Source organism: Pimephales promelas, chromosome 11 (assembly GCF_988280905.1).
Source record: "Pimephales promelas chromosome 11, fPimPro1.hap1.1, whole genome shotgun sequence".
In the NCBI taxonomy this organism is placed as follows: Eukaryota; Metazoa; Chordata; class Actinopteri; order Cypriniformes; family Leuciscidae; genus Pimephales; species Pimephales promelas.
This window is the reverse complement of record NC_142779.1, coordinates 34,040,105-34,328,462: the sequence shown is the minus strand read 5'-3', so window position 1 is coordinate 34,328,462 and position 288,358 is coordinate 34,040,105. Positions and strand designations below refer to the sequence as shown.

The following is a 288,358-nucleotide window of genomic DNA, read 5'->3' as shown; positions in this document are numbered from 1 at the left end:
ATTTATATTGTATAAGAAAATTACAAAAAACACAACACTCTGCAAAGTCCTGTCCATGAAATCTGTTCTTCACAATCCTCTTGTTAGTTAACATTGTCAGGGTCTGAAGTTCTGAACCGGGCTCGAATTTGTCTAAAATTGACACCATCCTTATTCATAGTTACACTTGAGAAGAGCTTGCGGTTATGGAGGGGTGGGACATCTCTCAAACACCGGTAACCAATCACAGCACATATCATATTTCAGAAGAAGGGGCTTCATCGAAACCTAGACAGCTTGTTCGAGACAGACTAGGAAAAGAGGTACTGTAACAATGTAAAGTATGTGACAAATAATGTGTTTTATGAACAATAAAGCATTATGCAACCATTGTAGAGGTGTGTTTTTAGAGATAAAACTATTTACATTCGGCAATCATGAAAACAAATCTCAGATAACGGTTGACTAGGTAACAATGTGTAATTAGACCAAAGGTTCATTTTGGACCGGAGTTCTCCTTTAAACAACAAGCCCCAACACAGTGTTGATGATGGTTAGTTAAAATTGTATGATTCTTTGGTCGCATTATGACAGAACGCCGCTTTGGTCACCACAGTGCCAATCATCACAATTTCAGAAGTGAATCGTGTTGTGTACACACAGAATGATAATTTAGGCGACTCACTTTTTGTTTGTTCTGTATAGGGTTGTGAATTGAGAAAAAGCTGACTGGCTCCATTTTTAATAAATGACATTTGGTCCCATTAACAGAACTGAATAATGGGTCTGCTAGGCTGGATATTCCAGTGTTCACATCATCCATCAAGGATAGAGCAGTCTGGACTCTGCTTCTCTTAGTGCAATCAATCTGACATTGTTTCGCCGCCTTCAGTTTTTTTTTAGATCATCAATGCTATTCCACAGGGTGTCCAAGCGCTCGTTGTGTCGCACGTCATGTCTCTCTAACAGCTTTTCACATCAAGTTTCTTTATTCCAAGACGTTATTCAACACCCTAAGACTTATTTTGTATACTGTTGTATTAAATTATTTACTGTAAACCTTTTATCTTTTTTGTTTCTGGATTTCAAGTCAAAATCAAGCCATTATCTGTTCCTAGCTAGTATGTTTCTCATTTACTATAGCTTTTTTTTTTTGTAAAGGATCCTGAAATTAAATTATAGTTTATGAAATTTAACTCGGCATTTATTAAAGTACAAATGAGACATAAACAGGTTTTGTTTTCTCTAAGGCTTTTCCAAAATTAAATCTCAACAAGAGACAGATTAATGCTCCGAGACAAACATGAGAGGGAGCATTTACATTGTCGCTAGGGGTAGAAAGAAAATGAAGAGAAATTAATGACTCTGTCAGGACAGCTTTTTAATTTAGACATCTTAGAACTACAATACAATGTAATATTGAAATAATTATTCAACCCCATGCACACCACAAGAGTGTGATTTTACTTTTGAAACATGGCAGAAAAAGGCATTTTGGACAAATGTTCTCCAGTGAATAAAAGTATGAGTTTGTGTGGTGTGTGTATATTTCTTTTTGTGTGTTGTTTAAAACATGCTGTTGGGCTATGTTTTTGAATTGTGTGGTATCTGTTGTAAATATGTAGCATTATTATTAACGTCATTTTGATGTGGGATATGAATCTTGGGGGATGGAAATGAAAATCATTACTCAAAGTGCCTGTGTGTACAGTAGTGTGTCAGTGCAGGATTGTAAAAAAGCTCTCTTGATATGCTTTGACAGATACAATTTTCTCTCCTTTGTTTTAAGATGAAGCAAGAAGTTTGTGTGGAACAGATTGAATAACTTGGCCTATTTAAAAAATGTCCTGCAGACTTTAGTACCAATCCCAATTTAACCAACATGTGCGTAATTTGCAAGTATTTACGCTTCAATGTCTGAGATGCCTCACATTGAAATTAGAGCCCGACCGATAAAGGATTTTAAAGTCCGATACCGATACACCTATTTATTGGTTTTAAAATCCGATATTCCGATATATCGGCCGATATTTTTTTCTTAATTATTATTTCAGAAACGCGCAACAAATTGTAAAACATACATTTTCAATATAACAGGCCAAGGAGAGATGATACGTCTCATTGCTATAACTGTCACGCGCTATTAAAGAAATACTTCAGTCACATTGTAAAAAGTTAAAAGGACTACACTGTAACAACATAATGTAACTATTACTAGCTAATTCCGCTTCATTGTCCAGCAAAAATAGACATGATAGTCACAAATTTTGTTAAAATATTCATTATCAAAATATGATACAAAATATTCATTTATCGGCCATTATAACTGCCGATACCGATAATTTGGAAAATGCCTAATATTGGCCGATAATATCGGCCTGCCGATATATCGGTCTGGCTCTAATTGAAACATGAAATAAATAATGCAATATGTGCATTTAAGAAGGACAGGCACTTCTTACAGAAGACAGGATTCATGTTTATGTGACGATTTGCTCTTATCATTCAATCATGGTCGTATCTCTATTGGTGTTACTGGATCCTAGTGCTGCATTTAATACTATATCAACCACAATTTTTTTTTTAAAAGACTCAAAAATGATGTTGGCGTTAGTGGATTTGCATTGGCATGGTTTAAATCATCCTTATCTGACCGCTACCAATTTGTAGCAGTAAATGAAGAGATGCCATATCGATCACAAGTTATGGAGTACCACAAGGCTCAGTACCAGGACCGTTGCTGTTCACTGTTCAGGAAGCATGGCATTAGTTTTCACTGTTATGCTGATGATTCTCAGCTCTATATTTCTTTGCGCCCTGTCAAAACATACCAATTCATAAAATTAACGAAATGCTTAGTTTATCTGAAAAATTTGATGATTTTGAATTGTGTGGTATCTGTTGTAAATATGTAGCAATATTATTAACATGAGTTTGAAAATCGTTGCTCAAAGTGCCTGTGTATGGAGTAGTGTGTCAGTGCAGGATTTGATATCTTGCTTATATAAGAAATTTCAAATGCTTAAATCCAGTAATTTCAAAAAGGAATCCACTTGTTCAGGAGATTTCAGTTTTCAGTCATGTTCAAGTTGGCAATGCTAATTCACTGAATGACCAACAGAAAGCTGCTTGGTTTAAAAGTGACTTTGAGCTGTGCTTTATAAATCATTTAATGGACAATGGATCTTTTTTTGCCTGTGTAATTTTGTTGAAATGTCTCTAATGTGACCATAGAGTCAGTGTGCGAAATCCTTGGTGGTTGAGGGGCTAAACGTGTCACTGTTGGGATGCTTTAGTATCTACTCTCATATTCTCAGGTCCACACCAGTGTGTGTTTCGAATAGGGCAAACCACGAGAGACTGTTTTGCTTGCTGCCAATTCCACACAAAAACACTCAAACAAGTAGTATCAAAGCTAGTTCAGAGGCTTTTCAGGTCGGATATATTTAATTTTTCACAGCACAGCACTTGAAGAGAAGCAGAGAGAGGCGTATCGCAGAACAAAAAGCATAAATCATCGGCACATTGAACAGTGCATATGAGAAAGTTGATAGATTTCTGGAGCACCAACTAATACAAGTTTCTATCACATCTGACATCTACGTGCTCACTGAAGAGGAGGCCATCTCAATGCACAATGTATTTAATTGCTCCATAACATGCTCTACTCATCCAGCTCTCAATGAACTACTCTGATCAGACATCAGGAGATAAAGAGGTCATCGCTGAGGATCTCAGTAGATCTCAGTAAGATCGCTTGACCAGCATTTACTCTAAAACAGGACTGCTTTGATTCTCCAAAGAGGAGAGAGATGTAAGAGTGGTTTCTAATGCTGAATCCGATTTGACTTTATTAATGTTAAGAAAGTGTATCATTAATGCAGGTTTAAATCTGTCACTCCGTCATTACAATATAATGAAACAATGCAAGGCTTTTGTGTGATTTATTAGACCTTATTATTTACTCATTCACTCATTTCAACTTCAATTTCAATTCTGACAAAAATTTGTACTAAGAAATGTTGGTAACAAAATACGGTTCCTTCGGTAATGAATAACTACACAAGAACTAATGAGTAACACAATATTAACAATCTAGTAACTAACAAGAAACTCTGATTAACGAACTAGTAAGTAATAGCGCACAGACAAAAGTGGTAGTTCACTATTTAGTAATCAATAACTACTGTTTCTTTAATACTTCCCAGAGAACTACTGAAAAAGTTTATTAACAATCTAGCAACTACTATTAACTAAAAGAAACTCTTATTAACGAATTAGTAAGTAATAGCTCACAGATAAAAGTGTTACTAGATACTTCTGTGGGAATTACTAATTATTTGGTAAGACCGCGGATCACGCAGTAAAACCCCGTACTCAAAAGTCACGTGTGGATGAGAATCTAAAACAAGCACTGGTGGGACGTTGTCCTGCTCCACTTCACAGACATGGAGTGAAATGAGAATTTTTTTAATAACGGAACACTCATTTATATGAGACTTTATTCAACAGGAAGAACAGCTCGTTCCGTTCGTCATACGTCATTACGCTATTTCGTCATTGCACATGCGCGGTCCTTTTAGTTTCGGTTTTTAATCCGATCAAAGTGTTTACATGTTCTCTCGGTCGGATTACAAAAGGAGTAAACCACCCCTTTCAATCCGATCGAAATTCTAGTCAGATCGAGCTCAATCGGATCGATTGAAGTGTTTACGTGAAGGTTTTTTAGTCCGATGGCCTTTCGTTTACACGAAAACGCAAACTTTTAAAAAAAAGGGGTTCAAAGTGCAAGTTTTCGAAAACAACAAATATGTGGTTCTCTGAAGACAGACCGATCTCATGAAGTAGCGTGTGTATGACACGCCAATTCGTATTTCCATTTTTGGCGTGCTATAAAGACGCATAATCATTTTCAGCGTGTTTATGAACGCCGTTGACTTAACGTTATTACTGTATATATAAATATATGACTTACCTCAACCCCGTCCCTAAACCTAACCGTCACTGGGGTTAATGGCATTTATGACTGTTCCCTTACCATCCTAGGAAAAAAAAAACATCGCTCCCCAGATGTAGATTTACATTTTGCTTCGTTTCGCGCGGACATTTGACGGCGTGTACAGACACACGGAATCACTCGGACGTTGCGTAGACATACACACATACACGCGGATAGCTCAAAATGCGTAGAGAACACGCCACTTCACTCGAAAGTCATGATGTCATGTTGCTGAAGACGATGACGCCATGCACATGCTTATTACGTGTCCAGTCTTTTGTGTTTCATTGCCATCTACTGGCCTGGCAGCAGAATACAACAGTTTTACTCGTTTTCGCGAATCCGTGTGAATGGTGATCACTGTGACAATGGTGTCGCCTGTGCGCGGAAAACTCAAAGGAAAAACATCTCCGTTTTAAGCAAATCGTTGTTGTTTATACCTACCCTAAGTCATCTTAAGCCATACGATACCTTTGTGTGATGAACAGCCCCACGTGTAAGTTAATATTTACAACATTATTTTGAGAGTAAATTTGTAAGCTGTTACTCACCCTTAGCTATTGTCTGACTTCAGAAGGCTTGGAAAATAGTGTGCAAATTGTAATATGGTGCTTTCCCATTCTTTTTGAAACGAGTGTCAGTAGCCATGTTTCCATCCACTTGTCAATCGAATTATCTGAAGTTCGGTTAAAAAACTCATGCGGATAAAGCTGGTGAAAGTTTGTTTCCATCCAACAGCTTTAAAGCGAATAAAAACCTGTACGTAATGACGTCACGTGCTGTTTTGCGATCAAATCGGTATATCGAATTGATTTGAGACATTTTAAGGTGTTTCCATTTATTTTCGCACTAAATCGAACAACATTCAAGCAAACTTTTGCGAACAAAGTTTTGTTAGACAAAACGGATCGCGCCATCTACCAAAAAATTATCAATATTTCAGAAGTTGAAGGCTAATAATGCTTATGTGCCAGCTGATAGCGACATATGAATGGGATAATGTATGCGAGGCGGTTGTTGTCTTCGCTATAACAACCGCCTCGCTATATTATCCTGCTTATTACATATAAATCAACCAAATAAATAAATAAATCAATAATTTGACACAAAATATTGACTTAAAAACGAGTTTATTGATTTAAAAACGAGTATTGCTTCTGCTAAAGAAAATAGTCTGTTCCGTCTCTGAACTGCGTCCATGGCAACGGTGTGTTATACTAGAAGCGCCGCAGTCTGTTAACTAGAAATAACAGACCACATTATACATTAGAACTCAACCAAGCCACGTAAAAAGGTGGTGACTGTGGTGTGGGAACGACAGCGCTCCATCAGTTCTGGGAGATCGTGGTTCACGGAAACCCTTTGGTTGAAGCATTTTTTTGCTTTGTCCACTTACATCTGTCTTTGTTGACGTCCGCCATGTGTGCGCAAACAGACTGGCCGGAAATGAACTCGTCTTCTGACGTGTTGCAACCATAAAAGGGCATAAAACTTAATCGCAATTCATTATTTATTCGGCAAATAACGTTTCCATCAGCTTTTATCGCATTAGCCGTATATCGATCGAGAGAAAATTCGATGAGACCGAACGCATTTCATTTGAGTCGATTTTCATGAAATTTCATCGAATTTTACTGTTTCCATAAGGCTTTTTTTCATTCGATATCACTTAATTCCGATAAAAACGTGTCGATGGAAACATGGCTAGTGTCAATTTACTGTAATTTGTGTTCCACCGAAGAGAAAAAAAAGACACAAAAGGTTCAGTAAATGGCCGAATTTTACATTTTCAACTTATCCTTAAAGACAATGTCCTTCTGCTCCCAAAAGGAGGGCTTCCACTTTGACGAAAAATCTGCTTGGCCGTAGCCTTTTGTGATCCAGTGCATTTATCAGTCTGTGCCAGAGCCGTGAAGGAATTGGTCAAATAGTGAAGTGTGCGCCTCTCTCTCTTTCTGAAGACCCCCCTTCATCTGGCTCCTCACCGGAGTGACACTTCCTTTGTTCCCCAAATTGGCCCAGAGATATTTATGCTCTCCTGGAACCAGTGTTTCTGCTGAGAGAATGTGCCTTGAGCTTATTCATGATCAATTTCCAAAGGGACACTTTCTTAATAATACAAAGGAATATATTTTAATTTTTACGAAGTGGATGCATTGAGATTCGTTGTAAGGAAAGGTTTTGCTTCAGAATGAAACATTTTTTTTGGTGCATTCTCTGAATATAGAAGATATTTCAGTTATAGAGAGGCTCGGCCGCCTACAGATATGGGCTGTTTTTTTACAGTACATGTTCACTGGCATGAATAGGCGGCTTGCATAGGGTTTTTTAAGACTGACAGAAAAGCAACGAGAGTGTCACAAGTTAGAAATGAAAAAGTCAGTCAGCCGTTAAAATTAAGGTGGTGACGTCTAAAAAAAATGTCATAGTAACATTGTAAAATCTGAAAATGTCTTCCACACCAGCAGACTTATATTCACGGTCCTAAGCACTTTAAGATTGCAGTACAGTAAAAGCTATATACAAGCTAAACAAATTATTATGCAATATGCATTAGAAATTGATTAGGGTTGCTTTTCCCAAACTCAACTATGTTTGCAAGTACCTTTGTTACCTATAGATTTAAATGTGGCAAATAAACGCACCATTGGTGTTTATTGAATAATATTATTTTAGACCAAATTTCTACGGTAGGATCCCACCTATCAGAACTCTTGACTGTTATGAGCAAACATTCTCCTATAACATTATTAGTATATTGTCTTTGGGTCTAATGTTCTCAAAGTGTTAGGAGAAAAACATTATTTGTACATCATTCATAGAAGCTTTTTTTTGCTCTAAAACATTTGAGTTGATGTTAAATGTTACTACTTGCTTTTGAATGTTCAGAAAATATTCAACGTTAACGTTCCCATAATGTTTGGAAAATTATGACATGGAACATTCCCTTAAATTTCATGTAACCCAATAAACATTTTTAAAACATTTAAAAAAAATGGATGTTTAACGTTCAGAGAACATATAGACATACCGTTTCCATAACTAAATTGGAATGGTATGGCAAATTGGTATGGTATTTTTGTTACCTGGGATTTCCCTTGACAAAAAGAGTGAAACATGAATTATTAATAATTCCTTTCATAGTAAAAAGTTTTAAAGTTGGTAAAATAGTTTGTCTTAATTGACTCTTTACCCAATATCTCTGTGTAATGGACTGTATTTCCATGCGTAAATGTGTATTGCTTAACATTATTCAAACAAAATACTACAGTACTTACTTGACTTTTGGCAGTTGTGATGGGTGAAAGTGATGACTAAGGGACCAATTGTGCTCGATCAATGTCACTTTTCAGGATGGAGGTTAAAGTAAGATTGAAGTGGAATTGAATCAAGGGAACCCTCCATCTGATATCCGACTACATCTGATAAAGAGGGCAATTATGTTGTCACAATCAAGAGGAGTTGAAGGCAGAAACAGAGGAAAAGTTTGATCAGGTCCTCAAGTAGAGCTCGAATCCTACCGGCACAGAGAAAAATCACCTTAAACTATAAAATGAGAACGCTTAATAGCTTTCACCCAAGGTCACATGGGTATTTTCTGCAGGAATAGGATCTGTTATCTACTGTAGGTTTGGGCAAAGGGGAGTATTAGTGTAGTCTGTGGTTTATTCGCTTGACATTTTACATCCTGATTATAAAGGTGCACTCAGGGGGGTCTGTAATACCCGTAGAGTAGACGGCTATCCGCTAACATTTCCATTAATCTCAATGGCAGATGCTCTATTGGTCAGCGGTTTTGAAATCTTCCAACTTTTGTCATGGGCACTCAGTTCTCAACACAATTGTGTTTGAGCCAATAACATGAGCCGTAAATTATGGAAGCTTGTTTCCGCCACAGAATGAAAAATAAAAAAGGTAATTACGATTTTTTATCTCTCAATTCTGACTTTTTTCCCCCGCAATTCCGAGATATAAAGTCAGAAGTGTGCGATATGAAGTCGCAATTGCGTGTTATAAAGTCAGAATTGCGTGTAATAAAGTCAGAATTAAGTGACTCGGGAAAAGAAACGAGTTCGAACAGGAGCGTCACGAACGCTCATCACAGAACAGAGCAAGGCGAGCATTTGAGCTTATAAAACTTAAACTTTGTTATTTATTTATTAAATGAGCGATCGTTTCGGTTGATAAGGCCCTTAGTCATCGTCTGGTGTCGTTTAAAGCCCTTTGAACAGTTTGCTGTTTGCACTGAAACTCTAATTTGGACCTTGAACCGTTTGGTTCCCATTGAAGTCCATTATATGGAGAAAATCCTGGAATGTTTTCATCAAAAACCTTAATTTCTTTTCGACTGAAGAAAGAAAGACATGGATATCTTGGATGACATGGGGGTGAGCAAATAATCAGCAAAAGCTTTTTTAAAAGTGAACTACTCCTTTAAGAATCTCGCCGGAAGTAATAAGTTAACCGGTACATTTTGAGTAGGGTACAACGCAGCTAAAAATACACCTTTTCACTACTGCCATAGTGTATGATTGCAGATTTTTTTTTATTGAACATTAATGGAGATTTTGTGTGTTAAAAAATCATAAAAGTGGTTTGTTTTGACTAAAAATCTTAGAAATGAGGTGGCAAGGTGAAGCTTTTAACCCACACACGGGATAAAAGGCTCACCGTTAAGGGGGGAAAAGGCACAAATTATTTATAAAGTAAGTAACTGACGTTGCTCACACATTTAATCAGATGATAAAAGGGTCTATTAAAAATTTAGCTATTTGTATGTTAAAAAGTGCAAAGTGTATTAAAAGCAGACTAGAGAGCAAACGCTTTAGCTCATAGCTTTCTTCCGTGCTCATAGACAGAAATTCATGTGAAAAACTGACTAGGCTTTTTTTTTTTTTTAGCACATACAATTCTTCTTGGTTCACAAATTATTTATACAAATACTTTAGCTAGAGTAATATGCCTTGAATAACGGGTTCCCTGGACAGAAAACAGCCTTATTTGTGGATCCAAGGCGTTTGATTCAGTGGACCATGAATTGTTTCTGAACAAACCAAAGTTTCGGGACCAGGGACGGTGATTGGATTTAGAAATTATTTGGCAGATTGGACTCGGTGTGTTCATGTGGCGGATCACAAAATCTGATTTTCTTGATAAATCTAAAGAAGTCCCCCAGGGGTCCATTTATACAGGACAAAAAAACACTTTTAGGCTGAGAATGCTTTTATTTATACACTTGCTTCCTCCATAACACAAGAGCATCAGACTGCATTTCAGTCATTGCAAAGTGCTTAAAATTGGTTTTAAATTCCCAGAAAATCTTTCACAAGGACTTGATAATCTTTGCATTTTTACATCAGCTGTTGAAAGGGAACCCTGTTAGAAGTATGTGGGCATTTGGATAGACGATAAACTTTTATTCAATCTACATATTGCTATTCAAATCAGCAAGCTCACAGATTGGCTTTTATTTCAGAAATAAATCTAATATGATTGACATATTATTCATGCACATCATCTTAACGAGCCTTCATTCAGTCTATGCTTCATTAAGCTTTATTACAAAAGCAAAATCCTGTACTCATCTTTTGCATTCTCTATGAAATGATGGGTTGGACATCACCAACCATACGTTCTAGAAAACAGCACTGTATTTTTATTTTTTTTGCAATGCTTCCAGCTTATCTCTGTACCCTTCTTTCTCTCACTTCTGGCAGTTATCGTCTTCACTCTTCCAGGTGTTTGATTTTTAATGTACCTCAAGTTTTTACAGAACTGAGGAAAAAAAAATGCATTTTCCTACCATGCACCGTGGGCACGGCATAATCTGCTCAAAGAGCTAAAGCTAGCCAAACTTGTGTCTGGTGGTGAATTTAAAAAAGGCATCATAAGGAGAGTGTTAATGAAGTCTTGACATTGTTTTTGTTGAGAGGATTCGAGGTTTTAATATTGAATGTTGTACTTTAAAATGTTGTCTTACTGAATGTCTGCTACCGCCAGCTCTCTCTTTTTAAAGAAATTTTAAGCTCAACGAGACTAATAATAATATCTAATTAATTCTTGTTCAAAACAATCACTTAAAGGAGTAGTTCACTTTTAAAAAAAACTTTAGCTGATAATTTACTCACCCCCATGTCATCCAAGATGTCCACGTCTTTCTTTCTTCAGTCGAAAAGAAATTAGGAAATTTTTGAAGAAAACATTCCAGCATTTTTCTCCATATAATGGACTTCAATGGGAACCAAACAGTTCAAGGTCCAAATGAGAGTTTCAGTGCAGCTTCAAGCTTTAAACGACACCAGACGATGAATAAGGGTCTTATCAAGCGAAACCATCGGCCATTTAAAGGTTTTATAAGCACAAATGCTCGCCTTGCTCTGTTCTGTGATGAGCGTTCGTGACTCTCCTGTTTGAACTCAACGAACGAAATGACTCGAAAAAAGATTCGTTCATTTTGTTGAACGAGTTCAAACAGGAGAGTTGGGGGTGAGTAAATTATCAGCAAAAGTTTTATTTTTAAAGTGTTGATTTTCTGTATTTTCTAGTGCTTTTTGTTCAATAAATATACTGTCATTAAAATATGTCCATTTCAAAATTACATCAACAAAATGATTGAGAAAAAAGTAAAGATTCTGAAAGCACCGAATGAGATCCCATAGTAATTTAATATAGCTTTAGAGTAGTAACAATAAATATGATATTGATTGATATCACATATTTTAAATAATTTTAAACATGGTGATTATCTCTAAGGTGGACATCCAACTAGTTGAATCTAACCATGTAACATGACCTTGAACAAAAATGAAAAACATTAACAAGTCTTTTGTCTCAAATATAGTATATTTTATCAATTTTATCAATATTCAATCAAATCAGCGCAGAATCAACGTTGCTGTCCGCGATCTCATCAAGGATCTGACAAATTTAATCCCAAAACACAGCCAAATAAACAACCCAGAAAAAAATGAAGCTCTGATTATAGACGCAGGACGCAGCCTTTAGATCATTCACACTTGATTCAGATCATCATCTGCTCAGTTCATCTCTTGTCAGATTAGAGACACTCAAAATTTAGTCTCCAGGGCTCAAACTGAAAACCGCTGCCCTGAGGGATAGCTGTTTCTAGGCCACCCATATAACTGGAGTAATCAAGTGTGTACAACATACTTAAAGAGAGTATTTGTCCAAATGTATTCATTTCTGTTGGTGTAAAACATAAAAAAAAGCTTAAACATGCTTAAAGTTGCCATTAAAAATGAAGTTGCGATAATCTTTTCTTCCTTATTGTGATCGAGTAAAATGGATTCTGTAAAATTGATTGGATGGTTGTTTGCTATTGGTGGATCTCATGTGAGTGACAGGTTGCCCCGCCCACATCATCAGAGGGAGGGGAAGTTATTCTGATTCAAGATTATTGTTAAAAATATAAAACAATGATGTGCGCGGATAAATCCTTTATAATAAATAATACTGCAATATTCCATGAAAAATAAGAATTGTCCATTTTGCTTTTATTGTGACTTTAATGAGTGTGCTAAGCCCTCATCTGCCTATGTACTCTAATGCGTGAAATTTTAGAGCTGTGTTTGCTATTTTGTGTGTTTTTGTTTGTTTTTTTGCACATGTTGAATAATGGATGCAGTTCTGCTCCACTTTTTAAAAAGCACTGAAAACTATTTAAAAAGTCTGACAGAGACGTGTGTTCACCCTAATAAAAAGTTTGCTTTGTGTGAATGCTGAAATCATTATGTTCGACTTACCTATCAGAATTTAATATACAACATTACTGAATGTTACTGCTACTGCTAAAACTGAGATTGATGGACTAGACTGGATTACTGGACTGGACTGAACTGAACTGAACTGCTGGACTGGATTGGGTTGCTGGACTGGAATCGACTGGATTACTGGACTGGACTGAACTGCTGTACTGGAATGGGTTGCTGCACTGGACTGGAATTGACTGAATTACTGGATTGGATTGCTGGACTGGACTGCTGGACTGGATTGCGTTGCTGGACTGGACTGGATTACTGGACTGGATTACTGGACTGGACTGGATTACTGGACTGGACTTGATTGCTGGACTGGACTCAGCTGGATTACTGGACTAAACTGAACTGCTGTACTGGATTGAGTTGCTGCACTGGACTGGAATTGACTGAATTACTGGATTGGATTGCTGGACTGGACTGCTGGACTGGATTGCGTTGCTGGACTGGACTTGACTGGATTACTGGACTGGACTGGATTACTGGACTGGACTTGATTGCTGGACTGGACTCAGCTGGATTACTGGACGGGACTAAACTGAACTGCTGGACTAGACTGGACTAAACTGCTGGATTGGACTGCTGAAATTGATTGATTGTTGTGCTGGCCTGGATTACTGGACTGGACTGGATTGGATTGCTGGACTGGCATATAGCGTTCTATATGACGTTAAAGGATGAGAATGCGTTGTTATAACGGCAGTTTATAGTAGGGCTGGGCAAAAAAATCGATTTATCGATTAATCGTTTTTTAAAATGTGGTCAATTCAAAATCGATTCTCAAAGGCACGAATGGATTTTTTCCTAAATATCTAGGGCTTGAATATCGGCACGGTAATCATTTCTGACAACTAGCCCTTTAAATGCAATTTTCTCTTTTGCCAGGTTCGGTGATCTCTACATGGAATCTTTTCAGTACCTATACAACCTCAAAAAAAGATCTTTTAACTTTTACATACAATATCAGCAAACTTCCATTTTGTAATCTTGAACCCCTGGAGCAACTAAAAGTAATACACCTTACCAATCTACAGTTACCAAAAGCTGTCAGAATGAGTAAGGAGTCATTTACACGGGACGCGTTCAGAGAAGCCCGGTGTAATGGAACTGACTTCAGGGGTCTTCTGATTCCTATTTTAAAATTTGGACTCATTTTAACTTGACACCAAGCTTAAAGGAGTAGTTCACTTTTAAAAAATACTTTTCCTGATAATTTACTCAACCCCATGTCATCCAAGATGTCCATGTCTTTCTTTCTTCAGTCGAAAAGAAATGAAGGTTTTTGATGAAAACATTCCAGGATTTTCTCCATATAATGGACTTCAATGGGAACCAAACGGTTCAAGGTCCAATTGAGAGTTTCAGTGCAGCTTCAAAGGACACCAGACGATGAGTAACAGTCTTATCTAGAACCCTTTGAGTAATGACTCGAATAAAGATTTGTTCATTTTGATAGACGAGTTTGAACAGGAGAGTCACGAACGCTCATCACAGAACAGATCAAGGGGAGCATTTGAGCTTATAAAACTTTTTTTTTTTAAATAACCGTTCATTTCGCTAGATAAGATCATCTGGTGTCTGGTGTCGTCTAAAGCCCTTTGAAGCTTTGGGACAGACAGTAGAACTTCGACATCTTTAATGGACAATCTGATGGACTAAACATATTTAGATATACGGGAAATCACAATAGCCGCGTTTCCACTGCCGGGCTAGGGCTGGGCCAGAGCTAACAGCGAGCCGAGCCGAGCTAGTGGCCTCGGGCCTCAAGCACCGAGCTTGCGTTTCCACTGCCGGGCCAGTAGCCCCACAGCGCTGCCCCAGACCCCACCCCTAACACGCCTTTCTGGATCAAACGTCATAAAACCCAACCCATTTCAGTGGGTATTATGAATTCATTTATTTTTTAAATTAGGAAGATAGCATGTATATTATTAACTCACATGCCGTAGTGGCTGCAATAGTGTCCCGAGACCAGTACAGGCGATTCTCCATTTCAAGCAGCGATTTTTTGCGCGATATAACAGCTGCGGGCACGTTTTCAAGTTATTCATAACCGTTAACCGAGGCCCATCGGTTAATACTCGGTGCATAGTGTGCGCGCCGCAACCTCGAGATACAGAGTTAATTTTTTAACACCTTTAATAACTGATTGGACCCCATTTGAAACGAAATTAATTTATAGAAATAAAACGCAGCAAGTACGGAGCAGTTAAAGCCGCATTTCCATCACCCTTCAAACTGAAATTGACAATTGAAAATAAGCAAAACGTCCATTTCATAAAAACTCAGTGTCTGCAAATAATAATAATAATAACCATCATCATCATCATTATTGTAACATTTGATTAGGCTGCATATAGAAGACGCCTTTATCCAAAAAAGGAACAGAGCACAAATAAACACAATATTTTTGACGCATATCCAGTGTGTGTGGAGCACGCACTGATGGCTGCGAGACGCCCATGTGAACACTTGCAGTTTCATTGCATTTCTTTCAGTGGAAACAACTTAAAATACTCTTTCATTTCTGGTCATACAGAAAATAATAATACATTATTCGCAAATACATTTATTTATAACAAGAAAACGTTGTGCTTTAACAATTAATCAAGGCGCGCTTCATGATCTCCGTGAACTGAAGCGCGAGACCTGAAACAGCCACCGCATTCGAATTTGTTCGTTTTAAATTGGACATTTAAAGATTAAAGCTTTAAATGTCCAATTTAAAACGAACAAATTCGAATCGAAAGCCGATATCTTCTGACTATGTAATTATGTAGCTTAATTTCTCTCTAAATGTGCATCCGGAGATGGAGATATGTTTTTAGCCGAAAATCATTTAGAAAACAATAGTTTATTAATAAACAATTAATGCCTCGTTATTTTATATTATTTTATTATCAGACACATTTATTATAGCCTATAAATCACCTATAATCCCCTTTCTGAAGGCTGTGGTTACGGCTCTTCTCATTCAGCACTGCAGGGAAAATATCATTTCCAGGTTCTAATTTGGCCTCAGAAAACCAGTAAAATATATATTTTTTGCATATTAATTTGTCAAATATTTTAAATGTTTAAGGGGCAAAAAATCAAACAAATATCTGAAAATTCGTGAATATGTAGCCTATATATAGCCTATATATTTTTGCGCAGCATTTGGCATAGGCCTACAGTTCAAATTAAAATGTTATGCAATTTTAAACGGTTAATCGGTTAAACCCCTATGTGCATCTTGCTTCAGATCATAACGTTCCATAACACCGATAAACTCCGCCTTTTACCTTGAGCACGCCTCGCTCTAGCCCGAGCTGGCCCCCTCTGGCCCAAGGTATTCGACGGGCCAGAAATCCTGGCCGTTGGCCCTGAGGAAGCCCCGATCAAGCCCCGGAAGTGACAGTGGAAACGCGACTGGCCCTGGCACGCACTAGCACGGCCCGGCCCTGGCCCGGTAGTGGAAACGCGGCTAATGGAAGACTTCTATATATCTGGAAGATTTCTATATATCTAAATATGTTTAGTGAAAGGTAAAACTTCCGAAATCTCTGTGTAAACATTGCGTGACAGATCACTTCCGGCGTAACGTTGGACATGGTTCATATCTGTTCGGTTGGACATCGTAGTATAAGTAGGCGAATTGGGACGCAGCAAAGGATTATGATTTATTTCCGATTTCCATCTATAAACAGATCAAGGACAATTGGATAACGAGATTGTTTTTTTTTCGCTTTCCGTTTTTTAATATCAGAACAAAAAACGAATAATGGATTGTTTTCCGTTTTTTGTTTTCCTATTTACTAATGGGAATTGAGAAACGGGCCGTTTTTTTGTTTTTGTTTTTTTTCCCTTTCAAAACGAAAATCCGTTGGCAGCAAAGTACACGGACCGTTCAAAACTCTCTGCTTGCCGTAGCTCGATTCAAAACGGTAACCTTGTGATAATGTTTCTAACTAAAACTGGAGATTCGATGGAACGTCATTCGATGTCTTTGCGTCATTACATCACATCTGTACACACACACAGAAGAGTGTGGATGCTGGAGGTGGAGATTTATAGCCTTTTCTCACACTTGATATAATTAAACGTATCAATTTGGTGGCGGATCCAGAAAGGTTCAAACGACGATCACCAGTGACAACTGAAAATTCAAAAGTGGATGTTTCTTACTTGTTCAATTGACATTTTATGGTGAAAATGTAATTATTATGTTGGTCATACTTCCAAAAAAGAATAATCTGTGATTCTGAATGCCAGTATACACACCGGCGGCGGCGACTGACACACACACACTCTCCTCGAACATTGTGTTCATCCGCGCTGTGCCGTGCCGAGGCACAACCCACGTAAAGTTGATAATTCCGACAATAACTGCAGTTCCAGATTTCGAACAGAGATGGCGACAAAGAGGAGTTTTTAACCGCGGACTTCAGCTTTAAAAAATATGTGATGACAAATATTGTGTAGTGGAGGTCTGCATTTGGCACCATTTTTTAAATGTTGTTTGAGTTGCTGAGGATGGATTATGTGGGAACTGGTATAATGTGCGTTCCCACATTATATTCGGAACTGGTAATAATAGCCTATGACTCCACAGTGAGGATGAATCTTAAACAGGACTGAAAAATCAGAGTAGATCTAAACATAAAAGTTGTGGGTGCGGGAGTGGGAAGAAATATAACTTATTTTTAGCAGGAGTGGGACTGAAAAATCCATCCAATGCATCTCTCTAGTCTATTGTGTGGGCTACATCAGTCTAGATGCGTACATAGAGCGAAAATTAAAAAAAAAAATATGCCGCTGAAATGGAAGAATGTGTTTTTCAATTTCAAAAGGGATTCCAGTGGACCGTAGGTCAGTCATAGACTTCTGCTAAATGATTTTGTCTTTTATTCAGCCTTCTCAAACCACTTACAATACCTCATTGTAGTCATGGCTATTGGTTTGAGAGGCTGGTAACCCGAAGATCACGGGTTCGATTCTCGGTAATGGCAGGAAATGACTGAGGTGCCCTTGAGCAAGACACCTGACCCCCAATCACTGTGTGTGTGTGTGTGTCCATGGTTTGCCGTGCGTGTGTGTGTTCACTCCTCACTGGTCCTTATGTGTGTGCAGAGGACAAATTCCATCACTTTTCACTTTATATACAAATATATAAGTCAGTTTACCAATCTTTATATGAATATGATATTATTACTGTATGTCATTACAACTCATGAAAATATTTATTTTTTATTTAGTCAAATATTTTTTTATTTAGTAAATGGCTGCAGTAGGATCGGTCTCAGTGAAGAGACAGCTATAACTTAAAGGGATAGTTCACTTTGAAATACATTTTTGGTGTGTTTTATCTTACCTCAAGGGCATCCAAGATGTTCCCGAATCCGCAGTAGTTTCAATTTTAATATTTTTAGGTCAAACCGTTCTTGTCTGTCAGTCATATAATGGAGGTCTATGGTCACCACCTCAAAGAGCATGCACAGAGAAGTCCAAATTAAACATGATTTAATGACTCGTAAATGTACACGTTGATGGCCTAAGACACGAAACGAGCTGTTTGTGTGAGAAAACGAACAGTATTTATATCGTTTTCACCTCTTGTAATCACAGCCACGTCCAAGTGATCTAAGGGAGGTAAAACGAGGTAAAAACGATATAAATACTGTTCGTTTTCTCACACAAACTGCTCGTTGTGTGTCTTAGGCCATCAATGTTTTCTTGCATTTACGAGTCATTAAATCACGTTTAATTTGGACTTCTCTGTGCATGCTCTTTGAGGTGGTGACCATAGACCTCCATTATAAGACTGACAGACAAGAACGGTTTGACCTAAAAATATTAAAATTGAAACTACTGCGGATTCGGGAACATCTTGGATGCCCTTGAGGTAAGATAAAACATACCAAAAATGTATTTCAAAGTGAACTATCCCTTTAAGAAACAGCTTTACCTTCTGTCATCTTTGTGTAGGACATTAAAGTTTCACCTCCCGTCGAGCTAGTGGAGCGATCACAGCCAAAACTAAAGCATACTAGATCATTTCCATTATAATTAATGAAGCGAAGCAAGTGTGTGACTTTGGCTTTGGTGATTATTATGGATGCAATCTAGTGTGCGTTGCGTTACAGCAGCGACGGTGGCAAGATGGAAGGAAAACAAAAGGCTTTTTACATTTTACATTAACATTTACAGTACTCGAATTTCTCTCAGTTTGGCTCAGGTAATTGTAACAACTACAAATGAACTGCTCGACACATGATGTTAATTTTGCTGAATATATCCCAGCTATTTTACAATAACCCAGCATGTAATAAAGTTGATGATGTTTTTTTAAAAATCGATTAACAGCTCTAATGTAAACACGACTCAGCACATAAACTCTAGCAGTGCTAGAAAATGTGTTCTCGCAATTTAATGTGTTGTCGTACAGCGCAGCCTTACAGAATAATAAGCTTTTATGATGTGCAGCATCATTTAACAGATGGTTTATTGGCTAAAAGATAAATGAATTGTCTTTTTTTTTCTTTTTGGCAGAGAAATATTGAGAAAACAGGCCATGCATGTTCACATACAAGAGGGAATGAATCTTTTCAAGAATGTCAGAACAGATTGACAATTTGAAATAATAATCATTTTTAATTCATTAGTTGCTCATTACAATCACATACATGCTTCCGTTTTTGCGTTTCTTATTCGAGCCATTTCCCGGAGTGCTTGCAGTCGTTTTATACAATGCTTCATTCACATAATGACTGTCTTATTTAATGAACGGTAACGATGCAGGAAGCTGGCGTTTGTTTTTGGGAGTACCGAGGAGCAAGTAAACCAGAAATAAACTCTTTTATGTGTCAAAAAAAATATTAAATGGGACATTACTGCCAGTGTTGTAGTACTCGAGACTCGGACTCGTCTCGGACTCGGTCTCGAGACCATATTTTAATGGTCTTGGTCTTGTCATGGACTCGTGTCCATTTAGACTCGGAATTGACTCGTACTCGAACACTTTTTTTTTTAGGACTCGGAATTATTCCCGAGTCCACTCGAGTTCAATTAAAAATATTTTTCATGATTATTAATGTATGTGAATAAAATATTTCTTTAAATTGATTGACACGCCCAGTGATTGGTGATTTTCTAGTGCTCAACTGCGCATGACAAATTGTAATAAAATTACTTTTAACACCACCTACTATGTGGCCTTTTTACCCTAAACTGATCATATTTTTTAAACTCTAAGTAAATTCAGTAAAAAAAAAATAAAATAAAATAAAAAAAGGATTTCTCTAAGTAAATAAAAGTAAATTAGGTAATCAACCCTCTCTGGTCTCGGTCTCGACTCGGACTCGACCGTCTCTGGTCTCGGACTCGACTCGGACTCGACTCTCTATGGACTCGGTCTTGACTCGGACTCGACTCTCTCTGGTCTCGGTGTCGACTCGGACTCGAGTGAGGTGGTCTCGACTACAACACTGATTACTGCAATTAAAATTTTTTTATAAACGCAGCTGGAGTTTAGGTTGAAATGTAAGTAGGCGTTTTCTGTCTGACTCTCATACATTACATCAGGCAGAAACTGTTTAAAGTAAAATAGGATGCGTGCTCTACTTTGTGTTGTGCCTGACAGCACACCTTAATAATAAACGAAAAAGTAAGAAGTTCGACTTCATCCTGACTTGTTTGGGGAACTTTCGCTCTACTTTTTTTTACATTATTTAATGCTTCTCCTTCGCTCTCATGAGTGAAAGCCGTCCTGCCCACTGAGAGCCATGCATAAATATACAACTTGCTATAAATCTCCTCCTGCAACATCATTTGCTCAGGACAGAAATGCAGAATCAAACTGTCATATTTGTTTTTTTGGGAACACTTTACTTGAAGAGGTGTGCATAAGACTAACATGTCACCTTCATAATCATGATATGACAGGAGTTTTCATGTGTCATTTGCTCAATTATGACAATTTTAATGCTAATATGACATTGTTTGAGATGTCTTTGTCATGACAACTTGACATAAACCAATACATCATAACCTGTCAGTGTCGTTGTCATGACAACTTAACATTACCAAGACAACATAAATTGTCATAAATATGATAAACATGAAATAGCAGATTATTTCTCAAACTTGGCTTTATGGGTTAACATCATTAAACTGTCATGTGGTGGGTTTTGACATTGGCTGTCATAGGGCCATTATAACTGTGTCTTGACCTCAACTACAGTGGTACACATTGAATTTGTCATTAAAAAAAGTTATAATCGCTTCATGACAGCCAATGTCAAAACCAACCACCGGACAGTATGTAATGTTAACCAATGAAGGTAAGTGGGTTCTTAAGTTTGATCATTAATCTGCTATATCATGTTTATGACTGGTTGTGTTGCCTTAGTAATGTAAAGTTGTCATGGCAAAGACATCTCAAACAATGTCATATTTGCATTATAAATGTCATAACTGAGCGAATGACACTTAATGACAGTTGTGATAACATGCATGTGTCATGTCATGATTATGAAGGTTTCATGTCAGTCTAATGCACCCCTTCAAGTAAAATGTTACCATTTTTTTAAATTAATTTTGTGATTTATACACGGAATGACACTTCTATATGGTTCACATGGTGTAATTCAACCGATGTACAGGAGAAGCTGGCTTTTTGCTGCTTGCAAATGGTGTTTTTTTGAGGAGGGCAATTCATTTGCAGCTCTGACTACACTGCACTCACTCACGCTCATGTTCAATGTTAAAGGAGTAGTTCACTTTTGAAAAAACTTTTGCTGATAATTTACTCACCCCCATGTCATCCAAGATGTCCATGTCTTTCTTTCCTCAGTCGAAAAGAAATTTAGGTTTTTGATGAAAACATTCCAGGATTTTTCTCCATTTAATGGACTTCAATGGGAACCGGATGGTTCAGGTCCAAAAGACAGTTAATAGCAGTTTCAGATGCAGCTTCAAATGTCTTTAAAAGACACCAGACGATGAATAATGGTCTTATCATGCGAAACGATCGGTTATTTCAAAACTTATTCCAAAAATGTAACTTTTATAAGGACAAATGCTAGCCTTGCTCTATTCTGTGAGGCGCGTTTGCAACGTCACGTAATACGTAATAATTACGTTCAAAAGGTCACGGGCGACGTAGCCGTAAGTACAGAGTCAGTGTTTACAAGTTGAACGCATAGGTTGAACGTGCAAACTAACTCAAACACTGTTTACAAAAAAAGGAATTAAAAGGAAAAACAACGATGTTGGACGATTTTGATTCTGTACTTCCGGCTACGTCGCCCGTGACCTTTTGAACGTAATTACGTAATACGTGACGTTACAAACGCGCCTCACAGAATAGAGCAAGGCTAGCATTTGTCCTTATAAAAGTTACATTTTTTGAATAAGTTTTGAAATAACCGATCGTTTTGCACGATAAGACCCTTATTTATCGTCTGATATCGTTTAAAGACATTTGAAGCTGCATCTGAAACTGTTATTAACCGTCTTTTGATACTTGAGCCATCCGGTTCCCATTGAAGTCCATTATATGGAGAAAAATCCTGGAATGTTTTCATCAAAAACCTAAATTTCTTTTCGACTGAGGAAAGAAAGACATGGACATCTTGGATGACATGGGGGTGAGTAAATTATCAGCAAAAGTTTTTTCAAAAGTGAACTAATCCTTTAAGTCATTGCTACTGTCATGTCATATTGTACCCAATATTTACTGAAGCCAATATTCATGGCCATATAGAGTGCCGAAGTTACGACGTCACTCTGTAGGCCAAAACACGGAAGTGAGTTAGCATTTTAGCATTACGGTTCCCTCGCTCTAAAGTCTATGGGATTTTTGAATGGGTTTTTGCTAAATCGCCTGAAATAAGGTCTGTGGTGAACAAAGCCTCTAAATATTTTATTATGTGTTTTTTAAAATCTTTATATAGTCTTCAAAATGTATACATTTTGGATTAACTTGTAAAGATTATCTTGCTTGAAAAAACGTGTAAGGGTCACAACTCTTTGTTAAACACAGATCTTATTTTTTGTGATTTTCCAAAAGTCTATGGGGAAAATGCATTGCTTTTTGACCAAGGGAACCCATGCGCCACTAGCTTCCGGGTTGTCCTACAAAGTGACGTCATCACTTCGGCACTCTATATGCATTTGCAGTAATGGCAAAATCCTTTGCAAATGGGTGGGGCTTTAACCGGAAGTGTGCCAATCCAACATTAAAAGCCCATTTTAAAAGAAATTCTGTTCCATTTATAGATTCCATATAGCAATTCTGCATTTATTTCTTTTTTATAACACATTGGTAAAAGAAAAAAGCTCTTAAGTCATAGAAACAGAATTGTCCCCACCACCTTTTGAAAGGCATTGAAAAAATAGCTTGCTATTAAATCTCCATTCCCTCATACTTGCGCTTAACTTTGAAACAGACTATATTATCTAGTCTGCATAAATATAAGCCATGAACCAATCCAACCAGGTACAACAACATGAGGATTAAAGTTTTTGAAAATCTGACAAAAAGACAATCTGCTCTTTAATGATGGAAAGAACTTCAATCCCATGAAGCATTGCAGAATGACAATGGATAAATGTGTAACTATTGATTTAAATATGTTCATTATGTAAATGAAATCATTACATTTTCCATTTATCGCAAGATTTGTATAAATAAAGTATTTGAGAGAGCAGGACGACTCTTTAACATCAATCATAATGCTGCATGAGTGGGTTTGTTCTAAAGAGGGTTTTGGTGTGATTTGCTTGTTTCGATTCACTGATTGGTGGAGATGTTTTATAGACGTCCACCCTGAATAATGCGGGCTGATGTCTTCAACAAAAGCATCTACCATCGATTAACAACCCTGTAGCTCACAGTAGTTCCATCTTCAAAGTTTTATGAGTTCTTGTAAAAAAAAATGGAGAAAATGAATGATTTTTTTTTTGCTCCCGGGACTTGAATGTTTCGCTCTACTGGAAATCAGTGTGCAAGACGACTTCACTTGTTTGCTGTTGACTTGTTTGAGTGCATATCCATTATTGGGTTGTGATTTTAAATGTTTATCAAAAATATCTTGCTGTCATCTGAGATACAAAAGGCGCCGAACCCTTTGCTGCATTTCATTATGTAGACAGAACCTCTTCCACATGGAAAGATAATTAATTTAAGTAATTTGCACTCAGTGTTTTAACCGTTTGAAAACATGGTTTAACCATCCCACCATCCTTTGTGTGTATGTTATCTCTAAACTCTTAAATGGGTTTTAAAGTATGATTTCACATTTCTAACTTTAGTTAGTGTGTAATGTTGCTATTTGAGCATAACATTATCAAAGTTACAACGCTCAATGTTCAAAGCAAAGGAAGATAGTTGCTTTTAAATAAAAGGACTACAACAAACGACTGGTAGAACTACACGAGCTTTCTCCCGGGTTAGTGACATCACCAACCCTAAAATTCACATAAACCCCGCCCCCGGGACGCGCAGTCCATGTTGAGAAGAGGAAGACTAGTTGTACAGGAGTACATTTGTGAGTCAGCTCAAACTTTATCATCCATCTTTTCACATGCCATAGAAAGTCACTCTGTGTGCGTCTCACAACAGTTCCTATACGAGCGATTTATAGATTATCCTGACAGAACATGCTAATTGAAGATAGTTAACTCCACATCAGCAACATAAATTCATCAACTAACCATTCAGAGACGTCCTGTTGCATTCTATGTGTTGTCACTTCTTCTTTGACTGACTCCATTTTAACAGTTTCTGTCATTTTAGTGTGTCTGCGTGAGGAAATGACAGCTGCTAACACACACAAGCTCTTGAAACCCCGCCCTCTGAAGGAGCTCATTTGCATTTAAAGGGCCAGCCACAAAACACTGCGTTTTTGCAAACCCTCAAAAAGTGAACATGCTATATAAAAATATCTATGGGGTATTTTGTGCTAAAACCTCACACACACACTCTGGGGACATCGGAGATTTATTTTACATCTTGTGAAAATAAACACTGAGACATTTCAAATGATACTAAACATGTATAATACTCGATGATAATCATTCACATTAAACCATGTATTCTTTTGTGAGTTTTGGTGATAAACCGAAGAAATAGGTGAGACTTTTGTCTCAATTGGTCATTTCCAGAGTGGTCGTTCCTAACCAGTTCTTTCAGTTTTTCCAGTCTCACACTGTTAATCGTTAGGATTCGTAATTAGTCAGTTTTGTAGTCAGTCTGTCCAATGCCTGTCCAAATTTAGCTTTGGGCACATCCCTAATTCATAACCTATCATACCCTAAATGTTTCTATTTTAAGGTATTCATTGAATTAATTGATAGAATACAAATATCCATGTAATCTCAAATATCATGTCATCAATGTCTTCAAATATCATCAAATATCACGTGCTCCACGTGATTGTGGGATTGACAGTGAACCGGAGAAAGCATTGAGAGCAACTGAAAGCCTCAAAAAGTTGAGAAAGGCTCGACTTTATTGAAATGAGGAGGCAGCAGCAAGCTGTGAGATTTAGTGACAGCTGTCTTGAGTGTTGGGATTGTGCTGGAGTTTATGCTGGATTTAATGCACTGCACAAATCATATTGTTTTCATACGGGATACTTTTCAGCAGAGCCAGACCGTTATATCGGCAGGCCGATATTAGGCATTTTCCAAACTATCGGTATCGGCAGTTATAATGGCCGATAAATGAATATTTCAAAAATAAAATAATAACGGGCGAATCACGCTTGAACCATGTCATGAGTGTTGGAGTTGTATAGTTTGTCCACCAGAGGGCACTCTACATCGTCCCTGTTGGCAACATGATATATACATTGCTTGAATAACAATTAAAAGAACATCCCCATCAGTTCTCTTAACTCAAATAAGCATGACAAAATTTGTGACTATCATGTCCAGTTTTGCTGCTGTGAAATAAGCCGAGAGTGAAGCGGAATTAGCTAGTAATAGTTACGTTACGTTGTTCCAGTGTAGTTGACAGACTGTTCTTTTAACTTTTGACAATATTTCTTTAATAGCACGTGACAGTTATAGCACTGAGACATACCATCTCTCCTTGGCCTGTTATATTGAAAATGTATGTTTTACAATTTGCAGTATGACATAATCCATAGCTAAATTATGGCTCATCATAGACGAGCTAACCATGAAGCTAGCTAATGCCACTATCATCAGTCTGTTCTGTTGGGACAATAAAAGAAACTTGTTTCTTTTTAAAATGCATTACCATATTATTTTAGTTAAAACTCATAAATAACTACAAATAACTAATGTTAGGGAAATCTGTTAATATTTTGTTGCGCGTTTCTGAAAAAAAAAGTAAAAAAAATTACAAAAAAATAAAAAAATATCGGCCGATATATCGGAATATCGGATTTTAAAAGTTTACATTTTTAAAAATTTTACATTTTTAAAAGTTTTTTCCTTTAAAATAGCTAAAGTTTAACTGGACACTCTTGCCTCATTTAGTATTCGTGGTTCTATGAATATGCAAATGAGCCCCGCCTCCACTCATCTGATTGGTTACAAGGTTGTTTGTGACGTCAGAAACACCAGCGATTTCACACCGTGTTTTTTGAGACTGTCTTTGGTTTTAAGCAGAAAATACTCAGCAATGCTGTCAACTTAAGAATTTACACATGGTTTGTCTTAAAGCATATTAAAAACACCACATAGACACCGTATAAACAACATTAAAAGCTGGATGTTCACCACAGGTTGACTTTAAGCAGTCAATCATTCAGAAACAAAGCTTGCATCTTTCCAACAGCAATCATAGGACGATTGTATTGACGGTGCACCGGAAAAAAAAAAAGAAATGCATTTGCTAATAGCAACACCCCAAAGCGGTCTAAACACACCAATGCTTTATGCAAACCGTGCTCGGTTTCAGACCGCCTGTGTAAAAGTCCTTTAAATTCAAGTCAAACACTTCTTGTCCTTTGGTATCAGTCACTCATCTCTGCTCTGGATTTGACATCTCCATGTGTGAGGATGATTCTTGAAATAATAAATTAGCCAATTCGTTAGGCCTGTAATTACGCCAAGCTATTTTTATCATCTGTAGACTTCTTCTCTGATCATGAAACATGAAATACCAAACATAAATCCTGAAGTATGTGCCGACAATTTTTCTTAAACCCTTAAATAGCTTAACAGATGATAGTGTGGCTTCTTTGTAATTAACACTTGCCTGGTAAACAGCATGGAAAGAGCAGTATTACTGTAATTTACAGCTGCTATAAACAACACTTCATCTCCACTCCACTAATACATGACTGCAACTCAGAGTAGTAGTTTACTGAATTATATTAATTGACTAAATTGCTTCCAACCCAAATGTCATCCACAGCTGAGAAGGTTTTTAGCATTTCTGTATTTATTCCCCCAATGGATTCCCTTTGATTGTTTGGATATGCAGGTGTGCTTTCTCCTTTAAACTGCGGACAGATTTGCATTTAGAGATCACGGAAACTCTGTAAGAGACTAGTGTCATCAGTCGGACCATGACTGTCAGTAATCACGACAGGTTGAATTATGTTGTAGATGCTTAGAGAGGAACAGAGCTGGAAATCTGCCAAGTTCCAGCCATCAGTGTTGGCAACAAAGCACAGAAAAGCCCTCCGGGGAAAAGGAGGGATGAGCAAATGCACAAGCCTTTCTCTGAGGCCTTATTATTTTCCCGATTATTAACAAGACATGCTCAGTCTGTCCAACAGAAATCCAGACTCATCAGACCAGGCAACATTTTTCCAGTCTTCAACTGTCCAATTTTGGTGAGCTCTTGCTTTTTCCTATCTGTAGTGGAGATGAGTGGTACCCGGTGGGGTCTTCTGCTGTTGTAGCCCATCCGCCTCAAGGTTGTGTGTGTTGTGTCTTTGCTGCATACCTCGGTTGTAACGAGTGGTTATTTCAGTCAAAGTTGCTCTTCTATCAGCTCGAATCAGTCGGCCCATTCTCCTCTGACCTCTCGCATCAACAAGGCATTTTCGCCCACAGGACTGTTGCATACTGGATGTTTTTCCCTTTTCACACCATTCTTTGTAAACCCTAGAAATGGTTGTGCGTGAAAATCCCAGTAACTGAGCAGGGGTGCGTTTCCCGAAAGCATTGTTAGCCAACTATGGTCGCAAATTTCCATTGAACTCTATTGGTAATGACGGAACTTGCGAACATAGTTGGCTAACGATGCTTTCGGGAAACGCACCCCAGATTGTGAAATACTCAGAGCGGCCCGTCTGGCACCAACAACCATGCCACGCTCAAAATTGCGTAAATCCCCTTTCTTTCCCATTCGGACATTCAGTTTGGAGTTCAGGAGATTGTCTTGACCCCTAAACTCATTGAAGCAACTGCCATGTGATTGGTTGATTAGATAATTGCATTAATGAGAAATTGAACAGGTGTTCCTAATAATCCTTTAGGTGAGTGTATAATAGTCTCTATAAATAAAACTGCACAATTTAACTCATTATCTTCAAATAAATAGGTAGCCTTTTTTCTTTAATTTTAAATCCTCAACTCAAGCCTCAAAACTGTGTTTCAACCACAATTTTCTTACCAAAATATACACAATATTTTTATTTATCACCTTTAGCAATTTATTAATGAACAACACAAGACCCATTTTTACAGTGTTTTCTTCCACCAAATTTCTACCAGTTTATTGTACCGGCATGTGGCCCACCCCTGGAAGTGACAGCCATGTTAAAATGTGGGAGTGAATCCACTATATCAGACGTGACTGATCCTTCCAGCAGAATTAAATACACTTGAACCTGCTAATCGAGGTCTTCGGGATCACTGGGAAACGGCCCTCCAGGAGCAGGATCGGACACTCCTGCACTAAATCATCTAACGGTGTGAACAGAAAATGATTAAAGGAACAGTCCCTGCTGGATTAAAGCTGCTTGGCTGGTTTTAGCTGGTTTAAGATGGTGTTCAGCTGGTCTCCCATCCTGACCTAGGTGGCAATTTAGGTGCTAATATAGACGCTTTCAGCAGTGACAACATAAACAAACAGTACTGCGCATTAATGCATTAATCTGGCCCAAACTTAACTTCCGGCAGACTTGCGGAGACAATCCATAACAAGTAAATAACCTAGTAACTGGTATTTCTTGCCAGTCAAAATAAATATTACCTGGCCAAACTGAAATGTGACACTACCAGACCCGTTGAACAAAAATTGGAGACAAGATGTTTTTCTACCGACGTGTCTGATTTACCTCAGTGTTAAAAACAAATGTGGCGAGCGCGACGGCGGGGTTTGATAAGGTTAACATAGCTCTCCTTATTAGCTAGGCTTCTTATATGCTTGCTAACATTTTTTTAAGGTGGTTCTCCACATTGACAGCATGTTGGATGGATCTGTGCAGCGCTGTTTATGATACTAACCATTCAATACACAGACTGGTCCGCTGTCAATGTGTTTGCGAGAGAGAGAGAGAGAGCGTGCGAATATGCGCTATGCGCTGCACGCAACTCTGCAGTCAATTACAACTTTTTTCCATCTTAAATTGTTAAAAACACGGAAATCAATATGTGGCGGTCAGCGCTGACAAATGTGGTGGGCTGCCACTAATAAATGTATGGGAAACACTGTACCGGTTATCACTCAAACATATGCTATTTCAATACCGCCGTCTCCCTTATAGGAAACCTTGACATTTTTATTTTTAAAAATTGCGTTTTCTCCCTAGGTCAGGTTGCACCCCACAGCTCAACAACCTGCTCATCACCTTAACTTTCACTGCATTTGTAGTCAATGCCATATTATCCAGTAAACACTAATAAACGAACAGAACGGAAGTTAACTTTGGGCCAGCTCATCACCATGGCAACGCATCTGATGAAAGCGTCTATATTTTAGGTGTTAAATATGTACATTTAGGTGCTAATATGTACATTTAGGTGCTAATATGTACTTTTTAGGTGCTAATATGGACATTTATTTGCTAATATGTACAATTTAGGTGCTAATATGTACATTTTAGGTGCTAATATGTAGGCTACATTTAGGTGCCAATACATTTTAGGTGCTAATATGTACATTTTAGGTGCCAATATGTACATTTTAGGTGTTAATATGGACTTTTTATGTGCTAATATGGACATTTAGGTGTTAAAATGGACATTTATTTGCTAATATGTACAATTTAGGTGCTAATATGTACATTTTAGGTGCTAATGGACATTTATTTGCTAATATGTACAATTTAGGTGCTAATATGTACATTTTAGGTGCTAATATGTAGGCTACATTTAGGTGCCAATACATTTTAGGTGCTAATATGTACATTTTAGGTGCTAATATGTACTTTTTATGTGCTAATATGGACATTTAGGTGCTAAAATGGACATTTATTTGCTAATATGTACAATTTAGGTGCTAATATGTACATTTTAGGTGCTAATATGTAGGCTACATTTAGGTGCCAATACATTTTAGGTGCAAATGGACATTTATTTGCTAATATGTACAATTTAGGTGCTAATATGTACATTTTAGGTGCTAATATGTACATTTTAGATGCCGGATTCCGGGATTGATCGCGGGTTGGGGACCTAGTAACATTGCCGGGATCAGTCCCGGAACGCGCGCTGTGTGAACAAAAGCCAGGACCAATGCCGTAAGGGGTGTGTCAAAGTGATGACGCTCATGCCATCGCGCGACTCTGTTGCTCTTAGAAGAAAGTTTGTGTTCGTCATCAACAAAGAAAGGACGAACAAACACCTGCAAACTGGAGCGAAGCAGAGACCAGGAGCTCCTCACTATCCGTACTGAAGCTAAGATCGTTCACCAGCTTTGTGGAACGGCATGCGCGTGTACAAGTCCGTTATACGTCTCATCCTGACGTCATGTGTCTTCCCGGGATTTTTACGGGTTGTGTGTGAACGCACTCACAGATCCCAGCAAATCACTGGCAGTGTGAATGAACCGAAATCAAACAATCCCGGGACAAATGCCGGGTCAAATTATCCGTGTATTTTCTGGAATCTCTGTGTGAAAGGGGCTTTGGTCAAACACTAGTGGGACGACAGCGAGAGACCGGTAGTCTTACCTCAGTGCTCCAGCTGCTGATGTTAATTGAGTAGTCTGAGAAAGTTCAGGTACCAGCTGACACGATCCTACTGTGGTATTTTTACTACTTCTATTTCTGGACTGAAGAACATCTGAAAGAAGCTGCAGGAGCGCCTCATTAGTCTGAAGACTGTGAAATGGATTACAGCAGTTCCTGGATCAACTCGGATGTCCACTAACTGCAGATTGCACAGTACGTGGGCCTAGTATTTTTAAAAAGTAACATTTAAAAAGTAATGTGCTATGTTTTTCTTACATAATCTCAGTAATGTTTAATTCAGCGGAATCAAGTCATTGATTTGCAATTTTTATCCAGTGTTTTTGCATGAAAGCTGAACCTTTTAGCAAACGTTTTGCCTAAACCTTTCGGTTGATGTTGTTTTTAGCCATTCGAGAAAATAGTGATTTTTAAGTCCTCATCCTCACTGTAATATCAATTAGCACATATAGTGACTTTTATTTCATAGTATTAGGGGCTTCTGGTGCATGCACTTTTTTTCTTGAGCAGATAAATGTGTTCGGACAGGCAAGGGTGCTGTCGCGTGTTGTCATTTCTGACATTTACTCTGATGAGAATGAGAGTGCAAACAGTGCTAAATGTCATCAGAAGTGCACCACATGGCCTGACATGAAAGACAGGAAAATCTCACATGCAATCTGTTCCTCTTCCTTCAGAGCCGAACCATCACAGCAGGCACACATTCTCAAAGGCTTTGAGATCTCCAAGGAATTACCGGGGTGTTGCAAATACCAGTGCTGTGACAGATTGCTGTGACTATTTTTCAGTGTGTTAAACTGGGATTAGAATGTAACATGAGGCACAATTCAGAAAACCCTTTGAAAGATAACTTTATTTCTCCTTAATATATCTTTCTGTAGACTAGAAGTCTTAATATTGTCACGAGTCAAAAGTGTGATGTGGTGTCCATTCAAGAGACTTTAGTTGGATATACGGTACAATAATGCTGCGTTGAGGTCACTGACGTCATCGATAACAAGACAGCTTTGGTTTTTATGTGTGTGTTTTTTTACAGTCTATGGTGCAGAAACTAAATCTGAACGCTGGCTAGACAGTTTCAGAGGATTATCAGCAACCTGTTTGAGTATGTTCTTCACAAAAAAAGTATCATGTCTTAAATAAAAGGCATACAAAAAATATAAAAATTATGGGTGCGCAAGGGCGACTTAAAGGGATAGTTCACGCATAAATGAAAGTAATTACTCTTCCTCATGTTATTCCAACCCATCTTAAAAACACAAATTAAGATATTTCGATGAAATCTGAGAGCCGTCTCGCTCCTCCATAGGCTTCTATTGGATTTAAACTTTCCGGCCCAGAAAAGTTAGTACAAACATCGTTAAAATAGTCTTAAGTGGCTCAATCTGTGACGAGAATACTTTTTGTGCACAAAAGTTTGTCACTGTTTGGTTACAGGAGGATGAAATAAAGTACTGGATACTGGATGAAGTGCACCAGTGTTTTCTTCAAAACACTCATATAATCCTTAAAGGGATACTCCGCTCATTTTACCACTCCCCCAGAGTTAAACAGTTGAGTTTTACCGTTTTCGAATCCATTCAGTCGATTTTTTTGATATTTAGAAGAATATCAGTAACCAGACAGTTTCTGGTCCCATTGACTTCCATAGTAGTCAATGAGTCCAGAACAGAGATGTATAAAGTACTAGAAACCCGGACTTGAGTAAAAGTACAAGTGCTCTATCAAAAAAGTGAGTGAAGTTGAGAAAAGTTGAAGTGCTCTTTAAGCACCACACTTAAGTATTCAACATTTTTGTACTTAAGTATTGCAAGTAGTTTATTTTAAAATTCACTACTTAAGTACTAAAAGTAAAAGTACAAGTATTCTGTCATTTAATTTTTAAAGAAAACAGTCAAAAGTTTGAACTAGCAATCAAATAAGGTGCTTTGGCGGGATACAAATTTGCTTTGGCGGCCATTGCAGGACAACCCCTGCATTAGTTGTCAATGTGTGTGTCAATCTATCCCATTACCCTATAAAACTGGCGAGCGATTTAGGCAGCATGAAAGCCAACTTGCGACGAATGATTCGTACATTTTTATAATTGTAACGAGTAACTAGCAGAACATTAAAAAAATATCGAAGTAAAAGTATTAAATTCATCGAAAATATCTACTGAAGTAAAAGTAGAAGTATGAGAAAAAAAAAACAATACTCTAGTAGAGTACAGATGCAGCATTTTAGTACTTAAGTACAGTACTTTTACTTCGTTACTATACATCTCTGGTCCAGAAACTGTCTGGTTACTGATATTCTTCTAAATACCAGAAAATCGGCTGAATGGATTCGAAAACGGTAAAACTCAACCGTTTAACTTATTTTTATGTCAATGACAAAGACATCTCAAGCAATGTCATATTTGCATTAAAATTGTCATAACTGAGCGAATGACACTTAATGACAGTTGTCATAAACATGCATAAAACTTCCTTTATATTCATAACAGGTGTCATGTCATGATTATGAAGGAGTCATGTTAGTCTTATGCACACCCCTTCAAGTAAAGTGTTACCAAAAGTAGACTGAAAGTGCCCTTTCTTGAATAAACATATTCTTTTGTAAGGGACAGCTGGTAGTTATCTCAGCAGTTAATGTATACTGTAGAAATCTACCGATAACAACATCTCAGTTTCACTCTCTCTCTTTTGCTCTGAGATAAAATGACTGAAGTAATAGATAATAGCAAAATAACAACGGCAGAGCAGTGGCACAGCTGTCATATGTGGTCTCACCTGGGTTTGTGTGGGCTGAGTTGAGGTTTCCACTCTTCCACTTGTACATTTAGCCTGAAATGTGCTGTAGTTGCATCTCTATTGTTGACACTGAAGTGTCAGGTAAGTGCAGATTTAGGAAACTCCTCATCCACTCTGAAAAACACACTTGCCAACTGCTTCGATTTTACATTCACAGTTCATAACCTATTTTTCTTCTGACATATTTCAAGTAAACAGGATTTTCAGGAGGGGAAAAAAAGTTGGGAGAAACTTTGATTGAATTGTAAAACTGCAAAGTATGATATTAAGTATTTTTCAGGTCTTCTGCAAAGATAAATGTAAATTTGAGATCACATCTGCTTTCGTTCCAACTATAGACTGAATGTCTCACGCAGCTAGGTCAAATCTGTGGCCTAGTTGAAATAAAATACATTTGACATACTGTTGCAATCTCACTTCCATATGCAAGCAATGTTTTTAATGTAAAAAAATAATAATACGACAAATCATGAAATTAAAGCTAGCTCTGAGAATGACAAAAACCATTTTGGGTCCCCCAAAGAACCTTTAAAGGGATAGTTCACTTTGAAATAAATTTTTTGATATGTTTTAGCTTACCTCAAGGGCATCCAAGATGTAGTTGTCTTTGTTTCCGCAGTATTTTATTTTTTTTAATATTTTTTTTTTCCTTGTCTGTCAGTCATATAATGGAGGTCTATGGTCACCACCTCAAAGAGCATGCGCATAGAAGTCCAAATTAAACAAGATTTAATGACTCGTAAATGTAAGTACACATTGATGGCCTGAGACACGAAACAAGTGGTTTGTGTGAGAAAACAAACAGTATTTATATCGTTTTTACCTCGTTACCACAGCCACAAAGCGCCCGCGCCCCTCAGATCACTTGGACGTGGCTGTGGTTACAAGAGGTAAAAACGATATAAATACTCTTTGTTTTCTCACACAAACCACTTGTTTCGTGTCTTAGTCCATCAATGTGTACTTACATTTACGAGTCATTAAATCATGTTTAATCTGGTCTTCTCTGTGCATGCTCTTTGAGGTGGTGACCATAGACCTCCATTATATGACTGACAGGCAAGAACGGTTTGACCTAAAAATATCAAAATTGAAAATACTCTGGAAACAAAGACACCTACATCTCGGATGCCCTTGAGGTAAGCTAAAACATATCAAAAATTAATTTCAAAGTGAACTGTCCCGTTAAGTGAACAGCTCTTAACCCTTATGCTGCATTAGGGACATTTTTGGTCTTTTGCAGTTTAATTTTGGCTGTTTTAATGCAAATGGTATGAAATTTGGCAAAATTGTGACTTTTTGGATACATGTAAAAAATGTGATCCCATTTTGCAAAATATGTATAACACACACTGTGTAGATCAAATAGTAACACTCAGCACCATAAAGACCAAAAAATGGCCCATTGAAACCCATTAAAACGTTGTTTAAATCTGAGGCTGTCAGTAATACATGAAACATGATTTTTGCACAAACATCCTTTCATTTTGAAGCAAAAGCATTATATTTGCATTATATAGTGTATTCCACCAGATGACGTCACTACATATTTATTCCCTATGGGTGGAAATGCACCTTATTTTAGGCAATAGGCAATGTTTAATAGGTGGCCATTTTTGGTCTCTAACGCGCTAAGTGGGATTTTTTGCAAAGTGGGACTGTGATAATCCAAATCTAAAGTTTTCTCTTTGCATTTAGTTTATTGAAAATAATTGAATTTTTGTGTTTTTTCCTCTTATACAAATCGATGGTTTCGCAAACAAAACTGGTAATTAAAGGGTTAAAATCCTGAAATTGAATACATTTTTGGTAGTTATGATGAGGACTGATGCTGGTTAAAAGATTTAACTTGGTAAAAGTGGAAAATAATAATAATATATAATATTTTAGGCAATGTTTAATATGTGGCCATTTTTGGTCCTTAATGCACTCAACGGTGTTAAAAATCTAATGCAGCACAAGGGTTAAAATAACCTTTTTTTTGTTGGTGTGTTGAACATTTTAATAATCTGAAGAACCGTCTTCCACGATTAAGAACCTTTAGTGAAATGGAAAGGCTCATGAATGTTGAAGGTTCTTCATGGAACCATAGATGCCGATAAAGAACTTTTATTTTCAGTCATTGTTGAATAATTCTTTAAAGTGTAGGATATTTGTTCAATGTAGTTTTCAGATCAATTGACCTTGTCCTGAGTGTAGGAATTCAACACCTAGCTTTTGTTGCTATTCTTTCTGCCAACACCCTCCATTTATTACAATCGTACACTATTCCAATTTGCCTGTCGGTTCACAAGTCCATAATATTGATATACCAGACAATTATATAAATGGGATAGGAATTGATCTGATCCTTGCTGAAATGCTCAGCATAGTTGGTCACAAGAATATATTGTGTTTTGGAAGCTGAAGCCCATGATCCCTGGAGCGATCTGTTGTAAATCAGCAAATTGCTCAATCTGTGAGTGAAATTATTGGCATTGGTGTAATGTAATCCATAAAAAGTAATGGCCTGGTTTCACAAACAGGGTTATGGTCTAGTCCAATTAGGACATTTAATTAGCTTTTATAAAAGTGTCTTAGCAAAAAATTAATTACTGGTGTGCATCTTGAGACAAAACAATAGCACTGACGTATTTTAAGATATGCTGTGTAAATTAGTATTAGTAGAGTATTAGTAGACTGGTAGGGTTAGAGTTAGAATAAGTTGTCATGTACTAGCAAAGTTACTTTTAGTCAGTAGAAAGTCTTTTGGAGAGGGGTTTCACCGACGTCACGTTCTGGGCGGTAACCCGGATGCGCGGCCATTTTGGAGGTACTCGGTGTAAACAACGGAATGGAGCACAATGGAGTATTGTGCGCTTTGGATACTTTAAGTGAATTATAGCCATGTCTAAACAACAGAAAAGCTCATCAAAGCGCGTCCAAGATGCAAAGGCATATAGGGAAGGACTTGGGCCACAAGAAAAGGTGCGATATTTTGAGAAATTACGATTTATTGGCGGTGCAGATCCCTACGAGTTAGCTCCCTCTTCTTAGATCCATAACAACCCGGTGATTCTTCCTTCAGTTGCATATCCTGATATATTGAATTGTGCACCTTTTCTGTAATTGTGATATGTTCTTTAAATATTTTTGGCATTTGTTTTTTAGTTGGTGATATTTTTGTAAAGCTATTTTGACAAATAAAAGTTATACTCAAGTTACATACAAAATTGTGTTTACAGTTAGTGTATTGCACTATATTAGACTGTATGATTTGTAGTAGTGTAAAGTTTATAAGTGTCCTGATAAAAGTCTTTTTTCTTTAATAAATCTGTGTTCTGATGATCGGGATATGCTGTGTGTTGTCATCCACAACAAAACAATGACTTAATGACTGTAAATTAACAATCATTTATAGATCATTTTAGGCTTAATAGACAAGTCCAGACATGGATTCATTTATATTTTTATTGGCAAAGTGCATATAAAAATATAATTTAGTCAAAATCAACTACTGATGGACTAAAGTTCACCAGAGCACAACAGACAAGTCCAATCTTATCTATGGTACAATACCCATCACTATCTTTGTACATCAATAAATCAATTGGCAATATTCCCCCAAAAATAGTATATTTCTGGCACACACAACCAATCACACCCTCAACATGAATCCTGATGTGGGCAATTTCATGCGAATAAACATGACATCAATTACATCAGTGACAATCCTTGAAGCAGTGGCTTTTGACACGTTGAATGCATATGACAGGAAGGTTGTGGAAACATTAAGCCTAAGACGCATCAATGTCAGCATCAACTGCTTAAACTTATCAAGTGACTTCCTCACAGGGAATAATAATACTAACAGTATCTGGTATGTAGGTAGGCCAGTGAAAAATAAAACCTTTTCATCCTTGTCAACAAAGGCACTTTGGTCATAGGAAGTGGACACATGTGCAACATCAGAGCTCAACTGAATGTTTTCAGTTCTAAGATTTTGAAGTTCAGTGGTCATACCCTCAATGACATCACCAGTCAATTCAGTTTGAGTCCCTATGCAGCAAAAATTGTTGCTGACAATCACTTGTGGTGGGGTCATCAGCAGCACTAGAAGCAGTAGCAGCTTCAGCTTCAGCTGGGTTCGAGTCATGCGACGTTTGTAGCTTGAGTTCCCTGTTTCTTTGGTTGACTGAGGTGAACCTCCTTGCTGACCTGTCAGTCCAACAGATGGCACAAAATCTGGGTCATCCTTTTGGTAAAGGTCAGACTTCTTACCTGTAATATAATGAGAAATACAGCACATTTTAGCTCTACATTTTTAAGAACGATAACAATAACATATTAAGTCATTAATGCCACATGCGGTAGCCTGATATGGATTATATTATGTCAATGTCAGCTTTGTTTATATAGAACATTTTAAATAGCCAGTGTCCTAACGTTACCAAAGTGCTTTACAGTAAAATAAGCACACATAATTACTATTTACTATTCAAAATATTAATATCATTGCTCTAGAAAATGTGTTATGAGCCACTGCAATCAATATTTCACAATACCTGACAAGAATTGTGCCGAACAAATCCGGATATTGTGCAGATTTTTCCCTCGTAGATGTTGGTTGAGCTTTGCCAACCACAAGCGCCTCCTTTCCTCTGATAACTTCTGGCATTCCTCTCCTTGGTTTTTAATAAATTTTGGAAGTCGATAATATTCCAAATGTTTTTCTCGGTTTTTCCTATTAGTACAACCTGAAACACGCCAATAATTAAACATTTTCCTTGACGACGTTCGAGATATAGCTCAGTGCCAATGCTTATTGTGATGCGGAGTGCCTCCAAAATGGCCGACTTCCGGTTTGATGACGCGTCGTGAAACCCCTCTATAAAGAGTTAGCAGATATTCAGCAGACAGTCTACTGATGCTCTAATGAGAGTTAGTTGACATGTGACTTACACCGTGTCCTAACTACACGCGACGCGATAAAATTCCAGCGACAGCAAGTGTGCTCGTCTGTCCACACTAGACGCGACGCGAAGATGCCACACATTCTGAACAGCGTGTGAGCTGAGAGTCTCTCTGTGAAAGCGCACTGTTGGCCCGCACTCGCATTGGAAATGGGTAAGGACATAATCAAATCAAGAAATAACATTATTAAAAATCAAAACATTAACAAAATATACTCATTGACTAATTTTGTTATGAAGTACAGTTGTATGTTTGCATAGAATTCATTTTGAACGCTATATCGCTACATGCTTTCAAAATCTGAGGTAATTATCCTTTATCGCTTGTGGCACAGTGACCTATAACTAAAAACAAATAATGTATACTCATAACCAGTGTAATTTCTTCATTCTGTCGGCCGCGACGTCGCAGAAATAGGAACCATTTCTAAATTAGAAACTTCGCGTGTCGCCGTCGCGTCTGGTTAGGACAAAAACTCTGATTAACATGGAAAAGATACCTTTTATCGCGTGACGCGTGTCGCGGCGTCGCGTCGCGTGTAGTTAGGACACGGTGTTATAGTCAACAGAATGTTCAAAAGGAACCATCAAAATAAAGTGTTACCGACTTTTTCATTGTAAATACATACTCTTCAAAATAAAACACATTACATAGAACACATCACTACATTTATGTAGCAGGATAGTTATTTCAAATGTAACATTTAATGAGGTCAGTTATTTTTTTCAATAAATAATATGTTGTTTGAATTCACCAGTTTAACATATCCCCTGTTATGTCAAGAGAATAAGAAAAACAAGCAAGCAAACAATCCAGACATATAATCATTATATTTATCATTCCATAAAAGTGCTAGCTAAGCCACGCCCACACATCTGCAGCTTCATTGGAATGGATGGACTCAAGTTGAGTTAGCTGGGCGACATTCAGGACATTTTGAGTGACACTTCGTTTGACTATTGCCAAGTTGTCTATCTTGGGTTCTCATACTGAGAACCAGATCTTCCAAAGTACCACTCGCAGTCCAAATGCACTGATTAAATCCACCCCTTCCTCATCCCCACAGTGGCCTGTCCAACATACCCAGATCCAGAGGCACTGTGGCCAGGCTTGGCTTCACACTGCTCTCGGCTGACAGCTGGGCCCTGTAATCCGCAGACGCCAGGAGAACATTGCTCTTGGGAACTGTACGATACCTTTTTAATAAAGTAATGATTAGGGCTAAATAAGAATCGCTGCTCATGTGTGACTTATCATCCTATCAATTACGCTAATTGCCGCTGTTAGGGAACCTAAATGAGAGCCTTTATGCCCTTATTCTAAAATCATACTGTAGTAGTTCACAGCTGTCCAACCTCTTGTATTACTGCCAGTATTTTTTAGAATGACCAGACGTCTCAGTTTCCTGGGATTTGATCACCTTTAGTTTAGTATATGACCATGTATGTGTTTGTTTCTTTTTGTTTTTCAAATGCTCATCAGTTTTGTGTTATTTTTCATTTATGCTCATGTTGTTTCCTAATGCCTAGTTCACACTACATGATTTTAAAACGTCGGGCTGAACTGTGCGGTTCACACTACATGACTTGCTCTCTGTTGAAGTTGTTGAGCTGTTCACACCACATGACACAACATGATCGATCCGCAACAGGAGGTAACGCACTACACGAGTTGACAACTACTCTGTCACCCAACGATTCTATCTTGTCTACAAACTACATTTTGTCACGAAAAATCACGCGATAAGACGAACCGGAAATGACGCAAAACAGCACATGTGTCAATACCCAGCGAAGACACGCGAATGTGGATGTCAGACAGAAACTAGTGCTGCAAACTGTTTACGCGATGATTTGCTTTGAGAAAAAAATGCAAAAAAATAAGATTTACATCACTGAGGTTGAGTCGCGTGACGGCTCTGGATATCTAGCATGCTAGATATTTTTCTGGGCTCGGCGACGTGTCTGCGAGCGTCTTTGATGCGTTGTTGGCTCTTTCACACTAACATATTGGCGAGCGTTCATCGTCCGCTAATCCCCCGCGATTTGCACGCGATAACACCCTGACCTGTCGGCGAGCTCAACGATTCGCAAATCGGGCTTAAATCGGGTTTAAAATCCTGTAGTGTGCTCTTGGCTTAAGTAATTATTACGAGTCGTCAACACAATGATTACAGTACATGGAAAATTTAGCATTGATGCATGTTGATTCACAGTTTGCGTCATCTGAAGTTCCAACGCATTCTCATCCTTTAGCGTCATATAGAACGTTATATGACAAAACGGCGCTATACTAAGCACATGGCACCTGTTATCGTTAATATAACACGCGCTGTGATGGGTAGGTTTAGGTGTGGGGTAGGGTAGTCTCATATTACGCTAAAGGGTTTATGACGACTTGGGTTCGCGTGAATATTAACGATAGTATAGCACCGTTTTGTCATATAGCGTTCTATGTGACGCTAAAGGATGAGAACGGGCTGGAAGTTCTTGTAGGAGTTGGAGTGTCTTCACAGGTGTTGGGTCATATGAAGTCTTTGTAAGAGGCTTGAGCTGACGCACTCTTTAGCAACCTCGGGATGTGCATTTCGCGATAAAACAAAAGCAAATGGAAAATAACTAGCGTTGCTGGCTTGCTAACAATGTGCATTTGATCTGATATTACAGCCCGTTCTCATCCCAAGGCGTCATATACTGACGCTTTTGACATTTCGTCTACAGCCAACGCACATGGCACCCTTTAGCGTCAATATTGGCGCTTTTCCACTGCTGGTACGGCTCAGTGCGGTTCGGCGGGACGCGGCACGGTTCGGCTCGCTTCGCTTTTTCACTGCGCGGTACGACTCGGCATTCGCTTTAGCTTGGTTGCATTTCCACTGCAGTAGTACCGCTTTAAAGTGGGTGGGATTATAGACTGATCGATAACAGCGGTGGCTGTTACTGGCTATTTAAAAATCAGCGGGTTTGGTTTCTCATGTCGATGTGTATTGGTCGCAAATACAATGACGCTGGTAGTGACGATTCTGTCTGACCAATCAGTGATCTGCAGTGTTTCATGTCACATTTAGTACCGGTACGGTATGCTTGGAACCTCAACAGACCAGGTACCATTTAAAGCGAGCCGAAGCTAGCCGTACCATGCAGTGGAAAAGCGCCAAAGTGTGCTGTTCCGAACCGTACCGTACCATGCAGTGAAAAAGTGCCATATATGTGCCATATATGTGACGCAGATATATATGGGCCAGAAGGCGCCTCCTTGTGGTGTAACCCTAACACTACCCTGTGCGTGTTATATTGATGTGCATGTTATATTGACCTCTTCAAGTTCAATACCTTTATTTGTCCCCTCAGTGGGGCAGTTGATTTCACAGCATAGGAGCACAAACTTACAGACATAAATACACATAGTATAAAAAAAAACAAAAACAAAAAAAAAAAACGCTCTTTGCTAACACTCTGTGCGTGTTATATTGACGCTAAAGGGTGCCATGTGCGTTGGATTTAGACGAAATTTCAAAAGTGTCACTATATGACTCCCTAGGATGAGAACGTATTGGATATAACTGGAGTACAAGGTGATTAAAGGGTTAGTTCACCCAAAAATTAAGTCATTAATTACTCACCCCCATGCTGTACCAACCCCGTAAGACCTTCGTTCATCTTCAGAACACAAATAAAGATATTTTTGATTGAATCTGAGAGCTGGATCACTCTTCCATAGGCTTCCTAAGGGACTGGCTCTTGACGGCCCATAAAGTCATTAAAGAAAAGGTTTAAATATTCCATGTGCCTATGCGGCTCAATTATAAGTTTATCAAGCGACGAGAATATTTTTTGTGCTAAAAAAAATATAAATAACGACTTTATTCAACTATTCCTTTACTTCCTTGTGGGCCTTGAGACAAGAATTGAAGAGATTTCCAGAACGCATGCGCGAGAACTGAGACGAGGACGTTCTTCTTCGACTACTTCTTGTTACCGGCTGCTCACCGCTAGTATTGCCGCCCCCTACCGTATAAGATGATGTGCTGATATAGCTGGAAGCGCAAAACTTTCTGTTTACAAGCAGAGGAAGATGCGCGCTGTACATACGCTTTTCAATTACCGTATTTTCCGCACTATAAGGCGCACTTAAAAGCCTTTAATCTTCTCAAATACGACAGTGCTGTGCGCCTTACAATCCGGAGCGCCTTATATATGGATCATCATCTTATACGGTAGGGGGCGGTAAAACTCCTAAGCGGTGAGCAGCCGGTAGTCGAATGAGAACGTCCTCGTCTCAGTTCTCGCGCATGCGCCCATAAGGAAGTATTGGAATAGTGGAATAAAGTCGTTATTTATGTTTTTTTCGCACAAAAAGTATTCTCGTCGCTTGATAAACTTATAATTGAGCCGCATAGGCACATGGAATATTTAAACCTTTTCTTTAATGACTTTATGGGCCGTCAAGAGCCAGTCCCTTAGGAAGCCTATGGAAGAGTGATCCAGCTCTCAGATTCAATCAAAAATATCTTTATTTGTGTTCCGAAGATGAACGAAGGTCTTACGGGGTTGGTACAGCATGGGGGTGAGTAATTAATGACTTAATTTTCATTTTTGGGTGAACTAACCCTTTAAGATATGTGAATGCTTGGAGATGTGCCTTTAATCTAGATTTAATCTGGGTGAGTGAGAATGAGACCCGATCATTATCAGGAAGGTCAGTCATGTAGAGGCCATAACTGACCATGTTCTTTCAGAGAAAAAGAGGTTTTCTTCTTTCCAATCAAGCCATACTTGTTGAGTTGTTTTTCTAATTGTACTGTCAAGAACTCTAGCATTTAACATGCTAAGTGAGGCCCGTGGAGTCTGAGATGTAGCTCTTGGGTATGACCTCGGGGTGAATTTGCTGTCTTGAGTGTTTTCCACTTGTGAATAATCTGTATGATGATGGACTTCAAATTGCCTGGAAAAAATGACCTTGTAACCCTTCCTAGATTGATGGGAGGCAACAATGGCTTCCCTAAGATTGCTAATATTGCTGATGTCTTTCTTCCTTGGCATTGTGTTAACACACCTGAATGCTCCAGACCAGCATACTGCCAAAACTCCAGCTTTTATAGAGCTGGTCACACTGGCTGATGATCAATTAATCTAAGGCATTTAATTAGCAGCGCCTGACTGCTACTTACACTTTTAATTCCTATAGAAGCAGGAAAGGTGTACATAGTTTGTCACACATGGCTTCTCCATTTGACCTATTTTTATTTTATTTTTTTGTTAAACCATGACGTGTAATGTGTCATGTGTTGGTAATATGTCATCTGAGGTTGTATTTACCTATTTTTAAGACTTGCCAAGGACCAGATGATTTCGCTATTATGTCCTGATACGTAAAACCATAGAATTCAGAAAGGGGGTACTTTCTTTTTCACATGACTATTCATTTTTTAACTAAATTGATTTATTGAACAGTCTTTGTGGTCTACAGAAGGAACAAATAAAGATAAATAATTACAAATAATATTCAGTTAACATTCACAATTATTGAATTATTGTTCATTTAATTGTGATTTAAGAATACTGACATTTATATCAACCATATATTTGTATTATGTTCACTGATTTCACTGTGAGTGCAATGTGACATACGTACATGTTAACGGAATATTATTTGTAATTATTTATCTTTATTTGTTCCTTCTGTAATGTTCAATAAATCAGTTTAGTTAAAAAATGAATAGTCATGTGAAAAAGAAATTCTATGGTTAATCACAATTAAATGAGCACAAATTCATTAATACAATTAATAAATCACTGCTACATGAAACCATAAACCATAGTGAATATTATCGAGTGCACTCATTGAATCCCATAATGCACCGCCCTAATGAGTGTACAACTGATGTATGCTGCTAAATGGCTAGAGAATACCCATAATGCACTGTGAATGTGATCTAATGTGGCTACAGTATACAATCAAACAGGTTTAACTTTCTTTTTAATTGATTATTAAATTATTCAATTTAGGTTTAGTTACCATGACAGAGATCAAGATAAATCTTTTCATTACTACTGGAGCGGACGATTTGCAAAGTGTCAAATAATTATTAAACAGCAAGCACAAACTACGCAAAAGCGGTAGACCTTCCAGTGTCCGAATTCACTCTCTTGTTTTCATTCACTTCTTCAAGTGAACAACATGAGTGGAGTAATGTAGGGAATAGTGGACAAGGTGGTGATTTCAAACACAGCCCAAGATAGACTGTAATCTCTCTCTCTCTCTCTCTCTCTCTCTCTCTCTTGTTTGCCACCTACTGTACAGGGGTGTGCAACATCAGGCCAATGTGTACTTCAGTTTATTGAAAGAAAAAAATAACTTGATGGTGGCGCAGTGGATAAGGCACATGCCTTTGGTGTGAGAGACCCGGGTTCGAACCCTGAGCAAGAAACTTAACCCTATAGTTGCAGAGGCGTGCGACCTCTGATATATATAGCAATTGAAAGTCGCTTTGGATAAAAGCGTTAGCTAAATGAATAAATGTAAATGATTGTCCTAGTTATATTTTGCACTCTAACCTTTGTCTTTAAGAAGTGTAGAGACTGCCTCACTACTTTCTCATCTTATCTGTCCCTAAAATCCCTGTCGAACTCCAGCTCACACATTTAATCTCGCAATATATTCCTCTCTAAATTATCTTTTTACACCTCATTTTATAACATGCTCAACTTTTTCAGTGACGTTACAAATATCACATCTGAAATGCATTTTCCCATTTTAAAAAGGGTTCATTTAAGTCCGGTATGTCCTAGGCTTAACCTTGAGAAAACCACTTCTTCTCTTCTGTAATTTCCTTTAAAAGCCTTCACTTTTATCGAATTCTGCATTGTAATGTTTCCCTTTGCTGTCTGTGTCCCATTTTAATCTGCCACGACTCTCCGTTCCTATTATTGATTTGACCTCACCTTTTCCAAAGGGAACTTTCATTATTTCTTTATCCATTCAATTCAATCAGTGCGATCATACGTGCTTTTTCATTGTCCTCCACACCAACATGAGTTGGAAGCCAACAAAACTTTACAATAATTACAATTCTAAACAATATCATTGATATTTCCTTCAATAAATCATCTCTTTTTGTTTCACTTGCACTCAGACTACTAAGGGTTTTTTATAGTTTAATCATTAGTCCTTCTCTACACATTGAATCATATAGCTTTCTCAATATCAAAATACACTATAATCATAACATCTTTTGTGCTAATAGCTTTTTCTGCCTCATTACCTCATTTCATAAGGTATCTATCGTAGATCCTTTGTGTGAAAGCCAATTCGATCTGCGCTTATCATTCCTCTTTGTTCTAAATAATATGACAATCTACAAACTATTACCTTTTCCACCCATTTACACAAGAGATGCAATTTCCTGTATTATCTGGGTTTTTGCCAGGCTTAATAAAAGGTAATATCTGGGCACTTTTACTCCATATCTTATTAAATAAACTTTTGTCAGGCATTTCATAGCACACTAATAGGTCTTGTCCTGAGCCATATACCCACTTTTCTCTAAAGCCATTTTCAACCCAATTAGTGTGAAGTCCATGTCAAGAGAAGAATTTTTACTATACTTTTTCTTGATTATTTCTGGAAATTTCCTTATCATGTCCTCTTTCCATTGTTTGGGCATTTCATCTTAAGCCTAGTTCACTCTACATGATTTTAAAACGTCGGGCTGAACTGTGCGGTTCACACTACATGACTTGCTCTCTGTGAAATCAGAAGTGTTGAAGTTGTTGAGCTGTTCACACCACACGACACAACGTGATTGATCCACAACAGGAGGTACCGCACTACACACTGTTAGACCTTACCAGGTTTTTTACAGAAAAAATACTGGCAACACTGTTGCCAGTAATTTACTGTAAAAATGCATTAAAACTAATAAGTTGTATTTTTTAGTTAACTTGAGTTTTAGTGCATTTTTACAGTAAATTACTAGCAACAGTGTTGTAAAAATGCATTAAAACTAATAAGTTGTATTTTTTTAGTTAACTTGAGTTTTAGTGCATTTTTACAGTAAATTACTAGCAACAGTGTTGTAAAAATGCACTAAAACTAATAAGTTGTATTTTTTAGTTAACTTGAGTTTTAGTGCATTTTTACAGTAAATTACTACAGTGTTGTAAAAATGCATTAAAACTAATAAGTTGTATTTTTTAGTTAACTTGAGTTTTAGTGCATTTTTACAGTAAATTACTAGCAACAGTGTTGTAAAAATGCACTAAAACTAATAAGTTCTATTTTTTTAGTTAACTTGAGTTTTAGTGCATTTTTACAGTAAATTACTAGCAACAGTGTTGTAAAAATGCATTAAAACTAATAAGTTGTATTTTTTAGTTAACTTGAGTTTTAGTGCATTTTTACAGTAAATTACTAGCAACAGTGTTGTAAAAATGCATTAAAACTAATAAGTTGTATTTTTTAGTTAACTTGAGTTTTAGTGCATTTTTACAGTAAATTACTAGCAACAGTGTTGTAAAAATGCACTAAAACTAATAAGTTCTATTTTTTTAGTTAACTTGAGTTTTAGTGCATTTTTACAGTAAATTACTAGCAACAGTGTTGTAAAAATGCACTACAACTAATAAGTTCTATTTTTTTAGTTAACTTGAGTTTTAGTGCATTTTTACAGTAAATTACTAGCAACAGTGTTGTAAAAATGCATTAAAACTAATAAGTTGTATTTTTTAGTTAACTTGAGTTTTAGTGCATTTTTACAGTAAATTACTAGCAACAGTGTTGTAAAAAAGCACTAAAACTAATAAGTTGTATTTTTTAGTTAACTTGAGTTTTAGTGCATTTTTACAGTAAATTACTAGCAACAGTGTTGTAAAAAAGCACTAAAACTAATAAGTTGTATTTTTTAGTTAACTTGAGTTTTAGTGCATTTTTACAGTAAATTACTAGCAACAGTGTTGTAAAAAAGCACTAAAACTAATAAGTTGTTTTTTTTAGTTAACTTGAGTTTAAGTGCATTTTTACAGTAAATTACTAGCAACAGTGTTGTAAAAATGCATTAAAACTAATAAGTTGTATTTTTTTAGTTAACTTGAGTTTTAGTGCATTTTTACAGTAAATTACTAGCAACAGTGTTGTAAAAATGCTTTAAAACTAATAAGTTGTATTTTTTAGTTAACTTGAGTTTTAGTGCATTTTTACAGTAAATTACTAGCAACAGTGTTGTAAAAATGCATTAAAACTAATAAGTTGTATTTTTTAGTTAACTTGAGTTTTAGTGTATTTTTACAGTAAATTACTAGCAACAGTGTTGTAAAAATGCATTAAAACTAATAAGTTGTATTTTTTAGTTAACTTGAGTTTTAGTGCATTTTTACAGTAAATTACTAGCAACAGTGTTGTAAAAATGCATTAAAACTAATAAGTTGTATTTTTTTAGTTAACTTGAGTTTTAGTGCATTTTTACAGTAAATTACTAGCAACAGTGTTGTAAAAATGCACTAAAACTAATAAGTTGTATTTTTTAGTTAACTTGAGTTTAAGTGCATTTTTACAGTAAATTACTAGCAACAGTGTTGTAAAAATGCACTAAAACTAATAAGTTGTATTTTTTTAGTTAACTTGAGTTTTAGTGCATTTTTACAGTAAATTACTAGCAACAGTGTTGTAAAAATGCACTAAAACTAATAAGTTGTATTTTTTAGTTAACTTAAGTTTAAGTGCATTTTTACAGTAAATTACTAGCAACAGTGTTGTAAAAATGCATTAAAACTAATAAGTTGTATTTTTTAGTTAACTTGAGTTTTAGTGCATTTTTACAGTAAATTACTAGCAACAGTGTTGTAAAAATGCTTTAAAACTAATAAGTTGTATTTTTTAGTTAACTTGAGTTTTAGTGCATTTTTACAGTAAATTACTAGCAACAGTGTTGTAAAAATGCACTAAAACTAATAAGTTGTATTTTTTTTTAGTTAACTTGAGTTTTAGTGCATTTTACAGTAAATTACTAGCAACAGTGTTGTAAAAAAGCACTAAAACTAATAAGTTGTATTTTTTAGTTAACTTGAGTTTTAGTGCATTTTTACAGTAAATTACTAGCAACAGTGTTGTAAAAATGCTTTAAAACTAATAAGTTGTATTTTTTAGTTAACTTGAGTTTTAGTGCATTTTTACAGTAAATTACTAGCAACAGTGTTGTAAAAATGCACTAAAACTAATAAGTTGTATTTTTTTTTAGTTAACTTGAGTTTTAGTGCATTTTACAGTAAATTACTAGCAACAGTGTTGTAAAAAAGCACTAAAACTAATAAGTTGTATTTTTTAGTTAACTTGAGTTTTAGTGCATTTTTACAGTAAATTACTAGCAACAGTGTTGTAAAAATGCACTAAAACTAATAAGTTGTATTTTTTTAGTTAACTTGAGTTTTAGTGCATTTTACAGTAAATTACTAGCAACAGTGTTGTAAAAAAGCACTAAAACTAATAAGTTGTATTTTTTAGTTAACTTGAGTTTTAGTGCATTTTTACAGTAAATTACTAGCAACAGTGTTGTAAAAATGCACTAAAACTAATAAGTTGTATTTTTTTAGTTAACTTGAGTTTTAGTGCATTTTTACAGTAAATTACTAGCAACAGTGTTGTAAAAAAGCACTAAAACTAATAAGTTGTATTTTTTAGTTAACTTGAGTTTTAGTGCATTTTTACAGTAAATTACTAGCAACAGTGTTGTAAAAATGCACTAAAACTAATAAGTTGTATTTTTTAGTTAACTTGAGTTTTAGTGTTGCCAGCAGTGTTGCCAGTATTTTACTGTAAAAAACCTGGTAAGGTCTAACAGTGCACGAGTTGACAACAACTCTGTCACCCAACGATTCTATCTTGTCTACAAACCACGTTTGTAGATGAACCGGAATTGACGCAAAACAGCATGCGCGGCAATACCCAGCGAAGAAGATGAAGAACACAACGCGAATATGTACGTCAGATAGAAACTAGTGCTGTTTGTGCGATGATTTGCTCTGAGATAAAAAATACAATAAATAATTAAATAAATAAGATTTATCCACTGACCTCAACCCATGCATTTCTCTGATTGGCTGGAGCTCATGACATCACTGAGGTTGAGTCGTTCGACAGCTCTAGATATTTTTGTGGGCTCAGCGACGCGTCTGTGAGCGTCTTCGATGCGTTGTTGGCTCTTTACTAACAGATTGGCGAGCGTTCATCGGCCGCTAATCCCCCGCGAGTTGCACGCGATAACACCCTGGCCTGTCGGCGAGCTCAACGATTTAGCGACTTCCCTCATGTATGCTTGTATACTTCTTGCCCAAATGATCTGCTTACTGTACATCCAATTTTATTTCTCTACCAATAGAGGAGCTGCATTTTCTCCACGAATTCCTCTTGGACAATGGGATTATTTTCTGTGCAATATTTCTCTTTCTTTGATAGTCATTCAAATACTCTTGACTCAATTGCTTCCTTAAAATAACATCCATTCATTGTGCTTTTAGTTAATGTTAAAATCACTGCTTCTGCACAGCTGTCTACACCACCCTCCATCCATATTGTTTCAGTGGACTCTTTATTCATTCATTACCTTTCATTCACATACATTACTCATATTTCCTGAGACCAATGTAAGGTATATGAAACTGAGTTTCTTTTAACATCCACTCTCGTGCCTCTTCTGTCATTAAGACTGCAGACAAGTGATCTCTCATCCATTAATCTTTAACCATTTCTCCATTGCAATCGATCTATGTGATCGACTCCCTATAGATTTGTATGGGAGTTAAAGCCACACCCTATTTCTCTTCTATCAAAACCTTTCTGAAATCCATTTAAAATATTTGCAATTAATAGCATCTTACAAGGATTGTAAAAATATATTACTTTTCTGGGTAACACTTTAGAATACAGTTCCATCGCTAATGAATAACACAGGAACAAATGAGAAATGCAATAGTAACTAACAAAAAACTCATTAGTAAGAAATATATGAGGTTGAGTGGTTCAGAAACAACAGAGAGCTGGATCTAAATGTAGTTAGATGACATTTATTAACAAAACGTAACAAAAGTCAATCCAAGTATAGAAGACGAATGCAAAAACAGAAAATTCAGAAACAAAGGGAAAACTACAAAACATGGGGCAAAACAGGAATTAACATAAAAGTCCACACAAGACTAGGGAAAAACAAGACAGGAATCATGGCAATAGGACTGAGGTAATTCAATATTAACTTCTCTCTTTTTCCATATCTCCCAGAGGACTACTAAGAACTACTACACAGATTCATAATTAATGAGATTAATGCATCTAAAGTAAAGATCATGACTGAAATATTACCAAAGGAATTACTAATTATTTGCAACAGTATTCTAAAGTCAGCGGTGTGAAGTATTTGAGTAAAGTTAGTTACTGATCTTAAAGGGATACTCCACTTTTTTTTGGAAATAGGCTCATTTTACAAACTTAAACAGTTAAACTGTTGAGTTTTACCGTTTTTGAATTCATTCAGCTGATCTCCGGTTCTGGCGGTACCACTTTTAGCATAGCTTAGCATACATCATTGAAGTGCACAAGACCATTAGTATTTCTCCCAAAAAAATGACCAAAGTGTTTCGATATTTTTCCTATTTAAAACTTGACTCTTCTATAGTTACATCGTGCACTAAGACAGACAGAAAATGTAAAGTTGCGATTTTCTAGGCTGATATGACTACGAACTATACTCTCATTCCTGCGTAATAATCAGGAAACTTTACTGTCGTACCATGAGTGCATCAGGCGCAATGTTATGACGCAGCGCCTGAAAATAGTCCCCAGCTTCTTCTAACGTGACCGGGACTAAGTTTGTGTAGTCATGGCGCCTGCTGCACTCATGGTACGACAGTGAAGTTTCTTGATTATTACGCAGGAATGAGAGTCTCCATAGAGTTCCCCCAAGGCTCGGAGTATGGAGCCACAACTCGGCTTACTTTTCGAGTTACATCCAGTCAAAGTTGAAATTTCAAACGGTCATATCTCTGGAAACAAGTTGAGTTGGGGCTCTACACACCCGGTCTAGGTTGGGGGTCTCCTAGAGGTCCCCCAAGGCCTGGAGTATGGAGCCACAACTCAGCTTATTTTTTTAGGTACACCCAGTCAAAGTTGAAGTTTTAAACAGGCATATCTCTGGAACCAAGCCGAGTTGTGACTCCATACACCCGGTTGGGGTCTCGCGCCCGGCTCTACACCTGGTCTGGGGGGGTCTCCTAGAGTTCCCCCAAGGCCCGGAGTATGGAACCACAATTCGGCTTACTTTTCGCGTTAAATCCGGTCAAAGTTGAAATTTCAAACAGGGATATCTTTGGAACCAAGCTGAGTTTTGTGTGTGTGTGTGTGTGTGTGGGGGGGGGGGGTCTCCTCGAGGCCCCCTAATGCCCAGAGTCTTGCGCCAACTCGGCTTATTTTTTGAGTTACGGCCGTAAAGCAAGTCAAATTTGTAGTTTTCTTATGTCTCATTATTAGAACTACAGAAACGCAACCCACTCTGGCAAACTTGCATGTGGTTATAGCAGATATAGGATTGCAAAGCGAATCAAGAAGTGCCTTTCACCCTTTTATGACTTGATGAATCACTGATACAATTTTGGAAGCATTATTTTAAGGTACAAAATGTTCTTTAGTGTTACTTTAAGGGCTGCCTCAATCGTAACATCCGTTCAGGGCAATTAAACGTTTGTTCCCTAAAAAGTTCCACAATGCACTATGAAAACCAGGAGCTTCGATGCCCACAGATGTTCCCCTAACGGAAGTTCTGAAGCGCAAAACTTAAACCATGTGAGCCAACGCACTACACATAATGTGATTTATATTTTTTAAAATACAAACAATTATTTTAGTATATTTCAGCATAAACGTACATCGCCAAACAAGCTATTGAGTATAATCTTCACTTTTTTCCTAATATATTTGATCTCCAATAACTCTCTCACGGTCACAATAACCCTCTACAATTGTCTTGATTGATTATATCACTTTTTCTCTGTTGCTTCGTTGCCACATTCCCAATCTTACAGATGAAAGCTACAAAACTCTTCTCTTCCATAATCAGTGTATCCTCATTCATCTTTTTGATCCATGGATTTATTTCTGTTTGCTTATGACTTATTGTGTGAGATGGGATTTCTATTGAATGTCTTCTTGAGTTAGAAACCAAAGCAGAATCTGTCTAGATCAATTTCCTCCACTTAAAACAAAAACAAAAAACTGCATCAGCATATGAAACTTGGTTAGTTCATTTGTACTTCTGTATCTCTAGCTTTCCTTTGAACCAAACATACTCCAAAAGCAGGACTGTGTTCACCACAAGTTCCAACACCTGATTTGAGCATCTTTACCACACTTGTTGTCTTTCCCATCTAGCACACTCCCTAAAATCATAACCCGAGTAGCCCACTCTTACTGTATTTGCGTAGGCATTGCCCTTTTAAACTCCAGGAGTACTGACAGGCTATCCCTTTCTTTGCATTTGTAATCTTGTAGATTTCACCACCTTTCCCCCTTTCACTTCTCGAATTATCTCATCCATCGTCTTTGTTAAAGTTATATAAATGACACATTTAAGCTTCGCTGCATTTCCCAGGGATGTGTGCATTAATTCTTTCTCTGTTGAATGTTTCAGCACGGAGGAATTGATCTCTTCACAGTTTATCTTCAGCAAAAATCAGCAGCCTCCTGTCCCTTTGATATTTATCAAACTTGATTGTACCCCTTTTTAAAATAGCTTTTAACAGCTTTAGTGGGTGAAAGTGCAAAAAAACTTATTTGAAAGTTATCATCGCTTTCCATTCTGTTTGTTCATCCTCGTCCCTCACACTTGTCTTTTCAGCACTAGTTTATTTTTTTGTTCGTGCCATCTCCAATCCTAGAGTTAAACTTTCAGAACTACTAACTTCTATTTTTCCTCTTTCTATTTACATCCTGCCAAAACATATCCTCACTATCACCAAACAGTAAATAAATAACAATAAATCATGCGTAATTACATGCAACTAAACCTAAACCAAACCCAGAAGCAATTTATTGTACAGTTCTGTTTCCCATACCATTTACTTATTCAAATTAATTACAATAACTAGGTAATAACTACACACTAAATCTGTACCTATCCCTAACCGTAACCCATGTAGGTAACCAGTACACAGTAAAAAAACATGTACGTAAGTGCACGTACTGTTAAATAACCTGCAACCCCAAACCCTATTCGTAACCCTGTTTATATTAGGTATATGTTGTTAATTTATATTACTCAGTACTTTAATATACTATATAGTTACACTGTAACACAGACACCTTAAAATAAAGTGAAAGCATTTTTCCCTTTGATATTTGTCACTTTGATGAGTGTCAGCTGTTTTTGGTCTGTTTGAGGTCTGTTTAAGGTTGGTTTGAGGTCTGTTTGATGTCTGTTTAAGGTCTCTTTGAGATCTCTTTGAGGTGTGTTTGATGTCTGAGTTCTCTTTGAGGTCTGTTTAAGGTCTGTTTAAGGTCTCTTTGAGGTCTGTTTAAGGTCTGTTTAAGGTCTCTTTGAGGTCTGTTTGAGGTCTGTTTGAGTTCTCTTTGAGGTCTGTTTGAGGTCTGTTTAAGGTCTCTTTGAGGTCTGTTTGAGGTCTGTTTGAGTTCTCTTTGAGGTCTGTTTGAGGTGCCTTTGATGTCTCTTTGAGGTCTGTTTAAAGTCCATTTTAGGTCTGTTTGACGTCTCTTTTAGGTTTGTTTGATGTCTGTTTGAGGTCTGTGTGAGGTCTGTTTAAGGTCTCTTTGAGGTCTGTTGGAAGTCTCTATGAGGTCTGTTTAAGGTCTGTTTGAGGTGTTTTTGATGTCTGTTTGAGGTCTGTTTAAGGTCTGTTTGATGTCTCTTTGAGGTCTGTTTAAGGTCTGTTTGAGGCCTCTTTGATGTCTCTTTGAGGTCTGTTTAAAGTCCATTTGAGGTCTGTTTTGAGGTCTCTTTGAGGTTTGTTTGATGTCTGTTTAAGGTCTGTTTGAGGTCTATGTGAGATCTCTTTAAGGTCTCTTTGAGGTCTGTTGGAAGTCTCTTTGAGGTCTGGTTGAGGTCTCTTTGAAGTCTGGTTGAGGTCTCTTTGAGGTCTGGTTGAGGTCTCTTTGAGGTCTGGTTGAGGTCTGTTTGCTCCTCAGGTGGTTTGTTTGTTTTGACATGACAGGCTGTAAAGAAACAGTCTGAACACCTTGTAGGATTTATGCTATTCATCGCATGAACCCATGTACTGATTTGTGTTTGTTTGTGTGTATTCAAGCTGCCCCTGCTCAACAGACATGTTTTATGTGATCTGCTGAGCATCCTGGCAGTATCTCTCTGTGGCAGCATGTCAGGAAGCCAATGTGAGACAGCGAGAGATAGAGCAAGACAGCGAGAGACGGGGAGAGAAGGATTCCCACCCTCCCACACATCCGTCTGTCTCAGTGTATCACAGTGCTCAATATTGACAGTTATTATTACAGAAAAGCTATATTTATATGCACAAGTGTTTAAAAGCAGTCAAACAGAATAATTGTATAAACATTATCCTGTAGCCTGTCCAAGAAGTCTAGAATCGTTACTGCATGTTGTAGAGAAAAAGCATAGTTTTCCCCAATGTAAATGCCCAGTATTTAAACGTGAAATTTGTCATTTCTGTGCCACTTTCTGTACCGAACGGATTTGCAAAATTCCCAAACACAGTTATGGCCCTTTCCTCTCTGTCCCCATTTGTCCACCATTGCTTAGACATTGTCCGTCCCTAAACTCACGCCATTGGTTAAGCCAGAGGTTGACAAGTCGGCTGTTCAAAAATGTTCAATATTTAAGAATGTCACAGAAACACAGTCAGCATTTTTATGTGCACACAAGCATGATGGTTATAGAGAGAAAGCTGCATGCACGTTTGCATTTACTGTGTTGCATTATACACATCCCATTTCACACTGTCCAAACTCAAGTTCACTTATCATGCTCACATCATCCGGCTTTACGAATATGAAGAACGCTCTGTGAACATGACAAATGACTGAAATAAAAAAGCATTCTGAACAAACAATCTGACACTTTTAATATTACCGTTTTCAGAGACCAGGGCAGTGTCGCGGTCTGGTGAGGTTTTGATAAGCAGGCAAGACGAAGATGATGCAATCAAACAGTTCTTTATTAACAAACTAAAATAAATCAGAATACAGACACAGGCAGAAGATTACATTAACCAAACTTCACTCACACGACAAGAACCTTCAAATGAACAGAGAACAGAGGAACTTAAATACACAACGATCAATAAAGAGCATAACTGTGACAGGCTGTCACAGAGATCTCATGATATTTTTAAAGGGAGTAGAATCATTTTCTGCATACAATTGCATAAAAATCATGGCTTCGCTTTATTTTCATGGTCCCTTTAACACATTCTGTTTATAAGTAGCCTAAGTAACATTGCACTTGCATGTATACTAAATCTCTGTAGATTGTTAATAAAAGTATTAATATTAATAGGTAAGAATAAATTGACATGTAGTTGCAAAGTTATAGTCAACAGAATGTTCAAAGGAGATCATCAAAATAAACTGTTACCATTACAGCACCTTTAATCATGAATATAGCTTGACATATAGACCATGATACTGGGTATCACATTCATGTTTCACATTCATGCACCCTGATAAACATAAATAAATAACGGCTTGTCTCGCACATCATTCACACTTATACCTAGACAAATGTACCGTCAAGCTTGTCCTGAAATGACTTTTTGGACCATATACAAGTAAATTGGATTCCTTTAAAGGGATAGTTCACATTGAAATTAATTTTTAATATGTTTTAGCCTACCTCAAGGGCATCCAAGATGTAGGTTTCTTTCTTTCCGCAGTAGTTTCAATTGCGATATTTTTAGGTCAAACCGTTCGTGTCTGTCAGTCATATAATGGTAATGGTATAATATGGTCACCACCCCAAAGAGCATGCACAGAGAAGTCCAAATTAAACATGATTTAATGACTCGTAAATGTAAGTACACATTGATGACCTAAGACACGAAACGAGCGGTTTGTGTGAGAAAACGAACAGTATTTATATCGTTTTTACCTCTTTTAACCACAGCCACGTCCAACTGATCTGCGTTTTCTCACACAAACCGCTCGTTTCGTGTCTTAGGTCATCAATGTGTACTTGCATTTACGAGTCATTAAATCATGTTTAATTTGGACTTCTCTGTGCATGCTCTTTGAGGTGGTGACCATAGACCTCCATTATATGGGTGACAGACAAGAACGGTTTGACCTAAAAATATCAAAATTGAAAATACTGCAGAAACAAAGACACCTACATCTTGGATGCCCTTGAGGTAAGATAAAACATATAAAAAATTTATTTCGAAGTGAACTATCCCTTTAATACGTTTTCTGCTACAGATTCCCCCCCAAACTGCTAGAAATGCAGGGCATTACATTTTCTGTGACTATGTAAGGATGTGAACATTTTTAGAGGCAAGCACTGTTTCATTTATAATTGGTCACTTGTTGCTAAATATTTGGCCAAGACCGCCTAGTTCCACATTGCATAACTTCGGTACTGCAAAAAGAGATAGCCTCCCAAAAGTGTCTTTAAGAGACAATACAAGGTAAATGCAGTTTTAAAACCCCAAGAAACACACCACAGCATTTTGTTAGATAAAAATATCCTACGTATAGTGAAGAGTTATGAGCCTTATCTTTCAACCTTCAAAAGACCCATTTTCTGTGGTAGCACCGTCACTGGAACTATATTCAGGCTGTTCTTGTCGATACGCTTCAAACGTGAAAAGATCAGAAATTTTTTGATTATTTTTTATTGTTTATTTATTTATACATAATAACCATTTAAAGTGTATTTAATTACTCACATTACTTATTTTGGAGTTGAAAATGTTTTTTTTTTGTTAAATAATATCTTTCAAACAACATCTGCAGTATTCTAGCGAATTATTCACAAACTGAATTATGCAATATCCAATTTCGTTGTTTGTGGTCGTGGTTGCGGACGATGCAGCAGACTTCTTCATAATTTGAAACTCTTAACTTGGACTTCACAGCACTCTAATCCAGACACCTGAATAAATCAACTAGCTTTAAAATGCTGAAATTGCCAGAATCATGAATATTTTCTGCCAGCACAAATAGAAAATGTACTCAAACATCTCTTTTAAATAAAATTTCCATTCACTGCCGTTTTGAAAAGTGAAAAAAGTGACATGTGAAAGCCAAGTTTGTCCACTCCATTTAAACCATCCAAGTTAGTGCACACACTACCATATATATTAAACTTATCTAAGCTGTCCAACATTTGCATAATATTCTACCTAGACATTTCACTCACGGTAAATATGTCCACATGTGCTATTAATGTAGAGTAGACTGACAAACACAAACAGCAATCTGCTCGAACACACAATGCATAAGTAATGGTGTCCTTGTTGACCATATAGTGCAAATATTCAGTGTGAAGGGTGAACAAATTATATAATAGATATAATAACCGTTTGACCTTTTGGCTGCATAACATCCATCAAGCATTTTCTGTACAGCACTTGCACAAAATACCTGCAGAAGTGTTCACTATTTTTGCTCCATTCCTTTAAAAAAATCGTTTAGGCGCAGAAATATTCTTGGAATTAATCAATCAGTCGTGCCAAAGACAGAACATTCTTGCATCCTGATCAACTTTAAAATGACTTTTTCTGTCAATGATAGCAAGCTGAGGCAACAAAGCAGCCCCAAATCATGACGGCTCTTCCACTATACTGCCTTTTTCTCCACTCTTTGCATTTTGTGTTTTATGTCCAGACACATATATGTCCATAAATGTTTTTGCCAGTTGCAGTTGCTCTTTTTCACACTCAGGATGTGCAGCTGTTGTTGTTTTTTTATTTATTTTTTTGGAGATCATGTTTTCCTCCTTGATGTTCTCCTGTGAACATCATTCTGGTCTCAGTGGTTTATCTGTCATAGAGATGTTAGCACATTCCACAGACATTCAGTCTTTAACTCAAATGCTTCGTCCAAACTTACGGTATACTAGGTACTACATTTGGCCAACAGTTAAAAAAGTATGTTCTATATCAACACTCACCTAAAGGATTATTAGGAACACCTGTACATTTTCTCATTAATGCAATTATCCAATCAACCAATCACATGGCAGTTGCTTCAATGCATTTAGGGGTCAAGACAATCTCCTGAACTCCAAACTGAATGTCAGAATGGGAAAGAAAGGTGATTTAAGCGATTTTGAGTGTTGCATGGTTGTTGGTGTCAGAGTATTTCACAATCTGCTCAGTTACTGGGATTTTTACGCACAACCATTTCTAGGGTTTACAAAGAATGGTGTGAAAAGGGAAAAACATCCAGTGTGTGGCAGTCCTGTGGGCGAAAATGCCTTGTTGATGCGAGAGGTCAGAGGAGAACGGGCCGACTGATTCAAGCTGATAGAAGAGCAACTTTGACTGAAATAACCACTCGTTACAACCGAGGTATGCAGCAAAGCAATTGTGAAGAAGCCACAACACACACAACCTTGAGGCGGATGGACTACAACAGCAGAAGACCCCACCGGGTACCACTCATCTCCACTACAAATAGGAAAAAGAGGCTACAATTAGCAAGAGCTCACCAAAATTGGACCGTTGAAGACTGGAAAAATGTTGCCTGGTCTGATGAGTCTTGATATCTGTTGAGACATTCAGATGGTAGAGTCAGAATTTGGCATAAACAGAATGAGAACATGGATCCATCATGCCTTGTTCCCACTGTGCAGGCTGGTGGTGGTGGTGTAATGGTGTGGGGATGTTTTCTTGGCACACTTTAGGCCCCTTAGTGCCAATTGGGCATTGTTTAAATGCCACGGCCTACCTGAGCATTGTTTCTGACCATGTCCATCCCTTTATGGCCACCATGTCCCCATCCTCTGATGGCTACTTCCAGCAGGATAATGCACCATGTCACAAAGCTCGAATCATTTCAAATTGGTTTCTTGAACATGACAATGAGTTGACTGTACTAAAATGGCCCCCACAGTCACCAGATCTCAACCCAATAGAGCATCTTTGGGATGTGGTGGAACGGGAGCTTCGTGCCCTGGATGTGCATCCCACAAATCTCCATCAACTGCAAGATGCTATCCTATGCTAACATTTCTAAAGAATGCTTTCAGCACCTTGTTGAATCAATTCCACGTAGAATTAAGGCAGTTCTGAAGGTCAAACACAGTATTAGTATGGTGTTCCTAATAATCCTTTAGGTGAGTGTATATAGTATGAATGTCTGTAGCATGAATGAAATTAGAACATTCCGCCATGTTGTCATTGTCATGTGACCTAGCATCTGTTGCGTTGCTACACTTCCATTCATAAATCCTCTCCTCTGGCCGTAAGGGATAGTAAAGTGTCCAGTGTTTGCGAATCTCTCCGGAAATAGTAGGTCATCCAGGTCATTTTCACCTTCTCTTTTATGAATACTATCGCAGAGCAGTTCTTGTGAATAGCAAACTTAAAAATGTCTACGTTTTTTTTTTTTTTTTTTCAAATATAAATACAGTGCAGAGTGGCTCTTACAGACACCTCCAATCTCGGCTCATTTCTTAAGGGTAGTTTAATTCTGACACTAATTAGCTTTTACACAAGTCATTAGCGTATAGAATGACATATTGTTTCCTGTTTTAACTGTACTGTACTATGACAGAATAATTAAACACATATCCACTAACAAGTAATTCTGAATTTATGCTACCTGAATAATATTTCTCTCTTCAGTGCTTCTGTTCTCCCCTGAGGATTTTGGCTTCTCATTTTACTGTATTGAAGCTAAAACAAAACAAAGCTAAGGAAAGAAAGCCCAGTCTGTCATCTTTTTCTGTTTGGCCATGATATGATGAATAATTTCTGTTCACCTCATAAAGCCTGCCACATAAGTTATTTAAATTTATTGTAATCCGAAATATATTGAAGTGCTCTTATTGAATATGAATGAGAAGGCAACACACCTTTAAAGGCTGAGAAATACATGATATTATTTAGATTATTATTCCCCAGTGTGTTTATATGTAGATATCCTGGAAAAAAAAGGTTAAACAAAAGCATATCTTAAACCTAAGACAAGTCCCAGTGTCACAGTCAGCATATTTGCAGAGACGATACATTATGTACATAATAATCTCTTCAGAAGTGAGTTTGTGGCTCACAATCCCAACAAATTATGGACAAGACTATCAGTATGTAGAAATATTTTCAAAAAGTTGTCCTCAAAGACAAATACCAAACTAAGCTCAGACTATTGCTAAACATTTTCTAAATTGTCATACATGTTTTATTTCATTTTGTGCCAGGGCCATCCACACAATGCTGTCTTGTATTTTTGCCTGCAGTGACCAAAAAAATAAAATAAATAAATAAAAAAATCCAATTTCCAAAGTGAATAACTGAGCAAATAAAGGCGCAGTATATTTGTATGTTTTCTCTGTGCTCTTGTTTTTTATAATTTGCAGCGAGTCTAAAACCGGTATGCTGTTCTATAATGGTTTGTATATTTTACATGTACATTTATGCATTAGGCAGGTGTTTTTATTATCCAAAGCAACTTGCATTGAATTTAAGGTAGGCTATAACTTTAATCAATCCAATCAGCGTATTCCCTGGGAAAATCCACCTTATTTTTCAGATTTCTAATTTATTAGCCACTATAGGTATAAGTGTAGTAAACTTCCTGCTACAAACCTAGGGTGTGTTTCCCGAAAGCATCGTAAGCCAACTATGGTCGCAAGTTCTGTCGTTATGAGTATAGTTAAACGAGTCGGCGTTTTCCGAAACCATCGTTTCATTCGCAAACAGCATCGCAGAGTTGTGTGTTTGGAGCGACAGATCTCGAGCTGTGGTTAGAAAGAGTTTATAGATTGCATGACATGTGGACTCAATAAATCCTTATCTTGAGCCAAATAAGCAAGCTGACACCGTTTTTAAAGACTGCGCTTGTGCGAACGTGCTCTACTATGTAAGAACGTGCCTATGATTGAATCTGGAAATAAAGCAAAATATCTGAGAAACATTAGAAATATTCCTCAGATGCCATGTCTGTAATTTATATAAAAGCATCTAGCATTAATTCGATCTCAAACAGTTTCATTAAAAGTAGTTATTACCCCACTATGTGCGTGACGTCATAAACCACAGTGGTTGAACAACCAATTTGCGACAATAGAGTTTCCGGAAACAGTCGTGACTAGATTTCTTCAACGATGCATCAAGCTCGCTGCTTCACTACCATACATCATTTTAATTACGAATCATTCGCAAGCTGGTTGTTCCTGAAGGAGGGCTCAGTATGGATCAGGTTCGTCCTCCTCCGAATCACAATGTGTAAGTATTATTAATAATGTTTGCTGTTATGTTTTCTGTAGCATGCACAATATAGTTATATTGTGTTGTGTGTGTTGTGCACACTCCGCGCAGCTTCTAACCTGGTAAAGTTAGCTTTGATTGCCATTTTTCAATGAATGTCTGGTGAATGTCGAAATTACCTCCTAAATGACTCAGCCAAATATGACTTCGCTCTATATAATAAGCACTGTCCCTCAAAAGCCGCCGCAATGTGAGTTTCGGCGGGAAAGCTCGCTCTTGACGGAGACGCGAGTAAGGGACCGTGTGGAAAGTGCACTTTTTTTTGACACGTTTGTTCATACACTGTATACAATTTTCAACACTTGACAAGCTATAATCCTGGTTATGGGCGATCCGTTGCCGACAATCTCTGCCTACGGTTTACCAATAACAACTGACTGGGTCATCTGACCAATCGCCGCAGATTCGCGTCACTTGGGAAAATTAATCGTCGAACGAATCATTTGGAAGTCTTTGAGCAAATCAAAAACAAAAATAGCAACATTTCAAATGCTATGATAGGGGCTCTTTAAATCTTTTGACAAATTAAAAGACGTAAATTCCATTTGTATGTATTCTAAATAAAAGGCACCGGTTGTACTGAATGTCAGCTTGCTTATTTTGCTCAAGATAAGGATTTATTACGTCCAAATGTCATGCAATATAGAAACGATGCCTCTACCCACAGCTCGAGAGCTGTCGTTCAAACCACACAACTTTGCGATGCTGTCGTTGCAAATGTTCGTTGGAACGATTGTTTCAGGAAACACAGAGTCGTTGAACTATGCTGATAACGACCGAACTTGCCACCATAGTTGGCTAACGATGCTTTCAACCCAGATAGCAGACTGACATTGAATCAACGTGGAAATATGACATCGAAACAACGTTGATCTGACATTGTTTTGCTCATCGAATTAACGTTGAATCAACGTCAGACGCGTCATTCTTTCAAAACTAACGGAAAATCAACTTGAAATCAACGCGTTGTTTCAACGTTATGAAAGCAAACCAATTTTCGATTTTCATTTAGCTTTGAAGAATGCCGCGTCTGACGTTGGTTCAACGTTAATTCGATGAGCAAAATCAACGTTGTTTCAATGTCATGAGAGACGTCGTTTCCACGTTGATTCAATGTCAGTTTGCTGTCTGGGAAGAAACACACCCCTGGTTATGACCACAAATTAAAAGAATATGATAACGAATAGGCTATCAGTTTGCAATATCTGGCAGTAAAGGGACTGTTTTTGTGCAGCTAAAACACTGGAACTGGAAGCGGCTGTCACTGAAAGCCAAGTAAAACATGCACGTGTCCACTTTCATGTTAAAAATAAAGTAAATAAGTCTTGGATACTTTATCTTCCACTGTTGGTCCTCTGTGACGATCATTGAATCCCACTCGACCATGATAAACCACTCACCGAACACTTTATGTTGAAATGTGTGCGGCAGGGTTCGTCAAATCCAAGCCTTAAACCCTGCTCAAACTCACCTTCAGGTCATTATAGTAAAACTGCTTTATAGACCATTTCACAAGATGTAAACAACACTGGTCCAGAAGCACTTCCTGTTTCAGTTTTTTAACACTACATAAAAGCTGGGATAAAATACAACCAACAGAACATTTAAAACCGAATCAAAAAGTTAAACAAACATCTTTAAGATGTTATGTGAAATAAAGAAAACGGTTACAAACTGAAACAGGAAGTGTTTCTGGACCAGTGTTGTTTACATCTTGTGAAATGGTCTATAGTAAAACTGAAGGCAGTGTATGTTCTCATCCTCTCTTCTTCTGTCTAGGTTCACAGAGTTCCTGGAGCCTTTTGAAAGAGTTATCCAACCTGAAGAACTATGGCTTTACAAGAACCCTCTGGTGGAATCAGACCACATCCCGAAGAGAGTCATGTTTGTAAGTGCACACCATTCAGGGCAAATTTAATCATGCTTTCCAGTAAGGCTGGATTGCTTTAACTCCAGTTTTAACAGTTTAACATGATGCATGATTGTTCATTAAGTTTCCAGACGGCTTTCATATTACTGCTGAGGAGGAGCTTCAGACACACACTAGGCACATTTTCATTATTTCACACTGATTTCATAATAGTTTGATGGGTTCAATATGATATGAACACTGCTGAGGGTGTGCATGTCTGTAATTCCATTTGTTAACAGCGTTTAATGGCTTGCACTCGCATATTATTACAAAAAGCAATAATCATATTCATAAAAACATCCAATATAGTCATCTCCAAGAGTCTGCCTATTTTCCTTACTGGTCTTATTCAATAACCACTTGTGTTGGTGTGTCGTTATCAAATTCTTTTCAATATCATTACACTACGGAGCCCCTCTAGTCCCACTTTGGTAAAAAAAATTAATTATAACTATCTTGTGGCCTCAAGATAGTAACTCGTGGCCTCAAGATACTAACTCGTGGCCACAAGATACTAACTCGTGGCCACAAGATACTAACTCGTGGCCTCAAGATAGTAACTTGTGGCCACAAGATACTAATACTAACACGAGCTATCTTGAGGCCACGAGTTACTATCTTGTGGCCACGAGTTAGTATCTTGTGGCCACGAGTTACTATCTTGAGGCCACGAGTTACTATCTTGAGGTCACGAGTTAGTATCTTGAGGCCACGAGTTAGTATCTTGAGGCCACGAGTTAGTATCTTGAGGCCACGAGTTACTATCTTGAGGCCACGAGTTAGTATCTTGAGGCCACGAGTTAATATCTTGAGGCCACGAGTTAGTATCTTGTGGCCACGAGTTAGTATCTTGTGGCCACGAGTTACTATCTTGAGGCCACGAGTTACTATCTTGAGGCCACGAGTTAGTATCTTGAGGCCACGAGTTAGTATCTTGAGGCCACGAGTTACTATCTTGTGGCCACGAGTTAGTATCTTGAGGCCACGAGTTAGTATCTTGTGGCCACGAGTTAGTATCTTGAGGCCACGAGTTAGTATCTTGAGGCCACGAGTTACTATCTTGAGGCCACGAGTTACTATCTTGTGGCCACGAGTTAGTATCTTGTGGCCACGAGTTAGTATCTTGAGGCCACGAGTTAGTATCTTGTGGCCACGAGTTAGTATCTTGTGGCCACGAGTTAGTATCTTGAGGCCACGAGTTAGTATCTTGTGGCCACGAGTTAGTATCTTGTGGCCACGAGTTACTATCTTGAGGCCACGAGTTAGTATCTTGAGGCCACGAGTTAGTATCTTGAGGCCACGAGTTAGTATCTTGTGGCCACGAGTTAGTATCTTGAGGCCACGAGTTAGTATCTTGAGGCCACGAGTTAGTATCTTGTGGCCACGAGTTAGTATCTTGAGGCCACGAGTTAGTATCTTGAGGCCACGAGTTAGTATCTTGAGGCCACGAGTTACTATCTTGTGGCCACGAGTTAGTATCTTGAGGCCACGAGTTAGTATCTTGTGGCCACGAGTTAGTATCTTGAGGCCACGAGTTAGTATCTTGAGGCCACGAGTTAGTATCTTGAGGCCACGAGTTAGTATCTTGTGGCCACGAGTTAGTATCTTGAGGCCAAGAGTTAGTATCTTGTGGCCACGAGTTAGTATCTTGTGGCCACGAGTTAGTATCTTGAGGCCACGAGTTAGTATCTTGTGGCCACGAGTTAGTATCTTGAGGCCACGAGTTAGTATCTTGAGGCCACGAGTTAGTATCTTGAGGCCACGAGTTACTATCTTGTGGCCACGAGTTACTATCTTGTGGCCACGAGTTAGTATCTTGAGGCCACGAGTTAGTATCTTGTGGCCACGAGTTAGTATCTTGAGGCCACGAGTTAGTATCTTGTGGCCACGAGTTAGTATCTTGTGGCCACGAGTTAGTATCTTGAGGCCAAGAGTTAGTATCTTGAGGCCACGAGTTAGTATCTTGTGGCCACGAGTTAGTATCTTGTGGCCACGAGTTAGTATCTTGAGGCCACGAGTTACTATCTTGTGGCCACGAGTTAGTATCTTGTGGCCACGAGTTAGTATCTTGAGGCCACGAGTTAGTATCTTGTGGCCACGAGTTACTATCTTGTGGCCACGAGTTAGTATCTTGTGGCCACGAGTTACTATCTTGAGGCCATGAGTTACTATCTTGAGGCCACGAGTTAGTATCTTGAGGCCACGAGTTAGTATCTTGAGGCCACGAGTTACTATCTTGAGGCCACGAGTTAGTATCTTGTGGCCACGAGTTAGTATCTTGTGGCCACGAGTTACTATCTTGAGGCCACGAGTTACTATCTTGAGGCCACGAGTTACTATCTTGTGGCCACGAGTTACTATCTTGTGGCCACGAGTTAGTATCTTGAGGCCACGAGTTACTATCTTGAGGCCACAAGATAGTTATAATTATTTTTTTTTACCAAAGTGGGACTAGAGGGGCTCCGTACTACAACACATATACTACAACACATAAAACAAAATGTTTTTTGTTTTATGTGTTGGTTTCTTGAACATGACAATGAGTACTAAAATGGCCCCCACAGTCACCAGATACAGTAGTGTTCCTAATAATCATTTAGGTGAGTGTATAAACTCATATATTACCTTAAAGGGATACTCCACTTTTTTTGGAAATAGGCTCATTTTACAACTCCCCCAGAGTTAAACAGTTGAGTGTCACCGTTTTTAAACCCATTCAGCCGATGTTCTGATATTTAGAAGAATATCAGTAACCAGACAGTTTCTGGTCTCATTGACTGCCATAGTATATTTTTTTTCCTACTATGGAAGTCAATGAGACCAGAAACTGTCTGGTTACTGATATTCTTCTAAATATCAGAAAATCGTCTGAATGAATTCGAAAACGGTAAAACACAACGGTTTAACTCTGGGGGAGTTATAAAATGAGCCTATTTCCAAAAAAAAGTGGAGTATCCCTTTAAAAGTACCTATTGTAAAGGGCCACAAATCTCTGGATTTAACATTTACAGGCATGATCTTACCCTTTAGTATTTTCTTTAAAACACAGAAATTGTAACAAAAACATCTAACAGTTTGAGCAGTTTTGTGTGGGAGGTGGAGGGTGTACGCTGTACGAGCTTTTATAACCTCGAGATATAGAGACATTCATGAAGTGCCTAACCCATTATATGCTTTTGGATAAAAAGATCTTGTTTTTTTCTCTTTTTTTTACCATAATCACGTCGGGTTTGTGAAATAGGATGCAGCAAATGGATGTTGTGTTCATTTTTCTTTACAGGCAATTTCATTCCTCACCCCGTTGGCTGTGATATTTGTGGTGAAGATTATACAGAGGACAGACAAGACGGAAATTAAAGAGGCTTGTTTAGGTGAGTACCCAAACCATGCCAAAGATATAGTCAACAAGACATTGACTAATGTACGCCATTCAAATCTGTACCTATCGTTATTGCTTATGGAAAACATGAAAAATTACTTTTATTTTATTTTCTTTTCTTCCCTATTGTGACATATCCGAGTGAAACAAGAAAAAATATAGGCCGAGACTTGCTTTTGTCCGTGGGGAATTGATTTGGATGGTTTGATGGTTGTGGTTTGCTATTGGTGGATCTCATGTGATTGACGGGTTGTCCCGCCCTCATGTCATCAGAGAAGAGATCTCACTGAACTTATTTTGATTAAACATTTCAAGGGCATTTCAATTATAAAAATTATAATTGTCAATTTTGAATTCATGGTGACTTTAAAGGGTAACTAAACCCCTGGTCAGAGCCTGACTCCACCCACTGGGAATATTTGAAAATGCTGAAAAAGTGGGCAGACCCCAGCGGAGGACGAAATAGATGCTAAAACACTCTATCCTGATCGTTTTCAATACTCACAATCCCAATTCCTGACTCGCTACAGGCAAGATGGTTTTTATACTGCCAAGGGCGTAGCTCGCGTGGTGAGCTGAAACCTGCGTACGTCACTAAGTGCGGAAAATTCAACTGCAGTAGCCACCGTTCAACCTGAAGAGGGCAGCACTAAGACGCTTTTACATCATATATTGTAGAAATAGAACACTTTATACAATAATGTATAATAATCTGTACAATAATCACACTTGCATGATAAGAGTCATATCATGAGAATATTTTGCTTCATACGATAAAAAAAACTTTAAAGGAGTCATGAACTGGCTTTTTAATTTTTTTTTATATTGTTGTCTGAGGTCAACGTATGATGTTACATTCAAAAACATCAAAATGAATAAGTAATAGGCTATTTTCTACCCTAGCTTTGAGCCTAGCTCTGTTTTTATGGGCGTCTCGCATTGAAGACTTGGAAGTAAACGCCCACTGCTGTGATTGGATAACAGTTTTGCATATTATAATGAGTTTCAACTCACCCGATGCAGCGACTGTCTTCTTCCACAACCAGGCGCTGCACAATATTTCTCGATCCGGTTTGTCATCACGAGGTAGGCATCTATGATATTTAGCTATGTGTGAAATGCGCAAATCGGTGGGCGGGGCTAAACCGTCCGTGTTGAAGTAGGCGTTGATCTCCTTCTGTGAGGGTGGGGTTTTTATCCTCTTTGACATCATAGTTCCCCACTTTGAAAAACGAGTCGTTTCCAGAGGCTGGTGTCAAGAAAAGCTTTTATTGGACTAACAAGGAAGTTTTCTTGTAGTGGAGTGGAGTGGAGTTTTTCTTGTAGTGGAGAGTATTGTATGATATGAGTAAAGTGATGCTTCTGTGTTCGAATCAACTGTGTATTATAATTTTGTATATAATTTTTAATTGTTGTAAGTATACCATCAACCTGTCCAGGGACTGCAGGCGGAAACTAGCATATTTTTTGCTATAACCTGGCACATGTCATCTCTTCTTTCTTAGATCAATGATTTTTTGTGCATTGTCCCTGATCAAATAAATAAATTCATTTCATTTCATTTTCAGTTCTGAAACTTACAGGATATTCTCATAATATGATGACCTCTTAGAAGTCAAAAGCTCAAGGAAAATTTGATTTCTCAGTTCATCACCCCTTTAAAACGATGTACAATGACAGTATGAGACTCAAAGATTTCTCCAAGCTGCAAAAATGGTTCTTCAACATGATGCCTATTGGACAATTATGACCTCCATCTGCCCAGTCACAGTCAAATAATTAGTTAATTGCAAGTAAAGGTTTTTATAAAGCCCTATTTACATTGATTTCATACACTCTGCCCTTTAATTCAGGAAACACACACACACCATGCCTTCTTATCACGACACAAATTCCCAAAGTTGCCTTATTTGCTTGTTCAGGTTTTTCTTTGTTTAATCAACCATTAGTCTCCACGGTAATCCCACATTTCTGCAGAGAGTATACAAAAATCAACACTATACGTTACACATTTAACATTTAATACTGTTTGCCTTAAGTCTCAACGAGCAGCCTGGGAATACAATGTTTTATTTATTTTGTTTGTTTTGTGCAGGGCCACACACTCCTTTCTACTCTACAGAACTTTATCCTTCACGCCCCCAAAAACATCACTCTCTACCATTACCTACTTGAATCAGAGGATTCACAATGAAGTCAAAGCCATTAAAAGAAAGCTCTATTTAAATTGCACAATTGGCAAAAGGAAATAAAACTGATTTCATTATGGAAAGACAAACGGGACCACAGTGTGATATTTCAGATGTGATGCGTTGAAAAAGACGGCATTACCCAGTATGTGTGGGAGAAGTAATCCCAATGAACATGTAGTCTCAGGTGGTAAAGTACTCGTGTTGAGGGTCATGCATCACGGCAAGTTGTTTCTTCCCTTCAATTCAGACATGTCAGAGATGAAGTGTTTTCGACAGATGGGAATCAGAATAAAAGCTCTCACTGCTAATGATGTTTCATTTGAGGAGCTTTCACAACTTTCTAATCTTCCCCCTCAAGCTTAAGCATTGAAAAAAAAGGTTCAAAACAGTCCAACTAAATATAACTGTTAACTAAAAGTAACAAATCAGTGACAGCAAAAAGTAACATCAATTCTAGGTCAGTAAGTTCACTTAAGAACTGCAGTGTGTGTGCAGTAATTATAGGCACATGTTCTGTTTGTTCACACGGTTGTTGACAGCTATTCAGCTTACACCAATTAGTAAATTACTAAAAGAAACCTAATGTTATTTTGAGGAAAAAAACCGTAACTGTGTAACTAAGGCACTGTGGTTGTCCAATAGGTGTTTGTTACATTAAACTTGTCAAGCAGTTTTTTGATTACTTGAATGGAAATTATTCAACATTGCTGCCCTTATAGTTAATAAAGGCCCCATACATTAGATTTTGCAAGTCATTAGAGGCTAATGTTATCTATAGGTTAATATTCAAGTTGACAATACACTTGTACCAAATTTACATTAGTGCCACATCGTAATGCAAAGCCTACAATGTAAAAGAGTGGTTCAATTTAAAAAAAAAACAACTTTTGCTGATAATTTACTCACCCCCATGTCATCCAAGATGTCCATGTCTTTCTTTCTTCAGTCGAAAAGAAATGAAGGTTTTTGATGAAAACATTCCAGGATTTTTCTCCATATAATGGACTTCAATGGGAACCAAACGGTTCAAGGTCCAAAAGACAGTTTCAGTGCAAACTGTTCAAAGGGCTTTAAACGACACCAGACGATGAATAAGGGTCTTATCAAGTGAAACGATCGCTCATTTAATAAATAAATAACAAAGTTTAAGTTTTATAAGCTCAAATGCTCGCCTTGCTCTGTTCTGTGATGCACGTTCGTGACTCTCCTGTTTGAACTCGTTCATCAAAATGAACTAATCTTTTCCCGAGTCAATTCGTTAGGCCCTTATTCATCGTCTGGAATCGTTTAAAGCCCTTTGAGCAGTTTGCACTGAAACTGTCTTTTGGACCTTGAACCGTTTGGTCCCCATTGAAGTCCATTATATGGAGACAAATCCTGGAATCTTTTCATCAAAAACCTTAATTTCTTTTCGACTGAAGAAAGAAAGACATGAATACGTATTTTATGCTTTGAACTGCACAGTGCTTTAACATAACCTTCATCCTTTAACATTTTTTGCTTCAAGCAGATAAACAGACTTTTTAATGGGTGGAGATATAGACAGCAGAAGTAAAATTGGGATGGTAAAGTATAGAATTACTTCTTTCCACAGTTAATTTTCAATGGACTGTGTGGCTGTGTGTGTGTGTGGATACCACCACAGGAAGTGGATTATTTAGGCCTTTAGGCCTAATATACAGTTGTTTAATATTGCTTATATTAATGCTTAAAGCTTTTGAATTATGGCTTGTCTATTCATGACCAGTTAACGAAAGAGGATGAATGGGCTTCAATCAACTTTATCTAGAAACATATAGTGCTCTTTCCCACTGATCACAAAAAGTTTTTCTACTTTTAGTTTGCATGTTTAATGTAAAAATGACAGCCTATGCAATGCCACTGAAAACCAAAGTGACACATTTCAGAGAAGAAAAGATAAAATTAAAAATGTCTTAGGGTTACATATGTAACCCAGTTCCCTGGGATATGGTGTTAATAGGACAGTTCAACACAAAGCGATTGCTGGCATTTGCTTCAGGAATCGTGCAGAGATGACTCTACTATGACGAGGTCCCTCTAAAGGGCACTTGAAAAAAATGTGTAAAAATTATGATTTTCCATTCCCATTTTCTCTCTCTCTGTCAAAAATACAGTTTTAGTGAGCATTTCCTATTTCAGAATTGAAAGTAAATGTCCACTGAGTTCCTTCACAAACAAACATAGTTTGGGAAACCCTGATTAATTGTTTAATGCACTTCATGTTGTTGAATATATATATATATATATATATATATATATTCTCTTTGTATTGATTCTATTCATATCAGTGTGATAAATGTATTGAAGCTTGTCTTTGCCACTGGATTTTTTTTTTAAAAAAAAAGGTAATTGAGACATTTTATTTCACAATTCTGATTTTTTTTAGCAATTGCTCACAATTCTGAGAAAAGAAGATTTGCGTGGTATCGCAATTGCTAGTTATATATCCAAATCTGAAGGGATTATTTTTTTATAACACACAATTGCGACCTTATATTACACAATTCTGAGTCAGAATTGTGAGATAAAAAAAAAAATCACAATTACCTTTTTTTATTTTTTATTCAATGGCACAAAGCTTCCATATTTAAAAGTTATGTCAAAAGTAATCGAAAAGCAATCAGATTATATAATCTAAAATGTGTAATGTAATAGATTGTTACAAATTATAATTCTCGCCATGTCATTTTAAATCAGTACAATTTGTGAGTAATCTACCCTACCCCTGAGGCGTACTGTGTGAACTGTGTACTGTGCTAGACTAACTGCACTCTTAGAACCTTTTAAGGTTCTATATAGAACCTTTTCTTCTATCAGTTCTACGTATTTGGAACCCCTAAAAGGTTCTATACACTCTTAAAAAAGGGTTCCTCTGGGTGCTATATAGAACCCTGGGGTTCCGTACTTGGCCAATATAACTCCCCCCCCCCCCCCCCCCCAAAAAAAAAAAAAAAAAAAAACGTTCGAAAAAAGCAGGGGATGGAACCATTTCTGGTTCTAAATAGAACCATTTCTTCTAAGAGTTTGGGACTTGTCACAGCACGTATTGTTACTATTTTGTTGATTTACCTGCTTCTATTGTTCTTATTTGTATGTCACTTTGGAAAAAAAGCATCTGCTAAATGGCTAAATGTAAATCTAGTATTTAACAGGCATCAATCATCAAAACTGTTGCTGTTTAGGACATAATAAAGTGGATAGTTTAAGGCTGATATCAGATTAGAAAGGTCACTTAACTGTAAATGCTGTCTAACAGAGTCATTATTAATCTGCCTGTCTCTTGTTTTCTCTATTTTGCAGCGGTATCTCTCGCACTAGCTTTGAACGGCGTCTTCACAAATACCATCAAGTTGATAGTTGGCAGGTAATGTAAAAACATGATTTCTGTATCATTTCCATAAGAATTGTACACCACTTTAAAGGATTGTTCTAGGATGATTTAAAAACTAGAAGTATTCTTTACAAAATAGCAAAAGGCACTTACAATGGAAGTAAACAAGGCCAGGTGATACATCTTGACATTTTGGGGTGAACAAAGACAGACACAGGAGTGCAGAATACAAGCTAATGTTGATTAGATTGGCACAACAATGGTGGACTTCTCATGTTTGGTATCGGTTCTTTCAGTGCTGTGTCAGTAGCTGATGCTATGAGTAACACCCTTCGGATATTACGATTGTCCAGAATCACAGCAATTTACTGGCTGACCCATCGAGGTACACATCACCCGTATCTCACAAGGACATACTCGTGACATCACTCCTCAGATTTATTTTCCTCAGGAAGTGGTTGATCTGACTGGTGTAGTCAGTCCTTATTTTCCTATTCTCACCTTAGAGAACAATTTTCAGACAACTTTCTTTGAGCGTTTCATTACATGTGTGTGTGTAAAGTACTTGCTCAAGCAGCACTTAACTGCCTATCTGACTGTCAACTAATCCTCTTTCTGAGTAAAGAAGTATTTCTGTGACTTCTGCCTAGTGTATATTCAGGAAATACCATAGGGGAAGTGCCTCCTTCCCAGGTAGAGTCTGGCTTTTACAGCTGATATTTTCTTAATGTTGCTGGGCCAGCTCCAAACAAAACTGCTTCAGTGCTGGATCAACGATTCACTTGGGTAACCTCAAGTTGGCATTCTCAACACATTTATTCATTTAGCTGACGCTTTTATCCAAAGCGACTTACAATTGCTATATATGTCAGAGGTCACACGCCTCTGGAGCAACTAGAGGTTAAGTCTTGCTCGGGGACACATTGGTGTCTCACAATGGATTCGAACCCAGGTCTCTCACACCACAGGCATGTGTCTTATCCACTGCGCCATCTCTATTATTTTAAATAAGACCCTGGTTTTTGACCCAGGATGTCTGGCTAGGTGCGGTCTGTGATCGCAAGACAATCGAGACGGATGCCTCTTTGGTTGGTTGGGACATGGTCTATCAAGGGGAGTCTGAGAGGGAGTCCATCTCTGTTTTTCTGTGGTTTTTCTGACATTGAAAACAATCCTTTTGGACTGTCGGACTGCCCCATGTTGATCAGAATGGACAACATGTCAGTGACCTGAATCAGCAAGAGGGAATGCATTCTCACTCCCTGTAAAAGTTAGCGAGGCACGTTGTACTCTGGGCTTTGAACAAGTTTCTGTCTGTCAGGTGGTTAATGTTCCAGGGGTGCGTTTCCCGAAAGCATCGTTAGCCAACTATGGTCGCAAGTTCCGTCGTTATCTGCATAGTTTAACGAGTCGGTGAATCCCGAAACCATCGTTCCAACGAACATTCGCAAACAGCATCGCAAAGTTGGGTGGTTTGAACAGCTCTCGAGCTGTGGGTAGAGGCATCGTTTCTATATTGCATGACATTTGGACGTAATAAATCCTTATCTTGAGCAAAATAAGCAAGCTGACATTCAGTACAACAGGTGTCTTTTATTTAGAATACATACAAATGTAATTTACGTGTTTTAGTTTTTCAAAAGATTTGAAGTACCGTGTTTGAAGAGTGCGCATGTGTGAACGTGCTCTGTAAGAACGAGCCAAATATTGAGTCTGGTAATAAAGCAAAATAACTGAGAACAATTAGAAATAGTCCTCAGATGACATGTCTGTAATTTATGTAAAACAAATCTAGCGTTAATTGGATCTCAAACAGTTTCATTAAAAGTAGCTATTACTCCACCACGTGCGAAACCAACGTGGTTGAACGATACTTTGCGACAATGGGTTTCGGGAAACAGTCGTGACTAGCTAGTTGATTTCTCCAACGATGCATCGTAGTGAAGCAGTGAACTACGTCATTGTACGGTAATAAAGCAGAACAACTGAGAACAGTTAGAAATTGTCCTCAGATGCAACATGACATCATGACTTTTGTGTAAACATACACACCACTTTCGAGTCAAGTGGCATGTTATCTCTACGCATTTTGAGCTATCCGCGTGTATGTGTGTATGTCTGCGCCATTAACGTCCGAGTGATTCCGCGTGTCTGTACACGTCGTCGAATGTCCGCGCCAAACAAAGCAAAATGTTGATTTACATCTGGGGAGCGATTTTTTTTTTTTTTTTTTTTTTTTTTTTTCCTAGGATGGTAAGGGAACAGTCATAAATGCCATTAACCCCAGTGACGGTTAGGTTTAGGGACAAGGTTGAGGTAAGTCATAAATACAGTAATAACGTTAAGTCAACGACGTTCATAAACGCGCTGAAAAGCGATTGTGCGTCTTGATAGCACGCCACAAATGGAAATACAAATTGGCGTGTCATACACACGCTACTTCATGAGATCAGTCTGTCAGATGACATGTCTGTAATTTATATAAAACAAATCTAGCGTTAATTGGATCTCAAACAGTTTCATTAAAAGAAGTTATTACTCCACCACGTGCGAAACCAACGTGGTTGAACGATACTTTGCGAAAATGGGTTTCGGGAAACAGTCATGACTAGCTAGTTGATTTCTCCAACGATGCATCGTACAGTACTATGGTAGTGAAACAGTGAACTACGTCTTCGTACGGGAAACGCACCCCTGATCGGCTGAAGCTGGAAGCGTTTTTTCCAATTGTTTTCAATACCTGGCAGGACAACTACCACAGTGACCAATTGTCACACCCTGATTGCAAATGGAACAAAATCAATCAAAAAGCAGGGCAAGTACTTTATAAGTCCCAAAATTTATAATCAGAAGCAGACTATCTGCAAAATCAGTTAACGCACTGATCTGACAAAACCCGCACAGGTTGAGGACCATAAGTGGAGGTTACACCCTCAATTAGTAAGTGTGAATAAGGAAGCAGAGGTTTGAAAAGGCAAAGCTGCATCTGTTTGACATTCTGGCCTCTGCACGGAGCACTCTGATTGGTTCTGGCCTCTGCACGGAGCACTCTGATTGGTTCTGGCCTCTGCACGGAACACTCTGATTGGTTCTGGCCTCTGCATGGAACACTCTGATTGGTTCTGGCCTCTGCACGGAACACTCTGATTGGTTCTGGCCTCTGCACAGAGCACTCTGATTGGTTCTGGCATTTTTTCTGAGATAACTGAAACCATTTTGAATTCTAGAGCTTCCTCTAAGAAGAGTCTTTATTCTTATAAGTCACGGCTCTTTGTGTTGTGGCGCAGGGAGTGGGAGTTGGACCAAGTCCACTGCTCTATTGATTCAGTGAAAACATTCTTTGGTTTCCCACATTGTGTGGAGATGGCTAAGGCCTACACATATTCCTTCATGGGATTTGCCCGTGGTCCTGGAAAGATTGATGGGACTGGAGTCAGACTCATGGAGTGTTCTTGAAACAAGAAAATGCTCTTTCTGCAGCTTATGGGGCTCATTAATTGATTTTGCCACTGGGCATTCATGCAAACTCTACTAGGAGTGCAACTTCTAGAAAACTATTGTTTAGAGGGGCTTCCTTGGAGGATAATATCAGTTTTGTGTTCAGCCACTTTGGAGTGGTATACTGTTTCCACAGTGTCAGCTACTGATGCAACGCAAGTGAACCTCTGTCCTGTTTTTGCTTCATTTGTTATTGAACTGAGGGTTGATGGCACGAGCATGTCTTTTTGAGACATAGGTGACGTATATAGGTGCATTTACATGGTGCATTGAATTCCAATTTCAATTGGTTTAAAAGTCCAAACTAAATAAAAATGCTCCATCTAAACACCTCAATCGGAATAAAAAACGATTACAAATTTAATCTAAAATTCTCTGTCCACTCATCGTCTGTGAAGTGGTGCAGAAAAACGTTGTCCCACAAGTGCTTGCTTCGAACTCTTATCTGCAGCCACCTTGTTTTGGGTGTGGTAATGTGCATTTTTACCTCTTGATTAATATAAGCATCATTGCATAAAGCTTTGTGCGCTCGTCGTCTCCAAATTAGGACCCAAAATAGAACCCAAAATGGATAAATATTGGTCTGCTTTTTAAAACATAGTATACGACAACTGTATATTCACACAACATTTAAAGATTAAATCCGATTTGAAGCTTGTGACATAAACACTCCTCAATCCGAGCACTTTATAAAGCGTTCATATAAACACTACGTTTGGATTCATCAGTTGGAAAGTGACAATGAAAACATGGATAATGACATTAATATGGGGTGCATCAGCTTAAAATTGAAAGGATGCTCGCAGAGACAATGGGTGGAGCTTGACGTAAAACTCCCCTTGTCTGGACCTAATCAGTGAAACTAGAAGGTCCAACCACACCATAGCCCTAACCTTAACCCTATCCCTAAAACTAGCAATGCATTTGGCGTGATTCTATACAGGCTTCAGATAACCATCACACATGGAGGGTGTTCCCCATAGCACCAGCTACTGATCAAGAAGCAAGGTCACATTGAGATGTTCAATTGCTGAAGGATGGTGGAAGCTCTCCTAGAGTCTTGGGCTATAGGGAGGGAAATATCATAAAAATGTACAAAAAATACAAAGCATGGATAATGTTGTACATATAAGTGATGTTTATAATGTAGCGCAGAGGTTTGGAAACCTGAGTTCCACCTAAATAAATACAGTGATTTAATAACTAGATAACAGGTCATATATAAATAGATATGATTATTGTGCTAGATAGACCCATTTCCTTGTCGTGATTTTCAAGCAATCCTGAAGAACTTGTTTAGCTGGTACAGGTGAGTTTGGAGCTAAACTCTTTGAAGGGTTGAAGACATCTGTTGTATAAAAAACTATTTGGACAGGGGTGCAGAGCTCAATTCAAAAGTTGAGGTGCTTTCATCATGGCATGTTGGAATTACCACCATTTCGAGATTCTTACTTCACATCTTGTAATTACAGCTTGTAAATTGGTAATTTTCGGAGAGTTCCAACTTGTACCACATGACCGCTGTACAACTTGGCATGTGAGTTGAACTCTGTATGGCTGTGGCCCTCCAGGAACTGAGTTTTGCACCTCTTTATTATGATATTTGTCCTTTTACTTGTAACCATGCTCTTACCATTGGCTGAGATCTCTGATGTTGATCTTGATCTCAGGCCAAGGCCAGACTACTTCCACCGCTGTTTCCCTGATGGCCAAATGAATGCCAAGATGCTGTGTACTGGAGAGCCAGACCTTGTGTCTGAGGGTCGGAAGAGTTTTCCCAGCAGCCATTCCTCCTGTAAGTGCCAATGCGTAAGCTTAACACATTGCTTGATCTGCTTTAGTTTTAGTACAAATCATTTATATGGGTAAACTTTCAAACCTGTATCCATCCTTATTTTGCAATGCGGAAGTAAATACGATGACATACTTACTTTTAATGTGTTGACTTCCGTTTCGCTAGCCGGTAGGTAAAAAGCCATGTTATGGGAGCACTCACAAAACACCGTGATATTTATCACACCCGTGGTGGCGGGATGAAATGAAAAAGTGGCCTGATATCTTATGAAAATATTTTCAATTATTTTTTGTTGCGTCTTCGATGTGCGTGTCAGTGGCTCGTTTAACCAATTCCATCTCTGCATATGCTTATGACGTTCATATGGGACGTCAATGTGCGCCATTTCACCAGATTTGTATAGTCTATAAACTATACTTTATATCATGCAATTCTGAATTTTTATCTCACAATTCTGACTTTATATCTCGCAATTCTGACTTTATAACACGCAATTCTGACTTTATATCTCGCAATTCTGACTTTATATCTCGCAATTCTGACTTAATATCTCACAATTCTGACTTAATATCTCACAATTCTGACTTAATATCTCGCAATTCTGACTTTATATCTCGCAATTCTGACTTTATAACACGCAATTCTGACTTTATATCTCGCAATTCTGACTTTATATCTCGCAATTCTGACTTAATATCTCACAATTCTGACTTAATATCTCACAATTCTGACTTTATATCTCGCAATTCTGACTTTATATCTCACAATTCTGACTTTATATCTCACAATTCTGACTTTATATCTCGCAATTCTGACTTTATATCTCACAATTCTGACTTTATATCTCGCAATTCTGACTTTATATCTCACAATTCTGACTTTATATCAAGCAATTCTGACTTTATATCTCACAATTCTGACTTTATATCTCGCAATTCTGACTTTATATCTGGTAATTCTGACTTTATAACACTCAGTTGCAACTTAATATCTCCCAATTCTGACTTTATAACACGCAATTGCGACTTTATATCATGAAATTCTGACTTTATATCTTGTAATTCTGAAATAAAGTCAGAATTGCGAGATGTAAACTCACAATTGTGAGAAAAAAGTCAGAATTATGAGAGAAAAAGTTGAATTGCCTTTTTTATTTTTCATTCTGTGGCGGAAACAAGCTTTGTGCGTGTGGATTAGAGTTGGTGAATTTATTAAGCTGAAAGACTCTTTGGTTTCAGATGTTATGGCGCCTTGGCACTTACTGCAGGCTCAATCACTCTTTATTTCATCGTGGAGAGAGCAAATGCTTGTAAATAAGTGCATTTATTCCATATTAATACAGTGACAGGCCAACAAATTTAAACAGAAACTCCAAAGTCTGACTTTTTTTAGCCGTCCCCCAATCCCTTGACTTGACTAACAGACGGTTACACTTCAAAAGTAATTTTAGTTGCTTTTGTCAAGATATATTTCTAATATATTTATAACACGCAATTCTGACTTTATATCTCGCAATTGTGACTTTATATCTCACAATTCTGACTATATATCTCACAATTGCGACTTTATATCTCGCAATTCTGACTATATCTCGCAATTCTGACTTTATATCATGAAATTCTGACTATATCTCGCAATTGCGACTTTATATCTCGCAATTCTGACTTTATATCTCGCAATTCTGACTTTATATCATGAAATTCTGACTTTATATCTCGCAATTGCGACTTTATATCAAGCAATTCTGACTTTATATCAAGCAATTCTGACTTTATATCTCGCAATTCCGACTTTATATCTGGTAATTCTGACTTTATAACACTCAATTGCAACTTTATATCTCACAATTCTGACTTTATATCTCACAATTCTGACTTTATAACACGCAATTGCGACTTTATATCATGAAATTCTGACTTTATATCTTGAAATTCTGAAATAAAGTCAGAATTGTGAGATGTAAACTCACAACTGTGAGGAAAAAAGTCAGAATTATGAGAGAAAAAGTTGAAAAAGTTTATTTTTCATTCTGTGGCGGAAACAAGCTTTGTGCGTGTGGATTAGAGTTGGTGAATTTATTAAGCTGAAAGACTCTTTGGTTTCAGATGTTATGGCGCCTTGGCACTTACTGCAGGCACAATCACTCTTTATTTCATTGTGTAGAGAGCAAATGCTTGTAAATAAGTGCATTTATTCCATATTAATACAGTGACAGGCCAACAAATTTAAACAGAAACTCCAAAGTCTGACTTTTTTTAGCCGTCCCCCAATCCCTTGACTTGACTAACAGACGGTTACACTTCAAAAGTCATTTTAGTTGCTTTTGTCAAGATAGCAAACTGACTTAAGAAGAAAAAAAGTTCATTTTTTTTCAAAAATTAAGCCTGTCTAACTTAGACTCAAGTTGTTTTATCAACATTATAATTTATTCCCTTTAAATCCTTTAATAGAAGAATGAATTAAATGAATCCTGAAAAAATGCATTGACAAATAGATGTAGACACAAATCCAAGGCAATCGAGATGTTGTTTTATGCGATGTTTATGTTATGTTTTGTTCTTTAATAAGATTAGTAAGTGTGGTCCAAAGTCTTAATGAGATTAAGAATCTCTTTTACAAAAGCATACTGGCTCAGATCTCGTTCTCTAAATTAAATATGGTTGATATGAGGCTAATAAAAACTTAATGGCTAATACCACTGACATCAGCTGAGTTAAAGTAATTATGATAAAGTAAAACACCATCTTGATTAAAAATTTTTTTTTGCAAAGACAATTTTTACCCTCTTTAAATTGAATGAATGCAAAAAATAGCCACAAAATTAATATAAAAAGGGAAATATTGAATGGTTTATCTGTCTGTTACTTGTGTTATTATTTCAATAGGGCCACGATTAATTAATTTGTAATATTAAAATGAAGTGATGTCTGCAATGATGCCTTGTCATCATCCTTTATTTTATTATCCATTGAGTCAATATAGACTGAAAACCTATCAATCCCTGATTAATGTTTTTTTCATGCATTTAGACATGCTTGTTTATACAGTATAAACCTATAGTAATTTGTTAGTTTACATATTAAGAAATGTGTAATTGATATAAAAAACATACTTTACGAGTGAGTTGGCTACCATATCTATAAATAAAGGCTTTAGATTAAATGAAATTGCGGTCAAAAGTTTATAATAAATGCAAAAATCCTTTTATGTCCCCACCAATGTCAGCATTTGCAGAAGTGCAACCATCACTACATCACTACACGAGGGCTTTATGGCAGAGTGGCCAGACTTTTCCTAGTAAAGACATTTCCACAAACACAAAAAGCACCTAAATGACTCTCGCACTGTCAGAAACAAGATTTAACCTCAATTCAAAGAGTCGTGTCTGTAGGAAATCAGGCTCTGCTAGAGTACAATCCCTGCTGTGAAGCACAGAGGTGCACATCATGCTGTGAGGGAGAGGGAAAGCACAGCAGAATACTCAAATCTCACATTATTAGCAGGGATTCACATGTGGCTGAATTAATATGTATGAAGACCATTAATTACATTTGCCTAATTTTTTATTTGTGGACATGTCATAACTGTTTAAATCTGATGGAAGAACCAAATTATCTTAATTAATGTTTACAGGGGTGAAAGCATCTCAGCAGTTTTTGGCATTTTAGCAATTGCCCAAAACTTGCACCTGATAATTTCTGTGCACCAATTGAAAGTATACTGTATTATGTTGCGTACAGAGGATTTGAACATTATTTTCTAGTACTTTTCATCTACTGTAATATCAAAATTAGGGATGCACGATATATCGGCCGATATATGTTAATTTTTAATGTTATCGTTATCGGCCTGGTAAGAAAATGTAGCCGATATATTAAAGCCGATAAATAATGTATTGTTCCCTTCAGCTGAGACACTGGTTGAGCTCTGTTTATGTTTTTTAATTTCTTGAAAAAAAAAATGAAAATACGGTTCGCAAATCTGTTATATCGGCTACATAACACTATAATGAGAACATCATTATAATCGTGCGCTTGGGACATGGGTTTAATTGTGAGTCTTTTGTTTTTGTAATCAGACTCTCAAAATTAAATATCGGCCGTTATATCGGTTATCGACTTTCAAATATAAAGAATTATCGGTTATCGGTATCGGCCAAAATTTTCATATCGGTGCATCCCTAATCAAAATGAAAGTAATTGGGTTGGTAAAACATTAGGGCTTGTGTCTGACGAGAAATTAGCCGCCACACTTTATTTTGATGGTCCCTTTTAGACATTCTGTTAATGTTGCACCTACATTTTACATATTAGTAAACTATTCGTTACTGAATATACTATTAGTTAGTATAATAAGGGGTTAGGCTAGGCTTAGGGTTGATATAATAAGGGGTTAGTATAATAGGGGGTTAGGCTAGGGGTTAGGGTTAGTATAATAAGGGGTTAGGCTAGGCTTAGGGTTGATATAATAAGGGGTTAGGTTAGTATAATAAGGGGTTAGGGTTAGTATAATAAGGGGTTAGGCTAGGCTTAGGGTTGATATAATAAGGGGTTAGGCTAGGCTTAGTATAAAAAGGGGTTAGGCTAGGCTTAGGGCTAGTATAATAAGGGGTTAGGCTAGGGTTAGTATAAAAAGGGGTTAGGGTTAGTAGAATAAGGGGTTAGGCTAGGCTTAGGGCTAGTATAATAAGGGGTTAGGGTTAGTATAATAGGGGGTTAGGTTAGGCTTAGTATAAAAAGGGGTTAGGGTTAGTATAATAAGGGGTTAGGTTAGGCTTAGTATAAAAAGGGGTTAGGGTTAGTATAATAAGGGGTTAGGCTAGGGTTAGTATAAAAAGGGGTTAAGGTTAGTAGAATAAGGGGTTAGGCTAGGCTTAGGGCTAATATAATAAGGGGTTAGGGTTAGTAGAATAAGGAGTTAGGCTAGGGTTAGTATAAAAAGGGGTTAAGGTTAGTAGAATAAGGGGTTAGGCTAGGCTTAGGGCTAGTATAATAAGGGGTTAGGGTTAGTAGAATAAGGAGTTGGGTTAGGGTTAGTATAAAAAGGGGTTAGGGTTAGTTGAATAAGGGGTTAGGCTACGGTTGGGGTTATTATAATAAGGGGTTAGTAGAATAAGGAGTTGGGTTAGGGTTAGTAGAATAAGTTGACCTGTAAAGGGCTCCATCAAAATTAAGCGTTACCAAATTAACGTCCACAGAAATATTATAATCCATAAATATAAATTTTGCTGGCCCTATATAAAAAAAAATATAGGTAAAACAGCAGTCTTTGCATTGAAACATCCAATTTTGCCTTCAAGCTTAATTTGATTATGTTAAGGCGAAGAAATGAGGTTTCCAACATATATTTGCAGCGAAGATATTCTCTTAATTCCTTTTCTTCTCCAAAAGTTTTTCGGTAACCTTAATTTTGAGCTTGCAAGAAAAATCCAAATACTCTTTGATGATCCATCTCATTAGTTTCCTGTTTATTCTTGCAGGAATTCACTTATTGCTGCATTAATATGTATGAAGCACAGTATTTGTGTTTGCTCTAATTTTTATTTCTGTATCAGTGAAACGTTAAAATGATTTAAATCTGATGGGAGAACCAAGATATTTTAATTAAGTTTGTAGTGGTGACTGGCAAGAACATCTGCCCACCGACAACAAGAATCTCATCTAAACAAACCCTGTATTAATTACTTAATTTTTTTTTTACACAAAAGTTATGAGATTTTTTCCCCACATGAGTAGGTTTTGTTAATGAGCGCTGCAGTAGGCCTACATTTAGTGTTGTAACTTGAGGATGATGTCTTTTGAGGGTGTCAACTAATATTAAATTTTAAAATGTTGATATTATACCAATTTCTGTATTTTAAGTTTAAATCTAATCCGACAAATATCTCAAAATTCCTCAAATGCTTTGCTAATACATACAGATGTTTTGGTAACACTTTAAAATTCGGGTATATTAATGATAATTTATTTATACCTGAATTAATACTTATTTTAACCTAAACTAATGATTAGTGTAGGTACGACTATTATCAAGAACGAATAAAGAGCTAACCTGTCGTATGGTTTCATGCATGAATAATGACAACCATAAGTACATGATAATTAATGCTTTAATTAACATTTGGCGGAAACTAAACACAGTCTCTTTAAGAATAAACAAGAAGTACTCTGACTGTGTATTAAACGTGAATAATTTAATATTTTCATTATGTTACATTTTGCCATCTGCGGGTTCAATATAACATATATTGGAGGGCACATTAATTAGTTCACCAGTATTTACATGGATCCTTGTTATCAAATGTAGAAAACACTAAATAACGTACCAATAATTTAATGGTCTGTTTTACAAGATTATTTCAAACTTCAAACTCACCCCACCCTGGCTTGCACCCAGCTATACAAAAACAAAAAAATAAAATAAAAGATGAAAACCTAAAAATAAAAAAATGATTTGTTCCCAAAATAAATACTCAAAAAGGAAACATATACACTAGAGTTAGTTGAACATTTGCTAGCTACCACTTACAGTTCATTACTATCAAACAGCATAAATCAACATTCTTGATTAGTTAATGTGTTCACGAAGCATCAGTTCATGTTAAAGTATAAATAAAGTGTTGATACATGATTATTCACGTATCATTATTATAAAGTGTTAAAATTGTGTTTGTATTCAGTACAATAAGCATCTGCAGGGAACTGCATCTTCAATTATAACAAAACATCTAATAAAATCAAAAGACTGTCATTTCCACTTGTAACTTAATTACCAAACTTGTAGTCTTGCCAGGAGGCTGTGTGTTTGGTAATGGGCCCCATCTGGCCAAACATTCACTTTGCTTCTTAGAGCTGCATCACTTTTGATAAAGCTGTCTGCACTGCACTGGACTCTTCGAGGCTTGGGTACATCAGCAAAGAGTGGACAGAGATCAGTGATCACCATTACGTCTGTATTTTCTTCAAGCTTCATCTCTCCTGAAAGCAGGCTTTTTCTCTTTCTTCACCCTTTTTTTTGTAATGGATATTTTGATGAAGCTGAATGAATAATCTGATGCTAATGCGTTTCCTTTGTGTGCAACAAAAGAATGTCGATCTTTCAGTGGCTTCTTTGGTTTTAATTTACACTCTGAAGTAACTGGTGTCTACCCTAAAGTACAGCCATTGTTTGCTGTCTTTTTTTACCCAACTGGTCTATTATGTGCTGGAATGAACATAAGTTTGAAAACTAAAAATCATGTTTAGAAGTGTAAAAGACTGAAGTTAGGTGGAAGGCTAGTCCCCTACGGAGCTCCGGCAAGAAGTACGACAGGAGACGGAAGTTCAATTGTTTATCTCTTCAGATGTGCCAGCATTAGAATTGAGGTGGTAAAACATAGTTTAGTCTGAAATAAACAAATAAATACACTCAAAAAAAATATATGTTGGCTTTAATTAATTTTAATTTGTCAACAGGTTCCACATAACTGGATTACGTTAAACAAACATAATTTGTTCATGTAACTTCAACATAATAGAATTATGTCATTTTAAATTACCCAATTTAAGTAGTCTCAACGTGAATTTTTTAAGGCTTCCTGACGTGATTTAGGCATTTTATTATATTCATTCATCCATTTATATTTCATTTGATTCAATGACATTTAATTAAATTAATAGACTTTAGCTAGCTATTTGCTAGCAGAAGCACATATTAACATCTTAAATGCTAAGATTTACATGCTCCTTCATTCAAAGCAATTGAAAATAATGAAATCAGTCGACAGCCAAACAAACTGCTCCACTCTTCTCCACAATGGTAACTCACTGTAATTTAAATGGTTTAATAATTCCAATGTAATTTAACATTAAACACTATTACACACTATCAAGTCTTCCCCTTTTCTAAATTTCTCAACAAAAAAAAAACATAAAATAACACTTAATTTTAACATTTATTCTCTCTTTATTCAACCATATGCAAAGCATGCTGGGAACTAAAAGCACTGCCCAGTTTCAGTTTCAGTTCACAAATCAATCATGTAATCCAACACAAACGGATTAAGTAAACTTTAGTTGTTCGTAGATTTAAGCAGATTGAACACGATAAAATTAAGTTCGGGCAAATGGCAGTCGGCTCGCACTATACTGCCACCCTCTGGATGTACACTTTTTTTTTTACTTAACATAAATGGTTTGTGTTTAGACAACACATTAGGATTACTGTCAAGTTGAGACAAAATTACATAGAACTTAATAGAAAAAAAACATGTAAAATCAAAAAACACAATTATTATAAGTAAACTAACTACATATAAATATATTATGTAAAGTGCACAACCTCCCTAGTTCATTTTTTTGAGTGTATATCAGAATATGTCTGAAAACAGTTAAAGATTCACCTCAGTATGCATCATCTATATGTTTGTATTGTCTACAGTGTGGTAAATGGCGCTAAATATATTCGTGGGAATTACACTGACATCACTCGCCTCAAAACACGTACATCACGATATGAACACAATAACAACAATCGGATATACCGCTGCGACATGAAAGTGTTAATATATCAATATATCAATATATGACAGCGCAGTCTGTTATAACTGACGTCTTGGGACGTCTTTTGACCATACGTCAACATCCGCCTTTTTAGGGTACCCTTAAACGTCGGTTAGATGACGTTATCGGATCCTAACCCTACCCCACACCTAAACCTACCCCGTCACCTAACCAACGTTAAAGGTAAAGCGTCAGTTGTATGACGATCCGGGATCGGGACCAATGCTACAAAATTAAACTTGTTTTGAAATCTACATCATTTGAAATTCCTAGACTTCTTGCGACAAGGAAAACCTAAAGTTGCTCTCAAAGTTATATTCATTCAAAATACATACCATGGCTTCGATTTATTTCATCCCAAATCTAAAAGGTGAAACTTTTTATGAATGTCCTCACAGATTTGCTTTTGCTTCTACTTGATTTGTTTATTGTCTTTAATATGTAGTGAATATAATGTAGTCATTACTCTTTAATATGGTTTAAGATGTGCCATTTAAATTCTTAATATTCTGAAGAAATGGTAATAAAACTTGTTAGATATTTAGAACACGGATAGAAAACACTGTTTTTGTTTTATTTCTTTATGCAAAGAGACCCCATCCCGCACATCATCAAGCCTGCATCACTGGCAAGGACATTATGAGTTGCCCAAGGCTACAAAGTAAATAATTATTCATGGTTACAATTTTGATTGTAATGCATTATATGTGGTGGGATGGTTGCATTTCCTATTAAATGGGAAATTAGTGTGCGTAACCGAAGTAGGATTACACCGTCTGAGAGCAGAGTTGTTGCACCATTAGGTGCTCTAATGAGGCCAATAGTTTGAACAGAAAATAAAGTGTCTTTACCATGTACTTACGTCATAGTAATACTATTTTCAGGCCTTCTTAAACCCTGATTATGTCGAATTTGTATGCACAGGAGAAGTTCTCACAAAAATTTCTGCCTAATAGAAAACGTGTGTCGCGGACATCCAACGTTCACTCTCACCCGAATACTGATCACCTACGTATAGGACCTGTGTAAAAGCACACACCTCACAGCCACTCTTTGTCTAGTCTCCAATACGGATTACGGACTACATACCCTCTTTACTTACCTGTGAAGTTCCCTTGTGAAACTCCAGCCATCTCCTAATGAATCTCCGTGTGATACTACACTGATCCCCTGTACGCTATTGCTCGGGAAATTATATTTACCCGTCTCCTCACCATATTCCGCAAAGAGGCGTGTGTTGTGTCCTCTTTAAAATGAAATGTGATGATATACGTAAAGATTTTTTGGTTAAGTAAATACTAGTGAAAAAACCCAATGTAATTTACTTGAAAAAGTTAGTTCAGCAAGAATTTAAAAAACTAAGTAAATTCCATATCAGTACTTATTTCAAGCGAGTATAAATGAAAGTGTAATATCAACTCAATAAAATTAAGTAAAAATTACTCAACTTTTCTGATACTGGGGTTCCCATCATGCACTGGACCTTGAATAATTAATGAGGTTCATTTTTCACTGGTTTCCAGCTGTATTTACACTGTTTTATCATTGATTTTTGTTGTCAGTATTAGTAAATTGCCATTTTGTGACATTTCGAGTACATTTTTTGCTTAAAACGACACATTCAAACACAAAAACGATCCATCAAATGTTACCACCGTTGTGTATTGTCTACCAAGTATTGAGGTGTTTGCATTCACATAAGGCTTAAAGTCTGACATGATGTATAAATAAATCACTTAGATGATCTAAGTAAAGAACATACTTGACTAATAAAATTCAAGATAATTGTTTTAGCGAAGTGTAATACAAAGGCAAAGGAAATCGGTATTAATCTACCTTTTACAAGCCGAGTTAAAAGTACTTATTTTTTGTAAAGTTTACTTAATTCCACATTCCAAGTAAATTTAACTTAAAGATTTCTAATTAAAGCTACTGATAAATATGTTTAGGTTTTTACTTGGCACATCTTTGTAAATTTACTAGCATTTTCTGAGTGAGATCGTTTAGCAAGGTTTTTTCAAGAAAATCCTACTCCAAATTTTTTACAGTGTAAGCACCCAGATGTGATTTTTGCACACAGCATGTGTAGTTTGTTGTTCCTTCCTCTTTTTTCCCCCCTTCTAAATACATTTTTGTATTAAAATTGTTTGTTAGCAGATTTTGCACCCAAGTTCATGAATGAGCCCCACTTTTTTGTGAGGTCAGAGAGAGTAATGTATTGCATAATTTTAAACATTGCTCTTTAAAACTACTTAATTTGATTTAGCATTGACATTTTTAGTCTTTCATTGTCATTGAGAGTTTTACAATTTGAAGCAACATGAGTAATTGAAGAGGGGTAATGCAACCAAGGTAGAGAGGCTGGTTTAAGCAGGAACACATAGTACCCATCAAACAGTACAGTGATTTGGCAACCTCCGTCAATGCAATCACTGTCAGTGAAAATGTGAACCCCAGTTTAGGAAAACCGACATTGTGTGTCCTACGATTGTTACAGAGAGTGCGCATAATCACTTTGCAGAATTTAATGTGCAAATTTTGAAAAAGCAGCTTGGATGCCTAGTTATTTGTTTTCACACCATATCAGTTTATGCTTTTTAATGCAACAGTGCTGGAGTCCAAAACTCTTTTCAATCTCGTTTATAGTAAGTAAGCTGTAGTATCTCAATAAAATACATTAATGTAATACAGAGTTTAAAAATGCAACAGCAAGAAATCTATCTCGATTCTTTAATGCTACCTCAGGTTGCCAGGGCAACAGGTTTGCAGAGAGCAGGACAGTAGTAAGAGTGCTAGCAAATCCCATTTTTATTTATGTTTTTCCATGGAATTCAGAGAAATACAAGCTCTGTTCTGTGCTATACAACAATGCATGTATATCCCAATGTCTACAAAATGATTATAACTCATAAAATTCACTTGAAATGAATGAGACCATTGGCAAAGCATAGAGTTATAAAATAAGCGTGTCATAGCTCAGATAATTCGGTTTAGAAAGAATTGAGGAGACATTTGATTTCATATTTGACATCTGATTTCAGAGCTTGGTATTTTGCAAATCTGAGCACATTGTTGAGATCTCATTTGAAGCTTTAGAGCAGACACATGTCAGATTACTGGGGTTATTTCTATATTAGGATTAGATGGCATTTGCTATCTATTTAATATCACTGCTGTCTAGCAGACAGTTTTGATGTTAAAAAGTTCACTTTAGTCATTTCCTACTGTATATGGTTTCTTAAAGAACTTTGCATTTGAAGAGTTCAGATGCAAAAGCCTCTAAATGCCATTTGAAATTTTCTTCTTTAATGACGATTTTTATCAAACTTGTATGTTTAAGTTCAGTAATTTCACTTAATTGGCAATGATAATTACCTATTAATTGTTATTTAAGTGAAATTACTGAACTTAAATATACAAGTTTGATAAAAATCGTCATTAAAGAAGAAAATTTCAAATGGCATTTAGAGGCTTTTGCATCTGAACTCTTCATTTACTCTATATTTTATTTCTCTCACCTTTTGTCTTAGTTGCTTTCTCTGGCCTGGGCTTTACCTCATTTTACTTGGCGGGGAAGTTGCAGTGCTTCACAGATGCTGGACGCGGGCGCAGCTGGCGTCTCTGTGCCATGGTCCTGCCCCTCTACAGTGCCATGATGATCGCGCTGTCCCGCACCTGCGATTACAAGCATCACTGGCAAGGTCAGAGGTTTGCAGCAGTGTCCTACAAAAGCACACAACTGCTTAGAGCATCTTCATTTACATTTCAAAAATGGTTTGTTTAGCAGGACCATTCATTGAAAAATATTAATTAGATCATATAGATTACTGAAAAATGTCACTAAATAAATGTACTTTTAAAACATTGTTTCTCAAGTGTAATAACATGTGTAATCTTGGTAACACTATTTCGATGATCCACTTTAGATATTCAACTATGTCAACTAGCTTTTATTAGAGTCTGTAGCTTGTCTACTTAATATCTGCTAACACTTTATTTTGATGCTCCTCAACAGACATTATACTGACTATAAGTAACTTTGAAACATGTCATCTTATTCTACACTCTTAGAAGAAAAGGTTCTATATAGAACCTTAAAAGGTTCTATCAGCGCTACGTATTTGGAACCCCTAAAAGGTTCTATACACTCTTAAAAAAGGGTTCCTCTGGGTTCTATATAGAACCCTGGGGTTCCATACTTGGCCAATAGAATCTTTTACCAAAAAAATGGTTCTATATGGAACCATTTTGGAGTTCCAAATATGAAGCGGGGGATGGAACCATTTCTGGTTCTAAATAGAACCATTTCTTCTAAGAGTGTACAAACCCGATGTAACGGGGAGGCATTGTCTTGAGAATCCATATGCAGCTTTATTAGAACAGAATTCACGTCAAACAGGCAAGGGTCAATCACAGGCTTCAATAACAGTGTAGATAAGGCAGAATCAAAGTCAGAGTTCAGGCTGAGGATCAGGGCTGGCGGCAAACACACAGGGTAATCGAACAACAAGGCAGATGCAATCAGAACAGGCAGGCAGCAAAGATTCAAGGTCCAATAAACAGTCCAGGTCATACACGGGAAATCACACACGGAATAAACGCTCAGAAATGTATGCATGGCAAGACAAGACTTCGCAATGATGAGGCTGAGAGAACAGTTTAAATAGAGAGAGTGAATGGGAAACACCTGTGAGACAAATCAGCCACAGGTACGGGGATTATGGGATTTGCAGTCCAAGGGAATTAGTACTCCGGAGATGCTGACCTCTGGTGGTGAGTGGAGGGCGCCACAGAGGCTGTATTCGTGACAGAGCCCCTCCCCTGTGAGCGGCTCCTGACGCGAGGAGGCAAACGACGCCGGGGTCTTCCTCGAGATCTTGGGGCAGGTTTGTCCGGGTGATCTCTGTGGAAATCACTAGTGAGTGAAGGGTCTAGAACGTCATTAGCGTTGATCCAGGATCTCTCCTCTGGACCGTATCCTTCCCAGTCCACGAGGTACTGAAGGAGTCTGCCCCGACGACGAGAGTCCAGGATTTCATGGACCCGGTAAGCCTCCTGACCGTCGATGATGATGGGAGGAGCTCTCTGGTCACCAGCCTCGTCTAGGCCCTCCTCTCCACTCGGACCACCAGCGGGCTTGAGCAAGGAGACATGAAAGGTGGGTGAGATACGGTAATGGTCAGGTAAGGCTAATCTAAAAGAAACTGGAGTGATTTGTCTGATGATTCTGAAAGGACCCACGTACCTGGGACTGAGCTTCTTGCAAGGTAACCGGAGCCGTATGTTTCGGGTGGACAACCAAACCCATTGCCCTGGTTGGTAGTTGGGATTGGTACGCCGATGTCGATTGGCCTGTCCTCTGGTGCGATGCACTGCCCTTTGTAGATGGACATGAGCACTATTCCACGTCTCCTCACTGCGTTGTAACCATGAATTGATTGCGGGTAAGTCCGAGGGTTCTCCAGACCATGGAAACAATGGGGGTTGGAAACCTAGGATGCACTGAAAGGGGGTGAGCCCTGTAGACGGCTTACAAAGTGAATTTTGAGCGTACTCAGCCCATAACAGATAGCGACTCCAGTCGAACTGATTCTTCTGGCAATATGAGCGAAGGAAGCGGGTGAGTTCCTGGTTTAATCTCTCTACTTGACCATTGGCTTCAGGATGATATCCAGAGGTTAGACTGACATTAATGTTCAGTAGCTGACAGAAAGCGGACCAGACTCGGGAGGTGAACTGTGGACCCCGATCAGAGACTATATCCTCCGGTAGACCGTAGAATCGAAACACATTGTTGCAGAGGACCTCAGCGGTTTCCAGGGCAGTGGGAAGCTTGGGAAGAGGTATCAGTCTGCAGGCTTTTGAGAAACGATCAATTACCGTGAGAATGGTAGTGTGACCCTGAGAGAGAGGAAGATCCGTCACGAAGTCGATGGCGATGTGTGACCATGGTCTTTGTGGGATGGGTAATGGATGAAGAAGCCCAGCAGGTAATTGATGTGGAGATTTAGAGGTATTGCAGATGGTGCAATTTTGAATGAACGTGATGGTGTCCGCTCGTATAGAAGACCACCAGAACTTGTTGTTGAGGAGTTGTAAAGTAGCTGTTATACCTGGATGACCGGAACTTGGGTTAGTGTGTACCATTTGTATTACTCTCTGTCTTAGGGCCAGTGGAACGTACATAAGATTAGGTGGGGTTTCAGCCGGTGGAGGTTCGGTGACTTGGGCTTCCGCGATCTCAGTTAATATATCCCACTGCACAGGTGCGAGAATGATGGTGGATGGAATGATGGGTTCTTGATCTGGCGATAGGAGATCTGACTCATAAAGTCGAGAGAGTGCATCTGCCTTGGTATTTTGCGAGCCTGGACGATACGTAACTCTGAAATCAAATCTGGTGAAAAAGAGTGACCATCTGGCTTGTCGATGGTTAAGTCGTTTGGCTGATTTCAGATATTCGAGGTTACGATGATCAGTGAGTACAGTGAACGGATGTTTAGCCCCCTCCAGCCAGTGGCGCCACTCCTCGAATGCCGCCTTCATTGCGAGAAGTTCGCGATTGCCAACATCATAATTCTGCTCGGTAGGATTTAATTTACGGGAGAAGAACGCACAGGGAAACAGCTTGGGAGGTTCCCCCTGGCGTTGTGAAAGCACTGCCCCAATGCCCGTGCTAGAAGCGTCTACTTCAACTATGAATTCACGTTCAGGATCTGGGTGGTGTAGAATTGGAGCGGTTGTGAATCTCTCTTTTAGTTCACTGAATGCTGCTAAAGCTGCTGAGGACCAGGTTAGTCGTTGGGTTCCCTTCTTGATCATGGATGTCATGGGGGCAGCGATACTGCTGAAGTTACGGATGAACCGCCGATAGAAATTGGCAAAACCCAAGAAGCGTTGCAGTTCCTTGAGAGTAGTAGGTTGGGACCACTGAGCTACTGCCTGTACCTTCTTGTCGTCCATGGCGACCCCTCCCGAGCTAATCACATATCCGAGGAAGGAGATGGTCTCTTGGTGGAATTCGCACTTCTCTGCCTTGGCGTACAATTGATGTTGAATGAGACGTTTGAGAACCGCTCTGACGTGTTTAACGTGCTCCTCATAAGTCTCAGAGTAAATGAGGATGTCATCGATGTAAACAATTACCCATTGGTTCAACATGTCTCTGAACACGTCGTTAATGAAAGCTTGAAACACGGAAGGGCTATTGGACAATCCGAATGGCATAATGAGATATTCGTAGTGCCCTGTCGTGGTGGAGAAAGCAGTCTTCCATTCGTCCCCCTCACGAATACGGATGAGATTATAGGCACAACGAAGATCCAGCTTGGTGAAATATCTTGCTTGTCTGAGTTGTTCAAGAGCTGCCGGAACGAGAGGTAGAGGGTAACGAAACTTGGTGGTGATGGCATTGAGAGATCGGTAGTCAATACAGGGACGAAGACCTCCATCTTTCTTTTTGACGAAGAAGAAGCCAGCTGATGCGGGTGAAGTGGAAGGACGAATGAAACCTTTGCTGAGTTCCTCCTGAATGTAGGATCTCATAGCCTCTGCTTCAGGTTGTGACAGCGGAAAGACTCTGCCCTTGGGAGGTTGTGATCCTGGGAGGAGATCTATGGCACAGTCACTGGCTCGGTGTGGTGGTAAGTGTGATGCTTTCATTTTGCTGAATGCCTCGGCTAGATCCTGATAGACACTGGGAAGTACCTCGGTTAAGGAAGTCTCGGTCCCCTTTTTGACAGGCAAGTTGTGAAGACAATTATGAAGACAGAAGTCTGACCATTGAGTGATTTGTTTCTTAGTCCAGGAAATAGAAGGGTTGTGAAGCTCTAACCATGGAAGTCCGAGGATGATGGGATTTTGTGGTGATTGAAAAACAAACAGACGGATGGATTCAGTGTGGAGAACTCCAGTGCTCAACTGCAGATCTTCAGTGGTGAATTTGATGCGACCGGAGCCCAGAGGTCGGCCATCTAGCGCTGCGACTGCCAAATGAGAATCGTAAGGAACAAGGGGAATATTATTATTTCTCGCAAAAGACATGTCGATGAAGTTTCCTGCAGCCCCTGAGTCAATTAATGCCAATGTCTCAATGACCCTCCCATTTATCTCCAGATTAACAGCAATCTCAAAACTAGTAGTGGGTTTGGGAATGGAACTCACCACAGTGGAATTGCGGGATGGTCTGGTAGGACAAGTTGCTCTTAAATGTCCCGGTAATCCACAGTACAAGCATAGGCTCTGTCGAATGCGTCTCTCTCTCTCTTCCTCACTGATACGTGTAACACCAATTTGCATGGATTCTACATCTGAGTTGACTGTTGCAAATGTCATGGGGGAAGTGTGCAGACGGTTAGTGCGACGAGATCGAAGGAGATTGTCGATCTTGATGGACAAATCGATGTACTTCTCCAGTGACAGTCCCTCGTCACGACAGGCAAGTTCCGACTGCAACTCCATAGATAAGCCTTTACGGTAGTGGAGCTTGAGAGGATCGTCGGGCCATCCCGTCTGAGCTGCGAGAGTACGAAAAGATAACGCATAATCCGCTGCCGAACCCCTTCCTTGCCGGAGAGATAATAATTGCTCACCCGCCCCCTTTCCTCCAACGGAGTGCTCAAACACCTCTTTGAAGCGTTGAATAAAATCCCTGAACGAAGGAAAGGTTGGTCTATCCTCATTCCATACGGCGGTAGCCCACTCCAACGCTCTCCCCGTGAGAAGTGAACACACAAATGCAATGCGGTTCTCATCTGAAGGATATAGCATGGGTTGTTGATTGACAAACATAGAACATTGAAGTAAGAATCCCTTACATTTATCTGGAGATCCATCAAATTTCTCCGGGAAGGCGAGCCGAGGACTGGCAGTGTTAGGAATAGCCTGTGCCTGTGCCGGTACCGGTGGTAGAGTCGGGGGTGGCGCCGGTATGCCGGGTGCGGAAGGCTGAAGTGCTTGTAAAGCTTTTACCAGCTCTTCAGTAATCGAAGTCAATCGACTGAGCTGTTGCTGGTGGGTGGCCAGGACCGATGCTTGCGCAGTAACCTCCGTGGTAAAATGGTAGAATGCTGCTGGATCGACATCTGGCGAAGTCTTCTGTAACGGGGAGGCATTGTCTTGAGAATCCATATGCAGCTTTATTAGAACAGAATTCACGTCAAACAGGCAAGGGTCAATCACAGGCTTCAATAACAGTGTAGATAAGGCAGAATCAAAGTCAGAGTTCAGGCTGAGGATCAGGGCTGGCGGCAAACACACAGGGTAATCGAACAACAAGGCAGATGCAATCAGAACAGGCAGGCAGCAAAGATTCAAGGTCCAATAAACAGTCCAGGTCATACACGGGAAATCACACACGGAATAAACGCTCAGAAATGTATGCATGGCAAGACAAGACTTCGCAATGATGAGGCTGAGAGAACAGTTTAAATAGAGAGAGTGAATGGGAAACACCTGTGAGACAAATCAGCCACAGGTACGGGGATTATGGGATTTGCAGTCCAAGGGAATTAGTACTCCGGAGATGCTGACCTCTGGTGGTGAGTGGAGGGCGCCACAGAGGCTGTATTCATGACACCCGAACCCTAACACCCATTAATCTAACAGTCTACTAATACTCTGAGACTTAGTTATATAATATATATTCGATATAAAAATGTTTATTCTGTCTAGCACATCTTTACTCGATCTACCATAGTTATTTAATTAAACATGATAATTAAAAATACATGTCAAGCTAATTAACTTTTTCCAGGGATTAATACAGATCGAACTGTCTTCAAGTCTTGTAGAACATAACACCGAGTATGCATGGTTTAGTGGAGTTACTTCTTGGAGATAGAGATAAAGCATTAGCAATTGTTTGTAAGCTTTGACATCAGTTTTACTGCGCACTGGCCTGCTTCTAGATGTTTTACCCATACAGTTATTAATCATGTCTGTGTATCATCCAGAATCACGCTGGCGCACAGCCATACTGTCACCATCAATAACAGCCTCAGACATGATGTGAAGTCACATGATGCATCCAATGAATAGTCTGAGTCAACAAAGACAGCATGACATAATATGATGGAATGGGACATATAACCGATATAGCCAGAGGAAAATAACACAACATGGCCCATTGGTTTTCAAAATTACAATAACAGCAGGCCTGAGCACCAAAGCGATCTGACGAAAGACAAGAGCAAACCCTAAGAACGCCTCCTGGCGCTACCAAAGGAACCTACCTGTTGATTGTAATCATCGATAAGGGAGTGATCCAATATGGGATACCCAACATCTCTCCTCCAAACCATAACCCCAGCAGTGCACCAAATACTGGAATCCGCGTCCCCTGTCTCAAATCCAGAATACGTTTGACTGAATAGCTGGGTTCCCCATCTGCTAGACGTGTTGGTCGGGGAACCGGAGCAGGCGGATTAATGGGAATGAAGAACAGGTTTTGTTTTGGAAACATGACAAACTAAAATAATTCTCCTTTACGCAGGAGGAAGTTCGAGGTGGACTGCCACTGGTCTAAGAACTTTAGTGACAGTGAATGGGCCAATATATTTGGGGGCAAGTTCATAACGAGCAGAGAGGAATATTCTTGGAAGAATGCGACACTTTGACCAATGACACAGACGGGAGGCTTTGACCCTGGCGATCGGCCTGAGTTTAAGTGGGCACACCCACCCAGAGGACAGCCTGCCTTCCATTAGTGGAATTGCACTAGCATAGTTTAAATCATACTTATCTGACCGTTATCAGTTTGTAAACGAATAGATGTCTTATCAATCAAAAGTTCAGTATGGAGTACCACAAGGCTCAGTACTCGGACCGTTGCTGTTCACTCTGTACATGCTACCCTTGGGAGATATCATTAGGAAGCATGGCATTCGTTTTCACTGCTATGTTGATTATAATCAGCTCTATATTTCTTCGCCCCCGACGAAACGCATCAATTCACAAAATTAACGGAATCCATAGCTGACTGGTAATTTCCTACTAAACTCAGAAAAACAGAGATTCTAATTATTGGCCAAAAAACTTCCTCACTTAATAACCTAGAATACTGTCTAACACTTGATGGCTGCTCTGTCAAGTCTTCGTCGTCGGTTAGGAGCAATTAGTTTATGCGTTCATGAACTCAAGGCTAGATTATTGTAATGTTCTACTGGGTGGTTGCCCTGCATGCTTAATAATCAAACTACAGCTTGTCCAAAACTACAGCTGGTCCATTAATTAAACGTATTAATTTGATGGCGGACCCAGAAAGGTTCAAACGACAATCATCACCAGTGACAACTGGAAATTCAAAAGTGGATGTTACTTACTTGTTCAGATGACATTTTAGGGTGAAAAGTCTTATGTTGGCCATTCGATTGATTGCGATTGCGAATGCCAGTATCCACACCGGCGGCGACTGACAGACACACACTCTCCTCAAACATCCGTGCCGGGGCACAACCCACGTAAAGTTGATATTTCCGCGAATGACTGCAATTGCAGATTTCAAACAGAGATGGCGACAAAGAGGAAAAACTACGGACTGCAGCTTTAACAGATCACTCGTTAGTAATATATATTCACATATTTACACATAAATAGGAGATAATTTGCTTATTAATGTTAACTAATGAACTTATTTAATATAACATAATGATTTAATGTAAATAAAATGCTAACAAATCTCATTAAACGTTGATTCATTTATTACCTAATGCACTTTTGTACCTAATGTTGTGAAAAAATAGTTTAATTAGTCATTTTGAGTGCATTAAACAGCACATTTTAATATACATTAAACAGTGATCCGTCAATCAATAAATCTGTAATGTTTAATAAACACATTAGTAAACATTAAAAAGCATATGCATGTATATTAACTAAGGGTCTGTAAAGCAATGTATCATTTTCAATATTTTCAAATATTAATGAAAGTTATTATAAAGTGTTACCTTTATTTTATTTATTTATTTATATAGATTTCCTCGTCACCTCATATAGACTCCTCCTATCAGTGAAACAACTGCAAGCGGATACTTATTAGTGTGACTTTATATGGGCTATCCCCTAGGGCCTGCTGGGTAGTAGAACAGAACTAATCTAAACAATAGTGGCATGGACCATTAAACTTGATGGGTCCAATCTGGTCCAAGTAAATACAAGCTGTGGCTCAGAAAAGCTTGCCTTGTAGCACAGTGATTTAAAGGAATAGTTCACCTCAAAATGAAAATTCTGTCTTCATTTACTCAACCTCAATTTGTTTTAAACCTGTATGAATTTCATTCTTTTGCTGAACGCAGTTGATGGACCCTGTTGACTTCCATATTAGGACAAAAGGACAAAAGCCAAGGCTTTTGGCTTGCTTAGTTGGGGACATTTAATATTCAACTTCTAGAAAACAAATTTTGTTGTGTTATTTTCATGTTATCAGCTGCTTTGATACAATCTGTATTGTAAAAAGCACACTCTAAAACATGCTGGGTTGTTTCAACCCAACTTTGGGTCAAATGTGGACAAACCCAGCCGTTGGGTTATTATTTAAATTAAAATTTTAACCCAACGCTCGGGTTTGTCCATATTCGACCTAAAATTGGGTTAAAACAACCCAGCATTTTTTAGAGTGCACTATATAAATGAAGATGACTTGACTATGGAAGTCAATGGGAAAATTGGTTGTAGCTGGAATGTGCTACGATTGGTCAGCTCAATGTGGCCGTTATCTGATTAGCTTGAGGAAACAGTCCACTTACAATATTTGTGGATTTGTCTGCACGTCGATGCTAGAAGTGTTTCAAAATCCACAAATGCGTGAGGTGTGCAGTGTTGGGTGTAACTAATTACTAAGTAATTAGTAATTAATTACTTAGGCCGTGTGTCCACCAGCGTTTTTAGCGTCTAGCGTTTTTATCCAGCTGAAAACGCTAGACGCTCTGCTGAAGACGCCGTGCTTTGGGCGCTTGAGAGCGCTTTGGCAGCGCAGCGGTTTTTCTGTTGAGACGTTTCGTTGCTATGATACGGAATATATGCAGCAGTTTGAATGTTGTGACAGTTGGTTGGTGTGGTTTGGTCCCGCCCCTCCTCCACTGTGATTGGACGGCTGGGTAAAATGTGACAGTGAACATTTTTCAACTCCCAGCGACCAGTAAAAACGCTGGGCGCTCGGCGCTTCAGCGTGAAAAAGAACGCTCTGCGCCTCGGTACGCTCACGGCGTTTAAAAAACGCGGCGCTCCCATTGAAAACAATTGAAAACATACGCCAGGCGCCTTAGTAATTAGTAATTACTAACTAATTAGTTACTGTAATTTAATTACTTCTCCCTTGAAAATGTAAAGTAAGGGATTACTCTTCATTTATCTGTAATTTAATTACAGTTACTTCTGATGCAATTGAGGTAAATACTGTGTATAGATCAATCCGATCTCACAGCGATTCGTATGCATTTTATGAGGTGTCTAAATCGTACGACCGCACTTGTACAAATTCGTATGAATTATTGTAAAATATGTATGAAAAAAGTATGAAATGTCATGAGATCAGACATAAAACAATAGTGGGTTTAACATCAAAATGTATTGTCTGATGCTAAAAAGTATGTTTTTATAATGTAACCTTAAGGATAATTCATGCAATTTTATAGTATTTATTTGAAAGAATTAAAACAGATTCATGTCTGTCCTTGTATTATTCAGCTGGTTGAGATTGATATGGGATTTTGAAAGTAATTAGTAATTAAAAGTAATTAAATACTTTTTAGAGAGAGTAATTAGTACAGTAATCTAATTACACTGTTGTAGAGGTAATTAGTAAATAGTAATTAATTACTTTTAGAGTAACTTGTGATATAAAACTCATTTGTAAAAAAAACTCATTTTTTTTTTATTTGTGATTTATTTATTTTTTCAACTGTTCGGTTACCGACATTCTTCAAAATATCTTCTGTTGTGTTCAGCAGAAGAAAGAAACTCATACAGGTTTGAATCAAATTGAAGGTGAGTAAAGGGCCAATTGTTCAGTCCATCCTCAAAATGATGTTTCAATCATTTGATTTGATTTTAGACTCAACGTTTTGGGAATTAAATAGCTGTGTGGTGTTTACTTGTGCTGGTGAAACAGTCAGTGCGCACTGCAGCTCTTTTTAATGGTTGTGCTTAACTGATCCTCTCAGGGTGACATTAAACGGCACAAACCATTTAGTGAATTGTGTTTGCTGCAGAATCTTAGATCAGTAGCTACCCAGCCATTCGGTAACACTTTACTTGAAGGGGTGTGCATAAGACTAACATGACACCTTCATAATCGTGACATTATGAATATGAAGGAAGTTTTATGCATGTTTGTCATTAAGTGTCATTCACTCAATTATTACATTTTTTATGCAAATATGACATTGTTTGAGATGTCTTTGACATAAACCAATACATTGGTTTGGTCTTTGTCATGACAACTTGACATTACTAAGACAACACAACCTGTCATAAACATGACATAGCAGATTAATGATCAAACTTAAGAAACCACTTTATGGGTTGACATTACATTAAACTGTCACGTGGTTGGCTTTGACACTGGCTGTCATGAAGCCATTATAACATTTTAATGACAAATTCAATTTGTAGTTGAGGTCATAAAAAAATATTCATGACAGTTATAATGCCTCATTTCATTTAATTTTATGTCAAGATGTCATAACAAAGACATCTCAAACGATGTCATATTTGCATTCAAAATGTCATTATTGAGCGAATGACACTTAATGACAGTTGTCATAAACATGTCATGGTTATGAAGGTGTCATGTCAGTCTTATGCACACCCCTTTAATTGAAGTGTTACCATGACGACAATAAAAGAATTGACAGGCAGACTAAGGATGGATGAGATTTATTGTATCTGTGTCTTACTTTGTGAACCTTGAATTGCCCCTCACAGATGCATTTGTTGGGGGAGTGATCGGCCTCTTCTTTGCCTACGTCTGTTATCGGCAGCACTACCCACCCTTCCTCCACACAGACTGCCACCTGCCATACGCTAGTCTGGCTGTAGCGACCGCCCACAACGTCCCAACCTCCCAGGATCAACCTCTGGCCACTGATAATGCCACCAGCCTGCCTCTGGAGGGCATGACCGAGGGACCAGTATGACTAATAGAGACTCAATCCTCCGACCCCCCACCACACCGACGTGGTATGAACCACACTTGACTGACACTTGCACATTCCAATGAATCGGACCATCCCATTTCATGTAGTTTCTTTTCTTTTTCTTCCTCCAAGCATCCAATCTGCTCTCAGATGTGTTACACTTTATTTAATTACTGACTATAAGTGTTGGCAAGTTGGAACCTGGTGCAAGAATCTCTCCCTACCATGGCAAGTAATAAAGGGTACCATGGTAGATAAAAATGGTGCCATTAAACAGTATGCTGAGGTATCTCTTGAATAACCACCTGAGACTTTTTTTGTAAGGGCTGCCTGTGATACAAATGGCAAATTGGTTTTCTGAGAGATTCTTATCTTAAAGGTTTCGTTCATAATAACGATTCATTATTTGCAGTGGTTATGTGTTTATTCAGTAGCAGGCTTGCATGGATGTTAACGGCTCGTGTAAAATTGTGTTCTGTAGCTTTGCCATGTACCATGTGCCAGAAACAGAGGAGTTAGATGGAAGAACAGATGCACTAGCAAAAATACCAAGGCATTACATTATTATTATTATTGTTTTTCACATATAGTACTATTATCAAACCATAGGTTTTAGTCACTGAATGTTTTAGAGGTAAATATCATGGTGTGAGAATTTGGTAATCATGCAGTTCCCAGCCATCTTATTCCCATTTAATATCATCATTGTACTCTGGTATTGCCACAGCCCCCCTTTTTTTTTTGTAAGATTGAAGGACAAGCTATAGGATGAGAACGTTACCTGCAACATCCTAAAAGTGCAGCAGATAGTATAGTTAGAAGCATGAAGGGAACATGATAAAAGATCTACAGTATCTAATGTCTGTATTATAAGCTATACCAGCCCGTTCTTATCCCAAGGCATCATATACTGATGCTTTTGCCAATGCGTATAGACCTTATGTAGCCCCGCCCCTTTTCAGCGTTGCGCTCGTTGTCTTTTGACTTCCGGTCTGTATTTTCACAGCGATCTTGCATAGGTATGAATGAACTGCTCGTTAAAAAATTTCCCGGTCGACATTTGTTAAGACATCTGCTTTACAATGCTTATGATAAACATTACAATGCTCATGATAACTTTTGTTAACTCTACAAAAAGTAAATCCACTTCACCAGCTAATTACTCCTCAACAGCGATGCCATTGAAATATACAGAGCAACTTCAAAAGATGAAGGCGCCCACGTTTCTCTGGTGCTCTACATCCAACGCACATGGCACCCTTTAGCGTCAATATGAGACGCAGATATATGGGCCAGAAGGCGCCTCCTAGTGGTCTAACCCTAACACTACCCCAGACCTAAACCGAGGTGTGTTATATTGACGCTAAACAACATGACATCATGACTTTTGCGTAAACATATACGCCACTTTCGAGTCAGGTGGCGTGTTATCTCCACGCAATTTGTGCTATCCGCGTGTGTGCGTATATCTACGCCATTAACGTCCGCGTCATTCCGCGTGTCCGAACACGCAGTCAAATCTCCAGTCATAAATGCTATTAACCCCAGTGACGGTTAGGTTTAGGGACGGGGTTGAGGTAAGTCCTATATTTATATAACGTTAAGTTAACGGCGTTCATAAACACGCTGAAAGGCGATTATGCGTCTTGATAGCACGCCAAAAATGGAAATACGAATTGGCATGTCATACACACGCTACTTCATGAGATCAGTCTGCGCTAAAGGGTGCCATGTGTGTTAGCTGTAGGGGTTTCACAACTGATTTTTGCTAGTCGACTAGTTTTGCATAACAGTCGACGACTAGTCGACTAGTCGTTAAATGGTTTATTCTAGGGGTGTGCGATATCACGAATAGTAAATGTCCCCACGATCTGCTTTTGAAGAATGCTAGCCTTGCTCTATTCTGTGTGGCGCGTTTGTAACGTCACGTAATACGTAATTACGCTCAAAAGGTTGATTTTGATTCTGTACTTCCGGCTGCGTCGCCCGTCACCTTTTAAGCGTAATTACGTATTACGTGACGTTACAAACGCGCCTCACAGAATTGAGCAAGGCTAGCATTTGTCCTTAGAAAAGTTACATTTTTGGAATAAGTTTTGAAATAAGCGATCGTTTCGCTTGATAAGACCCTTATTCATCGTCTGGTGTCGTTTAAAGACATTTGAAGCTGCATCTGAAAGTGTCTTTTGGACCTTGAACCGTTTGGAGTCCATTATATGGAGAAAAATCCTGGAATGTTTTCATCAAAAACCTTCATTTCTTTTCGACTGAGGAAAGAAAGACGTGGACATCTTGGATGACATGGGGGTGAGTAAATTATCAGAAAAAGTTGTTTCAAAAGTGAACTAATCCTTAAAGACCCATTCTTACAGGTCATTAACTAAAAAAAGTTGGTTAAGTGTTTAGTTACTCTTTAACGATAAAGAGTACCATGTGCGTAGTATAGCGCCGTTTTGTCATGTAGCGTTCTATGTGACGCTAAAGGATGAGAACGGGCTGATATAACATACCCATAATGCATCTTTACTGACTTCACAAACATAGTCTCTGCTAAGTCTCTGGTATTTTTATTCGCATCATGTTGTAAAACTGTCCATGGAAAACTGCTGATACATATCGACCTGCTACACTTGAGCTTCCAGAGACCATCGGCCCATGACATTGACAGTCTCCGCCACAGACACTCCCTCTCCCTGCATTTACTTACTTTATGTGACATTTTATTTTTCCTCCTCTGTAGCTTAAAGGTTCATTCATTCTGTGTCCTTCAACCTACGCCGTTTCAAAACGCCTCCTTTTTATCTTTATAACCACAGACACTTTTAACTGGCATTCAACTAATACAGTTTTTGAACACATTGCCATGTTAATACCAAGTACCTTGTAAATACTATGGTAAAAGCATGGTATTAGCACCTGATCATGCGTCATGGTTTCTCCTCGTATTGTTTTCTCAATCCAATCAAACTATTCCACTGTTTCTTTACCTGTTTCATTATCTGTTCCTTTTTAGTTTGTTTGTTTTATTATATTCATCCGTCCATTCTCCAAACTGTTTATCCTCTGTAGGGATGCTGGAGTCTATCCCATGCACCACAGGCAGGGAAACACCATGGACAGATGGCCAGTTCATCACAGGGCACACACACACACACACACACACTTTGGGTTGTTGTGGGGGAAAGAAGAGCACCCGAATATAACCCACACAGACCCAGGTAGAACATTATCTCCCTTTTTATACTTTCTCTCACATTTTCTCTCACTCATCCTTCATTCAGATTATCGTGAACTCATATTTTATATAATCTTGGGATGATTAGAAACGTGATTACAAGGAGGTAATGTGATAACATAGTGAGAAAATGAAGCACTGCTGTAATCACCACAGCAATCTACCAAAATAACTAGTACAGTAATTGTTCCCATGGCTAATTAATTCATCATCACCACCAGTATTATTGGATTATAAATTTGATTTATTATCCATTTTAAGGAATAGTTCACCCACAAATCAAAATTATATCATCTCATCCTAACCCATGAATAAAACTACAAAAGCCCATATAAGTTCCTTTCCATTCATCAACACGTCATATTTAATGCAGCATCCTTATGCCAAAAGGGTAATAAGCGACAAACAATTATATTTTTGGTCTTTCGCTTGAATGAATCTTTCCATTTTGAGGTCCATAAAAAAGTTTTAAACAACAGACATAAGAATGAGTAGAAAAAATCACAGAATAGTAATTTCCGAACTATTCCTTGAGGTCAATAAAAATGAAAACCAAATATTTTAAAGGTTACTTCACTGCTGAAAAAATGGGCTTTCAATAAATCAAGTCTGCCTATGAAGTAGAAAGGCTTAAACAGTTTTTTAAAAAATGGTGCTACCTGATTAGAGAAAACAAAGACAAAATGCTGTTGTCTTCCCATTTGCTAAATTGGTCGGAAAACTTCAGCTCCCATAATGCACTGGGCATGTTGCCGTTCAAGGCCAATCCCACCAGTCTGCTATGGAAACGCTTAGCCGGAGTCTAAAGCTAACCTTATCCCCACCTTGCTTTAGTAGGAAACACCTCTTAGCAAATTTTTAGTCATAGCGGTGTCGACTTGTTTTGTTCCCGGTTGCAAGAACTCAAAGAGTAATTATTTAGCGGGAGTGCATACCGGAAAGAAAGTTTGTGTTCCATTTTTACCATAGTGCTGTTTAAAGAGTAGACATAGTACAATACATCTTTCAGTGATGAACTCTTATAATAACTGTTTTGTTAAAGGTGCATTGCGCAACATTTCATGTTAAAAATACCCGTTTTTCTAACATGCTTAAAGGAGTAGTTCACTTTTGAAAAAGATTTTGCTGATAATTTACTCACCCCCATTTCATCCAAGATGTCCATGTCTCTCTTTCTTCAGTCGAAAAGAAATGAAGGTTTTTGATCAAAACAATCCAGGATTTTCTCCATATAATGAACTTCAATGGGAACCAAACGGTTTAAGATCCAAAAGAGCAAACTGTTCAAAGGGCTTTAAACGATTCAGGACAATGAATAAGGGTCTTATCAAGCAAAACGATCGCTCATTTAAAAAAAAAAATAAAGTTTAAGTTTTATAAGCTCAAATGGTCGCCTTGCTCTGTTCTGTGATTCGCGTTCGTGACTCTCCTGTTTGAACTCGTTTATCAAAATGAATGAATCTTTTTTCATGTCATTTGGTTGATTCAACGAACGAAATGAACAAATTGACTGATTGGCGTCACCTTTGACCATGCTTCAATATTTGACGTTTTAGGCGCCCTTTAGCGTCACTTACATGACGCGATCCTACGGCGTCATCTAACTGACGCTAAAGGAAAGCGTCTGTTAGAGGACGCGGTTAGGTTTAGGTGTGGGGTGGGGGTAGGGTACACGCGATCCTAGGGCGTCATCTTACTGACGTAACACAGTCTCATCCCAAGACGTCATATAACTGACGTTTTGGGACGTATTTTGACCATACGTCAATATCCGCCTTTTTAGGGTACCCTTAAACGTCGGTAGATGGCGATCCCGGGCCGTCATACAACTGACGCTTTACCTTTAACGTCAGTTAGGTGACGGGTTCGGTTAAGGCTTAGGTTTAGGTTTAGGTATGGGGTAGAGTTAGGATCCCATAACCTCATCTACCGACGTTTAAGGGGGCCCTAAAAAGGCGAATATTGACATATGGTCAAAAGACGTCCCAAAACGTCAGTTATATGACGTCTTGGGATGAGACCGGGTTGACTGACGCTAAAGGGCGCCTAAAGCGTCAGATATTGAAGCATGTCCAAATGCTTCCCAAGGCGTCAGTTAAGTGACGCCTTGGGGGTGAGAATGGGCTGATTATCAGCAAAAGTTTTTTTTTAAAAGTTAACATGCAATAGTGAGGTCATGTCACAACAATACAGAATATTCCCATTTGGTATACTATGAACTATTTCACAATAACAGAGTAGGTGATGTGTATTATATTGTGTGCAGTAGGCAGACCACTATTATTTCTTGATTGTATCAAGGATTGCTCGGTGGGGTCAACATCACAGCTGTTCTATCCAACACACAAAATGAATCTATATGAAGATGAAGCAGATTCTGCCCACACATCTCAATTCCCTTAACATCTGCTGCAGAAATGATTCTCAGCTTATGTCAAAAGTGTTTCATTAATTTTAATGAAACTCATTTGAACACCTTTTCATTAACTTTGATGAAGATGGAAATGATCTCTTTAATAGCTGTCCTCATATTGTCTCAGTAGTTGTGTTTTAGTAGCAGAGGACAGAATAAGGCTAAGCTTGTGAAAACGATCTATTTTGTGTTCCGGTAGCAAGGCCAGCATGTTTCATATCTTGTCAGTGTTATTCCCCTGGAAAAGATGACGATATTGATTAGTTTAAGTTTGTTTCAAACATCTTCTAGCTGGATTTATTTTTGGAAGCGGAGAACAAAAGCATCATCCAAAGGACATTTCCCTGAAGGTTTGGCAACACAAATAATGCAAATTAAAAATAGTATTTTTTTTTTGTTGTTGTTGTATTTATAGGTTCCAGCTCTGAATGTAATGAAAATAGCATTGAAAAACAACAGTGGTCTAGAGTGATGAATATATGGTGCTAAATGCAAATAAAGTTACATTGTTTTTAAATAGTTGTATTTAGCATTGATACATCATGTGTTTGTTGCACTGCATCACACAGAAATGATCATTTGTGTTTTAAAGGAATGTCAAATTACTTGTATAACCATCTGTATTTTATTAAGACTGTACACAAACTTTTTTTTTTTTTTGCAGCAAAACGTTCCCAAAACAAATAGAAAAATGGCCACACTCTCAGAAAAAAAGGTCCAAAAGCGGTCACTGGGGCTGTACCTTTTCAAAAGGTACGCTTTTGTACATAGGGTGTATATTAGTACCTTAATGGTACATATTAGCACCTAAAATGTACACATTAACACCTAAAATATACATATTAGCACCTAAAATGTACATATTAGCACCTAAATGTCCATATTAGCACCTAAAATGTACACATTAGCATCTAAATGTACATATTAGCACCTAAAATGTACACATTAACACCTAAAATATACATATTAGCACCTAAAATGTACATATTAGCACCTAAATGTCCATATTAGCACCTAAAATGTACATATTAGCAAATAAATGTCCATATTAGCACCTAAAATGTACACATTAGCATCTAAATGTACATATTAGCACCTAAAATGTACATATTAGCACCTAAATTCTCCAATATTAGCTTCTAAAATGTACATATTAGCAAATACATGTCCACATTAACACCTAAAATTTACATATTAGCAAATAAATGTCCATATTAGCACCCAAAATGGACAAAAGTTTATCTTTTGAAAAGGTACAGTCCTAGTGACAGCTTTTGTACCTTTTTTTCTGAGAGTGCATGATCAAATAAGAATTAAAAATATCTTTCTAAGTGCAGTACTGAGTTAATTATCTTACAATCTGAACTTCAAATTGATCTTTTTTTATGTTCCTAGGATGTAAATCCATAAATTTACAACTGGTATATTAGAAAAATATACAACAAAATCGTACTGATTTAACATCTAAATGGGAGATTCTAGCATTTATTGCTGTGGAATGTATCTATTTAACGTTTTCTTTCATTTTCTTTTGGGATCTGTAACCCATAAAAAAAAAGAGAATGTTTCAGAAGTAACAAATTTGAGTCATGTACATAATGTGATGCGTGTTGTGTAAAGATCTTTTTATATGTATTTGCAGATTTTCGAAATACATAAATACATGTTTACGCAGACATCAGAATATTCTAGTTTCTACGGCAAGTCCTTCTTTTATACCCAACAAATGTTTCATAGTTGTCTTTTAGACAGAGGAAATGAAGTCTGTGATATTCCACCGTCATTGAACACGGCATGCCAATTCCATTTGTGACAAGAAACCATTTTATATGGAGAAGCATGCCTGGCTTCAAAAGCACTTTGAATTGTATTTTGATGATTATACTTACATGTACAAATAATTGTAATCAAACAAAGAAGTGAATAAAGAAAAGAAAGTGTGCTTAAGGCAGTGTTTCTTCTTTCAATACACACTGAAGCAGCCTGAGTTTGTTTCTCGGTGTTCTCATTGAAAGTGTTTGTTGTGCTGCATCACGCAACCTTGGGATTCAGGCTTGCTTCTACAAGTCTTTGAGATCTTCCATCGAATGGCAAGACTCATGTTCGATCACAAGTACAATGCTGTACCAGGTGAGCTATCAAGCTAGTTTTCTACATCAAAAAAGTGAGGTTTACAAAATGATGCACTGTGTTTTGAGGTCATTGCATAATATAGTGTGAAAAATTTCTATTTTTTGACCTTTCCCCGCCACTAGTATTCATTTCAGCAAGAAATTGCAGTGAAAAGTAATTTTCCTGTAGTTTACCTTCAGTAATTACATTTATGATTAGCTTGTAGCTCGTGTTTATGCAATAATTTCAGGACAATCTTCTAATTCATGTTGCATCGTGTGTCAATTTATAATGATTTTTTTTGTTTGTTTGTTTGTTTTTGCCATAAACAGTCACACTGAATTTTAGCATTACCATTTTCAAACCTGCCTCCTTGTACAGTACTTATGTGTACTTACAGTGTACTTACCTAGAAAGTACTGGCTAATATAAGGTAAGTACATGGGTTAGGGGTAGGTTCAGGGTTAGTACTTAGTTATTACCCAGTAATTGTAATTACTATAATAAGTACATAGTATGTACATGGGTACAGGACTGTGGAAGGAAGCGTTAGATACGCAGTGAACTGTGCAGCACAAACTGTTGAGATCAAACTCAAATAATGAGGGATCTTGTTAAAAATAAACTTCAGTGACTCATTTCTAATGCTGAGATCGTTCAAAAGGACACACACACACACACACACACACACACACAGCAAGACAGCAAAACTTTTCACCTGGTGTTTAATTAAGAATAATTTAGCATACCTGGTGCCAAACGAAAGTAGAAATTGTGACCATTTTTATCATCTACAATGATTTCAAATTTTAGGAAACTATATCACTTGTCAGACAATGTGGAGCTTTAAACATATAGTCACTTATTATTTATTATCACAAATATATGACAAAACATTAAAGGGGAAATGAAGCATTGAATCAAGTTTACATGATTTACAAGATGGATTTCCACTATAATCAACAATTATATAAGAAACATGACAAATGTAAACATATAGAAGAAAAAAAGGAAAAACGTTATATCTTTCGCCGCCATTGTGCAGTATTGTAACATGTGACGTCACGGGGTTGGTTGGGTTCAGTTTAACAGGCTCTGGGCAGTGAATATCCCGACATCAAACTGTGTTTACACCAGTGTTTTGACCGCGAACGACTAATGTTAGGTACAGTCATTAGACAAAAATACGACGTCTAAAGTTATATGTTGACAAACTGCACATAGAAACATTGTTCGCAATGTCTGCCATCATATTCTCATATTCTCGTCACATCCCACACTCTTAGAAGAAAAAAGGTTCTATTTAGAACCTTAAAAGGTTCTATCAGTCTCAAAGGTTCTTTATAGAACCTTCAAAGGTTCTACGTATTTGGAATGCCTAAAAGGTTCTAGACAGAATCCTTTTTAATGGTTCAAAAATAAGAACCCTTTAGGGTTCTTTGTAACCAGGAAAAAGGTTCTATATGGAACCTTTTAGGTTCATTCATTATCATTGGTTTGTCCTTTCCGGATTAAATATTTCATATTATTGATAAACATTAAGACCCTAAAATGTATTTATGAATGCATGTGAATGATCACAAAATTCAAAATATGGGGGTTAGAAAATGTATATATTTATTTAATTTTATAGTTAATCAATATCACATGAAGAGTGCCATTTCAGTTTTTCTCCTTCAAAAATCAGCATGATTAAAATGTGATATTAAGTTACTACAACAAAAGTGTTGCAGAATAATGTAATATATGAATGAATATTGGCCTTTTTGTGCCAAAAAGGGTTCTTTCTTGTCATTATAGAACCTTTTTTAGCATAAAAGTTGAGTAAAGAACCCTATGCTTCATGAACCCTTTTTTTCTAAGAGTGCATGCTCAGGAAGCAGTGAACACTGTTTAGGGACCCTATCAGTCAGGGTCTAACCTAAACCTTCCTAAAATGAAGGTGGTTTGTGGTTTATTATAGTTCAGGAAATATGAATTATTTTGAAATTACATGTGATGCCACTAATGGCTCATAAATTACACACTTAACCTTTAGCTTGCAAGGTCATGTCTCCTTGATCAGTTCTTTTTAAGAAAAACTTTGTGTGTGTGTGTTTATTTTGGCAGCATGTATACCAAAGATGAAAAGTCTTCCAGTAACATTAGAATAACCTTCAATTCGGATATATTTTGGCTGTTTTAAAGGCTGTTTAAAAAAATTACATTAATTGTGCCACAGTCTACAATGGTATTCTGTTGATCGATTTCCATGTCCCACCAGTCCATTTAAAGGAGTTCAGTTTCTATCCAGAGGACAAAAAAGGTACTACAAAGCCTGAAGTTTAATGGAAACTGAAGTGGTCTTATGAGCAAATGTCTGTGTGTATGAGTCACACTTCAGTGTCCATTTCAGCCTCTCTCGTCCCATTCAGAGCTTTCAGCATCTCTCAGTGAAGGCAGATATCGCCTTTAATTGAGGTGGAATGAACTCTGCTCTGCTCTAGTTTGTTTCCCCTCACAGTGACAAAATGACAAAATTGCACAACCTACATTTGCAAGCAAAAGAGATATACTAGTCCATATATATAGCTCATGTTTCCTACGACAAAACCAGTAGTGTGTAGTGAGCAGCATCTAAAACAAGGCGAATACCTCCTCTCTGTGTTTGGGGATGTTGGAGTCTTTTCTATTCAGGAGAACTACGGTCAGCTGCATGTTACATCTTTTTGTCTCCTGTTACTCTTGTTCTTTATAGACCTTATTCAGAGCAGCGCCATGACGGGTATGAAAGTGAGGCTGTGAGGGATATACTTACCTTGTTTCCAATGGCATCCGCTGTAAAAAGCTGAATAAAGCGGCTAGATTACTTACAATTTTCCACAGCTTACATTGTCGGGAGTTTTTTTGTCAACTGACATTTCTTGGAAAGATATTTTTCCAGTGTTTAATGAGCAGAACAATCCAAAAACACGTTAAATAACAGTACAGCCCATTGAAGAGATGCGTGTCTATCGCTCACAGCCTCGCTTTCATTCTCATTAAAAATCAAAGATGGCGCTGCCGTGAATAAGGCGTATAGAAACTGTAGTATTCTTTCTTCTTGGGAATGTTAAATGATAATTACTAATAATAAATCACAATTACAGCAATGTTGGAGTAATTATATAGTGCCATATTATTAATATGGCACTATAATTAGATTTTTATTGTAAATATTATATGACTGCTCTCTGTGGACATTTTGGAGGGTTTGTTGGTTCTCAGAAAGTCATGAAAATCAGGACATTTCACTGTGTACAGCTCAACACAATAGAAAACTTATAAATTAAATGGGAAAAAAATGCTGTTAATGAATACTGGGCAAAATTAATTACTTTAGCATATCCTCACTGTGTCACTTCTGAGCTCAGGACAGGAAGTAACTCTAAATATTACATATATTTGCCTAGGGTATAAAAATTTATCTTAATTAACCTTTCATTGTTACCCAGAAAGCATCTGGTACTGATTTGAATCCACGTGTACCAGATGTGGCACCCTTCGCTACGCCCCGCCCTCCCTAGTTACTGTTGCTACGCCTGTCAAGCTTTCGCGGCTGGCCCATCTCTATTATAGTGTGGATGCACCCGGTGTCAGACATTCCCAATGAGATAATTAATTTTCGGCGAACAAGTGAAATATCTGAGAGAGCAAGACAAAGGGGACTACAGTATGCATTCGAGGGATATATTCACGACATTATATGCAACCGATTAGAGAATCATTTCTTAAAAATTGAAGTTAAAGCCTAACGTTATAGTCCCAGCGCAAGCAGCAGCGCCTCATACGCTGACCGTTCAAATGGGAAACACAAATTGAGGAACAGCTATGTTCATACACAGCAGGGTATGTGAAAATAATCTTAATAATTATAAATCAAACAGCTTATCAATAAATCTTGTGAAGTAACACTAATACCGGGAGAGCCGCGATCGGATTGGGTTAAGTTAAGGGGTAACGTTAGTAGGACGTCGATTAACAAAATGCTGAAATATATTTTAAAGTATGTCAGTGAGACTTTGTCTTGTTTCTTTAATCGTCTTATTTTACGTTATCATTATGACCAAAGAACCGTCAATATTTCCAAGCAATAAAGGTGTTTTTGTTAAGCATGTAGACATTTACCAGTAGTTGTGAATGGGTCTCGCACATAGATGCTAGATCACGCCAATCATTTCTCCCCTTGGCTTTTAGGCCCCGTCCACACTACTGCGTTTTCGTTTAAAAACGGAGAATTAAAACGAAAACGATCTCCGTCCACACTAGCGTTTTACACCTGCGTATTAGAATTGATCTCCGTCCACACTAAAACGACTGAAAACGTGGATCACGTGATCATTCACCAACACTGGGCATGCGCGCGCCGGTGTAAACAGTGGTTGGCGAATCAGGGAAAGATACGTCATGACTGATGACACCCAATCATAGAGCCGAGCGTGAGCCTCTGCGTCATCGTTTGTAAACTCCTCCGTTTTGTCTCGTCCACACTAAAACGCCCTCCGGAGATTCAAAACGCAAAACGCAGCTGCAGCGTTTCTAAACTTCTCCGTTTTAGGTCTTCGTTTTTCCCGTTTTAGTGTGGACGGGAGGTGCAAACGTAGCAAAAGGTCTCCGTTTTTAAACGAAAACGCAGTAGTGTGGATGGGGCCTTAGATTTTCTGGAAGGAAAACAATTCCTCTCCCTCGTCCAAACTTTTAGTATGCCGGTATCAGATTTGCACAATCCATACGCACAATGCTACCGCATGTTCCCTCGTTCGAAAGCTTGCCAGACCTCCCGCGCATAGTTACGGTTGCTAAGACATGATTGGCCAGTGGCGGTTTTCGGGCGTGGCTTAGCGAAGGGTCAATTAAAAGCTGAAGAGGCACCAAGACACAACTTCTGACTTAACCAAAGTTTTGTGGAGTAGAACATGTTTGCTTAGCTGGTAATTGTGTAATTGAAGTCATATCATTGGTAAAATCTAATTGGAAGTACTTTTACACTGTTGCCTCTGGCTAATTGTTTTAGTCCGCAGGTTGAAGCGGCATGATTGGGTGGGTTTTTAATACTTATTAGGCGGGTTTTGTTTTGTCATACATAACCCTGGCTGCATCAGTAGCTGACACTGAGAAGACCCCCCAGGTGTGACCATTGTCTGAAGCCTGAATAGAGACATGCCCATTTATTTACCCCTCAAAGTTCTGTGTGCTCCATAAAAAGCGCCTGCGCCATCACTCCTAAGGTTTTGAAGCCATCAGAACAATCAACTTTAGAGTCAGAAATCTCTCAGGGGCTGACTCCAAAGGCTAGCCTTGTCATCTTGCGAATCATACAGAGATAAACTTCGAGAAGTTTCTCTACTCAAAAGACCAAGATTCCTTGCGAATAGGACATGCGCAGAACACCAATCACTATGGGGATTTGCCGATACTCGTTTACATGACCAAAAATTCGGGTTAGAAAAGGGGTACCCCCCAGGTATAATATCCCGGTTTTTAAAATCCAGGATATGAGCATATGCGGGTTTTTGCCGGTGTTTACATGACCATTCACGACCAGGTTATTGCTGAACGGGTTATTGGCTGCATGTAAACGTAGTAGGCTTAGATGGCAAGGTAGGCTGCAACTTCAATGAAGAAGCTAAAGGATGGCGAGAGATAAATAGCATCTTTTCACCTGCTGACATCACCGTATAGCCCAGCTCCATTAAACCCACAATGGTGGGGAAATTAAAAGTAGCAGGATTAGTGTGCTTCCAGGCTGGGACACAGCTCATTATGAGCAAATTCAACTGATGAAATGCGGCTGACATGATCAGGTGAGAGAAATTGAGAATTAGAGCCCAACCGATAAAGGATTTTGAAGGCCGATACCGATAGAAATATTTTTGGGTTTTAAAATCCGATATTCCGATATATCGGCCGATATTTTTTTTTTATTAAATATTGTTGGATTTCACACACGTGTAAAAGAAAAGCTAACTTTTCTGCACAAGATACGTTTGGTACTTTTCCTCTATGTCTAAATGTTCACTCCTCGCAAGTATAACTTACATTTTACAATGCAGGAACTGTAGAGATATGCTAGTTATAAATACAGTAATCATTACTTTATTTAGGCAGAAAAAGTTCATTGAGGTTTCCAAGCTCATTAATGTTAACGTTAGCGGTCTTCCACTGGTGATAGTGGCATTAGCTAGCTTTGTGGTTAGCTAGTCTATGATGAGCCGTAATTTAGCAATAGATGACATCATACCGCAAATTGTAAAACATACATTTTCAATATAAAAGGCCAAGGAGAGATGATTGAAGCGTGTTTCATCCGTTTTTATTTTATTTTTTAAATATTAATTTATCGGCCATTATAACTGCCGATAGCGATATTTTGGAAAATGCCTAATATCGGCCGATAATATCGGCCGGCTGATATATCGGTCTGGCTCTATTGAGAATTTGTCTGCTCACTCTCCATCACCTCAAGCTCACACATTGTACCCCCATGAGGTGCCTTGACAACCTCAAAAAATTGTGACAGGGAGTGACCGATCTCCCTTCTTACTTCAAAACGAAGGCAAGCTGACAGCAATGCACTTTAACTTGAAAGTTTCCACAGTGTACTCAATCAGAAGTACCTTTGAGTGCTGCTTGAGCTTGAGAAATTCCCAGGCGCTTCACACAGTTACCGTGTCTGTCCTCACTTGTTATAAAGCACTGGGGACACAGTGCCCCGGAGGGCAGTGACAGCATCATCAGCCAATGGAGGAGTTCCCATAGTGTCATCTACTGAAGCTATGAAAGTGTCTGTGACAGATTATTTTCAGTGGGACACAATATATCAGTTGCCAAACCCGCCACAAACATTCAAAGTCATTTTATATCAATAAAAAAAAATCCACAGTGACTATGTCTCTTCAAATTCATAAATGAGTTATAATATAATAAATGGTGCACTTTAACTAAAGCCAATCGGGATCTCATCTGAATTATCATCTTGACTTGCCAGTGATGTTCCCGTAAAATAAAAGATGCATGACAATCTTTCATTTGTCAGTGAATATACTGTCGAGATCTGGTTGTCAGTGAATAAATTAATTTTCTACATATTAAGATTTTGTGCAAACCGATTTGTTAAATAAAATTGTTAATAAAATAACGGTAGCAAAATCGACATACATTTAAATCTTACTTTTCTTTAATGCATTTACACACTGCACAATGAATGCTGGACAGTTTATGTAGCCTGCAATATAATGTCACATGTATTGTTGCATTTTTACATGTAATGTCACATGTATGTTCTGTTTCCAATTGGTTTTCATTGTGTCGTGTTTCTTTGGCTTCTCCATATTTTCCATTAGTTCAGTAATCCTCGTCTCCATAGTTAGTGATTTCATTAGTTTTCTGTTCAGGTGTGTCTCGTCTATTATCTTGTTCTGTTTGCATTTGTATGTTAGCCTGCGTTTGGTTCTGTCTAGTTCTCTATCAATGTCGTTTCAAGGTTGTTCTGTTCTTAGTACTTGGAGGAATACAAATTTGTCTCCAATTATGAAACCTGAAAGTTTAGTAGATGATTATTGAGTCTCCAGCGAGAGTCTCCTTTCCCGATAGTCCTGTTTTTGATTGGATTATCTATAAGGGAGACTTCCACCTTTGTCTTTAGTGGCTCTGGGATGGCTCTAGTTCCTGGCTAGCATCAGCATTTGAATAGTTATGCTGTTTCAATTGGATTGGTAATGCCCTCAGAGTAGGGTGTGTTCCTTCTTCATTTCAAGAGTCTCCTTCTCAATGTAACTCCTCCAGATTAGCATTACAGCCTGTTGAATCATTTACATTTGCTTTTGTTTCAGTTTCTCCCCCCTCAATGTAAACTCCTCCCCTCTAAATGTATAAATTGTAAGAGAATATTCTCCCTTAGTTAGACTACTGTATCTTTGAGATGACTACAGCGACGCAATAAAGAACTTCTGCGTGAAAGATACCTCAAAAGTCTCCTGGTCTCCTGAGTCTACAAGGAAAGAAAAGTTTCTTACATACTCCTGTTCTTGAGTATGATTTGAGTTTGTTTCTGAAGAAAGACTGCTACACCTAGATCTTGCTTCCTCTTTACTGCAACCGACCATGACAAAAACAAAGCTATACGGTGATTTCACGCAGCCGCCATTTTGAAAATGGCAAGAAGAAAACCGGAATTGTCGCCTTTAATCGTAGGAGACTGTGTGAATGTGATGTCGTATTGTTGTGTTTAATGTAAATTAGTTCTAAAAATGTACATACATTTCTTTCATGCTTTAGACTATCTACAGTGAAATTCATTTATAATTTTTTTTATATTATGTATATATAATTCAGAATGTAAAAAAAGAAGCAGGAAGGAACTACATGCATATCCTATATCGGATAATAACATCCAATAGTGGAAATCGCGGCGGGTTGGTAGTCCAAGGCATTGTTGTCTATCTGTACTTCCAGGGTTCTTCCCACCACAGCTTTCGATTTCAAAATGGCGGCTGCGTGAAATCAGCGTATACAGGGCTAGTGTCATAGTGGCCCAGATAGCAAACTGACATTGAATCAACGTGGAAATATGACATCGAAACAACGTTGATCTGACATCGTTTTGCTCATCGAATTAACGTTGAACCAACGTCAGACGCGTCATTCTTTCAAAACTAACGGAAAATCAACTTGAAATCAACGCGTTGTTTCAACGTTATGAAAGCAAACCAATTTTCGATTTCATTTAGCTTTGAAGAATGCCGCGTCTGACGTTGGTTCAACGTTAATTCGATGAGCAAATCAACGTTGTTTCAATGTCATGAGAGACGTCGTTTCCACGTTGATTCAATGTCAGTTTGCTGTCTGGGGGGTTTTGTGTCTATTATTTCGTCATCAGTGGTTCCCCGTCTTTTAGTTCTCCCGGGTGTTTCTGGTTATTCCCGACGCCCACTTGTTATCTCGTTAGCTTGTTTGTCCTTGATTACTTCAGCCCTGTGTTTCTGCCCTGTCTTTGTTAGTTTTTGAATGTATGTTAACATTGGTGTTTTTTGAATTTGTGAGTCCTGAGTCCTTGAATCCTGCTCCTGTCTGAGTTTGTTTATAAAGCTACACTGCGTCTGGATCCAGCCTCAGTGCTATTTCTCCGCACGACGGGCCATCTGGAAACAAGGCCGTTACTGTAATTACTTTTCCCTCGGAAAAAGTAAGTAATTGCTCTTGATACTTTTTAGAGAATTAGGACAGTAATCTAATTACACTGTTGAAGATGTAACTAGTAGCTAGTGATTAATTACTTTTTCTAGAAATATCTTACCCAAAAATGCTATCTTATCTGGCCCCCGTTTACAAAAACTGAGGCGTTTCCCTTTGTTTGTCTCCTTTGTTTACACGCAAACAGAGAATGCGCCTCAAAACGATTCTTTCTAAAAACTCCGGCCACAATGAAGATTTTGGAAAACGTTGTTATCATGTAAACAGCCGACGTCACAGGATGCGACTGGACTTGCACCCATGTCAAATGTGCGACCTATGTTTACATTCTCATTTGGCTATGTTGATCAGAGTAGCAGTCGTATTTATGTTGGTGCAAACCCTTTTCATGAGTTAGCATATGGCAGCTGCTTTATTATGTCGAGAAGCAAAGACGAATGAGTGCTCGGAAACCAGCTCTTGATGCTATTTTCACGATTCTGATTGGCTAACATGGGCTTGAGCTTATTAGTACACTGCCACCTACAGGTTTGACATGCTCTTAACGGCATATATACAGTGGTGTGAATAAGTTTGGACACCCATGCTAAAGTTGCCTAAAAAGAGGAATAAAAAATCATCTTTTGGATATTGATCTTAATGCCTTAATTAGAAAAATGAGGAAAAGTCCAACCTTTAAAGACACCAATTTTCTTTGTGAATGAATAATGTATCATAAATAAATAAATGTTTTTCCTTAAAATACAGGGTGCATAAGTCAGGGCCCCCCTATGTTAAATTCCCATAGAGTCAGGCAGATTTTTATTTTTAAAAGCCAGTTATTTCATGGATCCAGGATAATATGCATCCTGATAAAGTTCCCTTGACCTTTGGGATTAAAATAGACCCACATCATCACACACCGTTCACCACACCTAGAGATTGGCATGGGGTACTTTCCATAAGATCATCTTTCAATGCAAATCAAACCAGCTATTAGGCTAACTGAAGTAAAACCATGCCAATCTCTAGGTGTGGTGGAAGGTGTGTGATGATGTGGGGATATTTTAATTCCAAAGGCCAAGGGAACTTTATCAGGATGCATATTATCCTGGATCCATGAAATAACTGGCTTTTAAAAATAAAAATCTGCCTGACTCTATGGGAATTTAACATAGGGGTGCCCTGACTTATGCACCCTGTATTTTAAGGAAAAACATTTATTTATTTATGATACATTATTCATTCACAAAGAAAATTGTGTCCTTAAAAGTTTTTTCTCATTTTTCTAATTAAGGCATTAAGATCAATATCCAAAAGATGATTTTTTTATTCATCTTTTTAGGCAACTTTAGCATGGGTGCCAAAACTTATTCACACCACTGTACACTGGAAGTGCGTTCCATTTTACCGTAAGTGGACGGCGAAGTGGACTTCACAGGGTATTTTGCCATCTTAAGTGAGATTCCAATTCGAAGGGAATGAACATGTTCAGTTCGAAGGGCACTGCAAACAGCATAGGGAATAAGGGAACATTGATATATCACTTCACAGGAAGTCAGTGAAGTCCACTTCAACTGATATACCGTGTTGAGGGAGTAGGGAGCAGTGAACACTTGTGTAGGGACCCATGTCGAATGGAACCCACCTTGGGAGTCAGGGAGTCGGCCATTTTAAGGGCTGTCTCAATTGCAAAATCCCACCAGTGCACTGAAACGTTTGCACCCTAAAAAGTCCCTCAATGCATCGTGAAAACCAGGGAACATCAATGCAATATGTTCCCTTAACAGATTTCCTGAAGCACAGAAGATAAATTACGTGAGCCCATGATATTGACTGATCAGGGTTCCTCAAATACGACCCTGGCTGGCCACTGTCCTCAAACCCTAAACAAACACACCTGCCTGTAATCTTCAAGTAACTCCGAAGACCATGATTAGCTTCCTCAAGTGTGTTTGATTAGGGTGGAACTGAACTCCAGATGCAGATTTGAGAAACCCTGCAATAGATGTTTATCAACCCAATACAAACCATTGTTTAATTATATTTCAGCATAAACATACATCGCTAGGCAGGTAATAAAAATAATAGCAAACATTTATAATTTAGTTCAGTTAGGCCTACCTAGTAGAATCCGAGGCAGCAACATCAAGCAAAGCATTTAACACAGTCTCATCCCAAGTCGTCATATAACTGACGTCTTGGGACGTCTTTTGACCATATGTCAACATCCGCCTTTTTAGGGCCCCCTTAAACGTCGGTTAGTTGACGATCCCGGGCCGTCATACAACTGAAGCTTTACCTTTAACGTCGGTTATGTGATCCGATAACGTCATCTAACCAACGTTTAAGGGTACCCTAAAAAGGCGGATGTTGACATATGGTCAAAAGACGTCCCAAAACGTCAGTTATATGACGTCTTGGGATGAGATTTATCATAGTCCACTTGAGTAAATTCTGATGACGAGCGCTGGAAGTGCCGCTGGTTTTACATAGTTTGTGCTTGCTGTTTAATAATTATTTGACACTTAGCAAACTGGCAGCTCCAGAAGTAACTTTATCTTGAATTCTTGTCATGAAAACTATGTATAAACCTCAAATCAATTAAAAGGATGTTAGACAGTTTGATATTACGCTGTAGCCACATTGGACCTGCGGTTTGGAAAATCGATGGATGGTACAATCTTGTCAGACCCGGGAACTCATTTGGTGTGCAATTCTCACAGTGCATTATGGGTGTTCTCTAGCCATTGAGCATACATCGGTTTCAGTTGTACACTCCCTATTGCAGTGCATTGTGAGATTGAATGCCCACTATGGTTTCAGAGACAACTACAAAATGGTATTGGGGGCGATTTTGGCCAGTTGGAGGCTCCAGGAACAGAGTTGAGAACCACTGCTTTATTATTATCATCATTCATATTTATCTACATCTAAATCCCATCATAATAAGATAAAAATAAAAGTTTGTTTTGATATTTTGTCATTTCAATATTTCTAGCCCCACTATAGTATTCCGTGAGGAATTAGAAAGTTTACCAGTATAGAAAATTAAAACGCTTATGCAATTTCTTTACTGTTTTATGTCTTTAGAAATGAGTTAGTAAAACCATCAGTGAGAAAGTCTATATGTCTGTTATTTGGGTTGCCAGGCATTAAGCAAACTCACGCTACCAGATCCCAGGTGAGGGGAGAGATGACCCAGTGCAGTGACAGGCATCCATTGCAATGCAGCATAAAGAAACCCAAACTATCCTCTGAGCGTGCATTAGATCTCTACATAAACCTTTGATGGAACGTTCCCTGCCCCGGCAGATGCTGACGTTCAAAGAGAATGGCTTTCATTGCTAATTAAGCCGCTGTTGTGGTGCCCTACTCCATCTACTAAAATCGAAACAGTTTGTTTTTCTAGGCCACTGGTTTCTTTTTCTGCCTTATTCTATACTCTTGTGTAGTGTTAACTAATTGAACTACGGTCTTCTTAAGCATCTCACCTGCTACTATTTCTAATGAATAGCATTGTACAGTATGTTTTCCTAATTTTCCAGCCAAGCGAGGCAATAATCAAACATGTATGCCTAAAATGTATGTATCTCTGCACTGGGAAGCACTGGGTATTCATCTAATATTTCTTTAAGCTCCAAAAAAACATGAATCAATTGCAGTCTCTGTGCAGTCAAGGCAATTTACAAGTGCAATCCCAATTGTGTTTGGCGCACATATACTGCTCTAAATGCTGTATATTTATTTTAAAAGATAGTGTACCCTATCCAAATCAATTTCAAAGCTATTTAAAGGAGTAAAAAAAAACTTTTGCTGATAATTTTCTCACCCCCATGTCATTTAAGATGTCCATGTCTTTCTTTCTTCAGTCGAAAAGAAATTAAGGTTTTTGATGAAAACATTCCAGGATTTTTCTCCATATAATGGACTTCAATGGGAACCAAATGCTTCAAGGTCCAAAAGACAGTTTCAGTGCGAATTGCAGACTGTTCAAAGGGCTTTAAACGATTCCAGACGATATATAAGGGTCTTATCAAGCGAAACGATCGCTCATTTAATAAATAAACAAAGTCTTAGTTTAATAAGCTCTAATGCTCGCCTTGCTCTGTTCTGTGATGTGCGTTTGTGACTCTCTCAAAATTAATGAATCTTTTTTCCGAGCCAATTTGTTCATTTCGTTTGTTGAATGAACCAAATGACACGAAAAAAGATTTGTTAATTTTGATGAACAAGTTCGAACAGGAGAGTCACGAACGCGCGTCACAGAACAGAGCAAAGCGACCATTTGAGCTTATAAAATTTAAACTTTGTTATTGTTTTTTTTTAAATGAGCGATCGTTTCGCTTGATAAGACCCTCATTCATCGTCTGGAATCGTTTAAAGCCCTTTGAACAGTTTGCACTGAATCTGTCATTTGGACCTTAAACCGTTTGGTTCCCATTGAAGTCCATTAAATGGAGAAAAATCCTGGAATGTTTTCATCAAAAACCTTAATTTCTTTTCGACTGAAGAAAGAAAGACATGGATATCTTGGATGACATGGGGGTGAGTAAACTATCAGCAAGTTTTTTTTAAAGTGAACTACTCCTTTAAACACGTCAAATTCGGTGTTTCAGTTTTGAAATCAGTTATCAGTTTTAAAGCAGAATCCCACATTAGTGGTTGTTTTCCATGATGGTGTTTTGAAACACACCGTGACTATCAGATGGTTTGCAATTCATAATTTATTTTAAGCAAGTCAAGTATGAGTTTTATTCATTGTGCTGCTTGCAGCTGATCCTCCCTCGTTCTGCTACTCAAGGACGCAGTATGTCTAATATCCTTTCCTTCAGTGTTATCCATTACCCAGCTATGAATCACGTTACTCATAATTCAGAGGAGAACAGATCGCGACTGTCCTCTCGCATCTGCAGTTAGACTTTATAATGCCTCTGGGAAATATGGTCAGACGTAATGGAATGAGATTCGACTACCGGAGAGATATCGTTGAAACATGGTGTTCGCACTTATATTAGAGTCATATGGAAATTCTTCACATTTAATTTTAGCCATTCTGAACAAAAATCATTTTCAGCCATTGTCACAGTGAGTATGTAGTAACTGGTGATTTACTGTGGGATGCTAAGAGAGGTGTTCACTTTCCATTACAAAGAACTGAGGGCGAATGCAGCAGTGGAAAAGGCGGTGGCAGTGATGTGCCAGCGTGCCTAATCACCGTTCCAAATCGTTTAGCTTAACTTCGCCTGAGCAAATGCAAGTCACTTTCTGCTATGCTTAAAGCCAAGAGAGCCAACAAAACAACCCTCTGCCAAATCACCCGCCAGCATCTCTGCGAGGAGTTGAGGTGCTGGAGTAATCCCTTTAGTCCAGAGGCAATCTGCTTACATGCCGAATGACTTTCCATACCTACACAATTCCAGCTTCACAAAGGAGACTCCACAGAAATGTCTCACCTAATCGTGAGGATGCAGCTGGAAAAGTGCCATAGTTATGAAAAATTGATTAATGGTATAAAAGGAGTTTTGAGTGTTACAATTATTTTCTAAATCTGTGATGATATATTCGCAAAATTGAATTTCCTGTAGACTAGATTTAGCCATTTAGAGCAGGAAATGTGTGTCCTGTATTTCAGTAACTTTTACTGCAAGAATAGAAGTCAATGTAAGTCCCAAATTACCTGGTAAACAAGTCAAATCTGAATTTTCTTACTAAAAGACTGTTTTAAACACTCAATTTGAGATATTAGATACATTGAATCACATAACACATTTGTTTTCATGATCAGACAGAAACAATTATCTATTCACAATAAAAGAAAAGAAAAGGTAAAAATGCTTTTGTTCCACAGACTAAGAGTTTCATAGAAAAACGGTAACACTTTACAATAAGGTTAAAGGAGTAGTTCACTTTTAAAAAAACTTTTGCTGAAAATTTACTCACCCCCATGTCATCCAAGATGTCCATGTCTTTCTTTCTTCAGTCGAAAAGAAATTAAGGTTTTTGATGAAAACATTCCAGCATTTTTCTCCATATAATGGACTTCAATGGGAACCAGTACAAACTGCAAACTGTTCAAAGGGCTTTAAAAGATTGCAGATGATGAGTAAGGGTCTTATCAAGCGAAACCATCGCTCATTTAAAAAAAAAAAAAGTTTTATAAGCTCAAACGCTCGCCTTGCTCTGTTGTGATGCGCATTCGTGACGATGCGCATTCGTTAACTAACTAAAGTGTTTCCACAAAAACAACAAAGATCTCTTGACTGTCTAATCTATAAAGGGATTTGTGGGTTCTCCTCAATCTATTATTTGGTCGAGCAATATCAATAAAACTAACCACCATCTTAGCTCTAAATTATTTTATCGGCGTATACTTGCATAGGGCAAAATACTAAATAGCTTATCTCAACGGCTTGATTGCTTGTATAATTGCAAAATGTAAACTATATCATCACTCAATCTTCTGAAAACAACATATGCTGTTTTGAAACGATATATGTATTGTGAAAAGTGCCATACAAACCAATCTGACTTGACTTTTAAATGATGACACTGACAGACTTTTCACTTTTGGGCAAATTATTCCTTTAAGCTTGTGTTAGATTAACCAACACTGTAAAAAATGATTTTTTGGTTAAGTAAATACTAGTGAAAAAACCCAATGTAATTTACTTGAAAAAGTTAGTTCAGCAAGAATTTAAAAAACTAAGTAAATTCCATATCAGTACTTATTTCAAGCGAGTATAAATGAAAGTGTAATATCAACTCAATAAAATTAAGTAAAAATTACTCAACTTTTCTGATACTGGGGTTCCCATCATGCACTGGACCTTGAATAATTAATGAGGTTCATTTTTCACTGGTTTCCAGCTGTATTTACACTGTTTTATCATTGATTTTTGTTTTCAGTATTAGTAAATTGCCATTTTGTGACATTTCGAGTACATTTTTTGCTTAAAACGACACATTCAAACACAAAAACGATCCATCAAATGTTACCACCATTGTGTATTGTCTACCAAGTATTGAGGTGTTTGCATTCACATAAGGCTTAAAGTCTGACATGATGTATATATAAATCACTTAGATGATCTAAGTAAAGAACATACTATAAATGACTAATAAAATTCAAGATAATTGTTTTAGTGAAGTGTAATACAAAGGCAAAGGAAATCGGTATTAATCAACCTTTTACAAGCCGAGTTAAAAGTACTTATTTTTTGTAAAGTTTACTTAATTCCACATTCCAAGTAAATTTAACTTAAAGATTTCTAATTAAAGCTACTGATAAATATGTTTTGGTTTTTACTTGGCACATCTTTGTAAATTTACTAGCATTTTCTGAGTGAGATCGTTTAGCAAGGTTTTTTCAAGTAAATCCTACTCCAAATTTTTTACAGTGAATTTGGCTTTTTTTTTTTTTTTTTTTTAAAGGCACATACTGGTCATGGTTTTGAGGAAGATAAAATAGTTTCATAAAACCATGTTCCTTTTCTTTCTCCAGTTTTGCATTTGTTGAGGTAAAGAAGTTGTCATTTTGCACTGCCATGCCTGTGAGAACTTCTAAAGAGCCTCAGGAAAATTTCAATCAGCACAATTACCAAATTGGATTGTTTCAAAGATGGATCCATTTAAGAGAGACATGGCATGCTGTACCTAACTATCTGAAGTGCAATCAAAGGAGCACACAAACTGTGAAAGATTATGGTGCAATTATTACTACTTATAATCTCCCACAGAGGCACAATTGTACCACAGATATGGTTAGTCTCAGCCCGTCATCACTGACAAAACAGGGATTTTTCTCTATCATTCTCATCAAGATGTAAGAATATACCATCATGGCCAACTGGGATTGTAGATTAAGAGCCTCTAGCTCCGAGGCTGCCAGTTTTCTTCATTAGTCATTAAAAATGAACTCTTTTGTTTCCCACTGCACTCATACTGGGAAATTAATGATGGTATTGAGAATAACGGTTGCAGACAGGTCTAATACTACATCTGTTTTGTGCCCAGTGGTGGTGAATTCGAGAATCTATGATCACTGTGACCCATAAAATGACTATCTGAAAGGGAAAATACCCTACATGTTTATGATATCATCATTTTTTGATTATTTATATGGAAAAATGCAATGTATTATTAAAAACTTCACATACAGTGGTTATAATTTGCTTGTTTAAAGGGGGGGTTGGCTTATTCACCGCTCGGCTCCGTCTGTCCCCGCTCTCCCACAGTCCCACTACAGGACCTGTACATCTGGACCGTTTCGCCCGGGTCATTCCACGAAATCGGTGCCTTTTCAACCTTAAAATTTTGAAAAATACAATTATTTTAAACGGATTTTTTTCAATATCTATTGAATGAAGACATCTTAACATGACAAGAAATTGTGTTGGGCCATCTCAAGCTATGCCATTTCCTATTTTATGACCGTTTATTTATTTCATGTTTTGATATTTTCCTCAGTCCTGTTACCGACTAAAGTGTTACTATATATAATACTTCCAATTACAAATATACAAAAGTTTGCACATATATAAGTAGTATTTTTGTCCCTCTTTTCATTCATATTACGTCATATTTAAAACAATTCTGTTTTATATCATTATTGCCATTCAGATTACTGAAAATGTCCTATTTCAGGGACGAAATCACATTACAATTAAGAAATAAGTATACTTTGACAAGATATTTATTTAAAAAAGGGTCTTGTCCAAAATGCAATATGGTGCAGGTTACTATGGTGAGATCCCCCTTTAACAAAGGAGTTATCATATGCTACAGATAACTCATCATCACGTCCATTAAACTGTCTGGAGTGACACAGGGAAGAGACTCAGGGGGATATATTAAGTCGGAAATTGCCCACTCCATCAAAATAGTTAAAATAAACCAATTTTATACATGGTTAAATTAACAGGAGTAGGAACTGGAAGTGAATCAGACAGGGATAACTCATTTAAACTGACCAAGAGTGCTAAATTCGAAATCAACACTAAATTGGAAGTAACCATTTAATAGTTCAACCCATTTTAAAATGGGTTTATTACAAGGAAGAAGAGAAAAGACAGGACAGAAAGGGCATCTAACCAATCCCAGTCCTTACATGCAATTGACACAACCTTTTCGCCACAGACGTTTCACCATCAAACTCTTTATACGTTATACATTGTCTTTGATAATAATACTTAGACTTTCCTCTTTAGGCAATGTGACATTTATCATGTCACAGCTTTCTCTCAATCCTGTCTGAGTTCTGTCAGCATGCATTACAGCTGACTAAAACATTTACCCATCAGGGACAAATAGAAGCAAGACCTGCCAATCCAATCTATTACTCCCTTGGCTGAACCATGCAGAGTCAGTCAGAATGAAAGACTTTTTTAAAAGGTCAGGCGGTTGGTCATCTGAGTTATTTTCCATCGACTATGTCCCCTAATGGCCCATTTTGAACTTAACCAATCAACCCCATGGATTACATTCAACCTAACAGACATGGTATCATTATTACCAAGGAGTCTAATACAATAATTACTGAATTTAAGAACTTATAATAGGCAGCTTAAATGCTGTCATGTAAATGATGATGACCTTAGATGCTGCATTAACGTCGTACATGGCAGATCGAACAATATTTTGATAAACATCTAATTACTCAGGGAAAGGCAGTTTATATCCTCTGTGGTAAATTCACATGTCTTGCTTCAAGCGTAATACTGGGCTTAATGGCACCGTTGTGCATTAATGATTCACTCAAGAATATGCATTCATTTGGCTTCTGTTCATCAGGCGTAATTATAGCCATTAAATGAATCAGATTAGCTGCTACAGTCAAGGTCACTGAGGTTTTGTATGGAGAAGGCTTAAGTGCACTTTGGAGAGCAAATGGTTAGTTTTTCATTGGTTTTCTAAAAGCTAAAATCTAACATTTTCAAGACGAGTATGAGTAATACATCACAAAGGGCCCTTTGAGCACTCCAAATCTAATGCTGATTAAATAATTATTAAATTGAAGTATGACTAAAAAAATCATATACAATTATGCCTCTAATATACCATATGGCTTTGGATTGTTTTCTCAACTTTGTATATGTAGAGACAAAATCCTCGAATTGAATGATATAAATTTAATTGAACTGTTGTTTAAACTATGCTTTGATTATTATTAAAAATCCACCCAGTGTTTTTTTTTTTTTTTACAATCTCAATAAATCATAAGCACTGTCTCAGAACGAGCTGTTCTAAGATTCAGCGCTTTGTGACGTAGAATTGAGCAAGGGGTTTGATTGACAGCGTGGTTGTGGCATAGACCCCGCCCTCTGTGATCTGTACACCATCCTCCATAGTATTTTTCACTTATTTCCGACATCAGAGCCACAGTGGATGTATTGTATTTTGGAAGTTTAAGTGGCGCCTTTCCTTCGTAAATAAGTTTATGTTTGAGCGAATCATTTTCTGACTGACTGTTTAGTGGACGAGGGTCAATTCAAAGCAGGTCTTGCTTCAGAGTTAGGGTTAGGGTTAAGGTTAGGTCCTCTACTGTGGATCGTCGTCTACTGTTTGCGATCCAACAACACCTCCAGTAACAGTAAGTGCATTTTATGATTTTTGAGCAAATAGTCATTTCAGTTGATGTCAGCCAATTCAACAACAAATGCGTCTAAAGTTGTTGTCGTCGTAGGATGTTTGTCTATACCTTGTTTGTATAGTGTGTAACCACACGTTTATAAATATATATATTTTTAAAGGTATTGTATTAAAAACTGTATATATGTTGTTGTTCTGTAAGTTAGCCATCTTCTTACATTTGCCACAGAAGCACCTGTATGACAAGTAAACATGACGCAACCGTTCCCTCGCATAACTGTAATTTCGCTTGTACGTAGCAAACTTTATCACAGAATGTGTATGTAGTTTCAAAAAATTGCACCAGCGTTAGTGTTTGTGTGTGTATGTGTGTTGCACATCCATAATTGCAAAGGGGACACGATTACAACTCTATAAGTGCATAAATGTATCAAATAACCATACCGAGACGTACTGGTCCATTCTCATTTGTGTTTATTCTGCCGGAATTTCTTCGTCATCTGGGTCTGATCAGAGACTATTTATATATTCCAATTCAAACATTTACGGCTGAATGACATGCAAAACAGCGGGTCTCTCACTCTCTCAGCCTGTCTGCTTACCCACTGCCATAGGTATCAAGTTACACCCTCATCTAAAGGCAGGGCGGGGATATGCAGCTCATTTGCATTTAAGGCGGTATACACCAAAACAGCTCATTTTTAAACAGGCCCCAAAAATGACATTTTCAAATGGTTATAATAAATTAACTGTGGGTTATTTTGAGCTGAAACTTCACAAATACATTCTGGGGACGCCCGAGACCAATATTACATCTTGTAAAAAGGGGCATAATAGGTGCCCTTTAAGTATTGATTTGTTGATAATTATTTTTGATGATTATTATAGCTCTGACAAGACTCCCAACATTTCTTTCATGGTGCTATGTGCAAATAAATAAAAACAGAGAGGTTGACAGAATGAACTATCAAGAATAACTTTAATACACACACTGAAGAGAACAGAGATGCTTATCACACAGTTAACAAAGACGAACACTAAACTGATAAAACCAAGGGCTTAAAGACAGAGAATACAATCAACAGAACAAGGAACAGGTGCAAAACAAATGAGAAACTAAGGTAACAAACAATGAACTAGAACTCAGGCAAAACAGTGACACTAATGCAATTACTGAATAAACATTAACAATCTAAGATGCAAGATAAAATCTTAATACCGGTAACAAAAAATATTAATAAAAACTATTGAGGGACATAATTATGTCTGCACATACACCTCAAACCGTTTTAGAAGTTAATCACGGCTATCCGTTCCCTATCCCATTGCATGTGTTTATGTGAATGAATCTCCTCTATTAAGTTGAATTAGGTGTGTGTTAATAAATCAGCATCAAATCAACTACCTTGCACAGTTCCCAGAGAAAAACAGATGCTCCATCTATCTGGGGACAGTGGAATTATTGGACATTAAAGAGTCTCAGCCTGTTGCTCCATATGCCAAGCCTGTCTCAGAGGATAAATCTGAAGTCAGCCATCAACGGTTATGCCATGTTCTGATAATTAGTCTAATAAGTCTTCCAGGATATCTATAAGCAGATGGAATGAAAGCTTTAGCCTAAGTTCTGCCAGGAAGACTCAATAGTTACGTCACTTATTACCTTCACATCTAACCAATCGTGTTCTAATACTTACTTGCAGTATAAAAGATCGGTACTTACACATGTCTGAGTTCACAAATGCTGACTCTATCAATTACCTCCATCCTTCCCTCACTTCCCGGGGGTCGTCTGCGCCCCTGCCTTCGTCTTCAGGCCGGAAATGCAGATCCGCTACCCTCAGATTGCATGCTACGGACGGGGTCACGCCAAAGAACTTTATAAATATTTGCTTACTGGGCTGCAAGTATATGCTTTTGTTACATCATTTAATCTCCCAAGCCTTTCTGGTAGACTATAGACCCCTTTTCAGTTGGTAAACACGTTGACGTTTTTATGTGGGCGGAGCTTCGGTGGAGGCAGAACGGTCCCTCTGGCCGCCTTACTAACGCTAGTTAGCAAGTTTTATTAGCTTGTTTCTTTAGCAATGACTGGAGAAAATCAGATTTTATCTTAATGTATAAGGTCACTCAGTGTCCAGTACCACGATTGTTATTTTCAAAAGTTAATTTTAACGGACAGAACCAGATTGGCCGACCCGTAGCCGCCTACACACTCACTCAATGCATGGACGATCTGACAGGATTAACGTACGTTACCTCGGGTGAGTGGCCTGACTTCTACACCTACCTTGTAGAGAAACCGATCGTAAAGAGAAACTGAGGGCATATAAATCTTTAGATGCCTACATGGTCCTGTACAAGACTTGTGTGTGTACGATCCGCAGTTCTGCCGAGCCAGCGGCGAAACGACGACAATATAAAGAGTGACATTACGGTGCGATTTTAATCATGTGAATATTTTCTAGAAATAAAAACATTTTTCTTCGATTCTTGCACCAAACAACACAACAAGATGACATTTAATAATAATAAAAGTAATTTAAGCTCCTTATTATGTAGCCGAATCTGTGCTGGTTTGCATTGGCTGCCTCCAGTTTTCACTTTGTTTTGCCTCCAGCTAGCGTCGTGACGTAACTGTGACGTCGGCGCAAAAGGGGTCTATATCTTTGCCCGAGTTAAATCAACAGCTTACATGAAGAAGAAAAAAATGTGACTGGAAAGCAGATGTGTTGAGTAGGATGTTTCTGCCTACCGTATTTTCGCATTCAAGTTCATCACTTTGCTTGCTGTTCCAAAGATGATGTATGCACACAGACCTCTTAAGTGTCATTGACCCACCGGTGGGAACCAAATCCATTACATTTTTAAACCAGTATTATCTTATACTAAACCTAAACTAATCTTGAGGTTTGCAAGATTAGTGAAATCTCTAGTTTCCATATTTGGTGATTGATTTTCAAAATATATTACAGAGGAGCTGCAATTTTTTTTGTTTGCAACAAGAATATTTTCACACTTCTAAGGCATGTTTAGTGATTTAAAGCCCTTTGAACAGTTTGCAGTTTGCACTGAAACTGTCTTTTGGACCTTGAACCGTTTGGTTTCCACTGAAGTCCATTATATGGAGAAAAATCCTGGAATGTCTTCATCAAAAACCTTCATTTCTTTTCGACTGAAGAAAGAAAGACATGGACATCTTGGATGACATGGGGGTGAGTAAATTATCAGCAAAAGTTTTTTTTAAAGTGAACTACTTCTTTAATAGTCCTGTGTTTCATTTCAATTTGTCACAGTCTTTACATGTTTTCTGCTTAGCTGTTTCATTTTAGAGGTTTTTTTTTTTGTTCGTTTTTCTTGTATTATTTCATTTTGAACAAATATTGTAAAGAGACCCAGAGCCCATGCATATTCCCACCATGGAACTTGAGCCGACGCAAAAGCCCAAAGCCTATAGGGAATGGTCCGATTGTCATCGCCCTCTGTATTGTCTGTACAGTTCCCAATGATCAGTCTGTTCTGGAGAAAGAACTCATCAATTTGCCTTTCATGGAACAATAGCCCTTATACCATCCACCTAAAGTCCGTCCTGCACCACTGGTCCCGTCTGGCATGTTAGACTCTCTGTTTTTGCTCAATTCCCTTGTCTTTTTTCCTCCGCTGGTTCCGTCTGGCGTTGGTGGCTCTCTGGCTTCCTCCAGTTCACACACACTCTAAACAATGCTGGGTTGTTTGAACCCAAATTTGGGTAAAAGAAGGACAAACCCAAACGTTGGGTTAAAAATGTCATTTCAAATTTCACTTTCAACCGCAACATTTTTAATTGCATTTTTAACCCAACATTTGGGTTTGTCCATATTTGACCCAAATTTGGGTTCAAACAACCCAGCATTTTCAGCCAATTAATTTTTTTTTTCTGAATACAAACTTAAATAATGATGGAAGACAAAATATTAAAATGTCATGAAAGAAAGTAATCCATTGCTGACTTTAGCAGATAAGATATCGTCTCAGGTTACGACTGTAACCTATGTTCCCTGAGAATAGGGAACGAGACAATACATCATTGACGCGTTGTTGAGTTCCCTTTGAACTCGGTACGATAAAATTCTGGTTCTTTACTATATGGTGTCTAAATGCGTCTTGTGACACGCCCCCAAGGTATTGTTTAAACTACCACAAAACACAACCACTGGAGATGGTGGAGATGGGTTGGCAAACATTTTATTTTATTCAGCAAAGAACTTAGGATGGGCAAAAGGAATTCAAACGTATAGTTTATTCCTGGTCCAATATAGTCTCCATGAGCAATTTATTGATTTTTTACTAATTTTGGGGGGTTGGAAACCAAAACCTGATACTTTTTGTCTGACAAATATATCAAACAGTGCATAGAACATACCTGAGTGCCAAAAAGTTAATTTTTCCAAAGTGTGTCTGCCTGCCCTATAACTCAAGTATTAAAGATTTCTAAATCCTTTTAGATTCTGGTTCTTAAAGTTTTCGTTTACACTTTATTTTAAGGTGCCGTTGTTACACTGTAATTATACATTTAAGTAGTAACATTAATGAACTACATACTTACTAAAGATTTAGGATTAGGGCTTAGGGTTAGTTGCATGTAATTATGCATAATTTATAGTTATTACTATAGTAACTACATGTAACATATGTAACAATAACACTGTAAAATAAAGTGTTACCAAGTTTTCTTTTGTTAAAATTGTTGAATTTTACCCATTTTCCCAAATGTGGTCATTGCATACAGCAAACACTTGTTTTTTAAGAGGGAATGTCTGAAGAACAAATAATGTTCTTAACTATTACTATAACTATTAATTTTTCCAGAGGTTAGTGAAGAAAGATGAACTTTGACTTGATGGACTGGCAGATTTATGCTAATTAACTGATTATTTTAACAGGAACAGTGCAAATTATAAGGATATGGTCTGTAACAATATTTAGTTAATTAAGAAATCCTTTTGATGAGACTTGCTAGACATTGGGTTACATTGACTAATGGCTTGATCTTAGATCATGAATAAAACCATATCAAAACAAAACAATTTTCTGAACATGTGTTCATCCTAGGGTTGAGTCTCTAGATCCATTCCTCTGATGATACAATTTGATTTATCAGTGAACAGGTTGATCAAACTCTTTTGGTTTAACCATCGATACATCTTTCAAACTCAGGCTCGAAAAATTGTCTTTCTTTCCTCTTTTAACCCTAAATGTTTCGAGAAGCTTTTAAAGCAATCTTTCAGATGTAAATTCTTTGTTAGATGTTTTTCCTTTCAGTCCTTTCAGCCGAGCCAATTTTTCATCAGAGGTTTAATTAGCAATTATGCAAAGCCTCATCCCACTCAATGCTTGACATATTGACTCAACGTGCATTCTTGGCATTAATGTTAACACAATTACAACTTAATTGAAGGGCAAATATTTATGAATTCATTTTAACATTATTTATTTTTACACTCACTTCTTATCACTATATTGTTTTGTTAATTCCTGTTGATAAATGTGCACCCGTCAACGCTGGTGTTGCAAATATACATAAACATACACAGATATTGGTGCAAAGAATTGTGATTTGTGAATCATAATTTTTGTCATACAGGCACTATTCAGTGCTGAAAATAAGTTTCCATTTGTGTAATATTTAATTACACATTATGTCAAATTAGTAGAGATGAAATTATGAATGCAGTTGTCTGAGGAGATGAGAGGAAGCACAGTTTTAAAAAAAAAAAGTTATACTATCTTTACAATATTATGTGTTTTGTGCCTTTGGACCCTCTGTCAGTACTAGTTACCCTGGGACAATGAACATGCTAAACCACTCTAAAGCATCACTGTGACTCCATATTCCCTACATTGAAAAAAAAGTGCTTCTTCAAAAGCCTCTTGCTATTTCTTTGTCACTTTTCATTAATAATGCATTGTAAAAGTTGGATGAGCCCAATACTGAAGAGCTGCATAAAGCAAATAGATAGATTATAGATAGAATAGATATTTGTTTAATATTTTATGGATTATTTCCTGGACTACTTTACACACTCAAAAGTTTTGGATTACTGAGCCGCAGCAGTCTCCGTGATCCTGTCACACAGATTGCTGCGAGTCCTTATATCCCTCTGAGTCTCCACTCTCTTTCTCTTTTTGTGGTGTCAGTCCTTGGGATGTTGGGTCGCCTTACCTTCTGTTGATTGAGGATCCGATTGTGGAAAGTGTTGTGTGGGTCACATTGGTCATCACTGGTCATGTTGCAGGTTTTTGTTTTTTTTTTGGTCTTTTTGTGTTGTTTTTGGATGATGTTAATTATATTACTTTCCCAGAGATGGCTTTATAATTTTCTGCTGCTCAACTCAGAATATTAAAATGATCTTTCTGTTTGGCTCCGCACACTTACAGTATACAGGAGTTGGACAATGAAACTGAAACACTGGCCAATGTTGGAGGTTTCACATCTATATGCCTGGCGGCCAATCTTCAGAGTGAAGCACGGGTGGATCAGGGATGGTTTGAGCTCCAATATCATGACAATCCTGATTGTATTTGATGGACACGACACTGCCGAGGACTACCAAACCCTTCTGGAGGATCATGAGCACCTGATGCTCAAACCGTGTATCAGCATGATCATGCACCAACACACACAGCAAGACTTGTGACAGAAGGGTTTGATGAAGATGAAAGTGACGTTGAACATCTCCCATGGTCTGACAGTCACCAGATCTGAATATTGTTGAGGTGTTTTGGAGGAGCGAGTCCACCAGCATCATATAGTGACCTGGACACTGTTCTGGAAGAGGAACGGCTCATAATCCCTCTGGTCACTGTGAAGGACTTCTATCTGTCAATTGGTGCTGTATTTGGATGCAAAATGAGGCCCTCATCATACTTACAAATTATTGTGTTGTAAAACCAGGTGTTTCAGTTTCATTGTCCAACCCCTGTGAATGGTGTGGACAACTTGGAGTTTTACACCGACCAGGTCGTGGAAAGAAACTTCGGATTTATCTCTGCTTGTCCTCAAATTAAATTCTGTACCAACACTTGTGAAAACACAGTAGGTGCAAAGTCATTGTCACAAACTTTTGATGAAAACCCTGCAGGTGTGGTCTTTGTTTTTTGCAGCACGTTTCTGTATTTGGTTGTGTTGTGAGTATTTGGAGCACACGTGTGTTGTGAAACTAATGAAGATGTTTTCTTCATTTGCGGGTGTTTTTTTTCTATTTGTATGTGTTTTCTTCAGTTGCAGCACATTGAGCTCTCCCAGCCACCATAGTTTTGCATAAGATGTGTGTCCTCGAGTTTGCACCCTTCATAACACATACAATAAACTGTAGTTTGGCTTCCGCCATTGTCCCAACTGCGGTGACCCCCATTCTTAAAGGACTTTACCATCTAAACATGGACAATTACAGGCCAATATCTAATTTAACATTCTTAAGCAAAATCATTAAAAAGGTTGTGGCTTCGCAATTGCAATCATATTTAGATGTTAATGGTCTTTTTGAACCTTTTCAGTCAGAATTTCGCTCATCTCATAGCACTGAAACTGCTCTTCGTAGAGTGGTTAACATCATTATTTTGTCTGTGGATTCAGGGTTAATAAACATCTTGCCACGTTACACAAAGCCGGGTATTTAGAGAAACAAATATCCCCCCTCCCCCTCCGTTTTCAATAAAAACATCGTGCGCACACCCACATAAATACGCCGTCGAGCGTAATAACTATGCCAAACCTATGGGCGGCAGTGTAGGGAGAAGGATAAAGCCATACAAGCCAATCAGAATCCTCAGAATCGACAAGAGAAAACTTAAAACCCAGTTTCTCCCAGTTGACACGACAATATATAACCAGCATTTTCAGAAATAATCATTTTCTGTGATAAAAAACGGGGATTTCATGTAAATGGGAAGCCAAACCGCAGGGAAATATCTGCGTTTGTGTAAACAGGGCCTAAGTGCTGCATTTGACACAGTCTGCCATGAAATACTGATCTCTCGTGTTTATGGACTGTCTGTTTGCAGCTCTGGTTGTTGCCTGGATACACACAACTCTCAGTGTTTAACTGGCTTTGCCTGCTGTTCACACTTGTATTTGTCTAATAGATTCACCTTACTGCATTGGCAATTGCATCTGTCTCGTTCATCCCTGACACAGTGGTTCTGCTCTTTCCTGGTTCATTTCTTACAACAGCGGCGACAGAAAGTACTATATCACCATACAAGGGTATAGATCTGCCACTGCTTCACTTACACAGGGTGTTCCTCAAGGTTCAGTTCTCGGCCCGCTATTGTTTATCATTAATATTCACTTGGTGACATCATACGCAGGCATGGACTTTCAAATTTATCTTACTGCCAGCTCTGATATGCTATTCCTTCCCGACTCACTCACTCACTGCATGTATCAGGGGCATCAAGCATTGGATGTCACTGAATTTTCTCAAATTAAATAATAAAAAAACTGAAATATTGGAGATTGGCTCTGCTGCCTCAGTCAAAAGGATGGACCTGTCCTTTGATATTGATGGAGTTCATGTTAAGCATGTTAATCCTTAATTCATGCATTAATCATATCACGCCTGGATTATTGCAATGCTCTATTTCTTGGTCGGCCCAAAAAAATTATTGCAAAAGTACGTTCAAAACTCAGCAGCAGCAAGAGTTCTCTCCTCACTTTTTTTCTGGATGGGCGGTCTGCTCACATTACTCCTCTGCTTCATGATTTTCCCTGGCTAGCCGTGGCGTCACGTATTCACTTAAAGTATTACATCTAACATTAAAGGCATTAAATGGTCATATCTGTCTGATCTACTTTACTCTTACCGCCCTGCCCGGTCCATTAGATCAGTTTAGTCAGTGTTAATGCTCCTTCGTTATATCTCATCTGCGGCTCCATTCAAGACTCAGCTAATAACATACAGTATCTATTTAACATGTATTTTGGATTATGTGACTATATGTGTTCTTATGTGATAGTAATGTGTGTGTAAATGTATTGTAATGTACAATGTAAAGCAACCTTGAGCTAAGGAAAGGCGCTTTATAAATAAAAGTTCTTCTATATACAATATAGACCATTTTGCAAGATGTAAACAACACTGGTCCAGAAACACTTCCTGTTTCAGTTTGTAAATGGTTTCTTTATTTCAAATGTAAAGCTAACATCTTAAAGCTGTGTGGTTGTATTTTATTCTAACGTGTATGTAGTGTTAAAAAACTGAAACAGGAAGTGCTTCTGTTTACATCTCGCAAAATGGTCTATAACACACAAACAAGCACACACGACTAAATTAAACTGTAATATAATCATGCAGATAATGATATTGGATTTACAATGTAAAGTTATAAAGAAAAGATTAGCACTTATAATAGGAGTGAATTGTTTGTGCTCATGTGAAAGGCACATAAATGTAAATCTAATGGATTAAAATTATGCCTCTGCAATGTTGGAAACTTTCAGTGCTTCATTTCAGTGCTGAATCATTTCAAGGTTCTTAAAATGTAGTCATTTTCAATTCTTTACAGAAAAAAGAGAGAGAGAGAGAGAGAGAGAGAGAGAGAGAGAGAGAGAGAGAGAGAGAGAGAGAGAGATTTTTTTGAGATTTAACACACCTTTATTAACTAACTACAAAACTAAATTATATAAACACTACATTAGCAAGAAATCACCTTGATCTACTCAAAATTCTTCAATAAAGTGCAATGTGTCATTTTCAATCCAGAGAGAGAGAGAGAGAGAGAGAGAGAGAGAGAACCTAATCTCATGCTTTGGGAATGAGTCTGGGGGCAACTTTGCCTGAGGTGTCTTCTACAACCTAATTTTCTTCATGGCAGGAGGTATAGTGTTTACTGGATGTAATGAACATTATTTTCTATGAGGGTTTATTTCTCCAAAATTGCATATGACCGCATTTAATAATTTTCATATTTTAAATTATTATATAATTATATTTGCCTGTTGTGATGTCTTCTCTGTTTAGGTCTTGATATACGCGGCAAAGTTCTTCGTTCAAGGGTAAGCAGAACAAGTTTTTATAGAATAGGAGTATGGTGGAAACCCCACAGGTGTGGTCTGTGTTATTTGCAGCGCGTTCCTGTTGCTGCATCGCAAACAAGTGTGCCGCACAAGTCCTTAAAAGTTAAGCGAAGGCATACATGTTGCCCCCTGGTGGCTGACTGCAGAATAGATCTTAAAGGGATAGTTCACTTTGAAATAAATTTTTGGTATGTTTTATCTTACCTCAAGGGCATCCAAGATGTAGGTGTCTTTGTTTCCGCAGTATTTTCAATTTTTATATTTTTAGGTCAAACCGTTCTTGTTTGTCAGTCATATCATGCAGGTCTATGGTCACCACCTCAAAGAGCATGCACAGAGAAGTCCAAATTAAACATGATTTAATGACTCGTAAATGTAAGTACACATTGATGGTTTGTGTGAGAAAACGAACAGTATTTATATAGTTTTTACCTCTTGTAACCACAGCCACGTCCAAGTTATCTGAGGGCGCGGGCGCTTTTGAAGCATGCAGACTCAATTTCAGAACCCCGTTTGTTTTCTTGCTATCCTTTTTAATCTGTTAAAAAATTGCTTTTGAATTGCATAGTTTGGATTCTGCTATTGCCAAAAGTGAATTTGGCACAGCCCTAAAAATATTAATGGTTGACTGTCACGTAAACAGTCAGCCAAGAAAGAGGATCTCAACAGCTGGTCTTTATTGACGGGTGAGCACAGCATACAACACAGGTGAGCAGAGACAGAAGGAAAAAATTATGTGGATTTTGTGGAAATAATTATGTGGATGACCTGAGAATGATGATGACATTGACACGTGATATGAAGATAGGCAGACAAGTCCAATGAAAACAAATTAAACCGAACAAAACTGTGACAACAACTGTATATCATGTCCAGACTGTATATCATGTGAGTGTTTGTCAGCAGAAAAAAGGTTTGATTGTGAAATTACATTTCACAAATAATCAGAAATTAAACTAAAGTTTAAAAAAATAAATAAGGCAAGAACAATAGTAATCAAGAGTTATCAGTGTGGAGCTTTCAAAATGCATCTTTAGTAAGTTGTATCATAAATGAAACGTATCAAAGCGATTGAAAGCCCTGTAAATGAAAACGGTTAGCTGAGCAGACTTAAAGGCGGCCTTTTTTCAGAGCGCCGTTTATGCTGAAAAAGTTGCCATGGTGAGCAAGAGTTCTGTGATCAGTTTAAATCAACCAGCAGCTAATTAACTTTTAACTCTGTGTGATGTATTATTCTTTTTCTCACTGTTCTCATTACGGATGTTTCATCACACACTAGCAGCCGGCTCCTCAGGCTAGCACGGTTATTAAGACCTAAACCCGGTGAAATGAAAAACCAAGAAAAAAAACCCCTCACTTCTTTGGACTTATTGATTTGCCTTACCAGAGGCGAGGTATTCGGCTGACACTCTGTTAGGGGAAAGCCACCTACAAGAAATGGATGTTGAAACATGAAAAGAAAGAAAATTGAGATTTACGCTTCTGTGTTCCAGTGTTTTAGATAGAATGGTCGGCTATGGATTCGATCCCAGATACGTGTCTTAGTAATTATTGCTCTAAAGTTTCTGAAGAGTAAAATCAAAATATGTGTTTTAATAATTGTTTTGGAGAGTTTGTTCAAATATAGTAACAGGGTTGGTTGACACTATAGCAAACACAATTTAAACAAAATGCTACATTTACAAATATAATTGACGTTTTTTTAGTAATGACTAGTGCTCTTTCTTTGTGAACTCTCATAGCATCTATTGTTTAAACATAGAGTTATTTTGACACTTATGCTGTGTTTGAAATAGAATACTTCTCCACTATATAGTATTTGAAAAAGAGTAGTATGTCTGAATACATAGTAGACACTTTATGATCCCATGAGGCCACAGGAAGGGATTTATGAATAGAGGTGAAGCGACGCAACTGATGCTGGTATAGGTCACATGATAACAACAACATGGCAGATGTAGTACAACTGAATTTCATTCATACTACTCATATTCATACTATATAGAGTGTACTTTGTAACAGTCGCAACGTAAAATTAAATGTCATACCTACTCAGATAGTTTGCGATTTGGATGCACTGATTCCAAGGTGTCACTCCACCTTGGCTCCTCCCTCCCTCCGCTCCACATGGGACCATCATCCTTACGGCTCCACTGGGCTCTCTTATCCCTCTGGCTCCACCTTGGACTTACGGGCCATTTTTCAGCTGCGCTTTGTCCCTCCACCCCTACAGCTCAATTGGGCTCTGCCCAGGGTGACCACCCGTCCCGCGTAGCGCGTGCGCGCACAGCGTTTGAAGCCCAATTCATGCGTCCCGCAAATTGAGACCGCGTCACGCATAATCAATGCTTGCTCAAAAAAAAGTCGGTCACTCTTTATCCTCGAGACGCAGGCAGCCAAACGTTGTGCCTGAACACGTTCACGTTAATGAACTTGTTCATATTTTGGGTGAACTGAACGTATTTTTTAACTGCCTGTCCTGATGAACGTGTGACGTTCATTCTGGTGTCGCACGCTCTCTCAGTTTAACTTCGTTCAATGGGGTGCCAGATTTCTATAGAGCCTTCCAGGCGAACACCCTGCTAAAACTCACCGTAAACAGGGCTCAATATGTAGCGAAAAACACCAAATCTGGCAACACAAGCCACCAGTGTCGCACCGCGGCCGCCGTCGACAAAGGCGTCGTATGATAATTTAAACGGATTTTATAACGAGGTCGGTGAAGATGGGAAAAATCTTACATTTCTGTGTAAACTTGAACTTAACTAGTTCATTTTAAAATGTGTGAACTGAACTTTGAACTAGTTCATGTAGAAAGTGAACTTCATCAAGACTGGTTGCCACTCCCACGTGACCTGCTGACTAGGTTGATGTCAACTTTTTCATTGTTGTCATGACAGCGCAGCTTCTCATTCCGTGAACCTCTGGAGTTGTGAGTTTAGACTTTTTTTCGACTTTTTTTAAAACTGTTCCTGTGGTGTTGAGCAACTATAATTCCTGTTAATCCTATAATTTTATACTTTTATTGATTTAAAGTGAATTAATTGTAATAAAAATAAATAAAATTAAATAGCTAAAGTAAATCGTAAGTGGAAGTGCTGTCAATTCATTGAATGTTCAAAATATTCATCTTTATTTAGAAAACAAATACACATTGGTTGGCCTATTCATGAGAATATATCAGCAATTACACATGTTTAGGGAATAGGGCATTATTAATGCATGTGCTAAGGTATGTGCTTTTTTTAACAATTATTTATGTACAAACAGTAAGGCAATAGTAACAATTCTAGATATGGGTAAACCTCTATCAGAGTCTGCCCGTGGGGTGGGGGCACCGCCGCGCCAAGCAGTGTCCCACATTGTCCCTCAGAAACATACCCCTTGTCCCCCCTTGGGCTTATTAGCAGGTGGTCACCCTAGCTCTGCCTTCCCTCCTTGGTCTCCACATCAATCCTCTGGCACCCCAGCTCCACCTCGGACTCCTGGACAATTGGTGTCGCCCGGTCTGCATGCTGGTCTCCTCTTCCATTGGCTCTGTCTTAGTCAGTTTCCTGATGTCATCAGCCAGCGCAGCCTCATCCCAAGTCATATAACTGACGTCTTGGGACCATACGTCAACATCCGCCGTTTTAGGGTACCCTTTAACGTCGGTTAGATGATGTTATCGGATCCTAACCCTACCCCAGACCTAAACCTACCCCGTCACCTAACCGACGTTAAAGGTAAAGCGTCAGTTGTATGACGGCCCAGGACCGTCATGTAACTGACGTTAAAGGGTACCCTAAAACGGCGGATGTTGACGTATGGTCAAAAGACGTCCCAAGACATCAGTTATATGACGTCTTGGGATGAGACTGTGTTACATCAGCCAAATCTCCACCATGGCTCCTCCTATCACTTTCCTCATGTGCATCATTACAGCCACACATGACAAAAATAAAGTACTTGTTTTTAAAAGTTTGCATTGAATTTATCTTATTAAAACTCGCATTCCATATGCATGATGTCACACGGTAAAAGGCACTCTTAAAGGGGTCATGAACTGGCTTTTAAAATTTTATTATATTGTTGTGTGAGGTCAACTTATGACGTTTGCTTGGTTTTTACATTCAAAAACATCAAAATGACTAAGTAATAGGCTATTTTCGACCCTTGTTTTGAGCCTATGTCAAAAACGCTTTGAGTGGAGGAGAGGCGGAGACGGCTCCCAGCTGGCCCGAGATAGATCCGCACCACTGAGAGGAGTGGTGGATTCGGAGGGACTGGTGAGAGATGGTGACGAGTGGGTAAAGGGAATGGCTGAGGGGTTAGGAAGATGGAAGATGGCTAAAATTAGTCCAATGCAAAGGGTTCACTCGTCTATAGTGGTAGGGAGAGGGAGAGTGGGTGGGTCTGATGGGACTGAAGATGAGAAATCATTAGCTTGAAGGGTTGAAAGTGGTGCTACCAGTCTTACGCACTCAGTGGCGGGAAGGTTGGCAGGACTCTCCATCCTTGTCCTCCAATTCCACGGAGGCTCCCTCGCTGGTGGGTAATGCAGCCGGCACACACACCTGGTCAGACTTGCGCATCTCAGGCTCTGCGGCGATGCACACATCCTCAGTGGCGTGGGCTTGCGGCGGAGAAAGGCTCGAAGTCTGCGATGGGCTCAAACTGCTTTGCTCCGACCGGAGGGTTCTGCGTCTGATTTGACGCCCTTTACGGTGAATGTGGATCAACAGGTAACCAGCACCCACTCCACATAATCCCTCAAGCAGTTTCCCCGGACGACTGCTCTCGCAGACTGATCTCATGAAATGGCGTATGTATGACACACCAATTCGTATTTCCATTTTTGGCATGCTATCAACACACAAAATCACTTTTCAGAGTGTTTGTGAACGTCGTTGGCTTAACGTTACATTACGTTACATACTGTATACATAAATATATGACCTAGCCCAACCCCGTCCCTAAACCTACCCATCACTGGGGTTAATACCATTTATGAGTCTTCCCCTACCATCCTAGGAAAAAAAATATCGCTCCCCAGATGTACATACACGCGGAATCGCTCGGACATTTAACGGCATACACACGGATAGCTCAAAATGCGTATAGATAACACGCCACTTGACTTGAAAGTGGCGTGTATGTTTACGAAAAAGTCATGATGTCATGTTGGCTCTCGGGTGGTATAAGTCCCGCACGTAGAAATGTGCCGAGGCAGTCGTCTCGGAAAGTTGTCTGAGGCACAAGATCCAGAAAATCCATTAAATGTTCCTCAAGGGAGTTATTTCCCTGCTCAAGGCAGAGCAGCTTGACTGCAGGGAAGTCCATGATGAAAAACTAAAAAACTAAAACCGAAACAAAACACAACAGAGACGATCAAATAGAAATAGAATCGGCGGCGAATAGAACAAGGAACACATGTGACTAATGAAAACAAACAGAAGGTCCATGAAAACTAAACCAAACAGAACATAATGGTGACACTTACATCATTAAACCCTGCAGTTGAGTTCATCCTCCATCTGCGCATCTGTTGATCCGTGACATAGGTGTCAAGAGAAATTACAAATGTCTGTTATATCCATTTCTTTGTAAGCAATGTTTTTTTTTTGCAAAGAGGAAAATTAGAAACAATGCAGAAGTTAGCCAAAGCGACTGAATATATTATTTGCTAACCAACTAAGTGTTTTAGTATTTATATTACATCTTGTTGTTTTACAAGCACAGCAACTAAAATAATTAGTGGAATATAATGAATCAATCGTCTTTTTATTACACCCATATCCATAACACATTTTGATATAATACATTTGATATCATTTGTAATCATTGCAGTAAATAATATAATATACATATAATTTAATCAAATACTCATTGTAAAGTATTAAAAATAGATCCCTGAAAAACCCATAGTCGTCAACCTCTAATTTTATTAATCTGAATTCCTCACCATCGTCTTGATTACCTAATATACAGTCAGACTCACAACATGGTATTTAGTAAAGTAAAGATTTTTTTAAATATATATTGCTACTTCTCTATGACTATAAATCAACTTGATAAAATGCAAATTAACATGCATTCCAAAGTATTGAAAAAAAATCATGTAAAAGAAACTTTTAGATACTTTCTTGTGCAATATAAAGTTTTAAGGTATGAAACATGTTACAATACTCAAATGATAACTGAAGCATAAATAGTTAATGATCTGCTTGTAACTCATTTTTTTATGAGGCGCAGTGAGAGCATCTATAATCATTTGGATAATTACTGCTATTGAATAATATCAGTCCACAAATCTGACATGATGCAGCCTGGAATCATAAATCATATTCTGTGTTCATTCATTTGGCAGAGGAGCACAACTGAGTCTGGTTTCTCCCAATGTTTTTCTCCGTTTCTGTCACCTGACTGGCTTGCTTAGTCTAAATATTTCTTAATATTATCAATTTGACTGCACTGACACAATCAGATGAGAACAAATTTGAACTCAATCGAGATGGATACTCACTGACTTCTGTAGCTTTATAGAGCTCTCAAATGAATTGAATCAACATTGAACTGACTTGAGCTGAATATCAAAACTATTGTCAAAACTAAAGCTTGCATCATTGACTCTATTTTCTTGTTTACGGGAAGCTGCTTTGAAACAATCTGTAGCATTTTGTATAAAGTGCTAGAAACAAAAAGGTAACTTGACATTGTACCTTCAAAGCCAATTAAATATGAAAATTTAGGTCTGCATAGCAGATAAGAAAATGCCACAATGAATGACTGATAATAAAAAACTAGCTAAATAAGGAAGGAAATAACTCAAGTGAAAGGAAGCCAAAGCTAGGCTAGGCTAATCATCATGATGCTGGCCTGGATCTGATTAGTTAATGTGATTACACAAAATGCCAAAAAAATATTAAATTGTGATACTAGTATGATAACAAAAAAATAAATAAATAGTGTCTTTTAACTAATATCGTAAGTCAGACACTATCAGGGCGGAACTACAGATGTGTGGGGCGTTTTCTGAACGGAACAGTAATGGGACGCACCGTAAACACTTCCTAATAACACAGCTCGATCATTCATTACATTTAAAACGAACCAAAACATTCCACTTTTCATGTAGTTTTGATATATGGCTTCAACCATGATTCCGTACACTGTCAATATTAAACTGGCCGCAAGAACACTGACCGGAACGGTTAATTTACAGAACAAGACAGCAGTGGACTGGTGAGTAGCTCTAGCTTCTGCATGCAGACTGTCAACACATACAATCATGATCTAACCAACCTTTTGAGTTTGAAAAAAATCATCATTATCATCATAATCAACAACAACAATATACTGTCTGCTTTTGTTGACATGTGTTGTAGACATGTGTTTCGTAGGATATATATATATATATATATATAGAAAGTAGTCTCTTAATCTCACCATGGCTGCATTTACTTAAATAGAGTAATTTTGTGACATATTATTATTACAATTTAAATTAACTGGTTTCTGTTGTAATATATTTTACAATGTATTCATGTGATCTAAATTTTCAGCATCATTACGCCAGTCTTCAGTGTCACGTGATCCTTCAGAAATCATTCGTATGGGTTCTGAAGAAACATTTCTTATTATTATCAATGTTAAGCACAGATGTGCTTCCTAATATTTTTGGGAAACTTTTTTCCCCATGTGAACACTTTTTTAGCATTGTTTGATAAATAGAAAGTTCAAAATAATTAATTATAAATGTAACTTTTATGTAATATTTATTAAGTTCATAAATGTCTTTACTGTCTTTTAAAACAATAATTAATGTTCCTTTGCTATATAGAAGTATATATATATATTTACATCTTTATTTTGCATCTTATTTATACATTTTACAATAAATAAATTGATAATGATAAGAAATGAGATTATAGTGATTTCGGAAGGATCATATGACACTGAAGACTGGAGTAATGATACTGAAAATTCAGCTTTGAAAACAAGTAAATTGCACTTTAAAATATATAACAGAAACCAGTTAATGTGAATTGTAACAATATTTCACAGTATTAGTGTTTTAACTGTGTTTTTGATCAAATGCAGACTTAGTGAGATTAAGAGACTACTTTCATAAACATTAAAAAACTTAATGTGTCCAAACTTTTGACCGGTACCATCTCAAACCATGTCATATTTGCATTAAAAATGTCATAATTGAGCGAATGACACTTAATGACAGTTGTCATAAACATGCATAAAACTTTCATATTCATAACGTGTTATGTCATGATTATGAAGGTGTCATGTCAGGCTTATGCACAGCACACCCCTTCAAGTAAAGTGTTACCCATTATTAACTGTATCCGACAACACTGTGTCTTTCATTGTCCATTATTCTGTGTTTATTAATGGTGTGCTGGATGTCTTGTCAGTTTAGTTCAGTGTGGAAAACATTCCTGCCTTGAAGAGCTCTGAAACCTTGATAAGAAACCTTATTTCTTCAGATCTGGCTTTAGGTTATTATTTTGTTTGTCTTGAGTACTTCAACAGGCTTTGAGTCCTGGCAAAAAGATACTTTCCTTTATGATGTCTGTGCCGCGGGGATAGACTAGGCGAATTTAAGTCTGACTGATTGAATATTGTTGAGAAGGACCACACATTATTGGAAAAAACAGATTCACTTTTACTGTGATATACTGTATATTTCACTAGATGCCTTTGAACAGTTTCAATTAATCACTCTAGGATTATTGGGGGGGGGGGGGGGGGTACAATAGAGCAAAGATACAAATTAAACAAACATATAAATAACACTGCATAGTCTTCACTGTATAAATTGAATACATTTCATCTTTGTTAAAGCTACAAAAGTGATTTTCTCTCTCTCTCTCTCTCTCTCTCTCTCTCTCTCTATATATATATATATATATATATATATATTAACATTAATGACAGATAGCAGCAGGAATTTTAGGCTGCTGTCACTTTAAGACCTAAATCATGATTCACATTCATTTTCTTTCTCAGTTGTTTGTTCACATAAGCCATAAGCGACTGTTTAAAAGGATACTTGCTGAGACTTTGACATACTTTTGCTCGTATGTGTGTTCATTAAAGCACACATACACACGAAAGAGAACAGAATTAGTGTCCGTGTGCTGTCTGCTCTGTTGCACTTAAACTATTTCAGCTGACAGGACCTAAAACACGTGCAAATGATCAACTTTCACTCTATGATGATTAAACTTTACAATTAATCTGTGAATTGCATGCGTTTCGAACCGTGGTGCCTGGTCTGACTCCGAACGGATCACGGATCAATTACGATCACTATACTTGACATCACACACATCGATATTGACCGATATATCATGCAGTCCTTTCATTGATTCATGCATAAATAAATATAAATATATATATATATATATATTTCTTGATTGCTTGGTTTGGTTAGATCAACAATTTAATTTTCATTTGATCATAAACTGTCTGTTTTATGTAACCTTAAAATAATTTTAAATTGGTTGAATCTCATAAAACATGCCAATAACGTGTCTGGGTCATATTTCAACCTACTGTAGTAAAATTTTGTTAAAAGAAAATGGGGATGATTTATAGGACCTTTACATTTTTTTGTATTGCAAGTGATTTCTAATTTCCCATTCATAATCTGTAATGTGAAACAAAAAACATGAAATAAGCTTTTATTATATTAATTGTTTTGTGAATGTGTGGATGATTAATAGGACCTTTACATTTTTTTGTATTTCAATTGATTTCTAATTTCCTAAAAAAAAAAAAAAATGAAATATGTAGCCTGGCTAACGTCAGACCACGTCTCATTGACATTGAGACATGTTCTGGGAACCACATGTTCATTTTCGTATTTGAGGCGTGGTTTACGAATGCCCAGAGCCGTTTATTTGGGCTCATTCATGAAACACGAGCAGAACGAATTTTTGTGTAAATCATGTGCAAAGTGGTTCTGCCGTAAATTTCATTAATTTGTAATTTGTAAGATTCATTAAAATGTTTGTATTTTCCAAATGTTAGTTGGTACGCAAGAAATCTACACCTGCTCACAGCCACACGTAAATGGTGCGCTTAAAATCCGAACGTTTTGCTCATTAATAAGGCTGCATTTTAATTCACCTTAATCGGGTACATATTTAAACAGGATTTTGAAAAAATATTTTATATAGTAATTACAAACGGTTTTTCTTTTTACTTTTATCATAAGAGCCAATAATAGCAGATCTGTTGATCTATGGTGGCCCTTCTCCAGTTTGAATACGATTTTTCCGAGGTGAACTAATTTGATTTTTGCTGTCAAGCTTAATGTCGAACCATTTTCTTCTCACTTCTGGGACTGATCGATTAACAGATGAAACTCCATTAACTGCATCTGTAATATGCTGCCAAGCTTCCTTTTTTTAGGACCTGATACGCCATGTACGCTTGAAAATAAAATGTGGCGTTTCTACGCTATCTCACGACCAATTCGTACTAATTCATACTACCTCACTATGAATTTGGGTTTAGATTTGTCTAAACCAGTGGTGGAGGAAGTACTGAATCTCAGTACTTAAGTAAAAGTACAAATACCCAGATAAATATTTACTTTAGTAAAAGTAGAAGTAACACAATGACAACCATACTTAAGTAAAAAGTAAAAAGTACTTTATTTTAAATGTACTTTAAGTATTAAAAGTAAAAGTACTTGCATAACAATTGATTCTCTTAATGACTATTTTCTAATGATTAATAAAACCTTTAATTCTAACTCATTCAACCTAATACTCCTATAATGATGTTCAATAATGATGGAAAAAAATGTCACCATTTCTGAAACAAGCTTGCAATTAGGCAATATCGTGCTTATCCTTACTATATGTTTATAACTATGTTTGGCAGTAAACGCGATTCATTTATGGTGTAATTCTGAACCTCTTGGCTTGCCATAATCCTAACCGAACCAAACATATATTACACACGGTGTGTTTCCTATGCACGTAAAAACAAATTTTCGCGTATGAGTTGCATGATAAACACACTGCGTGCGAGACGCATTTAGTGTGACCGGGTTGATATACTGTATCTATGGCAACCAAACGTCACTGGTGAGACAAACGTGCAACGAACGGATGGTCAGATTACGTTTTGGCAGGGGAGAAAAACTGATCAGAAAATGTAACGAAAATGTATCAGAAGTTGTAGAAATGTAGTGGAGTAGAAAGTATAATAATTGCTGCAAAATGTAACGAAGTAAAAGTAAAAAGTATGCACCATTTATTCTACTTAAGTAAAGTAAAAATACGTGAAAAATGTACTTAAGTAAAGTAACGAAGTATTTGTACTTCGTTACATTCCACCACTGGTCTAAACCCACGTGACGGTTATGTTTAGGGGCGGGGCCAGGGGTAGGTCATTCGTACGAATTCATACGAATTGGCTAATTCGTAAAATATTTACGATTTAGCAAAATTGTACTAATTCGTACTAGTGAGGTTGTACGAATTGTTACGAATTAGCCACCTCGTAAAATTCGTACGAATTCCCGTGAGATCGGGTTGGGCGTTTTGAATGAACTTCTGATAATATAACTTCAATTTATGCAACCGAGAAATCTTTCTTTTTCATTCGCATTCATGTTATTATATGCATATAGATGTCAGTCGGATATAATGGGCCTGATTTATGGTAATTGAGAATGAACGTGCACGCGCATCCCATTTACGACTGGTTGGAATTCACTCACACACACACACACACATTTCACTATCACATCTGACGTTTACGAAGTATTTGTGAATCAGGAGAAAAGTTTTTGGGAAGGTCTCTTTACACGCAAATCACTCTCATATTTACTCGTATATTTACGAATGTTTCATGAATGAGACCCAATGTGTGCTAAGAATGTCTATAAAATGAGCCTGTACGTAGCTCATAGCCAACCGTTTCAATTATACCAGATGTATATATGTAGAGCTACAGAACTTATACGAGGAAGAATATAATGGATCAGAGATGTATATTTACACGATGGCGTATGTATCCAAGGCTGCATCGAAAGGTAACTTCGCGTCTGCTGCCATTTTGGATCCATAGATATAAACAAACTGCTTTGGTGCAGAGCCCGACCGATAAAGGATTTTGAAGGCCGATACCGATACAAATATTTTTGAGTTTTAAAATCCGATATATCGGCTGATTTTTTTAAAAATATTAAATATTGTTGGATTTCACACACGTGTAAAAGAAAAGCGGACTTTTCTATACAAGATACGTTTGATACTTTTTCCTCTATGTCTAAATGTTCACTCCTCGCAAGTATAACTTACATTTTACAATGCAGGGACTGTAACTAGAGATATGCTTGTTATAAATACGGTAATCATTACTTTATTTAGGCAGAAAAAGTTCATTGTGGTTTCCAAGCTCATTAATGTTAACGTTAGCGGTCTTCCACTGATGATAGTGGCATTAGCTAGCTTTGTGGTTAGCTAGTCTATGATGAGCCATAATTTAGCAATAGATAACATCATACTGCAAATTGTAAAACACACATTTTCAATATAACAGGCCAAGGAGAGACGATTAAAGCGTGTTTCGTCCGTTTTTATTTTATTTTTTAAATATTAATTTATCGGCCATTATAACTGCCGATACCGATATGGAAAATGCCTAATATCGGCCGATATATCGGTCTGGCTCTACTTTGGTGTGTCGCATAGACGCCATCATCGTCTTTTTTCTCCCTCCCCGTTCTGTGATTGGTCCCCTCGCTGAGGCGAAAATCTGGTCCATGGTATCCAGACTGCCTAGCTGTGTGAATAAAATCGCGCTGCGCAAACTAAGGTAGCATGGGGAAACCCAGGCTATGAAATAGGGTTTTATTATATCAATTGTTTTGTAAATGTATTTATGCATTCACTTTCCACATTGTTAGATTCACCCTGGTACTCTTTTCATCTTCCTTCTCTCTTTGCTCAGGGGATGGCAGGGTCTGATCGCTCAAGGCTGTCACTCCAGTATCCTCATCATTGACCCAAATACAGCTCAAACCATTCAGGTCCTGGAGAGACACAAAGCCAATGTGGTCAAGGTGGGGTTTTTTTGTCACACAGTCACACATTGTTCAGTTGACCCAAACAAAAGGTTTAATAGTAGATGTGTGGATTTCTTGAAATCCCGAGTTGTTAACCATGGTAACAAGAATCACTGCAAAATGCTGTCTTGACCTTTGACTGTCTAAAGCATTGCAAGGGACATAATCAAGTTGGTTTCCCTACTCTCTCAAAGAAACATGGTTTCCCATGGTTACAGAACTGGGAAAATGAGGGAATTAGGTGTGGGTGTAATGACCAAAATCTTATTTCACAATATGAGAAATTAAATTTCACTATAACGATATATATCACCCTAGAGTCATTTTTGTTGTGTTATTATACACTCACCTAAAGGATTATCAGGAACACCTGTTCAATTTCTCATTAATGCAATTATCTAATCAACCAATCACATGGCAGTTTCTTCAATGCATTTAGGGGTGTGGTCCTGGTCAGGACAATCTCCTGAACTCCAAACTGAACTAATTAGTGCAACTTTTACGAAGTAAAGTCACTAAAAGCCTTCCTTCCGCTAGAAAAAAATAGTCCCTGACTGTGAACGGCAACAACGCTCCAGTGTGTAATATGCATGAAAGCTCAAATAAACACAACATTGGGACTGCAGTGTTGCGCAGTGATACATAACCATTGGCTGAATCATGTTTTATCATGAATAAAGCACAGCTATTGACCAATCAGAAACAAGGATTGGAACTAACCTTTTTATAAAATATGTTATACCATCGCTGGGTCTCGTTGCGCCGCTGGGCAGACGAGAATTAACAAAATTACGCACTTGGTAAATTAGACCTTGGTATGTTCAATATTTTTCTTCAAGGTCAGAAAAAGATGCAAAAACTCCAATTAATAAAGTAGAAGAACATAAAAGTCCTTTTTCCATAAAACAAAAGCTGTGAGGGCACAAACAGATTGCTATTGCAAACAAGACCATAGAGAGAAGAAGCAGCGATTTATTTAAATTGATCCAAATCCTAAGAGAAGAGCAGTCAACTGAACGCCTAGATAGGATTGTGCTTCTACCCTTCACCGATCGATATGAGGAGAATTATACCAACTGTGATATCTGCTAATATTTGCCACCTAGAAATATACCAAAAAAAATAATGTGCCCTGCCATAAAGCATCTGATCATAGCAATGTGGATATGTTTGCACAAGCTCTGCAATTCAGCACTCCAGTCACATTTCATTTATAAAAATGGATTTCATGAAAGCAAGGAGTTTCACAGTATTAAACACGAACAACCAGTCTCAGTATCCATTTCTATTCAAATTACACCTAAAGGTCTGCTATAAAGCCAGTGTGTTCATGTGTTTACTCGCACTTGATCTCGACGGACTGAACACCAGAAATGAGCCGGAGATGTCCACGACAAAGAATGCGGAGCCTCATATATACAGTGGGGCCAAAAATTATTTAGTCAGTCACTGATTGTGCAAGTTCTCCTACTTAGAATGATGAGCAAGGTTTTTAATTTTCATCGTAGGTACACTTCAACTATGAGAGACAAAATGAGGGGAAAAAAATCCAGGAAATCACATTGTAGGATTTTTAAAGAATTTATTTGTAAATTTTGGTGGAAAATAAGTATTTGCTCAATAACAAAAGTTCAACTCAATACTTTGTAACATAACCTTTGTTGGGAATGACAGAGGTCAAACGTTTCCTGTAAGGCTGTGTCTCATTTCTCTCTCTTACCCCTTACTCTTACCCCTTTCCCCTTGGTTTTGCGCGTTCATGTGAGGGGGAGTGGTGTCCCAATTCTCATTTTGATTAAGGGCTAGGGCCAAGGCGTAGGGCTACATAGCCCTTGAAACGAAGTTCGCGGAGGACCACACTTGAAACAGAGGGGTAATAAAAGTGCCGGCATCAAGTTTTTTATTATGGCTGAACGTCGAACTGTTCAGCAGTCGCACAAATGTAAGAATTATGACACTCGAGTTTTATGATACTTTCAATAAAATGTTGTTCAGGCGGTTTTAATTGTAATATTTTTGTTTTGAATCGGTAGTAAACCGCTAGCAGCTATGCGCTATTTGTCGAGCTGAGCTATCTGATAATCTTTATTTTATTTTGTGAATTTTGCGCGGCCGTTAAATACAATGAAACATACGTACCATTTGATCCGTAAGCAGTCATATGCATCTGAGAAACAATTTTCTTCGGAAAGAGAGAGCCCAGGCAATTAATAACGACGGCATCTTCGTTTGTTTACCGGTATGTCAACGCTTGTTGACAGCTATAGCGGCAAGGGAAGATGACGCAAACGGTAATCGAGTGGTGTTTCATATCTTAGAGGAACGTTCTCACCCCTACCTCCGTTCACTCGGTATCGAGGGGCAAGGGGAAGACGCAGATGTAGGGGTTGGGGAAGGGGTAAGACAGAGAAATGAGATTCGCCCTAAGTCTTCATCAGGTTTGCACACACTGTAGCTGGTGTTTCGGGCCATTCCTCCATGCAGATCTCCTCTAGAGCAGTGATGTTTCGGGGCAACACAGACTTTCAACTCCCTCCACAAATTTTCTATGGGGTTGTGGGCTAGGCCACTCCAGGACCTTGAAATGCTTTTTACGGAGCCACTCCTTCGTGTGTTTGGGATCATTGTCATTCTGGAAGACCCAGCCTCGTTTCATCTTCAAGGCTCTCACTGATGGAAGGAGGTTTTGGCTTAAAATCTCACAATACATGGTCCCGTTCATTCTTCCCTCAACACGGATCAGTCGTCCTGGTCTCTTTGCAGAAAAACAGCCCCAAAGCATGATGGTTCCTCCCCCATGCTTCACAGTTGGTGTGCTGTTCTTGGGACGCAACTCTGCATTCTTCTTCCTCCAAACACGACGAGTTGAGTTTTTACCAAATGTTCTATTTTGCTTTCATCTGACCACATGATATTCTCCCAATCCTCTTCTGGATCATCCATATGCTCTCTGGCATCTTCAGACGGGCCTGGACATGTACTGGCTTAAGCAGGGGGACGCGCCGGGCACTGCAGGATTAGAGTCCCTCTCGGTGTAGTGTGTTACTGATGGCAGCCTTTGTTACTTTGGTCTCAGCTCTCTGCAGGTCATTCATCAGGTCCCTCCGTGTAGTTCTGGGATTTTTGCTCACAGTTCTCATGATCATTTCCCAGATCCAGGGAGATTATCAGTGGTCTTGTATGTCTTCCATTTTCTTACAATTGCTCCCACAGTTGATTTTTTCACACCAAGCTGCTTGCCTATTGTAGATTCACTCTTCCCAGTCTGGTGCAGGTTTACAATGTTCTGCCTGGTGTCCTTCGACAGCTCTTTGGTCTTGGTAATGGTTGAGTTTGGAGTTGTTTGAGGCTGTGGACAGGTGTCTTTTATACAGATAACGGGTTCAAACTGGTGCCGATAACACAGGTAACGAGTGGAGGACAGAAGAGAAGTGACAGTCTGTGAGAGGCAGAAATCTTGCTGGTTTGTGGGTGAGCAAATACTTATTTTCCTCCATAATTTACAAATAAATGCTTTAAAAATCCTACAATGTGATTTTCTGGATTTTTTTCCTCATTTTGTCTCTCATAGTTGAAGTGTACCTATGATGAAAATTAGACCTCTCTCATTATTCTAAGTATGAGAACTTGCACAATCAGTGGCTGACTAAATATTCTTTGTCCTCACTGTAACCAGCAAGAGCCTATTATTGTGGAAAATTGCAGTATTATTAATGATTTATCCGTGCACATCATTATTTTTTAAACTCATGTGACTCCTAATCTTTAATCAAAAAAACTTCCCCTCCCTTTTGCAGCAACACTCAACTCCACTTGTCTCTCACATGAGATCCACCAATAGCGAAACACAACCATCCAAAACATTTCCCGCCCTACATTTTTTCTGGCTTGAGAAGCCATTTCACTCAGATATATAGGGAAGAAATAAGGAATCACAATAAGGAGGAAAAGAATATTGCAACTTCTGTTGCATTCCGACTTTCAAGACGTAACCCACTGTGTTATCAGTATTGCTCATCCTGAAATATTTCTGGCCATTGATTGCAGACAGCAGAGGGTGGTAACTTTACTGTGTGTTTTACAGTGCTGTGTTGCAGTGTTGACGGAGTAGCTGTAGTTTATTTAAGCTGGTCTGTGTGACTGCGGGCTGCTTGACTCATGAGTTATAGCCTTCAAAGAAGCCTGCATTTGCCAGCAGGAGGGAGCCCTGCTCTCTGACTTTGTTTTACATCCCCGCTGTGTGCTTTCATAGTTTATACCATGTGACCACCACTATAGCTGTGCAAATGCAGGCCTATCCACTTTACTTTGCAACATGGAAGTAAAATATTTTCTATGAATGTGCCAAACGTCTAATTCATTTGGCGCTTTAGGAAAATATCTAGATTAAGTGCAGTAAATGGTAAAAGTATTTTTGCTACAAATCTGTGTGTTTATGATTGCTACAATACATTATAATATATAAGAAATAACAGTTTGCAATATTGAGCCGTTTTGTAAAGCAAAAAATAACTGAAAATGTCACCTCTGTGCCCACTCTGGCATTAAAAAAAGGTGGATAAAAAAGCATAATAATGGCTAAATACTGGAAGTGCCGGATTCCAAGGATGAGAATCCGTGAACCACATTATTAAACGTTTTTATAAGGCTGCACGATACATTTGAACCATTTAGAAATCATAATATAACATAGTGCTATAGAGTGATTCAATTAAATAAGTGTATACAGGGCCTAAACCTAACTTTTTGCTACACCTGCCAATGGCTGGTGGTGATTTAAGAAAATTACCAGCCATGAAACGTTTTAGGCAAAAACAGGCAGTTATGACACCAAAATTTCAGATACCAGTGAAAATACTCAATTATCTATTCCAATTTCGATACCACAGCTAAAAATATAAATTAACTAATATAACTAATATACATTTTAAACATTATTAATGACAAGTAAACAGTCAAAAATAAAAAGACAACAAATAATTAAATTATATGCAATAGCGCAAAGATACAGTGAGGAAAATAAGTATTTGAACGCCCTGCGATTTTGCAAGTTCTCCCACGTAGAAATCATGGACTGGTCTGAAATTGTCATCGTAGGTAGACATAATCAAAAAAAAAAAAATCCAGAAATCACAATATATGATTTTTTAACTACTTATTTGAATGATACAGCTGCAAATAAGGATTTGAACACCTGTCTATCAGCTAGAATTCTGACCCTCAAAGACCTGTTAATCTGCCTTTAAAATGTCCACCTCCACTCCATTTATTATCCTAAATTAGATGCACCTGTTTGAGGTCGTTAGCTGCATAAAGACACCTGTCCACCCCATACAATCAGTAAGAATCCAACTACTAACATGGCCAAGACCAAAGAGCTGTCCAAAGACACTAGAGACAAAATTGTACACCTCCACAAGGCTGGAAAGGGCTATGGGGAAATTGCCAAGCAGCTTGGTGAAAAAAGGTCCTCTGTTGGAGCAATCATTAGAAAATGGAAGCTAAACATGATTGCCAATCTCAATCAGACTGGGGCTCCATGCAAGATCTCACCTCGTGGGGTCTCAATGATCCTAAGAGAGGTGAGAAACCCAGAACTACACGGGAAGAGCTGGTCAATGACCTGAAAAGAACTTGGGCCACCATTTCCAAGGTTACTCGTGGTAATGCCGAGTTCAGACTGCATGATTTTAGCCACGATTTTGGCTCGCCGACAGGTTTTGAGAAATCGCCGACAAATGCCCGAAATCACAGGCAAATCGGCGCTCGTTCACGCGAGTGACAATCACGCAGTGTGAATAAGCAAAGACGCGAACTGAGAGAATCACAGACGAGTCGATTCAAAATCCTGCAGTGTGAAAAGTGTTTTGACTGAAAACTACATCGGCGATCACCGGCAGCCAGTGAGAGAGCAAGATACAGAGCAGCAGGGAGTTCGGGGAGGAGTTATTGATCACGTATCAACATGATATGGCATTGTTTCAGAAAAAAAGCTTCTTCTCTGTCTATTTGGACACAATAAATGGAAGAAAAATTAGTAGAAATTTGGCAGGAGCACTCGTGTCTGTTTGACGTTTCACCAGCTGTACCACAACCGGGTCGAAAAAAAAAAAGTCTCACGTGAGAACTCCGGTCTTGCACGTGTGGTGTCGCGTTGTTTCCTTTTCACATCTGACGTGTGTTTGTTGTGAAACGTAGTTTGCACGCAGCGTGCTAGACAGAGTCTGTCGGCGATTTTTCCTATTGTAAAGTCATGCAGTGTGAAACCTTCTGTCACCGATCAATCGTCCAGTGTGAACACAGCAGTGACTGAATGCTGGCCAAGATAGTCATGCAGTGTGAAAAGAACAGCGACCCGACTACTTTGAAAATCATGCAGTCTGAACTCGGCATAAGACGTCATGGTTTGAAATCATGCATGGCACGGAAGGTTCCCCTGCTTAAACCAGCACATGTCAAGGCCCGGCTTAAGTTTGCCAATGATCATTTGGATGATCCAGAGGAGTCATAGGAGAACATCATGTGGTCAGAACCTTTTGGTCATAATTCCACTCACCGTGTTTGGAGGAAGAAGAATGATGACAACCATCCCAAGAACACCATCCTTACTGTGAAGCATGGGGGTGGTAGTATCATGCTTTGGGGGTGTTTTTCTGCACATGGGACAGGTCGACTGCACTGTATTAAGGAGAGGATGACCGGGGCCATGTATTGCAAGATTTTGGGGAACAACCTCCTTCCCTCAGTTAGAGCATTGAAGATGGGCCGGGGCTGGGTCTTACAACATGACAATGACCCGAAGCACACAGCCGGGATAACCAAGGAGTGGCTCTGTAAGAACCATATTAAGGTTCTGGCGTTGTCTCCAGACCTAAACCCAATAGAGAATCTTTGGAGGGAGCTCAAACTCCGTGTTTCGCAGTGACAGCCCAGAAGCCTGACTGATTTATAGAAGATCTGTGTGAAGGAATGGGCCAAAATCCCTCCTGCAGTGTGTGCAAACCTGGTAAAAAACTACAGGAAACGTTTGACCTCTGTAATTGTAAATAAAGGCCACTGTAACAAATGTTAACATTGATTTTCTCAGGTGTTCAAATACTTATTTGCAGCTGTATCATACAAATGAATTGTGATTTATGGATTGTTTTTTTTAGATTATGTCTCTCACAGTGGACATGCACCTACCATGCCAATTTCAGACCCATCCATGATTTCTAAGTGGGACAACGTGCGAAATAGCAGGGTGTTCAAATACGTATTTTCCTCACTTTACAAATGAAATAAACAGTGCTTTTCAAGTGGGTCTGACAGTAGTTTTCAGCTACATTTTAATACATTTTATAAAGTAATCAAATGTAAAATATCACTGCATAGGCTTCTCTGTATACATAAACATATATAAATCCTTAATTAAAGTTACAAAAGTTATCCAGTCAAGAACAGTGAGGGATTTTCTGTCGATTTCCTTTTGTCGTTTGGTTAACGTTACAGGGATAGTTCACTCAAAAATCAATATATTGTCATCATTCACTCACCCTCAAGTTGTTCCAAACCAGTATGAATTTTCTTTCTTCTGATGAACACAAAAGAATATGGATAACCAAATAGTTAATGGGTCCCATTGACTTCCATAGTATGGGAAAACAAAATACCGTGGGAGTCACTGGAGTATATCAACTGTTTGGCTTGCAGGCTGTAAAGGCTAGAAACTAGCATTTGTTATAAAAAAAAAATAGTCGCCTACATATTTAGAAACAATATCTACAGTATGACACATCTGTAACTTAAGTCTATGGGCCTAGTGAAAAATCTAAAACTCAGTTTTGCTGTTGTGTCCTGTTTCTACTGCGTTAGGTAAAATGGTCCAGAGAAAACTACCACCACAGTCTCAGCTCACCCTACTCTCTGCGTCTGGCGTCTGCAGATGCGGCAGGGAAGATCATTGTGTGGGATGTGGTGAGTGGTGTGGCACACTGTGAGATCCAGGAACACGCCAAACCTATTCAGGGTAAGAACCCCTTTTTTCCAAGCTCATCTTAAAATAAACCATCTCTGTGCTGGTTAACCAAGAAATGGGGAAAAACAGATGATATTTTAAATATTTAATATGCACTATTGGACAAAAGTGAATTCAGGTGTTTAATTCATTGCCACTGTGTCTTAAATCAAGCATATATAGCCATGCAAACTGTACAGACATTTGTGGAAAAAAAAGAAAAGGGTTGTTGTGAAAACTCAGTGAATTCAAGTGTGATACTGTGATAGGATGCCATCTTTGCAATAAGTCAGTTTGTTAAATGTCATCCCTGCAAGATATTGGTATAAAAGTGTAGGAACAACAGCAGCTCAACCACAAAGCCGAAGACCACATAAAATCACAAAGCGGGATCACCGGGTGCTGAGGTGTATAAAAATGGCCGATGCTCTGCTGATTCCAAAGATGAAGAGTTTCAGACTTCAATCTGGCGTTAATATCAGCAGAAAAAATAGGGTGTACAAGAAATGATTAGATAGACAGAAAAGGAGATGCAAACATGTATCCTAACAATGGCCACTTAAAGTAATTTATGACTTACCCAGTGTTTGCATCATTTTAATTCTAATGTGAAGACTATTTTTTGAAAAGGTATGAGACCTGGACATTTAACAAGGAATAAATCTCCACCACATACCAATCTTCACTTAAAGAGATACTCCACTTTTTTTTGGAAATAGGCTTATTTTGCAACTCCCCCAGAGTTAAACAGTTGGGTTTTACCATTTTTGAATCTATTCAGCCGATTTTCTGATATTTAGAAGAATATCAGTAACCAGACAGTTTCTGGTCTCATTGACTTCCATAATAGTAAAAAAATATATATATATATATATATATATATTTTTTTTTTTACTATTATGGAAGTCAATGAGACCAGAAACTGTCTGGTTACTGATATTCTTCTAAATATCAGAAAATCGGCTGAAAACATTCAAAAACGGTAAAACTCAACTGTTTAACTCTGGGGGAGTGGTAAAATGAGCCTATTTCCAAAAAAGTGGAGTATCCCTTTAATGGTATCAAAAGGACCTTTGATTATCCAGAGTAGCAAATATTGGTTATCTGTCTTCTGCCTTCAGTGATCCCTGCACCACTATAAGATACAGTTCTTCTGCACAGCTCAGACTCTGGATTTCTCACCTTGACAGCATTTGAGGCAGGCTTCTTGGGCCCGTCGTCCAATTATTAAGGGTACTACCCTTCAGATGTTTCAGTCTTGAGGGATTTATCCACTGGGGTTGATGGTCTGTCACTACTCCTGTCCTTGTGACTGCAGCTATACCCAGGTACTTCGGTTCTTCCACCTTTGTTGGTGTCAGGCTTCTAATGAGTACCTGCTCTTCAGGAACATAATCATGAGTTAGGCTTTCTGCTGCTATAGGAAAATACAAAGAAACATTAGCATTTAATAAAAATAATTCTACTAGAGCTGTGACGTAATCCAGGTAATCCACCACGAATGCCAGATCATCTAGGGAAGAAACGCAATATGCTTCAATTATATTCCCGTTAGGGCAAACCACGGCATATCCTGACAGATATACACCATCAGATAGTTTTAAACATGAGCCATCAACATACATTACCCTCTCCCCCATCCAGTGGCTATCTAATAGATCACCCCAGGACGAGCAGGATTGTTGTATGTTAATTAAATAATCATGCGTGTTATCACCACTATCAGGGATGTCAAGCAAGTCCGCCATACCATGTAAACCTCAAAGAGCTGGGTTTGCAATTGAGTTTAATTCTCAAACTTGAGGTTGCACACAAGGTTGCCTCATACCCTGAGCATCTGTGCACGGTCATGTGTTGAGTTTTTAAGTTATGTAGGATAGCATCAAATTGGTGTGACGTACAATGAGAGCCACCAATGCCCTTAAGCATGTTGGCATGCCCCGGGCAACATTATCTAGTCTTTTTGATAGATAGGTAATTGGCCTGTAATTTGACCCATGCTGTGGCAACTGGACCCCCATAGCTGCCCCTGAAGCCTCTCTAGAATGGAGGTCTAGCAAAGGTCTAGTCTTTGTGTAATCAGGCAGGCCCAGTACAGGTGCAGTCATGATGGATGTTTTCAGAGCTTGAAAAGGGTTCATGTGTTCCTCAGTCCAGTGGAAGGGCTTTGTGATCAATGAGCAATCTCAACTGCTGTCATGTACAGGACAGTCAGGGATCCATGATCGACAGTAATTCACAAGTCTCAGGAAACTCTGCAATTGTTTCACAGTTTCTGGTGGTTTTAAGTTGCCTGATCATTTGGACCCTGTCACTGGCTATGTACTTCAGTCCTTTGGTGAAACTGAAACACTGGCCAATGTTGGAGGTTTCACATCTATATGCCTGGCGGCCAATTTTCAGAGTGAAGCACGGGTGGATCAGTGATGGTTTGAGCTCCAATATCATGACAATCCTGATTGTATTTGATGGACACGACACTGCCGAGGACTACCAAACCCTTTTGGAGGATCATGAGCACCTGTTGCTCAAACCGTGTATCAGCATGATCATGCACCAACACACACAGCAAGACTTGTGACAGAAGGGTTTGATGAAGATGAAAGTGACGTTGAGCATGCACAGTCACCAGATCTAAATATTATTGAGGTGTTTTGGAGGAGCGAGTCCACCAGCATCATATAGTGACCTGGACACTGTTCTGGAAGAGGAACGGCTCATAATCCCTCTGGTCACTGTGAAGGACTTCTATCTGTCATTCCCAAGATGAATTGGTCCTGTATTTGGATGCAAAATGAGGCCCTCACCATACTAACAAATTATTGTGTTGTAAAACCAGGTTTCAGTTTCATTGTCCAACCCCTGTAGTTCACTTTTCTCTTGACCATTGCAGCTTCTCTCACAAGGCTTTGAATCCAGCCTGGACTAGCATATTGCATGTGATTATAGAGGCTTGCTCAGTCTTCCTGTGTTTTTGCAGAGATCAGTGTGTCGTCGGCATATTGCAGGACACAGAAAGTACATGAAAGTACATGTTTTTTGCACTGCAGCTGAGAAAACAGCAGGGGAGTCTAAGGGCCAATCCCAATTCTACCCCTTACCCCTTCACTTTCCCCTAGCCCTACCCCTTCGCCTTCACCTTGACCCTTGAAACAGAGTGGCAATGCGTAGGGGTGAAAATATTCCCCTAAGAAATGGAACACCACTACGCCTCCGTTAAACGTCATTATAAGTCGTCGCTAGCGCCTACGTCACAGGAGATGCGCCGATGTTTATCACAACTTCCAAAATGCCGTTGACAGCTGCAGTTATCTCAGACGCGTGGGTACCGTTACAGCTATTTTCTTGCATTTATCTTGTGAAGTTCGCAGGAAACAACGGAGACGACGAAAATATGTTGCGGGACTATCGTTAGCAAACTACAGTAATTTTAGCGATTTTTTTTTTTTTTTTTTTACAAACGTTTCTGTGAAGAAACTGACCGTAAATATGAACACAATATAGAATGTAACATAAAGCAAGTCATTATTTGTCGTTACAATACTTATTAAAGCCACAAATACTTACATTTATGGGTCTCCTTTTTTGCTTGGGCAGTCATTTTGCGTCTGTAGCCTGGGTTAGCAGTGACACTTCTCATACCCCTTCGTTTGAAGTGTGCTCCCGAAAAATCTTCGTTTGAAGGGCTATCTGGCCCTTTCCCCTAGCCCTCCCCTTCCAACCAAAAGAGAATTGGAACAGCCCTACCCCTTCACGTGGACGCGCAAAACGGAGGGGAAGGGGAAAGTGAAGGGGTAAGGGGTAGAATTGGGATTGGCCCTAAGTAGCCTTGTGCAAGGTGTGTCCATGAATACCCTTGGTAAACGCAAAAAGTGGCTGTGTACCGCAATGTACAGGAATGGAGAAAATGGCAGTGCATAAATCTACAACTGTAAAAAATTCATGTGTGCATGGAATAGAATTCATAATGGTGATAGTGGGATAATCAATTGATTTATTCCGCACAAATCTTGTGTTAAACGGGGAACTGGGTTGATAGGCGTATTGTATTGCGGATAAATTGGTATGAGGACCCCTTGTGCCAGAAAATTATCAATGATTGGTTGTATACCAATCTCTTTGTCATACAACAATTGATATTGCTTGATATACAATGGCGTTGTGGTTTTCAGTTTAGCTCGATATGGCTCAATGTCTACAAAACCAGTATCATCTTTAAATTTTGACCAAAGATTTGGATTGATAATTTTAACTGAAACATCATCCGTTGCATCTCTGTGGTCAGGCTGCGGTGCGTCACTTGTTACCTGGTGTTCTTCAACCAATTCAGTAGCATCCTCTGCGTTTGGCAGTGGCTCAACAGAAACCCGCTGACTCGAGAGAAAAGATAAACAAACTGTATAGTTATTAAAGATAATTTCCATTCCTAATTTATACATCGTATCTCTTCTCAATCGTTTTTCTAACAGATTATTTGTTGATTCTAATCAATTGTGCCTGTTGCTGATTCACATTATTCAGGCATGTTTATAGATAGGGAATTTCATAGAGTTATCTTCAGTCAGCCTTGAATCCTGCTCGCATGTTTCTCTAAACCTTATGACAAAAGCAGATGGTGACTCTTTCATATATCTATAGTCCCCCCGCCCATAAGGAAGGAATTCATGCTTTTTATATCATTATCTTTCAATGATCCCTCTCTAGGATATGGGTCTAATTGAATTTTGCCTTCTGACCATCCTGCCAAATTTGATATAAAAGGTTCTACCCAGAAGTTTTATTGTTTCTGTACATAAAGTCAACAGGCGTCTCGCCTGTCCGTGGTCTAGAAACATCTTGCCCCATATTACAACCACGCAGTTTCCTTATTCACACACATAAACAGTTTCCTTATGGCGCTTTTCTACTGCATAGTACGGTTCGGCTCATTACGGTTCGACTCGGTGCGGAACAGTTCGGCTCGCTTCGCGTTTCCACTGCGTGGTACGACTCGACTCGGTACTGATCGGTTCGGTTCGCTTAGCTCGGTTGCTTTTCCACTGCAGTAGTACCCCTTCAAAGTGTGTGGGACTGATCGTTATTTGCGCGCGCCTCTACTGCCATGACATCATCTTAAAAGTAGAGCCCAACCGATAAAGGATTTTGAAGGCCGATACCGATACAAATATTTTTGGGTTTTAAAATCCGATATTCCGATATATCGGCCGATATTTTATTTATTTATTTAATTTTTTAAAATTTTGTCATGCTTATTTGAGTTAAGAGAACTGATGGGGATGTTCTTTTAATTGTTATTCAAGCAATGTATGTATCGTGACCAACTCAATGAGTGTTGCCAACAGGAACGGTGAAGAGTGCCCTCTGGTGGACAAACCATACAACTCCAACACTCATGACATGGTTCAAGCATGTTTCGTCCGTTTTAATTTTATTGTTGATATATTCATTTATCGGCCATTATAACTGCCGATATCGATAGTTTGGAAAATGCCTAATATCGGCCGATAATATCGGTCTGCCGATATATCGGTCTGGCTCTACTTAAAAGCGCCACATTTTCAAACCCACAACACAGGAACAATGGAGACTATCGAGGGATGGTGTTCCTGATTCTCGGTATGTGGTTGTTTTTAACTGCTAGACGGAAAAATGTGTTTAAAATGAGGCTGATGGCAGCAAAACAAAAATACTGCTAAAAAAGTGTCTCGCATCTCGTGTCACAAAACCAATGACGCTAGTAGTGACGATTCTGTCTGACCAATCAGTGATCTGCAGTGTTTCACGTCACATTTTAGTACCGGTACGGTACGCTTGGAACCTCAACAGACCAGGTACCATTTAAAGCGACCCGAAGCGAACCGTACTGTACTGTACCATGCAGTGGAAAAGCGCCAAAGTGAGCCGTACCGAACCGAACCGTACCGTACTATGCAGTGGAAAAGCGCCTTTATTCACACACATAAAAACAAAACGAAGTTGTTCCACTCCGTCTTAAGATGTCAATTAGTATGTATTAGATGACCGGTCCGTTTCTTATTTCAAAACGGCAGGTTATTAAAAACCTCTTTACCTGTGTCTCAATAATGGACATTCTGTGTCTCAAAATTGAACACTTAATACCTTGCTAATATTTTAAGTAGGGCTGTCAGTTAAACATGTTATTAACGGTGTTAACGCTAACCCATTTTAACGGTGTCAATTTTTTTTATTGCGCGATTAACAGTCTTTTTGTCCTAGCAAACTTTGTAGTTTTTTTCACAATGGCTTGCACTGTGCGAGGACGCTTTTTTGGTTCGTCGACCAAAGCGATCGGAAACAAAACAACAGGCGCACCGCACACACTTGTTTATGCTTGCGAGACGGCCAAATAGTAGGTTAACGTTATGATTTGAGTGGATGACAAGCATCAGATGCTGAATTTGATGGCAATAAGATTCTGAATGGAAATTTGACTTTTAAAAGTTGCCAAATTCCATTGACCAAAGTGATCTGTGTGTTTTGTTGTTGTAAACTAAGCTATTATCATTGCAGCACGTCCAGTCTGAAATACCACTTGTTGATGGCCAAGCACACACACACACACACACACACACAGCTGATGCAACTTCTCCGCCTCCTCGTCAATATCAGGACCTCGTCAGTATTTCTTTCACCCTTTTATTGATGGACAGTGTTACATTGTGTGAGAGATTATTTTATATTATAGTGTGAAATTGAACACTGTATATGCCAACGTTGTTTTAAAAAAAACAATTGCACAAAGCAAGCCGATCCACTTTTCCAAGTTGATGAGAGCATTAAAATGAGAAAAAATAATGGGACAAAAAGAAATCAAGAGACATTTATAACAGATTAAAATGTGCGATTAATCGCGAGTTAACTAGGAGATTAATGCGATTAATCGCGATTAAATATTTGAATCGTTTGACGGCTCTAATTTTAAGTAATTCTCCACTTTGAGTATTACGTCGAGTGAGACTTCAGTGAGTCTAGGCAATACAATATCAGAGGATAACGTCAGGTGAGTGTCCAGTCTCAAACAGAAAAAGGAGACTTAGCTGAGTTTTTTTTTTGTCCTCACACCATCTCTGTCCAATTTCGATCGATCCTGGGCGAGCATCCCAAGTTGTTAGATAAATTTGGATATCAGAATGAAGTCAATGATCAATGAAGAGCAGAGTAGATATTCTTCAATATTAATGTCTATTTATTAGGGCTGTCAAACGATTAATCGCATTCAAAATAAAAGTTTGTGTTTACATAATATACTGTATGTGGGTGCACTGTGTATAATTTTTTATATATATATATATATATATATATATATATATATATATACACTCACCGGCCACTTTATTAGGTACACCTGTCCAACTGCTCGTTAACACTTAATTTCTAAGCAGCCAATCACATGGCGGCAACTCAGTGCATTTAGGCATGTAGACATGGTCAAGACAATCTCCTGCAGTTCAAACCGAGCATCAGTATGGGGAAGAAAGGTGATTTGAGTGACTTTGAACGTGGCATGATTGTTGGTGCCAGAAGGGCTGGTCTGAGTATTTCAGAAACTGCTAATCTACTGGGATTTTCACGCACAACCATCTCTAGGGTTTACAGAGAATGGTCCGAAAAAGAAAAAACATCCAGTGAGCGGCAGTTCTGTGGGCGGAAATGCCTTGTTGATGCCAGAGGTCAGAGGAGAATGGCCAGACTGGTTCGAGCTGATAGAAGGGCAACAGTGACTCAAATAACCACCCGTTACAACCAAGGTGGGCAGAAGAGCATCTCTGAACGCACAGTATGTCGAACTTTGAGGCAGATGGGCTACAGCAGCAGAAGACCACACCGGGTGCCACTCCTTTCAGCTAAGAACAGGAAACTGAGGCTACAATTTGCATAAGCTCATCGAAATTGGACAATAGAAGATTGGAAAAACGTTGCCTGGTCTGATGAGTCTCGATTTCTGCTGCGACATTCGGATGGTAGGGTCAGAATTTGGCGTCTACAACATGAAAGCATGGATCCATCCTGCCTTGTATCAACGGTTCAGGCTGGTGGTGGTGGTGTCATGGTGTGGGGAATATTTTCTTGGCACTCTTTGGGCCCCTTGGTACCAATTGAGCATCGTTGCAACGCCACAGCCTACCTGAGTATTGTTGCTGACCATGTCCATCCCTTTATGACCACAATGCACCCAACTTCTGATGGCTACTTTCAGCAGGATAATGCGCCATGTCATAAAGCTAGAATCATCTCAGACTGGTTTCTTGAACATGACAATGAGTTCGCTGTACTCAAATGGCCTCCACAGTCACCAGATCTCAATCCAATAGAGCATCTTTGGGATGTGGTGGAACGGGAGATTCGCATCATGGATGTGCAGCCGACAAATCTGCGGCAACTGTGTGATGCCATCATGTCAATATGGACCAAACTCCCTGAGGAATGCTTCCAGCACCTTGTTGAATCTATGCCACGAAGAATTGAGGCAGTTCTGAAGGCAAAAGGGGGTCCAACCCGTTACTAGCATGGGGTACCTAATAAAGTGGCCGGTGAGTGTATATATATATATATATATAAATTCACAAACATGCATGCATATTTAAGAAAAACATATTATTTATGTATAAAATATTTACATATCATATGAATTATAAATAAATCTATATACGGTATATTAATGAAAATATTTCTTAAATATATACAAGCATGTGTGTGTATTTGTATATATAAAATAATTATACACAGTGCACCCACACATATTATGTAAACAAACTTTTATTTTGGATGCGATTAATCGTGATTAATCGTTTGACAGCCCTAATATTTATTTAGAATGCTGTCAATGTCATTAAAGTCCCTGTTGGTGTAATGGTCAGGTTTCCCAGTACTTTTGTCCATATAGTGTATATTAATCATATTATGCAAGATTTTATTTGATTGGTTAATATTTATATAGACTTCCAGTCAAATGTAGTGAATTTACATCATGAATGATCAATGGATTTTCAAATGTATCTATCAAATGTATATGTGCATCTTGTTAACTATCAACATCAGTTATGAATCTTTGGTGGAAGAAAGTAGCTACACAGACAAGACAGCTTTTTTAGGGAAACACTTACTTTTCTCTATTTCGTTATTTATTGACATCCTTGTTCCGATCCTTATAACCATCCATTTAGATGTTTTGTTTTGTGACGTTATTGTAATTAAGAATTAAACACCTTTTACCCAAATTCTTATTACCATAATAAATTTTATATTTAATGGCCATGATTCACAATATCGAAGTGAATTTAATTTAATGCTCAGTAACTATTTACTGCATTACATCAACTCTAATACAATTATATTTTTACATTTACAAGTAATATGTTAGAGGTGTTGCAGCGAAAACTATCCTAATGTATAAATACATGACAGTTAAAATTATGTGTATATATATATATATATTTCTAATATACATTTTTCAATACAGTAAAGAAAATGTTTGCTTTTTTGTTTGTTTTTTTCATTACTGTGATGAGAATTAGGGTCAAATTTGTCAGTTGGTGCAACCGTAATATCATTTCTGTCTCTCCTTTTTGTTTTTTTACCCTGACATGTCCTTGAAAAGCTTTGTGAGATTCACTCCAATAAATCTCTGAAACTTCCAGAAAACAAATGAATGAATGAATGAATGCAAATCTCTCCTCACTTGTGATCCTTCATCAGATATGGACTGGCTGTGGGCTCAGGATGCTTCACGCGATCTTCTTCTGGCTGTCCACCCTCCTAACTATATTGTTCTGTGGAACGGAGACACTGGCACAAAGCTGTGGAAGAAGAGCTATGCTGAGAACATACTGTCTTTCTCCTTTGACCCCTTTGAGCCCTCCAATCTGGCATGTATGTATTTAATCACATTTATAATTGTAATTTGGGATGCCCAGATGCGTAGATCGTTATTAGGGATGTCTGAAATGCATACTAATTCTTCTTTTGAATTAGTTCTTTCTCTTTGATTTGTTAACTGATTCACACAGCTTGGACACTTTGTTGTAATGAAAAAAAAAATAATAAATCAATTTAATTAAACATAACAATGACTTGAGGGTGGCCTGACCTATAACTCTAAAGATATAGGTTTAAATATATTTCTCAATATTAAAGAATAGCAGAGTTCGGACCTCAGCTATAACAATAACGGCACAGAAACGATATTGTTGGAATAACTTTCAGAACAATTTTATCCAGTTGATGATTGATAAAAACATTGAGAGCCAATCAGAATCCATCCACAAGCTCGAGCATTTAGAGCCTATATTATCCAGCTGCACACCAGTTTCAGAACCCCAACGCCAGAACCGGAAGTAATGGGCGGAGTTACGTTCTAGCCAACACCAGCGCCAGGAAAGGGAGTGAGGGGCGGAGCTTAGGTTTGAAACCTAATAACGCCACCTAACGTAATTTGGAGGGTATTTTACACATGAAACAGCTTTTGTTGAACAAGAAACGTCCTACTCTCTACGTATGTATGTTATGATACTACATTACAGTACAATAAGCATTTTAAAACATTGATTTTGTGTAATATATATAGTTTCAGTTATTCGTTTGTATTATGAGTTCCTGATCATGATGGTGAGAAAATAATACTTGAAAATTATGGGCATTTTAATGTATAACAGTTTAATAATTTTAGCTAAGCAGTTTATACATACGTGTAGATTTAGGAAGGTAAGACCTTTGTTTTTTTGTTTTTTATGAAGGAGTTAACTTTGTATAATAAAGCTTTGAAAGATATAAAACAAGACACGTATTGGAGGTTTTCAAAATTATACACAATTTGATAACTCATTAGACCTCCGTGATATTTTATGTTCTATTTATTTATTTATTGTGTTTACAAAAATCTTAAATTGTTTTGATATTGAAGATTTGTATTTGTAAGATGATTTAGCAGATTGTTTAATAAAAAAAACAAAACGCATGTTTTTTTTTTTATAAAATATACTTTATTTCACAGGTATATTTCGCATTTTTCGTGTAAAATAATAACGTCAAAATCTAAAAAAGAGAAAATTCGGCATTGTTTTTTAAAAAATCTATACAAAATGACCAATTCAACCCAAGCTAGGCCTGTTTTATCACAACAATCTTGTATAAATTTAACTTACAATGTATCAAATGAGGAACTCACTCTCAGGCCCGTTTTGTCCTTACATTCTTGCTAGAATAATTATAATGCAATAATAATATTTCCGCCTCTCCCTCACTTCCGGTTCTGGCGATGGGCTTCTAAAACTGGTGGTGCTGCGGGTCTGCAGCTGGAAATATCTCTTTAAAGCGGCAGATTCGTTATATTTCTATTATAGTTGTCTTTATAGTTTGAATTGGCTTTTTGTGCATTCTGTATGTTTTTTTTTTATAGTTTAATGAAGTGACTGTCCATTCGCTCAACTGTTTCTCTAATGCCATTTATTCCTAGTGCTGACCAGTGAGGGTATAGTGTTCATCACAGATTTCTCTCACTCTAAACCACCGGGCAGTGGAGGCAAGAAGGTTTATATCGCCAGTCCTCATTCCAGCCCGGCCCATAGCAAACCTGCTGCGGCTCAACCCACCGGTGCCAAAAAAGCCCTCAATAAGGTCAAAGTGCTCATCACCAATGAGAAACCCACGTGAGTCTAGCACACCCCCGAAACACCGTAGCACTCTGAGCAGCACATACTGAATGTTTGAGAGAAGTTGGGAAGAGAGTGAGTATTTCCAGGTCTGTCTTCTGTATGTGTTTGACATTAGAAGCATGTTTGACCTTGGATTATCTTTGGCTGAAAAATATCTCAGGATCCTTGCCTACATCTAGTATTTTTGACGAGCAGCGTCTATTTACATTAAATAAAATTAGCAGTATTTTAAAAGCAGTGTAAATAGTTATGCTATTTATATTTAGTGCAAATAGTGCACCTCAGTGATTTGTATATTATAAAACAGCATGCAAAACAATATACAGTATTAACAACATGTTCAGTGTATATGATATTAAAATCATAAATGAATTCTGCCTTATTGGTTCTCAAACTTGTTCAGCTTCGTGAAGGGTCCATCGCTTTGGGGCCCCCCAAAAATATATGACACAAATCAGCCTTAAACTTACATTTTTAATTAAAGCAAAATCATATTAAATTAGCCTTATTTCTCTGATGTTTGATTACACAATTCTATATTTCATATAATGCAACAAATTGTCATGAAAATATTTGGACAGTTGTGTTAAAACTGATACTTTCAGAAATTTTTGTTTTGGAAAAGTGCAACAAAACGGCGGTGACAGTGGCAATTGACCTATGGCTAAGCCGCGATGAGCCAATCACAGTGCGCAGCTAACCCAATACACTCGGACATTGAAATGCATTGCAGTTAGTCGGTTTTCATTCGTTTTTTTCTTGTTATTTTAAGTCTAAAATGTTCAAACGGTGTGCATGGGGTACATGCATCTCCGACACTAGGTTCCCGAGAGGCTGGGCGACGGTGTGTGTTTTTTTACCCTTTTCCAATCCACATCTCAACTGAAATAAGTGTCTGCTCTGGATTGAGTTATGCGGTAGCTAGACCACAACACTAAACGTGGATAAATTAAACAAGGACGTCTACATCTGTTCTAAGTTAAGTCAACAACGTATTTGAACGTTATCTTATTTGAACATAAAAGTTAGGCTAACGTTAGCCTAACATTAGAAAACGTTAACGTTAGCTTCTAGATGCGGTGTACATCATGTCACTTAGCTTCATTAACGTATCTGTATATAACCAAGAAGACATATGTTAACAATGTTGTGCTGAATGATTCATGTAAATACTGTAGCACCAAATGGTGATGCGGTTGCGGTTTATCAAATTTACGCTGTGACCTGTACATCTCTGCATGGAGCTGAAGCTTGTCATCGAACTTCTCAACAATAAAATTATTAATATAACCCTCCAATGCATAGTTAAGGCCCTTTAGGTGACTTCCAGATGATATATAATCTTTCTGTCTCCAAAAACCACCAATTGCCTCCTGTGAAATGTCTCCTATGTGACCGCTGCCATAGCGCCCGTCCCCGAATGTTGACTGCGTGTCCGAGTGAGTGGAGGGGGCGTGTCAATTGACCGTTCGCAAAAGCCACGCCCCCTAGTTATTGTTACTACGCCCGTTAAACGAATGGTCAAACACGACCAGCACGAGGCACAAGGGGTTACAGTATGCAGTGGATGGATATATTAAAAATGTAAAAATATGCAATGAAGGAGACACGACTACTATCAAGGCTAAAGGCCATTGCACACTGAGTCCGAAATTCGTACCCGAAATTTTCGCACGTTAAAAAAAAAAAATTCGACCTCACGTTATGTCAGTCACGCTTGCACACAGCCTCCGAAACTTTCGTCCCTCATAAAATTAATCGGATCGGGTTCGATTTTCTGCGTTTTTCGCATCCAGAGCCAGCATTTTGAGAGGTCTTTTGACAATTCTGGGCCGGGGGGAGCTCGTCCTCAAATCATATGCGCCGTGCTTTCAGTTTCGATTTTCAATTCGATCAAGTGTTTATGTTCTCTTCTCTATATTGGATTATGAAACTAATAAACCTCCCCTTTCAATCAGATTGAAATTTAGGATCGAATAAAGTGTGATTGAGCAGCCTATTCGATAACTAATGTATTATTTGGGCACAATATATAGACAACATATAGCCTACACAATAATAGCTGTTCTGTCTGCCCAGCGCTTCCACCGGGCCGCGCGCGGGTGTGTGTGTTTGTGTGTGTGTCCATACCTGGTCCATACCAGGTCCATACCAGACACACTGCCAGTCTCCGTTTAGAATCGATTGGTTCACGGAAATTGGTGGTCTTGTTTTTAATATGTGGCTCCAAAATCGCTAGCAAAGCATCAAACTGTCCCACTGACATTCTGAGGTAAATTTTGAATCGCTCGGGATAAATTCGCAACTCCTTGATAAGGAACTCTCCTTCCTCTCGGCGCAATTTCAGGATTGGATGGACGTAATATTTTCTCTTTCTTCTCTTTTCAATAAGAGAGAGGGCAAAAATCATCCTCACTGCTTGACGAATCCATTTGGTATTTTTGCGTTTTTTCCCGCAAAGGTTTAAGAAATACGCAACGGACTCGGTGTGCAAGGTTTCTATGCGTGACGAATTGTTAGGCTGACGAACACGAAAATACGCATACGAATATTTCGTGCTCGGTGTGCAATGGCCTTAATGCTTACCGGTAAGAACGTAAAGAACACAACTCCTCCAGCCATCTCCCATGGGTCCATCTTGCTTGGAGTCAATGTTTGACAGACCTGCTCACATAGTATGATGCTATGATCTGTGATTGGACAATGGCCGTTTTGGGGGAGGGGCCGGCGAAAGGTCAATTATTATTATGATTTTAATTATCACTGCGTTGAAAGGGCAATCACTGACCTTTTGACACTGATTGTAAAAGGTCAGAAGAGTGAATTTTTATCTCCCACACAAGATAAGAATAGCTATTTGATGCTCTGCTGGCGAAACCGAATTACCTGCACCTGCGAAATACGCTATACAAATAAACTTAGCATCCCTAACCCTAACCATGTTCAACCAGCTCAAACTGTGTAAACATTTTATTTGTGGTGAGATAAAGATTGGGACTAATGAGACTGCCATTCTAAAGGATGCGAATACAAGGATTAAAGGGAACAAAAGACAGTAACATGTATAATCCCCTCCGGGGGGATGCGAGTGAGGGTTTGAGAAAAAAATCGAGAGATTCCATGTCCAAAAGAACTGGCTAATTCATGGAATAGGTTATTGTTAAATTTGTGGAAAATCGCAAAACAGAATACCAAACCCCAACATATGACTTAATTCTGTTTTAAAGTCAACCCTCTACACCTACCCCTAACCCTTAGTGTGACAACAACAAACCACAACTTGCTCCTCACACAGCGCCTTCAAGTAAAGCCAAGATTAAAATTAGCATTAGAGATTGATTTGTTTGCTAGCCACCATTTCAATCCCGCGTGTAAATGAAGCTCGCCGAACGTGGCTTACAGCTGGGATCATGTTCAGTTTCTATTCAGTTTTTATTTAAATTTTTGATTTTGAATTGACCTATGGCTAAGCCACGCCCCCTCCACTCACTCGGACACACAGTCAACGTTCAGGGACGGGCGCTATGGCAGCGGTCACATAGGAGACATTTCACAGGAGGCAATTGGTGATTTTTGGAGACAGAAAGATTATATATCATCTGGAAGTCACCTAAAGGGCCTTTATTATGCATTGGAGGGTTATATTAATAATTTTATTGTTGAGAAGGTCGATGAAAAGCTTCAGCTCCAGGCAGAGATGTACAGGTCACAGTGTAAACGTGATAAACCGCGTATCGTTACCAACAATATTTACATGAATCATTCAGCACAACATTGTTAACATTTGTTATCTCGGTTATTTACAGATACGTTAATGAAGCTAAGTGACACGATGTACAACGCAGCTAGAAGCTAACATTAACGCTTTCTAATGTTAGGCTAACATTAGCGATTTTAAAGATAATGTTCAAATACGTTGTTGACTTATTTTTATCCCGCATATCTTATTCACATAACTCAATCCAGAGCAGACACTTATCTCGGTTGAGATGTGGATTGGGAAAGGGTAAAAAAACACACACCGTCGCCCAGCCTCTCGGGAACCTAGAGTCGGAGTTGCATGTACCCCATGCACACCGTTTGACCATTTTAGACTTAAAATGACAAGAAGAAACGAATGAAAACTGACTAACTGCAATGCATTTCAATGGACGTGGAAGCAGAGAATGTCCGAGTGTATTGGGTTAGCTGCGCACTGTGATTGGCTCATCGCGTTTGAGGGCGTGGCTTAGCCATAGGTCAATTGATAAATTAATTTTACAATGAAAAGGCAGTCCATTTTAGTTAGGAGTAGAAGCAATAAACAAATACATGAATGTAAAATGTGTAGGTGGCCAAAAGGAGTAGATAACTGATATGAATAATGTGCATTTTGGCATTATTTAGCATTTTTGCCTTTCTCTGTGCTTGTATAGACAAACAATTAAAAGCAATATAAAGCTTGAAACGCCTGTTTCTAAAGGTAAGAATCGCATCCTATTTTTTTCCCCTGTGATTTCTGCATCTCGATTACCGTGCATCTTGATTTATGTAATATTCCATCTATTATGCAGCCCCAGTGCTCTGCAGCTACAGGAACACTTTTATTTTCATGCTCCAGCATGTTTTCCGGCTAGACTCGTGTGCCGACAGAAGCGAGATGATGAGTCTCTTTCTCTCTCCGTCTGTCTCAATCTCTGTCCTTTGACATTCAGTCAGTCAAACTGTATTTGTCTGATTCCTCTTGATTCATCTTTCAGATCTCCTTCCATCTATGTGCTCATTGTTTTGTTCTGTGATGTCAGTGGGAGTTTTTCATGTGGTTTTATTTTCCATCGATCGTGTCTCTCAGTGTCTGATTGAATGATAGCAAGTCTTAGTGGAGCACCTCGTCTCGCTCTTCTTCTGTTCACTGCTTTCTTATTAGCAGTCGGGTTTCCCCAACCCACGTCCCATTGCCTCCTGCAGACTGATTGATTCAGGTTATTCCCAGAATTGATTCCCTTCCTCCAAACCGAAAGAAAGCCCCATCAGAACTTATTAGTTCACCATTAGTCCTGCAGTTTAGATGGAATAGATAGTGAGAGCAAAAAACCGTAGAGTGAATTTTAAAGGGCTCAAATGATTGTTTTTGTCAATTCCACTAATAATAGTAGTCAAGTTATGCAACAAAACAGTCCTAATTTATTTTTCATAACCATTTTTTCCCCTTTTTTTGTAGTGTGGTGCAGTAAACTCTCGTTTACTGGCCCAAATTAAAACATAGTCTCTTTATATGGCTCGGCTCCAGAACGTTTTGCCCATTTTATCACTAAGAAAATGAGTAATATTAGAAAAGTTTCGAAAGTCAGTTCTAGCACATACATCCTTTGAGATTAGGTTTGTTGAAATCCCTAGTCCTCAATTTGAGCAACAGTATATGCTTGTCTACACCACTTAAATAAGAACCAGTAAGGAATTAAATAATGAATGGTTGAAGACAATAGCCTTCTCTGACATGCACTCGGGCAATCCGAGTTCGAATCCTCCGAGGTGGTAAAATCCTGATCATGGCTGAAGAAAACACTTTTCCAAAGTGCAAATTTTAGGTATTTTAATAAATAGTTTAATAAAAGAACATTTTGTACATTTTAACAGATAAATTCCTTAATTTGCTGCACTTTTAGAGTTTAAAATGAAGAACTCAAACTCATGTTCAGTGTGCAAATTGAACAAAGAACAAGTCTGTGCATTGACTTGTACTTGAACTTTGGACCCATGTCATTCAAGATGTCCTTGTCTTTCTTTCTTCAGTCGAAAAGAAATTAAGGTTTTTGATGAAAACATTCCAGGATTTTTCTCCATATAATGGACTTCAATGGGAACCAAACGGTTCAAGGTCCAAATGAGAGTTTCAGTGCAGCTTTAAACGACACCAGACGATGAATAAGGGTGAATTATCTAGCGAAACCATTGGTCATTTCAAAAATAAATAAAAAGTTTAAGTTTTATAACCACAAATGCTCGCCTTGCGCTGTTCTGTGATTTATACTGCTGATGCTGTTGCTGGAGGCCTGGTCGAACCAGAAGATTGAACAGTCCTGACGCATTTCACGAGGTATGGGTGTCCTCTCTGCCCCTAAAGGGTTAGTTCACCCAAAAATGAAAATTCTGTCAGTATTTACTCACACTCATGTTGTTCCAACCCCGTAAGACCTTCGTTCATCTTCGGAACACAAATTAAGATATTTAAGATATTAAGATCGCTCCTGCATACAGTCCATAGGCTTCTTGAGGGACTGGCTCTTGCTGTCCCCGAAAAGTCATTAAAGACATCGTTAAAATAGTCCAAGTGACTACAGGGGCTCAATCTTAAGTTCATCAAACGACGAGAACACTTTTGTGCGCAAAAAAACAACAAAAATAACGACTTTATTTCAACTATTCACTTCCTTCTCCATGAGCCTGTAAGTCAGTTAACGTAGTGTGATTGCGTAAAGCTACGTCACACGTAGGCTCACTATTGGCCGACGCTGGTCATGTGTGTGTGATGCGTGTGACGTACAATAACAGAAGCTTACGCTATTAAACTAGTAACCTGACTCGCGCAGAGGGAGAAATAAACGAATAGTTGAAATAAAGTCGTTATTTTTGTTGTTTTTTTTGCGCACAAAAGTGTTCTCGTCGTTTGATAAACTTAAGATTGAGCCCCTGTAGTCACTTGGACTATTTTAACGATGTCTTTAATGACTTTTCGAGGACAGCAAGAGCCAGTCCCTCAAGAAGCCTATGGACTGTATGCAGGAGCGATCTTAATATCTTAAATATCTTAATTTGTGTTCCGAAGATGAACGAAGGTCTTACGGGGTTGGAACAACATGAGGGTGAGTAAATACTGACAGAATTTTCATTTTTGGGTGAACTAACCCTTTAATGCAGTCTGACACAGCCAGATTGAGGCGATGTGCCACACAATGCACAGTTATCAGGCCAGGGAAAGAGTCCTGGAGCCTCTTTCCCACTCCAGTTTTTCTCCATAAAAGAATTAAAAATGATCCTTTTAACAATCTCATCAAATACCTAAACTAAAGGTAAAAGCCAATCATTACTGCTGCTTTGTCACTAGCTTGTTGGTCGGTAGCGCCTTGTCATATATGATGTCGTACAAAGCAATTGTAGGTTGGCAGTGGCTCAGTGGTTCATGGAGGTTGCCTACAAATCAGAAGTTGATGGTTCAATCCTCGGGTTCCACCTGACCAAGAGTCGAAGTGTACATGAGCAAGACGCCTAACCCTAGACGAGCTGGATGGCGCCTTGAAGGCCGTCGGTGTATGAATGAGTGAGTGAATGTGAGGCAAAATGTAAAGCGCTTTGGTGGCCATTGGGTCTGTGAATGCAAATGTAAGTGCAGTCCATTTCCCAAAGCTGCAGCTTCCTTGGCACACACTTCAACCAAATGCAGAACTTCTTACTACAGCGTTTCCCCAAAAAACTATATGAAAAATATATTTTCAGTAAATTTAAGAGTCAGTTTTATTTAATTGTATGAAGTAATCTCACCTCACAACTAGACCCAATTGCTTAGTGACAGAGATGTCAGTGGTCTCATCATCCATTAATCCCCACACTGGAGATTTGGACAACTCTGCCACTCTGTTCATCTCAAATCTGGCCAATGATTTCCACCATTTCGTCAATTATATGGCTGCTCGTACTGTATATTTGGTGTTGGCACTGACCTAGGGGCAGAAAAGTAATAAAGCTGACCTACTTGGTAGGACAATTATGCAGAAATGTTTAATTTTAAATAAATCAAAGTAAATGGCTGCAATATTTACATTCAAGCCGTCAAAATAAGCTCAGCCCGATCGCTTGCACAAGGAAATAATGGGCTCATAACTGGTGTGGTGAGGCCACTTTTGCTTCAGGCATTCATATATTATTTTGAAGCAGCCTTCAAGAACCATGTGGTCCATTTGGTCCATGTCTATGTTTTTCCCTAAAGCCACAAAATAATGATTTTTTAAAAACAACTTTTACCTTCTCTAATGCATTTGTACTTTTCTTCTGGTGCTTTATGGATAGCTGTAATCTTATGCCTTTTTAATGTATCTAGCCTGTAGTTTGTATATATGGCTGTCCCACAAAGCCAGTAGCAAGCTGCATCGTGGGAGCACAATGATTTTGACATAGTAAGGATGTCTCAGCGGTAACACTTTATAATAACTACACGCTAATAATCATTAGTTAAGCATGAGTAAACCATTACTTCATCATTCATAAAGCATTAATAGACATTAATAAGCAGTTCATAAATACAGCTATAAATGCTTTCTTCTTGATTTATAAGCATATCTATAATTTGTTTATTAATTGTATTTTCATCCTTTATTAATGATCAATTTATCATTTCTAAATGAAGAATTGCATTTTTTATGAACCAGTTATTTAAGAGTTTTCCGTGGTTCATACGATTAATTAGAGCGAGTAAGTAAATGATTAATAAACTATTTAAATGTACATTCATACATCTTATTATTCAGACATATAGTGATGGTTACTTAATGTGTTAATAAATGCTTTATTAACATGTATTAATGCTGTAATTAAGGGTTAATTTGGGTAGTTATAAAGCATTTAGTAGTGATCAGTTAACTATGTTCGTGAGCTCATCTAAAGTGAGGACTAGTCATGCCTTGTAAAGCATTTTTAAAGGCTGTTAAATATTTCTATGTTCTGTATCACTGCGTTGTGTTTGTTACATTTTACTGTTTAGAAGATTGACGAGCCTTTAAATCACCTTTATAAATGCTTTACAAAGCATGAATAGTCCTCACTTTAGATTAGCTCACAAAAATAGTTAACTAACCACTACTAAATGCTTTATAACTACCTGTATTTGCTACATTTACTTACACTTTCTAAGTGGTCTTATGAATGAATGACAACTCTTAAACAACTGGTTTGCAAATAATATTATACTTCATTTAGAAATTATTAATTGATCATTAACAAAGTATGAAAATACAATCATTAAATGCATTATAGATATGCTTATAAATCAAGAAAAAAGCATGTATAGCTATATTTATAAACTGCATATTAATGTCTATTAATGTTTTATAAATGATGTATTAACTGTTTACTCATGCTTAACTAATGATTAATAGCGTGCAGTTATTATAAAGTGTTACCGTCTCAGCCAGGTAAAGTTGTAAAACTGAGAGTCAAAGCCACTGGCTCTGTATTTTTAGAAAATATGAGATGTTAAACGTCAACTTTAGCACTTCTTGACCTGGCAACTGAATACCCTCTCCTTATTTGTGTAGTGCACTCTGGCACTGATCCTCTCGTGGGTCATTTCCACTATTTGTGGTCAGACCTGATACATTTAATGCATTTCATCAGTAACATAAATTATTGTTTTGCAGTTGTTGGATAATTGAACAAAAAAATTCATGTTCACAGGAACAAATTTAGGACATTAGTGCAACTTATGTAGACCCATATGCATTTGTTATTTAGAATAAATTCAAGTAGCATGGTAAATGTCAAGACATTTTCCTGTTGGCTAGACGGCAGGCATACCACTACGCCGTAGTTTTACACATTTAATAGGTGTGCTGTGCAGTTATTTATGTTGTTGAATCTTGTCATAAAGTCAGGGATGATTAAAACAAGGTATAATCTACAACTAGGCGTGCATAGCATTTTAAAGCACAATGTGGAGGCAAATAATTCATTGCAGGCCATTTGTCACATGCAGGTTCATGAGTTCACGCTCGACACATTTGTGAAGTGTGTTGTAAGCACTTTACAAAGTTATAACTTAATTTACACAAATGAACAGGTTCAAAAGTACATATCCTTGAATCTTCATACTGCGTCTTCTTATCTGGATGGTCAGAGACTGTTTTGATGTTTTGTGGTAGTTCATGAGTCCCTTGTTTGTCATGAGCACTTGACAGGTCCTGCACATTCTTTGTTTTTGTTTTTTTAGCATAATCTGCAAATTTGAACTCGTTACGACAGTGAATATGTGATTTTGAGATATATCTTTTCACACTAAGGACAATTGAAGGAGATTAAACTTTTACAAAAGGTGAAAACATTCACTGATGCTAAAGAAGGAAACATGATGCATTAGGTTGCATCAAAACTTCTTGAATCGGATGCTTGTGGTAAATTGCACTTATTTTGTCTTCTGGGAAACATGTAAATATCGTATGTAGCTTCTGAAGTGGAGTGCTAAATGAAAAAAAATAGGATCTTTAAACGAAATTTAAAAAAGCGTTGCAAGTTTTCCAGATAACCAAGAAGCAACTTTCTGCGCACGTATATTTTACAATCAATTAAAAACAAATATTCCATAACAGAATGTTACCAAATGTGAAAATTTCATGCAGAAAAGACTAGTTTACAGGTTTTTGGAAAGAAACACTAGACTGTCAACATTTTCTGGCTTGTCACCACATCCTCCCCTTCTCAAAGGGAGAACTTTTAGCCGGGATGCATAAGTATTTCTCCGCCAGTTTTAAGAGACGTGGGAAGAGTCTCTGATGTTCCCTTCACCAGTCAAGCGGGTCCTCCTCACTGTCTAGCGCAGTGTTTCCCAACCCTGTTCCTGGCGGCACACCAACACTGCGTGTTTTCTTTGTCTCCCTAATCAAACACACCCGATTCAACCCATCAGCTCATTAACCCATCTGATTATGAGCTGATGGGTTGAATCAGGTGTGTTTGATAAGGGAGACAAAGAAAACACGCAGTGTTGGTGTGCCGCCAGGAACAGGGTTGGGAAACACTGATTGTATGTACGACTGTAGCTCAGAAGATATAGCTTGTTGTTCTTGGAGAGGACTGAGTCTTTTTGTGGCTCCCTCAGCAGTCTTGAAGAAACTCCCCAAGGTCTTTTTCTTTTTTGCAGTCTCACCATGGGGATCAGTTGGGCCCATTTCCTTGAAGAGTGTAGTAAATAAGATATGAATAATGAATTGCCCTCATGATATAAACCTATTCAACACTCATTTCCAGAGAATACATTACACCACTGGATTTCATATCATTTTAAAGGGTTAGTTCACCCAAAAATGAAAATTAAGTCATTAATTACTCACCCCCATGCTGTACCAACCCCGTAAGACCTTCGTTCGTCTTCGGAACACAAATGAAGATATTTTTGATTAAATTTGAGAGCTGTATAAGTACCACATTGGCTCCTAAGGGACTGCCTCTTGACGGCCCAGAAAGTCAATGAAGAAAATGTTTAAATATCCCAAGTGACTACCGTGGCTCAACTATATGTTTATCAAGCGACGCGAATACTTTTTGTGCGAAAAAACAAACCAAAATAACGAGTTTATTCAACTATTTCTTTTCTTCCTTAGAAAGGAAGACTTCCTTAGATTTCCACGACGCATGCGCGAGATTTGCGATCTGCTCACACCAGCTTACACTACTTCACATCGGCGTTTTTTTTAAAAATGACGTTTTTTTTTATTATTAATTATTATTATTATTATTATTATTATTATTAACAGGCCTTTATAACTGACTGCTATTTATTGTGGGTTTTTACTCATGTTTCTCAGTCCTCTGTGACTGTCTATATCTAGAAACTAAGTTGTTGGGAACAACTCTGATTGGCCCATGGAGGCACGTGATCAGACAGTGGCTTGTGGAGCTTTGCAAAAAAAACCCCAACAAACTTTTATATGGAGTATTCTATGAACGGAATTACGCATTTTTAATATCGCTCGATCACGCAAATTTGATCATGGAAGCCAAAATCATGATTGTGATTAAATTCGATTAATTGACTGCTCTTTGACTGCCTCAGGGGTCAAACCAGCTCCTTCATCCAAGTTCTTGAGAATATCTCTGCTTTGTAACTACAGAGCATTACCAGCTGCCATGTTAGGTCGTTTATCCACCAAAGCGTTTTAGCCAGCTGAAAACGCTAAACGCTCTGATGGAAACGCCTAGCTGTGTGCACTTGAGAGCGTTTTGGCAGCGCAGTGTTTTTTCCGTCCAGACGTTTTGTTGCTACAGAATATCTACCTCACAGGCTACTTGTATCTGATTTCGCAGATAATTAGTTTCATACTAAAAATGTATTTTTCATCCATTTTGTTCGGTTAGCTCTGCTGGTTGATGTCGTTGTACAGAAAAAAATGTTGTGACAGTCGGTCGGTGTGGTATTAGTCCCGCCCCTCCTCCACTGTGATTGGATGGTTTACCCAAAGTTGAACATTTTTCAACTCTTGGCGACCAGTAAAAAACGCCGGGCGCTTCAGCGTGATAAAAACGCTTAGCGCCTCGTTAAGCTCATGGCATTAAAAAATTGTGGCGCTCCCATTGAAAACAATTGAGAAAATATGCCAATATGCAACACTTTGGTGGACACATGGCCTTAGAGTTCCCTATCCTGCGAGGTTTTGATGGCAGCTGACGTCGTAACTTCCAGGAAGAAGCCAGGGAACTTATCCTCGATTGCTGGTATGCTAATATACATCAGGTGCACCGAACCAATGTCATTGGTGAAGTCAGAGGCAGCTGTATTAGTAGTATATCAGTCTGCATCTAAGATCTTGCACTTTGCCACAAGGAGAATGTGAAATCCTGCTCAAATGCAGTTGCTGAAGTACCAATAATAGCAATGAAATAACTTTGAATATAAATCTCTTCTTAAAGAAGAAATCTAAGGCGTGATGACATGGTTTGACCATACAATACAATGGATTGGCGTGTCTATACAGGCTTCAGACTATCGGTACCCATAGAATCAGCTGCTAATGAAGTGAACCTATCAAAGGGGATATAATATCTGTGTATTTTTAGCTGTAATCATTATTTTTTCAATTCACTCTGCCCACTTTGTTACAAACAACTTTGTAAACAAGGATGATAGTTGGGTCAGCCTTGACTTTGGGTTTTAATGATGCTGTCACTGTGGGTAGTGTGTATTTTTTCCTCGTTATGGAATAAAGCCTCATATCTGTCGCTGTTTTTTTCTCTTCGCGAAGGCCACACAAGCTCGAGGGCCCTTTTTAGACACAACTTCCCTCTGTAGCGTAAAATAGACAAAGTGTTTGTTCAAAAAGAACAAGTGTATGTGAGTGAGCACAGGCATGCTTGTGTTCTTCTGAATGCGCATGTAGGAGTGAAGAAGAATGATAGACTTAGCTTAGGGGACACTATTATGGATGACCACAGATGCTTATATAAGCACAGATCTGAGACCTGACCAATCCCACGCTTGCTGCCAACCACGTACTCCCTGCCAACCCTGACTGACTTTGTGCTCTTTTAGTTCCACACAAATCCTTTAATCATGATTTTTCTCTCTTGCACTGGCATTTTTAGCCTGGTAATTTTAAAATGTCCATACAAATAACTAGGGACTAGGGAGACTGCAAGAATATTTTCTCACGCATGCTGTTCAGGCTGGCTTCTTTTCTTGGACTCATGTGATCAAATGTGACATAGAAATATTTATTGAGATTCACCGCATATGATTTGGACAGATTTTTGTCATTTATTAAATATATGTGCATTGCTATAAGAGTACTTTGTTGATTTGTTTATTTTTACAAAATGAAACAATTAATACATTTTTAAAGGTTTCCAAACTCAGGTCATTTTTTCATACACTGCAACAAAGTACAGAGTACACAAACAAAGTACACAAACATGGTTTGGTTTATTTTCACATTGGGCCGCACTTTGTTTATTGCTTGTAATTTGTTTCTTGGTCATTACTGACTGTTTACTTGAATGTTTTAAAGCTATATTTAGTTAATTGAAAATTGCATAAAAATTACAAACATACAATTGATTTTATTTATTCCTTTATGAATATTTAAAAAGTATTTTTTAATCAAATAAGTTTTATATATATATATATACATTCACCTAAAGGATTATTAGGAACACCTGTTCAATTTCTCATTAATGCAATTATCTAATCAACCAATCACATGGCAGTTGCTTCAATGCATTTAGGGGTGTGGTCCTGGTTAAGACAATAGCCGTTTCTCAATACCAAGTACGCAGACTTCGGACTTGCGTCCTTGGTAGTTCAGACTTGCAAGTTCGACTCAGGAGAACGAACTCCCGAGGATGCGAGGACGCAAGTCCAGTTCTTCTGCAAATCGCGTCACTCAGCACGCTCTACTCTACATTTTAGGCAACAATAAAACGAAATTTGCTACAACTCTGCATCTTTTCGTCAACAATAAAACGAAATATGTTATAAAACACCCCTCTGACTCTTTTCATTAACAAAAAACAACATAGCCTATTAGTCTAATGGCCATGTGGTTCAGGCAACGCAATTCTCTTTACTGCATATATTTATAACAAACTGAAGATGATATTTTTGTTTTCATTTTAAAAATATGAAACATTGATTTTTATTGACATTTATCAAACAGAGACAGGGTTATGTCATTTTATTTTATTGTTCATATAGTGAAGATAATATAAAAAAAGTTGTTGAAGTTAAATAGCCATGAAACCTAATTTTTTTATTTATTTATTTATTTATTTTTTTGCGCCATGGAACAAACTATAGTTTAATGAGACCAAAGATAGACTTATACACAAGACGAATTATACGTCAAGGTTTATCCACTAGACTAGAGAGATCAGAGCCGGCGGCAAACGTCAGAAGCACTAGCCGAGGATAAGCTGTTCCAGTCGGGGTTGATCTCGCTGAGTGTCCACTGAAGGCTTGGATGTCAGAAATCCGAAAACGTCAGATGCATTTTTCAGATAGGCGCTATCTTTATAAATAAACTACAGATTTGAGATTTAAACAACCACATTCTCGCCTGAAACACTCTTAAAATTACATTTCATGACTCAATAACAGTAGTATTTTGATATTTCGCGGATTTTCTCCGCTCCTATTGACGCTTGCTGGTTGGTGCGAGGTGCATTCTGGATTACCTGGCTATCTCAAGTCCACACAAGTCACCTCCCGATGCATCCTCGGTAAACGGGGCGGATCAAGAACACATCCGGGGATTTGAAGTGGATTTGGCTAAATGCGAACTTTGAATCGGAACAGTACTTCGGCAGCGACTGATGACGTTTCACAAGTCCACAAGAACACAAGTACAGACAAGTACGCATATTGAGAAACGGCTAATCTCCTGAACTCCAAACTGAATGTCTGAATATCACTGCTTTAACTGCTTATATGCCACAGTCGACCGCTGGCGCTCCTTTCGTTATGTTGTTTATGTCTATTGCGATTAAAAGTTCCTACTTTGTTCCTTTGGGTTTTTTTTTTTTTTTTACAGAAGTTAAACCAGAAATCAAAGGCAATAAGACACAATGAGAAGAGTCTGGTTAAAATAGCCGATTTCTCTGGATTGTAACATTGTTGCAAACGTTAAATGTTAGTACTCAAGTCAACAAAATATATAACACTGTGCTAGTGGTTTTTGGATATTTTAATACAAAAATCCTACATATTGTGTCTTTAATAATAATATTAACAATTAATAAGTAATATGTAGACCAGGAATGGTCACATAGTATCGAAGTCATAATGAATTGAGGGTTAATAGCTGTTTTTACATATTTTTTTGTTGTTGTTGTTGGTTTTTTTGTTCTAGAAACAATTTTGCATTTCTTTTTTCCCCATCTGTATTTTTTCATTCATGGATTTTGAAAGCAACTGGATCACAGCATGTGCAATTTATACATGCTTTTGTTTGTTTCATCTACGGCTCTCCCAGAGACAACATTAGTGTGTGTCAGGGTTGTTATGTACCATTTTTCAGAGGGAGAAATTATCATTTCCAGGGCTGCAACAACAAATAATAAACGAAAATGGGAAAAACGAACAATAAAAATCGATTAATTGAAAACATCCTCCAGTGACTTCACTTTAATATGCCGATTTGCTGCTCAAGAAACATTATTTCTTATTTTTGTGTAAACTGCGATACATATTTTTTTCCAGGATTATTTGATGACTAGAAAGTTCAAAAGAACAGCATTTCTTTGAAATATGAAACTTTTGTAACGTTATAAATGTCTGCTGCAGCTTTTGATCAATTTAATGCAATCCTTGCTAAATTAATACATTTAAATCACACCACCAGTAACAATGCTAAATCAAGACATACACTCTAAAAATGCTGGGTTGTTTTAACCCAACTCGGGGTCAAATGTAGACAAACCCAAAAGTTGGGTTAAAAATGTCATTAAAAATTTGTCCATATTTGACCCAAATTTGAGTTAAAACAACCCAGCATTTTATTAGAATGCTGTGATAATTATCCAACATCATACATGCAGACACTGGATGTTTGCTGTATTTTACATGGAATTAAAAAACAAATCCACAATTGTTCTTCCACCGCTCTATATCTATTTATGAACTTTTTGAAGCGGCAAAGTGGTAGTAGCGTAGCTGTCAATGGAGGGACAGAAATCTCTCACAGATTTCATTAATATTTTCATTTGTGTTCTGAAGATGAACGAAAGTCTTATGGGTTTGGAACAATGAGAGTGATTAAATGATGACAGAATTTTAAATTTTTGGGTGAACTAACCCTTTAATTGAGAAGCACAAAAAGATCAAGAAGTAAAATAGTGACTACACCAATTACCCCACAGCAATTGACTACGCAAGACCATTTACCATTGAACACCTTTGGATAAAGATGCATAGTGATCTGATTTGTGTTGTAGAATTGTACGGGATAAATTGATGTTTAAGTATGACCTGGCGATGTGTGTATGTGTGTTTCCAGGGCTGAAGCAGTGACTCTTAATGACTGTCTCCAGCTGTCATATCTGCCATCCAAGAGGAACCACATGCTGCTGTTGTACCCCAGAGAAATCCTCATCCTAGACCTGGAGCTCAGTCAAACCGTCGGAGTGGTCGCCATCGAGCGCTCCGGAGTGCCTTTTATACAGGTTTGTGTGTGTGTGAGCACAAATGTAATAGACTGCATGCTTTTAATAGAACGGGTATCTTTTTTAGTTTGATAAAGTGATTTTTTTTGTGTGTTTAATGAACTACATTGGGATGTCTGACAAAGTTGTAGATGATGTATCTCTACCAATCAGAACAGATACTGGTATCTCGGTACAGTACAAAACACATTTTTTGTCTCACCTGCCACAAAAGAAAATTTACCAGCCAAAAATATATTTTTTATCAGCCATGACACAAAAACAGGCCGTTATGACACCTAAATCTTAAATACCAGTGAAAATTCACTTTCCTCTATTCAAATTTGATACCACAGCTAAAACTAATTGGTTAACTAATATAAATGTAATATCCTACATCCTACAAGTCAATTACAGTCAGTAATAAGAGCAAACAATCAAATTTAAAGCACAAATAAATACAAAACAATACATACAGATTATAAAATAAACCATGCTCGTCAGCCAGGTCTAATAGTTTTCAGGTACCGAAATTAAATAAAGTAGGCTAATCAAATAAATAAGACCGTATATTCTTCATATCCTTTTAAAGTTCAAGACCACTGAGTCTTTTTTCTTTGTCATTTGTTGTTTGGTTAACATTAAAAATGCAGACATTAGCAGGATTATTAGGATCCTGTCACTTTAAGACCGAATGTACGCACAGATTATGTGTTTTGTGTTTTTGTGTTTGCGTTCACTTAAAGGGCAATTATTATGGAAAATTCACTTTTACATGGTGTTTGAACATAAATGTGTGTTGGCAGTGTGTGAGCAAAACCACCCTAGAATGATAAAAATCTACCCAGTGGTTTTTTACAATCTCAATAAATCATAAGCACTGTCTCAGAACAAACTGTTCTAAGATTCAGCGCTTTGTGACGTAGAATTGAGCAAGGGGTTTGATTGACAGTGTGGTTGTGGCATAGACCCCGCACTCGGTGATCTGTACACCATCCTCCATTAATGTCTCTTGGAATCATAAGTGTTCTGTCGTGGGTTAATCCTATTGTTGTGACTTAAAAGTTAATCCTCAAGTGTGGATCGTCGTCTACTGTACTCACCTCCAGTAAGTGTATTTTATGATTTTTGAGCAAATAGTCATTTCAGTCCAATTCAACAACAAATGCGTCTAAAGTTGTTGTCGTCGTAGGATGTCTGTCTATACCTTGTTTGTATAGCGTGTAACCACACACTTCTAAATATATATATTTTTAAAGATATTGTATTAAAACTGCATATATGTTCTTGTTCTGTAACATTTGCCACAGAAGCATGATGCGATGGGTCCCTCGCATAAATGTAATTTCGCTTGTACGTAGCAAACTTTATCACAGAATGTGTATTTAGTTTCAAAAAATTGTGCCAGCGTAAGTGTTTGTGTGTGTATGTGTGTGTGTTTTTCACATCCATAATTTCAAAGGGAACGCGATTACAACTCTATAAGTACATAAATGTATCAAATAACCACACCGAGACGTACTGGTCCATTCTCATTTGTGTTTATTCTGCCGGATTCTCTTCGTCATCTGGGTCTGATCAGAGACTATTTATATATTCCGATTCAAACATTTACGGCTGAATGACATGCAAAACAGCGGCTCTCTCACTCTCTCAGTACCGACTGCCATGGGTATCAAGTTACGCCCTCATCCAAAGGCAGGGCGGGGAGATGCAGCTCATTTGCATTTAAGGTGGTATACACCAAAACAGCTCATTTTAAAACAGGCCCCAACAATGACATTTTCAAATGGTTATAATAAATTAACTGTGGGGTATTTTGAGCTGAAACTTCACAAATATATTCTGGGGAGACCCGAGACCAATATTACATCTTGTAAAATGGGGCATAATAGGTGGCCTTTAAGACATAACAAACTATGTTTACTAGGATACTTACCGAGACAGGCGGTTTTTTGACATAATTGTTACGCCAACTGGCGACTGACACTATTTCACAAACTCACTAATGCCGATTTTTACATTTGGTGCATGGCGAGTGTAAATTTTAGGCCCTGAGTACACACATTTATTTACACAACCAAAAACATTTCAGTGCAAGACACAGAGCATCAATGTCTTTGCTTCTCATGCACCATAAACAGACACTCATGCCACACAGATGGTGTTTCTCACATGAAGAGCATGGGAGACCTGATTATTTCTCCTTCTGCTAAACAAGAGACATAGACTCCTCGACTCTGACAACTCATTCACGGCACTCATTCAAGCAGATATCAGAGATGCTGACATGCAGACAGAAGAATATTGTCACTATAAATATGGGCGAAGCGCTATTGTTCTGTGGTGGCCAAGCCAAAATATGGTTAAAATTAACCCAAATACATCAGTGCTCCTGAAAAAAGCCCCACAAAAACGCTACCTGCAACTGCTGATATCAATAAGCTACTTTCTGATAACTCGTGCAGCAGGCATGCGAACACTGTGGAGTGTGGATAGATAGTATATCTAACAATAGTTTTTTAGTAGTATGAGATTTCAAAGCCAATACCGAGCCAAGTGTAACTGTATAAGGAGTAAGTGAGAAGGTAAAGCTTTATATAATATATTGCACCTATATATATATATATATATATATATATATATATAAACATTGTTTAAAAAGTGCTTTACTGAAGAGAAATACATCGAAATGAAAATCATACGTACAAACATGATAGAGATAAGATAATAAAATGAAATGCAATAAAAAATAAATCAAGGAAATGTCCTAGTGAACAAAAGTGTTTTGAGATACTTTTTAAAAGTGCGTATCGAGCCGATTGCATGTAGGTTATCAGGTGGAGATTTCCAAAGATTGGGACAATTGGGACAATTTTTAAATTTTTATGTCTTTTTTAATTTTTTTTTTACAACCAGCAATTGACCATTTAGACTAGATGGATTTCAGCAAAATGGCCTTCTATAAGAAGTGAGGACCATTTATGGGTACAAGTCAGGAACCGGTGTATCTTACATATTTCATGGGTGCTGAGTCCAAAGAAATGGTACCCAAGCGAAATTTTTAGTGTTTTACCTTCTAATTTGCATATCAAAATGGCCACCAAATTGCGTATCTTGCTCAGTCGTTGGACCATTTTCCCCTATTTTTTTTTGGAAGTAGGCAATCAAGATTAAGTTTCTTGAAATTAAGTTTCTAGATCAATAGTCAAGGGTCTGAGCAAAGATATAATGGTATAATATAAATATATATATATATATATATGCAAATACCAACTTTTAAGGTGAAATTAAGCATTATTTTTGTCATTTTTAAGGCCGACATAAATATTCAATCAATATCCCTTTTAATCGTTCCCAATGTATATAGAGAACAAATTTTGTTCTCTAAATGCTAATACAGGAAAAACCCAGATGAATAGTCTCTCTGTCACTTACATGCACATTTGATGATCAACATAGAAAGCAAGGAGAATGTGTCGGAGCGATCTTTACTAAAGAAAACAGGCATGACGACATATTTTAATGCGTTATTTCTGAAATGTCATATGCTGGCTGTATTATGGCTAGCTAATTTGAGATGGCAAATTCCCTCAGACATTGAATGGTGCAGGCTAGCAAATAAGTAAAAAAAATCAAAGAAAATACCCGCTATGACCTACACGGGGCGTTTTCCGGACTCAACATCTCCTGAATTTTTTTGTTATTTTTATTTTCTGAAGTAAAAATTATACTTTTCAAATAATCTTTTGATAGTTTCAGGGGTGAAAATAAAAGGCCGGGGCTATTTTTACACAAAAAGGCTCTACCATGTTGTTCATAGACACTTGACACAATGCTCAGTTAATTTTGAACCATTTAAATGTAATTTCTTGAGTATCTCTGTGCATTCGATAATGCCAGTGTGTCTTCTGATCAGTTTTATTGTGTTTTGTTGATTAAATTGTATTTAAAGTTTCCCGCCCTCCCCTCAATCAGAGTTTTGTCAAACACACACACACACGCATATGCATTAAGTGTTCTAAAGCACTTGTCAGGAAGGCAATTTGCATGATTGATGGTGCAGCTGCAAGCTCTCATACTCTGAATCTAGGTTGACCGTGGGAGCCTGGCATAAGCCAATAACACACACTGAAGGCTCACACATTCGTCCTAGTTCTTCTCCTACCAGAACCCAAATACTCACTCACAATGCTTGTTTTTCATATTCAGTATACATGGAGGCAGATATGTGTTCAGACTCAGGTCCGTTTGAATATGCAAAACAGAACAGTTTACCGAAACACGAAAATTCTCTCATTATTTTCTCGTGTTGTTTCAAAACCATATTATTATTTTTTTCTTTTAACAAGAGCTTGGACAAGAAGTTGTGTAGCATGCTCCGATAGGAAGGATCCTCGTAAAGTTAAATACTGCAAATCTCACGGACCTGAGCAGTTTTAGCTAGTTTAACTGATCGTCATTCACAGCTCCAAGGTTTCTGGCTGTCCTGGATGGAGTTATGGTTGACGATCTTGTCGCTGGATGGAGAAGTTGACTTGGCTGAGAGCACAAGCAGTTCTGTCTTTGCAAGGTTGAGTTGAGGGTGATGGTCCTTCATCCTGACTAATAACTGTCAGTGTCCTGGTAGTGGGAAACTTCTGTTTTACTGCCTTTTTTTTGCTATCACATATATTTATTTATTTATTTTTTGCTGCTGGGTTTATTTATTTTTTTATTTAACAGTCAGACATACATACAAACCAACATAGTGCAGTAGTGAGCAATCTTGTAAATCCATAATTCCAGCAGTGACAAGAGTGATTTAAGTGTTTGATCTAAGTGTGTATGTGAGCGGATGTGAGTGTGGGTATGCGTAAACAAAGTAACCATTTATTATTTATTACCATTGTCATTACCATCACCATCCCACTCCCCACTACCACCATACTGCCAATATTGTGTTGGTCGATTTTTATTTCCATCCTTCCTCCTATGTAACAATTGCCATTGTCAATCCTGTATAAAATAAAAGATGAATAAAAGATGAATCCTGTATAAAATAAAAGCTATCAAATATTTTAGTAACAATCATAAATTAGGTATCATCCAAAAGCTTAAACGCTCCAAATCCATCCTGTGGAGACCATTTGGAAATTGAACATTGCGTTAACATGGAAATTATATTTAAAACCTTTTAGTGGGCTTAATGTTAGTGATATCTACTTCATATTTGCAACTCAACTTGGTTAAACATATGACTTTTTTATAGCAATCTTAGAACTTGTTTATTTTTGTAAGTGCAATAACCCGCTGGGTTTCTTTAAAAAGAGACCAACCTTAGGTCTGTATTGGTTAAGTGTTAAAAAATAGCAGTAAGATCAACAAAATACAGTGGTGTGAATAAGTTTGGACACCCATGCTAAAGTTGCCTAAAAAGAGGAATAAAAAATCATCTTTTGGATATTGATCTTAATGCCTTAATTAGAAAAATGAGGAAAACTCCAACCTTTAAGGACACCAATTTTCTTTGTGAATGAATAATGTATCATAAATAAATAAAATACAGGGTGCATAAGTCAGGACACCCCTATGTTAAATTCCCATAGAGTCAGGCAGATTTTTATTTTTAAAAGCCAGTTATTTCATGGATCCAGGATAATATGCATCCTGATAAAGTTCCCTTGGCCTTTGGAATTAAAATATCCCCACATCATCACACACCTTCCTCCACACCTAGAGATTGGCATGGTTTTACTTCAGTTAACCTAATAGCTGGTTTGATTTGCATTGAAAGATGATCTTATGGAAAGTACCCCATGCCAATCTCTAGGTGTGATGAACGGTGTGTGATGATGTGGGGATATTTTAATTCCAAAGGCCAAGGGAACTTTATCAGGATGCATATTATCCTGGATCCATGAAATAAAAATCTGCCTGACTCTATGGGAATTTAACATAGGGGTGTCCTGACTTATGCACCCTGTATTTTAAGGAAAAATATTTATTTATTTATGAGACATTATTCATTCACAAAGAAAATTGGTGTCCTTAAAGGTTGGAGTTTTCCTCATTTTTCTAATTAAGGCATTAAGAGCAATATCCAAAAGATGATTTTTTTTTTCCTCTTTTTAGGCAACTTTAGCATGGGTGTCCAAACTTATTCACATCGCTGTAGCTTCAGATAAACCATGCCTTATGTATGTATATTCAGACTGTACATTTTTGTAATTTATATGATGTCTCAAATTTGGCTGGGGAAACGTTGAATCTTCTAATGCTTTGTGTCTTGTGTGTGTAGGTGATTCCTTGTGCCCAGAGAGATGCTCTCTACTGCCTCCACGAGAACGGTTGCGTCACCCTGCGTGTGTGTCGCTCCACAACACCGTCTCCTAATGAATCAGGCAAGACAGCCTTTGTTCCTTCACAACTGTTCTTCAGTCTGCGGCTGAGGCATATAAGTCATTTTACATCACAATTCTGGTATACATAGTTAGTTAGTTACTTTTATTGTCCAAAAGGTGGAAATTTGTGTCTGGCTTCTCCATACAGACATCAACACAACTAATTTAAACTATATACATGCATAAAATTTCACCGTACACACACAAATATACATTCCCATATGTACATATGCCTACATATTGGGACAAATGACATCTGATACACATTTTTCCTTGGCCATGGTTGCCTAAAAACGTCTCTTTGATGATAACAACTACCATTGAGAGTGTAGTAGGGGTTGAGAGTGATCTTCTTGTATAAATTAGTTGCCTTTGTAATTGTGTTTTCTACAATCGCTTTACATTTAGCACTCAGATTTCCATACCAAATAAGAGACGTGATACTCTCAACAAGGCCATTTTTTTAGATTAAAGTTTACTCATAGCAAATGTTTTTTGGTTGTTCCAGTAACTGACCCCGAGCAGAATGTCCAAGAGTTGGTATACGATCTTCGCTCCCAGTGTGACGCTATCCGTGTGACTAAGACTGTGCGGCCCTACCGAGTGGTGATCTGCCCTGTCAATGAGAACAGTGCCGCCCTGGTGGTCAGTGATGGAAGGGTGATGCTGTGGGAGCTCAAAGCTCATGCCAGTAAATCTTCATCCAACCTGAGGTACAGTTTTTCAAAACATATTAAAGTAATGAGTATGCAAATAATGGGTTCTTCAGTTTCACATAGACAATTAAAGGGTTAGTTCACCCAAAAATGAAAATTAAGTAATTAATTACTCACCCCCATGCTGTACCAACCCCGTAAGACCTTCGTTCGTCTTCGGAACACAAATGAAGATATTTTTGATTAAATTTGAGAGCTGTCTCACTACCACATTGGCTCCTAAGGGACTGCCTCTTGACGGCCCAGAAAGTCAATGAAGAAAATGTTTAAATATCCCAAGTGACTACCGTGGCTCAACTATATGTTTATCAAGCGACGCGAATACTTTTTGTGCGAAAAAACAAACAAAAATAACGAGTTTATTCGACTATTTCTTTTCTTCCTTGTAGGCCAGAACGATACTTCCTTATAGATTTCCACGACGCATGCGCAAGAATTGCGATGTGAAGTAGTGTAAGCTGTGTACGCAGATCGCAAATCTCGCGCATGCGTCGTGGAAATCTAAGGAAGTCTCGTTCTGGCCTACAAGGAAGAAAAGAAATAGTCGAATAAACTCGTTATTTTTGTTTGTTTTTTCGCACAAAAAGTATTCGCGTCGCTTGATAAACATATAGTTGAGCCACGGTAGTCACTTGGGATATTTAAACATTTTCTTCATTGACTTTCTGGGCCGTCAAGAGGCAGTCCCTTAGGAGCCAATGTGGTAGTGAGACAGCTCTCAAATTTAATCAAAAATATCTTCATTTGTGTTCCGAAGACGAACGAAGGTCTTACGGGGTTGGTACAGCATGGGGGTGAGTAATTAATTACTTAATTTTCATTTTTGGGTGAACTAACCCTTTAATAAATAAAAAAAAATCTGCAAAAGCTGTTGGCATTACTGACTTACATTGGTAGACGTGTAGCAGTCTTACAAATTTTACCATAATAAAGGCTTTGCTGATTTTACTTGATAAACCTTCTTTGAGCATCAATTTTACACACTGTTTAAAGGGATACTCCACTTTTTTTTTTTTGGAAATAGGCTCATTTTACAACTCCCCCAGAGTTAAACAGTTGAGTTTTACCGTTTTCGAATCCATTCAGACGATTTTCTGATATTTAGAAGAATATCAGTAACCAGACAGTTTATGGTCTCATTAGCCATGTTTCCATCAACACATTTTTATCCGAATTAAGTGATATCGAATAAAAAATTCCTTATGGAAACAGTAAAATTCGATGAAATTTCAAGAAAATCGACTCAAATGAAATACGTTCGGTCTCATCGAATTTTCTCTTGATCGATATACGGCTAATGCGATAAAAGCTGATGGAAACATTATTTGCCGAATAAATAATGAATTTCGATTAAGTTTTAGGCCCTTTTATGGTTGCAACACGTCAGAAGACGAGTTCATTTCCGGCCAGTCTGTTTGCGCACACATGGCGGATGTCAACAAAGACAGATGTAAGTGGACAAAGCAAAAAGATGCTTCAACCAAAGGGTTTCGTGAACCACGATCTCCCAGAACTGATGGAGCGCTCGTTCCCACACCACAGTCACCTCCGCTGTCGTCGGGCATACGTGCATCGGCATCATCATAGCAATGTTTATAGCGTCGTTCTTTTCTTAGGTTAGTTTAGCTTGTTTTTACGTGGCTTGGTTGAATTGTAATGTAGAATGTGGTCTGTTATTTCTAGTTAACAGACTGCGGCGCTGCTAACTAACACAACGTTGCCATGGACGCAGTTCAGAGACGGAACAGACTATTTTCTTTGGCAGAATACTTGTTTTTAAATCAATAAACTCGTTTTTAATACTTAATATTTTGTGTCAAATTAATGATTTATTTGGTTGATTTATATGTAATAAGCAGGATAATATATAGCGAGGCGGTTGTTATAGCGAATACAACCCCTTCAACAACCGCCTCGCATACATTATCCCATTCATATGTCGCTATCAGCTGGCACATAAGCATTATTAGCCTTCAACTTGTGAAATATTGATCATTTGTTGGTAGATGGCGCGATCCGTTTTGTCTAGCAAAACTTTGTTCGCAAAAGTTTGCTTGAATGTTGTTCGATTTAGTGCGAAAATGAATGGAAACACCTTAAAATGTCTCGAATCAATTTCGATATACCAATTTGATGGCAAAACAGCACGTGACGTCATTACGTACAGGTTTTTATTCGCTTTAAAGCGGTTGGATGGAAACGCACTTTCACCAGCTTTATCCGCATGAGTTTTTTAACCGAACTTCAGATAATTCGATTGACAAGTGGATGGAAACATGGTCATTGACGTCCATAGTATGGAACAGTGTAGACAGCGTCAGCCATGATAATGGCTTTTATTTGATTTTGACACAACGCTCACATCCAGGGTTGGCGAATGTCAGCTGTTAAGCGACTGAACGCCATTGGGCTGTGCCTATTGTTTGATGATGTAAAACTATTCGTCGATGTCTTGCACTGGAGGCGGGCATATGCAAATGTATTTTCCCGTTTGATGTCACATATCCCTCAATATCAAAACGAGTCATTTTGGAGTTTGGTTAAATAAATGCTTTTTATTAAACTGTTTATTTATGGTACAAAGACCTCTATTATGTCAAATTTGAACTTTAAAATTCAAGTCATCTTTATTTTAATAGCACTTTATGTAATGCAAATTGTTACAAAGCAGCTTTACAGGGATCAGCTGGACAATAATGATCCAATGATTCAAACATAGTTTAATACGGTTTTAAATGGAAAAAAAAAATACTCTCATTTAAATTGTGAAGTTGTTGTCAGATTTATTATACTGTTTATATGTTGTACTGTTTAATGAAATGTATTGTATTTTTCATGGTTTGTGAAATTCACCCACAATACATCTTCTTTCTCTCAGTTCTGGCTTGCCTCCTTTGTATTCTCCCGTGAATTTCTGTGGGACACCTTTACGTCAGAATCAAAAATGCATCCCGGATCTTTCTCTGAATACAATGATTGGTAAGATAGCCATCTGACTCCGACCCAAACACACACACACACACACAACACTTTTCTTTTCTTCCACATGATTGCCTTATCCTGGCTTCTAAATATAACTCATTTAAACAGTCTCAGGCTTTATTCTCCTAGCCTTGACTTGAGGAGATATTTCCAGGCTGAAGACCCTGAGGCCTCACTCTCCTATCTGCCTTTTACAGTATCTACACATCTTATTTTCCCTTTTCGAAGCCCAGCACTGATAACACTCATAGCCTGCGGCCGGGTTTAGCTCCTGTTGTGTCTTTAATCATAGGCATTGGGTGGGCGTCTGGGTCTTAAAAGAAGAGTTCTAAACCTGAATTATTTTCTTTCTTCTGTGGAACTGGTCACATGACCAGTTGGTCACTCTTTTATGCTGGCCACTCTTTTCCAAGCAGTTACAATAAATGGGGCCTGATGCTTTCAAGCATCAAAAAACAATGCAAAAGCACCAGCAGTGCATAAATTGAGGAGGACTGGGGGTGTCGGTCAAATATCAAATATTTTTGCACAAGTTAATATTAATAATAATAATAATTTATTTCCAATTTGTTTATAAAAAAATCTGTAAGCAGTCAGAAAGACTGACTTTAATGAACTAATAATTTATTCCAATATTTTAATGTCATTTCAGGCTAAAATCATTCAAATCTTGCGTTACTGTTAAATCTATTTACTAAGTTTACATGCCACTAACATAATCTCTAAAGTGTTAATAATTTGAACAAAATGTTAATGCATGTTGTTGTGTTGTACTTTTCTCCTGAAAAGGCAATTTTACATAACAGATGTTTAGATGTAGTCCACATGACAAATGAATAGCTGAATTAATGATCTGGATTTTCTGCCTCAAAGTGCTGCTCTGTTGTTTCATTTAGATCAATTATGTGATCTGTCTCTCTTCCAGGTCACAGTCTGATATCTGGAGTGGACTCCCCACGACCCCTGGCAGATCAACAGGAAGTACATCTGAAGTTCCTGTTGACAGGGCTGTTGTCTGGCCTGCCCTTGCCCCCCTTCTCCCTGCGGATGTGTCCTCCACTCACCACCAAGAACATCAACCACTACCAGCCCCTATTGGCCGTGGGTGAGTACTGCACATGCAGAGACCAGACACTAGAGCCCGACCGATAAAGGATTTTGAAGGCCAAAACCGATACAAATATTTGTTGGTTTTAAAATCCGATATTCCGATATATCGGCCGATATTGTTTTTTTGTTTTTTTTCCAGAAACGCGCAACAAAACATTGACAGATTTCCCTAACTTTAGTTATTTGTAGTTATTTATGAGTTTTAACTAAAATAATATGATAATGCATTTTAAAAAGAAACTTGTTTCTTTTATTGTCACAGCAGAACAGAGGAACGTCAAAATATATTAAACTTCTGATAAATAAAATAATAATTAGTCCCTACATTGCCTTATAAGTTACCTGCAACCGGATGTGTGGCGCGTTATACACAAGTGTTGCCAACAGGGACGGTGTAGAGTGCCCTCTGGTGGACAAACTATACAACTCCAACACTCATGACATGGTTCAAGCGTGTTTCGTCCGTTTTTATTTTATTTTTGAAATATTTATTTATCGGCCATTATAACTGCCGATACCGATAGTTTGGAAAATGCCTAATATTGGCCGATATATCGGCCTGCCGATAAATCGGTCTGGCTCTACCAGACACTTCCTCCCTCCGTTATATAGCTGACATTTAAACATTCACACACACAGCAAAATAGTGGTGTACAATCTCAACTCATCAACTAGAACAGATAAGGACACTTTAAAGACATTGGCCCTTTTGTCTGTAACTGATCAGGAGTTACTTCCCTTTAATTTCATTAAAATGTCTCTCTTCCCCCTTTCTCTCCCCATACACAACTTCGGTCTTATCCTAGAATATATTTTTCTGGTAGCAGTCCAGCTAAAATATTGGTCTCTTAATTGCCCTAGCTTTAGAAAATGATTGGCTACAGGAAGTCTATTCAGAGAATATGTGATCAAAAATAATAACAACCCCAGCTTCTGTATTATTACCTTTCAAAATGTGCAGCATTCAACGAAAAAAGTATTGTAGTTAAATTATTTCAAGAGAGTAAATCATGGAAACTTCTAAGAATGACCATTTTAATATCAGCAAAAGGTAGGATACATGTTTAGATTTCTCGGTTCATTTACATGGACTTATTATAGATTGCCACTTCTATAAACTCATGTGACGTTCATTTAAAAAATGTTTTTATACTATATAAAAATAAATCATTAGAAAACATATATGATGCTCGCAACCACAGCACGGCCATCTGTAACACCCACTTCTGGAAAACACACTCCTACTTCTGCAATAAACAGACGTTAATCCAGAACAAAGTCAGGTGTTAAAGGAGTAGTTCACTTTTGAAAAAACTTTTTCTGATATTTTACTCACCCCCATGTCATCCAAGATGTCCATGTCTTTCTTTCTTCAGTCGAAAAGAAATTAAGGTTTTTGATGAAAACATTCCAGGATTTTTCTCCATATAATGGACTTCAATGGGAACCAAACGGTTCAAGGTCCAAAAGACAGTTTCAGATGCAGCTTCAAATGTCTTTAAACGACACCAGACGATGAATAAGGGTCTTATCATGCGAAACGATCGCTTATTTCAAAACTTATTCCAAAAATGTAACTTTTCTAAGGACAAATGCTAGCCTTGCTCTATTCTTTGAGGCGCGTTTGTAACGTCACATAATACGTAATTACGTTCAAAAGGTCACGGGCGACGTAGCCGGAAGTACAAAACTAACATTGATTAGTTTTATGTACATTTGCTCACCAGTCTTATAAAGTACATGCAACACTCGCGTCTCTGCCGAAGTTAGTCGCGGACGTGGAGCTCTCGGCATCTCGAAAGATGTTGATCTTCATTCTAGTCCTCTTTTTGTCTCAAAGTCTGCTTGCCATGGTCCATAATGTTTGAACAAAACAACAAAAGCGTGAGCGTCCTGCTATTAGCATAACCCAGTTGTCCACGTCTGTCGCCATGGTTATTATTGTGGCAGTGCGAGCGGAAATGATATGATGTCATGAAACTCACAAAATTAACTTCTTGTTTATTGATCTGTTGTATAAAATCATTATCACATTTACAGTTATGCTGATATTCAAGAGAAAACTGCACTCATGCTCATGTGATATTGAGGAACTAGATTATATTTTAATGAATATTAGACGACAACTTTTTGCCCCCATATCTTGAATGTTGGAGTCATTCTAATTCTGCAATTTAATAAGCTAAAATAATACATAGGGTTGGGTATCGAGAATCGAGTATCGATTGGAACCGGTACTAACTTTTAGTTTTTCCCAGAATCGTTCAAAAGTTAAAATTTCGATTCCTAGTTTCGATATTCACAGTCTGCCGAGCGGAAGAAGAAACAGCTGAACAACACCAACGAAGAAGCGTCTACCGTAAGTGTTGGCATAACCACATGAGTCGAACATGAGTACCTTACGTCGGCGGTCCAAAGTGTGGCTTCACTTTTCTAAAAATAACGAAATCTCGGCAAAATTTGTGACAAAAGGAGTATTTTTACAGAAGGAGTATTTCCTTCAGATAGGCTGTTGGTTAGCAAGGTTAGCTAAACTTTTTTGACCCTGCCTCTTAAAAGAATCGGAATCGAGAATCGTTAGGAACCGGAATCGAAACAAGGAATCGGAATCAGAATCGTTCAAATTCAAACGATACCCAACCCTAATAATACATAATAAGCTTTTTTTTGCATACCTGGGTGGGTGACATACTCTATTACATCGTTTTGCACATTTTTAAAACAAGTTACAATATTATCGTAGACATAGACGATACAAATCACACACCCCGATATGCTTGTAAGTTGAATGACGAGTTCAACTATCGATATTCCATTCTCAAAATCACTGTAGCATATCGTGTTTTAAGAGTGCACATATTGATGGAGTTTGTTTTTAACACAAGTCACATATCCAGTCTTTCGGTGAGCGTGACCTGATTTTTTGACGGCAAAGTGAATGAGCCAAGAAAAGGAAATCAAATGATCTGAAATTATTTTCTTTTTGGTAAAATCTAATGCAAACGTCATTCATCACAGCATTTCAAACCAGCAAGCCATAGATGTTCTGTTTGCTCAATCATCTCTTAATAAAACATTCTGCAAAGATTAAAAGCTTTGCACAGATATTAAGTCACAAGACATATGAAACTTTGACAATTCCTAGACTAATGTATGATTTCAGCTAAAAATACAGCTCCAATTGAGTTGCGTCTGTTGAGTACTAGACAAACGGAAAATATTTTACTGCTTAAAGACGTGAAAATCTGATTGCATTATAGAAATATCAATATGTTTTAAATGAGGTTTCACCCAGTTTGCTCCACGGATCTTGCAAATTGTCATTTGAGCTCTGTGATTGGTGGTCTAATTGTCTCTACTTGTCATCTCATTATTGGAGTCAACACAGCGGTTCAGCCTTGATGAGATTGTGTAGCTCCTCGAGTGCACTATACATCCAATTGAACAAGCACACTGCAGTTGTCAATACCCTGGATCCTTCTTGACGGATCATGCATTTCTAAAGTAACTCCGTAGCACAGTTTTTGCCTCGGGGAACTTCAAACTCTCTTTCTGCCTCAATGCACAAGGACTGTTGCTGAATCATTCCCAATGGTGGCTTTTTTTTTTAACCATCTCAAAACTTGAAAGACATGATCGTGAGCAGGTCATTTAGTACTTGAGGGAAAGAAGGTCCATATGCAACGTTTGGATGTGTGACATTTGAAGCCAGACAATTGTTCAATTTTGGATGAAATACAGCAATGCCATTTGGATTGAAACCATGTGCCTGGTCTTCTCTGATAGAAACGATGCAGTGAATGCTAAGCTGTCTGATGCACTCAGATCTGAATTTATGTCTCATGTCTTATGAAGCTTTGTGATTTCTTGAAAAATTCTCTCTCTCGATGTACATATAGTCTGACACTGTGTTGCCTGCTAGAACTACCCTGTGTACATTATTCTGTGCCAAAATTTAGCAAATATCTTTTTTTTTTTAGAGCTGGGTATCACCAGCTACTGCATATTTTGAAATGCATCACAGTGCGATGATGGGTGTGCCGGCTGTTTGCTGGTCACGACTTGAGCTTGAATTTAATTGATGTATAATCACAGTTTAGTCAAGTCATCTTCATTTCTTTAAGCATGAAAAGGCTTTGCAAAGTTCCAAAGCACAGTCCCTCCAGCGGGAGTTATTCTCTATATCAGTGCGCGCTGTTTCTGAACTCCCTGAAACGCCTCTATAGATGGTATGCACTAGACTAGAGCCAGACCGATATATCGGCCGGCCGATATAAGGCATTTTCCAAACTATCAGTATCGGCAGTTATAAGGGCCGATAAATGAATATTTCAAAAATAAAATAAAAATGGACGAAACACGCTTGAACGATGTCATGAGTGTTGGAGTTGTATAGTTTGTCCACCAGAGGGCGCTCTACACCGTTCCTGTTGGAAACATTCGTTGAGTTGGTCATGATACTACGGAGGCGTATTGCATTCACTTGAAGAAAAAAAAATCTACTCTGTGTTTCTGAATTAACGAGTTAATTTTTCATGAGAAAAAAAAATTGCTCTGTTTTTCAGAATTAATCAGTTAATTTTTCATGAGAAAAAAAGTTTTTGCTCTGTTTTTCTGAATTAACGAGTTAATTTTTCATGGAATTTTTTTTTTTTTGCTCTGTTTTTCTGAATTAATGAGTTAATTTTTCATGAGAAAAAAAATATTTTGCTCTGTTTTTCTGCATTAATGAGTTAATTTTTCATGGATTTTTTTTTTTTGCTCTGTTTTTCTGAATTAACGAGTTAATTTTTCATGGATTTTTTTTTTGCTCTGTTTTTCTGAATTAACGAGTTAATTTTTCATGGAAATTTTTTTTTTGCTCTGTTTTTCTGAATTAATGAGTTAATTTTTCATGAGAAAAAAAATATTTTGCTCTGTTTTTCTGAATGAATGAGTTAATTTTTCATGGATTTTTTTTTTGCTCTGTTTTTCTGAATTAACGAGTTAATTCAGAAAAAACAGAGCAAAAACTTTTTTTTCTCACGAAAAATTAACTCGTTAATTCAGAAAAACAGAGCAAAAAAAATTTCTCATGAAAAATTAACTCATTAATTCAGAAAAACAGAGAAAAACTTTTTTTCTCATGAAAAATTAACTCATTAACTCAGAAAAACAGAGCAAAAAAAATTCTCATGAAAAATTAACTCGTTAATTCAGAAAAACAGAGCAAAAAAATTCTCATGAAAAATTAACTCGTTAATTCAGAAAAACAGAGCAAAAAAATTCTCATGAAAAATTAACTCGTTAATTCAGAAAAACAGAGCAAAAAAAATTTTTCTCATGAAAAATTAACTCATTAATTCAGAAAAACAGAGAAAAAAATTTTTCTCATAAAAAATTAACTCATTAATTCAGAAAAAACAGAGCAATTTTTTTTCTCATGAAAAATTAACTCATTATTTCAGAAAAACAGAGTAGATTTTTTTTCTTCAAGTGAATGCAATACGCCTCCGTATGATGCATACATTGCTTGAATAACAATTAAAAGAACATCCCCATCAGTTCTCTTAGCTCAAATAAGCATGACAAAATTTGTGACTATCATGTCCAGTTTCAAATAAATAAATAAAATATCGGCCGATATATCGGAATATCGGATTTTAAAACCTAAAAATATTTGTATCGGTATCGGCCTTCAAAATCCTTTATCGGTCGGGCTCTAGTATGCACTTCACCGTCACGCCCTTTAAGTGGCAAAAAGACTGAGCGGCAGCATTTGTTTTCAGTGTGAATGCCGCGAAAAATACACAAAACGCATCTAAAATGGGAAATAGCTGTGCGATTGCCTTTACAACTAGATTTGACAAGAAATCTGAGGTATATTTTTACAGACTGCCGAAAGCTACAGAACAGAGAAGCAAATGGATCGCTGCAATTCACAGAAACAACTGGACATTTGTGTCAATATGCTGAATTTAGGGGTAAAATCCCTATATATTGTATTGTTATATATTGGATTGACAACTCATCAATTAAATATTTACCATCGTATATTCTGGATAATTGCACGTTTTTAAATAAACACTGACAAAAAACTATCCAAGTTTTATAGGGATACTCCACTTTTTTTGGAAATAGGCTCATTTTATAACTCCCCCAGACTTAAACAGTTGAGTTTTACCGTTTTCGAATCCACTCAGCCGATTTTTTGATATTTCGAAGAATATCAGTAACCAGACATTCCTACTATGGAAGTCAATGAGACCAGAAACTGTCTGGTTACTGACATTCTTCTAAATATCAGAAAATCGGCTGAATGGATTCGAAAACGGTAAAACTCAACTGTTTAACTCTGAGGGAGTTGTAAAATGAGCCTATTTCCAAAAAAAGTGGAGTATCCCTTTAAGGCTATATTGTATTTAATTTATATAAAGCATTCACAGGCAAATTTGTGTATTTCCCCGGTGTCTAAACTGGAAACATGATTCCTACTGCATCTCATTATCCAAGGATCACTGGATCCTGGGTAAGTTGTAATGAACACCATAACGAGTCCAATCTTAAGATCAAACTGATAATTGTTTGTTTTATTCACATTTTCACTGTTTCCCCTATTTAATCCCCTATAAAAGGAGTGTGTTCCGACAGGAAAGTGACGTCAATGCATTCCCTCTATTGTCGTCTTGAGTTTCCTTCTGAGAAAGGCATACGCAAAATAAAGGGGCGGAGCTAACTCTGAGTTAGTAGTGTATTAAACTGGCGATTATGGTAATGTTCGGGACATTTCCCAAACACGATCAAACCGCTTGACCAATTACAACACACTGCTCCAGCCGACCAATCAGAGCACAGTGTGCTTTCTAGAAGGCGGAGCTTCATATAGACTGGAACTAAACAGAGCGTTACTGACGGACTGGGAAGTGAGGAGCTGCAACAATGGAGAATATGAGGAGAATAATGTGTTTTTTTGTGTGAAAACATTCTTGTAGACCCCTAAAACTATTCTATACTTATAAAAAAGGCCATTATATGTCCCCTTTAATAATTTTATCTGCACATTTCTACTTACTCAAACAAATTAGAGAAAAATGTACCCTCAATCTCAACTGACATGCCACCTCAGCTCTGTCCCATCACTGAAACACTTCACTACCTCTCAGACAACTCTCAGTCACTCATTTTCCTCTCAGCGCTACATCTATCAGCCTCCACTGTCGGGATGAATGATGTTCTGTTCAGTCTGAGCAGGCTGTGTTATTAACAGTGTCATCAGAAATTTATTTATAATGATTATAATTATGTATTTTTAATCAAAGGCAACAACTGTTAATGCCTTAACAAGGATAATTCAAATAATTAAGCCATGTTAACTAGCCAATTACAATTACAATTCTTTGTGTTTGGCATGTTTACCCATTAGGTACAAGCAATGGCTCTGTGCTGGTGTACAACTTGACCAGTGGCCTCCTGCACAAAGAGCTAAGTGTCCATTCCTGTGAGGTCAGGTAAGAAACATTTACTCTGTAATAATACACCTATACACCCACTTATGATGTGACATGAGAATCATACCATACAATACAACACTGGTGTTCAATCCTGCCTGCCAAATGCATAAAGAGCCCCTAAATATTAAGACTGTGTCTTAATAACTTAATAAAAATTAGACCACTTATTATGTAACAAAGTCTTGAAAGAAAAATATATGACTAACTTTAAAGACTGCTCTAAGCAATTAATTCAAGGGGATCACGGGCTGTGTCCCACCACACTATGCGCTTTTGGAGCATTCGTTTCAGAACCTGATGCATTTTCTCCTTTAGTTTCGTTTATGCATATGAGCATACAACTCACGCTTGGATCCACAACTAAATAATTGGTTTTAGAGTGCATGAACGTGGTGGTTTTGGCCAAATTGAAAACAAGCTCTGGAGTGGTTGTACTTGTGGTGAGAAAGCAATCAAGAATCACAATGAGTTTTATTCTCCAAGTGTGCACAAACACAAGGAATTTGTTGTGGTTTTTCAGGAGCTCTGGATGCATGCATGCATATAGACATATAGACACATGACATGACCAGAAAGAAAGAACATTTAAATAAGACTAAGAAAAATAATAATAATACAAATAATAATAATAATAATAAAAAAGTGGTATACATCTGGAACAGACGACTTGTGTCCAGATTTGTGCATTATGTACTGTACAGCTGCCGCTCTCTCGGGTGCTGAGGTATGACTTTTAGAAACGGGTATTAGTTGCTTTGTTACTTGTTTAGGCTGGAGATAGTGGGGATAAAGGGAAAAAAAACAGTTTTAATGCCTAGATGTTCTTGTGCACATAGAACTGTAATCCAATCTAATGGACCAACGAGCCAAGTTGCATCATAATTCATATTGGGAAATGCATTATTCTGAGGATGAGCACAATAGTTAAAATGTCATTACTCTGAAAACATTGCATTGTAAGGAATCTATATATATATGTATATATATATATATATATATATATATAGAGAGAGATATATAGATATATATAGCTATATAAATATATATAAATATTTATATCTATATATATATCTATATATATATATATATACTGTATATATATATATATATATATATATATATATATATATATATATATATATAATTTATTTATTTATTTAATAAATATATTTATTTATATATATATATATATATAAATGTTTATATATATATATATATATATATATATATATATATATATATATACACACTACCGGTCAAATTTTTAGATCAGTAAGATTTTTTTATGTTTTTAAATGAAGTCTCTTCTGCTCACCAAGGCTGCTTTATTTGATGAAAAAAAAAATGACAAACAGTAATATTGTGAAATATTATGACAATTTAAAATGACTTTTCTATTTTAATATATTTTATATATATTAATTGGAAAGCTGAATTTTCAACATCATTACTGTTGCTGATTACACATCAGTTTTCAGTGTCACATGATCCTTCAGAAATCATTCTAATATGCTGATTTTTTGCTCAAAAAACATAAATTATTATTTTCAATGTTCAAAACAGTCATGTACCATTTTCCCCCCCAAAATTCTGATTAATAGAAAGTTCAAAAGAACAGCATTTATTTAAAATATAATCTTTTCTAACATTATAAATGTCTTTACTGTAACTTTTGATCAATTTAACTCATCCTTGATGAATAAAAGTATTTTCTAATTTCTTTCCCCCAAAAATAAAAAATAAATTCTTACTGACCCCAAACTTTTGAATGGTAGTGATGATTAATGTTACAAATCTTTCCATTTCAGATCAATTCTGTTCTTTTGAACTTTCTATTCATCAAAGAATCATGAAATAAAAATGTAAAAAACTGTTTTCAACATGGATAACAATGATAAATGTTTCCTGAGCATCATATTATAATAATTTCTGTAGGATCATGTGACACTGAAGACTGGAGTAATGATGCTGTAAATTCAGCTTTGATCACAGGAATAAATTACACTTCACTACATATAGATTCACATAGAGAACCGCTGTTTTAAATTGTAATAATGATTCACAATATTACTGTTTTTTTTTTTTTTTTTATCAAATAATTGCAGCCTTGGTGAGCAGAAAAGACTTCTTTTAAAAACATAAAAAATCTTACAGATCTAAAACTTTTGACCGGTAGTATATATATATATATATATATATATATATATATATATATACATCCTGAATTCAGTTCTCTTTTGTCTTCTTGCACTTTAACGGACAAATACGCACAAAATTGTCAAAATGCCCATCTTGGCGAGTATTAAAGTTAAACACATTCAGTAATGTGGCAAGTGAACGTAAATAGTTGGAGGTGAGGAGGCTGAGGAGGTCGCATGAGGAGATTTTTCAGGCAATTCGAAAAAGGATTTTTTCGCAAAACTGCAATGGAAACAGATTTTGCGCATTTACAGTCACCTGACTTAGAAGACGGAGTGTGTTTTAGGTCCGTGTCTGCAAAAAATAATAACAATTATCATCATTAGCCTATTATAACATTTATTAGGCTACATATGTAGAAGACGCTTTTATCCAAAAAAGAAACAAAGCAATTGAAGTAAATAGTTAGAGGTGTGTCAGTATATTAGATCCATGCATTAGGTCCTAAAAGCCTTGTTTAGACTGTCAGTCCAAATCTGATTTTTGTGCATGTCCTATTGGAATCCGATTATATTTAGCAAGTGTGAACAGCAAAAAATCACATGAAATGTGATTTTTTTTTTCAAATCCATTTTGAGCTACATTCATGTGTGTTATGAAATCCCATTCAAATCAAATGATGAAAATCAATTTTTTAGTCTGATTTTGACTTTCTCACACATGCTGAAACATGCTAAAAGTCGCTGCAGAAATAAGGTTGTGTTATCACAAAATGCCGGTCGAGCAGAAAATTGCAACAATAATGGAGACATGTTTTGAGACAACAGCACTCCACATTTCTGCCTTTGCCTCAGAAGACGCAGTAGACCAGCGCGGCTTTAACCCTTATGCTGCATTAGGGACATTTTTGGTCTTTTGCAGTTTAATTTCTTTGACCATTTTGGCTGTTTTAATGCAAATGGTATGAAATTTGGCAAAATTGTGACTTTTTGGATACATGTAAAAAATGTGATCCCATTTTGCAAAATATGTATTAACACACACTGTGTAGATCAAATAGTAACACTCAGCACCATAAAGACCAAAAATGGCCCATTGAAACCCATTAAAACGTTGTTTAAATCTGAGGCTGTCAGTAATACATGAAACATGATTTTTGCACAAACATCCTTTCATTTTGAAGCAAAAGCATTATATTTGCATTATATAGTGTATTCCACCAGATGACGTCACTACATATTTATTCCCTATGGGTGGAAATGCACCTTATTTTAGGCAATAGGCAATGTTTAATAGGTGGCCATTTTTGGTCTCTAAGTGGGACTGTGATAATCCAAATCTAAAGTTTTCTCTTTGCATTTAGTTTATTGAAAATAATTGAATTTTTGTGTTTTTTCCTCTTATACAAATCGATGGTTTCGCAAACAAAACTGGTAATTAAAGGGTTAAAATCCTGAAATTGAATACATTTTTGGTAGTTATGATGAGGACTGATGCTGGTTAAAAGATTTAACTTGGTAAAAGTGGAAAATAATAATAATATATAATATTTTAGGCAATGTTTAATATGTGGCCATTTTTGGTCCTTAATGCACTCAACGGTGTTAAAAATCGAATGCAGCACAAGGGTTAAAGAAACAACAACTGTATTGCAAACCCCTCTACGTTGCCTTTGGTTGTTGTTGTTTTTTTTGGCGAATGTCTACCAACGCCATTGAAAAATCTAAAAAGATCTGTAGCGTTGAGCCCTGCTCACTGACACCAGGCTTCTGGATGGGATGTAGACTCGTGTGCAGGAGAGGAGGCTGGAAGGTGCAGAGACTGTGGCTGTTTTACACAAGCATCAACGTCTTAAACTTGATGTGAGCAGCAACCAGTAGCCAGTGCAGAGAGATAAAGAAAGGTGTAACATGAATCAGTGGAGAGGAGCCTGGGTAATGCAGCCTATCTGTGTGTACATGGATGAATTATGGACCATGATGGATAGATGCAAAGATACACTGCAGAACCCATGCGGAGAGCAGAGTTAGAGCCTCCTGCTGGCATCACTTACACATTTTCACCTATTTTCATTTTCAATAAGACAGCTATCTTGCGCAAACATGTTTCACATTAGATAACAAATGACAATACTGATTTTGGGACAGCCTGAAAATTACATTATTTTATGATTTTGCCGTAAATAATTGGCACAAATTGGTGCCATCCTGTGGTGTAAATGACTGGAATGCACTGAGGTCGAAAGTGGAGCATTTCTTAGATAATCCCACCTCACACCACTCGAATGCGGCATTAGGATCGCTATAATCTTCCAAACAGGTGTTTAGGAGCTAAACTGCAGGACACCCCTGCCATATTCATTTTTAGATGACTTTACTATGTGTAAGGAAAACTGCAGGTCCAAGCCTCTGCTCGTTTCATTTGAGAATACAGTATCTCATCAGACGTTTATGAGCACACACATTAAAGCTAAACTTTAATGAAGTCATGCGTTACGATACAGCTTACTGCCTCCCAGACATCATCAATGTTTTAATTATTCAAGGGTTTTTAGGATAATGACTGTTTGGTAGTATTACATCATATTGTAAGTGCAAATTAGCACCATTTGTTGTTTTCTTTTGGCATCTGACCCGAAAACTGTGACGTGTCACGTCAGACTTAACAAGTGGATTATTTTAAAATGTATGTATATAATTACAGTGAATGTCTTCATTGTATACATTTTTGTTTCCTGTAAACGATGCCCCAGTGTTTCCAACTTGCATTATGATTCACTGAGGATTGTCAAAAACAATCTCAAGAGATGATGAAGCAGCCTTCCATCTAAACTCACAAAATGAAGTTAATCATTCTGCTCGTGTGTTCACTGCAGAGTTCAAACCCCATGACACACCGGCTGCCCTCATTTTTTATTAATTATCTCTCTCTTTTTTTTAAGCAGGTGCTGTTTCCCCCTAATAAATTAAGTGAGAGATTTAATCAATTAAGTCATTAAGCAATTGATTGAAAACAAACACCATCCATTGTCTCTGCTGAGGCACTTACTTGTGAAATGGAAGCCTTTCAGAAGGTTTGGTTAACTTTTATTTGTTAATAAAAGTTTTAACTGAGGAAGTTTTGTCAACACTGCTCCAATGACAATTAAAAAGCGTTGTTTAATGCCTTTCTGTATTCAGTATGCTACGTAATTAAACACTCATATACTCCACCAAAATATTTATCCAAAACATCAATTTAATCAATAATAAATGTGTTCAGGATTCTGTACCATATTTTCAAATTTTCTACGAAATGGAAATATAGCACTCAAAGTGCTACAGTACATTCATACCAGGGGATCTCTCCTCAGTAGGGTTGGGTATCGAGAATCGAGTATCGATTGGAACCGGGACTAACTTTTCGTTTTTCCCGGAATCGTTCAAAAGTTAAAAATTAGATTCCTAGTTTCGATATTCACAGTCCGCCGAGCGGAAGAAGTAACCGCTGAACAACACCAACGAAGAAGCGTCTACCGGAAGTGTTGGCATAACCGCGCGAGTCGAACATGAGTAGCTTACGTCGGCGGTCCAAAGTGTGGCTTCACTTTTCTAAAAATAACGAAATCTCGGCAAAATGCAAAATTTGTGACAAAAGGAGTATTTGTGAAAGAAGGAGTATTTCCTTCCGAAAGACCATTGGTTAGCAAGGTTAGCTAAACTTTTTTGACCCTGCTTCTTAAAAGAATCGGAATCGAGAATCGTTAGGAACCGGAATCGAAACAAGGAATCGGAATCGGAATCAGAATCGTTCAAATTCAAACGATACACAACCCTACTCCTCAGCCACCACCGCCTACCACCAGCCGCCTATCAATCATCAATCAACATCAGAGTGCCATCTTCAGGCTGGATAAAAAGGCTGAACCTCTGCCAGAAGTGTGTCTGCATGTGTTCAGCGATTAGAATATGAAGCTTACAAAATGTTAATCATAAACTAGCGCTAAGACCCAGAATCTACCCTTCCTAAATGTGCGGTTAAGGAGCCGCTCACTTGTCATCATGCCACACAAGTCTAAAACTTTCCCTGGCCCTGTGCCCTCAATCCATAGAGGCTCCTCATTACCATATCATTTGCATTTTTTTCAGGAGAAGTGGCCTAATTAATCATGTGGCCATTTTATGTCTCATTAGTGCTCTCTGCTTGGATCCCCCATCCAGGACACACCACCCCACAGACAGTCCATTATTCTTTCTGCCTTTCCTGAACAAACTTTCTCTAGACTCATTGTTTATATCAGTCTGCCTCGACTTATGAAGGCCTTTCAAGTTTAGAAGCAGGAATTCTGAGGATGCTGTTGTCATACATGTGTTGTAAAAGTGTGGACTAAAGTGTCAACGATGCCATCTGAACCCTGGTGCGCATCTAACAAGTGGCCCAAGATCGCTGGAAAGATGGGTCTCAGTCCGCTTCCAAACGAACTCTGGTGTGGTTTCAATGAAATATAAACGCAACACAGACCAAAGACAAGTAAACAAACCAAAAACCCGACATTTTATCACAAGTTCCGACCCTAAAAAGTTCAGAATGCTCTTGCATACCTGTTTTCTCTCATGATAGTCGCAATGCTCATCACAGGCATCAGAACCGTATCTCCTCACACCAGATCTTGGTTTGTGTGTGACGGAGGTATTCCTGGCACTGTTTTGACTTCTGTACACGTTTTATAAACCCTTCACGAGGTCTGAACTGGTGAAAACACTATCATATGTAGCTACACACATACAACAAGTGCATTTAGCCCAGAACACAGCAATGTTTTGGTCGTTCGGTAAGTTCTGTAACGAAGAATACATAATAAAAGCCGACCAAACAGGTTGTGAACATATCCCTATGTCTTTTGGTGCGGTGTTAAAATGCTAATGTGAACGCTAAGCGGACCAGGACTAAAGGTGCTTTCACACCTACCTCATTTAGTTCGTTTGAATCGCACTAGAGTTCGTTTTCCCTCTTGGTGCGGTTCGTTTGGGCAGGTGTGAAAGCAGCAATCGCACTCGGGTGTGCACCAAAAGCGGACCAAACAAGCGTACCGTATCTCGGTACGCTTCCAAACGAACTCTGGAGCGGTTCGTTTGTGGTGAGAACGTGATCCGACCTCGAACAGACCCAACATCCAAATAACTGCGCATTTTTGGACTAAACCAGCTGCCGTAGTAAAACAAAATGATTATTTATATAGCTAATATCGCTCCCTTTAAGCCATGACTGACTTTTACCGCGTTCTGCACTCTCACTAAAACACTCATCATCATAAACGCTGAAGTTGTCCGCACTGCACAGGGAATCTCTTATTTATATCGCGTGTATACTTTGTTATTTATGAGGGGATTTGCGAACGGTGTAAACATGAAAGCACTGCGTCGAAAGAGAATATTCCGGCGCGCCGTCTGACCACACGATACTGTTGCGCGTCTTTCAGTGCGTCATGTGTGCATCATTGGAATCGAATGAATGAATGAGCGTGTGCATCAGGACATTCACATACAGAGCGTTCTCTTTAGTCTAAATGCAAAAAAAGCATTTGCAGTTCATAATGTAAGGATAGTTACAATACAATGATGATGATGCGTTAATTTACGTTAAACTGGACAAACTTAATCGCAAGCGTTAACGTTGACAGCACTTGTTAGCAGTATAAGAATCTCATTATTTGAATGTGTGAACATAGCGCCTCTCTATGAATGAAAACTTTATGCATTATCCGTCTTCTGTGCAGTGCCACTTGTTACGCAAAGTTGAGATGTTGCCCAGAGATGGTCGAATGAAAAGATGCACGAGAGACGAGAGTTGTCATATTTCCCCGCGTTTAATAGAGCCACTCAAACGTTACACTCGTCGTCTTCTCAAAATCCGAATTACAACATCGTATAGATGATACTCATTAGTTTCTTCATGTTGCGTTTGTACGGAATAACACAAATTTTGTAAAAGAACAAATATTGCAGTAGGAAATAATTGCTGAGCCTTTTTTGCACTTTTTGATTTTCCTACTTGAGAATCCTTGTCCAATGAATGGACGACCTTAGCACACGTGTGGTTTTGTTTACAAATTTTGGTTCACTTGCAAAAAGAGCAGTGTGAAAGCGAACCGTACCAAAAAAAATTAAATAAATAATTTTTTTGGTCCGGACCAAAGCAAGTGAACTATCGGACTTTCCTGGTGTGAATACGCCCTAAATGTTATTAATAATGTTACTAATAGTTTATTTTTGCACCAAACCGAACTACAAGCGTGAACACACCCTCATAGTTTGTTGCACTTGTAGAAGTGTTTTCACACCTATATATTGTTTGTTTTGTTCCGAAACAGGGACTTAATTTGTTACAATGTTGCATTTTCTTCTTGGTTTGTTTTGCTTTCACAAACTGTGTTTATGCAAGTCACATGCGAGCAGTGTTGGGAACGTTAATTTAAAGAATGTAATTAGTTATAGTTACTCACTACTTGTTCCAAAAAGTAACTGAGTTAGTAACTGAATTACTCTATAATAATAGTAACTCGTTACCAGGGAAAGTAACAATTTGCGTTATGGTAAAAAAAAAAAATGTTGCTTAATGTCAAAGAATTTGGATTTTTTTTTTTTTTTTTTTTTTGCAGTTTTCACTAGTCAGTTCACAACACAGACTTGTGTTTGTACATAACTTTGTATATTTATTGCACGTTGACAGACAGAAAGAAGTTTATCCTGCACTTATTAACCCACCTACTCACGAGCTGTGTGAGCCATATGGCAAGCCATTTTAACTTTTATTCATTTCCAGGATATGAATTGTTGAGATCAATAATTACATTTTTGATATCAACACTGATATCAATAATTATCATTTTAACCAGTGAAAATGTAATTCTTGATATCAAGGATTCATATCCTGGAAATGAATAAAAGTTAAAACGGCTTGCCATAGTGCCATGGGTGCATTCGGATTGCACAGTTTATTTAACGCATCAACGGCATCCAGTAACGTTAACGGCTAAAAAATAACATTTTGCTAAAAACCTTTGCTAAAAAAAATAACATTGTTACCTAACGGCGTTCTTTTAAACAGCGTTATTCCAAACACTGCATGCGAGTACAACTGTCCTCTTATTGGTCAGAGTTTTCTCTGTCATCCAAGATTGACAAGTTTGCACCTTGAGCTTATTGGGGCTTCATTTGTAACTGTCGAGACACACGCAAACATTATACAAATGTAGCCGTCATTCCCGCTGTTAAATTATATACTACATTCGTATTAATTCAAACACACTCTCTCTGGATCTCCCAGCGCTGTCTAGAGGTTAACTGTGTCAAGAAGACACACACAAACACGAATGTTATAATGCAGCTAGAGCAGAAATCAAGGCTTCATCCGGAGAGCGCAATTACACAACATTACACACTGTGACAACTAATGTGCAGAATCAGACATTACCATTTAATAATACCATTTGATTCATTGGCGCATTGGTTCGGATTGCTTTCACACCTCAAGCGACCTGCCCCAGTTTGCAATCAAAGCGATTGTTTTTTGCAGATTTAAGCGATTACCATGTTCACATATGACTAAACGAACTAAACGCAAGTTCATTCCCTAGTTTACTGACGTGAGTCTGTGGTGGGAAAAGTCCACTTTGCACGGGTGCAAAATACGAACGATACATGCGTCGGTGTATAAAGTCAATTGCGCCGGGGCCCAAAGTCTCTTAAGGAACTACAGTATAAGATCTGATATATATTAAAATAAAAGTAATCAAAGTACTTTATAGCCATACTCTAATTTTTAAGCTCCCTCCCAAGCCCACCAAGAGGACTTTTCAAAACTAACCTGCAAACATTTTCTGTTAAGAATTTGTCATTATATTGATGTCAAGGCCATGGGCACATTAAAGTATTCATTCACACACAGCAAAAAGGGTCGTCACTTATTTCTAATGTGAGCAGATTAGCCAATCGTAGCCAAATGTCATGAATGCACAGTAGAAAAAATAGCCAATTAAATTCTAGAGGCCAGAAAGAAAACCTCAAGCTATCAAGAAAGAGAGATTAATATATTTTATTCTAATGTTTTTCCCTTGATGTCCTTGTCTCTTGCAGAGGAATTGAATGGGTTAGTTTGACTAGTTTTCTGTCCTTCGCTACCTCTGTTCCTAACAACCTTGGACTTGTGAGGAATGAACTGCAGCATGTGGACTTACGTACAGGTAACACACACACACCAACACACATTACACACCCCACTGTGCAATGTGACGTTAGAGTGACGTCTTTTCTATGTCATTTTTGGACGTCCAATTTCGGTGCACTGAAGGGGTTGTTTTGTAACACCAGACGACGTCTTTATTCGACGTCTTTTGGACCAAATGTGGTCATTTGTGGACGTCTTTTCAACATCTAATTTAGTAACTTCTATAACTGTAGTCCCATGTTTCAAAAGTCAGTTGAAAGGATGTTATCTGTATCTTGTATTTATATTTATGCATTTGGCAGATGCTTTTATCCACAATGGCTTACATTGCATTACACATTTACATTCCTGCTTTCCCTGGGAATCAAACCCATGATCAATTACACTAGGTGGCCATTTCACAAGCGCCAACGCTCTACTGTTTGAGCTACGTCATTAAATAATTATGAATAATCTACATTCATATGTATTAATCATGTTGATAACAACAATGTTGATATTTGTTAATAAAAAAAAATTGCATATTAACCCCTTAACGCCCACTGTCGCAAATATGAAACTAACCGTTTGACTCAGTCAACCAGCCGAGATAACATCTGCATTCCCCCAATGCCGGTTAGTGCATATTCGCTACGGACCTAGGACCTTCGACAAGCACTTGTTTCTAGTGGGACCGCAAAGTGACGGACGTATTTCCTGTTAACGCACAGTCGGGAACATTTGCAACATACCAAATTGACCATTATGCCCGCTGTTGCAGATTTGCAACATACCAAATTGACCCCAAATTGACCATATGCAACATATCAAATTGACCCCAAATTGACCATATGCAACATATCAAATTGACCCCAAATTGACCACTATGCCCGCTGTTGCAGATTTGCAACATACCAAATTGACCCCAAATTGACCATATGCAACATATCAAATTGTCCCCAAATTGACCATTATGGCCTCTGTTGCAGATTTGCAGCACACCAAATTGACCCCAAATTGACCATTATGCCCGCTGTTGCAGATTTGCAACATAACAAAATTTCGATTATTTGTTGTGCAAAAGTGAAATTGATAATCTCAACATTATTTACCATCTACTTAAAGGCAAAAACACACATAAAACATTTTTTTTTGCACCTGCACCTGAAATAGACGTCCAAATGAGGTCCAAAAAAAATGACCCAGTTTAACGGTCAAATGTGGAACATCAATATGACGTCCAAATTGGGTCATGGTTGGTCGTCCAAATAGTGGACCTAGTTTGGACGTCGGATAGATGTCCAGAATTGGTCATGGACCGACGGACCCAATATAGACATGATCTGCACGTCTATCCGACGTCCAGTGTTTAGTGGGACTGGTGTTTTATCCTGATTGTACATTGCTCAATCTCCCTATAGTTGGGTGCATTCTGACAGTCGATGTTCATTGGTATCAGCTGGAATGAATTGTTCTGAAAGTCAATCCGATGATATTAGTCCAATGTGTCGTTATCATTATAGCTGTGTTGTGGATGCCACTGTTTCTTATTGGAATAGCTCCTGTTATTATCCTTTGTGTGAACGGGTCTTTACTCATCCCACATCACATGTGTGGCTTGTCATTATGGCTCTAAAGAGTGAGCAATGATTTGGCCATACAGGTGTGAATGACATCTGATCAAAACTCATCCTCATACCTTCAGATTAAAAACAACACATCATTTCTAACCAAGTATTTCACTCTATTGTATTTGCTTCATATGTATGGATGTTTTTGGAAGTCTTATTGTGCATGAACGGTGTGTAATCTCAAGTTAAATGCAATTTCAAGCGTTTCACATTGTGTTCAATTCCATTGCTCTCTGTTTTTTGTTTATTAAGCTAGTGTATCAATATTAGTTAGGTCATGCATGCATTGCATGTAAACTGCAGTGAAAGAACTCAATGAATATTCATGCACTATGATCAGCTGATTCTCTGGCTGATTAGCAGTCTTACACTCCAGTGTATCTGTTTTTCAGGCTATAAACTAGGCCTACTATGCAAATTTCACATTAAAATTTAATTCATTCATTAAAGCTGCAAGCAACATTAATCGGGACCTCACACGTTGGTGCATATTTGGGTTACGGGTGTGTTCTTGAGCATTCCTATACCTCTCAAAAAGTCCTTCCTATTTCCAAATGCCTGTGAAGAGAGATGTGTTTGAAGTGTGTAGGAGAGATAGCGGTGTGAAGGAATCGGGTCTAGAAGGAAGGTTGAAGAAGGTCTTCTGCCTCTGTAAGGGGAGAGGAGGAGATCATTAGCTGTGGATGTGATTAGTCTGAGTTCCCAGATGTGTAAAGCTAAGAACTGACTGACTGCTGATGGTTGTGGATTTGTCTGTGAAAAAATGTGCTAATACTTTAGATGTTAAAGAGGCGGTGGGAGGTAGTGGATGGGCTGATAGTTCGTGAGATCCACAGAAAAATATAGAGGACCCTAACATACACTTCAGACTTTGGAAATACAAAGACGGTACAATCACATTACTATGAAGAGGAGAAATTTCAATGTGCAGTATGACAGAATAAGTCCCAACTTGTAATTAAAAGAGCCAGTTGCTACAGTTGTTGGTAAAGTCACTGCAGCTGCCATTAGAAGCTTTGATTGGGATTGAAACAGTGTTTTGAGACACACATTGACTGGGCGAACCTGAAATTGTAATGCTATGATCATTAGAAACAACATTTATGGCACAGCTCATGTCAGATATTGTAAGGATAGTAGTTGAGATTTCAGGATTCCTACATTCAAATAAATAGGACATGGATTGGAAATAAATTGATCTTGGATGGCTGAAATATCTGCCTGGAGGCTTTGCAAATATGGCCGCCGAGAGATTTTGACTGGTTAGCAGGATTGTGTCCTCTTCTGTGTGTTTTTGTAGGGAGGAATGTGCTGAAAACATGATGAATATGGACAAAAATATTATTTAAATAAGTATGAAGCTAGATACTTACTCGATACGATACGATACTCAAAATTTGAATATTGTGCAAAAGTGCATTTATTTCAGTACAATAATTCAAATTAAAAGGTGAAACTAATATATTATATAGACTCATTACATGCTAAGTGAGATATATTAAGCCTTTATTTGTTATAATTTTGATGATGGCTTACAGCTTATGAAAACCCCAAATTCAAAATTAGAATATTGTGAAAAGGTGTAAACCATAATCATCAAAATGATGACAAATAGAGGCTTGAAATATCTCACTTTGCATGTAATGAGTCTATATAATATATTAGTTTCACGTTTTAAGTTGAATTCCTGAAAAAAATGAACTTTTGCACGATAATCAAATTTTTCGAGTTTCACCTGTCAGTATCTATTTTATTTTTCTGCTTCATTTCTTCATACTCTTCATACTAGTCTATATAATACATTAGTTTCACATTTTAAGTTGAATTACTGAAATAAATGATATTCAAATTTTTCGAGTTCCACCTGTAAGTGCCTCGTCTGTCTTTGCTCTGTGGATTTACGCATGTTTTACCCAAAGGGTCGTGACACAAGGACTCAGATTCCAATTAAATATATGGCTCATCAAAGCTTGTGTGAATACAGCTGTCCACGCCTTTATAATTAGCAAAGGCAATATCACACGAAATCCAAACTATAGCCTGCGGGACAGATATAGGCACTTTAGTGCAATAGATACAAGCAATACAAATAACAGTAACACTTTACTTAAAGCCTTTATGTGTTATGCATTATGAAAATATTAATGCTTTGTAGTGCACTAATAATGCGTATGATCTCATGAATAATTGTAACCATAGTTATAATACACCTCTAGAAAGTATAATGCATTACAAAACGACAATCAACCAATTTTAGATGTAATAAGGAATGTGTGAATATTATAATGCAATTTAACATTGGTTACAATTATTTATGAAAAGATAGAATGCATTATAGCGTACATTTTGATCTTCATAATGCATTATACATAAAGGCTTTAAAGCTACACTGTGTAACTCTTTTAGTTTATTCTTAGCTAAAAACACTTAGTTCTTTCAAAAATATATGTGCTCATTAATGTATATTTACTTCGTTCAAGTAATAAAGTATTCCCGTGTGTGTGTATAATATGCCATTGAAAACACATACGGGTAAGGGGTTCTAATGTCGGTCGCCATGTTGCCCCTCCATCTTGAAAGTACATTAGCCAAAGAGGGACACACCTTGGTTAATTCAAGCTTCGCCTTTCGCGTTTACGTTTCGGTTAACACTCATGGACGAGGTCGAACTACATTCGACCGTAGGAGTTAAAACAAAATATATTTATTTATAAAAATAAATATAAATTTAAAAAGCAATAAACAGTAAAACAAATAAATCCTCTCTTAGCAAATATTCATCTTAACTATGGTAAAAAAAAAAACGGCAGCTGCATGTGGTTGCCCGAACTTTACCGTCAAAAATACGGTAGCAACGTTATTGGTTTTAGAGACTTAACTTAAAATTTACAGTAATAAACCGTATTGCATTATCTGATATAATGTTCATTTACCAACCTATTGAAGTATTGATATCTGTTTTGTACCATTGTAATTCACAACCAACAATCATCACAGCAGAGATGAGACACATGATCACATGCAGTCTTCCATAAGAAGACATATATATAAAGAATATATCTTATATAAAGAAGATGCACAGTGCTAAACATTAAACAAACATCATGGTAACACACATGAAATTTAAAAAAAAAATGCACTAAACATTAATTTAACAACATTAAATTTAACATAAAACCCTAATGTGCATAACTGATTAGAAAAAAAACAAACAAACAATAAAACTATGAGGAATCATAGTTATTTCAACAAAAATTCATAAAATGAGAAGTGTCACACTGGGAATTTTGGGAATGTCAATTTACGTTTTTTCACTGTAAATGATACAATGAGTTATTGTTTTTCAAAAACTGTAAATTTAACGGTATTTTACAGTAAAATTACATTAAATGTACCCTAGGATCTATCACAGTTATTTACTGTATATATGGAAACTTTCTTTTAACCAATTAACAGTTTTGCACTATAGCATTTTTACAGTCTTTTAACGTTAAAATTACGATTATGTGGTACTGCCGTCTCGTCTTAATCACTTTTCATCGCATTGTTTAAGCATAAACTAATATTTGAAAATAAATATAAAGTTTTTAAGTATTTGGTATGATTTGATAAACTCTGTATAAAATGCAATAGTCTGAAGGGCTGTTTAAATAGTCTTTGACTTTTATATTCCTCATCTTGTTATGTTTGCTGGAGCCACATTGACCGCTTTATTTCTCTAAGCGCCACCTACTGTCGAAGCGTGAATTTGCGTTTTCATTCATTCGGACTCCTTCCGCCATGCTTCTTGTTAATGTTGGGGTTGTTAACATCAGACTGCACATCGTTTTACCTCTTTTACACAGCATACGCGCAGTGTTGTTAAATTTAACAGGCGGATGTAAAAAGTATAATCGAAACAATTCGTAATAAGGTTCCTAGAATCATTTACGATATTTTAAAGTGCCCATGATAACAATACCATGCATGTTCATTACTGCTATATATCAAATTACAGGCACACATCTACTGAGCTGAAGTGGTTTAGATTCATTCTCTTTTATGTTTACAGAACGTCATTTGTTTACGACAGCTTGTTCGTGACAGCCTTATAGAGTGTTTTCTGGGTCAACTGTGTGTGTGTTTGGATGGTGTACGGCATGCAAATCCTAGCATGGCCTTTTCATCAGTGTTTTGTTGTTGTTGATGTTGTTAACTCTCCTCCACAGTCTGCACTCGTATGGTTGATTAGCTCCCGGTCTTCATTAGAGCAGGACCTTAATTAGCCCACTCTTTCCATACAAACTTTGTCTCAGTGAATATCACACACTTGCACAATCCTTCACGCACTAGCTAAATACTTGACAATCTGGAGGGCTCTGCAAACTCTCAAATCAACAATGAGTCGTGAGAGTAGGAGACTGCTGAAGATAAAGGTCAATCACCTATTAATTTTAGCACAAATTTCTGCATTTTATACATACAAATCACAACATCCCACATTTTTACAACGTTTTTTAAAGGTACCAAATGTTAACAAGTTAACTAAAAAAATGATTTTTATAATATTTTTAAGTAAACAACTATTATGTTGTAGATAATCTAGAATCTATTGTACTGTGTTTTATTTATAGAGCATAAAAAACATGTTGTAAGTTTATATTTATTTAGCATTGAGAGCATCGATATCTGATATATTTCATATATCATGATGTTTCAGGCGATTTTACACATTTTAGTCTGTCAATAGTTTAACTAGCTTAACAATAATAACAATAACTAATGTAAATCAGAATAAATGATATCCTCTCCTGGATCAAGCCACACAGCGCATCCTCCAAACTCGATGAAAAACAGAGGAATGAAGCTTGATGGTTTATTTATTTAGGTTTGCGTGCCTCACGTGGTTGATTACCGTGTGATTAGCTTTTGACGCAAAACATTGCACCTCTCGTTGGTTTCATATTTATTACATAAACAGAGAAAATGTGTTTTTCATACTGTATGAATTACTTCATTTAAAGTAGACACTTCAAACTTTCTAAAGACGTATCTCTCATGTCTGTGTGGCAAGTATTCGCTGAATTTCGGTAACATTTTCTGACGCTTTTCAGAAAAAAAAGTTCACAGAGACGGCAGAAAGCACACCCTGATTAATTTCTTCATTTTACAAAAGCACAAAGATTTGTTGTTATTGTGAGTGTACTCAAATAAAAGTAAACCCTTTACAGTTTCCAATGATGTATTAAAAAATTTAGTATTTTAAGTCGATTTAGCTGCTATATGTGGAGAAAATCCACCACAATTTGTCGACCCCCAATCAAATTACTTTGATTGTACAGTAACTCAACCATATACAAAGGTTAAAGGAGTAGTTCACTTTTGAAAAAAAAAACTTTTCCTGATAATTTACTCACCCCCATGTCATCCAAGATGTCCATGTCTTCCTTTCTTCAGTCGAAAAGAAATGTTTTTGATGAAAACATTCCGGGATTTTTCTCCATATAATGGACTTCAATGGGAACCAAACGGTTCAAGGTCCAAAAGACACTTTTGTGACTCAAAATGAACCAATCTTTTTCCAAGTCATTTGGTTCATTCAACGAACGAAACCAACGAATTGACTCGGAAAAAGATTTGTTCATTTTGAGCCCCAAACGTGCGTCACAGAACAGAGCAAGGCGAGCATTTGAACTTACAAAACTTAAACTTTGTTATTTATTTATTAAATGAGCCTGATAAGACCCTTATTCATCACTGAAACCATCTTTTGGACCTTGAACCGTTTGGTTCCCATTGAAGTCCTTTATATAGAGAAAATCCTGGAATGTTTTCATCAAAAACCTTCATTTCTTTTGGACTGAAGACAGAAAGACATGGACATCTTGGATGACATGGGGGTGAGTAAATTATCAGCAAAAGTTTTTTCAAAAGTGAACTAATCCTTTAAACACTGAGTGAAAGTCTTGGATGCAGTTCCAAGCAACATTACATTTTGTGACTGTGATCGACTGTATAAACAGTATACTGTACTATACATATGTCAAGTATAGCACCCACACAAAAATCCACAATATACAGATGGTACTCCCACTGAATAAGCTATTTACCTCATGTTATTTCTGCGGTAAATGACTTTGCTATGATACTATTACCATTGTAGTGGACAGCACGCCGAGAGGATGGCAAATTTTGAATTTACATTGGAAAGGTTTCAATTTAATGGGATTGGGGTTTTGTGTACAACACAAACAAAAGCCTTTTGCGACATCTCTTAGGGAGTACAGGGGGCTTATCATCAACACAGATGGACCCCCTCAATCACAGGAACTGCTCCCCCCAATTCTTATCCACTAGTGTGAATGATCATCAATTCCTTAGGAAAGACTCCCAAGAAAAAATAGTTTTAGAAGATCTTCCATCTTCCAAAGATCTTCCATCCACCAGCTCAACCATCATGTTTTGAGACTCTGGGTTCTATTTTAAAGGATTAGTTCGCCTCAAAATGAAAATTTCCTGATAATTCACTCACCCCAATGCCATCCAAGATACCGTAATGCCTGGCGTGTCGCAGACCAGCACAAGACAAACAATTGTGGTTAAAAACCCTGTTGCCTTTTGAAACTGCTTCAACATGTTGGTTGCAATTGAAGTCCATTGTCTGGAGAAAAATCCTGAAATGTTTTCCTCAAAAAAAAAATCATTTCTTTTCCACTGAAGAAAGAAAGACTTAGTAAATTTTCAGGAAATTTGCATTTTGAGGTGAACTAATCCTTTTAACGATTTGAAATGCGATTTGTATCAAACGTGAAGCGCAAGTAACTTTGTGGGCGGATCTCGCTATTAAACCGGTGGGATAAATGACTAAAACGGGTTGGTCTGAAGCATAGACAGTAAAAGAAATGGACACAGCGACCCCATAGATTTCAATGGAGAGAATTGAAGCCCATTAGAAGCACTCACTTCCTGAACTGAAATCTGAAACGAACCTGTTGTTGAAATATTTCTCAGTGGTTGTCAGTTCTGGTGTGTCTCTTATATTTACCAGACATAATTTATATCATTGGTAGAAGTGCCAAATCCTGAACTGGGTGTGACTGAAGTGTAATAAATAAGTGTTCTGCTCCTGCATTTGGTGATTTTTTTTTTTTACTCTGCTTTGTGTCGATTATTGAGGGAATAGTGTGAATAATGAACAAGTGAGTGATTTCAGACACCAGTTGACACCAAAATGATTACGTTAGTTTTAAGAAAAGCTCTTTATTTGCTGAATTTGGGTAACACTTTATAATAACTACACTCTAATAATCATTAGTTAGGCATTAGTAAACCATTAATTCATCATTCATAAAGCATTAATAGACATTAATAAGCAGTTCATAAATACAGCTATAAATGCTTTCTTCTTGATTTAAAAGCATATCTATGATTTGTTTAATAATTGTATTTTCATCCTTTATTAATGATCAATTTATCATTTCTATATGAAGAATTGCATTTTTTATAAACCAGTTATTTAAGAGTTTTCAGTGGTTCATACGATTACTTAGAGCGAGTAAGTAAATGATTAATAAAGTATTTAAATGTACATTCATACATCTTATTATTCAGACATATAGTGATGGTTACTTAATGTGTTAATAAATGCTTTATTAACATGTATTAATGCGTTAATTAAGGGTTAATTTGGGTAGTTAAAAAGCATTTAGTAGTGGTCAGTTAACTATGTTCGTGAGCTCATCTAAAGTGAGGACTAGTCATGCCTTGTAAAGCATTTTTAAAGGCTGTTAAATATTTCTATGTTCTGTATCACTGCGTTGTGTTTGTTACATTTTACTGTTTAGAAGATTGATGAGCCTTTAAATCACCTTTATAAATGCTTTACAAAGCATGAATAGTCCTCACTTTAGATTAGCTCACAAAAATAGTTAATAGACCACTACTAAATGCTTTATAACTACCTGTATTTACTACATTTACTTACACTTTCTAAGTGATCTTATGAATGAATGACAACTCTTAAACAACTGGTTTGTAAATAATGCTATACTTCATTTAGAAATTATTAATTGATCATTAACAAAGTATGAAAATACAATTATTAAACGCATTATAGATATGCTTATAAATCAAGAAAAAAGCATGTATAGCTATATTTATAAACTGCATATTAATGTCTATTAATGTTTTATAAATGATGTATTAACTGTTTACTCATGCTTAACTAATGATTAATAGCGTGCAGTTATTATAAAGTGTTACCTGAATTTGTTTGCAGATACTGTACCACTTAGTTTGATATTTGTTACAAATATTACATTGACCAACCATCTCACCATGCTTGTACAACAACGGAGAAGTTACAGAGTGTTAATATAAAAAAAATAATGCTTGGAAGAAAGTTTGGTTAGCCATGGGTTTACCAGCTAAGCAGTTAAACACTGCTCTTCCCAGAGAAGCGCTTGCCTCGCTTAAATCTACCATACAAGTCCCATCATTTGTGTGTTTTAATATATTTAAGAGACCATTCATTTATTTATTGTTAGTTTGTTTGTTTGAATAATGAGTGTTTTGTGCTTTCTCTCTCAGGGCGGTGCTTTGCATTTCGAGGCGAGCGTGGGAATGATGAACCAGCCATTGAAATGATTAAAGTGTCCCATCTGAAGTAAGTACCAAATTCTTCTCACTCTGGCGCAAACACCTCAGCGAGCTCTTAAACACGTTTCCCTCATCAGTGGTGTCAAATACGGACATGCACTAACTACTCTCTGTAATTATTTGCTATTATCTGTACGGTGTCTGGGGTGCACACTCACCATCTGTCTCACATTGCAGCACTTCAACACGGGGACATCCTGAGTGATGTCTCATTCCCTAACCTTGCAGTAGACGGGATTTTATTTATTGTTTGCCGTCGTTTCAGAACTATCACCTTTATCACTTTCCAAACTGCAGTTTGAAAGCATTCAGTCAAGTGTCTGCTGGTTATCAGCCAACCCCAAAGACACCTTTTCACTGTTTACAAGAAATGACAGACATTATTGATTTCCATTGGAGAGTCTCACTGTGACTGTGTAGCTCTGTGAATGTGAATTTTGTGATCCATTTTGAGCTTCAAGTTGAAACATTTACACCGTATACAACCCTTACAAATCGGTGTGGTGTGTCCCATTCAAATCAAGACTAGGTGAAACACAAAAATATTTATGAAACACCTAAAATATTTATGAACAAAGAAGTCCAAAACAATTATTTGGATTGTGTGGTAGTGATTCCTAATATTGATTGGGAAGCATAGAGCATAGTCTAGAGCAACACATTAAGTAATATCCAAGCTAAAAAAATAAATAATTCTTAATGGGGGCGTCATCTTCAGAATCATTTCAGACATTTCATTTCCTAATGTGAAAACAAACAGTCAACAAAAGTGCCATGATGGTTTGTTTGTTGATTTTCCAAACAGATTCTATGTATTTCAGATGCGTCACATCCATAACAAGGTTTTTGTCACATCCATAACGATGGTTTTCCTCATAGTACACTTCATAAAAATATATATATTTTAAACATTGATATTTTTATGTTCAGCTAAGACCCCTTCATCATGTGGATTTAAAAGTTCACAGACTTTAAAGGAAATCGAATAGTATACCAAAAACACTGTCATTTCCCGTCACATCCATAACGCATGCGTATTTTCCTTTTTTGGGGATGCTTAAATATATTTTAGAAAAACATATTTTGCCTGTCAATTCCCCAGATTGGGTGCTCTGAGAATATGCATTTCCAAAGTAAATATTGTAAGAAGTTTTTTTTATTTCTGAGACATTTCACCTGTCATTATGAGTTCAAATGTCACATCCATAACGCTGTAATTGCCCATTACATAAAATGTATAGTTAAAAATAATTGAATGCACAGCTAGCCTTTGTGTGGTCTGGGTAAAAAAATAATAATAATATGTTGTTGGGACAAGATGTCATTTTTAAGGATGGCAATACCTTTAAATGGCAATTCTAGTCCCTGTAAAATATGGTAACCCAACATGAACGGTGAATAAATTGACTACTAATGGTGCAGAAAGGCTTTGTTGGTGTGACGCTGTGCGGAGAAATAGTGCTGAGGCTGGATCCAAACGCAGTGTAGCTTTATTAACAAACTTAGGAACAGGATACAAGACTAGAAGCAGGACTCGTTCACGTACATAAATTCAACAACCAACCAAGACAGGGCAGAAACACAGGGCTTAAATATTTCAGGACAAACGAGCTTGACAAGATAACAAGGGGGCGTGAGAAATAAGAAACACCTGGGACAAATAATCGACGGGGAATCACTAATACCGAAAACACACAAAACCACATCTTAACAGTTGGTCAGTCAAATTTCACAATTCGATTCGATTTCGATTCACAAGCTTGCAATTCGATTCGATTTCGATTCAATATTGATTATTTTGGATATCAGTTATAATAAATGGCAAATTTTCTCAAGGAAATCAAATCTCTTAACTAAAGCTGTAAACTATGGGAGTCTAGTTGTAGCCTACTAGGCTTCATTAACCTAATATGAAGGTAATAATTAACTGTTTTGTAGCTATACAAACACTTAAATGACACTTTTTTATTTTTTATAATAAGAAGATTATATAAAATATAAACATTTAAATGGTGGCTGTCATAAAAAAACTTGCCAGATTTATTCAAATATGCATTAAATATTGAAGAACATTAAGATTATAATGCATATGTAATATGGTGTATATATTTAGAAAAATATATATATATTAATAACTCTTCTAGCTGACTAACGAGTTTATGTGGGTTTTCTGAGGTAAATATGACGATACATTGATTACAAGCTGTTTAACTGACGTCTTTCCACGGTTGAAACGCTGATTGAGCGAATCAATGTGACATGATACGGATTTCGATAAGTTGTACTCTATCTTTAACACACTTTCAGATGCTCATTCATGTTTATTTGGCGCTGTGACTGGTATTATTAAGTCGGAAGAGAGATCAGCGCTGCTGCTTCTCTAGAGCGATCTCACGCCACAGCGACAAAACGCTATTTATGTTTTTGAATTTCTAAAGAAAATGGACGTAATTTGAAAATCGAGACTTTGTTTCATATCAATAGTAACAAAGGACAAAGATTATTGCGATTTTTTGGATGCGCGCAGCCGCGATACAATATCCCATTCATTCAAATGAAACAGGATGACTAAGCGATTCTTGAGATTTAAGAATCGATATCGGTTCGTAAAAATGAGAATCGATTAACATCGAGAAATGGATATTTATTACCCAGCCCTAACTCACACTATGGACAATTTAGTGTCTCCAATTCACCTATGCTGCCTGCTTTTGGATTATGGGGGAAATTGGAGAAACCCGGAGGAAACCCACGCCAACACAGGGAGAACATGGCAACACAGAACGACCTTTATTGGCAGGACTTGTAGAGTATTACCAAAGCATTGGCCATTACATAAGCAATGAGAAAATAATTAATAAAGTCAATACATCAATCAGTAAACAAATACAAAAAAAATAAAAGAAAATTAAAATAAATAATAAAAAAGCTTTGTAGATGTGTACCTACATTCAGACATGTTAAAGGAGAACTCCGGCGCAAAATGAACCTTTGATCTAATAACACATTGGTCTTTGGCTGTCTTTGGAAAACAGTCTCGACAAGTCGAACTACGAACGACGTGCTGAATGAGCTGAACTGTATGAACGGCGTTCGTGGTTCGACTTATCGAGACTGTTTTCCAAGATGGCTGCTGCCTGTATACACGAAGTGAACTGTCTTTATAAAATATCCTCTTATTAAACGGTCTGTACACTTACAAAGTTCTCAATGCTTCGCTTTGCATGTAAGGACCCTCATTATGTTACTGCGTTAGTGTGGGGCTATTTTGAGCCTTGTTAGTGGTATAAACTAGCGATTTTTTTTTTTTTACATATTAAATGCCCCCATTACTAGCATTATACGCTAAACAGTTTTTGGAGATAAAACTCTTTACATTCGATTATCATGAAAACAAATCTCTGAGAACGGTTGACTAGGTACCAATGTTTTATTAGACCAATTCTGACTTAGACCTTCTTGCTGTGAGACAACGCTTCTGCCCACTGAGCCTCTGTCCCAACCGGTCAATCGGTTAAGCAAGGCTAACTTTAATGAAGCCAGATTGTGAAACGGTCTACAGTAGAATTACAAAACATTTGATATGCTTACTTTTAATGTAGGATGCTGTTTTTTTTTCTTCATAAATGTCTGGTATAATTCAAAAGACGAAGTAAATGTGTGTGTACATGGTGTTGTTTAGGCAGTACCTGGTGGTGGTGTTCAGAGATAAACCGCTGGAGCTCTGGGACGTCCGCACGGGAACATTGCTACGCGAGATGGCCAAGAACTTCCCTACTGTCACTGCCCTGGTACTGTATCAAACTCACAATGTGCTGATCTGCTTATTGCTTAAATTGTTGCTTATTGTTTTGAACTTTCATGTTTCAGTTCGTCTGCGTTACTGTTTAGCTTTTTAAGTATGCAGGTTTATTACTCTGAATCTTTCCCTGCAAAGAGACTGGCTTTATCACCTCACAAACCCATTGATGAGTGAAGTCGCTGTGGGGTTTTAACTACAAGGGCCAGTAAACATTGTAATGGCGCCGCTAGCGAAGACTTGCAAATAAACCCAACAATAACCTTAGTAATAAATGCAGTCTCTCTCCCCGGCGCTCATTTGCATCTTGATTATTTTCTAGGGGTTAAATACGTGCCGGCGTCTTCTAGATCAGAAATTACAGAGTTTGAAGCGTTTTTAAAGGAGTAGTTACATTTTTTTTAAAAACCTTTTGCTGATAATTTACTCACCCCCATGTCATCCAAGATGTCCATGTCTTTCTTTCTTCAGTCGAAAAGAAATTAAGGTTTTTAATGAAAACATTCCAGGATTTTTCTCCATAAAATGGACTTCACTGGGAACCAAACTGTTCAAGGTCCAAAAGTCACTTTCAGTACAAACTGCAAACTGTTCAAAGGGCTTTAAACTATTCCAGACTTGACTCTCCTTTTCGAACTCGTTCATTAAAATGAACTAATCTTTTTCCGAGTCATTTGGTTCATTCAACGAACGAAACGAACGAATTGACTCTGAAAAAGATTTGTTTATTTTGATGAACGAGTTCGAACAGGAGAGTCACGAACGTGCATCGCCGAACAGAGCAAGGCGAGCATTTGAGCTTATCAAACTTAAACTTTGTCATTTTTTTAAATGAGCGATCGTTTCGCTTGAGTAATGAGACCCTTACTCGTTGTCTTTGTCATTCAGGTTTTTGATATTAGAGTGGTATTAGAGTCTATAGAGTGCCGAAGTTGGGTTCCCTCGATCGAAAAGCTATGCATTTTCCCCATAGACTTTTGGAAAATCGCAAAAAAAAAGATCTGTGTTTAACAAAGAGTTTTGACCCTTACACGTTTTGTCTATCAAGATAATCTTCTTTACAAGTAAATCCAAAATTTATACATTTTGAAGCCTATATAAATAGAGGAATAAACTACCAGGAATAAACTATAAATATATGGAATAAACTACCAGAAGATATTAGATGTGCCCCGAACGTATTGATTTTTAAATCTAAGTTGAAAACATTTCTTTTCTCTCAAGCTTATGACTGAGCTTTTAAAATTAGCTATTCTGTGCAGTTTTACATCTGTTTATTTATTTTTATTTTTTATTAAGTCTTACATTTTTTTGTGCATGTTTGTATTTGGTATTTTATCATGATGTTTTTTTACTTTTTGTAAAGCGCTTTGAATTACTTTGATGGGATGAATTGTGCTATATAAATAAATTTGATTTGATTTGATTTGATAAAAGTTTAAAAGACCGCCACAAGCAGACACAATAAAGTAAAAAAAAAAAAAGTCACAAGCAGGTTATAACTGTGTTTTATGGCATAGATCAAAACGTGAAAATATTTAGAGGCTTTGTTCACCACAGACCCTATTTCAGGCGATTTAGCAGAAACCCATAGACTTTAGGGCGAGGGAACCAGGAGTGCTAAAATTTCTGCGTTTTGGCCTACAAAGTGACGTCATAACTTCGGCACTCTATTAGAAATTATTAGAAATTTGAAGAAAATAGACATTTAGTCTAATTGTGATCAGTGGGTGACACTGTTCCAAAACTGGTGATAACACATACGTTTTTTTCTGAAGTAGCGGAGATGTATTTCACAGTTATATTAATAGCTTTAACATTCAACCTAAAGAGAAGCCAATAAAAAAGTAAAAAATACACATCAGGTGAATTGGGAAAAGAACATTTAACTAATAGATAGCACCATACTTGATTAGAGAAGGCCTTTTAAATGTAATATAAAAAATGTAAAATGTAATATACAATTAGACAAATTATATATATGAGCAGACACCTCTGTAAAAACCTTCAAAATATGAAATAAAACTGTAAAGGCAATACTGCATGAACATCTGAGTTTGCTTGAGGGGAATCATAAACCACTGTCACCTATTACTGACCTCTTCAGAATCATATGTTGCATATCCTAATTTGAACACCTAATAATAATAATCCTATCTAAAACAATAGGGTTTATGACCAAATGCGATTGATCAAATGCAGTTTATGACCTCCATCAAATATGTTCACCAATATTCTTTGAGCATTTGCTCACATTAAAACTGTCTGTGCAGTGACTCATGATAACATGTATTTGTGTGTAAACAGGAGTGGTCTCCTTCCCATAACCTTAAAAGCTTGAAGAAAAAGCAGCTTGCTGCGCGCGAGGCCATGGCCAGACAGACCACGCTCGCCGATGCGGAGCAGAGCAGTGTCGAGTCCTCCGTCATCAGGTCTGATGAACTTAAAATCACAACTGTCATCTCTTACTCATCACCTTGTCTTTCCTGGAGAACACGCACAAAACAAAGATTTATTGAACAATGAAAACATGCAATGTCAAGCTCCGAAATCTACATCAAATATTTTGTGTTCCCTGAAAGAAATTAAAGGGATAGTTCACTTTGAAATACATTTTTGGCATGTTTTATTTTACCTCAAGGGCATCCAAGATGTAGGTGTCTTTGTTTTCACAGTAGTTTCAATTTTGATATTTTTAGGTCAAACCGTTCTTGTCTGTCAGTCATATAATGGAGGTCTATGGTCACCACCTCAAAAAGCATGCACAGAGAAGTCCAAATTAAACATGATTTAATGACTCGTAAATGTAAGTACACATTGATGGCCTAAGACACGAAACGAGCGGTTTGTGTGAGAAAACGAACAGTATTTATATCGTTTTTACGTCTTGTAACCACAGCCACGTCCAAGTGATCTGAGGGCGCGGGCGCTTCGGTCTGAGCAAACGCTGGAAGTGATCTCTCGCATGGTTGCGGAAAAAAAATTAAACTATGTTTGTTATTATATCGAAATTGTCTTCCATTGTGATTTCCTGTATATCTAAATATGTTTAGATCTTCACAGTGAAAGTTAACGCTAATCTCTGTGTCAAACCGTTCTTGTCTGTCAGTCATATAATGCAGGTCTATGGTCACCACCTCAAAGAGAATGCACAGAGAAGTCCAAATTAAACATGATTTATGATTGTACATGAATGTGTACTTACATTTACGAGTCATTAAATCATGTTTAATTTGGACTTCTCTGTGCATGCTCTTTGAGGTGGTGACCATAGACCTCTATTATATGACTGACAGACAAGAACGGTTTGACCTAAAAATATCAAAATTGAAAATACTGCGGAAACTAAGACAACTACATCTTGGATGCCCTTGAGGAAAGCTAAAACATACCAAAAATGAATTTCAAAGTGAACTATCCCTTTAAGTAACCAACGTTTGGAATTTAATGGTTAAATTATAGAATTTTTAATTCGAGTCGAGCTTTGATTCACTAATCATTGGTACTTTGGTACACGCTCCAGTCTAAGCTGTCTGTTGCTGTCTGTCAGTATGTTGCAGGACGCTGAGAGCAAGTCTGAAACGGGTCAGGGCATATCGGCTCGAGAACACTTTGTGTTTACTGACACAGACGGCCAGGTCTATCACATCACCGTGGAAGGCAACAGCGTGAAGGATGGCGCACGTATTCCACCTGATGTGAGTGTGCTTCTTAGTTCTGATCTAGCTTATTCTTAATCATAAAATGGTAAGTTTCTATTGATAGTGAAGGCTATATGCTTAATATGTCGTTCTGATTGACACATTTCGTATCGGGGGTCTCTATCGCCCTGCTAGGACGCATCATAATTATTTTTATATATTTTTTTTTTCTTCGTATAGTTGCTTTGATGAAGATCTGGCAAATTATTATTAGCAAGAGGGTCAGCTCCAAGAGGGTCTCGCACTGGTCTCGCTAGCTGGAAAAATCAAAACTATGTCAACTGTCAATGTCACATATCAACATCATCATGACATTTGTGAAGAAATTGCTTGGGATTTTTAAGACAATTTCCTTTATTTATAAATTGAACCTAGTGTAAAGCAAGATACGATAATAATAATAATACGTGCATGTGATATTAAACATTTGGGTTCATTTTAGTTTAGGGTCCATTTCTCACTTTTAAGTTGCTTATTAGCATCTATATTACTACAGTATATTGGCTGTTTATTAGTACTTATACCATGGTCTGGGTGAATACTCGATTCTGATTGGCTGCAGGGTGTCCATTAAAAAGTGATAGAGGATAGCAACCAGGGAAACCAAGTTATTGTTGGTAAAAACTTTAGATTTCGATTGTAAACTAATTAAAATTGAAACCAATGTTTTAAAAATGTTTTATTTGGCAAGTGACCAGCGTGTTAATGCCCATCGAGGGGTCCATTGACAGGTATTAATGGACTTCGCTGCTCGTCGAACGGTTCACGCCTCGCCGTCGTCCATTAATACTTTAAACTTTAGACACCTCGTCGGGCATTAACTATATTTAAAATAACTTTGGCCACTTTTTACTCTGAAAGCTTGAAATTTTTCTCACCGTTATTTTTATTTTGGGGGGACTATCCACGATACGTGTTGTTGCATTTTTGTATTGCGATATATATATTGTGGCACGATATATTGTTCAACACCCTTACTTATAAAACACATATTAATGCGTTATTCTGCCTGACCTTATTCTACATCTCTGAATCCTAGCCAATACCTAAACTCAACAACTAACTAACTATTAATAAAGCAGTAATTAGGAGTTTATTGAGGACAAAGTTGGTAGTAAATAGTGACCTAATCTAAAGTGTGACCAAAATGTGATCATATGTTCAGCAAGTCGGTCAAATGATCTGTCTGTTGTTGGTGACAATTTGATATACGTATAAAGCTAAAAATCAGTTTGAAACCCTCCTGTACACTTAATGTGTTCATTATTTTGAATGCTAGATTTCCTCACACATTTTGTAAGAAAGTGAATGTCGCACCCATTTAATCCAACACAAATGCTTAATACATAAACTTTTATTTTTGTATCCCTATAGCCTGTTTGTCCCATCACAGATAATAATCAGTCATACATGAAAGCAGGTTCTCTTTCAGATGAACATTTTGTAAAGTCCCAGAGACAGCATGTAATAAATACAGCAGCAGTACACACTCTTTTGATGGATCAAAGGAGTTTTCAAACATTTCCTGCTAATGTTGAAACATCTGCAGTTTTAAACTTTTGAGATGAAAGAGGAGATGGAGAGAAAATGGCTCCCTTCTTCATCCTCATTATCCTTTTATCTCCTGCAGGGCTCTTTTTTTCCACAAGCCACTATTTCTATTTCTGATCGGTTGTTCAGATCCATTCTCTTTTAATTTCACTGTTGGTAGTTTGAGTTTGTAAGCGACCCATATATACTGTATATTTTCAGCATACCCACCAGTGACACTCATATTCTTAGTTACCAGTGTTCATTTGTTGCATTAATTCTGTTCATTCAACTGTAATTTCTATTAAAAAAATAAGATGAAGGAAATTACCAAACAAAGATGATTATATGAAGAAATTAATAGACTGAGAACTTAATCTTATTAGATAAAAACATGAGGACTTTTCCTTTGGGGATATTTGCAGTTGAAATGTAATCACAATATTTAGCAATATTTTTTTTTTTTTTTTTGTAGTATGAATGTTTAAAATCGCTATGTAGATATAGTACGTATCCCTCAATTGGGTCATGGGGTCTATACGACCCCAATCGAATTTACTTAATAAAAAAAGGTTCCCTTCATCTCAGTGGAATAAGATTTTGTGACTTTTCATACATTATCTATCTATACACACACAAAAAAAAAACTGGGCTTGATTCGGTTGTTCTGAAGGTATGTAAAAAAAAATTTGTACACTTCTGGTCTTTGGGGTTAATATGACCCCACATTGAAATGAATGGGAAATGTGAAAAAAAAAACTTAATATATTTTCTTAATGAGTCAAAAAAACAAAACAAAAAAAACAAAAACAAAAAAAAACAATCTGGCATAAATCTGAAAATTTTTTCACAGAAATGAAGGCCTAGTACTAGAGCATTTCACATGCAAGCTAATGGTGTAGTTTGGAGTTAAAAAAGTACTTTATATCTCCAAAAACACAGCATTAATGAATAAATGAGAAGTAAACAAAAAAATGATATATTATTTGTCTGATTAAAAATGTAAATTTTTTGTACGGTTACTCAATCAATTGTTGGGGTCGTATAGACCCCGAAGCCCAGAAGTGTAAACAGAAAACGAAGACCATTTGAAGGTTAAGTATGTGTTTTGAATTTGTTTAGTCTGTTGGCATTTGTCATCACTCTCTGGGCCCTATCTTGTACCCGGCACAATCGACTCTGTACACTGACACATATATCATTCGTATTTTGCACCCGTGCAAAGCGGACTTTTCCCTCCACAGACGCATGTCAGTAAACTAGGGAATGAACTTGCTCTCCCTGGGTGGAAAAGGGCGCCAAAGAATATTTAGTCAGCCACTGATTGTGCAAGTTCTCCTACTTAGAATAATGAGAGAGGTCTAATTTTCATCATAGGTACACTTCAACTATGAGAGACAAAATGAGAAACAAAATCCAGGAAATCACATTGTAGGATTTTTAAAGAATTTATTTGTAAATTATGGAGGAAAATAAGTATTTGCTCATCAACAAACCAGCAAGATTTCTGGCTCTCACCGACTGTAACTTCTCTTCTGTCCTCCACTCGTTACCTGTATTATCGGCACCAGTTTGAACCCGTTATCTGTATAAAAGACTCAAACAGTCACACTCCAAACTCAACCATTGCCAAGACCAAAGAGCTGTCACCAGGAAGAACATTGTAGACCTGCACCAGACTGGGAAGAGTGAATCTACAATAGGCAAACAGCGTGGTGTGAATAAATCAACTGTGGGAGCAATTGTAAGAAAATGGAAGACATACAAGACCACTGATAATCTCCCTCGATCTGGGGCGCCACGCAAGATCTCATCCCGTGGGGTCAACATGATCATGAGAACTGTGAGCAAAAATCCCAGAACTACACGGAGGGACCTGATGAATGACCTGCAGAGAGCTGGGACCAAAGTAACAAAGGCTACCATCAGTAACACACTACACCGAGAGGGACTCGAATCCTGCAGTGCCCGGCGCGTCCCCCTGCTTAAGCCAGTACATGTCCACGCCCGTCTGAAGATGCCAGAGAGCATATGGATGATCCAGAAGAGGATTGGGACAATATCATGTGGTCAGATGAAACCAAAATAGAACATTTGGTAAAAACTCAACTCGTCATGTTTGGAGGAAGAAGAATGCAGAGCTGCATAAATCCCAAGAACAGCATACCAACTGTGAAGCATGGGGGAGGAACCATCATGCTTTGGGGCTGTTTTTCTGCAAAGAGACCAGGACGACTGATCCGTGTTGAGGGAAGAATGAACGGGGCCATGTATTGTGAGATTTTAAGCCAAAACCTCCTTCCATCAGTGAGCCTTGAAGATGAAACGAGGCTGGGTCTTCCAGAATGACAATGATCCCAAACACACGAAGGAGTGGCTCCGGAAAAAGCATTTCAAGGTCCTGGAGTGGCCTAGCCCACAACCCCATAGAAAATTTGTGGAGGGAGTTGAAAGTCTGTGTTGCCCCGAAACATCACTGCTCTAGAGGAGATCTGCATGGAGGAATGGGCCAAAACACCAGCTACAGTTTGTGCAAACCAGGAAAAGTTTGACCTCCGTCATTGCCAACAAAGGTTATGTTACAAAGTATTGATTTGAACTTTTGTTATTGACCAAATACATTTTTTTCCACCAAAATTTACAAATAAATTCTTTAAAAATTCTACAATGTGATTTCCTGGATGTTATTTCTCATTTTGTCTCTCATAGTTGAAGTGTACCTACAAAAATGTCAACACTTGACAAGCTATAATCCTGGTTATGGGCGTTCCGTTGCCGACAGTCTCTGCCTACGGTTTACCAATAACAACTGACTGGGTCATGTGACCAACCGCCGCAGATTCGTGTTTGGGAAATGAATCGTCGAGCGAATCATTTGGGAGTCGTTGAGCAAATCAGTTAAAATGAAATGCGTATTATAAGACAAATAAAGTGTTTTTATCCTCGCATGCACGTTAAACTGTTTTTGGGAACTCTTAAAACAAAAATAGGAACATTTCAAATGCTATGATAGCGGCTCTTAACATTAACATTGTGACAACTCTATAGGTGTTGTGGCACTATGTCTTTTATGCCAGAATCTAAATGTCTTTTCTCTTTCAGGGCAGTATGGGGAGTATTGCCTGTATTGCATGGAAAGGAGACACTCTAGTTCTGGGAGATGTAGATGGAAACCTCAATTTTTGGGACCTAAAGGCCCGTCTTTCAAGGTACAAATGTACACATCACTAATAACTCAGCAAGTCACTGACACGTACACGTCTCCAGTCATGTACGTGTGGAAACACGTTTAATTCCAAAACTATTTACTGAACTGACACATCATAAGGGACTGAGTTGAGAAAAGTGCAGCTGTGTTCACCACACACTCTTTTACCGTGTTGATAACATGTCACAATCATTTATATTCTTCAGGGGTGTACCTACACATCGCGGGTGGGTGAAGAAGATTCGTTTTGCTCCAGGGAAAGGCAACCAAAAACTTTTAGTGATGTACACTGACGGAGCTGAGGTCTGGGATACCAAAGAGGTGTGTGTGGTTTATTTATTATGTATTCATTTAAAACATTAGCATGCAGAGATACAGAAGCACAACTGCTTCATTTCGCTTCAAGTCCTTATGAAGCAAGAGCCACCATCTTAGCAGTCCCCCATAGCAGCCATTTTCTATCCAGCTGAAAAAGCTCAAAAAAGCTGATTTTACACTCTCAGAAAAAAATGTCCAAAAGCTGTCACTGGGGCTGTACCTTTTCAAAAGGTACACTTTTAGGGTGCATATTGGTACCTTAATGGTACTTTTAGCACCTAAAATGTAAATAATAGCACCTAAAATGTACATATTAACACTTAAATGTACATAACAGCACCTACAATGTATATATTAGCACCTAAATGTACATAATAGCACCTAAAATGTAAATTTTAGCACCTAAAATGGACATATTAGCAACTAAAATGGAGATATTAGCACCTAAATGTACATAATAGCACCTAAATGTACATATTAACACCTAAAATGTACACATTAGCACCTAAAATGTTCATATTAACACCTAAAATGGACATATTAGCACCTTGATGCACATAATAGCACCTAAAATGTATATATTAGCACCTAAAATGGACATATTAACACCTAAAATGTACATATTAGCACCTAAATGCACATAATAGCACCTAAAATGTATATATTAACACCTAAAATTTTAATATTGGCACCTACAATGTACATATTAGCAGCTAAAATGTACATATTAACACCCTAAAATGGAAAAAGTTTACCTTTTGAAAAGGTACAGCCCCGGTGCCAGCTTTTGTACCTTTTTTCTGAGAGTGTACTCTTTCAAGGGTTTTTGACAGAATACAATATTTTATATCCTGGGAAACTCTGAAGTGTGTTTGTTGCTATATAATGTATACACAACCGTTCCGGTCCCCAAATCGAATTGGACGAGAGGCCTTTGAGAGTGCTGATGATACTCCACCAGTATCAGCGTGTGCCTGTGTTTTTCTTGATTTAAAATGGATGTAGGAAATTGCAACTTTTGTGAAACTGAACCCGAAGATTTGGATCATCTGTTGTATTTGTGTGAAATTGTAAAAAGGTTTTGGCTGGACCTTTAACAATTGTTTGTGTCCAAAGGATTTCAGTTGATGAATCTAACAATTCATGATATAAAATTCGGTATTTTTCGTAATGATCACAATGATTTTGGCATTAACAACATAATTCTAAAGTAAACATTTCATTCATAAATGTAGTTTTTACAAGATAATTCCTAACTTTACTCATTGGAGAAATGAGCTGAGTCTTTTTTATAACTCTTTGTTATTGGTTAATAACAAGAATGCTGAGAAACTTGCTTCTTTTGTATACAATCTTATTGAATAATTGCCTTTTTAATTTAATTTCTTTGAATATGTAATTGTCATTTTTGCCATAACATGTTCTTTTGTTCCTTAAGATTATTTTTTTGTTTTTTATTTTTTCTCAATCTAGGATGAGCACTGTAAGTTTGTAATACGATTTGACGTTGTTATTGATTTGTTTATGTGCTTGGTTTCTTAATAAAAAAAAAGAAAAAAAAAAAGAAAGCTAATGCCGCCCGTCACACACTCCTACAGGTGCAGATGGTGAGCAGCATCAGAATGGGGCGTAACGTGAGTTACAGGATTCTGGATATCGACTGGTGCACGTCAGATAAAGTGGTGCTGGCATCGGATGATGGCTGTGTGAGAGTGCTGGAGATGGCCATGAAGTCTGCCAGTTACAGAATGGATGAGCAGGACCTGACAGGTGAGCTCTTTTGGCTGGAAAAAAACGTCACTGGTTCAAATGACTGAAATGGATTTCAGTCATGACAACTCTCGTGGTAGTTTATAAAATATTTTATGCATGTAAATTGAATGTACATATGTTTGGCGGACTAGATTTGCTACACTGCTTTCTTATGGCTGCATGATTATGACAAAAATCATAATTGTCGATTATTCCCTTGAAATTGTAATTGCGATTTTTAAAGGGTTAATTCACCCAAAAATGAAAATTCTGTCAGTATTTACTCACCCTCATGTTGTTCCAAACCTCTATGTGTTTATTTGTTCTGCTGAACACAAAGGAAGATATTTGGAAGAATGTTTTAATCAAACAGATCTCAATCCCCATTGACTTCCATAGGGAATGAGATCTGTTTGATTAAAACATTCTTCCAAACATCTTCCTTTGTGTTCAGCAGAACAAATAAACACATAGAGGTTTGGAACAACATGAGGGTGAGTAAATACTGACAGAATTTTCATTTTTGGGTGAACTGTCCCTTTAAGAGCACTGAAAGTCAATGAGAAGTCCAGTCAACCTTCATGTTTGTATGTGCAAATGCTACACTTTATTTATGAAATGTCATTTTTTCAGTGCTAGAACTTTGGTTAAGTGGGTCATTGCGTCAGACAGACGTGTCGGTGTAGATTAGCCTAAGATGTATACGTGCCTCTGTGGTGTGTGTTTCAGATCCAGTGTGGTGTCCCTATCTTCTGCTGCCACGTGCTGCTCTCACACTGAAGGCCTTTCTCCTGCTGCAGCCGTGGGGCGACACATTCACCATGGACATCTCTCAAATGTGCGTGGCGGCTGCATTGTTCTGTCACATCCGTTTCATCCATTCACAGTCATTCACAGTCTTCACTGAAACTAAATCTGACCAGAACAAAAGCTTAGTTAAAACAAAAAAGAAAACTTTCGGTAACATTTATAGTTAAGGGTCCACTTCTCACTAATAACTAGCATACTAGTTCTAATTGTTAATTAACCTATTAATAAGCAGTAATTAGAAGTTTATTGAGGCAAAGGTCAAATTTAATAGTGAGAATTGGATCCTAAACTAAAGTGTGACAACTTTTTTTAATTTATTTTTTTTATGTAGGGAATAGGGATGCACCAATCTACAGTATTTGGTACAATAACCAGTACTTTCTTTGTAGTACTTGCTGATTTCATCCATTTTCCAGCACAGTACAGTGGGGCTGATGGATTGAAGATTCATTTTCATGAAATGTCAATCCCATTAATAACATCAAAAACAAGACACAATAACTGATCACCAAGGCATCATAAAATCAAAATATATTATTACCCGTACTCTTACAACCAGGAATCATATCATTGACCCAGTTATTTCAATAAACAGTAAAATAGCATTGTAATCGAGTGAGCACAGCAGTGACAGGAAGAGCTAACACTCATTCATATCCGTTAAAAAGTAGTTCCTGGTCGTGCTTCATCACATTCTGTTCGGGAAAATGTGTAACTCTATCAAAATGCGCCATGACATAAGCAATTTTATTATTGCTTTGTAGAACGAGAAACATTGTTTATCTTTTGTGATTTCATATTTCATGCTTCAGAGAGTTTAATATAAAGCCTATTCACAAAGTTCACAGACATGCATGTCAATTTTTCAAAGGGAAATGTCTTTCTCTATGAATCCCTTCACGCAGATGTATCGTATGATATTTTTTTCTTTATAATTGTGGCATTTAGATACATTTCTGTGAATAGATTTGCAATGATGTGATTTCCAGATCTAGAAAAGACATGGAAATTACATCATATTTTATTAATAAACGACATCATTTTTCAGCTACAGTGATGTGAATAAGTTTGGACACCCATGCTAAAGTTGCCTAAAAAGATTAATAAAAAATCATCTTTTGGATATTGATCTTAATGCCTTAATTAGAAAAATGAGGAAAACTCCAACCTTTAAGGACACAAATTTTTTTTGTGAATGAAAAATGTATCATAAATAAATGAACGTTTTTCCTTAAAATACAGGGTGCATAATTCAGGACACCCCTATGTTAAATTCCCATAGAGTCAGGCAGATTTTTATTTTTAAAAGCCAGTTATTTCATGGATCCAGGATAATATGCATCCTGATAAAGTTCCCTTTAAATATCCCCACATCATCACACACCTTCCACCACACCTAGAGATTGGCATGGGGTACTTTCCATAAGATCATCTTTCAATGCAAATCAAACCAGCTATTAGGCTAACTGAAGTAAAACCATGCCAATCTCTAGGTGTGGAGGAAGGTGTGTGATGATGTGGGGATATTTTAATTCCAAAGGCCAAGGGAACTTTATCAGGATGCATATTATCCTGGATCCATGAAATAACTGGCTTTTAAAAATAAAACTCTGCCTGACTCTATGGGAATTTAACATAGGGGTGTCCTGACTTATGCACCCTGTATTTTAAGGAAAAACATTTATTTATTTATGAGACATTATTCATTCATAAAGAAAATTGGTGTCCTTAAAGGTTGGAGTTTTCCTCATTTTTCTAATTAAGGCATTAAGATCAATATCCAAAAGATGATTTTTTTATTCCTCTTTTTAGGCAACTTTAGCATGGGTGTCCAAACTTAATCACATCACTGTATATATTGCTCTTTTCGAGAGATTTTTTAAAGTCAAAGTCTTGTAGTAGCATGTATGTTACAAATTCTGTTGAGGGTCTTATTGGAGAAATGCACACACTAATACTGTCAGTATAATTGTTTAAATAAATCATTTGGTGCCTGATATACGAATACAAATCTTTGTTTAACTTTAAACGATTTGATAATGAACGCCTGAAAGCATCTTAGAAAAGTCATGCCTTGTTCCCACTGTGCAGGCTGGTGGTGGTGGTGTAATGGTGTGCGGGATGTTTTCTTTGCACACTTTAGGCCCAATTGGGCATGGTTTAAATGCCACGGCATACCTGAGCATTGTTTCTGAAATCCAGTGATCAATCAGTATGTCTGGTAACCCTTGTTTCGACAGTTTATTTTTGTTTAATTAGTCTATTCGAATCGTTTCATGACATACTTTTTACACTCGATTCATCCAGACAAAACATGATCTCTTCTGCTGACTTGTATTGTGTGCTTCCGTCCTTAGAGACTACATAGAAAAAGATGAAATCAAGGGACTGATCCAGGAACAGCTCAACTCTCTTTCTAAGTATGTTCACTCCCAGAAATCACAAAGCACTGTTTCTATAATAATTCTGTAATTCAAGTATGGTATTCAAGTCCATTTCTTTGCCTTCAAAAAAGAAAGTAGCTATTAATAAACGCAGGGACAGAATGATCCTCAAATAGCTCCCAATGCCTAATGTGAAGAGCTTTTTAAAAGCGCACGCTGCCCGCTCTCACATTCTGGGTCATGTCTAACTAGTTTTTGTCTTCCCACTGAAGTGACATCAAAAGTGTTCTCCAGGATCCAAATCTGAACTTGCTGCAACGCTGCCTCCTAGTGTCTCGGTAAGTGACCAAGCATTCCAGTTCAGGTTTAAAGGATCATTTACTCACCCCCACTTCATCTAAGATGTTCATGTCTGTCTTTGAGGAACACATTCCAGGATTTTTCTGCTTATAGTGACTTCAATGGGGTCCAACTGTTTGAAGGTCCAAATTGTAGTTTCAGTGCAGCTTCAAAGTCTCGACTCAATCTCATCTGAGGAATAAGAGACTCATCTAGTCAAACTATCGGCCATTTTCTATAAAAAGATGGATTTTCAACCACAAATCGACTCGATCTCATCTGAGGAATAAGAGTCTTATCTAGTCAAACTGTCGGCCATTTTCTATAAAAAGATAAACATATATGCCCTTTTCAACCACAAATGCTCGTCTTGCACTAGCCAATCACGTTGCGAGGTCACGTGTGTTTAGTTTCACAAATCTCATCCCCCCCCAAATCATCCGACATTGTTGTTTTTCCTTTTTTGTGAATGGCATTTAAACATTTGCTGCATCCCAATTCGTCTACTTATACTACGCCCTAAAAGCATGTACTGTTGTGTAGCAAAAGAGTAGGCAAGCTTTAACAGATAGCTCAGTCGTGTTAGTAAACCTCACTTAAAAAAAGCTTTTTTATTTTATTTCTTTCTTTCTTCACCATGCTGTTCAGGACTTCCCAGAATACAGCCTGAATATAATTGCTTCTAGAAACGGGGAGCCGCCCATGCATAGCATATGTCTAACCATTAATGGGCATTTATTCATAAATATTCAGAATTTTGCTAAATGCATTTATGGCATTATATATGGCATTATGCATAGTAGGACTTTATGAAGGCCAAGAAATTGGGTCGAGCAACGTAAAAGTAACGTAAAAAGTTACTTTCCATATGGGGTAACTAAGTAAAGTAACGGATTACTTAAAAAAAAAAAAAGTGACGAGTAACGAGATACACTACTTTTTAAAAGTAACTTCCCCATCACTGTGTGTGGCGCATCGCAAGATGGAGAAAAATCCTGCAATGTTTTCCTCAAAAACCTTCATTTCTTTTCGACTGAAGAACATCTCGGGTGACGTGGGGGCGAGCAAAATATCAGGAAATATAATTCTGAAGTGAACTAATCCTTTAAATGATATGAACCCTACTATATTTGTAAAGATTTTCTAATTATGGATCCAAGCACCTTCACTTTGTTGTTGTTGTTTTTGCCTTGGAGTTCCTCTCATTATTTTTATTAATATTTGATCAGGCTGTTTGGTGATGAATCAGACCTTCAGTTCTGGACGGTGGCTGCTCATTACATCCAGTCCTTTTCTCAGAGCTGCCAGCCCAGCGGATCTGTCCCAGAAGGCCAAGCGACAGCCGAGGGCCCCCAGAGCCACCTGGACATCTGCCATGACACCCTCTGTGAAAGCTCCTTCTTCCAGGTATGATTCCAGGAACAATACATGGATATGAGGATTATGAAAGAGGATATTCCTCAAAACCAAGAATGCTTTGAGTCCTGGAAGCAATAATTTACAAATTCATACACAGCGATTGTGAACAGCATCCATTTGCCTGAGGTTTTGGGCTTTAGTTCTGGGATATCCGTTAAAGGGATACTCCACCCATTTACTCACCCTCAACCTATATGAGTTTCTTTCTTCTGCTGAACACAAAGGAAGATGTTTTGAAGAACGATTGTTGTTTGGCACCATTGACTTCCATAGTAGAAAAAAAAAAAATACTATGGAAGTCAATGGTGACAGAATTTCCCCTGTTGTTATAAGGCTTTTGGGGTGTTATGGCCATAGATATCTATATAAAGGCTAGATATGTCGTCCACGCTGCTGGCCAATGGAGGACGATGCCTGCACCAGGCGGCCATCTTGGCACAGGCAGCTCGCTCACTCGTAACATTGTGTTAATGGTACATGTACTATTTAAATGACCATAACTTGCTCAATTTTCTACTGATTTTCAAATGGTTTGTTTTGTTATAATTATGACAAATTATATTTCTGCATACTTATGAATAAAAAGTGTATAAATAAATAATCATCCAGATAATTATAGCCACGTTAATAGCGTTTGTAAGAAACCAAACCGTTTGTAAATCCGTCAAGATTTCAACGAGATATGTGTTCGTGCTGACCACTCATCTTACATCAGCTTGTCTGTGACAAGATGGCCGCCGTTGATGACGATGGAAACTCTAGCCTTTATATACATATCTATGGTTATGGCTGTTTGATTTGATAAGGTTATTAGTATTCCTCATATTATTAATGCTAGGGATTTGAACAGTAATTTGAAGTCATTTATTTGTAAATTGATTCCTGGTTGACCATTCCTCTTTTACGTCTACTTGCTTCCTGTTCACTAATGAAAAGGAAAAGAATTGCTTTGTTTTTCTCTCCACGTCAATCATATGCTCTCAATAAAACCTCCTGTTGTAGCTTATCCACGTTGTGTGCGCTAAACATCGGAGAAGCATTAATTAAACGTCACATTTCAGCCCTCCAACATTATTTCATCCTAAAACTAAAAATAGCAGTTTCTGTCCAACATTGTCAGTGCTTCCTAATAGAGACACTTACCGAGCAAACACCCGACCATAGTGCCATCGTGAGACCGCACATCTCACATCTACTGAATGGGCTGTTGTATGTCTATTGCATTAATGGAGCATCAGTAATTAGACTGGGATTAGAAGTATACCAGTGAGTTTATGACACAATGATTCCTGAGAGGTCTTCAGAGAGAGACTCTGAATATTAACTCCGCAATATTCAGCAGGACTTTCGGGGGTTTCATTATAATAGCCAGTTATTCTTCCTAAATGGAGAGAGGCTGTCATGTTGAGTTATTTGTTAATAGTGCAGATTACACCTAAAATTACAACACTCCATTATACAAAACTCATTTGCTTTATTGTGAGAAAAAAGTGCATAATTGCTGCACCATCAGCAGTAAACCAAATGTTTGGTTTTGTTTTTGATTTGTGACTGCAAAACTTAATGCAACACTGCTCCAGCAACAAAGTGGTTATGTGATCGCCAGGGCTTGGTTGTGCGGTTAATAAGGAGCTCCATGTGAGTCTTGTGGTGTTGCTATAGTGGGTGGTTGCTAGGTGGTTACTTCCTGTTCCTGGTCACATGTATCTCACATTCTATCTTTTACCAACTCTCATTAATAGTCATTGACTTCTGATCACTTTGTGGCTGCAAAACTAGGCCTGTTTTTGCAGCTTTGGTCTGGTTAAAATGAGGAGTTTACTTATTTGTCAATAATTTTTCTCTGCACTGATTTCAAGTTTTTTTTTTTTTTACTTGAGGCAGCAAGTTTTTGCCTACAATGTAATACAATTGTATTGAAAATGCATTGAATTTTAAATGCAGCATGACAAGCTTTGTCTTGAGGTGTAAAGCTCTTGTTTTTCCAATGTATGGTTGAGAAAGCTGTTTGTCTGATAATGTTATACTTCTAACACTAGCGTGTATTTTTACACCATATATATTTAATTATTTGCTGATTTCCAAGATATTGTGAGATAAAGCTGGCTACATGAATTTGAAAGTGGCTTTGTATAATCACACTGCATATTTTAGCTGCTTGTCTGACGGAAAACAGCATAATGAAGCTGTAAGAGTCAGGTGTCATTGGAAGTGTTAATTGATCATTCAAATTTATCTCTAGTATTAAAGGAGTAGTTCACTTTTAGAAAAAACTTTTGCTGATAATTTACTCACCCCCATGTCATCCAAGATGTCCATGTCTTTCTTTCTTCAGTCGAAAAGAAATTAAGGTTTTTGATGAAAACATTCCAGGATTTTTCTCCATATAATGGACTTCAATGGGGACCAAATGGTTCAAGGTCCAAAAGACACTTTCAGTGCAAACCGTTCAAAGGGCTTTAAACGACTCCAGACGATGAATAAGGGTCTTATCAAGCGAAACGGTCAGTTTTATAAGCTCAAATGGTCGCCTTGCTCTTGAGTCATTTTTTTTCATTTCGTTCGTTGAATTTGTTCATTTTGATGAACGAGTTCGAACAGGAGAGTCACGAACGCGCATCACAGAACAGAGCAAGGAGAGCATTTGTGCTTATAAAAGTTAAACTTTGTTTTTTTTTTGTTTTTTGTTTTTTTTAATGAGTGATGGTTTCGCTTGATAAAACCCTTATCAAAAAACCTTAATTTCTTTTCGACTGAAGAAAGAAAGACATGTATATCTTGGATGACATGGGGGTGAGTAAATTATCAGCAAAAGTTTTATTTTAAAAAAGTGAACTACTCATCTAACATAAGGGGGAAAAGTATAACTTCCCCCTGAGGGATCAATACATCTATCTTTATAAACATTCAGCTTAAAATCTTGAAATAAGGGTTTGATCTAAATAAGAATCAGATCAAAACAGGATTTTGTTCATTCTTTTGAGTTCTGTTTTCTATCCTGCACTGTGAATGTTTTTGATGACTTGAGTTTAATGCAATAATAATAATAATATTATTGTTTATAATGAACAACTAAAATAATTTGTATTTCATTTAGAGCTTTCATTTACGGAACACAAAATGTCTTCCTCTCTCATGTAGAGGTTTCAGCTGGAGAGAGTTCGTCTACAAGAAGTGAAAAGGTCCAGCTACGAACACACCAAAAAGTGTGCTGACCAACTGCTGCTGCTGGGACAGGCAAGTACCTGCACACTTCTGATGGAGTTTACATTACGTCATTATCAAAAAAAGAAACATATCTCTTACAGTAAGGTAAAGTAAATCATTACGGTGTATATATATATATATATATATATATATATATACTAGTGTTGGGCGATATGCTCCATTTTCATATCGTCCTATCGTCAGCCTGTGAGATCGGCGATACACGATATTATCGTGAGGGGGCGGGGCTAACTTATTTGATTATTAACTTGATTATTTAGCATACTCATTAATTTGCTTGTTTTATTAACTTCGTTTTATAAACGAGAATCTTTTTTTCTATTTTGCTAGCAAAGGTGGAGTGTTTATTAATAGGATCAGGTTATTTCCTGGTATAGTGAGGTAAAAAAAAAGATCCTAATTAATACTTTTGTTTGTCAACGGGAAATTTACGGACACATTAGCCTATCCTCATGCCGTTACATGCAGCATTTTGACTAGGGCATATTTCTGCACAAGATGAAAACACGTTTATTTCTTGGGTCAGAATAAGTCGGAGTTTGCGATATGTGTCCCCCTACCAGTGCACTCTCTGTCTGGATGCACTTCACATGCGCACTTCAGTAAGCACGAAGTACGCGGGTTAATGTGTTTTAAATGCCGGGAGAAACCAGAGCAAGGGCCAAACGTCTAGCTGAGTCGATCGGTTTATACTTATACTTATGACTTGACTCTGATAAAGGAAAACGGGTTAATGCGTTTACATGACCACATGCATTGTCAAGTTAATTCAACATAATCGGGTTAAGAACGTCGTCGCATGAAAACGCGCTCAATCTCTGAAAGTGAAAGTAAAAACGGACTGCTTTCGCTATCTGCATTAACGCCGCGTTCCCTCAGAGACGACGATGATAACGGTAACTAATACTATTTTAGTGATATTATTATTAATACTATTTAGTAATTGTATTGTTTTAGTGTCATTAAACGTTTTGTTAATGTGTTACGGAAACAAATACTGACGAACAACGGTGCCGTTTTCATCTTGGATCTGTAGGAAATTGAATTTTGCGTCTGTTAAAACGAGCACACTTGATAATTTGTAAATGGATCAACTTGCAATTCAATTTTGATGTGGGATGTTTTTTAGTCTGTTTTAAAAACATTCTCTTAGAGGAGTCTTTAGTGCGTGTCGGTATTGTTGCAATTGTTATGAGGATTGCAATGAGGATGATTGTAAATTTAGGCAAGGCAAATTAATTGTAGTTTCTATTAATTTAATAACAATACTAGCTTTACAATAATAATAATAATAGGCATAATAATAATAATTTAATACATTATGGTAAAACGAGCCAATTATCGTATTGATATCGTCAAGGGCATCTGCCATCGGCGATATCTCAGACTATCGTCGATACACGATACTATCGTCTATCGGCACAACCCTAATATATACACTGTATATATGCACACTCACTTAAAGGATTATTAGGAACACCTGTTCAATTTCTCATTAATGCAATTATCTAATCAACCAATCACATGTCAGATGCTTCAATGCATTTAGGGGTCAATAATACAATCTCCTGAACTCCAAACTGAATGTCAGAATGGGAAAGAAAGGGGATTTAATCAATTTTGAGCGTGGCATGGTTGTTGGTGTCAGAGTATTTCACAATCTGCTCAGTTACTGGGATTTTCACACACAACCATTTCTAGGGTTTACAAAGAATGGTGCGAAAAGGGAAAAACATCCAGTGTGCGGCAGTCCTGTGGGCCAAAATGCCTTGTTGATGCTAGAGGTCAGAGGAGAATGGGCCGACTGATTCAAGCTGATAGAAGAGCAACTTTGACTGAAATAACCACTCGTTACAACCAAGGTATGCAGCAAAGCATTTGTGAAGCCACAACACTTGAGGCGGATGGGCTACAACAGCAGAAGACCCCACCGGGTACCACTCATCTCCACTACAGATAGGAAAAAGCAAGAGCTCACCAAAATTGGACAGTTGAAGACTGGAAAAAAGTTGCCTGGTCTGATGAGTCTCGATTTCTGTTGAGACATTCAGATGGTAGAGTCAGAATTTGGCGTAAACAGAATGAGAACATGGATCCATCATGCCTTGTTACCACTGTGCAGGCTGGTGGTGGTGGTGTAATGGTGTGGGGGATGTTTTCTTGGCACACTTTAGGCCCCTTAGTGCCAATTGGGCATCGTTTAAATGCCACGGCCTACCTGAGCATTGTTTCTGACCATGTCCATCCCTTTATGGCCACCATGTCCCCATCCTCTGATGGCTACTTCCAGCAGGATAATGCACCATGTCACAAAGCTGGAATCATTTCAAATTGGTTTCTTGAACATGACAATGAGTTGACTGTACTAAAATGGCCCCCACAGTCACCAGATCTCAACCCAATAGAGCATCTTTGGGATGTGGTGGAACGGGAGCTTCGTGGCCTGGATGTGCATCCCACAAATCTCCATCAACTGCAAGATGCTATCCTATCAATATGGGCCAACATTTCTAAAGAATGCTTTCAGCACCTTGTTGAATCAATGCCACGTAGAATTAAGGCAGTTCTGAAGGCGAAAGGGGGTCAAATACAGTATTAGTATGGTGTTCCTAATAATCCTTTAGGTGAGTGTGTACTGCATACTGTCTGATTAGGTACCAACCTTGAATTTTAATTTACTTCCTGACTGTTAAAAAGTATGTTCTATATAGTACGTGTAACGCTAAATCCGAGGAAGATGAAGATGAAGCGGATATAACACAAGGTTTATTTAAACATCTTAAAACTAGACCGATAGCATGTGAGACAACATGTGAAACACAAACAATACCGGACAACTGAAGAGTGTACAAGGAGGAACTTAAATACGGTGATGATGACAAAATAACGACCAGCTGTGATGATAATCAGTGACCATAGAAACTAATGAGTGAACAAAGAAACACAATTTTAGTGAAAACAAACAAAAAGTCCATGAACTGAATTCAATTTAACACACCGGTGACCAAATGAACGTGTGTAGTATGAATTAAATTCTGACATACTGCATCTGCCATGTTGTTACTGTCACGTGACCTACCAGCGTCAGTTGCGTCGCTTCACTGCCATTCACAAATCCTCTCCCGTGGCCTCATGAGATAGTAAAGTGTCCATCGAATGCACACCTCAGAACTCATCATCCAGGTTCTTTTCGCTAACTCTTTTCAAATACTACTCGATGTTTTTGGACATAATACTATTTTTGGCGTGGTTTATTTCACATACTATATAGTAGGATTTATTTTTTAGCACATGTGTGTTTGTCAGTAGACCCTAAAACTATCTTTAACTGGAAAATAATATTATCAAAGAACTGCTATAAAACCAAACCAATCTCTGGTACCTTAAATTATATGTTTATCTCCGTAAAGCTGCTTTGAAACAATGTATATTGTTAAAAGCGCTGTATAAATGAGGATGACTTAACTTGACCCTTCTCGTGATTGAAGAGAATGAACATGTGCAGGAGGAGATTTATTCACTAATTAATTAATTGATTGCAGATGATGTTGTACACTCAGATGGATAAAAATGTATTGGCAGCGTAGATGATTTTCCCATGAACAGCACACACACTGACACACCTCACACACACGGCCCTGTTCTGCAGTCTGTAGGCTGGAAATCCATCATTCACAGCTGTCCTTTCAAGAATGCTTTAGAGAGTCGAGAACTAGGGGAACTGTAGTATAAGAAAAACCAATAAGAAAGTGTATTAAGTTGAAAGAAATGAGAGATTACTAGAGATCTCAAAACTGATGGTGAACACAACATGATTGATTAAAGCCTCTGAAAGCTGTGCATTACTTTTATCTAATGTACACAACTAGGATATGACATCATTGTTCTTTTAATGTAAAGTCCTCCGGTGGTGAAAATCCAGCTTTTAATGTTGTTTATGTGGTGTTTTTAATGTGCTTAATCATGTGCAAATTGTCATTGTGCAAGTCACTACCATTGCTGAGTAACCAAAGACAGTCTCAAAAACACGGTGTGAAATCGCTGGTTACTCTGACGTCACAAACGATCAGGTCAACGTGTTATCGGCAACCAGTGGATCTCTGAGCTGAGTGAGTGAGTGGAGGCAGGGCTCATTCGCATATTCATAGAACCACTTATAGAGAGCCTAAGTCCCTCCCCTTTCGGTCGACCACCATGGGACCTTATTTCGGAAAAATTTTGAATAGTCAATGGCGAGAGACAACAAATATTTTGATCTGGTTTGAATTGTGCCCTGAATTACACATATGATGTTTGTCAATTTAAAAGATACATTTTAAATAGGGCTGTGCAAAAGTTAATTGCGATTAATCGCATCCAAAATAAAAGTCTGTGTTTACATAATATATTTGTGTGTGCTGTATATAATTATGTTGTATATATAAATACACACACATGCATGTATATATTTAAGAAAATGTGTTATTCATATATCAAATATTTATATTTTTATAATATAGATTTTGTATTTATAAATATATACAGAATTTAAGCGCAAATAATTCTTAAATATATACATGCATGCATAGGTATTTATATATACAAAATAATTATCTACAGCACACACAAATATATTATGTAAACACAGACTTTTATTTTGGATGCGATTAATCGCAATTAACTTTTGCACAGCCCTAATTTTAAAGTAAAGAAAGTCGCAGTTTGATGTGAAACCGTTGAGGTATAAGACTGTGAAAATACGTAATTACAAAAACTACAAACCCCAAAGGCGCACATTTTCTCTCAATGAATGAAGCTAACTTTACTGAGGCTAACGTCTGTCATTGTTTCTACAGTCTTACGTTATAATCGTAACGTTACGCCGTCATGCCTGAGTGTTTTGTACCAGACTGCACACACGAGCAGCGGATCTCACTCGTTGGTTCGCTTCCCGGGAGATGTAGTTCATAGAGCGATTTTCACATAAAACTAAATGTTACTCTTCTGTTTTATGACAAACTGCGACGTTTTTGACTTTTTCAGAATTATCTTTTAAATTGACAAACATCATATGTGTAATTGAGGGCACAGTTCAGACGGAATAAAAAGATAAGTTGTCTCTCGCCATTGACTACCATTCATATATTTTTTCCGAAATAAGGTCCCATGAGCCGGAAGCGAAAGGGCGGGACTTAGGCTCTCTATACTAAATGAGGAAAGGGTGTCGAGTTACACTCAAGCTATTTTCAAGGATAAAACGCTTAAATATGTAATTTTGAGTTTTAAGGGAAACAATGATTAATTAGGACTTTAAACATATCAGTTGACTAATAATATTCCGAATAACTATTATTTTCTCTTTGTTCATCAGACGGACCGTGCGGTGCAGTTGCTGTTGGAGACCAGTGCAGATAACTCCAGTTACTACTGTGACTCTCTCAAAGCCTGTCTGGTGACCACCATCACCTCATCCGGCCCGTCTCAGAGCACAATTAAACTGGTGGCCACAAACATGATCGCCAATGGCAAGCTGGCAGGTGGGGTGTTACACGTGTGAACCAGTGTTGTAGTCGAGACCACCTCACTCGAGTCCGAGTCCAGACCGAGACCAGAGAGAGTCGAGTCCGAGTCGAGACCGAGACCAGTGAGGGTTGATTACCTAATTTACTTTTATTTACTTAGAGAAATCCTTTTTTTATTTTACTGAATTTACTTAGAGTTTAAAAAATATGATCAGTTTAGGGTAAAAAGGCCACATAGTAGGTGGTGTTAAAAGTAATTTTATTACAATTTGTCATGCGCAGTTGTGCACTAGAAAATCAATCACTGGGCGTGTCAATCAATTTAAAGAAATATTTTATTAACATACATTGATAATCATGAAAAATATTTTGAATTGAACTCGAGTGGACTCGGGAATAAGTCCGAGTCCTAAAAAAATTTTTTTTCGAGTACGAGTCAATTCCCAGTCCAAATGCACACGAGTCCATGACAAGACCAAGACCATTAAAATATGGTCTCGAGTCCGAGTCCCGAGTACTACAACACTGGTGTGAACTGTATGATTATCTTCCTTCTATAGAGCACTGAAGGAGTTTGTCCATGCTCTTTTCCATTCAATGAATACAAGAACAAAAAGTGTGATAAAAGCAGTTTGTACTTATTCTCTTTATAGGATACAAGCCATACGACAGCTTTATGTGAGGAGCAGACCAATATACATTATTTTGTTGTAATCTGGGATTGCCTTATCGATAAAAGATAAAGCACATGCTATCCAGATCTTATTTCAAAACCCCAAAAAAAATGAAGACAGATAAATAGATATTTTTATTCATAAAGAAAATTAATAAATGATATAGTGCAATTTTTGCATGGAAAAAAAAGTTAACCTTTTAGAATTACTAAAGAATATTTTTGCATTGTGATACATTTGATACAAAAGTGGATCAAATACAAAAACGTGATTTGTCACTCACACACACATATACGTATGGACATTGTAATATGTCTGGACTTTTATTTATTTGCTTGTTTGTTTGTTTATTATTTTCTAACATTATTCAATTTAACATTTCCATTGATGACTCTCATTGTGTTTTCATTACTTTAGTACTTTCATTTCATTAACTTTTACATAATTAAGGCAAGACACATCGTTTTTTTTACACTGGTCAATTTTGAGATTTTGGGATATTTGTCTTCAATAACATGTCTTCTTTCAGACTTGTGGTGGAAAAAGTCCGAAATACACATTTAAGTATTTATTTTACTACACTTTGTCTGTTTGCGTCTGTAGATTTCTCATAAATTCTTCAAAAGTTGGCGATCTAAATCACCACTCCGTTATCGCGATCTGCACCCTGTCATCACACACACCGTTAGAAAGCTCTAACGGTGAAAGTCGGATCCAATTCCTTTTTATCAGCAACCAATCGTGAAAGTAAAAGGGGGGATTTAACTCTAAATGCGCGATCTCATGGGTTGATGCTAAATCTTTAAAGCCAGTTTTCACAAAATGACTTTTCTCTCATACTCCAAGTCTGAAATCTCCACTTCAGTAGCACCGATACACACCAAACCTTCCAGTCTTGTACATAGTTATATTATGAAGACATTTCCTGAGGGATTTGTAAATATATTATTCCTAGCCTAATTTATATAACATTTTATTCCAAAAAAACATGGGGAAAATCTTTCTTTTAAGGCTACTGACAGTATATTCTGATTTACAGGATAACAAAAGTAGATATCCATAAATCCTTCTAATATGTGAACACAATGAAAAAATAATGTTCAACCTGGCTTTATCCAATACTCAGATTTTTTTTTTTTTAAATATATGCAAATGAGTGTATATTTAATTAGATAATGTATTTAAACATTAAATTACACAAAACTTTTCCCATCTTAATGTAGGTAATCAACTAGGAAAGTTTCATGTTGATATCTGCTAGTTAAAAAAATGACCCTATTCACCTGTAGTGCCTTAATAGAATGTAAAGAGGTTTTGTAAGATTTACCCACTAAGTGTTTCACGTTGGGATTGGGACTTTTGTGTTGCTGTGCAGGTATTCAGGGGGATTAGTATGACACATCGGCCCTATTCCACCTCCAATGGTTCTGACTGTGTTTTATTTTCTGTCTGGATTGACTCTTAGAGGGTGTGCAGTTGCTCTGCCTGATTGACAAAGCGGCGGATGCTTGTCGTTATCTGCAGACATATGGAGAGTGGAACCGCGCCGCATGGCTGGCCAAGGTACCTCAACCAGACACAATCTACAGCCGGCTGATATATCAACTGTTCAGGATATATTCTGAATTCACTAGAATTGATTCGTTCATATCCACAAATAAAATATTTTGAATCAACTCTATATATATATATAGCAATACATTATATCAGTTCCCAAACTGGGTGGCATATCCGAGTTATTAACCCTCGGGTGCTCTTCGTTTGGGAGTCACACTTGTTATCTTCCCGGTCAAAAGTGACCTAAAAATGAAATTTCCTCTATCCCAGTAAAACCAATGCAATTTATTTTTGTTATGATATTGTCTATAATATTTATTCTTTGTAATATAGTATTTTGAGACAATTTGACTGAATTTATTAATAACTAGGCAATATTTATGGTTTATTTTTGCCATGGAAATATATATATATTTTTCTATATATATATATATATATATATATATATATATTATTTTTTTCAAAAAATTATTAATGCGGTATTTTAGTTTAATATAGAGTCTAGGCCTTCAGAAAAAAAATTTTTTTGAAGAAAATTAGCACCATCTGGTTACAGTATAGAGAAAAAGCGTAGAATCATGGTGTAACCACTAGATGGCATGTACAGCTCTCTATGGAGAAGCATGTGAATTCCCCAGATGTTTATGAACACATTTTTTTTTCTTGGTGGATTTGAATATATAGTTGAAACAATCTCAAAAACGATTTTTTATTAAAAAAAGGTAAAACAAATAAATAAAAATTTGTGAATTTTTGTGTTTTTGTCAATTTCCCATTCATTTCCTACGAGGGTCATTTTTGACCAAAGACCACAAGTGTGACTATTTTTTTAGACCACTTAGCATGCTCAGATCATGACCTCAATTTTTTTTGTGTTCACATACATAATGCCAAAAAAGTCACCAAGTTTTGTAACATTCCGATGAAGCTGCGATTTTTACAATTTCAAAACAGAAAACTTTTCGGTCAGAAATGACCGAAGAGCACCTGAGGGTTAAAAGGGTTCGGGGGCAAGGCTAAGGGATATTGTACAGTCAGATCATTATGCAAAAGAAACCTCTTCCGGGTGATATAAGACCCCACTGCCAAATTATCTTCTTATAAGTAAATAGTTGTACACGAAATATTATTTTGACATTTTCTTTCCTCAAGATGACTCGCAGTCTGTTATCAGATGTCGCGATTGTTGTCGTGGAATAATGGTGTGTTCAAGATTGTATTCACAAGTTGAACACACATGAGCGCCACTACAAAGTTGTGAATACGAGTGGGAAGCTCACGATTTTCTTTAAGCCTCGATCTTTACGAGTTGGCGGCATGTCAGTGAGAAAAATGGGTGGAAAACCACAATATTTAGAGGTAATTAGCAGTGATATTATCAAGCTTTTTTATTTACAACAAAATAAGGCAATTCCATCCACAAAATATAATTGCATTGTAATATAACACTATAATATGTAATGATTAAGTTTACAGCGGCTTCATAAATTCATAAAAAAAAGTTCAAAAGTAAAACACACCTGATTCACAATCGTTGTTCTTCTAGAAGTAGAGTTTTACAAACCTTGCTGTATTATTGTGTAGTTAATTAAGAGAAGGTACACCACCATTGTGCTTCGACGGGAGTGACTTCGTAAACACGACTTCCCAACTCGTAAATACGGACTTCCCAGGAGGAGTTGAACACCATAACAGACCACTAGACCCCACGATTGAAGAACAGTCATTGAACAAGAGCAGAATTGAGTATTGCAAGGAGCTGTGTAAAAGTTAATGATAAGCATGGATAGGAGTGGAAACATAATAAAGCAGAAGATGAATATACTTCAACCATCGCGACTACCACAACATAGCTAGCGGTGATACGCACAAAGCAAATAAAACCCATTATAATCAGTGCTGCTGTCTACACTGGATTCTGACAGTAAACTGATGTCCTGTTCTATTTCTGACGCACTCCAACATCTGACACAAAGGTCAAATGAATTTCCAAAACTAAAGAGGTGTAACGATGCCCTCATGTCACGATTCGATACATATCACCATACTGAACTCACGATACGATATTATCGTTACGTCTATCGTCAACAAAAGGCTGTTGATTAAAGTGCTAAATTTGATTTTACATTGTGTCTGTGTAAATGAATAGGCTTGGACTTGGTGCTGGAAACCCTATGCAGGACAATAGACACACCAGAATAACAATATTTATGATTCTGAGGCTGAAAACACAATTATTTTAGACGAATATGTTTGCACTCTGTCACTGACTAGATATATTTAAAATAATGTAGGACACTACATTTTTGTATTGCGATTTATTGTTACACCCCTAATTTGCAACGTTCACTGAAGGCGAGAAAATATGACAAGACAAATGTGTGTTCGCCCTCAGCTTCTCCGGTACAACGGTGGGGAATCAACAGACTCAAAATATCAGCTCCTGACTGTATGAAACGCGCTGTAGTACTGTATAATTACTATGGTACTAAGTAAATCCCATCAGGTTATGCAAGTAAGGTCATGTCTGAGAGTGTTTATGTGGGTGAATGCAGGTCTTACAAATATGTTTCTCTACAAAAGGGGGGACGGCAGAAAAGGTTTGGGAACCACTGCATTATATAGAGCTATAATATTAATAACCAGAATTTTGACTGTTTACTAAAAGCCTTTGCAGCTTTTTTTTCTGGCCAATAACCACCTACATGTATTTAGATGACCTACCGGTTTTATTTTTTTTATTGTGGGTGCCACAGTTCTAGACGTGGGCAGTGGAGACATGTGCATAGGCTTTGTGAGTTTCCAGTCCTCTCAAGTAGCAAGTGCAGATTATTTTAATGAAATAAGAACTTGTTTACTTGCTAATACGCCTTATTCACGGCAGCGCCATCTTTGATTTTTAATGAGAATGAAAGCGAGGCTGTGAGCGATAGACACGCATCTCTTCAATGGGATGTATTGTTATTTAATGTGTTTTCGTTTTGTTCTGCTCATGAAACACTGGAGAAATATCTTTCCAAGAAATTTTAGTTGACAAAAAACTCCCGACAATGTAAGCTGTGGAAAATTGTAAGTAATCTAGCCGCTTTATTCAGCTTTTTACAGCGGATGCCATTGGAAACACGGTAAGTCTATCCCTCACAGCCTCACTTTCATACCTGTCATGGCGCTGCTCTGAATAAGGTCTATAACACCTTCAAACAAAGTTGTTGAAAATCTCTACGAAATTTGATGTCACAAACTAGTTTTTCTTCAGTAGCACTCATTATATCCACCTGCTTTCTCTTATATAAACATAACTTTGTTTTGCTGATAGACTAATAAAAAGCTTTCCTCCTGACACTGGAAAATAATGTGGAAGCCAGACAATTAGTTTGTTGTGATTGTGAATGGTGTCTCTCTCCCTCAGGTGCGTCTGAACCCAGCAGAAGGGTCCGATGTGCTGAAGCGCTGGGCAGAGCATCTGTGTTCTCCTCAGGTTAATCTGAAGTCAAAGGCCATCCTGGTCCTGCTCTCATTAGGATGCTTTCAGAAAGTGGGCGAGATGCTCCACAGGTGGGCATTGCTTTTCCTGTTACATTTTTTGTACAGCCACATTCAGTGTAGCATGTTGCCCATTCATCCATCATAATTTAACCCTTGTGCTGCATTCGATTTTTAACACCGTTGAGTGCATTAAGGACCAAAAATGGCCACATATTAAACATTGCCTAAAATATTATATATTATTATTATTTTCCACTTTTACCAAGTTAAATCTTTTAATCAGCATCAGTCCTCATCATAACTACCAAAAATGTATTCAATTTCAGGATTTTAACCCTTTAATTACCAGTTTTGTTTGCGAAACCATCGATTTGTATAAGAGGAAAAAACACAAAAATTCAATTATTTTTAATAAACTAAATGCAAAGAGAAAACTTTAGATTTGGATTATCACAGTCCCACTTAGAGACCAAAAATGGCCACCTATTAAACATTGCCTATTGCCTAAAATAAGGTGCATTTCCACCAATAGGGAATAAATATGTAGTGACGTCATCTGGTGGAATACACTATATAATGCAAATATAATGCTTTTGCTTCAAAATGAAAGGATGTTTGTGCAAAAATCATGTTTCATGTATTACTGACAGCCTCAGATTTAAACAACGTTTTAATGGGTTTCAATGGGCCATTTTTGGTCTTTATGGTGCTGAGTGTTACTATTTGATCTACACAGTGTGTGTTATACATATTTTGCAAAATGTCACAATTTTGCCAAATTTCATACCATTTGCATTAAAACAGCCAAAATGGTCAAAGAAATTAAACTGCAAAAGACCAAAAATGTCCCTAATGCAGCATAAGGGTTAAGAGCTGTTGTGGTTTAGTTTGGTTACTCCCACAGGAATAATATGAAATAAATAAATGTATACATAAATAAACTAAATTCTCATGTTGTTCCAAAACCGTATGGGAATTTCTTTTTTTTTTCTTGTAACACAAACAGAAATTTTGAGCAGAATGTTTGTATGGCATCAATTAAATCAAACTTGACACGGCATACGCCAAATTTTAAAAATATGCAGAAATGTGAATAAGATTTTAGAACTACAGCAGAGAGGAAGATTATGAATAGCAGTGAATAGCAACATTTTCATCAAAAATCTGGTCTTCAGAAGATTTGGATTATACTACAACATTATAGTGTGTTTTGGGGGGGACGTTTCCCATTGCAAATGGTTTTGGAATGACATGAGGGTAAATGATTGAGTGAACAATGCATAATGAATTTTTAAGTGAGATTTTGTCTCAATGATGCATTTTTTTTCCAAACACACACAATATTGATTGACATATCCTTTCCTAAACGCCATTATGTTTGAATGTGCATGATAAATGACACACTGCTCAGATATTTCTCTAATATATCTTTACATTTCCTGACAGCATGAGATATTTCGACCGTGCCGCACTGTTTCTCGAAGCCTGCTTGAAATACGGTGTGATGGAGACAAATGACGACGTTAATATCCTTCTGATGCATCTTCCAGTTTGTCAGACAGCAGGACTTTATTGAATTAAAACTAATGTTGCATGATTTTTTTCCCCATTATTATTAGAAGTATTATTGTTGTTTAAGTAAAATAATAAAGACCCCATGAAGTAATTTTAGGTCATGTCTGCTAGCTTTGAGGCTCACTAGATCTACAATTTTAGTAGATTAACCTCTTTAACTGCCATCCTTCCCAGTCTTTCTCTTCAACTGTCTCATTTAAAGTAGATGACTCAAAGTTTAATCTTTGAGCAGTTTTGGCTTCCACTTTTGTAACCGAAACTGAATGTCTTTTCCTATATAAAGTGTTAATTATGGTCCCACTGCGGCCAAACACTCTCAAGCTCCGCCTGCTACAGTAGCCACGCCCCCAAACACACGCCATTGGTTGAGCTGGAAAGAGATTGACGGATCTGAGCGAAACTCTTTCAATGTTTACACTTTGGGGGAGATAAACCCATGAATGGCGTATAGTACTTAATGAAAAAATAAACTAGGTTAAGATAATGTATTTTAACATGAATTAAAATTACATACTGCACCTTTAAATACACTTTTTGAAATTCAAAACTCTGGAAAATGGACCCCACTGGCTTACAAGAAACACTTTACTTAAGTGTCTTGGCATCCTCTTAAAGGGATAGTTCACTTTGAAATTAATTTTTGATATGTTTTATCTTACCTCAAGGGCATCCAAGATGTAGGTGTCTTTGTTTCCACAGTATTTTCAATTTTGATATTTTTAGGTCAAACCGTTCTTGTCTGTCAGTCATATAATGCAGGTCTATGGTCACCACCTCAAAGAGCATGCACAGAGAAGTCCAGATTAAACACGATTTAATGACTCGTAAATGTAAGTACACATTGATGGACTAAGACACGAAACGAGCGGTTTGTGTGAGAAAACAAAGAGTATTTATATCGTTTTTACCTCTTGTAATCACAGCCATGTCCAACTGATCTGAGGGCGCGGACGCTTCGGTCTGCGCAAGCGCCGGAAGTGATCTCTCGCGCGTGTACGTCACTCATTGTTTGCACAGAACAGAGATTGTAGGTAAGACGGCTAATTAAAATGATACTAATTTGCACTTATCCGGGATGTCTAAACCATCGTAAAAGAAAACATTTACGTCTGCTCGCGCAAACTCATCAGTTTTCACAAATTCCCAATTTATTTTCAATCAGCCAAAGAGCGATCAACCATAATTTCAAGAGAGAAGGCTCATAAATTGGGAAAACACTCCCTGATGAGTTCACGCGAGCATATGTAATTGTTTTCTTTTACAAGAGATCACTTCCAGAGCTTGCACAGACCGAAGCGTCCGCGCCCTAAGATCACTTGGACGTGGCTGTGCTTATAAGAGGTAAAAACGATATAAAAACTGTTTGTTTTCTCACACAAACCGCTCGTTTCGTGTCTTAGGCCATCAATGTGTACTTACATTTACGAGTCATTAAATCATGTTTAATTTGGACTTCTCTGTGCATGCTCTTTGAGGTGGTGACCATAGACCTCCATTATATGACTGACAGACAAGAACGGTTTGACCTAAAAATATCAAAATTGAAACTACTGCGGAAACAAAGACACCTACATCTTGGATGCCCTTGAGGTAAGATAAAACATACCAAAAATTAAGTTCAAAGTGAACTATCCCTTTAAATTTCCACATACTTTAAAGGTACGTCGTAAGTAGTATCGAGATAACTTGATCTGTTTTGTTTGAACTGTTTTGTTTTTACTTGCATCACCTTCTTATTCCCAGTCTTCCTTAACCACAGCATCTCCACATAAGCTCATAGGTGCTGCCTTCGTGGACTACGCTAAGCTGCTTCGCTCCATCGGGCTGAAACAGGGCGCTGTGCTTTGGGCGTCTCGGGCTGGAGAGAGAGGGAAGGAGCTGCTGGATGAGCTTTCCCAAACTGAGGGAATGGGACCAGTGCCCAGTCCCAGTGAAGAAGAGGAGAAGGACATAGAGTGAGAGAGGATATGTGATGAAAAGCATAAAAATCAAGATGCAGTATCTTCAAATTTCATCCTTATAACACCCATAAGCATGCAAGTAGTCAGCAAACACCAACATGCGTCTTTCCATTTGGTTTCAAACGGTTTGATAGATGTCTTTCAAGCCTCTCTGCTGGTTTTGAGGTGTGTTGTATCCGGAAACATTCCCTTAACACACGTTATCCTGCTGTAATGTGTTCCAAACCTGTTCTTGCACTTATTTTATTGACCAAAATGGTGATTTAAAACAAACCAAAATAAAAATAGTGCCGATAATTAATAAAAACACATTTTAAGAACCTTTAAAAGGGATTATTATGTGTTGGGGACTAAATATGATTATAATTTCAGATTAGGAAACCATTTAAAGAAAAGAACTAGATGAATCTCACGAAACACGTCCAGTTTCACGCTAAAATCCAAAGAAAAGCACTAAGTGTTTCGAAAGATTATGTATTGTTATTAAATAATAGACGTGGCTGTGCGGTTGAGATAATTATAGGATTTCAAACCTTTGATGTTTATTGAATTTCTCTCAGAAAAAGAAATAATATAAAATCTATATAAATGACTGTCAAATTATCTGTGTGTGTGTGTGTGTGTGTGTGTGTTTAAAGGTTTCATGAGCATCACTCTGAGTTACGTAAATAAAATATGGTTATTTGATAGTTAAATGGTTTAATCAAAAATGAAAGCAACAAATTCGTAATTCATCCACTCCTTCATGTGATATATTCAGATGAGTGCTGTTCCTTCAGTAATGTTGCATATGTTTTGTAAAATAGTGAATTTCCCCATTTTTGCCTAATTTTGTCGTTGGATTGCAGTTGTTCATGCGTGATTTACTGTAGACGGTTTAAGTGTGATGTTTGTATGATGTCTCCACATGGCTTCAGAGAGTTGCTGTATTTGGACATTATTGTCCTGTTGAAATGAGATGTGACACCACCATTGTGTCTTTGATTTAAAAATGAAAGTCATTTTTCATTTCAGTATCATTTTGTAATGACTAATTCATTTGTTGAATTATGATTGTTGGAATACCCTGCCTTGTTTTTGGTAGGCTATGATTGTGAGTAATGTTTCGTGACTTTATCCTTTAAATGTTCCTATTTAAACATTTGTAAGTAATGTTGCAGCCCAGGTGTTTGAGCCTACTGTATGGATATATGCCCACTGCATGTATATTTGCAAAGTAATAAATACAGCCTGTACCATCCATTTTTTTCTCTCTATATTTTCAAAACACTTTTTATTATTAAAATAACCTACATCTAAGTTTAATTAATGGGCCATATTTCATAATGAAGAAGATAAAGGCTCATGAAACGAATAAATGGCTGACCGCGAAATTATTCTTTTGCTTTGGTGTGACGTCAGTAAATCTGGAACGCGAGTGCATAAAAAATACTGCGCCTTTAAACTCACAAACGCTTAGTTCCCTTTCGTTGTCGTTCCGTCGGATGACGACGAATGGGGTTTCGCTTAGAAAGCCTATCGTCTTCGAGTATTACAAAACGAGCCAATGGCAAAGAAATGCCATGGGTCTGGGGATTTTGCATAGCATAGCTCCACCTTACCTGCCAATATGCAGATATGTTTTTGCTTCGGAGCCAAGTTTTCTTGACCCCCTCAGACCTGAATTATGTTTCAAGTTTCTGAAAAATATAAAAGTACATTTTCCCAGCTCATGAGGTTTCTATAAATGAAAACAAATGAATTTTTCTTATATATATAATTTCTTTCATTGTGATTTTTTTTGTCCATTCCAGTGGACATCAGGTCAAAACAGGTGTACTTCCCAAAAATGTACCAACACGAAATAAATAAATTAATAAACATACAATTTGTTGGTCTATATATTAAGCTTTTTCTCAAGGTCAAAAAAATTCCAGCAGTATACCATTTCAACTATAATTTTGAGGTTTTTGTTTTACAGATTGCACATTGTTTCTAACAAACTAACTATATTCGAATCAATCAATCTGTGTGCATCATTCTTTTTTTAGAACAAAAACTTATCGTAAGGTTTTTTCCTTTATATTGCACATTTGTTTATTCATAACAAAATAAACCTAGGAATCAATCAATGCATTCATGTTAGAGTCATTTCCTGTGTGCATCCTGTGTTTTCTTGTATTTTTACAGTACTGGCAGGACGCTTGCCAGCAAGTCACTGTATTTCGATTTCCAGTAACTCTAGCTAGTCCAAGGCCGAAAAAAAGGTCCTTTCCGTCCTTGGGCCATAGGCAAACGGACGTGGGGTGGCGGACGAGGGTTGGCGGGCCATCTATCGAAATTTTGAGTTTCTCTGATCTTCTTGAAACTCTGGATTCTGATAGATCACGTTTTATCTTGAAACGACAATTTAAAAATTTTAACAATCAAGCCTTTCTGCAAGATATTTAGAATAGTGATTTATATGTTGTTTCGCAGATACCCGATGTTGATATAGCATGGGAGTATTTTAAATGTACTTTTTTGACTATATGTGACAAACATGCACCTTTTAAAAGGTTTAGAGTAAGAAGTAGAGACAATCCCTGGTTTAATGAGTCAATATCTTTACTTATAAAAAAAAGAGATGAGGCGTGGGCTAAAGCAAAGAAAACAAATAATTACATAGACTGGGTAAATTATAGGACAGTAAGAAATAACTGTACAAAACTGGTAAGAACATCTAAATGTGATTATTATATAAATATGATGAATGAAAATTTGAACAATCCAGCTAATTTCTGGAAGTTGACTAAATCAGTTTGTGGTAAAAAAAAAAAAAAAAACCTCCGCCAGTCTGCCGGATTGTTTGAAACTAAATGAGGGTGTAATCCGGGACAAAGAAAATATTGTAAAAGCCTTGAACAGTCATTTTATCTCTGCTGACTTAATCTCAGATTTTGGCAGTTCAAAGGAACATTATATAGAAGAAATTGTGGAAAATGTGTCATGTTGCTCTCAGCAGTTTAATTTGACTCCTCTTTTAAAGTTCACAAAGCCTTATCAAATTTGGACTGTAAAAAATCAGCAGGGTCTGATAAAATAGAGCCTTACTTTTTCAAAATTGCTGCAGATCTTATAACAGAGCCCATTACTTCCATTTTAAATTTAAGTTTAAACTCAAATGTTATTCCCCGCGCATGGAAATCGGCTACGATCCTACCCTTGTTAAAAGGTGGTGATCCATCGGAGTTGAATAATTATCGACCAATTTCAAGGCTGTCGGTGATAGCAAAAGTTTTTGAATCTTTTGTAAATGATCAAGTAAAACAGTTTTTAACTGAAAATAATATTTTAAATGAATTCCAGTAAGGATTTAGAGCAGGTCACAGTACTATAACAGCAGCCATGCTGGTCACAGCCTTGTTTGTAGATCTCTCCAAAGCATTTGATTCCGTAGACCATAAACTTTTGTTGCAGAGACTTAGATGTGTGGGTTTTAGTGAAACAGCTCTCAACTGGTTTGATAATTACTTATCAGAAAGAACTCAGTGTGTCTCAGTTGAAAATTTTACTTCAGCAGAACAAATAATTAAAAAAGATGTCCCACAGGGTTCTATTTTAGCACCAATTTTATTTTCTATTTATATCAATGATATAGGTTGTGGGATAACACCAGCTAGAATTCATCTATATGCTGATGACACAGTTATTTATACAGTGGCAAACTCTATTAATCAAGCCATAGAGCTTTTGCAAGTTTCTTTTCGGTCTTTGCAATTGTCATTGTTAAGTTTGAAATTGGATTTGAACACAAAAAAAAAAAACGAACTACATGCTTTTCACTCGTGCTCCCATCAACACAGATCATCCGATCTTAAGTTTGAAGGGGGACTGCATAGAAAGAGTAAAATGTTACAAATACTTAGGCATATGGTTAGATGAAAAACTAGGTTTCAATGCACATATTGAAAATCTCTTGAAAAAGCTTAGACCGAAACTGGGTTTCCTCTTTCGTTTAAAGAAATGTTTTCCTTTTGAAGCAAGAAAGAGAATTATTCAAAGCTGTTTCCTCTCAGTATTGGATTACGGTGATGTGATTTATTTACATGCAGGTTCATCATCGTTAAAAAAACTAGACTGTGTTTACCATGCTGCCTTACGCTTTGTGACCAATGCCTCTCCACGCACTCATCATTGTACCTTGTACGAATTGGTGGGTTGGACTTCTTTGTTTCAGAGGAGAAAAATACACATGTTGCTATTCATTGCTATAGGCTTTGTTAGGCAAATTACCAATTTATATATGTCGTTTATTATCTTACTGCATTTATAATTATAGCACTAGATCTAGTTAAAAACTGCTTTTAAAGGTTCCTAGAGTGCGTTCAGAGCTTGGTAAAACATCCTTTTCTTTGCCCCTTGGTTATGGAATGAGCTGCAGAGTATAATAATGATAAAAACTCTTCCCCCTTTAAATGTTTTTAAAAATCTTTTATTGACAAATTTAAAGGAAACGTGTGCGTGTTTTGTAAAGTAAAAAAAAAACGTAAGAGGTACCACTGTCGTTTTTTTTTTTCGGGCCGAATTTTTGAGTTTCGATATCTCAGCTCTGGAAGGGGCTAGAGCCTCCATTTTTGCACTCAGGTCTAAGTCTCATGGCCCTCTATCAGAATCCAGAGTTTTAGGAAGATTGGAGAAACTTAATTTTTCGCCTGAAAAAAAAAACGTAAGGGGTACCACTGTCGTTTTTTTTTCGGGCCGAATTTTTGAGTTTCGATATCTCAGCTCTGGAAGGGGCTAGAGCCTCCATTTTTGCACTCAGGTCTAAGTCTCATGGCCCTCTATCAGAATCCAGAGTTTTGGGAAAATTGGAGAAACGTAATTTTTCGCCCGAAAAAAAAAAGTAAGGGGTACCACTGTCGGTTTTTTTTCGGGCCGAATTTTTGAGTTTCGATATCTCAGCTCTGGAAGGGGCTAAAGCCTCCATTTTTGCACTCAGGTCTAAGTCTCATGGCCCTCTATCAGAATTTGGGAAGATTGGAGAAACTTAATTTTTCGCCCAAAAAAAAAAAACGTAAGGGGTACCACTGTCGTTTTTTTTTCGGGCCGAATTTTTGAGTTTCGATATCTCAGCTCTGGAAGGGGCTACAGCCTCCATTTTTGCACTCAGGTCTAAGTCTCATGGCCCTCTATCAGAATCCAGAGTTTTGGGAAGATTGGAGAAACTAAATTTTTCGCCCCAAAAAAAAAACGTAAGGGGTACCACTGTCGTTTTTTTTTTCGGGCCGAATTTTTGAGTTTCGATATCTCAGCTCTGGAAGGGGCTAGAGCCTCCATTTTTGCACTCAGGTCTAAGTCTCATGGCCCTCTACCACAATTTGGGAAGATTGGAGAAACTTAATTTTTCGCCCAAAAAAAAAAACGTAAGGGGTACCACTGTCGTTTTTTTTTTTTCGGGCCGATTTTTTGAGTTTCGATATCTCAGCTCTGGAAGGGGCTAGAGCCTCCATTTTTGCACTCAGGTCTAAGTCTCATGGCCCTCTATCAGAATCCAGAGTTTTGGGAAGATTGGAGAAACTTAATTTTTCGCCTGAAAAAAAAAACGTAAGGGGTACCACTGTCGTTTTTTTTTCGGGCCGAATTTTTGAGTTTCGATATCTCAGCTCTGGAAGGGGCTAGAGCCTCCATTTTTGCACTCAGGTCTAAGTCTCATGGCCCTCTATCAGAATCCAGAGTTTTGGGAAAATTGGAGAAACGTAATTTTTCGCCCGAAAAAAAAAAGTAAGGGGTACCACTGTCGGTTTTTTTTCGGGCCGAATTTTTGAGTTTCGATATCTCAGCTCTGGAAGGGGCTAAAGCCTCCATTTTTGCACTCAGGTCTAAGTCTCATGGCCCTCTATCAGAATTTGGGAAGATTGGAGAAACTTAATTTTTCGCCCAAAAAAAAAAAACGTAAGGGGTACCACTGTCGTTTTTTTTTCGGGCCGAATTTTTGAGTTTCGATATCTCAGCTCTGGAAGGGGCTACAGCCTCCATTTTTGCACTCAGGTCTAAGTCTCATGGCCCTCTATCAGAATCCAGAGTTTTGGGAAGATTGGAGAAACTGAATTTTTCGCCCCAAAAAAAAAACGTAAGGGGTACCACTGTCGTTTTTTTTTTCGGGCCGAATTTTTGAGTTTCGATATCTCAGCTCTGGAAGGGGCTAGAGCCTCCATTTTTGCACTCAGGTCTAAGTCTCATGGCCCTCTACCACAATTTGGGAAGATTGGAGAAACTTAATTTTTCGCCCAAAAAAAAAAACGTAAGGGGTACCACTGTCGTTTTTTTTTTTTTCGGGCCGATTTTTTGAGTTTCGATATCTCAGCTCTGGAAGGGGCTAGAGCCTCCATTTTTGCACTCAGGTCTAAGTCTCATGGCCCTCTATCAGAATCCAGAGTTTTGGGAAGATTGGAGAAACTTAATTTTTCGCCCAAAAAAAAAAAAAACGTAAGGGGTACCACTGTCGGTTTTTTTTCGGGCCGAATTTTTGAGTTTCGATATCTCAGCTCTGGAAGGGGCTAGAGCCTCCATTTTTGCACTCAGGTCTAAGTCTCATGGCCCTCTATCAGAATTTGGGAAGATTGGAGAAACTTACTTTTTCGCCCAAAAAAAAAAAACGTAAGGGGTACCACTGTCGTTTTTTTTCGGGCCGAATTTTTGAGTTTCGATATCTCAGCTCTGGAAGGGGCTAGAGCCTCCATTTTTGCACTCAGGTCTAAGTCTCATGGCCCTCTATCAGAATTTGGGAAGATTGGAGAAACTTAATTTTTCACCCAAAAAAAAAACGTAAGGGGTACCACTGTCGTTTTTTTTTTCGGGCCGAATTTTTGAGTTTCGATATCTCAGCTCTGGAAGGGGCTAGAGCCTCCATTTTTGCACTCAGGTCTAAGTCTCATGGCCCATTATCAGAATATGGGAAGATTGGAGAAACTTAATTTTTCGCCCCCAAAAAAAACGTAAGGGGTACCACTGTCGTTTTTTTTTTCGGGCCGAATTTTTGAGTTTCGATATCTCAGCTCTGGAAGGGGCTAGAGCCTCCATTTTTGCACTCAGGTCTAAGTCTCATGGCCCTCTACCATAATTTGGGAAGATTGGAGAAACTTAATTTTTCGCCCAAAAAAAAAACGTAAGGGGTACCACTGTCGTTTTTTTTTCGGGCCGAATTTTTGAGTTTCGATATCTCAGCTCTGGAAGGGGCTAGAGCCTCCATTTTTGCACTCAGGTCTAAGTCGCATGGCCCTCTATCAGAATCCAGAGTTTTGGGAAGATTGGAGAAACTTAATTTTTCGCCCGAAAAAAAAAAACGTAAGGGGCCCCACTGTCGTTTTTTTTTCGGGCCGAATTTTTGAGTTTCGATATCTCAGCTCTGGAAGGGGCTAGAGCCTCCATTTTTGCACTCAGGTCTAAGTCTCATGGCCCTCTATCAGAATCCAGAGTTTTGGGAAAATTGGAGAAACTTAATTTTTCGCCCGAAAAAAAAAACGTAAGGGGTACCACTGTCGTTTTTTTTTTTCGGGCCGAATTTTTGAGTTTCGATATCTCAGCTCTGGAAGGGGCTAGAGCCTCCATTTTTGCACTCAGGTCTAAGTATCATGGCCCTCTATCAGAATTTGGGAAGATTGGAGAAACTTAATTTTTCGCCCCAAAAAAAAAAACGTAAGGGGTACCACTGTCGTTTTTTTTTTCGGGCCGAATTTTTGAGTTTCGATATCTCAGCTCTGGAAGGGGCTAGAGCCTCCATTTTTGCACTCAGGTCTAAGTCTCATGGCCCTCTATCAGAATTTGAGAAGATTGGAGAAACTTAATTTTTCGCCCAAAAAAAAAAACCGTAAGGGGTACCACTGTCGTTTTTTTTTTTCGGGCCGAATTTTTGAGTTTCGATATCTCAGCTCTGGAAGGGGCTAGAGCCTCCATTTTTGCATTCAGGTCTAAGTCTCATGGCCCTCTATCAGAATTTGGGAAGATTGGAGAAACTTAATTTTTCGCCCAAAAAAACAAAACGTAAGGGGTACCACTGTCGTTTTTTTTTCGGGCCGAATTTTTGAGTTTCGATATCTCAGCTCTGGAAGGGGCTAGAGCCTCCATTTTTGCACTCAGGTCTAAGTCTCATGGCCCTCTATCAGAATCCAGAGTTTTGGGAAGATTGGAGAAACTAAATTTTTCGCCCCAAAAAAAAACGTAAGGGGTACCACTGTCGTTTTTTTTTTCGGGCCGAATTTTTGAGTTTCGATATCTCAGCTCTGGAAGGGGCTAGAGCCTCCATTTTTGCACTCAGGTCTAAGTCTCATGGCCCTCTACCACAATTTGGGAAGATTGGAGAAACTTAATTTTTCGCCCAAAAAAAAAACGTAAGGGGTACCACTGTCGTTTTTTTTTTTTCGGGCCGAATTTTTGAGTTTCGATATCTCAGCTCTGGAAGGGGCTAGAGCCTCCATTTTTGCACTCAGGTCTAAGTCTCATGGCCCTCTATCAGAATTTGGGAAGATTGGAGAAACTTACTTTTTCGCCCAAAAAAAAAAACGTAAGGGGTACCACTGTCGTTTTTTTTCGGGCCGAATTTTTGAGTTTCGATATCTCAGCTCTGGAAGGGGCTAGAGCCTCCATTTTTGCACTCAGGTCTAAGTCTCATGGCCCTCTATCAGAATTTGGGAAGATTGGAGAAACTTACTTTTTCGCCCAAAAAAAAAAACGTAAGGGGTACCACTGTCGTTTTTTTTCGGGCCGAATTTTTGAGTTTCGATATCTCAGCTCTGGAAGGGGCTAGAGCCTCCATTTTTGCACTCAGGTCTAAGTCTCATGGCCCTCTATCAGAATTTGGGAAGATTGGAGAAACTTAATTTTTCACCCAAAAAAAAAACGTAAGGGGTACCACTGTCGTTTTTTTTTCGGGCCGAATTTTTGAGTTTCGATATCTCAGCTCTGGAAGGGGCTAGAGCCTCCATTTTTGCACTCAGGTCTAAGTCTCATGGCCCATTATCAGAATATGGGAAGATTGGAGAAACTTAATTTTTCGCCCCCAAAAAAAACGTAAGGGGTACCACTGTCGTTTTTTTTTTCGGGCCGAATTTTTGAGTTTCGATATCTCAGCTCTGGAAGGGGCTAGAGCCTCCATTTTTGCACTCAGGTCTAAGTCTCATGGCCCTCTACCATAATTTGGGAAGATTGGAGAAACTTAATTTTTCGCCCAAAAAAAAAACGTAAGGGGTACCACTGTCGTTTTTTTTTTTCGGGCCGATTTTTTGAGTTTCGATATCTCAGCTCTGGAAGGGGCTAGAGCCTCCATTTTTGCACTCAGGTCTAAGTCTCATGGCCCTCTATCAGAATCCAGAGTTTTGGGAAGATTGGAGAAACTTAATTTTTCGCCCAAAAAAAAAAAAACGTAAGGGGTACCACTGTCGGTTTTTTTTCGGGCCGAATTTTTGAGTTTCGATATCTCAGCTCTGGAAGGGGCTAGAGCCTCCATTTTTGCACTCAGGTCTAAGTCTCATGGCCCTCTATCAGAATTTGGGAAGATTGGAGAAACTTAATTTTTCACCCAAAAAAAAAACGTAAGGGGTACCACTGTCGTTTTTTTTTCGGGCCGAATTTTTGAGTTTCGATATCTCAGCTCTGGAAGGGGCTAGAGCCTCCATTTTTGCACTCAGGTCTAAGTCGCATGGCCCTCTATCAGAATCCAGAGTTTTGGGAAGATTGGAGAAACTTAATTTTTCGCCCGAAAAAAAAAAAACGTAAGGGGCCCCACTGTCGTTTTTTTTTCGGGCCGAATTTTTGAGTTTCGATATCTCAGCTCTGGAAGGGGCTAGAGCCTCCATTTTTGCACTCAGGTCTAAGTCTCATGGCCCTCTATCAGAATCCAGAGTTTTGGGAAAATTGGAGAAACTTAATTTTTCGCCCGAAAAAAAAAACGTAAGGGGTACCACTGTCGTTTTTTTTTTTCGGGCCGAATTTTTGAGTTTCGATATCTCAGCTCTGGAAGGGGCTAGAGCCTCCATTTTTGCACTCAGGTCTAAGTATCATGGCCCTCTATCAGAATTTGGGAAGATTGGAGAAACTTAATTTTTCGCCCCAAAAAAAAAAACGTAAGGGGTACCACTGTCGTTTTTTTTTTCGGGCCGAATTTTTGAGTTTCGATATCTCAGCTCTGGAAGGGGCTAGAGCCTCCATTTTTGCACTCAGGTCTAAGTCTCATGGCCCTCTATCAGAATTTGAGAAGATTGGAGAAACTTAATTTTTCGCCCAAAAAAAAAAAACGTAAGGGGTACCACTGTCGTTTTTTTTTTTCGGGCCGAATTTTTGAGTTTCGATATCTCAGCTCTGGAAGGGGCTAGAGCCTCCATTTTTGCATTCAGGTCTAAGTCTCATGGCCCTCTATCAGAATTTGGGAAGATTGGAGAAACTTAATTTTTCGCCCAAAAAAACAAAACGTAAGGGGTACCACTGTCGTTTTTTTTTTCGGGCCGAATTTTTGAGTTTCGATATCTCAGCTCTGGAAGGGGCTAGAGCCTCCATTTTTGCACTCAGGTCTAAGTCTCATGGCCCTCTATCAGAATTTGGGAAGATTGGAGAAACTTAATTTTTCGCCCCCAAAAAAAAAACGTAAGGGGTACCACTGTCGTTTTTTTTTTCGGGCCGAATTTTTGAGTTTCGATATCTCAGCTCTGGAAGGGGCTAGAGCCTCCATTTTTGCACTCAGGTCTAAGTCTCATGGCCCTCTATCAGAATTTGGGAAGATTGGAGAAACTTAATTTTTCACCCAAAAAAAAACGTAAGGGGTACCACTGTCGTTTTTTTTTTCGGGCCGAATTTTTGAGTTTCGATATCTCAGCTCTGGAAGGGGCTAGAGCCTCCATTTTTGCACTCAGGTCTAAGTCTCATGGCCCTCTATCAGAATATGGGAAGATTGGAGAAACTTAATTTTTCGCCCCAAAAAAAAAACGTAAGGGGTACCACTGTCGTTTTTTTTTGGGCCGAATTTTTGAGTTTCGATATCTCAGCTCTGGAAGGGGCTACAGCCTCCATTTTTGCACTCAGGTCTAAGTCTCATGGCCCTCTATCAGAATCCAGAGTTTTGGGAAGATTGGAGAAACTAAATTTTTCGCCCCAAAAAAAAACGTAAGGGGTACCACTGTCGTTTTTTTTTTCGGGCCGAATTTTTGAGTTTCGATATCTCAGCTCTGGAAGGGGCTAGAGCCTCCATTTTTGCACTCAGGTCTAAGTCTCATGGCCCTCTACCACAATTTGGGAAGATTGGAGAAACTTAATTTTTCGCCCAAAAAAAAAACGTAAGGGGTACCACTGTCGTTTTTTTTTTCGGGCCGATTTTTTGAGTTTCGATATCTCAGCTCTGGAAGGGGCTAGAGCCTCCATTTTTGCACTCAGGTCTAAGTCTCATGGCCCTCTATCAGAATCCAGAGTTTTGGGAAGATTGGAGAAACTAAATTTTTCGCCCCAAAAAAAAACGTAAGGGGTACCACTGTCGTTTTTTTTTTCGGGCCGAATTTTTGAGTTTCGATATCTCAGCTCTGGAAGGGGCTAGAGCCTCCATTTTTGCACTCAGGTCTAAGTCTCATGGCCCTCTACCACAATTTGGGAAGATTGGAGAAACTTAATTTTTCGCCCAAAAAAAAAACGTAAGGGGTACCACTGTCGTTTTTTTTTTTCGGGCCGATTTTTTGAGTTTCGATATCTCAGCTCTGGAAGGGGCTAGAGCCTCCATTTTTGCACTCAGGTCTAAGTCTCATGGCCCTCTATCAGAATCCAGAGTTTTGGGAAGATTGGAGAAACTTAATTTTTCGCCCAAAAAAAAAAAAAACGTAAGGGGTACCACTGTCGGTTTTTTTTCGGGCCGAATTTTTGAGTTTCGATATCTCAGCTCTGGAAGGGGCTAGAGCCTCCATTTTTGCACTCAGGTCTAAGTCTCATGGCCCTCTATCAGAATCCAGAGTTTTGGGAAAATTGGAGAAACTTAATTTTTCGCCCGAAAAAAAAAACGTAAGGGGTACCACTGTCGTTTTTTTTTTTCGGGCCGAATTTTTGAGTTTCGATATCTCAGCTCTGGAAGGGGCTAGAGCCTCCATTTTTGCACTCAGGTCTAAGTATCATGGCCCTCTATCAGAATTTGGGAAGATTGGAGAAACTTAATTTTTCGCCCCAAAAAAAAAAAACGTAAGGGGTACCACTGTCGTTTTTTTTTTCGGGCCGAATTTTTGAGTTTCGATATCTCAGCTCTGGAAGGGGCTAGAGCCTCCATTTTTGCACTCAGGTCTAAGTCTCATGGCCCTCTATCAGAATTTGAGAAGATTGGAGAAACTTAATTTTTCGCCCAAAAAAAAAAAACGTAAGGGGTACCACTGTCGTTTTTTTTTTTCGGGCCGAATTTTTGAGTTTCGATATCTCAGCTCTGGAAGGGGCTAGAGCCTCCATTTTTGCATTCAGGTCTAAGTCTCATGGCCCTCTATCAGAATTTGGGAAGATTGGAGAAACTTAATTTTTCGCCCAAAAAAACAAAACGTAAGGGGTACCACTGTCGTTTTTTTTTTCGGGCCGAATTTTTGAGTTTCGATATCTCAGCTCTGGAAGGGGCTAGAGCCTCCATTTTTGCACTCAGGTCTAAGTCTCATGGCCCTCTATCAGAATTTGGGAAGATTGGAGAAACTTAATTTTTCGCCCCCAAAAAAAAAACGTAAGGGGTACCACTGTCGTTTTTTTTTTCGGGCCGAATTTTTGAGTTTCGATATCTCAGCTCTGGAAGGGGCTAGAGCCTCCATTTTTGCACTCAGGTCTAAGTCTCATGGCCCTCTATCAGAATTTGGGAAGATTGGAGAAACTTAATTTTTCACCCAAAAAAAAACGTAAGGGGTACCACTGTCGTTTTTTTTTTCGGGCCGAATTTTTGAGTTTCGATATCTCAGCTCTGGAAGGGGCTAGAGCCTCCATTTTTGCACTCAGGTCTAAGTCTCATGGCCCTCTATCAGAATATGGGAAGATTGGAGAAACTTAATTTTTCGCCCCAAAAAAAAAACGTAAGGGGTACCACTGTCGTTTTTTTTTGGGCCGAATTTTTGAGTTTCGATATCTCAGCTCTGGAAGGGGCTACAGCCTCCATTTTTGCACTCAGGTCTAAGTCTCATGGCCCTCTATCAGAATCCAGAGTTTTGGGAAGATTGGAGAAACTAAATTTTTCGCCCCAAAAAAAAACGTAAGGGGTACCACTGTCGTTTTTTTTTTCGGGCCGAATTTTTGAGTTTCGATATCTCAGCTCTGGAAGGGGCTAGAGCCTCCATTTTTGCACTCAGGTCTAAGTCTCATGGCCCTCTACCACAATTTGGGAAGATTGGAGAAACTTAATTTTTCGCCCAAAAAAAAAACGTAAGGGGTACCACTGTCGTTTTTTTTTTTCGGGCCGATTTTTTGAGTTTCGATATCTCAGCTCTGGAAGGGGCTAGAGCCTCCATTTTTGCACTCAGGTCTAAGTCTCATGGCTCTCTATCAGAATCCAGAGTTTTGGGAAGATTGGAGAAACTTAATTTTTCGCCCAAAAAAAAACAAAAACGTAAGGGGTACCACTGTCGGTTTTTTTTCGGGCCGAATTTTTGAGTTTCGATATCTCAGCTCTGGAAGGGGCTAGAGCCTCCATTTTTGCACTCAGGTCTAAGTCGCATGGCCCTCTATCAGAATCCAGAGTTTTGGGAAGATTGGAGAAACTTAATTTTTCGCCCGAAAAAAAAAAACGTAAGGGGCCCCACTGTCGTTTTTTTTTCGGGCCGAATTTTTGAGTTTCGATATCTCAGCTCAGAGGGCTCATGGCCCTCTATCAGAATCCAGAGTTTTGGGAAGATTGGAGAAACTAAATTTTTCGCCCCAAAAAAAAACGTAAGGGGTACCACTGTCGTTTTTTTTTTCGGGCCGAATTTTTGAGTTTCGATATCTCAGCTCTGGAAGGGGCTAGAGCCTCCATTTTTGCACTCAGGTCTAAGTCTCATGGCCCTCTATCAGAATTTGGGAAGATTGGAGAAACTTAATTTTTCGCCCCAAAAAAAAAAAACGTAAGGGGTACCACTGTCGTTTTTTTTTCGGGCCGAATTTTTGAGTTTCGATATCTCAGCTCTGGAAGGGGCTACAGCCTCCATTTTTGCACTCAGGTCTAAGTCTCATGGCCCTCTATCAGAATCCAGAGTTTTGGGAAGATTGGAGAAACTAAATTTTTCGCCCCAAAAAAAAAACGTAAGGGGTACCACTGTCGTTTTTTTTTTCGGGCCGAATTTTTGAGTTTCGATATCTCAGCTCTGGAAGGGGCTAGAGCCTCCATTTTTGCACTCAGGTCTAAGTCTCATGGCCCTCTACCACAATTTGGGAAGATTGGAGAAACTTAATTTTTCGCCCAAAAAAAAAAACGTAAGGGGTACCACTGTCGTTTTTTTTTTTTCGGGCCGATTTTTTGAGTTTCGATATCTCAGCTCTGGAAGGGGCTAGAGCCTCCATTTTTGCACTCAGGTCTAAGTCTCATGGCCCTCTATCAGAATCCAGAGTTTTGGGAAGATTGGAGAAACTTAATTTTTCGCCCAAAAAAAAAAAAAACGTAAGGGGTACCACTGTCGGTTTTTTTTCGGGCCGAATTTTTGAGTTTCGATATCTCAGCTCTGGAAGGGGCTAGAGCCTCCATTTTTGCACTCAGGTCTAAGTCTCATGGCCCTCTATCAGAATTTGGGAAGATTGGAGAAACTTACTTTTTCGCCCAAAAAAAAAAAACGTAAGGGGTACCACTGTCGTTTTTTTTCGGGCCGAATTTTTGAGTTTCGATATCTCAGCTCTGGAAGGGGCTAGAGCCTCCATTTTTGCACTCAGGTCTAAGTCTCATGGCCCTCTATCAGAATTTGGGAAGATTGGAGAAACTTAATTTTTCACCCAAAAAAAAAACGTAAGGGGTACCACTGTCGTTTTTTTTTTCGGGCCGAATTTTTGAGTTTCGATATCTCAGCTCTGGAAGGGGCTAGAGCCTCCATTTTTGCACTCAGGTCTAAGTCTCATGGCCCATTATCAGAATATGGGAAGATTGGAGAAACTTAATTTTTCGCCCCCAAAAAAAACGTAAGGGGTACCACTGTCGTTTTTTTTTTCGGGCCGAATTTTTGAGTTTCGATATCTCAGCTCTGGAAGGGGCTAGAGCCTCCATTTTTGCACTCAGGTCTAAGTCTCATGGCCCTCTACCATAATTTGGGAAGATTGGAGAAACTTAATTTTTCGCCCAAAAAAAAAACGTAAGGGGTACCACTGTCGTTTTTTTTTCGGGCCGAATTTTTGAGTTTCGATATCTCAGCTCTGGAAGGGGCTAGAGCCTCCATTTTTGCACTCAGGTCTAAGTCGCATGGCCCTCTATCAGAATCCAGAGTTTTGGGAAGATTGGAGAAACTTAATTTTTCGCCCGAAAAAAAAAACGTAAGGGGCCCCACTGTCGTTTTTTTTTTCGGGCCGAATTTTTGAGTTTCGATATCTCAGCTCTGGAAGGGGCTAGAGCCTCCATTTTTGCACTCAGGTCTAAGTCTCATGGCCCTCTATCAGAATCCAGAGTTTTGGGAAAATTGGAGAAACTTAATTTTTCGCCCGAAAAAAAAAACGTAAGGGGTACCACTGTCGTTTTTTTTTTTCGGGCCGAATTTTTGAGTTTCGATATCTCAGCTCTGGAAGGGGCTAGAGCCTCCATTTTTGCACTCAGGTCTAAGTATCATGGCCCTCTATCAGAATTTGGGAAGATTGGAGAAACTTAATTTTTCGCCCCAAAAAAAAAAAACGTAAGGGGTACCACTGTCGTTTTTTTTTTCGGGCCGAATTTTTGAGTTTCGATATCTCAGCTCTGGAAGGGGCTAGAGCCTCCATTTTTGCACTCAGGTCTAAGTCTCATGGCCCTCTATCAGAATTTGAGAAGATTGGAGAAACTTAATTTTTCGCCCAAAAAAAAAAACCGTAAGGGGTACCACTGTCGTTTTTTTTTTTCGGGCCGAATTTTTGAGTTTCGATATCTCAGCTCTGGAAGGGGCTAGAGCCTCCATTTTTGCATTCAGGTCTAAGTCTCATGGCCCTCTATCAGAATTTGGGAAGATTGGAGAAACTTAATTTTTCGCCCAAAAAAACAAAACGTAAGGGGTACCACTGTCGTTTTTTTTTCGGGCCGAATTTTTGAGTTTCGATATCTCAGCTCTGGAAGGGGCTAGAGCCTCCATTTTTGCACTCAGGTCTAAGTCTCATGGCCCTCTATCAGAATCCAGAGTTTTGGGAAGATTGGAGAAACTAAATTTTTCGCCCCAAAAAAAAACGTAAGGGGTACCACTGTCGTTTTTTTTTTCGGGCCGAATTTTTGAGTTTCGATATCTCAGCTCTGGAAGGGGCTAGAGCCTCCATTTTTGCACTCAGGTCTAAGTCTCATGGCCCTCTACCACAATTTGGGAAGATTGGAGAAACTTAATTTTTCGCCCAAAAAAAAAACGTAAGGGGTACCACTGTCGTTTTTTTTTTTCGGGCCGATTTTTTGAGTTTCGATATCTCAGCTCTGGAAGGGGCTAGAGCCTCCATTTTTGCACTCAGGTCTAAGTCTCATGGCCCTCTATCAGAATCCAGAGTTTTGGGAAGATTGGAGAAACTTAATTTTTCGCCCAAAAAAAAAAAAAAACGTAAGGGGTACCACTGTCGGTTTTTTTTCGGGCCGAATTTTTGAGTTTCGATATCTCAGCTCTGGAAGGGGCTAGAGCCTCCATTTTTGCACTCAGGTCTAAGTCTCATGGCCCTCTATCAGAATTTGGGAAGATTGGAGAAACTTACTTTTTCGCCCAAAAAAAAAAACGTAAGGGGTACCACTGTCGTTTTTTTTCGGGCCGAATTTTTGAGTTTCGATATCTCAGCTCTGGAAGGGGCTAGAGCCTCCATTTTTGCACTCAGGTCTAAGTCTCATGGCCCTCTATCAGAATTTGGGAAGATTGGAGAAACTTACTTTTTCGCCCAAAAAAAAAAACGTAAGGGGTACCACTGTCGTTTTTTTTCGGGCCGAATTTTTGAGTTTCGATATCTCAGCTCTGGAAGGGGCTAGAGCCTCCATTTTTGCACTCAGGTCTAAGTCTCATGGCCCTCTATCAGAATTTGGGAAGATTGGAGAAACTTAATTTTTCACCCAAAAAAAAAACGTAAGGGGTACCACTGTCGTTTTTTTTTTCGGGCCGAATTTTTGAGTTTCGATATCTCAGCTCTGGAAGGGGCTAGAGCCTCCATTTTTGCACTCAGGTCTAAGTCTCATGGCCCATTATCAGAATATGGGAAGATTGGAAAAACTTAATTTTTCGCCCCCAAAAAAAACGTAAGGGGTACCACTGTCGTTTTTTTTTTCGGGCCGAATTTTTGAGTTTCGATATCTCAGCTCTGGAAGGGGCTAGAGCCTCCATTTTTGCACTCAGGTCTAAGTCTCATGGCCCTCTACCATAATTTGGGAAGATTGGAGAAACTTAATTTTTCGCCCAAAAAAAAAACGTAAGGGGTACCACTGTCGTTTTTTTTTTTCGGGCCGATTTTTTGAGTTTCGATATCTCAGCTCTGGAAGGGGCTAGAGCCTCCATTTTTGCACTCAGGTCTAAGTCTCATGGCCCTCTATCAGAATCCAGAGTTTTGGGAAGATTGGAGAAACTTAATTTTTCGCCCAAAAAAAAAAAAACGTAAGGGGTACCACTGTCGGTTTTTTTTCGGGCCGAATTTTTGAGTTTCGATATCTCAGCTCTGGAAGGGGCTAGAGCCTCCATTTTTGCACTCAGGTCTAAGTCTCATGGCCCTCTATCAGAATTTGGGAAGATTGGAGAAACTTAATTTTTCACCCAAAAAAAAAACGTAAGGGGTACCACTGTCGTTTTTTTTTCGGGCCGAATTTTTGAGTTTCGATATCTCAGCTCTGGAAGGGGCTAGAGCCTCCATTTTTGCACTCAGGTCTAAGTCGCATGGCCCTCTATCAGAATCCAGAGTTTTGGGAAGATTGGAGAAACTTAATTTTTCGCCCGAAAAAAAAAAACGTAAGGGGCCCCACTGTCGTTTTTTTTTCGGGCCGAATTTTTGAGTTTCGATATCTCAGCTCTGGAAGGGGCTAGAGCCTCCATTTTTGCACTCAGGTCTAAGTCTCATGGCCCTCTATCAGAATCCAGAGTTTTGGGAAAATTGGAGAAACTTAATTTTTCGCCCGAAAAAAAAAACGTAAGGGGTACCACTGTCGTTTTTTTTTTTCGGGCCGAATTTTTGAGTTTCGATATCTCAGCTCTGGAAGGGGCTAGAGCCTACATTTTTGCACTCAGGTCTAAGTATCATGGCCCTCTATCAGAATTTGGGAAGATTGGAGAAACTTAATTTTTCGCCCCAAAAAAAAAAAACGTAAGGGGTACCACTGTCGTTTTTTTTTTCGGGCCGAATTTTTGAGTTTCGATATCTCAGCTCTGGAAGGGGCTAGAGCCTCCATTTTTGCACTCAGGTCTAAGTCTCATGGCCCTCTATCAGAATTTGAGAAGATTGGAGAAACTTAATTTTTCGCCCAAAAAAAAAAAACGTAAGGGGTACCACTGTCGTTTTTTTTTTTCGGGCCGAATTTTTGAGTTTCGATATCTCAGCTCTGGAAGGGGCTAGAGCCTCCATTTTTGCATTCAGGTCTAAGTCTCATGGCCCTCTATCAGAATTTGGGAAGATTGGAGAAACTTAATTTTTCGCCCAAAAAAACAAAACGTAAGGGGTACCACTGTCGTTTTTTTTTTCGGGCCGAATTTTTGAGTTTCGATATCTCAGCTCTGGAAGGGGCTAGAGCCTCCATTTTTGCACTCAGGTCTAAGTCTCATGGCCCTCTATCAGAATTTGGGAAGATTGGAGAAACTTAATTTTTCGCCCCCAAAAAAAAACGTAAGGGGTACCACTGTCGTTTTTTTTTTCGGGCCGAATTTTTGAGTTTCGATATCTCAGCTCTGGAAGGGGCTAGAGCCTCCATTTTTGCACTCAGGTCTAAGTCTCATGGCCCTCTATCAGAATTTGGGAAGATTGGAGAAACTTAATTTTTCACCCAAAAAAAAACGTAAGGGGTACCACTGTCGTTTTTTTTTCGGGCCGAATTTTTGAGTTTCGATATCTCAGCTCTGGAAGGGGCTAGAGCCTCCATTTTTGCACTCAGGTCTAAGTCTCATGGCCCTCTATCAGAATATGGGAAGATTGGAGAAACTTAATTTTTCGCCCCAAAAAAAAAACGTAAGGGGTACCACTGTCGTTTTTTTTTGGGCCGAATTTTTGAGTTTCGATATCTCAGCTCTGGAAGGGGCTACAGCCTCCATTTTTGCACTCAGGTCTAAGTCTCATGGCCCTCTATCAGAATCCAGAGTTTTGGGAAGATTGGAGAAACTAAATTTTTCGCCCCAAAAAAAAACGTAAGGGGTACCACTGTCGTTTTTTTTTTCGGGCCGAATTTTTGAGTTTCGATATCTCAGCTCTGGAAGGGGCTAGAGCCTCCATTTTTGCACTCAGGTCTAAGTCTCATGGCCCTCTACCACAATTTGGGAAGATTGGAGAAACTTAATTTTTCGCCCAAAAAAAAAACGTAAGGGGTACCACTGTCGTTTTTTTTTTTCGGGCCGATTTTTTGAGTTTCGATATCTCAGCTCTGGAAGGGGCTAGAGCCTCCATTTTTGCACTCAGGTCTAAGTCTCATGGCCCTCTATCAGAATCCAGAGTTTTGGGAAGATTGGAGAAACTTAATTTTTCGCCCAAAAAAAAAAAAAACGTAAGGGGTACCACTGTCGGTTTTTTTTCGGGCCGAATTTTTGAGTTTCGATATCTCAGCTCTGGAAGGGGCTAGAGCCTCCATTTTTGCACTCAGGTCTAAGTCGCATGGCCCTCTATCAGAATCCAGAGTTTTGGGAAGATTGGAGAAACTTAATTTTTCGCCCGAAAAAAAAAAAACGTAAGGGGCCCCACTGTCGTTTTTTTTTCGGGCCGAATTTTTGAGTTTCGATATCTCAGCTCAGAGGGCTCATGGCCCTCTATCAGAATCCAGAGTTTTGGGAAGATTGGAGAAACTAAATTTTTCGCCCCAAAAAAAAACGTAAGGGGTACCACTGTCGTTTTTTTTTTCGGGCCGAATTTTTGAGTTTCGATATCTCAGCTCTGGAAGGGGCTAGAGCCTCCATTTTTGCACTCAGGTCTAAGTCTCATGGCCCTCTACCACAATTTGGGAAGATTGGAGAAACTTAATTTTTCGCCCAAAAAAAAAACGTAAGGGGTACCACTGTCGTTTTTTTTTTTTTCGGGCCGATTTTTTGAGTTTCGATATCTCAGCTCTGGAAGGGGCTAGAGCCTCCATTTTTGCACTCAGGTCTAAGTCTCATGGCCCTCTATCAGAATCCAGAGTTTTGGGAAGATTGGAGAAACTTAATTTTTCGCCCAAAAAAAAAAAAAACGTAAGGGGTACCACTGTCGGTTTTTTTTCGGGCCGAATTTTTGAGTTTCGATATCTCAGCTCTGGAAGGGGCTAGAGCCTCAATTTTTGCACTCAGGTCTAAGTCTCATGGCCCTCTATCAGAATTTGGGAAGATTGGAGAAACTTACTTTTTCGCCCAAAAAAAAAAACGTAAGGGGTACCACTGTCGTTTTTTTTCGGGCCGAATTTTTGAGTTTCGATATCTCAGCTCTGGAAGGGGCTAGAGCCTCCATTTTTGCACTCAGGTCTAAGTCTCATGGCCCTCTATCAGAATTTGGGAAGATTGGAGAAACTTAATTTTTCGCCCAAAAAAAAAAAACGTAAGGGGTACCACTGTCGTTTTTTTTCGGGCCGAATTTTTGAGTTTCGATATCTCAGCTCTGGAAGGGGCTAGAGCCTCCATTTTTGCACTCAGGTCTAAGTCTCATGGCCCTCTATCAGAATCCAGAGTTTTGGGAAGATTGGAGAAACTTAATTTTTCGCCCGAAAAAAAAAAAACGTAAGGGGCCCCACTGTCGTTTTTTTTTCGGGCCGAATTTTTGAGTTTCGATATCTCAGCTCTGGAAGGGGCTAGAGCCTCCATTTTTGCACTCAGGTCTAAGTCTCATGGCCCTCTATCAGAATCCAGAGTTTTGGGGAAATTGGAGAAACTTAATTTTTCGCCCGAAAAAAAAAACGTAAGGGGTACCACTGTCGTTTTTTTTTTCGGGCCGAATTTTTGAGTTTCGATATCTCAGCTCTGGAAGGGGCTAGAGCCTCCATTTTTGCACTCAGGTCTAAGTATCATGGCCCTCTATCAGAATTTGGGAAGATTGGAGAAACTTAATTTTTCGCCCCAAAAAAAAAAACGTAAGGGGTACCACTGTCGTTTTTTTTTTCGGGCCGAATTTTTGAGTTTCGATATCTCAGCTCTGGAAGGGGCTAGAGCCTCCATTTTTGCACTCAGGTCTAAGTCTCATGGCCCTCTATCAGAATTTGAGAAGATTGGAGAAACTTAATTTTTCGCCCAAAAAAAAAAAAACGTAAGGGGTACCACTGTCGTTTTTTTTTTTCGGGCCGAATTTTTGAGTTTCGATATCTCAGCTCTGGAAGGGGCTAGAGCCTCCATTTTTGCACTCAGGTCTAAGTCTCATGGCCCTCTATCAGAATTTGGGAAGATTGGAGAAACTTAATTTTTCGCCCAAAAAAAAAAAACGTAAGGGGTACCACTGTCGTTTTTTTTTCGGGCCGAATTTTTGAGTTTCGATATCTCAGCTCTGGAAGGGGCTAGAGCCTCCATTTTTGCACTCAGGTCTAAGTCTCATGGCCCTCTATCAGAATTTGGGAAGATTGGAGAAACTTAATTTTTCGCCCCCAAAAAAAAACGTAAGGGGTACCACTGTCGTTTTTTTTTTCGGGCCGAATTTTTGAGTTTCGATATCTCAGCTCTGGAAGGGGCTAGAGCCTCCATTTTTGCACTCAGGTCTAAGTCTCATGGCCCTCTATCAGAATTTGGGAAGATTGGAGAAACTTAATTTTTCACCCAAAAAAAAAACGTAAGGGGTACCACTGTCGTTTTTTTTTTCGGGCCGAATTTTTGAGTTTCGATATCTCAGCTCTGGAAGGGGCTAGAGCCTCCATTTTTGCACTCAGGTCTAAGTCTCATGGCCCTCTACCACAATTTGGGAAGATTGGAGAAACTTAATTTTTCGCCCCCAAAAAAAAACGTAAGGGGTACCACTGTCGTTTTTTTTTCGGGCCGAATTTTTGAGTTTCGATATCTCAGCTCTGGAAGGGGCTAGAGCCTCCATTTTTGCACTCAGGTCTAAGTCTCATGGCCCTCTATCAGAATCCAGAGTTTTGGGAAGATTGGAGAAACTTAATTTTTCGCCCAAAAAAAAAAAAAACGTAAGGGGTACCACTGTCGGTTTTTTTTCGGGCCGAATTTTTGAGTTTCGATATCTCAGCTCTGGAAGGGGCTAGAGCCTCCATTTTTGCACTCAGGTCTAAGTCTCATGGCCCTCTATCAGAATTTGGGAAGATTGGAGAAACTTACTTTTTCGCCCAAAAAAAAAAACGTAAGGGGTACCACTGTCGTTTTTTTTCGGGCCGAATTTTTGAGTTTCGATATCTCAGCTCTGGAAGGGGCTAGAGCCTCCATTTTTGCACTCAGGTCTAAGTCTCATGGCCCTCTATCAGAATTTGGGAAGATTGGAGAAACTTACTTTTTCGCCCAAAAAAAAAAACGTAAGGGGTACCACTGTCGTTTTTTTTCGGGCCGAATTTTTGAGTTTCGATATCTCAGC

General features: G+C 37.8%; 2 protein-coding genes across 4 annotated transcripts in view; both read left to right on the top strand.

The window, feature by feature from the left end:
* The window catches only part of plpp4 (phospholipid phosphatase 4), a 113,645-nt gene extending 6,581 nt beyond the window's left edge, over nucleotides 1-107,064 (top strand). Inside the window, exons 2-8 of one of the 3 annotated variants that reach the window (XM_039690663.2) lie at nucleotides 63,841-63,949; nucleotides 67,254-67,344; nucleotides 72,866-72,929; nucleotides 78,065-78,189; nucleotides 90,260-90,430; nucleotides 101,652-101,906; nucleotides 104,933-107,064. In XM_039690663.2, coding sequence (XP_039546597.1) covers nucleotides 63,841-63,949; nucleotides 67,254-67,344; nucleotides 72,866-72,929; nucleotides 78,065-78,189; nucleotides 90,260-90,430; nucleotides 101,652-101,863 — 772 coding nt within the window. In that variant the 3' untranslated portion in view covers nucleotides 101,864-101,906; nucleotides 104,933-107,064. Of the gene's footprint in view, nucleotides 1-36,462; nucleotides 36,620-63,840; nucleotides 63,950-67,253; nucleotides 67,345-72,865; nucleotides 72,930-78,064; nucleotides 78,190-90,259; nucleotides 90,431-101,651 lie in introns of those variants that run through there. The other 2 variants (XM_089117319.1, XM_039690662.2) reach the window with 2 other exon arrangements.
* Nucleotides 107,065-146,463: 39,399 nt separating this feature from the next.
* Nucleotides 146,464-266,840, top strand: wdr11 (WD repeat domain 11). The gene is made up of 29 exons (XM_089117318.1): nucleotides 146,464-146,680; nucleotides 152,429-152,540; nucleotides 160,398-160,551; nucleotides 170,257-170,430; nucleotides 172,013-172,205; nucleotides 188,942-189,107; nucleotides 195,367-195,469; nucleotides 195,978-196,182; nucleotides 199,064-199,164; nucleotides 200,093-200,272; nucleotides 207,680-207,764; nucleotides 218,021-218,127; nucleotides 228,290-228,365; nucleotides 232,041-232,149; nucleotides 234,465-234,589; nucleotides 235,708-235,855; nucleotides 240,491-240,597; nucleotides 240,803-240,917; nucleotides 242,513-242,684; nucleotides 243,396-243,504; nucleotides 245,834-245,896; nucleotides 246,133-246,198; nucleotides 247,429-247,606; nucleotides 250,760-250,855; nucleotides 256,197-256,362; nucleotides 258,487-258,584; nucleotides 261,988-262,133; nucleotides 263,511-263,593; nucleotides 265,411-266,840. Exons 1-29 carry the CDS (start codon nucleotides 146,583-146,585, stop codon nucleotides 265,596-265,598), a joined length of 3,723 nt encoding a protein of 1,240 aa, XP_088973444.1. The 5' UTR covers nucleotides 146,464-146,582; the 3' UTR covers nucleotides 265,599-266,840.
* Nucleotides 266,841-288,358: the final 21,518 nt, after the last annotated feature.

Excerpts from the sequence above, each read along its gene's own strand:
- wdr11 (XM_089117318.1), top strand. The coding sequence starts at position 146,583 with ATGGCTTCAACCATGATTCCGTACACTGTCAATATTAAACTGGCCGCA. Across the intron at positions 160,552-170,256 it reads ACACGCCAAACCTATTCAGG|ATATGGACTGGCTGTGGGCT; the intron begins GTAAGAACCCCT and ends ATCCTTCATCAG. Across the intron at positions 247,607-250,759 it reads GTGAAAGCTCCTTCTTCCAG|AGGTTTCAGCTGGAGAGAGT; the intron begins GTATGATTCCAG and ends TCTCTCATGTAG.